This window comes from Drosophila albomicans, chromosome 2R, assembly GCF_009650485.2.
Source record: "Drosophila albomicans strain 15112-1751.03 chromosome 2R, ASM965048v2, whole genome shotgun sequence".
NCBI classification, from domain to species: domain Eukaryota; kingdom Metazoa; phylum Arthropoda; class Insecta; order Diptera; family Drosophilidae; genus Drosophila; species Drosophila albomicans.
The window spans coordinates 31168627-31417125 of record NC_047631.2 but is presented as its reverse complement, the minus strand read 5'-3'; the positions used below and the strand labels follow the sequence as shown (position 1 = coordinate 31417125).

The 248499-nt window shown below is 37.8% G+C and overlaps 35 protein-coding genes, 3 long non-coding RNA genes and 15 other non-coding genes across 66 annotated transcripts; 33 read left to right on the top strand and 20 right to left on the bottom strand.

Moving 5' to 3' along the window:
- The first annotated feature begins 24074 nt into the window (after positions 1 to 24074).
- LOC117576611 (5-hydroxytryptamine receptor 2B) lies at positions 24075 to 51871 on the top strand. Of its 3 annotated transcripts, none has more exons than XM_052007326.1 (8): positions 24075 to 24388; positions 38693 to 39853; positions 43195 to 43419; positions 43482 to 43680; positions 44268 to 44795; positions 47938 to 48279; positions 48359 to 48643; positions 50969 to 51871. In XM_052007326.1, the coding sequence occupies exons 2-8, from the start codon at positions 38794 to 38796 to the stop codon at positions 51153 to 51155; spliced, it is 2826 nt and encodes a 941-aa protein (XP_051863286.1). In that variant the 5' UTR covers positions 24075 to 24388; positions 38693 to 38793; the 3' UTR covers positions 51156 to 51871. The 3 variants fall into 3 exon arrangements, with proteins under 3 accessions (XP_051863286.1, XP_034117403.1, XP_034117402.1); XM_034261512.2 differs by having other exon boundaries at positions 48347 to 48643; positions 50969 to 51870; XM_034261511.2 differs by lacking the exon at positions 24075 to 24388 and adding an exon at positions 26169 to 26267 and having other exon boundaries at positions 48347 to 48643; positions 50969 to 51870.
- Positions 51085 to 53917, bottom strand: LOC117576614 (uncharacterized). Its single transcript, XR_004572957.2, has 3 exons — positions 53810 to 53917; positions 53644 to 53747; positions 51085 to 51188 (listed from the first exon to the last, which is right to left on the bottom strand). It is a non-coding gene; the product is annotated as an uncharacterized LOC117576614 (long non-coding RNA).
- A 2092-nt stretch (positions 53918 to 56009) lies between these two features.
- Positions 56010 to 59463, bottom strand: LOC117576612 (micronuclear linker histone polyprotein). Its single transcript, XM_034261516.2, has 6 exons — positions 59201 to 59463; positions 58425 to 58760; positions 57802 to 57917; positions 56950 to 57621; positions 56533 to 56882; positions 56010 to 56367 (listed from the first exon to the last, which is right to left on the bottom strand). Exons 2-6 carry the CDS (start codon positions 58647 to 58649, stop codon positions 56267 to 56269), a joined length of 1464 nt encoding a protein of 487 aa, XP_034117407.1. The 5' UTR covers positions 58650 to 58760; positions 59201 to 59463; the 3' UTR covers positions 56010 to 56266.
- A 185-nt stretch (positions 59464 to 59648) lies between these two features.
- On the top strand, positions 59649 to 62465 carry LOC117576613 (adenosine 3'-phospho 5'-phosphosulfate transporter 1). The gene is made up of 4 exons (XM_034261517.2): positions 59649 to 60268; positions 60321 to 61356; positions 61749 to 61874; positions 61954 to 62465. Exons 1-4 carry the CDS (start codon positions 60222 to 60224, stop codon positions 62122 to 62124), a joined length of 1380 nt encoding a protein of 459 aa, XP_034117408.1. The 5' UTR covers positions 59649 to 60221; the 3' UTR covers positions 62125 to 62465.
- Positions 62466 to 62515: 50 nt separating this feature from the next.
- LOC117575245 (uncharacterized) lies at positions 62516 to 64071 on the top strand. Its single transcript, XM_034259377.2, has 2 exons — positions 62516 to 63829; positions 63886 to 64071. The coding sequence occupies exons 1-2, from the start codon at positions 63041 to 63043 to the stop codon at positions 64024 to 64026; spliced, it is 930 nt and encodes a 309-aa protein (XP_034115268.1). The 5' UTR covers positions 62516 to 63040; the 3' UTR covers positions 64027 to 64071.
- Positions 64072 to 65535: 1464 nt separating this feature from the next.
- On the bottom strand, positions 65536 to 66154 carry LOC117575680 (pupal cuticle protein Edg-91). Its single transcript, XM_034259968.2, has 2 exons — positions 66059 to 66154; positions 65536 to 65988 (listed from the first exon to the last, which is right to left on the bottom strand). The coding sequence occupies exons 1-2, from the start codon at positions 66074 to 66076 to the stop codon at positions 65536 to 65538; spliced, it is 471 nt and encodes a 156-aa protein (XP_034115859.1). The 5' UTR covers positions 66077 to 66154.
- A 1958-nt stretch (positions 66155 to 68112) lies between these two features.
- Positions 68113 to 68528, top strand: LOC127565948 (keratin-associated protein 19-2). The gene is made up of 2 exons (XM_052006911.1): positions 68113 to 68118; positions 68175 to 68528. The coding sequence occupies exons 1-2, from the start codon at positions 68113 to 68115 to the stop codon at positions 68526 to 68528; spliced, it is 360 nt and encodes a 119-aa protein (XP_051862871.1).
- Positions 68529 to 69297: 769 nt separating this feature from the next.
- LOC117574450 (pupal cuticle protein Edg-91) lies at positions 69298 to 70393 on the top strand. Its single transcript, XM_034258288.2, has 2 exons — positions 69298 to 69442; positions 69900 to 70393. Exons 1-2 carry the CDS (start codon positions 69431 to 69433, stop codon positions 70293 to 70295), a joined length of 408 nt encoding a protein of 135 aa, XP_034114179.2. The 5' UTR covers positions 69298 to 69430; the 3' UTR covers positions 70296 to 70393.
- A 547-nt stretch (positions 70394 to 70940) lies between these two features.
- On the top strand, positions 70941 to 71013 carry Trnav-cac (transfer RNA valine (anticodon CAC)). The gene has a single exon. It is a non-coding gene; the product is annotated as a tRNA-Val (tRNA).
- Positions 71014 to 71059: 46 nt separating this feature from the next.
- Positions 71060 to 71662, bottom strand: LOC117574449 (keratin-associated protein 19-2). The gene is made up of 2 exons (XM_034258287.2): positions 71552 to 71662; positions 71060 to 71498 (listed from the first exon to the last, which is right to left on the bottom strand). The coding sequence occupies exons 1-2, from the start codon at positions 71564 to 71566 to the stop codon at positions 71097 to 71099; spliced, it is 417 nt and encodes a 138-aa protein (XP_034114178.1). The 5' UTR covers positions 71567 to 71662; the 3' UTR covers positions 71060 to 71096.
- Positions 71663 to 71804: 142 nt separating this feature from the next.
- On the top strand, positions 71805 to 72435 carry LOC117575052 (uncharacterized). The gene is made up of 2 exons (XM_034259134.2): positions 71805 to 71949; positions 72007 to 72435. Exons 1-2 carry the CDS (start codon positions 71932 to 71934, stop codon positions 72433 to 72435), a joined length of 447 nt encoding a protein of 148 aa, XP_034115025.1. The 5' UTR covers positions 71805 to 71931.
- Positions 72436 to 72615: 180 nt separating this feature from the next.
- On the top strand, positions 72616 to 72688 carry Trnaa-agc (transfer RNA alanine (anticodon AGC)). The gene has a single exon. It is a non-coding gene; the product is annotated as a tRNA-Ala (tRNA).
- A 175-nt stretch (positions 72689 to 72863) lies between these two features.
- On the top strand, positions 72864 to 72935 carry Trnap-ugg (transfer RNA proline (anticodon UGG)). The gene has a single exon. It is a non-coding gene; the product is annotated as a tRNA-Pro (tRNA).
- A 118-nt stretch (positions 72936 to 73053) lies between these two features.
- Positions 73054 to 73126, bottom strand: Trnaa-agc (transfer RNA alanine (anticodon AGC)). The gene has a single exon. It is a non-coding gene; the product is annotated as a tRNA-Ala (tRNA).
- A 2020-nt stretch (positions 73127 to 75146) lies between these two features.
- On the bottom strand, positions 75147 to 75809 carry LOC117575786 (splicing factor 1; the record flags this gene model as incomplete). Its single annotated transcript, XM_034260160.2, has 1 exon — positions 75147 to 75809. A coding segment is annotated over one exon (663 nt), but the record flags the coding sequence as incomplete, so codon positions are not given.
- Positions 75810 to 79520: 3711 nt separating this feature from the next.
- Trnat-agu (transfer RNA threonine (anticodon AGU)) lies at positions 79521 to 79594 on the bottom strand. Its single transcript has one exon. It is a non-coding gene; the product is annotated as a tRNA-Thr (tRNA).
- Positions 79595 to 79935: 341 nt separating this feature from the next.
- Positions 79936 to 80009, bottom strand: Trnat-agu (transfer RNA threonine (anticodon AGU)). The gene has a single exon. It is a non-coding gene; the product is annotated as a tRNA-Thr (tRNA).
- A 439-nt stretch (positions 80010 to 80448) lies between these two features.
- LOC117574695 (attacin-A-like) lies at positions 80449 to 81110 on the top strand. Its single transcript, XM_034258604.2, has 2 exons — positions 80449 to 80629; positions 80690 to 81110. Exons 1-2 carry the CDS (start codon positions 80475 to 80477, stop codon positions 81072 to 81074), a joined length of 540 nt encoding a protein of 179 aa, XP_034114495.1. The 5' UTR covers positions 80449 to 80474; the 3' UTR covers positions 81075 to 81110.
- Positions 81111 to 83544: 2434 nt separating this feature from the next.
- Positions 83545 to 84320, top strand: LOC117574774 (uncharacterized). The gene is made up of 2 exons (XM_034258722.2): positions 83545 to 83843; positions 83901 to 84320. The coding sequence occupies exons 1-2, from the start codon at positions 83619 to 83621 to the stop codon at positions 84231 to 84233; spliced, it is 558 nt and encodes a 185-aa protein (XP_034114613.1). The 5' UTR covers positions 83545 to 83618; the 3' UTR covers positions 84234 to 84320.
- A 142-nt stretch (positions 84321 to 84462) lies between these two features.
- LOC117574775 (attacin-A-like) lies at positions 84463 to 84994 on the top strand. Its single transcript, XM_034258723.2, has one exon. It carries the CDS (start codon positions 84635 to 84637, stop codon positions 84977 to 84979), a length of 345 nt encoding a protein of 114 aa, XP_034114614.1. The 5' UTR covers positions 84463 to 84634; the 3' UTR covers positions 84980 to 84994.
- A 66-nt stretch (positions 84995 to 85060) lies between these two features.
- Positions 85061 to 85767, bottom strand: LOC117574773 (uncharacterized). The gene is made up of 3 exons (XM_034258721.2): positions 85688 to 85767; positions 85476 to 85628; positions 85061 to 85408 (listed from the first exon to the last, which is right to left on the bottom strand). The coding sequence occupies exons 1-3, from the start codon at positions 85757 to 85759 to the stop codon at positions 85061 to 85063; spliced, it is 573 nt and encodes a 190-aa protein (XP_034114612.1). The 5' UTR covers positions 85760 to 85767.
- A 4558-nt stretch (positions 85768 to 90325) lies between these two features.
- LOC117576207 (uncharacterized) lies at positions 90326 to 90944 on the top strand. The gene is made up of 2 exons (XM_034260802.2): positions 90326 to 90523; positions 90582 to 90944. The coding sequence occupies exons 1-2, from the start codon at positions 90335 to 90337 to the stop codon at positions 90915 to 90917; spliced, it is 525 nt and encodes a 174-aa protein (XP_034116693.2). The 5' UTR covers positions 90326 to 90334; the 3' UTR covers positions 90918 to 90944.
- Positions 90945 to 90951: 7 nt separating this feature from the next.
- LOC117576206 (uncharacterized) lies at positions 90952 to 92212 on the top strand. 2 transcript variants are annotated; one of them, XM_034260800.2, is made up of 5 exons: positions 90952 to 91081; positions 91157 to 91460; positions 91525 to 91569; positions 91625 to 91811; positions 91868 to 92212. In XM_034260800.2, the coding sequence occupies exons 1-5, from the start codon at positions 91040 to 91042 to the stop codon at positions 92157 to 92159; spliced, it is 870 nt and encodes a 289-aa protein (XP_034116691.1). In that variant the 5' UTR covers positions 90952 to 91039; the 3' UTR covers positions 92160 to 92212. The 2 variants fall into 2 exon arrangements, with proteins under 2 accessions (XP_034116691.1, XP_051863293.1); XM_052007333.1 differs by having other exon boundaries at positions 90960 to 91081; positions 91250 to 91460.
- Positions 92213 to 92297: 85 nt separating this feature from the next.
- On the top strand, positions 92298 to 95141 carry LOC117576205 (uncharacterized). Its single transcript, XM_034260798.2, has 6 exons — positions 92298 to 92672; positions 92749 to 93102; positions 93173 to 93350; positions 93407 to 93603; positions 94580 to 94830; positions 94885 to 95141. The coding sequence occupies exons 1-6, from the start codon at positions 92468 to 92470 to the stop codon at positions 95077 to 95079; spliced, it is 1380 nt and encodes a 459-aa protein (XP_034116689.1). The 5' UTR covers positions 92298 to 92467; the 3' UTR covers positions 95080 to 95141.
- Positions 95142 to 96828: 1687 nt separating this feature from the next.
- On the top strand, positions 96829 to 96901 carry Trnap-ugg (transfer RNA proline (anticodon UGG)). Its single transcript has one exon. It is a non-coding gene; the product is annotated as a tRNA-Pro (tRNA).
- Positions 96902 to 112366: 15465 nt separating this feature from the next.
- On the bottom strand, positions 112367 to 112439 carry Trnaa-agc (transfer RNA alanine (anticodon AGC)). The gene has a single exon. It is a non-coding gene; the product is annotated as a tRNA-Ala (tRNA).
- A 236-nt stretch (positions 112440 to 112675) lies between these two features.
- Trnap-ugg (transfer RNA proline (anticodon UGG)) lies at positions 112676 to 112747 on the top strand. Its single transcript has one exon. It is a non-coding gene; the product is annotated as a tRNA-Pro (tRNA).
- Positions 112748 to 113241: 494 nt separating this feature from the next.
- On the top strand, positions 113242 to 113314 carry Trnaa-agc (transfer RNA alanine (anticodon AGC)). The gene has a single exon. It is a non-coding gene; the product is annotated as a tRNA-Ala (tRNA).
- Positions 113315 to 113587: 273 nt separating this feature from the next.
- Trnaa-agc (transfer RNA alanine (anticodon AGC)) lies at positions 113588 to 113660 on the top strand. The gene has a single exon. It is a non-coding gene; the product is annotated as a tRNA-Ala (tRNA).
- A 260-nt stretch (positions 113661 to 113920) lies between these two features.
- Positions 113921 to 113993, bottom strand: Trnaa-agc (transfer RNA alanine (anticodon AGC)). The gene has a single exon. It is a non-coding gene; the product is annotated as a tRNA-Ala (tRNA).
- Positions 113994 to 114692: 699 nt separating this feature from the next.
- LOC117576852 (uncharacterized) lies at positions 114693 to 140021 on the top strand. 3 transcript variants are annotated; one of them, XM_034261943.2, is made up of 8 exons: positions 114693 to 115348; positions 119176 to 119232; positions 132021 to 132039; positions 132096 to 135101; positions 135160 to 135279; positions 139283 to 139540; positions 139624 to 139815; positions 139880 to 140021. In XM_034261943.2, the coding sequence occupies exons 1-8, from the start codon at positions 115020 to 115022 to the stop codon at positions 139955 to 139957; spliced, it is 4059 nt and encodes a 1352-aa protein (XP_034117834.1). In that variant the 5' UTR covers positions 114693 to 115019; the 3' UTR covers positions 139958 to 140021. The 3 variants fall into 3 exon arrangements, with proteins under 3 accessions (XP_034117834.1, XP_034117836.1, XP_034117837.1); XM_034261945.2 differs by lacking the exon at positions 119176 to 119232; XM_034261946.2 differs by lacking the exons at positions 114693 to 115348; positions 119176 to 119232 and adding an exon at positions 124282 to 124911.
- Positions 117512 to 154190, bottom strand: LOC117574068 (putative uncharacterized protein DDB_G0271606). 5 transcript variants are annotated; one of them, XM_034257693.2, is made up of 6 exons: positions 154058 to 154190; positions 147166 to 149239; positions 146726 to 146848; positions 146041 to 146544; positions 145851 to 145970; positions 145421 to 145789 (listed from the first exon to the last, which is right to left on the bottom strand). In XM_034257693.2, exons 2-6 carry the CDS (start codon positions 149188 to 149190, stop codon positions 145781 to 145783), a joined length of 2781 nt encoding a protein of 926 aa, XP_034113584.1. In that variant the 5' UTR covers positions 149191 to 149239; positions 154058 to 154190; the 3' UTR covers positions 145421 to 145780. The 5 variants fall into 5 exon arrangements, with proteins under 5 accessions (XP_051863289.1, XP_034113584.1, XP_034113586.1 ...); XM_034257695.2 differs by lacking the exon at positions 146726 to 146848 and having other exon boundaries at positions 154058 to 154189; XM_052007327.1 differs by lacking the exons at positions 146726 to 146848; positions 154058 to 154190 and adding an exon at positions 150774 to 150929.
- On the bottom strand, positions 120761 to 137969 carry LOC127566011 (uncharacterized). 2 transcript variants are annotated; one of them, XR_007955349.1, is made up of 3 exons: positions 137274 to 137969; positions 136943 to 137181; positions 120761 to 121499 (listed from the first exon to the last, which is right to left on the bottom strand). It is a non-coding gene; the product is annotated as an uncharacterized LOC127566011 (long non-coding RNA). The 2 variants fall into 2 exon arrangements; XR_007955350.1 differs by lacking the exon at positions 120761 to 121499 and adding an exon at positions 125157 to 125567.
- Positions 127572 to 127644, top strand: Trnaa-agc (transfer RNA alanine (anticodon AGC)). Its single transcript has one exon. It is a non-coding gene; the product is annotated as a tRNA-Ala (tRNA).
- On the bottom strand, positions 128472 to 128544 carry Trnaa-agc (transfer RNA alanine (anticodon AGC)). The gene has a single exon. It is a non-coding gene; the product is annotated as a tRNA-Ala (tRNA).
- Positions 139123 to 139195, top strand: Trnaa-agc (transfer RNA alanine (anticodon AGC)). The gene has a single exon. It is a non-coding gene; the product is annotated as a tRNA-Ala (tRNA).
- On the bottom strand, positions 140183 to 141693 carry LOC117576855 (transmembrane protein 192). The gene is made up of 4 exons (XM_034261948.2): positions 141443 to 141693; positions 141120 to 141252; positions 140559 to 140835; positions 140183 to 140503 (listed from the first exon to the last, which is right to left on the bottom strand). Exons 1-4 carry the CDS (start codon positions 141589 to 141591, stop codon positions 140274 to 140276), a joined length of 789 nt encoding a protein of 262 aa, XP_034117839.1. The 5' UTR covers positions 141592 to 141693; the 3' UTR covers positions 140183 to 140273.
- LOC117576854 (dual specificity protein kinase TTK) lies at positions 141936 to 145280 on the top strand. Its single transcript, XM_034261947.2, has 5 exons — positions 141936 to 142222; positions 142276 to 142353; positions 142413 to 143396; positions 143453 to 144008; positions 144067 to 145280. Exons 1-5 carry the CDS (start codon positions 142092 to 142094, stop codon positions 144184 to 144186), a joined length of 1869 nt encoding a protein of 622 aa, XP_034117838.1. The 5' UTR covers positions 141936 to 142091; the 3' UTR covers positions 144187 to 145280.
- A 517-nt stretch (positions 154191 to 154707) lies between the features above and the next one.
- LOC117573944 (uncharacterized) lies at positions 154708 to 155350 on the top strand. Its single transcript, XM_034257472.2, has 2 exons — positions 154708 to 155132; positions 155188 to 155350. Exons 1-2 carry the CDS (start codon positions 154958 to 154960, stop codon positions 155310 to 155312), a joined length of 300 nt encoding a protein of 99 aa, XP_034113363.1. The 5' UTR covers positions 154708 to 154957; the 3' UTR covers positions 155313 to 155350.
- LOC117573940 (RNA transcription, translation and transport factor protein) lies at positions 155288 to 156358 on the bottom strand. Its single transcript, XM_034257467.2, has 3 exons — positions 156179 to 156358; positions 155792 to 156124; positions 155288 to 155740 (listed from the first exon to the last, which is right to left on the bottom strand). Exons 1-3 carry the CDS (start codon positions 156237 to 156239, stop codon positions 155385 to 155387), a joined length of 750 nt encoding a protein of 249 aa, XP_034113358.1. The 5' UTR covers positions 156240 to 156358; the 3' UTR covers positions 155288 to 155384.
- A 61-nt stretch (positions 156359 to 156419) lies between these two features.
- LOC117573938 (uncharacterized) lies at positions 156420 to 158165 on the top strand. The gene is made up of 6 exons (XM_034257464.2): positions 156420 to 156759; positions 156812 to 157048; positions 157101 to 157241; positions 157302 to 157457; positions 157510 to 157965; positions 158030 to 158165. Exons 1-6 carry the CDS (start codon positions 156544 to 156546, stop codon positions 158156 to 158158), a joined length of 1335 nt encoding a protein of 444 aa, XP_034113355.1. The 5' UTR covers positions 156420 to 156543; the 3' UTR covers positions 158159 to 158165.
- Positions 158166 to 158324: 159 nt separating this feature from the next.
- Positions 158325 to 159310, top strand: LOC117573939 (RRP15-like protein). Its single transcript, XM_034257466.2, has one exon. The coding sequence runs from the start codon at positions 158402 to 158404 to the stop codon at positions 159218 to 159220; it is 819 nt and encodes a 272-aa protein (XP_034113357.1). The 5' UTR covers positions 158325 to 158401; the 3' UTR covers positions 159221 to 159310.
- LOC117573942 (V-type proton ATPase 21 kDa proteolipid subunit c''-like) lies at positions 159279 to 159821 on the bottom strand. Its single transcript, XM_034257469.2, has one exon. The coding sequence runs from the start codon at positions 159819 to 159821 to the stop codon at positions 159279 to 159281; it is 543 nt and encodes a 180-aa protein (XP_034113360.2).
- A 442-nt stretch (positions 159822 to 160263) lies between these two features.
- Positions 160264 to 161132, bottom strand: LOC117573941 (40S ribosomal protein S5b). Its single transcript, XM_034257468.2, has 2 exons — positions 160513 to 161132; positions 160264 to 160455 (listed from the first exon to the last, which is right to left on the bottom strand). The coding sequence occupies exons 1-2, from the start codon at positions 161059 to 161061 to the stop codon at positions 160288 to 160290; spliced, it is 717 nt and encodes a 238-aa protein (XP_034113359.1). The 5' UTR covers positions 161062 to 161132; the 3' UTR covers positions 160264 to 160287.
- Positions 161133 to 161374: 242 nt separating this feature from the next.
- On the bottom strand, positions 161375 to 163003 carry LOC117573943 (V-type proton ATPase 21 kDa proteolipid subunit c''-like). Of its 2 annotated transcripts, none has more exons than XM_034257470.2 (3): positions 162886 to 163003; positions 162135 to 162823; positions 161375 to 162078 (listed from the first exon to the last, which is right to left on the bottom strand). In XM_034257470.2, the coding sequence occupies exon 2, from the start codon at positions 162793 to 162795 to the stop codon at positions 162157 to 162159; it is 639 nt and encodes a 212-aa protein (XP_034113361.1). In that variant the 5' UTR covers positions 162796 to 162823; positions 162886 to 163003; the 3' UTR covers positions 161375 to 162078; positions 162135 to 162156. The 2 variants fall into 2 exon arrangements, with proteins under 2 accessions (XP_034113361.1, XP_034113362.1); XM_034257471.2 differs by having other exon boundaries at positions 161375 to 162069.
- Positions 163004 to 163950: 947 nt separating this feature from the next.
- On the bottom strand, positions 163951 to 164702 carry LOC127565848 (uncharacterized). Of its 2 annotated transcripts, XR_007955250.1 has the most exons (3): positions 164416 to 164671; positions 164087 to 164364; positions 163951 to 164024 (listed from the first exon to the last, which is right to left on the bottom strand). It is a non-coding gene; the product is annotated as an uncharacterized LOC127565848 (long non-coding RNA). The 2 variants fall into 2 exon arrangements; XR_007955249.1 differs by having other exon boundaries at positions 163951 to 164364; positions 164416 to 164702.
- A 7350-nt stretch (positions 164703 to 172052) lies between these two features.
- On the top strand, positions 172053 to 173588 carry LOC117575026 (uncharacterized). Its single transcript, XM_034259105.2, has 6 exons — positions 172053 to 172092; positions 172152 to 172397; positions 172458 to 172963; positions 173047 to 173158; positions 173221 to 173377; positions 173440 to 173588. Exons 1-6 carry the CDS (start codon positions 172053 to 172055, stop codon positions 173513 to 173515), a joined length of 1137 nt encoding a protein of 378 aa, XP_034114996.2. The 3' UTR covers positions 173516 to 173588.
- A 501-nt stretch (positions 173589 to 174089) lies between these two features.
- Positions 174090 to 175644, top strand: LOC117575151 (uncharacterized). Its single transcript, XM_052006910.1, has 6 exons — positions 174090 to 174129; positions 174194 to 174439; positions 174679 to 174792; positions 174850 to 175092; positions 175150 to 175478; positions 175609 to 175644. The coding sequence occupies exons 1-6, from the start codon at positions 174090 to 174092 to the stop codon at positions 175642 to 175644; spliced, it is 1008 nt and encodes a 335-aa protein (XP_051862870.1).
- A 7817-nt stretch (positions 175645 to 183461) lies between these two features.
- LOC117574447 (uncharacterized) lies at positions 183462 to 185353 on the top strand. Its single transcript, XM_052006909.1, has 4 exons — positions 183462 to 183509; positions 184883 to 185003; positions 185063 to 185219; positions 185284 to 185353. The coding sequence occupies exons 1-4, from the start codon at positions 183462 to 183464 to the stop codon at positions 185351 to 185353; spliced, it is 396 nt and encodes a 131-aa protein (XP_051862869.1).
- A 1436-nt stretch (positions 185354 to 186789) lies between these two features.
- LOC117575262 (uncharacterized) lies at positions 186790 to 188320 on the top strand. The gene is made up of 6 exons (XM_034259398.2): positions 186790 to 186804; positions 186866 to 187105; positions 187170 to 187681; positions 187743 to 187863; positions 187923 to 188079; positions 188147 to 188320. The coding sequence occupies exons 2-6, from the start codon at positions 186928 to 186930 to the stop codon at positions 188190 to 188192; spliced, it is 1014 nt and encodes a 337-aa protein (XP_034115289.1). The 5' UTR covers positions 186790 to 186804; positions 186866 to 186927; the 3' UTR covers positions 188193 to 188320.
- A 978-nt stretch (positions 188321 to 189298) lies between these two features.
- On the top strand, positions 189299 to 191101 carry LOC117575293 (uncharacterized). Its single transcript, XM_034259440.2, has 6 exons — positions 189299 to 189535; positions 189606 to 190072; positions 190136 to 190247; positions 190308 to 190446; positions 190529 to 190639; positions 190925 to 191101. Exons 1-5 carry the CDS (start codon positions 189355 to 189357, stop codon positions 190614 to 190616), a joined length of 987 nt encoding a protein of 328 aa, XP_034115331.2. The 5' UTR covers positions 189299 to 189354; the 3' UTR covers positions 190617 to 190639; positions 190925 to 191101.
- Positions 191102 to 196766: 5665 nt separating this feature from the next.
- Positions 196767 to 197306, top strand: LOC117574446 (uncharacterized). The gene is made up of 3 exons (XM_034258284.2): positions 196767 to 196833; positions 196889 to 197137; positions 197197 to 197306. Exons 1-3 carry the CDS (start codon positions 196794 to 196796, stop codon positions 197304 to 197306), a joined length of 399 nt encoding a protein of 132 aa, XP_034114175.2. The 5' UTR covers positions 196767 to 196793.
- Positions 197307 to 213319: 16013 nt separating this feature from the next.
- Positions 213320 to 217606, top strand: LOC117574959 (insulin-like peptide receptor). Of its 2 annotated transcripts, XM_034259021.2 has the most exons (8): positions 213320 to 214047; positions 214877 to 215414; positions 215468 to 215615; positions 215672 to 216070; positions 216131 to 216347; positions 216407 to 216669; positions 216724 to 217225; positions 217390 to 217606. In XM_034259021.2, exons 1-8 carry the CDS (start codon positions 213559 to 213561, stop codon positions 217408 to 217410), a joined length of 2577 nt encoding a protein of 858 aa, XP_034114912.1. In that variant the 5' UTR covers positions 213320 to 213558; the 3' UTR covers positions 217411 to 217606. The 2 variants fall into 2 exon arrangements, with proteins under 2 accessions (XP_034114912.1, XP_034114911.1); XM_034259020.2 differs by having other exon boundaries at positions 216724 to 217606.
- Positions 217607 to 248499: the final 30893 nt, after the last annotated feature.

The following is a 248499-nucleotide window of genomic DNA, read 5'->3' as shown; positions in this document are numbered from 1 at the left end:
ATTTGTCCAAACATGTATGACAACTTCTTCAAATGGGGCGTGGCTAATGCCGCCCACATTGTGTGCATGCCCAAAAAACTGAAAGCTGAAAGCTAAAAACTGAATACTGAATTTATATACAGCCGACAAACCCTTTGAGCTGCCAGCAGCCTCTCTTTTGGTCGGTTGTTAATGGGGTTAAGTTTAACCACAGGCCGCACACACTTTGTAACTTATTTATTGTACTCATAGGTAAACAACAAAACAAAAACATGGCAAAAATAAACCAAATGGAAGCGAATCGCATGAGAATTTTATTTAATTTTACAGCATTGATTGACCGAAAAAGGACTTAAGCAAAAGCAGACTGGAAATGAATATGCTGGAAAAAGCGCAGCCATCTGCTTGATTACATTTCATTTTGATTCAATTTGGCTTGCTTGGCACTCCTTTGCCTTTGCTTTTGCTTCAGCCTTTGCCTTATGGTTTTTTGGTGTTATGGTCGGTTATGGTTTTCAGGTGTGCCAATTTATTTCGCTTAAATAAATTGAAAACTGTTTACCACCGCCTTTGTTTTAGCAGCTGCCAGCAATGGAATCTAATTAAATTGCCTGCGCTTTTAATGTGTTCGCATTGAAAAAAGACAAAGCAGAAAAAAAAATAGGAACAAAACTTGGCCACAAACTTGCCCAAGTTTTGCAACACCTGTGAGTTTAACATGTTTACACTTCCTGAGCCTGAGAAGCTTCTTCCATTTCCACAAAGTTTTTTGGTCAACTTCCTTTGCCATCATCCTGTCTCTATCTCGTTTATCTGAGTGTATTTTTGCATGCCAGGCACATACCTCATTTCGACAAGCTCGTGCTGTGGGCCTACAACAAAACACGTCAACTGTAAGCTCATCAGAGACAAACATACATATGTACACATGTATATGTGTGAGTGAGTGAATTTTCGTCCTTTGTCTATCTCTTTGACGGGCTTACAATTGCAGTCGAGTTTATAATTGGGAAACTTTTTTGCACATCCATAAGCTGTCTTCAACTGTCCTTAACGATAATCAACACTGAATAGATTTCAACACTTTTCTCACTTTAATTTGCCGTTTCGCAGTGGCGTACCATGGTGCATTTATTCATTTTTATGACTGCCCATTAAGCAGATATTAAAATCAACACGCTGGAATTTTTATGTGCACCCGAAAACAGTTGACTTTGGTCATTATTAGGCATAATAATGGACAGCATAGTGGACATTGGCGTTTGGCATTGTTGACATTCAAGTTCAACGCTGGACAAAGATAGTGAACCACATGTCGTATACGTAATAGCGCACGCTGTGACATTTAAAAGGGGTGAATGTGAGCAATTTGCTTTGTAGAACTATTTTTTTTTTGCTTTGGTGTGTTGCGTATTGCTTTTCCTTTTTTTTTGGGAGAAAATTCATGCACGTTCCGCACGCCTCAATAATTTACTACCTCTAACAGCTGCAATTGTACAAGCCATAAAACTGGCATAGTAACGATGAGGGAAGAATACGCGATTTAAAACAACAACAATACGAAAAGCAACAGAGATGTGGCAGCAATGTCTTTCAGACTGACAGTTGCACGAGAAATTCACTCAAGAATACACTTACTTTTGAGCTATGATTGAAATTTAAAGCGGTTTGTAATGAAGGGAAGAATCACTAAGCGAACTCAGTTGATTTAGTTGTATAGAGAGTTTCTCTTATAAAATAGTTGTAATAAAATTATGTATTTTACAGAGCATTGATTAGTCGTGCATCTTCTCTAGTTCTATATTTATATTTACGGATGAAGCTTTTTGCTCTCGAGCTGTCTGACATTGAAGCCAACATTCTTCGCTACCTGCACGTCATGCTTTAAAGACAAATTGTTTTAAAGTTGAAGTCAAGTGTTTTGCAGCCTTACGTGAAAGCATTTGCCAAGGCATTCGTCTGTTCCTAAAAAAGAACGCAGCTATTTTTTAGACTCATTAAGCTGCTGCTCTCACCAACTTGTTGCCGCCTCACTAATTACAAAGCGAAAATCACGTAGAGACTGTAATTTGTAATGAACACAATTGCAGCAGCCTATTAAAATCTATAAATATGCACTTGGTTGTTAAATTAACAGCGAAAGTGCTGCTTGTTCATTCATAAACTTGATATTAAGTGCAAGCTGAGGCAAAGATGAAATTTCCCAGTATTTAAGAGAATTGAATTTAAGAGAAAGTTGCAAAGCCTAAGCGAAATATTGTTGGATAAACCAACTGTATTTCATTAGATTTGCGAAAGGTCTTGATCAAAATAATATAATAGGCAATTACGGCATATGTATGTCAATAATACTTATTCACATTTCTGCTGATGCAGACATCCGCATTTGCAAGCGAAAAAGTGTCGCTTATCCTTGCGGAGGAAATCATAACAATAACTACTCAGGATACTCGCACTTGCCATCCAATTAACACACAATCAACACATTCCCTTTTGCTCATAACAATCATTTGTGTCAATTTCGAAATCAAGCGGACCCAACAATCAACAATGCGTGGAGCGTTGGAGTAGGAAATCGCGTTCCAATAATAACAATAAATACAATTTGCCGAGGGGTCTCTATACCAAAATGCTGTTAGCCCCGGCACGCCTCGAATGGGTCAATCAGGAGGCGATGTGAAAGTTCAATGCCTTATGGGGCCAACCAAAAAGCAACTACAACATAAAACCAAATAAATATATATGTATAGATACCCTGAAAAACAAAATTCAATTGATATGCCTGTCCGATTGGCAGACTGTTATAATTTGCCATGAGTAGAGCAAAAAGAGAGAAAGAAAGAAAGAAGCCAAGGTCGAGCCAAAGTTTTGCTATCCATCTCCACATTGCCACTGATACTTATCACTTCAACTGTCTATCTGCTGTTTTTTTCGCTCTTTCTCTCTCTCTCTGTGTTTTTTGTGTCCATCTTCTTTTTGCTACTGATAAGCTGAGCTCAGTTTTTGGAGCAGCGTATCTATAACGGCATCGTAACAGCTCAGCATAAGTGAAATTGGCGCCTGTCGATAGAGAGCCAATGCAATGAGTGTCCTTGACATTGATGGCAGCTACGACGTCGCCAGCTTGACTGGCAAATATTTATAATTGCTTCCTGTGCTGTCTGGGCTGGGGCTGCTTTACGAGTATCAAATCTCGCTTGTCAGTGGCAGTTAAGATCAGCAAATTATCAGCACATAGACAAACGTCGAATAAATGTAATTGGCAAAGTTTTCTGCTTATAAATATGGATGATAATAACGGAAGAAGTTCACCTCAATAATTGCCATTTGCTTAGTTGATTTTATGCATTGCTGATGGCCTCGATATTCAACTGTGTGGCCATTGAAGCATTTGACAATTGTCATTTGGGCATCCCCAGTGCACACTCAATTTATGCAGAGCAAAGTTAAAGAAACGACGCCGACGCCCTTTGGGGATCACATTGCCATGGCAGCTGTGTGATTTGGCCATAAACTTTGCACTGTCACTTGGCTGATTGCATTCACATACTTATTTGATTCATTTTTTTCTCCATTGCCGTTGTCTATTTTCTTTCGCTCTTTGCGCTTTATTTTGGCTATTAAAATTCTTGGCTTATATCCAATTGATGGACATATTTTTGCTGGCACTGCAGCCAGATGAGTTTTCATTATGCCAGAGTTTCAAGGGCGCAAGCGATTCCAAGTAACAACCAAAAAACTTGTCGACAATTTCTTCCATTCGATGCAATTTTCTCATCTTCTTTCATTTTGAAGAAAAATATCTGAATTTTTGCTTGAAGCACAAAACTTTTTGTTGCCGCCGCTGTCTTTGATTTCTTCGTCAATAAGTTTTTTTTAAATGTTTTTCTTATACCCTCTACTTATACCTGATCCTATAAAGTATATAAAATCTTGATCAGCATGAACAGCCGAAGCGATATGTCTGTCTGTCCGTCCGTATGAACATCTAGATCTAAACGATTATAAGAGTTAGAGATATTGGCTTATAATCTGGTATATTTTGTACTTGATGATATATTTGGAATGTAGTACTCTATAAATATACCATTTACAACGTTTGGTATATTTGTAGTATTTTTGCAGTATATTAATTTGTTATAATTTAAAATTAATACCGCACTGTTTTGTTTTTAATCAAAATGGGTAGCGGGTATCTCAAAGTCGAGCTCACTCGTCTGTAGCTTTCTCACTTGTTTTTTCCTCCAGTGGATTTTTCAATGCTTTTAGTTGAATTGAAACTGGTCGAGAGATATCGGCGAAAGATATCGACAATGCTGCAAAGGGTCAGTTTTTGGAATGAATAATGAAGCCGCATTGACCAGAAGTAAAGTGAATGATTTGCATTCAAGTTTGGATGTATCGTTAATTTGTCAACAATACGGAGCTGACAGCTTGGCACGTGCCAGGAAAAGGTCATTATCCGAATAATTGCTGGCATAATTAATAATTCATTCTTGTATTCGCATTCGATTCGATTTGCAAGTCGAGAGAAAAACTCCCATTCGATTTGGCATCATCGTTCATTTTGCCATCATTAATATTCATACAAATACATTTATTGTTATGCTGAAGCCAGTTGGCTCCAATTCAACCCTACAACAATAGTCATCTCTTAGAAAGAGACAGAGAGTGAGAGAGAGAGAGATAATGGAACTTGTACGCAATTTGTTAGTTGTTGTTGCAATGTGTCAAAGTTTTGATGCATTTTAATTAACATGCAAATTGTTCAAGCTGTGCTTTGTCCTATGAATACACATTTTTCTATGCTGCCTACACGGCGTATGCGCAACGTTTAATTAAATTGTGCATTGACATTTTATAGAGTAGAGCAGTGGCAACTACATTGCATCGACTCGTTTACATTGTGAACTTTTTAATTGAATTATATGTATGTAATTGCATTGAATGCAAAAAGTTGCTAAAAGTGTTCCTCCACACGCCACAGTAATTCCCTTAGGGCAAAGCGCTCTTCTCTCACACATTTCCCTCTCTCTCTCTCTCTCTCTCTCCTCGCTCCTCTCTTATGCTCATGAATTTCAATTGAAATTTGATGAAAGCGCATAGTTATTTTATGCACTGCAGGGCTTTTCATGACATGCCATAACCGCTGGCTATGGTAAATAATGTCAACAACAACAACAAAAACAAGAGCTTATAAATATGCGCTTTGTTTTGACGTTCATTTCAGATATCAGCGATTTTAATCCCCATGGTGACAAAGGTTCACTTTAAAGCGCTGACGGTGTGAGATTTATTAGAAAAATATAAATATTGAATTATGGTTTGTGATAAATTAATAATGCTGGGAATTAGTGCGGTGATTTCCATTGACAATGAGCCACGCTTTCGCAAAATTAGGCTAACATAACTGGCGGGCTTAACGGCAGCAAAGTGTTGGATTAAATGCATAATAAATTCTATATTTTTCAATTACACAACAAATATGATTTATTTTCCACAAAATGTGCTGCACTTTTGTGGCATTATTTCGAGTTTGTGAAGTATTTGAATTGATTATAGAATACACTATTTTTTTAAATAAAACTTTTTTATTTTATTCGAATATCTATTATTTCTTTGTCTCTTAAATCTGTAGCTTTTTATTTTTCATTTTTTTAAATGATTTAGAATTATATTTGAGAGCTCTGAATCTTTTTCATATGAATATTAAGTTGTTTTCATTTATTGCTAATCTCTATAAGCCGAATTTCATTAATAGAACTCTCGCAGTTGCTTCGCCTCTGCAGCATTGCACTTTGGGATTTGCAATCATTAATAATTAGTTTTCCATCTCCGGCTAGTATTTGAAACCCGGAAATGCTGCTTATGCATAATGCAAAGATGCAAAATTTAAAGCCTATTAAATGCATCACGCATACGCCAGGTGTGGCGGCAATGAATGAAGATGAACAAGTTATGGCTGGCCTCATAATTAGTTTTACGAGTTAACAAGCACGCTATGGCATTGGCAACCACTTCGTATACTTAATTTACGGTGCAAAACAAGCCACTCGGCTGGCCAATGATGTTGAATGGAAATCTCAAGTGGCCTCGACTACGGCCAATTATTAGTTCCACATATTTATCAATTGACCACGGCTTAGAGATGCGTTAATTGGTTGAAATTTCGTATGTGTTGGTGAAATTTTCGTGATGGCGTGTTAATTAAGTGTTTGCACGCACAGTTGAGCCTGGCAATCGGAGGAACTGTTGCACAGACTTCAAGCTACGCCACAAGACAGCAAAGGCAATGTCAGGCAAATGTGGGCCATAAATTTAGCCTTATTCGTTGTCTGGCAGTGGCTACGCACATCTACAGCTACAGCTACAGCTTCAGCTTCATCTCGAGCAGATTTATGGCATGGCACAACATCTGCTCGAAGTGTTCGTCGTCTCCTCTAGGGTAAGAGAGTCAAAGTGAATGTGTGTGTGAGTAGGTTTGAATGCGAGTTGCCACTTCGCACCTGTATAACTTTTGGGCAGAATGGGCAGCAAGCACTACTACACGCATACATAAGCACAAGTGACAGGTAATTTGTGCATAAAAGCATGAGGCAAAGCTAGGTCGCCAGAAGGTGACGGTGATGGTGACGTTGAGGGGAGGCGGTTAACGTGACATCAACGCATACATTATTCATTTCATAGCCAGCTTTTTTGTGTTATTTTACTTATTCTTGCCAGCGAACACACATGAGTATAGGTGTGTGCTCACTTGACAATTTTCACAGTTGTCCTTCGCCTGTGAAATTGGCGCTGCGTCGTTCAATGCGTTTCTGGTTTTTGCACTTTTCAGCAGATTTTTTGATGGCAGGCAGCCGGTGGCATGTCGTTCGTCGCTCGACGTGTCTTTGCTTCGACTATTACATGGGAGACAGTTCAATTTACGAGCAGACAGCCCGCTTTATTGGCTGACCCATCAGCGGAAGTGGCTTTAGGCCATTTATAAAATTGCAATTACTCTACAGCTAAAGTCTGATTTAAAGACATGCGCTGCATTTATTATAAATTCGAAATTAAAGTAGTTGGTTGCCTGTTGGCAATATCGAAACTTGTCACTCACAAATCTCATTTCTTGGTAATTACACAAAATTGTATTTGCTGGCCACCCACAAAATCAGAGCAAGCAATTTATCTACCTTGTGTGGGTAATTTGATTTTAATGTTGGCTTTCGGCTTTAAGCACACACAGACAATGGCCAGCACAAAAGGCAATCGTAAATCGAAATGCAAATTGAATTAAGCCAGTTGAATAGTTCAATTAAACTTTGGAATATTACCTGCAACAATTGTATAATCCAGTTGGACATAATTTGCAAAAGCCAAAGTCAAATGACAATTGACAGCTTTGCTGGACTCTCGTATTTTCTTTTTAAATTACACAGAAAAAACACAAAATCTGTGTGTGCGAAAATGTAAGTTCACAAATATTTGCGTAACACATTGTGTGTTTGCTGTGCGTGATGTGCATGATGAATAGCTGTCGTACACAGGCTGTGCGCATTACTTTTGCCTTTACCTTTGCCTTCGCTTTAATAAGCTCAAGTCATATGCAAATTATTTGCAGGTGAAGCAAATCTGTGTCTTGAGGCAACTGTTGAATTTGACCCCCTCAAGACACATTTGAATATAGAGATCTCAAGCTGAACTCCACTGGAGATGACTTCATTTTACTTTTGCCACAGTTTATCTGCTTTTAATTACGGAAGTGAACTTTTACCTTTCCTTCTTTTGAAATTATCCAAACTGTTGCGGCTTTTATGACTGCGCACACAGCTTCGACATGCATTTAACTAGGCAATTTATTTGCCAATGCGACTTTTGACAACCTTTCGCAGGTGGACATCGCATTCATGTTGACCACAAATGTGCGCTAACTGCTTTTGTTGCGGCAACAACATAATTATGGCTTGCCTCGTAATATCAAATTTGTTTTTTCCGTTGCGTATACGTAATATTGCCAGTTACTCGTAAAGTGTGCTTTGTTTTTGTACGTATCTAATACATAAAGCAGCTGGATAAATTCTTAATTATTTATACTGCTGCTGCAGAGAGTCGTAAGCCTTGGAAAAATAAATTTCATTGTCGTTTTATCTACGTACGGTTCACGACAAAGTTGTGTGTTCTAAAGTGCATGTCACTGTTGATTGTGGTATGCGTTCACCATAAATGCATTGAAACCGAGTTCTCTGTGGTCAGCTCAGAGCTTACGCAGATACCGACGGAAAGAGAGAGAGAGAGAGAAAGTGAGAGCGAGAGCGAGAGAGCAGCTGCTGTCGAAAGAAGTATTGTCAGTTGAGTTAAATCTACTTTTTTGTGCCCCCTTCGCTTGTACTTTTATGGCAAAAGTTTCGGACAAGCTGAAACAAAGGAGCTAGGTGGACTGCATGCATGTCATAGAACTTGGAACAAGTAGTTTATTGATCAGGCTGCCCACATATCTAGTAACTTTTAGCTGTGCAGCTGACACACACACCACAATTGCAAGCAATTGCAATTAGTTGAGATATGATGTGGGTGCATTTATGTATACTTAATTTTCAAATATACATATATTTCCCAATCAGCAAGTAAAAATACATAATATTTCTCTGCCAAATTTCATAGCAACTAAAAATTCATTATGTTATTTCCCTGTCGATAGCTCTTGGCAAATTGCCCGAAGTGCATATTGAAACATTGATTCCTAATGGGCAAAGAGAGATTTCTATGACAACTGAATGACTTGAATGTCGCTTCGAGCAGTTCATCTGGTATTAGCTTGGTCGAAATGAAAGCAAACTGTTGTCATGCAAATGCAGTAGCTATCGAGTTTTAAACTACTGCCTACTACTTGCATCAGCTCACTCAATTACAAATTGCTGACCACACACAATGTGCAAAAAGAGGGAAATGTTCGCAATTGAATGTCGAAATGTGTTCGGCATTTGCAAGCAAAAACTCTCGAGTATTTACCTGGGGGGAGGTCGGCAAACGTGTCTCAGAGCCAACAACAGCAGCCAACAGATAAGGGTAAACAAGAAAGAAAGAGAGTAAGTAACAGTTAGTTTGGTTGGCAGGATGGAAAAGTCCAAGAGTATAGCTAAACTCTTTGGCCATTGTTTGACTGCTGCTGTGGCTTTTGTTATTTTGTCAAAAGTTGCCTCTCGGCTGTCCATTGTCGATTGTCCGCACTCTGTTGTCAGTTTGTTGGCCGTTTGCGTTGTTTATCTTTGGCCAACAGAGGCAGCTAGCTGGATTTTGCTTTTATTGTAATTTCAACTAAAATGTAATCCTAAATTTGTTGTCTCTTGTGCTTTTCAGCTCATGACAGCACTTTTGTAACTAACAAAATTTACAATTTTCCTTCTCTTCTGCATTTACTTCAAGTATTTGCAGAGGCAAGCTTACGAGTCATTAGCAGTTGACATGCAGTGCACAAAATAAACGACAGTGTGAGCAATTAACATACGCACAAATTGGTAAATAAATAATTTGCCAGCTCAAATTCAGTTCAGAGAGGCCAACGCACACTTGAACGCTTAATTAAATATTTACGCAGTTCACACTCCGAAAAGTGTGGACTTGCAGCACAATAATAAATATTTACATACTCATTAAACTTTTCACATTAAAATCATATAGTTTTGTTGCCGCAGTCCCCCCCAAAAAAAACTAAACAAACACCCACAGAAAAAAATAGAAACTACAGCAGAAAAATAAACAGTAGTCGACACCGTCTGTAGAGCATATCAGCTTAAAACTTTTTCGATCTGCTGCACACAAAGTTAACCGAGAACACAACACAACTGGAAAAAAGGCGAGTAAAGCTACTTTTCTGCACGGAGAGGATTGGAGGCATCGAATGTCTCTTGGGTCACGTGGCTGGAAGGCGGCTCGAAAAACGAATTACAAGCTGAGACAAAGGTCGAGAGGCTGAGGGTTATGTTAGGGTCAGGAATGTTCGGAACTCTGACTGTGTGAATTGCTTTGTGGTTGGCAGCGTATAAGGGAGAAGAACGAAGAACTCATTAGACTGGGTTTAATTGCTGCCAAAACTAACGAAACAATTAATGATGTGTGCTCCATCTTCTTCAACGAAGGCAGCTATGTTATGTATGTTATATGCATTATGGATTACCTAAATGTGGCGCTTTAAGCTTTATCAAAATGTTACGTTTGAAATTTTCGGCTTTAGTTGGCCACTCGCTTCACTTATTCTGGCCATGAGTTTAACGTCAACATTGCGAGCATTCATAAATCATCATTTAGTTCATGTCATGCTGCTGCGTGTTGTGCCGTCAAAACGGCTGCCAGGCAACACAACCACGAGCAAGCAAGCAAGCGAGCAAGCAACCAGGAACGCAGCAACAGCAACAGCAGCCAGCTACTTGCAACATTGCCTTTGCTTTCTTTGGCGTACACCTTGACGTATGAGTGATTTATGTAAATGAAATTGTTACATGCAATATAAAACTCGTTTGCTTCATTTGAGCGCATTAAATTCTTCAGCCTGCAGCCAGCCAACTGAATTCACACCGCAAAAGCCAAAATGCCAAATGAGTTGGCAACAATTTCATAGAAATTTTAATGGAAATGTTTTTGTGTGACACTGCAAAGCGCTCGAAATTGAGCGTTCGAAGGCTTCATTAATTGAAAATGCCAACCAACAACGCATCTAACAACAAAAAGCAAAAAACAAATAAAAACGAGTGTCTGCCCACTTGACCATGCTGTATGCATATTTAAAGCTTTAATTTGCAATTTCGACATCGTTGCGGTCTGCTAAGCAAAACCATGAAACATTTAAAGCCCTTCGCTGCGGGTGTGTGTGTGTCCTTGTGTAAGCATTCGGGCTGCTTTTTTGTTGTTGTCCCCCCCGCAAAAGTGTGAGACGTGAGCCTTCATCAAGTGCCAACACGTTGATGGCCAGGCACAATTAAGTGTTTTTATGCATGCTGCATTGTTGCCAGCAATTGCTCAAGTATGCTAATGACAACTGACTGACTGGCTGTCTCCCATACACACACACACACACACACACACACACTGACACACACTTAGCTTAAAGCATCACCAGCAGCAGCTTAAAGCAGCTGGTATTCTTGACCTTAATCGCACATGAACGAACAATTGTTATCATAATAGCCGTGAGACACGAGGCACGACTCGACTCGACAGACAGGCACCAGGACAGCTGCTTGCAAGTATTTGTGTGCTTGCTTTGTCCTCATCTCCTTGCTGCCACTCTTTTAAAGTTTAACAACAAAAACCAGGCTTTTTTTCTTCTCTCTATCTTTTGATACCCCCTATCCATTGGTTAGAAGGGTATTACAACTTTGTGCCTCCAGCAACTGTATGTAACAGGCAAAAGAAGTCATAATAGGATAACGATATACCGAATATAGTCTACGGTATAGTATACTTAGTATACTTTTAGTAAATAATTTTGGTATATTTTGAGAATAATATCTCATTTTTTGACTCTTATTGAAAATAATAGCACTTTAACATATGTTACAATAGTATACAAAAAATACCAGGCAAAAGAAGTCATATTAGTATATCGATATACCGAGTATAGCCTACGGTATATTTTAGTATACTTTTAGTAAATAAATTTGGTATACCGCATTTTTTGACTCTTATTGAAAATGATAGCAAGTTACAAAAGTTAAAAAAAAAAAACAGCTATATCTTTTGGTATATTTTCACATTTATTTTGTATAATGAAATATTTTTACCACATTGTTTTAGAGTTATTGAAAATGTGTAGCGGATATCTGAGTCGAGCACACTCGACTGTAGCTTTCTTATTATTATTTTTTTGCTTCGAATTGGTAGCCTGACCCTGAGCCCATTGAAACACATATCACACGCTCGACTTGTACAACAGCTGCGCCTTGAATTCGACCTCCGTTTCAATCTATATATTCGGCTCGGCTCATTAGCAACTGTATGGCAACCAGTTCGAGTTCTATGATATGCCTTAAAGTCTATCTAATTCCTGTCTGTCTGCTGCCTTCTGCCTGCTGCCATTGTATGGTAAATAAACAGCAAAAGCTTTTAACTTAATGACTAGGCACAAAGTTGTAGTCATGACTTATTGCAAAAGTCATTTTATTGTGCGCTCCAATCGCATTGTTTAACATAAACAATGGTCTAAATCGTTCTATTCACTGCGATTGAAAATTGTTTACAATACCGGAAATAATAAAACACACAAAACAATATTAATGAGTATGCCAGCGATTTATTAGAAAATAATTAACAGCATGTATTTAAAAGCAAATAAATTGAATTTAATTAGAAACTATAATGTGTTTAAATATTATTCAATTATGTGTCCATTAAATATTTACACATTTAATTGGAAAAACTACCGATAATATTGTTGAAATTGTTTATTAATTGCACCTTTGATAGCTGAGATTTTATAATTAGCAATTAGAGAATGAATTTTGTTGTCGTGTTGTTGTCGTTGCTGGCCAGCAAATGAAAAACATCAACAGTTCCTGTAGTGCCTAATTAAGATAGCAGCTTGTTTGTCTTGTGTATGAAGAGACACTTGAAATTGTAAAGGATGCTGTGCATTAAATAATAATTATTAGCACTTGTCATGTGGTCTGTAAATATTTTGCCAAGCAACTTAATTGCGACATCAACTACTGCTGTCAAGTAAATTAGTCAAATTTCTTGCAAATGCTTTTAAATGAAATTTACAGTTTGTCGATTATGGCTTCCTTCCAATCTTGTACTTGAATTAAAGCTGTGCTGCAGTTTTCAATCAATAAGCTTTGGCAAGCCGCAGCTGGCAAGCTGCAGACATCATGTGTGTGTGTTTTTGTGCAACTTAAATTACATTTGTCGCTACGGCGAGGCAGAGATAAACTGATAGAGAGAGAGAGAGAGACAAAAGTTATCTTTGAGTCTGCATTCCATTTTGGAATTCCTAAACCAAAAACAAACCGAACCAAATCCAAAGTGTTCGTCAGCCTCGATTTATGCTGCAGATACTCGACAACGCCGTGAAGGCATTTACATAAGTGGAAGCCGAAGCCTTTGTGCTTTGATTTTGCATGTGCCACATGTGGCAACAGCCTCCAACAGCCTTCGCTGACATGTAAAATTATGAAAATGCAAAACGCACAAAAAAAAAAAATAAGAATTGTTAGGAGAGTTTTTTGCTTGAATGTTAACGCTGACATGCGTATGCAAATACAATGACGAGTACTAGAATTTGATGGCATTTCGTTAATGGTTCTTGAAGTTGACAAAACCCCAACGCTTGATTTGATTAGAGCAATAAAAGTACAACTTTTTTTTTTTTTTTGCTGCGACAATAGACAAGAGACAACTCACTGCATGACTGACTAGAGCAGCTGACAGCTGAACAATGCCGCCAGGTTGTCAATCATCCATCTCCTGATGATCCACGCCCATGCTCTAATCCCAATTGCCATTCAACGCATCTCAACTTCGGTGGCAACTTGAAGGTCGCTTTAAAGCCACCGTGAAATTTAATTAATCTCATCCAGACGGCGTCACATGATACACAACGCATTAAGCAATAGGTATTAGGCAGCAGCTGCTTGGGCAAAATTTACTAGAATTTTGTAAGCATTTAAACCAATAAGAGCCTCAAAAGCAAACAGCGAGATTAAGCTTTTGAACAAATGCGCAATACCCTATAGACAATGTCAACAATTTACGTTTGGTTAAAGAATTTCATTCTGTCTCTCTGTCTTTGAAGTGTTTCACTCGAAGTTTACACAACTCGGAAATGAAACTATTATAATGTAAATTTGGTTATTCACTTAAGACACCCACTTAATGATTTTGGTATGTGGTATTTAAAGCAAGCCACGAGCAACGCCTGAGGCTATTAGCGTTCGCTTTGGCTCACGCCTGGTAATAAATCTCAGACTGTCAGCCAGCCTGCCATTGCTTTTTCCTTTACCAACAATGGCAGGCAGGCAGTAGTAGCAACAACATTTAAGAGGCGTTCGGTTTGGTTGGCTGCTTTGCTTTGCCTTGGTTTGGTTTGGTTTGAAAATTACCTGACATTGTGCGGAAGGTGCGTTAATTGGGCGTTGCGCGGGGGCAAACGTTGAGTTCGTTTCGCTGGATACTAAGTAATCAGTATAATTTATTCATGCGTTTGCAAATGAGGCTATTGAACTTATTTGATTTGACAAAAAACGACAAACCGAGTGTACGCGCACTCGTAAAGTGAATGAGTGCCATAACTGATTTGCAGAGACAAATTCAAATGCGTTTCAAGCAGCTGCGACCAGGCAAAAGCTACAAGCACATTAGCGCTGCAAAGTATGCTACATTTTACAGTTGTCTGGCAATAAGTTATGTGCAAGTACAAGTAATTTGTAAGCTTATACGAAAGTGAATGACTCGCAAGGAAAGCATTTAATCCGATCATCGTCAAATCTTAAGTTGCCGCAAATTAACTAGAAAATAAACTGAAATCAATGCTGATCGGATAAGTACGAGTAGTGAGTATGTAATTTCATGTTAGCAGTAAAATTTCAATCAGTCACTTGCAACAAAATGTGTATTAAGGAAGAAAACACTTTTATGGACAGGTAAAACTGGTTGATCATCTGCATATATATTACATGCTTTATAGTGTTTAAATTGTAGTATAAAACTGTTGTAAAAAAACATGTGAAACTTCTATTTAATAAATCGTAAAGCACTGTTATTTTTGCTATTTTTGGAAACTTGATGGTATTAAAATTGTTAGGTCAATTGGAAAATTGTAGGCGTGCCATAAATAAGATTTGAAGTAAACAGCCCAAAAGTAGGCAACATATTTTTCTTCATGTGTCGCATGTGGAATCTTTTGCGTGGCAGGACAGTAAATAGAGACTCGACAGACAAAACAGTAAATACAATCTAAATACGTATTACAATTGAGAGACCAATTGTAAAATTGTAAGTATGTAGAATTGGCCGTGAGTAATGCTCAAATAAATGGTATTTTAAGCTTCAGCTCAAAAGTAGGCAACACATTTTATGTGTGCCTGTGTGTGGAATCTATTCAGCTGTGAAGCGGTGGGAAAATAAATATGTATACAAAGCATTGTTTGTTATTCTCTGCTTTATTGTGTTTGTTGCTATTTTTAAAACTGCGAACCCGGGACCCCATGTGACCTTTAATGCATGCAAATTGAATTTCCACCGTGTGATGTAGAGAAACCGAGAATATTGTGCCGCATGTCTATTTATAATGTAGTGCAACTAGAGTGAGTCACATTCCATGTCGCGTGCGCACATATCTATAACTATATAACTTCATATACGATGTGCACATATTTCAGGTGTGTGTCTGTCTCCCTAACTTTCTCTTTCTGACTTTGTCTTGCCATCAGCATTTACCGCCACTTTGAACTTGAACATTTTGCGAGGTTGTTGAGCCACGTGTGAGTAGGTGTGAGTCGCATCTATGTACACACATACATGGATACATCTATAGGCAAATAACGCGTTAGAACCCGTGGGAACGCAAACAAACCGCACACAAGGCACACGACAAAAGGAAGCAGCTGTATTGCCATATCAAGTGGCAGGCGGCAATCAAAGACAGCTCCAGCTACGGGTGCTCCTCCAGCTCCTTTGGCTTTCTCCCAGCGACAGCTGCTAACTCAGACTGCCATAGACATTGTAACGATACAATAATGTTGTCCCTCTATCTCAATGCGAGTGTGCGCGTCTCTGAAGTATGAAACCTGGTTGCTGGATTTTATGCCGCATATTGGCTTTTAATTTTACGCGCAGTGTCAGCAGCTCTATGGCAACATGAATTACGTGTTGTATCAACTGGGAATGCTGCTGCTATCAGCAGAAATTATTGTTAGCCTTATGCCTGCAAGTCTGAATTCCAAGTCTGTTGTATCCTTTGCGCTTTTGGTATTTTGGAGTTTTGTGTCTGGTAAATAAATTTTTATGTTTTTTTTGCTTCCACGTCTTCTCTTGTTATTAATGTGCTGTCAGCATTCACATTCTGGGCATTTGCATATGGCCAGCAGGGGCAAATGCAAATTTTTTTTGTACTGGAAATGAATGAATGAACATAAATGAAATCAAGAGTAAACTGCTTACTAAATCTCTAAAATCTGAATTTGCATTGGCGACAGGCGACAAAGAGAGAGAGAGAGGAGAGAATGCGGGCAACAAGGCTAATGCTCACACAACAATGCCAAAGCACACAAACTGTCGACGTTTATTTTATAACCACACACAAACACACAACACACACATGCACATACTTATGTACATGAAACCACACACCTACACGCAGTATTCGCGTTGGCATTAAAACTGAATACAACGCCGCAGATTTAATTTGACTCATTTTGCTTTTTCATGCTTCCCCTCGTCAGGTGAAAATTAACAACGATCATTTTTATTGTGTATATAAAGTTATTAAAATCAGTGCGTGGGAGTGTGTGTGTGTGTGTGTGTGTGTGTGTGCGTGGGTGTATGTGTTTATGGCTGCTTTTAAGCACACTTCCGCTGAACCGCTTAATGAAAAGCGGATGCAATATTTACAGGCAGCCACCACAACACAATGTATGGAAGACACTCTCTCGTCAGTTTCTCCATTTCCAACGCCACCTTCCCAGTGCCATTTTCATTTTCAATTATGAAATTTAAATTGCTATGACAATAACAATAATAAAAGATGAAATTATATCAACATTAATGAGGTTAATATTATGCATGCGAATGACTTTGCGAAGTCCATAATAATAAAATGTATATAATTACTTAACTACATTAAATAATGTTGGTGCCATTAATGGTTAATAAACTGCACATTAGCTAATTTTTAAATTAGCTTTAGAAATTTCTCTTCCATTAAATTTATGTGAAAACAATGTGAATTCTTGGCAAAATAATAAAATATATAATTACTTAACTACATAAAACAATTTTGTGTCGTTAGTGGTTAATAAACTGCATATTAGCTAATTTTTAAATTGGCTTTACAGAATTTAAAAAGATTTCTATTCCATTGCAGATTTTCACATAGAATTTATGTAAATAGGAAAATTCCTTTTTCAAAGTGAATTCTTGGCAAGGACAACCCAAGTTTGGGCAGGTTTAAAATGCATGGAGACCCAAGATCCTTGCACGCAAATAAGCTATTATTATTTATTACCAACGGGTAAGTTGACCAAAATGCTCAACATTTCTGGCAGCTGGCTTAAAGCTTCAAGAATTCCAAAAATTAGGGTCACTGACAGGTTTGCCCTTTGCCCTCTGCCCATTTCTCAGCTTGAGGCGCGGCTAATCAATTGTAAATTATTGTCATTGTGCTTGAAGATAGAAATATTTATGCTGAAGTTGTGTCTCCTCAGTATTTCTCAATAATTTTATGAACGCCACAAAAATCAACGCAAAAAAAAAGTTTTGCCCAAAATGGGTAAATGAAATGTGAGGCTTTAAAATTTATAGCCCTGTTATATAGGCTTGTAAAAATGCTGGTATCTGCCACATGAGCAAAAGCAGAACATTCAGGCCCACAAATATGCCCATATTAACGAGCCACCATAAATTCTGTAACAAAAAAACTGCTTCAAGTTGGCCAACTGGCCAGTTTAGCTGGCTATCTGCCTCATAGAAATTGAAGTTTGTACTTCAAGAATTTAAGATTTGTGGTGTCTTTTTTCTTGTGTTTAACTTTGCTACACCTAAATCAAGTGAACTGATCTAGCATTTATCGCGCTTTAAGCAACTTGCACTCGTAACTCTCGTAATCACTCTTAAATACTCCCACAAAATACGAGAAAGCTGCAGACATTCATTAAACTTTGCACATTTTTTCAACAACGGCAGCAGCTAAAGCGCAGCACACAAATCACAGCAAGTTTTTAATGCCACCAACTTTTGCTGTGTGTGTGTCTGTGTGTGTTGTTGGCTTATCTTGTGGCACACGAAGAATCCGTATCCCTGATGCTAATTGGCGCCCGCAGCCAAATGCTTCGCATTCATACATATTTATGTGAATGTTACCTTGACGGGGCGCAAACCCGTTGGCTGAAAAGTACAACTGTATCGCTTAATGCCTTTAATTATACTGACACATACGACGAGAGTACAGATATATATACTATATGTATTGGGCTGATCCAGCTTTACATGACATGGCGCCAAGATGCTGGTTGCAAGCCCTTGTTCAACTGTCAACCTTTATTGTAGCTTTTATAGTTGTGTACGAACGAACAGCAGCTGAAATGGCGGCAAATTCACTAGCAATCTTTTTATATTTAACATAAAGAACATGCTCACGCACACACTGAAGAATGCGCTGCTTATTGTACTCTATCGAGGGCATATTCACTATAGAAAATAAGTAAGAAAGCTGCAGTCGAATGTGCTCGACTGTGAGATACCCGCTACCCATTTTGAATAAAAGCAATATATTTTGCGGTATTATTATCAAAATATACCAAATATACCACAAAAATACTAAAAATATATTTTCTGATATTATTCTTAAAATATACCAAATATACTACAACAATACTAAAAATATACCAAATGGTATATTTGGTATATAGATATAGAACCGCATTCAAAATATACCATAGACGGCACAATATACCAAATTGTCGGCCAAAGCATATTAGACCCCTAGTAAGTAGGCGTTTTTGCCTATATACTTGTAAAAGTATTTCTTTAATAACTTCGACAATTTTTTAATGAAATATGTCAAATTAATACACCGCGAATATACCTTATTCTATATATGGTATATTTGTACTACTGGTACTACATTCAAAGTATACCATAGAGTAGTAAAATATACTAGATTTTCAGTCGAAATTACTAAGACCCTAAGTACACGTTTTTCCTTAAAAAAATAGTCTTTTTAAATAATCTAACAATATTTCTCATCCAATTGTTTAACTTTATCATAGTTTAACTATTTATGGTTTTATGTATTTTTATGCTTTATTAAACTATCTAATATCTTAGAGTATTTCTTTTGTCGTATTCGCTGTCAGTTTATTTGGCGCTTTCATAAAAATTCTCGACCGATTCATGTACTTCATTTGTTCAACTCTCGTTTCGCTGTCATGTTCGAGCAGTGAGCTGCTCATTTCTGGGGATTGCTTCTTTATAGGCCATTGCCAAGTAAATTTCCCACTTGCCAACGGAAATTGCCATCCGGAAATTATTGTGTGTGTGACAAAGCGATGGCATATGAAAAACGTGCGGGTTGCTGGGGAGAAAGAGAACTATATGAACAATATACTTACTACAACAAGTACCATTGTCGACTCAATTTGCCAGCGGAGGGATAGCAGCTCTTCATTTAGAACAAAGGTTCTTGAATACAATATAATTCAACTACTTTAATATGCAATTCAGTCTCCGAGTTGTTGAAGAGCACCTTTAAACAACAAAATCCGATTGACAATTGAATTAACTCAATTTGTTGCGCTTTTGTCTCTCTCATTTTTGGCCGCAACGCATTTCAAACAAATTAAATTTAATACATTACGCCATTATGTCTAATTCTTTCAGCTACGTTCCGGATGCCTTATTCTGTCTCTCTTTCTTTTTTTCTCTCTCTTTCCAACTGTGTCTGCGCCTGTTGCGCGCTTGGGGATTCAGTTTGTTGTGCCTGACTTATATTCGCATTGAAACTGTGTTTGCATGTGTTTATGTGTGTGTGTGTGTGTGTGCGTGCTACATGCAAATGAGGGGCCATTGAAATCGTATCACCCTCCATTGTGTGTGATCTTTTATTTTATAGTCTGGCTTTTGCATTATTGAAATTTAAAACATTTTCAAAATCAATTTTCTTTGGCTTCTCTTTGATTTCGTTCAACGTCAATGTGAATAATTAAAAGTGTACAACTGCTGCTTTTATATTTATTTGATTTTACAAAATGCCCAACAAAATTATTTAAGAGCCTTTTTGCCAAGAAAAAAGCGAATCGAAAGGAAAAGAGAACTTCAATTAGCAACGCCATTAGGAAAAACTTTTTTCCCAAAGACTTTTCACTCAATATTTTGCCAACTAAAAAAGAAGGGAAACTTTGCCAACTTTTGCATGAGTTGATAAAGAAAAAAGCAAGTTAATTACGCGATTTAATCTGTTTATTTATGGGAGGTTTAAGCCTTGTACCTTCTTTTACCTCATTGTGTATAAATTAGCTAAAAATAAACATCCTTTTTATGTTAACTATGGACAGCCGGAAGCCAATAATATTCCCCAGAGAATCTCCTATCTCACTTTCAGCTCCATTGCATTTGGAATACTTTCTCTCATCGATACCTGAGCTTTAACTGTGTATCTTTCGATGAATATATATTGAGCAAATAACTATCACTTGGTGTATAAATCATTTGTATCGAGTCGCAAGCTTTATGACCCCAAAACAAATTGATTTATTTGTGTATTTACTCGTATTTGTGTCAACCCCAAAAGAATCTCTATTGGGTGCTTTAGGAGCAAAGTTGTCTGTCATCGAAACCAACATAAAAACAAATTCAAATACACAAGGAAAAAATATGAAATGAAAAGTAAATGTCCGATTGGATTATTATGGGCTAATCCATGATGATCACATTGAACGTGACACTATAACGAGCTTTAAATATGCTATCAAATCATAGCGTATAAATGAGATGATGAAAATGGCATAGATATGCAAATATTTATTTTCGCACTAAATTTTCACGATTAAACCAGTCAAATGGCTTCAGGTTACAAACAGATAAAAGGCATTTTCACAACAAATTGCCTACAGCAGTTTTTTTTCGAGGGGGAGAGGGTAACAAAAACAGCAAAAGACGCCACACAAAGCGATACAACTAAGTACAACAACTACACACACGCGCACGCACACACACACGCACACGCACAGCCAAACAAGGCAGACAAGCAATTGCTTTTAATGTCGATGATTAAACGCTTAAACGGAGCCACTTAAACGCAGCTTGTGCGTGGCTTTGTTGTCTACTTTTAGGCCATTTAACCGACAAGCAGCTGAGCCGCAAGATTTCTTTTCTCTCACTCATTTTGCAATGCTCGAGCGAAAAGTTGAAAAGAGTTTACACAATAAGCACAGATTGTTAAATGGGGCGTATGAGTAACGTGCTGTGCTGTTCTGCCGCGCTTAGAATTGCCAAATTAATGCTTAAGTAAATTCTATTTTTTTCCTTCGTTCTCGTTTACTTCTTTCTTCCTTTTGCCCTTTTCCTATTTATTTATTTCCCTATTCGTCATACACGCTTCATGCTTCTTCTCTCGCTCTCCATCGTCGGCTACTTTACTCCGAGCAGGCAACAACAAAAGTTTTGTGGAAGAAAAAGTTCTGCGCGCAGTATTTTATTTAGTATTTTAACTTTTATATTAAATTTCCGCACCAAGTTGGCCAAGTTTTCATACCGCTTTTGTTGCTACTTAATGCTGCGTTTGTTTATTAAATAAAAATATTTGACACAACTTTGCCGTATTCCGGATTGGCCGCAACCAAAGGTGCAGGTCATCATGCAAAGCGTAAATTCGTTTCGTTTTTTTCGAAAATATATTATTTTGATGACCAACATTAAAAAGCAGTCGTTAAAACAAACAAAATTTGTTAATTTAATGGCCAAGCGGCTTTATGGAAAGTTTTCGCTTTTCATTTTTCATGCTCTCTCTTCAAACTCTCAACTTTTCACTCGAATTTTGCATTTTTAAATATGCAAAGTCAGCATTCGGTAAACCTAATCGCAGTTGGCAGCAACAACAACAATGATCTAATCCTTTTTGGCCCGATGCAAAGCATAATTGCTAAGCAGACCATGCGGATTAACTGCGACTCGATTGTTTTGGAGCAGCGAATTGTAATTCATAATCATGTATGGGGCTTAGACCAACTGCAGCTGCGGCACAATAAATAAGTAACTAAGCCAGAACAGAGCAGGGCAGAAATACACGCCATATCTGTTTACAGTTTGTAGGTGTCAATGTTTGTGTGCGAGCGATTGAAGCAAGACAAAAACCATTAAATAAAACTGGCGCTCAACCACATCAAATTGCTATTGTGGTTACTGTGGTGTGGAATCCCCCTCCGACGCCTTGGCAATGAAATGTGACGCTCGGTTTCAACAGCGGCTCACATTACGCATACGCCACCGAGCGCGAACACATTTCGCAAAGTTGTGCCGGCTTTGTTTCAATGACGGATATTTTTTTTTTTATAGCCTGGCGCCTGGCACGTGCCTCGTACAAATATGCAACGAAATGCAACGAATGCTTCGAGTAAACACACAGAGTGGAAAGCAACAGTTCGTGTGGCAAAAGGCAAAAGTGGCTTGCAATGTTTGCTGAGCTGCCAAAAACCAAATAAATATATTTGAGGCACGTAAAATGGACGCACATGATGCGATAAGTTTCTCGCTTCCCTCTCTCCCTCTCTCTCTCTTTCTTCCTCATCTTCGAGCCACTCATTCGATTCAATTCGGAGAGTAATAAAAGCCGCACCCGAGTAAATACAAGTTATGGTCCACTTTTGTGCGCTGCGAAAAGGCAAGCAAATCCTTCATTTGCTTTGTGGCAAGTTACGTATACGCAGTCCGTGCATTGTGTGAGCTATTAAATACAGTTATAAAGCAAGCAAAATATGTTCATATCTATGCCAAAGGCAAAGAACGAGAGGCGAGCACAAAAAAAAAAATTTAACAAAACAGCCCATCAAATTCCAAACACGTTCATAAAATACACATCAACGTACCTTCACTATATACAACTGCCTGTTCAGAGTATATAAAGGTATGTACCTTTGGTTGACACGCCAAACTTCTTCTTTTTTTTTTTTTTGGCGCTTTTCAATAGCGAAGCGCAACCAATGCACGTTTCAATAAATTACATTAAAAGAGGCAGCAGCTGCCATTGGTCTTCGATTGGCATTGTGCAAATTTCCATTGAAGCGAAAAAGAAAAGAAAATTGGGAAACCCAGCAAACAAATTGTGGCAGCCACCGCAGAATGCTTTAAATCAATTAAAAACTAAGCTCATTCCGTTGAACACTTTAATTATCACAACAGCCAAGAGCTTCAGCTCTCTCTCTCTCTCTTTGTAAGAGTCTTAGAGCAGCCCGTGAACTGCTCAACTAATAACCAATGATTATTTTGCTCGTTGTGTCCATATTATTCATTCATAAAACACACGCCGCACTCTATGAATCGCCACAACGCTGGGCACGTACCATGTTGACAGCCAAAGCAGCACGCACGTGGCGCCTGAGGAGGTCTCCCACTCTCCCACTCCGCCCCTTCGCCTTTGGCGTTCCATCAAACGAATCCCCTTAGGCCCATATTGTGTGTGTGTGTGTGTGTGGAGCCTCCCCACAGTTGGCGCCAAGTAGCAGCTGCTGCGCGCCAAGAAAATTTCCCAAACAAACGCAAAAACAGAATTTCCCTCTGTTTCGTTTCGACCCGACCAACAAAAGAGAGCGCAAGCTGTCGACTCTCTGAGAGAGTGGAAAACGTTAAAGCAAACGTTGACGTCGACTGCGACTGCGACGAAGCAGCAGCGACTGTGACTGCGACTGCGACTGCCTTTCACTGGCTTTTCAGACTCAATGGACCAGTTTGGAAAATTCGCACAGTCAGTTTGTTTTAAAATTTTGCCGCGTTGCGTTCGCCTGCCAACAAAAGCGCTCGAACTGTGCCCACACAAAATCAAATCAAGCTAAATACTTTTCAAATTGCAAATTGCGCGCGAAAAATGTTTGCAAAATAAATAGAAAAATGATTTGATAAGTGCATAAAGAAGTAGAACGAATGAAATTTCGCCACCTCGTCAGCTTAAAATAATATTTAAAAAATAATAAACCAAACTAATTGCATTCACCTGACGTTGAATCACTTTGCCAATTTGCAACGCTTTCCGGTGGAAACAAAAATAAATATATAAAAATAAATAAACGAATTGTTTGCTGGCATAATCAACAGTTGCAATTTTAACTAAAAATAAAAATAACTTAAAAAAACGAAAATATTATAAATAGAAAAGTTTGAAATTTAAAAGCTCCAAGTGATGAATTAATTTATTTCCCCTCAGTGAATGAGGAATGCTAGTGAAGTTGATGAATTCTCTCTAAAATCAACATAGATTAATTGAAATGTAAAGTGCTCTTCATTATCTGCGGAATAACATTTATGCAGACAGAATTGAAAATGGAAAATCAAACATAGAAAGAGGCAAATTCTTGGGCCTAACACAGACGTTGCTATAGAGATTAGAAGGGAATTCGAGCTCGAGAGATTTGCAATTAGTTTAAAATAATATATACTAAAAGCGATTTGTGTGGACTTTGCAATGCATGAGACATCATGAGCCACATTCTCGTATTGCAGTCGATATGTGAGTAAAGCTATATAAGGTGCTTACCTAAATTGCTTGAAACTAATTTATTAAAATTTATTCAGTTCGCTTCTTTTGTTCATTTTCAACAATAGATTTGTTTTGTACTGTAAGCAAAACAGAGTAGTTAAATTCTATTACAAAACAATTTGTAAAAATAATTGCAAAACTATTTAAAAATGCAAAAAAATATGTTCCAACCTCGTTACTTAATCATACTTATAAAACGTTCATTATTAGACGTAATTCTTAGTGCAAAAGACTTTGAAAACCACCTTAGCAATCTTCTTAATAAGAATTCTATTACTAAATTTAATGAAGCATAAAAAGAATGAGAGACTTTTCATCTACGTTATCTACAATTACTTAGTTGGATATATACTAAAAGCAATTGTAAATACTAAAACCAATATCTATGAATAGAGCAAAAATACACCAAAAATAAAAGCATCTTAGCACTATTCCTAACTAATTATATTACTAAATTTATAGTATTTAAAATAAAGTATACAAAGAAGGAGAGACTATTCATATCAGCCTCAAGTCAGACTTCTATAATTACATAGTTGGAAATATACTATTAAATACTAAAATATACAAAAAACGCCGATAATAAAAGCACCATAATAATTTGCTTAATGCGAATTGTGTTAGTAAAGTATAAAAATAATGAGAGAGTATTAAACTCTGCCTCATGTCAGACATCTACAACCATTTAATTGTAAAAATATCAAAAACCAATATTAAACACTAAACCCATTTAATATATATAGAGAAAAAAAAAACACATAAAATAAAAGCACCTTCAAAATTTGCTTAATAACAGTTCTATTACTAAATTTACTGAAGTATAAATAGAATGAAAGACTATTTATTCCAGCCTCAAGTCAGGAATCTATATTTACTTAGTTTGAAATATGATAAAACCAATACTTAACACTGAAACCAATATCTATAATTGGAGCGAAAATAAACCGAAAATAAAACCATTGCAATTCACAAAATAAATCATATTTCCAGAGAATTTTAATATCAATTTCATGGTGTGCCACAAGAAATTGACTTCCGTAAAATTCGAGGAATATTCTTTACTTTTCCACAGAATTTATCGGCAGAGCACTGACAAAGTTTTATTTTAATTGTCTCTTCTAATTTGGAGTGTAAGCGAAGCGAAGGAGAACTAGTTAAATTCAGAATAGTTTTACGATTGTTGCAAGTGCTTAGCTCTGCTTAAATTGTCGGCACGTGTGCAGGTTGTTAATCAAGCAGAATCCAAAAGAAAAACAAAACAACACAAAAAACGAAACTAAACTGCAAGAAACGAAAAAAACAACAACAGCAGAAGCTAGAGAGCACACACAACAATTTCAAATGTAAATTAATTAAAAATTAACTCGAAAGTGTGTGTGCGTGTGCAAGTGTGCAAGTGTGCGTGTGTGTTTACACATACATGAAAAGTACAAATAAAAAACGAAGCAAAAAAATAACGAAAAGAGAAAGAATAATGGCGATGTAAATAAGGTGTACCGGAAGGAAGCCGGCGGAAATCAAAGCAACGCCTGCATAAAGTAAACTTCGTGGTGTCCTTCACTCTCGAACACTCTTCCTCTCCCCTCTCCCCTCTTGACTCTCTCCCCTAAGCTCGTAACCAGACTGCCGTTGATTACGTAATTACATGAATGTAAATTTGTTGCGCTAGCTTTGTTTGCTGCCAGCAGCAAAAGGAGAGGGAGAAGGCAAAGTCACGAACAATTAAGGAAAGGCAAATAGCACGAGCATAAAAATGAAAATGATAAAGGAAGTCATGTTTTAAATGCGCCAGCAAATGACACGAAAGCCCGAGCAACAACAGCAACTACAACAACAACAATAGTAGCAGGTGCGTATACGTATTCTTGAGACAATGAAGTGCAAATATGGCAGTATTGTGTTTCATTAGTTGAGAGGAAACTAAAAAAAAAAACAACGTTTGCTACTTAAGCAACCACAAAATGTAAAATAAGTCAACTGTCCGCACACAAAACAAATGCAAAAACAATGAGCAACAACAACTGTCAGACAGAGATTTATTACCGAAAAACCCCAAACCAAAATCAAATGTTTACCTTTTTTAATGTCCTCGCACCTTTCTGAGGTTTTCCTCAGTTTTCTCCGTTTCCGTCGCACGTTATACGCACATTTTCTTTAAAGCCCTGTCAGGAAATTAAACTATTAAGCGAAAACTTTTAATGACACCTGTGAAAGGTGTCGGCAGAGATGTGTGTGTTTTGTCATTAGGGCGAAATGCAAAGTCATTTACTTTTGTGGCAAATGCCATAGACGTAGTATCCCTGAGATAAGTGGAACCAGTAAAACTTTAGTGGCAAATCAACATAAAATGCCGTTGATTACCTCAAGTTTTTGACGCAAGCTCTATTGCTGTTTGGATGTTTGGCTGCTTGGCTGCTTAAGTGCTGTCAGCAACAGGCATGGAACAACTTATCGCAACTTGTGGCACAAGTGTTGCCACCAGAAGTCCCCCAATCGATGCGATGTGAGCTGTGAGAGGTCAGCAAGTAACTTTGCCAAACTGTTCAGATTTTGTGAAGCGAGTTCCAAGTACTTTCCTGCCAGCAAAATGTGTTTTACAAATATTTTTAAAATAGTTTGCCATCAACTTTTGATCGATTATGTAGCTCAAATGGCTTAGCTAATTGCAGCATCGGATAAAAAAGGAAACTTTTAAAATACATATTGATTTTATTTTTTAATAGTTTTCGATTAATCGCATAACTCAAGCTGAATGAAAGACATTAATATATTTTATACAAATATTTTTACAATTTCCGAAATGACCTTTAGACTTTAGTATTCCAATTTAACGCTCCGTGCGTAATTAATTAAATTAAACGCACTTAATCTTTTTATTAACTTTCGGGCGCAATGAATTCTTTCGTAAATATTTTGAACATGCAATCATCAGGCAGACTAAGTGTAGCCTGCAATAATAAGCGAATATATAGTAAAAGAATATAAACTGTACACACAATATATCATGGGCATATTTCAATTTCAATTTCAATTTATACGCTCCACATGTTGATTTATATTTTACGAGTTATTTATATATCTACTAGGGGAATACAGTATTATGAGTATGAGTATTTGCATTAAACTTAATTCATTCATGGCGCCCATTCTCAATGATCTCAATGTCTGCCAGCGGGCCACATAAAAATTTAATCGTTATCGTAAATGTTATCATCATCGAAAGCTGCATAAATTGTACTATATATCAAGATTCCAGTTGCGTGCCGTTGAGTTGGCCAATCAAAAGTGACGAGGTAAACAAAATGCCAAATCAAAACAAACACAAAACATCAAGTGCTGAAATCAAACAACAACAAGTTGTAGTCGAGCCTAAGTGATGTCTGTAATTAATCGTCTTTTGCCTGTTGACTTTGAGCAATTGTGCGAATTCTTATGCGCAATTTGATGTTGAGATCTCCCACGATCTCTCCCTCTCTCTCTCTCTCTGGCTAATTGATGGCTTATCACTTAATTGGCTGGCGTGTAAATTGCTGAATGGATATCGAAAAGTCATAAATATTGTGCCACGCTAATTGAACAAAACAATCAACATTGAATTTCAGACTTTTGTCGTGACTAACTATGCGAAAATATTTCCCTCGTTGACGATTTGTCATCCTACTTAGTTGACCGCATTTATCGGGCCACTTGACAGCAAACATCTTCGCATGCACATTTTATTGCCTATCTATACTATATTTATTTATTTATTTAAATTTATCTTGCCATGCGTACGCTGCGACCGTCGCGATGGCCATCAAACATTTTGTCTCTGAGCAAATATGCAAAATGATTGACAGCACAATTAAGATACCGCCGTCGCTGCCGGTGAGCACTGAGCACAGGTAAATGCAGGCGATAAATGTGCCCCAACCGGAAGAGAAGAGAGGAGGAGGAGAAGGGAGGGGAGCGATGCACGTGCCAGCTGCAGCCTTATATGGCTGCAAATAGTTTCCAGCTAGATACGCAAAACATCTGTAACAATAGACGAACTAATGTGTGTGTAACCATCAGATATAAATATATAGTATATATAAATAATATTTATACTACGTGTATTATTTTAAAATTCAATGCGTTGCACTGCGCAAAATACTTTTAATGCCAAACGAGCATATTTGCTAACCTTATTTGTTTTATTTGTTTGTTGTTTTATTTAATTACAATCTAAACTGCAAATACGGGCGTATTTTTTATTTCAATTAAAATGCGATTTTGATTTTAAAAAATATATTTTTTCATTGCTTTTGCTTTGTTGAAAACCTTAATGAACGATTCGTTATTTTTTATTGGTCTCATTTTGTCACTCAGCGCTTTGTGATATGTTTTGCATTATCATTAGAGTTATTTACAGTCTTTGAATTCTTTTCATTTATTTATAGTACCATATATAAATACACTAAAAAAATGTAATAAAATCAAGATTTTGATCTTAATACCAATAATTTTGATCTAAAAAGTGCGTCAATAACAAAAAAATCCTAATGTTAGAAAGCACATTTTGAAAACATTTGTTATAAAACCCAAGCTTTTAATAATAAAAGGAAAAAATCGTATAGTTTTAGGAAAAATAAATATAAGAAACACATTTTGATTTCAAGTACATTTAACATAAGTCCGAAAATTTTATTCATACCAGAGAAAAATCTTATAGTTTTAAAACCAAAAATCTTATTATAAATCATAAAAAAATATTACATTATTTTATTATTTTTTTACTATTTATTTATTAGTTTACCATTTTATTATTTAATTAGTTATACAGCTTATGTTAATCAATCTATTTACGAATTACTTATCATCGATTTGCGCAGCATTTGAACCCAAGACCTTCTTCTCATAGACTTCAAGAATCCAATGAAAGAATACCCTTAAAGCTAGGTAAAAACTTTAATGAAATTTCAATGGATTACAGAAATGTATGTATAACCTAAATCTAGTATTTAGTTCTTTTTGAATTTCAAATTTGGCAATTTTCAAACTAATGTTCCTAGTTTTAGGATTTAGTTCTTAAAGTGGTCTTATTTTAAGATCTCAATTTTCAAGACGAATGTTCTTGATTTTAGAAATTTGTCTTTTTAAATTGTACTATAAATTTTAACTATTAGAATGTGTTCTTTAGGTGGTCTTATTTAAAGATTTAAATTTTTAAGAATGTTCTTGATTTTGGAAATTGATCTTTATTTTCAGTGTAGTATGAATTTCTCTATTCAAAATAATACTAAGAGAATAGCAATGTTTATTAAATTATGGCGCCTTAAATCATTATGATTTATCTAATGGACATTTTACCATGAAAATTGAAAATCTGTTAACCTTAATAAAATCACAACATTGTACGCATTTGCTTATAATTGCTCACAAATCTAACCCCAAGCAAGTGCTTATCCTTATCAATGCTACAAGTGATGCATTTGTCAAACGAAAACCACACACACACAAACAGAATGTGACAAGCCTAATTGATTGGATTGCTCATTTAATGGCTGTAATTGGAATTTAATTGCTTGTAAATCTAAATATTATATATATTACATTTCGTTTGATATACGACTGCGTGTTGATGTTTTTATGCCTGTGTGTGTGTGTTGTAATGTCGTAAATCATTTGATTTTTATTTAAATTTATTACTTTCACATGTGTGTGTGTGTGTGTGTCGACTACTTGTTAGTTTCATGCCTGCGGGCGTCGATAAAAGGGCCGAATAAACTAGGCTGAATATTTTTGTATGCATGCGTCGACCACTTGCTCTTTTTTTTTGTTTTTTAACCTTGGCTAAGTGCCAGCAAACAATATAATCAAAAAGAACACAGAAGCCAAAAAACATGAATGACAACAACGAGAGAAAAAAAAAAAACAGAAAACACAAACACGCGCCGATATGGGCTATTTTCTTTTTTCTGCGCGCGTTTTTTTTATGAATACGTGGCGTATGAGCAATGTTGCGCGCGAATATGCCGTTTGCATTTGGAATTTGGCCTACCTGTCATTGCCAATTCTCAATGAATTGCAAACAATGGCTGAGTGAATGTTTGAGTTGATTTGTCGATTTTTGTTTTTGTTTTCTATCTTGTTTTTTTTTTGACTGACTAATCTTTGTACTCTGTGTTGAGAGCAGGCAGAGCTAGCTATCTGTAGTTTATAGTCGTTCTTTTTGAGATTTATGGCTAGAGTTTTCAATTGTTTTCACCACAACCGGTAGCTGTCAGACAGCCAGCAGTGTATACATGTACTTAATGCCCCCGAAGCACTTGTAAAACTGTTGAAAATTGCGGCAAGTTTCAGAATTCAGTTTCAAGTTGCAGTCGTCAGTAAATCAAAGCGAACTTCTTGCGGTTCGTATGTGTGCTTTCTGCAAGGCAGTTTCAAGTTCTCGACCGTAAATCTGTGCACACAAAATAATAAATGGCCACCAATCTGTGACTCACAAAAGTTGCCAAAAAAAAAAAGCAAACAAAACAAAAAAATGATTACTCTACATAGTCGAGGGAAATCAGAGCAGAGATTTAATGCTTGCCACTAAAAACTTGTTAATAATTATGCAAATTGCTCGAATTAAATTCCAGTTGTCAGCCTTTAAGTCGACTATGCCCACTAAGTCTCCCCTCCTCACCCAGAATAGTCGAGGTCAAGTGCCGCCAGCTGCAGCTATAGATTGAACACTCGTCGCTGACCAATGACAAAAATCATACTCTTGATGTGCTTTGATCGAGTTGATGGCTACAAACAAATCAAGTTTTGTTTTCTAAATGCAACGAATTACAATGCAAACTGATTTTTCGTGTTTGTTTTTGTCACACAAAATCAATTTGACACCAAAAAGCAAAAGCATTGAAGAGGAAATTCATAATTGGTCGAATTCAATGTGTGTATTAAATTCTTTTGTATTTGCATTTAGCCAAATGCAAATTCACCATTTAGATTGTCAAAATATATTCGGTTCATTGCATTGATATTTTTATTATTCGCTAGCTGCAAATAAATATAGATATTCGACTGTTGACAGCTGGCAATACTTTGGCCGTCTCGTTGATGCCGTCTATTGCTCTCCAGCGTGCCTGGCATATTTATGGCAAGACAAAGAGAGACTCTCGACTGTCAGGGGACTCACATTTTTCGATTTGAACCCCGGGTCAAAGAGCGTCGCGTCGTATCAGTAGTATAATTGACTGACAGACCGGGATTAATAGCCATGCATATATATATCTCTCTATATATCTATTAAGATATGGCCGACATTGCTCGTAACATTCCGTATCTTTCGCTGAGCATCGCCATAAAAGCACACGAGTTATTAGCAAATTTCGTGCCAAGCAACGTGTTCTTAAAGCAAGACAAACAACGTTGTCGCCATATTCTGTGGCAAACTTTGCTCTTAATGCAACTATTTTCTTTGCACAAAATATGTCGAAAGTTGCAGCTGCCTCAGAATACTTATGCACACACACACACACACAGAGAGAGGCAAAGACATAGTCTATGGGAAAGTTGTTAGACCAGCTCAGCAGTCGACCGTTAGGGCAAACATTTATAAAACACTTTTGGCCATTTCTCTTCATTAACTGCCTGCTAGGCGTAGTCCGCAAAACCAGCTAGGCGGAGGACCTCATAGCCAAGTAACTTGAAGGCATTTTGTTGTCCGTGTTGTATTTGTTGTTGTTGTTGTTGGGGCGATGCGACGCGCCGCTTAATGAAGTTTTCACACAAATTTCTCGGCAATTTCACTGTCGGACATTGTATAATTGATGAGTTCTGACGCAGCGGCGACACTTTTGACAAATCACAACGCCTGGACAAGTTGCAATTAAGCTCGTTGTTGTTGTTGTTGTTGTTTTTGTTGGCGTCTCCGAACGCGCGTCTTTTATTAATAATTTGCAATCATTTTTCCTTTTTTGTTCCCCCTTTTTTTGGGTCGCTAGCAAAGTGTTAATGCTGATGTGTTTGGGCTTTACGTTTCGTTCTGTTTCGTTTCGCTTCGCCAAATGAGCAGCAATTTATTTGTGTAATTGAAGCCAACTGGCTGTCGTCGTTGGCTGTTGGGGGCGTGTTGGCAACATCTTGTATGTGCAACTAACTGAACATGACCATAAAATGTTGACAATGCAGCGCCAGTTTAAGCCGCTTGAAATGCAAGTCAACCGCAACGCAGCAAATGCAGTGCACCGTTAATAATTAATTACATAATTAACCACAAATTAAGCCACACACGACTGACGCCAACAACAACAACAACTCGTGCAAATGCAAATGCAATGTCAACACAGTTGGCCAACAGCTCGATAGCTCGATAGCTCGGTATAGCAAATAGATCTTGCAATTGATCTTGATCTTCGTTAAGCGATAAGACTCGCTCGGTTTCCTGTTGAGTGCACATCTCAATAAAAAAAGCTAAAAATAACTTAACGCTCACAAAATACTCACTCGCATTTAAAAAGTTTTAATGCAAAAAAAAAACATATAAAAAGCTAGCGAGTATCAACAAATATTGTGTTTCATGCAAATATTATTTTTCCTGTTTTCGCTGTAGTTTATATTCTCTCGCTTCCCACTCGCTTTATTGTTATTATGGCTGTCACGGGCTGCGTGTTTTCCGCACCATGAAATGGCTTTCTATGGTATTCATTTTCTAACTGCGGTCGAAAAATCTCTCTTTAAGCGCAGCGCATATATTGCGTATACGACGATTTAAACTTTCGGTAATTCCAATCACTTTAATTCCGCACGTAGCTTGGCATTTGAAATGCATTCAATGCATTTAATAACAGTCAACAATATGATATATATTCATTTCATTTAAGGTAAATACAAATCTATAATTAAACGCACAAGAATAAATACGCCATAATTAACGAATTTTGTTATTGATGCTTATTAGTTTAATACCCGCTACCCATAGTATAGAAGGGTATTATAACTTTGTGCCTGCAGGAAATGTGTTACAGACAGAAGAAGGCAACTCCGATCCTATATATTGCACACCTTGGTATATTTATACCCGCTACCCATAGGGTAGAAGGGTATTATAACTTTGTGCCGGCAGGAAATGTATGTAACAGGTAGAAGGAGGCATTTCCGACCCTATAAAGTATATATTATATATTCTTGATCAGCGTCAACAGCCGAGACGATATAGCCATGTCCGTCCGTCCGTCTGTGTGTCTGTCCGTCTGTCCGTCCTTCCGTATGAAACACTGGATCTCAGAGACTATAAGAGATAGAGCTATAATTTTTTTTCGACAGCATTTGTTATTTCTGCACGCAGATCAAGTTTGTTTCAAATTTTTGCCACGCCCACATCCGCCCCCGCAAAATCAAAAAAAAAACAAGCCTAATTTAAAAGATAGAATTTTGGTATATACAATAATTACTGTAGTAGTTATGATTCCTGAAAATTTGGTTGCGATCAGATAAAAATTTTGGGAGTTATTAAAGAAATACTTTTGTATGGGCAAAATCGCCCACTTACTAGGGCTCTTAGTTGCTTTGGCTGACAATCTGGTATATTGTGCCGTATATGGTATATTTTGAATGGTGTACTATATCGATATATGTACCAAACATACCATTTAGTATATTTTTAGTATTTTTAAAGTATTTTCGATATATTTTGAAAATCATACCGCAATATTTTGCCTTTATTAAAAAATGGGTAGCGGGTATCTCACAGTCGAGAACACTCGACTGTAACTTTCTTACTTGTTTAAGTATAACTTTTGGTATATTTTTAGGGTTAGGTTTTGGTGCTGATATATTTTAAAATGAATACCGCTCAGTTTTGCTGTTTCAGGTATCTCACAGTCGAGCACACTCGACTGTAGCTTCCTTTCTTGTTTTCAATAATTTGGTGTGTCCTTTAATAAAGGCAACTTTGTCATCTAATTCTAACGAGCTGCAGCTCAGGCTTTGTAACACGAATTCTGGGAACATTCTCAATGGAATTTCAAGTTGATTTGTTGTGGGACTGCAGCTGATGAAGAGCTGCATCATTATTTTCAGCTGTGACACATAGACGAGCGGCTTAATTATGCCACACTACAGCAACACACACTGACTAAGTACTTTGCATGTGTGTGTGTGTGTGTGTGTTTTGGGGCGCTTGGTCGCATCTCCTTTTGCACTTTGACTTTTTGTCCCGACTGTTGCTGCAGCCAGTTTGCAACAATCAAACAAAAGTTGGCCGCTGCTCGTTGCTCGCTGCTGTTTGCCTGACGGCGACTCATTAAAGCGCCATCCACAAACACACACACACACACACACACACACACACACATACACATAGGGATAGCAAACAACAAACAGAAGAAGGTGGAAAAGTGAAACCAGGACAGGCCAAGTAGTTGCCTTTGCAGCCGGACTTTAAATTGCAGCGAGACATCATTAAAGCCCCCGGCTGTTGCCTCCACTCCCTGACTTTAGAGCGAGTAAACAGAGAGAGAGAGAGAGAAAGGCGAGGAGGTGAAGAGGAGTAGGCACATGATTGTGGCCGCCACTCAAATTAAGTCGACGAGAGTGCTGTCAAAGCAAGCACATTATATATGCATACGAGTGGAGCAGCGTTTTGCTGGCGACCCCGTCGCAACTCCTTATGTTTAGAGCTCGTCTGCCACTGGCAGGCGAACAGTGAAGACTAGTCAAGTGTCCAACCCATTGGGATCGAGTAAAATGTCAGCTGGTCTTGTCACCAGATTACCTGCTGGTGACCTGGCGAACTTCCGCCGTCTGCATCAGTCTGCCATCAGTTTGCATTCGAGCGCAAATCCAATCAAAAATAACTTTCACTGCCAGCGAAACCGCAGCAGCTGCTAAACAAAATTGCGAATTACAAACACACTGCTGCGGCTAACCAAAAATACTCTAAGCGGAAAGCACTCAACAAACGAATTTTAAATGCTCTAATGTGTGAGAGGAATTGTTGATTGTTTATTTTAAATGAAGTAAAGCTTTTAATTAGGAATGAAAATGGCGAGGTATTAAGATGTGCGTTTTTGAAAATCAATAATATTTGGAAATTTCGTAAACTTATTAGATCCATTCTAAATATAATAGAGTTTATTATCAATAATAATAATAGAGCAAGAAATGCATACAATTGTACCTATTATACATATGATTATTATTTAAATTACAAAATAATTTTAACTTGATTTAGAATTAGTTTTAGAAACACTCAAGAAAGAGAAATGAATGATAAATATTCCTCGTCTCATCTCCACTCAGTTTTTAAATATGATATATAATTTCAGCTCCGAAATATTTTCAGCTAATAAAGACATAAATTATTGCCACTTAAATAAAAAAGAGTACTATAGTTTTATAATTCTTTTAGCAAATGAAGTTAACGAAGTTTTGCCCATTTTCTTATTTGTGAATATTATATAAAAAATAGTACTATATATTTATATTTTTTATTAATTAAAGACCGATAAACTTGCAGCCTTATTCCACCACAATATCTACTTAATCTTTAAATAGTTTTAGCTACATTTAAAAGTAAATTTGGAATCCTCAAACCAAGATGCAAAAAATAATCTCCCAAAAATGCACGAAAAATTTTATTAAAATTTTGATGTCATTTCTCTTTTACTCATTGCCCAATTTATTTTTTGCTCTAATCTGATAATATTATGCATAACAAACTGAGTGATACATTCATGCGTATTTGCATACCTCGATACGCATTTTCAATTACAATTTAATTCCATGTCAAAATAAGTATGCATAGCTTGCCTTAAGCATAATCAAAGATAACGCAAAAAGTCTTTGTATGCGTTATTCCAGAGCATGCATGTTGCAGCTTGCCATGTGCCACATTCAAATTGTTTGCCATCCGCTGCTCGAGCGAAGTGTAGTGTATGAAAGGCGAACAAAGTGCGTTCCATTTATTTTCATTTTTGACAAAAGCAAAAAATTTTTCATTTTACCAAACGCCAAATTGCAAATGTCGGGGTTGCCCAGAGAACAAGCGACTCTGCATGTGTGTGTGAGAGTGTGTATGTATGTGTGTGTGTATGTGTGTGTGCGATGACTGCTGTTTGATGGCCACGCCACGCCCCCGAGCACTCAACAACGCTGCCTTTGTTGCGGTTGATTGGCCAAATCACTTGCATACTGAATGCGCTTTTTAGCGGCACTCTGCTGCTGCCACATGCCACATGCCGCATGCCACATGTGCCACCCATCCCACCCAATGCCAGCCCGCACTCGCCGCATGGAAAATAGTTTGGCAAATATTTTGTGATCAAAAAATATTACAACAATATATTGCAACGTGGTTTATTGAGCCACGATGCGGCATGCTCTCAGAACGTTGCGATACAATTTGTGGGCAAAACTTTAAGCGCAGCGCAATTTAATTGAAATTTATTAAACCAGAAAGTGGCAAAGCAGCTGCGGAAAAGCAGAAGAAGAAGTGTGGCAGGCCAGTGTCACGCAGCTGTGGCAACAGCATTTGCATAAATCTTGTTGTGGCCTGGTGCATTTTTAATTAACCCTTTATGCAGCGAGAAGTCGCCAAGTGTCGAGCTAGCTATGCTGAGCTAGCTAAGTGTGTGTTTAGGTGTGAGTGTGAGTGTGCATGTGGGTGTGGGTGTACTACTTACTGGTGTGTGTGTGTGTGAGCTCATTATCAGTGAAAGCAAAAGGGTCGCACAGCAGCGCAAAATTGCCGAGCTGCCAATGCAAATGCCAAACAAAAAGCATTTTAGGCGCGTGGGTGTTGCATGCAACAGCAGCAAACACATCATGGACAACGGCAGCCAGTCCGTGAGGCTGGCGAAACTGGCGACAGCTGACAGCAGTCGATGCCAACGGTAAACAAAAGCCGCGCCGACGCCGTCAATGAGAGCTGTCCTTTTGTTGAAATGCCATTCACAGCAGCAGCAGCAGCAACTGACATTCTGACGACTGACGGAAGCTGCCGTTACTGCTGTTGTTGCTGCCGTTGGTGGTGCAACTGGAATGGTGATGCAACTGCAACTAGGCAACGGCAACAGCAACAGCAACAGCAGCAGCAACAGCAACAGCAAGTGCAGCGCCATTGAGCGTGTCATGCTCCAGCTATTGACAGCAACGTGTAAACATGCGAAAAAACATTAATACATACCCATATAAATAAACAGCAGGACACACATCCATGCACAGCGAGAAAACAAGCTCGAATTTAAGATTAAGTCTCATATATTAAATTAAATATTTAATTTTATATTTGATTACAAAATAAAGACACATATTTATTCTAATAGTATTGAATATCAGTCAAAAACTAAATAGCCGATATCGCTTAGAGCTCAATAAGTCACAAATACTTGCAATCCAGACCATTTTAATAGTAATAATAATAATAAAAAATTAAAAAACATTAAAAATAAAAATTGTATTCTTTATTCAAATTAATTTAAATGCTATATGTAATTATAGTCTAGAAACATTTACTGTTAATATAAATACATTTGCAATCAGCATAGCCTTAGATGGAAACTATATTGATGAATAAAAGTAAGTTTTTAGAAAAAAATGTGTTTTTCCCTCTTACTGCCGGGAACTTATTGAGTGGTGTGTTAAGTCTCATAAATTGCATTAAATATTTCATTATACTCAAAGTGTTACTTTGTTTAGAAAATAAAGACACATATGTAAGTAACCTAAAAGTATTTAATGTCAGTCAAAAACTAAATAGCTAATATCGCTTAGAGAACAATAAGTCAATAATTCATAATTGGAATTATAGTATAGCCAAATACTTGGAATCAAGACCATTTAAATAAGAAACTATAATAAAAAATTGAAAAACATTAATAATAAAAATTGTATTCTTTATTAAAATAAATGTAAATGCTATATGCAAATAAATTTAAATATAGTCTAAAAACATTTGCAGTTAATAAAAATACATTTGCAATCAGCATTGTTCTGTTTTTTGAAAACCCGCACTGACTTAGTCTCTCTGTGTATGTAGATTTGTATATGTAAATAGTCGCAGTGGCATTTGCATTTGCATCCTCGGTGGCTAATTAAACAAAGTTGGTAGCGGATTTGCTGTGGTGTCGACCACAAAACATGTCGCACACAATTTGCGAAACCATTTATTTGCGACTAATTAGAAAATGTTGGATTTCTCGTTGCCAGCCAGGCTATATATAGTAGTCAAGTATGTTGAGAGTGTGTGTGTGTGTGTGAGTGTGCAGGTAGCATTACAATTATGCATTATTTTAAATTATGTTTTTCAATCTCTTGCAGACAATAATAGCAAGGACAACATACGAGCAGCAGCAACAACAACAACAAGGATAACAAGTTGTTGTTGTCATTAAGCACACGCCACACAGCTTTAGAATGAAATGGAGATGCAAAGCGAGGCTGGTCATGGACCAACAACAGCAACAACAACGACAACTGCAACAGATGCAACAGCAACACCAACAGCTACAGATGCAACATACACAGTTGCCACACGTGACTTCAATTGTCGTGTGGCAGAGCACAAACTTTGGCAACCTTTCATTAACTGCGAGGCAGCCCAAAGTGCCAACGACAACTACAACAACAGGGACAGCAACAGCAACACCCACAACAGCAACAGCACGACGACAACATTCCATTGTAGCTTGCAAGCATTTGAGAGAGACGAGGAGAAGGCATTCTATGCATGCAACAGCAACAGCAACAACAACGAGGAAGAGCAGCAGGAGTGGGCAACATCCTGTGCGCTAGAGACACAACTGTTGAGGCCGCCACACGAGGCGTATGCGCAATTTCAACTGGCAATCATCGAGGCCGTTAGTGATAATGTGAGTGATACGCTTAGTTTTAGTGCCCAATGCAATCGACAACGCAGTCTGCTCGTCTGCAACGAACAACAGCAGCAGCAAACTCTACTCTGTCAGCTGCAACAGGAGCTGCTGAGCACAGCTGGCGATGTGGCTGATGTTGATGTGAGTGCCACGACAACATTGTACGACTATCACATTGAACTGGGCGATGGCCTCTGGTCGTGGCTGAACCTAACCGAACTGGCCAACAATGTCACTGGCAGCCTTGGCAACCAGACTGTCAGCAATGTGACCGCCAGCCTCGACATGATACTGTCCAACTATACGCTCTCGGACACGGCTCTAACCACCACGACCACGTCTGCGGCAACAGCAACAACTACCGACAGCGACATTGTCATTGCCAGAAGTATATTCGACTATACGCCACACGGTTACGATTGGCTCTTTCTTTTCGTCGTGTTTTTCATCTTTGCCGGCGGTTTAGGCAATATTCTCGTGTGTCTCGCTGTCGCCTTGGATCGCAAGCTGCAGAATGTGACCAACTATTTTCTGTTCTCGCTGGCCATCGCCGATCTGCTTGTCAGTCTGTTTGTGATGCCCATGGGCGCCATTCCAGCATTTCTGGGTAAGTATCGCTATGTACGAGTAGTTTGTCTTCTTCTCTGTCTACGAGTATGTGTGCATTGCACTGTACATGAATTATTCGTGCAAAGTCCTTGGCAAGCACATGAAGCTGAAGCATCGCAACTAGCCATTTCCGCTGCCGCCAACCCACATCGTGTCCACATAAATGCAACCTTTTGAGTTCTTCGTTTCTTATTTTGCTTTTAAGCTTCTTAAATTCTGCAGAGTGCAGCACGGCTATAAAAACTGCAGCAATTACCTCGGAATATTATAATAGCTCAGCAAATAGCTCGACTTGCTTGCTGTCCAAGCGAGCGACGGGTTGAAAAAAAAGAGAGTGTATACATTTTACTACACACTATACATACATATATCAATTACATTTTCCGTCACCTTGCTGTCTTACATTTGTGTCACTCTTGTTTCACTCAAGATTTTTCTTATATTTAAAGTAAAGTTGCAGCATCATTTTACCTACACTTTAATGTATAGACTTTACTTGATTTAGTTGCCTTTAAAGTACTTAGTATTTTTGTTTGACTTTGAAAAGCATAACTCGCATTTAAATACAGATTTGAAACTTTTAATGATGTTGGGAATATTTTGCTCAGTTTAAATTAACTCTTCACACAAACAAATCTGCTTTATGAACTTCTTCTATTTAAATTTAAATAATGTACTTATCATTAAATAGATTTTCGTCATCATTTATTCTAAAGCAGTACAGACTTTTTTGGTATTTATCATTAAACATATTTTCGCCATCATTAATTCTAAAGTAGTAAGAAATTTTATAGTATTTTGTGACAAGAAAAGAAAAGCTTGCATTTAATTCCATCACAATGATTTGAAGCATTTAATGATGCTCAGTTTAAGTTAACTCTTCATACATCAAATATAAAAGTTTGCTTTTTGAACTACTTCTATTAAAATTTTAATAATATACTTGTCATTAAATATTTATCCGCCATAATTTATTCTAAAGCTGTACTAAATTTTGATATAGTTATCATTAAACAGATTTTCGCCATCATTTATTCTAAAGTTATCATTGAATTTTATAAATTTTTTATTGCTTTTTGTCTGACACAAAAAAAAACTAACTTAAATTTGTGGATTGCGTTTTGCGATAAAAGCTGACAGATTGTCAGTTAAATATGTAAACAGTATTATGAACATATTCGTGCTTGTCTAATTTGCATGCGGCAGAGATAAGGCTTTGCCAACATCTGACTGTCTGGCTGCTTGTTCTGTGCAACAGAGCTCAACGTAGCATGAACAGATCAAACACATAAATTGGTCTCTCGCATGATGGCAAAAACCCCAAAAACCCAAAACCGAATACCTCAAACCCCATAAATCCCATAGAATAGGAGCACAACTCCATATGGAAAATAGGAGTGTGGGTGTTAGGGTGTGTGTGAGTGTGAGTGTGTGTACTTAGCGGGTTGTGCCGCAACGAAGCGCATTAACAACATTAGCGAATTTCATTTTATTATGAGCACATTAGTTGTGCATTCAGTTGGACAGGACAGGACACTGATGCAAATGGGGAGAAGATAATTTAGTGGTAGCTTTTGAGAATATAGTTGGCAACCACTATGATGAACTTTACAAGTATATTTCGCCATAATTTATGCCTTAAACTACGCTCAATTACTGCGTGTCCTTGAGACGCAACCGAGCTGAGCTGCAAAGTGTCTGTGGTTTTGCTTTAATTTCAGGCATTCTTTGCAGCCAGTTCTTTTAGTCTTTTGTTTACATTTTCGTTTTGCACTTTATTCGCCACGCGACGCTTTATGCAACAGTTTTCCGATGTGGCAAGCGAAACGTTGCTGCAGTGGCAACTTTCTCATTGTGCCACTTTTCGTTTACTTGCCAGCGCTGTGTCAGAGGGCAAGGTCTTTGTTTTCACGCTCAAGTTGTCCGTAGACGACGACTAGGACGACGACAACAGCAAACTAAATGTAACTAAAAGCCTTAAGTGTGGTCTTAGCCGCAGCAACAACAACAAGAACAACAAGGAGAACGAGAACTAGAGCAACAACAAACAGTCGACTGGGCAGCAGGAAACATTCGCGCTGTATTTTGTTTGCTTTGCAGCCATGTATTTTTTTAGTTGCTTCCTTTTTGTGTTGTGCTCTGCTCTCTCTCTCTCTCTCTCTGTCTCACTTTCTTGGCTGACATTAACTTGGCTTAAGCTTTTTTGGCATCAAAAAGCTGTTGGTTTTGATGTCAGCTTGGGAAATAAATTGCAGCTGGGCTCCGTCGTAAAATTAATAAGCCAAATTCGAATTTTAAATATATTTTCACATTAAAAGCGCATAAAGCGGATGCATGATGACCTCAGACCTTCTATGCAAGCAGCTGCAAAGAGATAAAGTCACTTAATACCCTGTAATCGTGTGTGTGTGTGCGTGTGTATATGCCCACTTAAGTGCTGCTTTAGAGGGTATCTGAAATGACAGACACATTGGAATTAGGCGCGTTGTCTGTTTAGGCCCATCCACACTTCTGGCTGGCACTTGAGGCACCCAGCTTACGGACAGCATGTCGTATACGTAATAAATACATTTTCAGCTTTTGATGCCTTTGTGTGCGCGCCACTTCTCGGTGCGTGTCTGTGTCTGTGTAAGTGACAAGCATATAAAACTAAATACGACATGAGGGTCCGGACTTTTACATTCAACGCTTTCCTCTCTCGCTCTCAAGTGTGTGCGTGTGTCGGTGTGTGTGCTTCTGTGTGTGTGTCGAGTGGACGCGTCTGTGCTTGTCTGTTTTGACCTCGTCCCCTCGCCGGCTCTTGATCCGTCTCACCAGCTGTCTGGCTGCGTCAGTGTCCTACAATTAGCTGAGAAAAACCCACGCAGAGCGCCTAATAGCGTGTAACAAACAAGACGAACAACAACACCAATAACAACAACGTCGCATTTAAGCGCAATTTGTACTAATTAATGCCGAGTTTGTTGGCCAACAGCGTTGCTGCTTCAACTTGCAGCCATCTACTAACATATTCATAATCTTGCAGCAGCTGCTTCAAACTACATTTGACGCAGCTCAATTTCAATTTCAATCCAGCTAAACAATTCCTTTTCGCATTGATTACTGCTTCATTTCGCTTTGCATTTTCATTTACCTTTTGCTTTTGCTTTTTCGTTTTTGTTTTCTTCGTCTGCACAATCCCATTTCAATTAACTTTGATTTCCATGCGCTTTTCATTAGCAGCCAACAGCCAGGCAGCTCAGTGAAGCAATTTCCTTTCACCCTCTCTCACTCTCTCTCTCTCTCTCTCTCTGTTCAGCTTGCAGTTTTGTGTAATTCTTTTTTCTGTTTTCTTTGCAGGTTATTGGCCACTCGGGTTCACGTGGTGCAATGTCTATGTCACCTGCGATGTACTTGCCTGTTCGTCGAGCATACTGCACATGTGCTTCATCAGTTTGGGGCGATATCTGGGCATAAGGAATCCACTCGGCTCTCGGCATCGTTCCACCAAACGTTTGGCCGGCATCAAGATAGCTATTGTCTGGGCCATGGCCATGTTGGTCTCCAGTTCGATAACAGTGCTGGGTGAGCTTGAAAGCAGCAACATTCTTTTGCTTTTATCGTGAATATTCATGTTCCATTTCTAGGTCTGGTGAATGAGAAGAACATTATGCCGCAGCCAAATGTATGTGTCATTAACAATCGAGCGTTCTTTGTCTTTGGCTCCCTGGTGGCATTCTATATACCGATGCTGATGATGGTCTCCACATATGCGCTCACCATTCCCTTGCTGCGCAAGAAGGCACGTTTCGCAGCCGAGCATCCGGAGAGCGAGCTCTTCCGTCGGTAAGTGGATTGAAAACTTTGACATTTGCACACACACACCGCTCGACACAGACAACAGAGTAAGAGTAAATGCAATTAGTTGGGCCATTGGAATGCTGAGATTTGTGTCACCTTTGACCAAAGGGAGAGAGAGAGCAATTGGTCAATGCAAGCGTCAAAACGGTAGATGCAATTGGATTACCAAGCAAATCAATACCAATAAATTATGCGCAAATGAAAATGGCTTCAAACAAGTCGTCAGACGGGGCGTATGAGTAATTGAATACACAGACATCGCAGCATTGCAAAGTGAATTCCACAATTTCAGTGCCAAGCTATGTGGTTGATTGAAGCTCATAACTTTGACTTGGCAAACAAAAGAGTCATTTCATCTCTTCTACTATAGAAACTTGCAAGTTTTCCTTGCAAGTGTGTCGCCTGTTGACGAACTGCGTTAAGGGCAATCAATGCGCTGTCATGCGCATCAAATTGGCTTTAACTCAATCAAAAGACAACACGCTGCCAGACAGTCGAGCAATCAAGCAAATCATCGATCCTGACAGCTCTCTCTCTCTTACTGTTCTGTTCTGTTCTGTCTCTCTTTTTAGGCTCGGCGGTCGTTTCACCATTCGCCCGCAGCATAGCCAGCAACAGTTGCAGATGCACAGCAGCTTCAACAGCAATAATTACGGCAACAACAAATGCCTCGCCATGGGAGACAGCAATCGCAACTTTAACAATGACAGCGGAGGAGGCGGAGGTGGAAGTGGAGGTGGAGGAAGTGGCACAAGAACACGATATGCTGGGGATGGAGGCACAATGACTTCCAATAACAATGAGCCAACGGAGCGAGCATTGATGCAGCAACGGACAACAACAAATAATCGCAGCATGGCCAGCGTTAGTTTTCGCAATGTGGCCAATGGGGCAAGTGGTCGAAATGTCACGAGCATTGGACGGAGCAGCTTCCGCTTTGCCGGCGGCGGCATCTTGCGACAATCCTCGACGCCAACAACAGCCACAACAACAACAACATCGTTGTCGTCGGCCACAACGAGTTCAATGCGCGGCAAGACACAACAGACGACGAGCAGCTTCTGGCGCAAGCACGGTGGCAATCCCAATCTCATGGACAGGTGAGTGTCTCATCCCATCTTTTTCGCTCGCTCGTTTGTAGCCACTCAAAACTTTAATTAGCATCGATGTTTGCGATGCACTTGCTCTCGAGCGCAATCTGAATGCAAATGACGCGAACGCAAACGCAAACTCAAACTGTCGCAAATTGAATCAGCTTTAATTAAATTCACTGAGCGGACTATTGGCTAGCTTTCGAAATTTTGCGAAATTACTTTTGCCACATAATTTGTTTAGTTTTTGCTACGAGTTTAGTTGGCAATTAGTTTTGCCAGTATCAAAGTTTTGCCAGCACAAACTTGTTACATTTCCTATCCGCTGGACATTTCAATCTACTCGCCTTTGTTTTTCAAAGTGAGCTTAAAGAATTTCTCTACTGTTATGCATAGCTCTGGCTAAAGAAATATTATGTTTTATAGTTTATTTTTCTTTTTTTGCAGCGTTCTTTTTCCTGCTTGTTTTGATTTATTTATTGTGCTTTCCCTTTTTGCTGTCAGTGTATATATGACTTAAATATGTATGAAAAGTGTAAGCCATTACTGATACAGAGATGAATGTTGTAGTCACCAGCTCTGGTTGAATTATCATTTGTTAGCCATCAGCAACAGCAGCAGCAACAGCAGCAGCAAGTGAAAGGAAACCGCAGAGCAGAGCTGAACAGAGTTTTGACCTTTGCGAGCAGTCCATGAAATTGGAGTCGAAATGGTTCTGGAAGCTCATTAACCAAGATGGCAATCAGTTCATTTATTCAGGCAATGACAAATCACAACCACAAAATGGTCACCCCATGACATTGTAGTTACCTTTCTTCTGTGTGTGTGTGTGTCCAGAATACTTGGAAACCTAACCCGAGAAGAAAGTAGAGAGAGTTGATTATCAGCTAAGCATACAAGCTTTTAAATTTATTACATTTGTTTTACATGGTCGGAACCCACAAGCCAGAGCGAAAATACCAAATAACAAATAACTTTTCCGACTACTTTCCCTAAGAAAATTTGCATAATTTACATTGTAAGTGCAAAGCGGTTTGGCTTCGTTTTTAGCCTCAGGTCGAAGTCGAATTCAACTCGGAGACGAATAACAACAACAAATTGAGTTTTATTTTGACTTTGCTTTTGGCTTTTTCGCCACTTGAAAAGTTACCTTTACCTTCATCTTGGTTTTTTGCTTCTTTAGTCATTCTTTGCTTTGTTTTGGTAACAAGTTTTTTGGCCCATAGCGCGTGGCAAATGACTTTCATTTGTTTGTATACAGCTCAGAGAAAAAAAAGTGAAGTAGACATGGATTTAGAATGTCCAAAACGAAAACAGAAAGGAAGATGAAGGGAAGCGAGGCTTCGATTATTGTGACAACTTATGGACAGCAAACTTTAAATTATAAATAAATAATTCATAAGCATAGAGATGAGAGATACAATCAATTATGCATCTTCGTGCAATTAAATGAGCATTCGAAAGTGTGTATCGCAACATGGCGTATACATAATTTGCTTGCAAGCACTTGCAATGCGCTGGAAACATAAATCACTCACACGTCATGTGGTGCAGCACCGAAAACACAGAAAACACGAATCTGTTTGTCGAGTCTGCGGGTTGCCAGCCACATTGTTGTGTTCTGTTCTGTTGCGTTGCGTTGTGTTGAGTGTGTAAGAAGCAGCAAAGCTCCTTCTGCTGTTGCGACAATAAATAGCGCATAAAGTACAAAAAGGAAACCGCAAAGAGGACAACCACAGCATGAGCCGTAGCTGCCACTGACGCCAGAGGTGGAGTACTCAACTACTCAAACGTCACAGGCGACAATGTTGTTGGCCAAAAAAGTACAAAAAGCACCAATTTCGCATTCAGCCAAAATGCCAACCGAAATTTTGCAAATGACACTGCAGTCGTCCTTTTCTCTTCCGCTCTCTCTCTCTCTCTCTCTTGTCACTTTTGTTACTATTTGCATTAATGCAAATTTAGCAGAAAATGCTGAGAGCAAAGCTGCTGCAAGTCAAGCTCACTCCACGATTAAGCACGTCTCCCTTACCCAACAAAACGAAGACAAAACGAAATAAGGGAAGATGAAATATCCCGCTCAGCTGTATGTCACGTCCGTGCGCATTCCCTCGGATTTATGCCGAACAAGTTGCCGCATAAATATATGAATTTCTAATGAGACAGGCTCCCAAAAAAGTTGCCAAGGTAACAAGCTACAACAACTGCCAAAAAAAAAACATAGGAAGAGAATACAAAAAACTTTGTCGCCTGGCTTTCGCTTGCAAATTATTAGTTGGACATTTGACGCCACTCGGGTGCTTATTTCGTTGTTCTGCTGCTTGTCGCCGACTCTGGGCCAAAAAATTGAAAAACTTCCATGTTTTATTTGTTGTGGCAACAAGCAAGGAAGGAAGAAACAGCATAGTGTACTGCAAAGTGCTTTTCCACGGCGGCAGCTGTTGAGGGGATAGTTACAACTGTCCCCAAACAGTTTGCAAATGCATTTATTTACACTCGGCCAAGTGGAGAGTCAACTGGGGCAACTTTTCAGCTGCCAACAACTACTTAAAATTGCAGGCAGTTGTGCTCGGTGCATGGCTATTTTAATCAAACTGTAGCAAAGAGTACGAAAAAAGTAAGCGATTGCATTTTTCGTAGCATACTTATTGGGGCAAGGTTAAAGTAAATCAGTTTGGGGAATTGCCGAAAGTTTCTCACAAAATTGTTATTAAAGAGCAAATCAATTTGCAACAAACATTCAATAAAGAAGTTAATTTAGCACCAATTTATTTGATTAACAAAGCCAAAACGTTGTTTGCTTTAAGTTTGCCGCATGCTGAAAAAGAAAAAAGAAATCGCTAAATTGCCAGCGTTTACTTCCAGCATTTGACAAAAGGGTCTCTCTCGCATTTTGTTGGCAAATCAAAGCGTTTTTCATTACGTTTGGCTCCTGCCAACATCGCATTAAAAGTCAATTTTATAAACTGTTGCCTGTTGTGCTTGCTGCTTGTTGCTTGTTGCGTGGGCGTCTGGAGGCCGCAATCAAAAGACTTAAATCTAATATCAAATGCGAGTACAACGCGTAGCTGCAAAATACAATCTAAATATGCGAAGTGACTGACTCGTTTTACACGACATTTCCCCATTTCTCTCCCCCTCTTCTCCGCAGCCATCCCAATCGACGAGCCTCGGTGCGCGTGAGCGTTTCTCAGCCACAATTGGGTTACGCAACAAATGGAAATGGAGGCGGCAAAAACGGAGGCGCAACAGCTGCCACAACGAGCTGCACAAATGCTGGAGGCGGCAGCGTTGGCTCCAGCCGAATCAGCATTGCCACCATACACAGCCAGGGCAATCATCCACTGGAGCAGGTGACGACGTCGTCGTTGGCGTCGACAACAGCAGCAGCGACGACGGCGACAACAACAACGACAGCGGAGGAGAGACGCCACAAGCTGCGCCCCTTTAAGATTGCTTTAAATCGTGTGGCCACGCCCACGCTCAATTTGCGGTGAGTGGCTAGCCAAATAACTTAGCCCAAGTGGCAGTCATTTATATTTTCCTTTTTTTCATCTCAGTTTTCTCAACAGTCGCCAGAAACGCAACAGTCTCTCCGCCAATGCTGTGGCCACCGAACAGAAGGCCACCAAGGTGCTGGGTCTGGTGTTCTTCACGTTTGTGCTTTGCTGGTCCCCGTTCTTCATACTCAACATCATCTTTGCCGCCTGCCCCGAGTGCCAAGTGCCCGAGCATGTGGTGAACACTTGCCTCTGGCTGGGTTATGTCTCCTCCACGATCAATCCGATCATCTATACCATCTTCAATCGCACATTTCGTGCGGCCTTCATTCGCCTCCTGAAATGCAACTGTGAACGGTAAGTAAAATGAGCTTAAAGCACATTTGTTGTGCTCGCAATCAGCTATTGTATTGCGGTTTAGCCAGCGTGTGCAATGCCATTGTCCATTTTCCATTCGCCACTGAAAAAGGCGATTGATGTGCAACATGACGTATGATTGATTTTTGGCCATTGCCACTCGCATTTCGGCGATGAAATCAATGCGATTTATCGCACAGACTGCCAATGTGTGAAAAGTTCTCAAGTTGATGAATGAACAGCGATTAGTATCCGGCGAGTTTTGCACTAAATACAAATTCTCTGGCGAAACATGTGAAATGTGATCCCTTCAATGCGATGGGAGTTGGTCGTGTGGAAGGCTAAAATGCTATTAAAAAATCTGCTGCAAATTTTCATTAAATACGTTGCGGCCAAATCATTTATTTTTATTCTAATCTAAATAAACTAATCTAATTTTTTACATTTTAAAGTACAAATGAAATTATGTTTTAAAACATTTACTTGTTTAGATTGGTAATGTTAAATAGTTATGTGATATCGATAATTCTATGAGGATCTCATATCTCTAGCATTCTAACGATACAGTTCCTGTTAGCAAACATATCCAGCTGTGACCTCGTATAATCTGATTGGATTTGACCAAGTTATGGCTAATTTACTAAAAAATACATTCTTTTCTTAGCTATTCTGACACTATATCCCTATAAATTCAAAAAGGACATGTGTTTTCCTACTCACTAGCATCAAAACTATCGATTGGCATTCAAAGATTTTCAAAATTGCACAAACATTTTTTTCGAAAATTTTACAAGGGGGAGGCATAGAAAATTTGGTCAAAAACTGAAAAATCAACTGTAACCGTTTGAAGGACTACAGCGATGTCCTTTGGCATGCAGATAGTGCTTGTCCTGAAAGTTCAAAATCTGAAATAAGAAGGACGATCGTCCTTGCAGGAGCCGAAATAAAAGTACTTTTTTCTATACAGAAAATTAGCTATATCTCGGCTGTATCCTTGCATATCCTGACGAGTCCTGTGGCAAACCACTTTTATAGAATAGGACTATCAACTGGCCAAAGGACATTCAAATCGTCCTTGTAGTTTCTGAGTTATCGAGGATTTTCTGAATTTCGCGAATTTTTTTAAGATCTCAGTCAGAAAATTTTCAAGTAAACAATTTTTAGATGACGTCATATTTTATTGTTGCCAATCGATAGTATTAATTGTTGGGATCTGAACAAGCGAAAGCTCAGCTAAATGTGCAAGGATACGACTAAGTTATCGACATTGAAAACCTTATTTTGAGGTGAAAAAATTGTGTTTAATTTTGGCATTTCAAGGATTAGCCAAAAGTGCAATATTGCAATATTTTGCAATACTATATATTACTTACCTTACCTAATACATATATAAAGACCGTTAGTGCTTCCATAATTTTGCCCAACGAAAAAGCGAAATTCAACATAGTTTTAAGCTTTTATTTAGAAGCATTTCAAAAGTTATTTAAGGACATACAAAATATGAACGTAAATATTAGAATACATAAATCGGATTACATATACATAGAAGTACTGTAATATATATTCTCACATTCATTATTGCAAATTTTCCATTGGATGCTCGATACACAAATTTATTGTTGAAGGTCGCATTGAGGAAGCGCAAAGCAATCCATTGGTAGATACTTATGTGTTTGTGTGTGTTTGTATGTTAAGTACTCTTTTGTGGTATTGAAGCATGCATGTGTATGTGTGTGTGTATGTGTGTTTGTGGAGTCTTACAAGTATTTATGCTAAAGTATGCACATATGTGTGATATTAAAAAGCAGTTGAAACTTATGGGAAACTATTGAAACTCCATTCAAAACGTCTCGATGTTGTTGACTCCAGCACTTTCCATTGTTGTTTTTGCTCCCTTTTAAGAATATACCCTGTGCATCTGTGAATTGTTTAGGAAGTTACTTAATTTGAAATTCAACAAAAAGAAAAAAGAATGATTTATAATACTTACATATAAGAAAACCAGCAAATCACGTTGGTTTAGTTTGACTGCATCTATAATATTTGCTTTAAATAATCCTGAAAGTATAACAATGCTTCTCATTGAAATGCAGAAAAATGTTTAAAACATTATACGCTTTACTTACTTGTTTATGTACTCCCATTTTCCCCATTTAAAATTGAATTCTTTACAGGGTAATGAGTAATCGAGCAGTCTCAGCACGCATTTTTCCTAAATGTTTCCCCTCGTTTATGATCGAAATTCTCCATTTATGTGGACAACATTCCATATTTTTTATATTGTAAAATAACCAAAATATTCGGTGGTCTATTTATGCATTGCAGCTCGGGTCGTCCTCTGCGCTATCGCTCCGTGACCGAAGGCAGGAGCGCACTGAGTCTCTGTGCACCCTCCGCCCTGCCGCTGGCCATCTCTTTTCAGGGGGCTCCACTGATGACGCCATCAACGACAAATGCCACGCCGCTGAGTGAGTTCCGGGGCAGTTATACAATCACCGACGACGAGTGCTGAACACGAATTTATGAGCCATGCTTATGGGAGAAACTGCAAATAAAAAACGTAAACGTAAACGCAAATGTAAATCAGATCGGAGCGCAAAACACATAACGAATAACGGTGTATGTACTTCTAAGTGTGTGTGTAATCAAATGTAAACTACAGGGTGATTCATTCAAAATCAAATCAAAGAGCAAAACAAAATGTTACCTAGGCAAACAAACCACAAGAGAGAAACCTATAAACTTAGATAACAAACTCCCTTCATATCATTAGCGATGAATGAATGAAAATATAGTACTAAAATAGTGTGTGACTGTGTGTGTATGTGTATTCTATGTATTAGCTAGGTGTGACTGTACCTGTCATTTTGCATGCCGCCATCTTGTAGCTTTAAGCAACTCAACTGTACTTACTATTAAGATCTAAGCATTTCCGCAACAGAAACAAAAACCGAAACCGAAACTATTAATAGTATATTTTGAAAACTATATAGAATCGTAGGCATAAGCTAATGCTGCTCTCTAAGGCAAAAGTTGTATAAGTGTTTGTTATTAAACTGTAGCTGTGTTTGTTAGTCACTCGAATTAGTTGCTATTCAAAACTGTCTGACTACCAAAAAAAAAAACAAATTCATTCTATTATTTCCTTCGATGTTAGTTTACAAGCATAAGTATTTTATGCTCTAAGTTTATGGTATTAATACATTTAATTGCTATAAATAAACTACTTCACAGGACGCAAGTCTTGTTGCTGTATTCTATAAAAAGTCAAGAACTTTCATTTGGTAAAGAAAAAGATGTCTAAATTAATGATTATTAAGTATTATTACATTGAATTTCAATTTGTAATATTTGAAAAGCTTGGCACATTGTTTACGAAATCTTTTTGTACCGATGACACGGAATTTATCCGCTTTCGCCCTGATGGATCAGCCAACGATTGGCAACGACAAGGACAATGACAAAGGGTATTTGCTGCTTCTGTTGGTGCTGCTGTTGTGCATGTGACACGCTTGAGGCACATCTAATCAAGATCTGTGAGAGTTAGGCGGACTTAAGTGCTCACTGTCAGACAACACACACAGACAGACACACAGACACGCCCACGTAACTGCTGACGGTGTCGTTTACTTTGCAGCAACGACAACAAACAGTTTCCGGCAGTCGATGACAGTGTATACAGCTTCCCTCTCCATTCCACGCTATGTTGCTCAACGGTTAACTTTAAACTTGGCTGGCTGCGTGCAGCGTCAATAAGCGAATGAGATGGCGACAGTATCGAGCATGTGCTCAGCTCATAAATGTCATGAAAATTGCATTATTGCCATGGGTTTAATGCAATTCAAATGCTTTTACGAGCACAGTGGCGCAAACAATTTTTTTAGCTCTTTGTTATTATTTGCCATCAAACGTTAAACGCAATGTACCAGAAATCAGAGTCATCGATGGGATGACTGAGTGAGTGCCAGAGAGGGAGAGAGCGATGAGATGAGATGCAAGGTGTCTACGGTTTGCAGTTGCAGTGAACGTAATGAAAAATTTGTGTTGCATACCCTGAGGGGCACGTTGAGCTGTTGACTAAGCGCTAAAGCGACGCCAACCGCAAAGTGCACGGACAAAATGGCGTCGCGGAATAACAAAGCCAACAACTACAACAATATAGTCGAGCGAGTGAGTGAGTGAGCGACAATTAAATTGCATGAGCGAAATCATGGGAAAGAAATACACACAGTAAGCGAGATGAAGCGATGAAGAGATGTGCAAGGCAGGCAAAGAAGAGTGCAAAAAGTAAATACGAGAAAGTGTGTGCAAGCATGAAATTGATTGCCCCACTGGCATTCCAAGAGATAGACCGAGAGCTGCAGACACGAAGATAGACAGAGCGAGACAAACTCAAAGAGAGAGAGAGATAGAGTTTGAACAAGTCCTTAGACTTCCTGCAGTTTATTTGTTTTGGCTTTCGCTAATGGCTGCGTTGGCAACATGGCTTTCAATTTGGCACAACACCTTCACTACCATCGTCATCGTCTTTAAAAGCAGCCTTGGCAAATTTCCACACACCAGGCAGCAAACATTTGAGAACAATGACGCGTAAATATAAAAATACAAAACACAAATCACGAAGGAAACAAACGCTGATCGCTCAATTGTTCACACGTGTACAATTTCATAAGGACCAACTAACTCTGGGTGACTGGCTGCCTGCCGGATTTAGCTTATTTATTATGCGGCACACACTAATACACACGCACATACGCACGCTCGCTCACCCAATACAACTCTGCACAGGAGATTGCCATTCAACACTTTGACGCTTCATTAGCTCTGCCAGACGGCGGAGTGACGAGCGACGAATGCGAAGCCAGATTACAATACAAATGCCATTTATGAAGCACTTTCAAAAGTTCAACTGAAGGGGAAGCCAGCAAACGATTTCAAATGAAAAACACAATACTTTAGAGTATTACATCAATTTGTTATGCATAAAATATTTAACTTACCAACAACTTTATGTAGTTTGCGGTATTCCGGCGAAAAGTAATTGCAGAACGTCCCACAATGTGCGGTAATTACTGAACTTTCAGTGTAAATGAAATGAGTTCACCTGAATAACACGATTCATTAGAGAGTTGAATAAATTTATGTTATTAGTAATATATTACTTACCATAAAATTTTGTTGATGGCGAATTATACGTGAAAACTACTTGCGGAACATCCCAAAATTGTTTGTCTTTTATAAAGCACCCCGAAAATCTCAAGTGAAGGGAAAACCAGAGAACTGAAAAACTAGATTCGTTAGAGAGTTTAATACATTCATAAAACTCTACTTACATTAAACTTTTTATAGTTGGCTATTTGCTGGCGAAAAGTAATTGCAGCACACGCCACAATTTGTTGCTTAATACAAACTCCGCTAAGGCGTTTATGCTGCCGTGTTTTATCGGTATTTATGCGTGCAAATTGTATTCCATTGGCGACCAGCGGTGCGTATGTGTGATATAATGTGATGCGATGTGATATGACGTCCAGTTGTTGACATTGTCACTCCTGTTGCTTTAGTGTTACTCTTGCTACCTTGTGTTTACTGAGAACACACGTGGCGAGCTAAGCTGAAGTTGCACCCCAAACGAAGAAATTGCCTTTCGGCGTAGCGAGACATTCATGCATGTAATTGATAAGAGGATCCTGGCTCCTGTTGGGAGCACAGTAATATCCCGCTGTCTTAGCATGCGTCCTTTACTCCACTAATTAGCCGCGGGCAAAAAAAAAAAAAAAAACTTCACAATTTATACGCGCAAGAGTCCCGCATAAAATATCAAGAAGATTAGAGCGAGCTGTCGTGCTCGTCCTTGATTACCTTGAACCGGCTAGCATTAGGCTCGTAATCCGCCAGCGGAAAATGGACTCGAAATTACAGCAAGGCAAAACGTAGGCCTTTTTTCACCTTTTGACTGTCAGGTTGCGCCGCTTTTATAGACACACTCAACACTCAACACACACACACTCACATACACAAACGAACAGATTAGTGAAATTGGTTCTACGTTGGCCAAGTTGTTGTTTGCTTTAAGCCACAAGCTATTACGCGTCGCTGACAAATTGAAGTCTTGATGTGATGCGGCTCAAAAGGAAGGCAGCAGTTCACTCTTCTAATCTGACAGGTGGCAAATATGCAAAGCAGAAATATAAATGTTGATTTCCAAGTATGTTGCAAATATTGATCTTAACTTGAGCAAAAAACTGATTGAATTAAAGAGCAAGGAAAGTGTAACGAAAAAAAAGAAAAGAAAGGAAGGAAAAGGTGAACACATAAATAGATTTCGTTAATTATGCAGAAACGTGTTGGGCGTCAACATTTGCTAATTGCTTATAAATTGTTGAATTGTTTAATGTTTTTAACAGCAGCTGACTGGTGGTGGGCAAAAAAGGGTTAATGACGAAACGTCCCACGAGGCCTATAAGTTGAACTAACCGAGAACGCAACGCATTGTCGAACGTAGGATGGAGAAATTCTTCATGGCAATTAACAAGCGCAACAAATGGCCATTTTGTGTTAATTAGACGGGTTTTTGGCCACCACCCGTTGGGTGACTTTGGCTACGTTTGGAATGGGATGCGTCAAGTGGGTGATTAGTGACAGAGAGGGGGCGGCCAAAAGCTAATCGCATTGAGCAGCAGCTCAAAGTTGACTGGCGAAACATGTTTCACTACTTAGCGGATGGCGGTGGCTCGTGGCAAATTTTAGCCTGCAGGCTGATTGGACGAGTGATGCAGCTTAATGAATTGCCAGCCATGAGAACCACAATGTTGTGACAAGCATTTAACTCGGCAAACTCGATTACTCCAAGGCAACACTGCGCACACAGTAGCTGAATTTAATTAAAACGATAAAGCCAATCTTCCTTTTCACACACACACAAAACACACATACACAGCGCACCTTTTCGAGCAGGTGAATCCTGGCGTAGGACAATCAATCACAGAAATTAAAAATATTCACTTAGAAGCGAGCAGACAACAAAAAAATCGAGAGTACAATGCTTAAGCATACCCTGTTATACTCTCATATAAGAATTATGTTTAACTGACACAAATAATGGCTTCGCTTGAACAGTATTACAGGGTGCAAAGCAAATGGTGCACAAGGCAGACAAAAAAATAAATACATTTATCTTCAATCGTCACAAGGGGATGGTCAGGGATTAAGTGGGTTTGTTCCTTTGTTGTTTGCTTTGTCAGACAAATAAAAACACATTCACACAAAAGTCAATTTCCGGCACTTTGCCAACACACGCACTCAGCTGTGTTGTCTGGCAACACATAAACACACACACACACACAAATATATAGTAAAAGTAACTGCGTTTAAGTTGAACAAGAAGCACACTGTATATTTCATGCCATACAATCGACAATTGTAATTATGCAAACAGCGTGATTTATCCTTAAATGTTATCGATATTTACAGAAATGCTTTGTAGCAGCATTCAACTAAAATGGAGCATTGATTCAAGTTGCCTCTGACTTACAGTCTAATTAGTAACTAACATAGATAACTTATTAACTAATAGAAATCTGCCATGCGGTGGTGTGTACTCTTTGGTGGTCGCAGTCTACTCTTCTACTTCAACAGATAGTCCATTTCAGATTTTGTGGTTGACATATACTGATCCAGCTCCTTGTCCAGATCCTCACGCTTCACTTCGCCGCGCTGCGGTTTACCTATAAATTGCGATTGGGGGAAGGAGAATAGAAAAAAAGACCGACGATTAATTGTGGTCGCTCTTTGAGGCAATTGTAATTAACATAGTTAATTCAATGTTGCTGCAATCCAAGCTGACTGGCATCCTTTGTGCGCTGGCTGTCTTGCTCTTGCAACGCTTTTACCTGCAGCTGGGCGACCACCACGATTGCGACTACGTCCACGACGACCTTGCTGATTTGCTTTGCCAGCTCCTGTCGCTTCTCCTTTCTTGTTGTTGGCGCTGTTGTTCTTGTTCTTGCCGTTGTTGTTACCATTTTTATTACCAGCCTTAGCAACCTTGCCACCTGCACGCTGTTGGCTGCGACCACGGCGACGTGCGCCTGCAGCAGCCTTTTGCCTGCCGCCATTTGCTGGCGACGCAGCAGCAGCAGCAGCATTTCCTCCCTGACGTGCCCGAGATCGTGAGCGAGAGCGCGAGCGTTGTGTGACAGCAGAACCAGCAGTGGCAGCATTAACGGCACGCACAGCAGATCTAAAAGAAGTCAATATAAAATAGGTTAATATAATGCATGATTTAATGAAGAGCTTGCTACGCTTACCTGCCACGTGCACGTCCTCTGCGTCCGCGGCCACCAGCAGTGGTTGCAGCTGCAACGGCAACTGCCTTTTGTGCTGCGTTCGAATTGCGACGCTTTCCAATGCGTCCGGCAGCAACGCCGCGCACTTGACTTGTTGTGTTGTTGTCACGACGACGATTCGCTCCACGTCGTCTGCCGGCAGCTGCTCCTGCGCCAGCTGCTGCTGCCACACCTGGACGCACGCCCAAACGTTGCTTCACCGATACTCGGCCTGCTGCACGTCCACCACCACCACCAACTCTTTGGCCTAATGCCTGCTGCTGCTGCGGACGGCGTCCGCGACTCTGCGAGCGGCCACGGCTCTGTGAGCGGGCACGACTCTGCGAGCGACCACGGCTCTGCGAACGGCCACGATTCTGATCGCGTCCGCGACTCTGAGCACGTCCGCGACTCTGATCACGACTGCGTGAAAAGGCTGGCTGCTGCTGCAGTTGCTGCTGCTGGCGGGGCAAGCCGCGGCGACGTTGTGCCACACGCTCGGCTGCGCCACCCACCGTGGGTCGACGTAATCCCAGTCGTTGGCGTAGTCCTCCTGCTCCTGCTGCTCTAGCCACCGAGCTGGCACGCCGGGATACGCTGCCGCTGCGACGTGGTCGTCCACCACCGTTGTTGGCAATCAAATCGGCGCGCATGCTATTTTATGTGATATTGAAGTTTGTAAGCAGAAGGTAGAGATGTGTTTTGGTTTTTTGGGTTCTATTTTGGGCAATTATCACTTGAGTTTAAAGCTGCTTGCTTGCTTCCGAGACAACAACAGCTTCAAATGTGTGTGTTTTGCATTTCTATATATAGATTGTATTGGGTGATGCTTACGTTGCCAGGCGAGTGCTGTTGTTTGAGCGCACGGCTCTTCCATTGGGCCCCATCCGGAGCGATTTGATGTTGCTGCCGCCGCCGATGCCACCGTTGGCAGTTGTCCGCAAGCTTCTCTGTAAGATGCATAAGGGTTTTGGTTGGTTTTTTTGTGATGGATTTGTTTGGCTTTTTGCTTTGCAGATAGCAAAACTGAAACAGTCGCTGGGCTCAAAAAAGGCGGTAACGTTTTCAGTTCAGTGTGTGTGAACAATAGAAGTCTACTACTGAAGTGGCTATCTATATATAAGGCTGAACTAGACTGCACTGGGCAGGCAGGCAGGACAAGTTCTTCTCGCTTTGCTAGCTAATCAAAAAACAGTTGAGTTCAACTGTGTTGCTTAGACTAGTGTTATAAACGCAGAATGCATTAATCCTCTGTAGCTGCTCCACGTTCAGTTGTTGTGGTCTTTGTGCTGTTCCCAGCCATGGAATACGTTTAACGTTCAACGTTGCTTGTCGTATGTTCAGTCAGTTAAACAACTGCTTTCCTTGATTTTCCCTCAATTATCCCAGACAGTTAATACTGTAGTTGTGATTGTAGTTGTTGTTTGTTTTGGTTTGTTTGTTTTTTGGACACATACGCGCTTCAGTTTGAGGGCCGTCTGAACAGTGTGCTTCCTCTTGAACTCCTGCAACAGTCGAGTGTTGGCCGCCGATGCTGTGGCATCCACAATGCGGCGACTGCGACTCTGAGAACGACTACGGCGACCACGAGACGCCGATGGCGCGGCTGGACGAGCCTGATGATCCTGGCGAGATTGCATTTGAGTAAAACGCTCGTTCAGCGAGATTCCTGTTTGCACCATTTTATATTTGTATATTTTCCTTTACGTTGTGATAACTTTTGCTTATTTATTTATTAGCTTGTTTTGCGTTCAGTGTTTCGCGTTCTTGACACCTTGAAACTTGGTTGATAACTGTAAGCAAAAGCAGAAAAGTCAGTTATTTATATATGCGAAAATATTGCAGATTTCAGGTAGCAGAAACAGGTAGAAAGTCGAAAATGTTGTAGCAGCTGCCGTCGGAAAATCTGCGCGCCATAAAATCGGCGGATTAATAAATCGAAGAGAGCCCAGCAGATGTCGTCGATGTGCCATAAAACAAATGTACGTCAATTATGTGATACATACGAAAATTATTATCTCTTTGAACAGATTTAGAAATGAGTTCATGGAGCATGTGAAAAATGAATTCTAATTATAAACTCACACACACTCGCACACAAACATACGGCAGTTGCTACAGCAACATCAACCTCACATATTGCATATCCATTTTCTCAATTGCATTTTCAATATATTATATATTTGCTAAAAATAAACACGAATATTTTCTATATTAATCTAATAAAACTTACATATTAAGCTGCTCTTATCGTCGTTGTTTCTGTATTTGTGCAAAGAAGCTGCGTTGTATTTCACAATTTTTCACTTTTGATATTCACTTGCTAGGGCTCCGGGTAGTTTAGTTTTAACACTCTCAAAGTGTTATTTCCACGCGAAGTATTCGTTTTTCACTTTTTTCAGCTTGATTTGTTAGCGATTAGAATGTGAAAATAATATTTTTCCTGACAGTTTTTCTGACAAAGAAAGCAAATTGCAAAAAAGGTACAGCTTGTAAGCAATGTGACCGCAGATTCGAAATCTAGTACATACAGTTTTACGACTACAAATATACTAAAATATACAATGTTGCATAGCAGCTTGATTGCATTTTATAAAGCTTATATAAATTTTTAAAAGTATTTCTGGCATGCTGACAAATATATAAATGTATTTTTGTTTATGGAGTTGCTAAACTAAGTTAAGTACAAATATAACAAATATCAGTCTCAATGGCCACACTTCTTGCAGGGCTGCAAAATTTGAATGCTCATTCACAATAGATGCAATCGACGCGATCTGGCACCGCTGGCAAGCAGCCACTTATCATAATAGTTGAATTTTCTACACAGCGCGAGAGTTTTAAGGTGTAATTAATAATGAAATGCGTATAATATTAGCACAGCCGCGGCACAAGTGCGGCTGTGTCATCAATCAGCTTCATCTCGTCTTTATATAAAGCAAACATCACGCAACGCTTTGTGCTATGCAGACCAAACGTAAATAAACATATGGATGAACATATGCATAGTTATTAGTTACATATAAACAAAAGTCTTCACGTATTTGTTGTTGTTGTGCTGCTTATCGTATTCAAAAAACTTGTTTGAGCGGTTATTGAACTTGTGACACTTGACTTTACCGGCTAGAAGAACGCTTGGGGCGTGATTATTTGGCAACTACATAAATTTCGAACGTGTCAGCAAATTCTTGTGGTGGCTCGAACTTGAACCCAAAGAAGAGCAAGAAACAGTCGAAAGCAGACAAAGCTGCCACATGGTCGTCTACAAGATGGGAACTCGTACACCAGAGCTAGTAATATGGTAAGTAATATGTAATATTGTTTGTATCTTTTTCTAATGTGTCTCCTTGCAGCTCCTTCATCGTTGTCAGCCTACTCGTTATTCACTTCTTTTCGGATCTGCTGCGCATTTCTCTGGGTGGTCGCTATGTGGTGGACATGACGCTGTCTCAGCTGGTGGAGTCACAGTCCAAGGATTATGCCTGGTTGCTTAAGCTACTTGTCAATTGCTTCGGCTATAGTTGCGTCTTTGTGCCAGGCTATTTGATCTACAAATATGTGCAGCGTTCAAATTATCTGGAGCGTGGCAACAAAACGCTACTGCACACCGCTGTCAACATGTGCATCACAGGGAACTCCGGCTACGACCCCCTGGAACTCACTCCAAACGAGCGAGAACGCACGCAAATTAAACGCACAAGTTCCCAGGAGGCTGTGCAGCTATTTTGGTGCTTTGGCGGCCTCATGGTCTCCTACCTGACGTGGGGTGTGTTGCAGGAGAAAATTATGACGCAGCATTACTACAACTTCAACGGAGAAAGTGCCAAATTCAAGGATTCACAGTTTCTGGTCTTTGCCAACCGACTGCTCGCCTTCTTTGTGGCCCTCATCTATATGCAATGGCAACCAGTTCCGGGAAGACACCGGGCGCCACTCTACAAGTATTCCTTTGCCTCGTTCTCAAACATTATGAGCGCCTGGTTCCAATACGAGGCTCTGAAGTTTGTAAACTTTCCCACACAAGTGTTGGCCAAGTCCTGCAAGATTATTCCCGTCATGTTGATGGGCAAAATCATGTCGAAAGCCAAATACGAATCGTATGAGTATTTCACAGCTTTGCTCATTTCCCTGGGCATGATTTTCTTCATGAGTGGCTCGTCGGATAACAGCAAAGCGAGTGGAGTGACCACATTGACGGGCATCTTTCTGCTATCCATGTACATGGTCTTCGACAGCTTCACGGCCAACTGGCAGGGCGGATTGTTCAAGAGCTACGGCATGAGTTCGCTGCAAATGATGTGCGGCGTCAATCTGTTCTCATCGATCTTCACGGGCGCCTCACTCTCCATGCAGGGCGGCTTCATGGATTCGCTCGCATTTGCCACAGAGGTGAGTCAACAGAGAATCCATTAATTATCTTTCCTTCATTGCTTCATTCCTTTAGAATTGTGTATACTTCTGTCTAAATTTTTTTCCAATTACAAACCTTAATTAACAACTATCTTATCTTAATGTATCTAATGCTAACATTACTCTGCACTGCACTTGCTTTAACGTTGCATTTACACACCTTTAATTTATGTCCATTCCTGCCTATCTTTCTTCAAAGTCTATTTAGACAGTTGCATCATTTCGCAATCGGGGAATCTACTTATCTATTTATGCACATAGTTTATTCGTTTATTTGACATGTGCTAATTTACTTTGTCGGGGATTTTCTATAGTTCAGTCATCCAGCCAATTGTTTGCTTTTGTTTACAAATATTTGGTTTTACTTGTAGCATCCAAAGTTCGTGTTCGACATGGTTGTTCTATCCATCTGTTCGGCGGTTGGCCAATTGTTTATCTACCACACAATTGATGTGTTTGGCCCAGTTGTGTTTACCATCATCATGACGCTGCGACAGGTGAGTGGCCCGCACTTTGAATGCCATGAATTTGATATACAACTCACTCTCTCACACTCTTTCTTTGTTTTATTTACAGGCCGCTGCCATAATGCTTTCCTGTTTCATCTATCAACACAGCATTACGTTGCTGGGCATCTTTGGTGTGCTCATCGTATTCGTGGCCATCTTTCTGCGCGTGTATTGCAATCAACGCTTGAGGGCGAAACGCAAACGTGCCGAGGCCAGCAAGCCTAAGATCGCGGTTTAGTTGTAACTCTTGCTCAAGACAGAGACTCTTATGACGCACACAGTCTTTTAAGCTTTCAATCAATCCAAACTATATACACACATATATTCGTGTAGTTAGGTAGCTCTTACTGTTAGTTAGTCTGATGTCTTGTCACCTATATTTCTCAATTGTACAGACTTGTTTTGTAGTTCTAAGTCTTAAATGTAAGTTGCGAGGCTTGAAAAGTGTTTTTTTGTACGTGTGCTTAAAGTAAACTACTATAGTATGTACTATATATTTATTAATTGTAATACATATCAGCAGCAGGCAGTTTTACACTTGCACAGCAGATATGAATAAATCGAAATTGTAAACATTAAGCTAGACAAGAGTAGCGTTTAGCTTTGCCAGCTGATTCAGCCATGTGACATTGACCCACTTGACTTGGTGTTATTAATTTTTTGGCTACAAGCGAAAGCAGCATCAAGTTAGAGCTCCCTACGCCTGGCTGCTCAACTCAGTTTTGTGGCATCATTTGACACAGGTCAATGCACAAGCGTCGCTCGCTTGTAACATGTTTTTTCTTTCTTTCTTTAATTCACTGTGTCATGTGGGCGCAATCATCATGATGATGATGATGACGCTGTGGCTGTGCGTGGGCGGCTTCTATTAGCATATTTATCGCAGACTCGTACAATGCGAATACGAATGCGACTGCGGAAAAATGCGAGCCAATTAAAAACAAAATGAGCATTGTGCAATCGCCTGCTGCTGCCTTCTAAGGGAAAAACAGCAAATTTGCCATGTTGTTAGCAATTTTCGTTGGTTTCATTTTTTGCGCAGAGGTGATAAATTGGGGCGTGCTCCAAGCTGGCAACATAGTCCATTGCCAACGCGCCGCAGCGTCGCAAGTGCCACAGAGTGACGAAGTCCCACAAAATTATCCTCGGTAACGATGCAGTTCGTCTGGCTGCTGTTGATCGGCACACTCGGTTATTGTGTCGCCGCGTCGCGTGTCTACAACGATTACAATTCCTATTACAATCGACGTCTGGCAGCCATCGCCAACTACAACAACAACTACAACTCGCAGAGCAGTCGCTTGAGTCGACAAAGCAGCAACATCAGCAGCAAATCGGACAAGGAGAATGCCAAGTTTGCGGGTGCGCAGAATCAGGAACTGGATGATCTCAACAGCGATGAGGGCGACACCAAGACGCTGCTGCTCAAGAAGAAGCTAAAGAAACTCTATCGACCTTATGCAGCAGCTGGAGCTTATGGCTATGGCAGACCTTGTATTCCCTTTGGCCGCGATGCCAGCGGCGCTCAGAAGGATGCCGTTGAGCAGGGACGATTTCTTTTCGACCTGAATGTGTACAACGTGTATGGCGGTGCAGGCGGCTGTCGTGGCTATGGTGGCTATGGTGGAGGATTAGGTGGCTTAGGTGGTTTAGGTGGCGGTCTTCTCTCTGATCCAGTTGCTCCTGTTCCCGTTCCCGTACCTGTGCGTCCCTATGCGCCATTTGCCACCTGGCTGTCGCTCTTTGCCCCGGGCATATTGCAGAACAGCCTAGCCACCACTGTGCCACTCGCTGATCCGCTGCCCTTGCGACCAGCTGCCGCTTCAGTTGCCAACGATCCACAGAGCGATCCTGCCGTTGATCCCAACTACAATCCAACTCCAGTTGCTGTCCCAGTGCGTCGTCCTGTGCCCAATCGAGTGTACTACGATTCAGCAGGCGCTGTAAGTGAACTGAAGTAATTAGTTATCGATCTTTGCTAATTTGTCTTCCTTTCCAGCCACCAGTGACGCCAGCTCAGCTTGTGGGAGGCGTGGCCACGACAGTCAATGGCATCATTCAACAGCTCACGGGTCAAGTGCAGCCGGTCTATCAGACAGGCGCCTATAATGTCAGGAATTATCGCAGCAGCTATGGATAAGGATATCAACGAGATTAGCTAAAATCAAACGACTCTTATTTAAGTTTAAGTATAAAATAAACTTTATTGTTTTTTAAATGTTTCTTGGCTTTAAATATTCCAAGTCCATAAATCCATCTTAAGAATATTAAACAGAAGTGGGAAATCATGACACTTCTTAAATTTATTGCACGGAAATATAATCTGAGCTCATTCTCTTTCACATGATTACAGCAAAATGTGTAAATATTGGAGTGCTATTTGCATTTAAAAGATTTGCTGAATATTATTTTAAGTTGAGTTGAACAGAGCATAAATTTTAACTGAGGATTCCCCTAAAATTGAACTGCCAATATTTTTATTTACTAAATAATAACTAACAAAAATTATCATAATTTCAAAGTCAGTACGGAACAATTGAATATTTTGCCACACATCTGCAAGTATTTGAAGAATTCTAAAAATGTTTGTACAAAGTGGATAAAAAAAACAATTTTAAAAGCATAGACGCCAGATGAGAAAACATTTGAATATTATTTATTAAAATAATATTACAATTATGGTAAATCCATTTCAAATCAAATCGAATCCATCCAAATGAAGTTCACCTTTTGAGTATTTTAGATTTCCTTAAAAATAAATAAGACTATTCCTATCACATAACAAATCATTTTGGGTGATAAAATACAATCTTAATAATTCAAAATTTGGCTCGAAACAATCAAATATTTTTGTACACATATTTTGCCACTATTTCGATATAAATAATCATATTAGTTGAGAAATCATTGGAATGTTAAAATAAAATAAAAATTCTAGAAAATTCTGCACGAATATCATTCAATATTATTTCACAGCGGCAACTTTTTCGATTTACAGCCTAAAATACTTGTTGAATATTTCATATACATTTAATAATAAATTATTGAGAGTATTTACATTAAATAAAAAAGGAATTGGGTATTAAAATACAATCTTAATAATTCAAATTTTGGCTCGAAATAATTAAATGTATTTCTACACATCTTTCAATAGCAATAATTAATGACATCCCCAAACAAATTGTTCGCAACTCGCAAAAATAATGTATTCATTTTTTGTGTTTGAAATAAGTATTCAAAATGAAATAGTTGGGATTCCCCATTATACTGAGCACATGCATAAATTACATTTATGCTGCTTTATTATCTCCGCCGCCAATTGCGATGAATAATAGTCGTAGAATATTCCTGGTCTTTGCTCGAGATCTTACTCATGCACGTACTTAAATAAATCTCTCATCTCTGCCACATTAAATTTATGCACGTCGCGTTCTGCGCATTAAAGTGAAGAAGGCGACGCCAACAACAACAGCAACAACAACAACATCGACTAGAGGAACAACAATAACAAGGACAACACGGTGCACAATTACAAGAGGAAAAACCGGATTTCAGGGGAACTTTTGGCGTTCATCATTTTTGTTTATTTTTCAGTACAAATAACAAGAGATAACTAAGCATTAAGTAAAGATCACACACACACTGAGGCTTATTTGCCAAAGAAGCCACCGCCACCGCCATAGCCGCCATTGTAATAGTTGTTGGAGTACTGCGACTGCGATTGACTGTACTGACCACCATAGGAGCCACCGAAGTTGTTGTAGCCACCGCCGGGATAGAAACCGCCGCCATAGCCGCCACCTGGATAACCTCCATAGCCACCGCCGTAGCCTCCGCCATAGCCTCCTCCTGGATAGTAACCACCGCCAAAGCCAGGTCGGCCATAGCCTCCATAGCCACCGCCTGGATAGTAGCCACCACCGAAGCCACCTCCATGACCACCTCCAAATCCACTATAGAGACCGGCATTCAAGCCAATGCCAGCGCTGAGTCCAACACCTCCGCCTAAGCCACCGCCAAGCAATCCAAATGTGCGTCCCTGGGCTTTGCCCGGTGCAGGTGCAGCGACTCCATAGCCAGCTACTGCGAGCAGCACCAACAACTGCAAGAAAAGAAACCACAAACGATGAGCAACTGCATCAAGTTGAAAGAAGGCAACCAACTGAACGTACACAACAAAAGCGCGCCATACGAATAATTATATATTTAAGTGTGGATACTGGATGGTGGTTGTGTTGCGCACCGATTCGATAACGAAACTAAATTGCAATTGTGAAGTGCTTGGCATTTATATAGCCCGCTGAATTCGTGCATAGTTCCCCCCCAAAATAAGAAGAAGCTGAAAAGTACGCGCCACGCATTGCCAAGTAATTCTACGCAAATTGCAGAACAAACAGCAACAGCGAATCTGAAACTGAATCTGAGAGCAGAACCAGTTAGTGACGAAATCATGGAATACCCCTTCTTCAATGACCAGCTGACAATGGGCCTCAGAATGCGTTAATTTTCGTCGATTGTCAAAATAAACATATGTACATATAGTCTACGATACAAGTCTACAAAATCTGTTGAGGGTTAAGGCAATTGCCGTATTATCGTACCGCAGATTGCTGCTTGTCGTCGTCGTCGTCGTTGTGGAAGATCAAGATCACACACAGCTGAAAAAAAACCCAATAAAAATAATCACTTGAGTGATCATAAGACAGAATTTCCCAGCTAGCCGATGCTTGCATACTCTTGCATTAACTCATTAACCCAGTAACCAGTTTTGAAGGTATTTTTTTGAGCTCCGCTTCTTAGTTTCTTTATTCTGTGTTTAAGGACTTTGAAGCTAGTTTCAAGATGAGTAATGCTCATTTTAACTGCGAGGCTATAAATCATTCCTTAGTCTTTTCTTTGTATACATTTTGTTAAAAGAACCATAATTTATCTTTCGCTTATTCTTTCATTTATATATACATAGTACATGAATTTTATAATAGTCAAATTAGAGATAATTTAAACATGTAGTTAATTCTCATTTCTTTTCTTAATATAGTAAATAATTACTTTTAGTATTTCCAGGAATTTTTTACTTTTTCTTTAAAGGTACTTATGTTTTGTATTCTTATTTATATACATTTTTGTTTAAATTATTAATTACTCTTTAAAAGTTTTGTCTTACTTCTCCTATTATATATATTATAAAAAATATAAATTTGATATTATTATTTTTATATAATTTTATTTCAAATGTAATTTACTGTATTGTCTAACTTCTATTATTTTTCAAAATATTTGGCTTAATAAATAAAAAAAATTTGTATTTCCATTCTTTTCAAAAAAAAACATTGTTTTACCTTTTACCACAGCTTAGCAACTTTACAGCTAGAGTATTCGGCTATAAGCGACATTAAAATACCAAAGCACTAAAACAAAAGACTTAGGCAACGAACTCGCAAGAGAACGTGCAGCGAAGCATTAGGCGTGGAGCTGCCGGAACCCTCAGCGACTGCGACTCCGATTGCGATCAGCATTCAGTTGGCTCATTAGCACTTGCTAACGATTTGATTTGTTTAATCTGCAAGTACTCAGTACTAACTATAACATTACACCCCGAGCCCCCTTTCAATCTATTTACTCTTTGTGTTTATTCTGTATGAATAATGTTATGCCTTCACTTTCGTTGAACGCAGTTTATTCACCTCTGTGTTGATTGCTTTGCTGACGTCAGCTGGAGTTGCCAAAAAGCCACCCACATCAGCATGAGGAAGTCACTTGTTTGGGGGCATGTCAGCTTTACTTAGTCAAATGTTAGACAAAGTTTTGATGACTTTGTTACTTGCGATGATGATGGATTTGTATTACGCCTTCCGCAACATTTGCAAACTGATTGGATTTCATGCTTTAGTGGTAATTCATATTTTGCAAGTCAGCACAATACATATTTTATTTTAATATGAAAAGAACTAAACTAAATTGCCTACAAGGTTTACATATGATGTTTTAGAATTATTTTAGTTGCTGTCACTTTGGAAAATCCCAGCAAAGTTCATTCTTAATATTTCTATTGTGCTTATTGTTTTTGCTATTATTTTCAACTGTCTTCAAGTTCGTACAATAATTTAGTTTAGTTAATTATATGCCATTAATAAGTAATTACTTTGGATTTGGCTTCCGTTTAAATTGGCTTTAATAAATGGCAAATTTGCGAGTCAATTGTCACTACAGTTTTGATTCTTCAACTATGCAGGTGCGTCTTCCAAGTTCTATCAGCTACAACTTGATTAAACCTTTTCTTATTCACAGTTTTATTTCGCTTGCTTTATACTGAGCTGCCTCGCTGTGGCTTGCTTGAGTGCGCCTCAGTTCCCAGGCTCAGGATATGGCTTTGCGCCTTTTGGAGGATATGGAGGAGGCAACTACGCCTCGTCTGGAGCGAGTGCAAGTGCTGCAGCGAGCAGTAGCAGTGGCAACTATGGCTATGGCTTTGGCAATCCAGGATATGGATATGGATGGCCAGGTGCAGGATATGGCGGAGGATTTGGAGGAGGCTACGAAGCGGGTTATCAGCAGCAGTCGAATCAATTTCAATACAATAATTATGGCAATTATGGAGCTGGAGGCGGCTTTAGAAATCCATACTTTGGCTATGGCAAATGAGCCAGCTTACAAATGTAGATGTAGATATGTGTGTTGTGTTGTTAACTGCTGGAAATTTCTGTTTTTTTAGTTAAACGATTTCTATTTGTTGGTCTTTTGACGTTTTGGAGGTCAATAAAACGTAAATACCCAAAATTGGTGATGATGATTCACGTGCTTTATTGCCTGCAATTTTTAGTATTCAAAAATTAGTTGAATTAGGCAATTTATCATCTTTACTTATATATTTCAATTGTGATCTCTCTATGGAAATTCTCGAACACTTCTTCGACAATAGGAAATCAAAAATTTACTTCCGAGCGAAATGCCTAATTTGTGTGTTAATTTAAGTCAACTGCTGAGACTGGAAATACCCTAAATTAGAGCAGCGTGTCCATTGGCCATTCATAATAATTTACTGTTAGCTCCTACTTTTCAGAGTTTCTGTCACATATATTTGATATTATTTTGCTTTTTTTTGTGCTTTATATCTGCGCTCCTATTCAGCTCAAAAACCAGAAATTTTCAGGGTCAATTTGTGTGCATGAGACAAAGATGCCAACACACACACATACAGACACAGATACACATATGAACAACTGAACTGAAGTTCACACAACAACAATAACAACAAAAGCTCAAAGGTAAAACGAGATCTTGACAAGCGGCGATTGCATAAGGGCAATGAAAGAAAAAACACGCTAAAGAGATAAAAAGTGATCGCTTGCCGCGCAGTCGCTTCAATTGCAGACGCGTCGTGGTCCATGCAAGCGACATCATATGTTACCTTATAAATCGGCGAAGATATATTTGAGCATTTGAGCTTGGACGGATTACAAATTGGACAATAAAAGTACATTAATAAAACACAAACATAAATATTCGAGGCCATCAAATAAAAAGCGGATACCAAAAGCTGTAAAATGCAAATCATTGTGAGTAACTAAATGTTTTCAATTACAACTTTAAAGTGTGTGCAACAATAAAATTAATAAGGTTCGGAATAAACACAAGATTAATCTTTAAAGTGAATAGATTTGTTTAACACAACAAAGATAAATCAAAGATTAATAAAGATTAAAGATTTTCCAAATATGTATTTGACAAATTGATATTGTCAACTTTACACTGAAGTTGATTTAAATATGTTAGAAGCATTTATTTATTTGCTTATATTAGATATAATTAAAATGAGCACTAATTTATTTTTAAAGCACTGTCTGCAAAGGCTTCGCCTTAAAAGCTTTTCTTTAAATGTTGGAACTTTCTTTTAAAGTGTTGATAAGTAAAAAAAAATATTTGTGTTTATAAATTGTTTTTCATAAAGTGTTTTTTTTTCTAAAAATAAAAATAATTTTGTGTTACTAAAAACCCTTTTTCATTTCTTTGCAGCGTCCACAAAATTTACTTCTCCTCCTGGGCATCTGCTTAGTCTTCCTGCTCCATGAAGCCAACGCTGGCAAGCTGAAGCTTCTTGCCTTCAAAGGTCCACATGGCGGTTTCGTCAAGGTGAAAGCGCGTACCCCAAAGCTGCTGGGCCTTAAGGCTGGTTTGATTGGCGGCGCTTTGGGTGCTGGACTTGGCGGTGGCATCAGCGGCGGATTCGGTGGAGGCGTGAATGTTGGCGGCGGCTTCGGTGGTTATGGCGGCCACAGCGGCGGCTACGAGCATCACGAGGAGCATCATGAGAGCCACTACAGCAGCGGCGGCAGTTATGGAGGCGGCAGCTATGGAGGCGGTGGATTCGGAGGCGGTGGATTCGGCGGTGGTGGCCTGTGGGGCAAATAAGCGAGCCAAAAGCTCAACCAGAGACTTCTTGCCATTAGCATCATTCTATTTGTTATTTAGTTTTAAGCTCATATCACAATAAACATGCACTTAGTGTTATTTACAAAAATGAGTATTGCATTGAAGATAAAAGGAAATTTATATTTATTTATTTATACATAGAAAGAAAAATCTAGATCAAAAAGTAGATTGTAAATCTTAATTTAAGTTTTTTTTGATCTTAAAAAAAATTTGATGAAATAAGATTTTTAGGTTGATCTTGATTTAAGATTTTCCTTCGTGGTTAAATTTTGGGATTTTCGCATTCTTCAAACAAGAATAATCTTGAATTTTAAGATTGGGCAATTTACCACTATTTAATTCCGCTGACAGTATTTTTCGTTATATTTATTAGTTGCGTAATTTTAACGACTGTAACTTTCTTACTTGATAATTGTCCAATCGGAATATATAGTTGGTCATAACTCAATCCAATTAATTTTATCCAGCTCAACAAACCAAATTGAATTGCTATCTCTGATTGCTACATTATTGTTCCGCTAGATGGCGCGCATTTTTCAACGCTGTCAAACTAGTACATGAACTGTAGATGGCGTTTTAATGCAATCAGTTTTTAATAGAAAATAACATCGCATCTAAATGTAGGTTTCCGTAGTGTAGTGGTTATCACGTGTGCTTCACACGCACAAGGTCCCCGGTTCGAACCCGGGCGGGAACAATCTTTTTGCTAATTCAATTTTTTGTTTTATATTTTTTTATATAAACTATTTGTAAAATAAAAATAAATTAACGATATCTATTTTAGCGCCGCTTGAAACCGCCAAATCCACCCAATCCTCCGAAACCACCATAAGCGCCGCCTCCAAATGCGCTGGCTGAGCTATACGATGAATAGCTCTGATAGCCACCACCATAGCCGCCATAGCCTCCATAGCCACCTCCAAAACCACCAAAGCCACCCAATCCGCCCTTCCAGCCGTGCTTGAAGGGTACGTAGGGTATAGGCTGAGGCACTGCAACTGGCACTGGAACAGGTTGCGGCACTGGAATTGGTTGTGGGACAACAATTGGCTCGGGCACTGGAACTGGTTGTGCCACAGGATATGGCAATGGGTAACCCACTCCGTAGCCCCCTCCAAACTTCTTGCCACCAAAGCCATGTCCTTCGCCAAAGGCTACGCAAAGTAGCAATAACAGCGATCCCTGAAATTGCACATTATGGATTGAAGATTTGCAATGATGAATTTGGAACTCACCGTGTTTAGCTTCATGTTGTCGAAAAGTTCTAATCAACTGCAGAATCGAGTTGAAACTTTTTATAGCATTTCATTCACTTCCTGTATCTCCTTTTTCCGATGAGTTCAAAGAACTGTCAATCGAAATCGAAAGCTAGTCGAACCAGTTTATGACAAGCCTACATTATAAATAAACAAATTTGACTTAGTTAGTCGCTGCGACTAATGCAAAACTTATTGCGAATCGTGTGAAAAACATTGAATGAGTTCAAATCGCAAGTTTAAGGTCGCTGTCTAGTTCCGGGCCTAATATGTGGGCGTACAGTCTGAGAACTTGTTATATAAGCTGAGACATCTTCAAAGCAAACAATCAGTCAACATCCAAACAAAATCCAATCATCATGAAGATTAGCTGTGCTGTAAGTGTTTCTCACTTCTTAAAGCGTCAAACAATTTCTTATTTACAATCCTTGCAGTTCTTAATGCTTTGCCTCTTTGGCAGCAGCTATGCTCAATATCAATATCCAGGCGCAGGAGCTGCCTCCACAGGAGCTGCTCAAGGAGCCAGTCCCTCGTCAGCTTCCCCTGCTGCTCCCGTGGATAATCGCATAATTGGTCTTAATGGCCTGCTTGGCGGAGGAGGAGGTGGTGGAGGCGGCGGACCATTTGGTGGTCTATTTAGCAATCTCCTCGGTGGCTTCTTAGGTGGTGGCAACAACGCACGCCCTTCGTTTGGTCAACAAGGTTATCCCGCTCCCTTGCCTTCCTATGGTGGTGGTTATCCCGGCTATGGAGGAGTTGGTTTCCCTGGCTATGGAGGAGCTCTCGGCAACGGTTATGCTGGCAACTATCCCGGCGGCTACGGTGGTGGCTACGTTCCCGGCTATGGCAACTATTATGGCTAAGCAATTCAACACTTGACTCTGCCAAACCAAAGTATTATTTAATTCTTCATGTTATCAATTCGTAGTCATAGCATATTGTTGACCATTAAAACTACTTCACATATACTCAAAACATATAAAACCAAATAAGGTGGCCAAAAGTGCCACGCTTTTTGACTCTTTGCCAACCAATTTTCACATGGGGATGTAGCTCAGATGGTAGAGCGCTCGCTTAGCATGTGAGAGGTACGGGGATCGATGCCCCGCATCTCCAAAGGTGATTTCTTTTTTCGATTTTTTTTTTTAATTAAATATGTATTTCAGCTTTGTTAATATTGTTTAAATTATTAATAGCAACTTTCTAAAGTTATAAACATTTTCGTTACTTTTAGTCACAAGCCGTGTCAATGCTAAGTTTAAAACCGCAAGCGGGCGTGCGTCAGACATGCGGCTCAATGGTCTAGGGGTATGATTCTCGCTTTGGGTGCGAGAGGTCCCGGGTTCAAATCCCGGTTGAGCCCGTCAAACTTTTTTAAACATTTTTTGTTTGAATTATTAACGAAAACATGTTTTATTTTAAAATAAGTGAACTTGATCAAAAATAGTAATAAAAAATATTTAAAAAAAAATATTTTCAACTGGAGATGCGGGGCATCGATCCCCGTACCTCTCACATGCTAAGCGAGCGCTCTACCATCTGAGCTACATCCCCGTTGAATATGTTGGCAGAAAATGTCGCTTTTGTGACTTTCGTTGCGTGTTATAGACAATGTTAATAGAAAAAGTAATTTCGTGCACGTGTGAAATAAGTTTGTAGGTACATTTGCTGCATTTTAAAATGAATTACGTATATATTGATTTTGAAGACTTTCACCGCAACTTTATCCATCACATATTGTTGTCACTTGCCGGACGACTGCTTGAAACTCGATAAGAAGTGGACGATGGGTCCACACAACTTGAATAAACTTATGCATTTAATTTCCGCTTCCGGTCAGTGAAAGTTGTCTAAAAGAAAGCACAACAACACCACCTGCTGAGCATGTTGTGGACAACACACACACTCAGAGAGACCTGGACATTAACTCTTACCACTTTCGTGCTTCATTGTTGTCATAGCACAAACACAAATAAACGCGCGGCCAATTGCATGTGGAGAACAGGAGAAATGACTGCTGGATATGTTGGATATGCTGGATGCTGGTCCCGTTCCAACCAGCAATTGCTCATCAGCCGTTACTATCTGGACTTTCACACTTGTGTTTATACAACTGTCGCTCGCTGGCGCATTCGTATTTGCTTGGCCACGCTCCTCTTTCCCTCTGGGAGCTCTATTATTATTTTCACAAGTTATATAAAAATAATAACAGAACCGGACTGCCATTGAGAATCGAGAAGTGGAAACTGGGGAGCGACAAGAAGAAGCTGACCGAAGCCGAGCGAAGCCATCATCCATGGCCATCCATTATGCTGGCGGGCATTTATTTGCCAAACAATTCAACAGCGTGTTGGGTCTACGTCTGCTCCTTGGGCAACTTCAACCACTTCATCAGCAGCCAGCAACCAGCAACCAGCATCTGCATCAGCATCAGATTCGATGCCAGCTAGTTGCTTGTCTGGAGCTATCTTATGGTTTATGATGGAATCAAAACAAATGCCAGAGCGCTGCGCTTGCTTCTGATGAGTTTGTTTATGCAGATTGGTTTGGACTTTTTCGGCGTTAATGGATAAATGTCCATATGTGTGTCTGTGCCTGCAAATGTGTGTGTAAGTATGTGATTGAATGTTTTTACCCTTCCTCCTTAAACACTTTGCTGCCCTCATTTTCATGCACATTTTTACACATAACCCTTTTTAGCGACTTACTAAAGAAGAGTTCAACAACTGGAGTGTCGAGTTTGAGACACTGTAGTAATGAAAGTGAATTCACAGAGAATGCATGAATATTTAGATTTGACTTTTATAGACTTTTGTATTAATAAATAGAGATTGGATTTTGATAGTTTACTCAAATGATATTCTTTTAATTATATATAGATGAGTTTACATTCTTAGTTTTTTAATATTTTATTTTTATGTAAAGTTTCTAGGATTTTGTTTTTTAACAAACCGCGTTAACATATTAACCACTCAGTATTTCAATTTAGTTAGAGTATATAAATTCAGTATATTATACATTTATTATATCAATTTAGTATATTATACATTTAGTATTTCAATTAGATATAGTATAACAATTCAGTATTCCATACATTTAGTATTTCAATTTAGTTAGAGTATATCAATTTAGTATATTAAATATGTGGTATTTCAGTTCAGTTATAGTATATCAATTCAGTATATTATATATTTAGTATTTCAATTTTTTATATTATACATTTAGTTTTTCAATTTAGTTATAGTATATATTTAGTATATATAATATTTAGTATTTCCATTTAGTTAGAGTATATAAATTCAGTATATTATATTTTTAGTATATAAATTTAGTTATAGTATATGTATTTTTAGTATATATAATGTTTAGTATTTCAGTTTATTTATAGTATATCAATACAGTATTTTATACAATTAGTATTTCATTTGATTTAGAGTATTTCGGCTTCGCCATCAGATGATCGAAGTCGAGTGTCTTGTGAATTTTTGGGTTTGCTTTTTTGTTGCACGCTTTTCAATTAAAACTGTATTGTTTTCTTTTACTTTGTCTGCGGTGTTTACTTAGGCGATGCTGCTTAGCCCAGGGCACAGCAGCCAGCTACGGGAAGCGGAACAGGCAGAGGAACAGCTCCAAAGCCAAAGTTGCTGCCACCGCCGGCGCCGCTGCTGCTGCTGCTGGCGCTTACTTGAGGCGGCAACGTGGCCGGAGGCAAAGGAATGGGCCGCGGGGGAAGTGGAGGTAGAGGAGGAAACGGTGGTGCCTGTGGTGAAGAGGAGGAAGGCGGCAGCAAAGGCGTTGGCTGTCGCGCTGGACCAAGGAAAGCAGAGCCATAAGGCGGCATGCTGCCAGTTGCTGAACTCGCACTATTCTGATCCGTCTGATAGATGTACACATTGCTGTTGCCCTGCGCCTGTTGCTGTTGTTGTTGTTGCTGCTGCAGTGATGATCCGTAGTAGGGTGGATAGTAACCAGGTTGAGGTCCAATGCCAGCAGGATTGCAGCCAAAGGGCGGACAATTGTAATAACCATTAATGGGAAACGCGGCGCCAGCGTAAAGCGGAGCAGGATTGTGGAAAGCGAGCCAACGATCTCGCCAGCGACGAAACAAAGTGCCCAGAAAGAAGAACGAACGTCCATCGTAGTGCTCCGGCTGCAGATCCTCCTGCTCATCCTGTTGCAAGTCCGCACAGCAAATGGTCGAGAGCAGCATCAACAGCAAAAGCATCTGCAAGAGATTCGTTTATCGAACTGGAGTTGATCCTCGTTTTTTACTTACGAGCGAAGACATTTTGGCAACTATCCGCATTAAAGTCTCTATCTGAACTGAACATCCACTTGGCTGAGATGAAGCTGCTCCAGTCACTATGAGATGCCGCTTAATGAGGCCTGTAATGAAGTTTGGGAGTAGCCGTTGCTTCAGCTGCCACATCGCAAGAGTTGCCGCAGCGAAGCGTGCAGCATTGAACAACGCCACATGACACAAGACACAAGACACACACTTGTAATTAACTCAATCAAACTGCTCTTGAAGCTCAGGCCAAGAGCAAGTTGAAGTAGCTATTGACTTGTTGCATTATTACTGCCTATTTCCCTCAACTTGCCTTGGTTACAGATTAAAAGTAATTCTTCTTATTAACTGACAATTAAATAGTAAATAAATATTACACAATATTTTGAACAGACTGTCGCTGACTTAGAATTAATTACAATTATATATTAAATTTAAGAATTTCACTTCATTTTTATAGCTGTTCATTTAATTTGAAATATAGACAAGTTTAAAATTACAATTAAATAATAAACACGTGTATTGGACATCACTTAAATTTGTTATTAAATAAAAAATAGATTGGTAAATGAAGGCTATACAGAGATAAAAAATCTAAATTGAAAAAATCTTGTTTTCAGACTTTGGTTTCTTGGTTTAATTTTAAGATTTTTCAATTCTTAAAACAAGATTATAATCTTGAATTTCCAGATTCGGCTTATCTAGATCTAAATTTTCGATCTTGATTTAAAAATAAACATTCTTGGTACAATTTTGACATACAAACAATTTTGATTCAAGTTTTATATTTTTATTAATTCACGTTTTTTTCTTTCTGTATATAATTAAATTGAAGTGAATTTGAAATCACAATTAAATAATAAATAAGTACAACGCAAAATTTTAATTTGCTTTTGAATACAAGCTCTCAATAACTTTTTTTACTATTCAGTTATTTTTCCTATTTTCAGTTGACACTGCTAAGTAGGTTTAAATTTCATAATTTCATATCACTTCACTTCACTTTCTTTTTAGCCAGCACGTGTTGGCCATTATTCATTAAGCAGCAACAACAACACAGAGACAGGGACAAAACTTGGCAAGCTTTTGACTTTTGCTGCCTGATTCCTGCCGGCAACAACAATGTTTCTTGAGTTATGAGCACTGCGTGCCAGGTGTACTAAAAACAACTTCTGAAGGCAATATAAATTTAAGAACAACTGCTCAAATATCCTGTAAATTTAATAATAAATAAAGATTGAAAATTTATATTTATTTATAACACTTTCTATTGAACATTTTCTGGGTATAGTTTTATGGTATTGTGATTCATCATTGTTCTCCCAATCTCCTTACGGTTACAGGGTATGTACAGGTGACAACAATCAGCTGAATCCCATATCCTATGCCTGTGAAAAACAAAAACAGCAACAGCAAGTGCTGTGAAAATTCACGCGCCGATGAAAATTTCGCACGTTTTTATGGCTCTGACCCCCGGAGGGCAAATCTGAGAAATGGTTTCATAGATTAGCCATAGCACCAATGAAACAACTTTGATTTCGGCGGTTACTTTTACATTTAATTAAAAAAATATGCAAAGTCAACAGAAAACTAAAATGAAATTACAAAGAGTACAAAGAGAGAGAGAGTCCGTTTCTATCTGTTGGCAGGGAAACTTTTCATAAACTTTGTTGCCATAAAAACAATAAAAACCGCAATCCTCCCCAAAACGTTGCCATTGTTATCGAAATAAGCAGCACAACTCAAACGGACAATGGTCGAGCGTCCTTTTTTACGAGGACGACGACGACAACGACGACAAAGCTAAATCCGGCGGAACCACATAAATTATGTTAATGCTTATGGTATGTACACGCCCACCATGTGTGTGTGTGTGAATGGGTGTGCTCCCGAATGGGAGTCTTCGTCCTTGTTCAGGATAATCACAAAAATACACAGCAACACGACGACATTGTGTGCCCAAATCACATTTGTTTAGTCTTCTACTCTCCTCCTCTGCTCTCTCCTTGCAGTCCGATAGTTTTTGTCCCCAATTGAGAAAATTGCTGACAATTGCTAAAAACTAGGATTTGGTGTGAGTTTGCCTTGGTCAGCAGGCGTGGCAATTACATACAGCATCTGTCAGAGAGTATTGCAGTCAGTGTTGTAAATGATATATGTTATGTTATGTACAATTGTGTTTAAGACCGTTTACTTGAGAATAGAAAATACATACCAGAAACAACAACAACAATTGTGCTAATAAACGATTTTAGAATGGAAAATATACACCACGAAGATGAATTTACAATTTCATAATTTGTACGCTTATTGATTGAAATCTTAGAAGTTATTCCAGAATTAAGTATATGGCAAAAATGAAGCTGAAGTTGTCGGCTTTTAATTTCTTTGATTGACAATTTGGTATATTTTGATATTAGTAGTATAACGATATTGGTGTATTTACGTATTTTGGTATATTGGTATATGTTACGAACAATTTCAATTAAAAGCGCGTAGCGGGTATTTCATAGTTGATTATACTCGACTGTAAATATGTTTTTTTTACATTATTGATCAAAGTACTTAGAGTCAAAAATATTAAAATACTTTCTAATCTTACTTTATTTAAAGTTAACAATGCCTTTTAACTTATATTGCAACTACATCCTATTATTAAGATCTTGGTAAGCTAGTTCACTAAACAAATAATTACATTCCCAACATATTTACTACATATGTACATAATCACTGCATAAACAGCAAGTAACTAGATAAACATTTTGTTCAATTAAACTTGACTGGCTGCTGGCAAGAGTCAAATAATAATGCTCATGAGGAAATTAGAAAAGGACATTGCTGTATCCGACAAACAAAAGGAGCAACACACCAGCAACCACATAAAAGGAAGGACATTGGAAATGAAATCCATAAAAATGATTATACGATGTGACATACAATACACATATGAATATGTGACCATTGTCCGGAGTTGTGGTTTACATATTATTTTAACCGCTGTGCTGATTATGATGAGGGTAAATTCCCCTCTCTCATTTGACTCACATCCAGCGCAATTTATCTGAGCTGTGCGTTTAAGTATAAAAAGTAAAGATAAGCCAACGACTGCGAATAAATCGAAACAAATAAAGTTGCTTCTGCTTCTGCTGATGCTGATGCTGCTGGCTAATTGCAGCCTATCCCCCAGAGAAATAACTGAAAGGACGTTGACGACGATATGTGATACATTTGCAAAGCAAATGTATGTTCACCCCGCACCCCGCACTCCCATTCGGACAGTGAACAGTCATGCAACATGCTGTCGAACATATCCGTCGTTCAGCGCCGTTGGCTTCCGTTATGCAATGGCCACGACAACAGGTGGCAACTGGGCGGATGGTGTATATGGGAGTGAGTTGATATGAATGCCGCAAGTTGATGACTATAAAGGCAAATCCGATGCCGATGCCGATGCCACTGTTTACGGCACGCAAACTTTTTGTCAGCTGTCAGCAGTGCAGACGTATAAAAGCAACAAGAAAATGGCACAGCATTGTACTATTTTTAGATGGCAAGTGGCAAGGGGCGAACAGCCTAACAGCTAAATCTATTTCGTATGTTCTAAAATATTTTTTAAAAATAAAAAAGTAATTCCACAGCTGTACAACAACTGTTGCACAAAGGCCCCGGCGAGATTCGAACTCACGATCTCCTGTTTACTAGACAGGCGCTTTAACCAACTAAGCCACGGCGCCAGTTGAAAGGGTCGCGAAAACTTTAAAACATTTTTTCCCCTAACGAGTAGATCAATTCGGGTTCTCAGTTCATGAGTGATAAGAATCTGTCAATGACTATATTTAAAAGCTTTTTAATTAATTAAATAGATAAGATCGTTCTACAGAATCTAAAAAAATAATTATGAAACCAGTATTGGAAACTTCTCTTGCCAATTAAACTCGATAATTGATAAAAACACATTTAAATATGTGTTGTTTAATTATTATTATTATTATTTTATTTTTAAAAAAAATTATTTTTGTTTAAAAAATTATAAGTATAATAAATAAAAAATGTCACTACAACTTTTCAGTTGTATAGGCCCCGGCGAGATTCGAACTCACGATCTCCTGTTTACTAGACAGGCGCTTTAACCAACTAAGCCACGGCGCCTTTTGCGCGGCTGTCGCTAAAGCAGCAATAAGTCACTAACATGATGGAAATGAACCGGAAAGAGTAAATCACGCTATGAGAATTTAAGATAAAATTAAGTGTATTTTCGCAAACGATGAAATATTTTCTTTAGTTACTAAATTGATATAGAATTTTATAACTGTTTCTTTTGAGTAACCTATTTACAATTCGTGGCTATAAGTGCATATGCAGACTCATAAAGATAATATGCAAAGAGCATATATATCGAGGGGACTTTCTTATGTATTTTATTAATCTAAATGAGTGTCAAGCGTGTGATGTACCCATTACTCAATGCAAACTATAGCCGGGAATGTACCGAGTTTGCGGTGATGCAGCTGCCGGGGTATAAAAAGCGGATCGGAGACCTAGCGACACTCAGAATACTATCAGTAATCGGTGTTTCAGCATCAACAGCATCCACAGCATCCACAACCAATTACAATGGACTGTCATTCAAGTGCCGACCCGAAGACAGGGGCTGCATTCGCCAAATGCGGCGTGATAAAAGGCGATGAGCAGACAAATGCCAAGGCTGGAGTTTTCGCAATGACCAATGGAGGACCCGTCACTAAAGGTGTCTATGCAGGAGTAAATGCGTAAGTAACTAATTATAATTATTTCACTTCACAAGTTGCTCACAAGCGTAAATTTGACAGCAACGGGCACAGTTTGTCGGTACAACACGGACATACCCAAGGATTTGGCAGTTCCACCACAACCAGCGCCCAGGCGAATATTTTCTCCAACAAGCAAGCAGAGATGAATGCAACTGCTATGCACACTCATACCCGAAATCTCGACCAATTCGGAGGTGGGTTGAATATTAACTCTAGCCGCGGCCATGCTGCATCTGTGGGAGTCAATCATATACCGAAATACAATATGACAACCATGAATGCAGCTGGCAAAGTCAATCTGATGTCGTCGCCCAGCGGCAACCTCAATTTGGATGCCACAGCAAATGCATCGCGACACATGAGCGGACCATTCCGAGGCAAATCGGACTTTGGAACTGGACTCAATTTGAATTATAAATTTTAATCAGAACACAGGTTGAAATAAACTCCAGAAATATGATTTTGAAAATTATATTTTTATACCCGCTACCCATGGGGTGGAAGGGTATAATAACTTTGTGCCGACAGGAAATGTATGTAACAGGTAGAAGGAGGCATCTCCGACCCTATAAAGTATATATATTCTTGATCAGCATCAATAGCCGAGACGATCTAGCCATGTCCGTTCGTCCGTCTGTCTGTCCGTCCGTCCGTATGAAACACTGGATCTCAGAGATAGAGCTATAATTTTTTTTCGACAGCATTTGTTATGTTTGCACGCAGATCAAGTTTGTTTCAAATTTTTGCCACGCCCACTTCCGCCCCCGCAAATCAAAAAACTCGAATAACAAAGGTAATTTTAAAGCTAGAATTGAATTTTGGTATATACAATAAATACTACAGTAGTTATGATTCCTGAAAATTTGGTTACGATCAGATAAAAATTGTGGAAGTTATTAAAGAAATACTTTTGTATGGGCAAAAGCGCCTACTTACTAGGGGTCTTAGTTGGTATATTGTGCCGTCTATGGTATATTTTGAATGGTGTAGTAGGTGTAGGTAGTAAGAAAGCTACAGTCGAGTGTGCTCGACTGTGAGATACCCGCTACCCATTTTGAATGAAAGCAAAATATTGCGGTATTATTTTCAAAATATACCAAAATACTATAAAATACTAAAAATATACTAAGTGGTATATTTGGTATATCGATATAGTACCGCATTCAAAATATACCATAGACGGCAAAAAATACCAGATTGTCAGCCAAAGCAACTAAGACCCCTAGTAAATAGGCGTTTTTGCCTATGCAAAAGTATTTCTTTAATAGCTTCCACAATTTTTATCTGATTGCAACCAAATTTTCAAGAATCATAACTACTATAGTTATTATTATATATACCAATTCTTCGTAACTCTAGCTTTAAAATTACGTTTGTTATTCGATTTTTTTGGTTTGCGGGGGCGGAAGTCGGCGTGGCAAAAATTTAAAACAAACTTGATCTGCGTGCAAACATAACACATGCTGTCGAAAAGAAATTATAGCTCTATATCTTATAGTCTCTGAGATCTAGGTGTTCATACGGACAGACGGACAGACGGACAGACGGACATGGCTAGATCGTCTCGGCTGTTGACGCTGATCATGAATATATATACTTTATATGGTCGGAGATGCCTCTTTCTACCTGTTACATACATTTCCTGCCGGCACAAAGTTATAATACCCTTCTACCCCATGGGTAGCGGGTATAAATACGATTGTTAGCAGATCCACACAAATGCCAAGCTATATATAGCTGATACGATGATTATAAACTCACATTCACTAATTTTATAACGATGTATCATCACCATGATGGCTTTGTCAAATTTACCTCCTTATCAAATAAACAACAAATTTCATGTACTGCATTATTTGGTAAATATTTGAATAATTTTTATCGTTGACATAGAACAAGCTAATTGTTAGATGCGATAGATATAAAAACTATTATATTGTGTAATGTTTCTCTATATCATTATTTTGTTAAATTATTGCTGTTAACATGTTTTCTCAAATAAATGAGTTGCATGAATTTACTTCATCAAGATAACACTCGTAACTAAGAGTTAAAAAAAGTGATGATATGAGAATGATTTGGCAATCATGACCCTGCAATTTGGGGTTCGCCAAAAGAAGCATCGACTTAAGTGCCATAAAAATAATTTAAACTAAATTGCTTTACATAAAAATTGGTTCACATTGGTTGGGGAGAGGAAGCGCAACTGTTTTTATAAGGTGTATAATTTGGGCATAATAATGCGCATCATGAAAACTCTGGGTTATTAATTTGGGCAGGGGATTTGGTCGTCGTCGTCGTCGTACATAAATAACGCCATTTTATACGAAATACGAAATTAGAAATACTTTGCATATTTCTAGGCGATTTACAACTGAGCCATAAAAATGACACGACGTTGAAGATGGCAAAGTCAAGAAGCTGCATTAAAGTCGAGTCATGACAGCTGCGAATATCTTGGCTAAGTCCCAGGTATATTTTCACTCTGCTTGGGCGCAATAAAAGGAAAATCCAAAATCAATATTATTAATATTATTATTATTAATACGTAAACACGTAATAGAGTGCATAATAACCAGATTGTGGCTTTACCGTCTCGTCTGTTGACGCTGATTAACAATAGATATACTTTATAGGTTCGAAGATGCCTCCTTCTACCTGTAACTTACATTTCTTGCTGGCACAAAGTTATAATACCCTTCTACCCTATGGGTTGCTGGTATAAAAATGTGATGTAATGATATTTATTCCAACTCATAATCGGCTTACTGCCGTATCTTATAATCAGTGATGATAGATATTTTCCATGTTCATTTGAAATGTAAACGAAAATATTGCGATGATCAGATATTTTGAACAACGCTGAACATTATCACAGCGAAACTCAATTATATCAATCTCAGAATGTTAGCCATATAAGAATACGTTACATTGAGATTCAACTTTAGTCAGCGCATTCTCTTTTTAAATGATGTTGTCTTCGATTGTGTGGGCATTTTTGCTAATGCCAAATATATGCATCTTGGGTTCCCACTCAGAGAGATCGTGGAATTTTGAAGTAATTAGTGCTTCTATGGTGTCCTCCGATGAAAGCAAAGTGAATGCGACCATACATGTCAATCGGATCTCATTTAGTGAATCGGTCGTTTCGGCAAACGTTTATTGGAACTGCGGCGCCGAAGACGATTCTACGGTAAGAAATTCTGACTATTTATGTAATTTTTAGATCACTTATTAACTATGAATTCAGGCGAGTTTCGTTGTGTTGCATAGTCGCAGTGGCCGTGAAAATGACTACAGTAACACTCCCTACCAAATACCAAATCAAAACTTAAAGACTTTTGTGGATAACTATTATCATGACATGTTCTACCTGAATGTGGCAAACTGCTCAAATTTACCGCCATATTTCGATGTACCACCAGTGAAGATGAGATACATTTTGAATGAATGTTCTATGACTGGCGATGGTTTTCCCTATATTCTACCTTTGGGATACTATAAATTTCACCTGGTGCTTAAAACCGAAGCAACGTTCACGATTTCCTTTATTGTTAAGCTGACGTCGAAATCAATGGGATAATAAGTATTACCATAGATTATAACAAAACTTGCGACGTATACTTCATCACATTGAACTTTTATTAAAATTGCCAGCACAAACAAATTATGTATTTTCTTATCAAAATGCTTCTTTTGAGTTTTTTTTTGTAATTCCTGGATATAAGTGCATATGCAAAATCCTAAAGATAATATACAAAGGGCATATATATCGAGGGGACTTTTATTTATGTATTTTATTAATCTAAATGAGTGACAAGCGTGTGATGTACCCATTACTCAATGCAAACTATAGCCGGGAATGTACCGAGTTTGCGGTGATGCAGCTGCCGGGGTATAAAAAGCGGATCGGAGAACTAGCGACACTCAGAATACTATCACTAATCGGTGTTTCAGCATCAACAGCAACCACAACCAATTGCAATGGAAAGTCATTCAACCACAATCAGCGGCGAGGCGAATATTTTCTCCAACAAGCAAGCAGAGATGAATGCAACTGCTATGCACACTCATACCCGAAATCTTGACCAATTCGGAGGTGGGTTGAATATTAACTCTAGCCGCGGCCATGCTGCATCTGTGGGAGTCAATCATATACCGAAATACAATATGACAACCATGAATGCAGCTGGCAAAGTCAATCTGATGTCGTCGCCCAGCGGCAACCTCAATTTGGATGCCACAGCAAATGCATCGCGACACATGAGCGGACCATTCCGAGGCAAATCGGACTTTGGAACAGGACTCAATTTGAATTATAAATTTTAATCAGAACACAGGTTGAAATAAACTTCAAAAATGTGAGTTTGCAAATACTATTTTTTTATCGTAGGTTTTTTAAGGAACACTTTAAACAAGCATATTTTTTCGGGGTGTCAATTTTAGAATAGTCTCAATAACAAGTTCAGCTTGCCCAATTATTTTGCACACCAATTTATGATAGCCTCTGGGTAATATATCTGGAAAGTTCACGCCCGGTGGATCACATTTAGAAAATATGTATGTAGTTTTGTTCCAGGGTGGCACAAATTTGCTCCCGATGTCTGGCAAGTTTGTGCAACTGCCCCAATCCGCATAGACAATTTTCATGTAATATTTATCAAGAAATTCATAAAAAGTCATCATCGGTACTTGATGAATGGTGTCCTTATAGTCATTATCTCTGCCGCTCTGACTCCAAAGAAATCGCAGTTGACACTGCAACCAAACGAAAATCATTTATTGAAATCGCATGTTTGCATTTTAAGATCACAAACTAACTCACCATAGTATGTTCATCAGCATCGAATTTCCAATCGATGAAACCTGACACTGAATTCTTACCAATTTCTGTGTGTTCTAGTTTTATGCTGGCATTGACTAGCTCCTCATTTGAGCTCGTTGATTCGATGTACAAAAATTCGTGATCCCAATTGCGCTATAATGAGGATAAAGACTGAGACAGATATTTTTATTATTAAATCATTGACAGCTTACAATGGCATCGTTTCTAGCACTAAAACACAAGAAATACAAAAGTATTCCGTAGGAAATCAATGCAAAATTCATTATAATGACTGAATAAAAGACCGATTAATAACCGGCCCTACCAAAAGTCGGCTTTATTTATGGCTCATACAACGATTATCTAATCGTATTTACTAATTTAATTACGACGGTGTTAAATTTATCTGATTATCGAATAAACTACAAATTTTATGTATTGCATTTTAATAACTTTTATCAGTGACATAGAACAAGCTAACTGTTAGATGCGATAGATATAACAACGTTTTCTATTGTGTAATGCTTCTCTATATCATTATTTTAATAAATTATTGCTGTTAATATATGAGTTGCACGAATTTCCCTTCTTCATCACAACACACGTAAGTGAGAGATAAGAGAGATAAAAAGACGATGATATATGTAAGTTAGACTTAGCAGACACAGTTATTTGTGTTTCTTCCAAAATAACAATCAAGTAGCGTTAAGTGTCATAAAAATAATTCAAAATAAATTGCTTTACATAAAAATTGGTTCACATCTTTATTGGTAGGGGACGAATCGCAACTGTTTTTATAAGGTGTATAATTTGGCCATAATAATGCGCATCATGAAAACTCTTGGTTATTAATTTGAACAGGGGATTTGGTCGTCGTCGTCGTCGTACATAAATAACGCCATTTTATACGAAATTCGAAATATTTTGCATATTTCCAGGCGCCACGCAACTAAGCCATAAAAATTACACCACGTTGAAGATGGCAAAGTCAAGAAGCTGCATTAAAGTCGAGTCATAACAGCTGCGAATATCTCAGCTAAATGCCAGGTATAATTTTCACTCTGCTTTGGCGCAATAAAAGGAAAATCCAAATTTAATTATTGTTGCTCGTAAGTAAATAAGTAATAGAGTGCATAATAACCAGATTGTGGTTATATATATATATACTTTATAGGTTCGAAGAAGCCTCCTTCTACCTGTAATATAGTATACATTTCCTGCTACACAAAGTTATAATACCCTTCTGCCCTATGTGTAGCTGGTATAAAAATGTTATGTAATGATCCAACTCATAATCGACTTGTTGCATGTGTATCTTATAATCAGTGATGTAGATATTTTCAATGTTAATTTGAAATGTAAACAGAAATATTGCGATGATCAGATATTTTGAACAACTCTGAACATTATCACAACGAAACTCGATTATATCAATCTCAGAATGTTAGCCATAAAAGCATACGTAAAATTGAGATACAACTTTAGTCAGCGCATTTAAATGATGTTGTTTAAATGATGTTGTCTTCGATTGCGTGGGCATTTTTGCTAATGCCAAATATATTCATCTTGGGTTCACAGAGAGATCATGGAATTTTGAAGTAATTAGTGCTTCTATGGTGTCCTCCGATGAAAGCAAAGTGAATGCGTCCGTTCATCTCAATCGGATCTCATTTAGTGAAACGGTCGTTTCGGCAAACGTTTATTGGAACTGCGACGCCGATGACGATTCCACGGTAAGAAATGCTGACTATTTATGTAATTTTTAGATAACTTATTAATTATGAATTCAGGCGAATGTCGTTATTTTGCATAGTCGCAGTGGCCGTGAAAATGACTACAGTAAAACTCCCTACCAAATACCAAATCCTTTATTTTAAGCTGACATCGAAATCAATGGGATAATAAGTTGTAACAAAACTTGCGACATACACTTCATCACATTGAACTTTTATTTAAATTGCCAGCACAAACAAATTATGTATTTTCTTATCAAAATGCTTTACATAAATAATGTCACTAAATACAAATATTTTTATTATTTTCACCTTTAAATTGAGTTTGTATATTTATTTGTTATATGAATTCCATTGGAAAAATAATGATTGTTTACGCAGTCAATGATCCTCAATTTTGTTGAAACAGATCTTTTGAACAGTAGCAGAGATAACAAGAAAGAAGGATAGAGTGTGTCAATAAATGCACATCAGGACGCTATTCTTATTAAAATATACTCAATTAATATACCGATATAAATATACTGAAATGTAAATTTGGTATATATAAATACTACCACGGTATCCATACACACAAAATATACCATATTTTCAATCAATGTAATGAAGACCTGACAATAGTAAACAAATCTCGCTGATTATGACATGTCTATATATCGTTTGCTGATTAAAAATATATATAATTTATGAGATCGAAGAAGACTGATTTTGTATTTCAAAAGTTAAGTTAAAACAAGTTAGAAAGCTACAGTCGAGTGTTCTGGACAGTGAGATACCCGCTTCCCATTTTGAATAAAAGCAAAATATTGCGGTATTATTTTCAAAATATACCGAAAATACTACAAAAAATACTACAAAATATAACAAATGGTATATTTGGTATATCGATATAATACCACATTCAAAATATACCATAGACGGCACTACATACCAGATTGTCGGCCAAAGCAACTAAGACCGCTAGTAGGTAGGCGTTTTTTACAAAAGTATTTCTTTAATACCTTCCACAATTTTTTTCTGATCGTATACTATAGTTATTATTATTAAATACTATAGTTATTATTGTATACACCAATTCGCAGCTCTAGCTTTAAAATTACGCTTGTTATTCGATTTTTTGATTTTCGGGGGCGGAAGGGGGCGTTGCAAAAATTAGAAACAATCTTGATCTGCGTGTAAACATAACAAATGCTGTCGAAAAAATTTTATAGCTGTATCTCTTATAGTCTCTGAGAAATAAGTATTCATACGGACGGACGGACAGACAGACAGATGGACAGACGGATATGGATAGATCGTCTCGTCTGTTGACGCTGATCAAGAATATATATATATATAAATATATATTATAGGGTTGGAGATGCCTCCTTCTACCTGTTACATACATTTCCTGTCGGCACAAAGTTATAATACCCTTCTACCCTATGGGTAGCTGGTATAAAAAGAAATTTTACATATTGAATTTATTCAATCCCTTTTAATTAGATTTCATGTTTTATAGAGCGAAATTTACTGCAATTAAAAATATACAATTGATGTTCAAATATAGTTTTGTTAATTTAAATGAAAGATTTGGGTTTTAATTTTAAAATAACCTCAAACACAATTTCAGCTTGCCCAACTATCTTGAATATCAATTTATAATAGCCTCTGGGTAATATATCTGGATAGTTCACGCCCGGTGGATCACATTTAGAAAATATGTATGTAGTTTTGTTCCAGGGTGAAACAAATTTGTCCCCGATATTTAGAAAATTCGAACAACTGCCCCAAACCGCATAGATAATTTTCATGTATCAAGAAATTCATAAAAAGTCATCATCGGTACTTGATAAATGGTGTCCTTATAGTCATTATCTCTGCCGCACAGACTCCAAAGAAATCGCAATTGACACTGCAACCAAACGAAAATCATTTATTGAAATCGCATGTTTGTAACTAACTCACCATAGTATATTGATCAGCATCGAATTTACAATCTACGAAACCTGACATTGAATGCTTACCAATTTCTGCGTGTTCTAGTTTTATGCTGGGATTAAATAGGTCCTCATTGTTCGCAGATCCACACAAATGATGGGCTATATATAGCTAATACGACGATTATAAAGTCACATTCACTAATTTTATAACGATGTACGAGTATCATCACCATGATGGCTTTGTCAAATTTACCTCCTTATCAAATAAACAACAAATTTCATGTACTGCATTATTTGGTAAATATTTGAATAATTTTTATCGTTGACATAGAACAAGCTATTGTGTAATGTTTCTCTATATCATCATTTTAATAAATTATTGCTGTTAACATGTTTCCTCAAATAAATGAGTTGCATGAATTTCCTTCATCAAGATAACACACGAAACTAGGAGTAAAAAAAAGTGATGATATGAGAATGATTTGGCAATCATGACCCTGCAATTTGTGGTTCGCCAAAAGAAGCATCGATTTAAGTGCCATAAAAATAATTCAAAATAAATTGCTTTACATAAAAATTGGTTCACATTGGTTGGGGAGAGGAAGCGCAACTGTTTTTATAAGGTGTATAATTTGGCCATAATAATGCGCATCATGAACACTCTGGGTTATTCATTTGAACAGGGGATTTGGTCGTCGTCGTACATAAATAACGCCATTTTATACGAAATTCAAAATATTTTGCATATGTCCAGGCGCCACGCAACTAAGCCATAAAAATGACACGACGTTGAAGATGGCAAAGTCAAGAAGCTGCATTAAAGTCAAGTCATGACAGCTGCAAATATCTCAGCCTAGTCCCAGGTAAATTTTCACTCTGATTGGACATAATACAAGGAAAAGCCAAATAAATATTATTGCTAGTAAGCAAAAAATGTGGTGTAATGATATCTAATCGAACTCATAATCGGCTTGCTGAATGTGTAACTTATAATTAGAGGTGTAGATATTTTCCATGTTTTTTTGAAAGGTAAACGGAAATACAGCGATGACCAGATATTTTTAACAACGCTGAACATTATCACAATACAACTCAATTTCATTAAGCTTAGAATGTTGACCATATAAGAAGACGACAAATTGAGATAGTCAGCCAATTGTCTATTTAAATGATGTCGTTTTCGATTGTGTGGGCATTTTTGTTGATGCCAAATATCTGCATATTGTTTTCACCAGCAAAGAGAGCATATGATTTTGAAATACTTAGTGCAGGCTTGACATCATCCGATGAGGAAAAAGTGAATACGTCCATACAAGTCAATCGAATCTCATTCAGTGAATCAGTCTTTTCGGCACGTGTCAATTGGAATTGTGATACCGATGAAAAGAGCACAGTGAGCAAAATATAATTTTAATGCAGTAATAATATGAACTAATCAATAACAAATTCAGGCGAAAGTACTTATATGGCATTGTCGAAATGGCCGTGAGAGCGACTATACTTTGACTCCCTACCAAATACCAAATCAAGGCTTAAAGACTTTTGTGGATACCTATTACCATGACATGCTCTACTTGAATGTGGCAAACTGCTCAAATTTGCCGCCATATGTGGATCTATCAGATTTAAAGAAAGAGTATATATTTGATAATTGTCCTTTGACTGGCGACGGTTTTCCTTATTATCTTCCAATGGGATATTACAAATTTTACCAGGAGATTAAAGCCGAAGTAACTCTGACGATTTCCTTCCTTATTAAAGTTACGCCTACTAAGTCACTCGGATAATAATTAGAAACATTCCAAAAGTTAACTTCAACAAACTTCAATTTCAACACTCGGATACACAGTAGCACACGAACACTGAAACATTATATTATTAAACTGTGTTTCAAGTTAAAAAAAAAATTATGTCGCTAAGTTTGGTCATTTTTATAATGTTTATATCGAGCGTGAGTATATATTTTGTTTGTTTTTGTTTTCCATTAGAGAAATAATGTATGGCCTTGCATTCGTTTGGCCTTCAGGTTGTTGAAACAGCTCCATTGAACAGAACAGAGATAAAGAGCGACCTTATCGAGATCTTAAGCAAATCGAACTTGTCTACACCCGAGTTGCAGGTTGCTGAAGACAGAGATTCGCAGGAAACGATGTCATTGAATAGTCTTGAGGGTGAAACTGACCTTGCCGAAATCTCAAGCAAATCTAACTTGCGTAGATTTGAGGATGCACTCGTCGATGATCTGCAAGTTGCTGAAGCAAAACCCATTAAACAGGAATTAAGTACCAAAAAAGAAGACCGAGCGAATGACGATAAATCACACAAAGCGCGTAAATACAAACAAATGATACCAATAATGAATAACTATGACAATTAAATTAATTTTATGTATAGGCAGCGATGACTACTTAACGCCAGGTCCAGTGTTCGGGAATAAAGGTAAGGCAATTGAATAATAGTAATAATGTAACTATCGAACTAAGCCGCTATACAGATCACATAGAGTTGACCCTTCCGCTACCGAGGTATGAAACAGATAAAATGGGAAACTGGGTTCACAATCCGTGGGCCGTTAGTTTCGGCGATCTGTTTCGAGATACTCGTTACAATATTGGTGGTGAATTTACAGTATATCGAATGAGAATCGATTCGAGACCACATATAAACTATTACCAAGAAATGTGAGTATTCATAACATTCAAAAAACCATTTTAAACCTAATTTTCATTAATTTAAGGGGCCCCTTGAGCACTGTTTGTATCGGAAGATCGACACCTTATAATATACCACCGGTAACAGGTTGGCTCTTTCCATATTTCTATACAAAAATTCGAGATCGAAAAATTATGATGGAGCTGCGCAAAACGATATTTAAAGACGGACGGGCCATTGAGTGCCATTCTAGTAAATATCCAGAATTTAGGAGCTATATTGACTGTGCACTGCTACGTAACATGCGATTGGAGTTTTTGATACCAGAGTATCCCAAACACCAACTTATACCTGACCAATACACAGAAATTGACTGATCATTTGATCGTAATAATAAAGTTCCAAGCAGAAGAAAACTCGTTAAACACAATTGACGTAGCAGTCAGCAAACTTTTGGAGTAATGTAGCAACCATCTCCACAAGCAATGTAGTAACTAGCGAGTATTATAGCAATAAGCTTTCTTTTATGAGTAATGTAGCTACTAACTACCATCTCGCCTTAGTGTAGTGTTGAAATGTAGCAACCAAGTTGAACAAACCGCATTGCCTTGACAACCAACTCTTCGAATGAATTTGTTTACTTAAAACTAAAAAGTAAATAGTTGGTTTTGTTGTGAAGTGAAGAATGGATTTCTCGTATTGTGAATTTCCCAGCACAGTCTCCATTGACACCTTCCAGGCCTATTTCAATCCCCAGGATGTCAGACTGCCCAAAGTCAACAGTAAATCATTGACTCCGATCCAGGCTGAACTTGCCGGCGAGTGCCAAGCAAATGAAGCGAAAAGTCTGCGACATCTTGTGCTCGATGCCATCGTCAACAATTGGAGTGGTAAGTATGTAGGTCGGTTGTAAGTTGACAGAAGCAACAAGAGCAAAACACGAAGTACTCACGTATTGTTTTCTAGAGCTGCCTCTTTACCGTCAGCTGCCACGACGACAGGACCGTAATTACATACTCAGTCAGCTGGATACGCAGCTACCGCTGCAGTTGCTCAGCACTCACATCCGGGATGATTGCTTCTGGCAGCGTTGCTATGAGCTGCGCTGGCGTTTGGCAACGCTGCAGGCGCGGGGCAGAGAGCGTCGCTGGATTAACATATACATGGAGCGACATGTGCAGGAGTTTATTGAAAATATGCAAACCGGCGACTACGAGCAGGATGGCAATGTGCAGACCGCCTTGGACATCTGTGCGGCGTACATAAATCAATTGGAGATAAATCTGCTACAGCCCGCACCAGGCGACAGCGAGAGCAATGGTGATACTCTTTTCATAGTAAAACCTTTAAGCAGTGTATAATGAGTTCTCTTTCTCCCTTTCTCACATAGATCACATTCCGCTTGATTACCTACTGAGCAATCTGCCGGACTTACGGCGACTGCGGCTGAGCTACAGCACCAAGACGGCGGGCATCAATTACCAAATTGGCTGCAATCAGCTAACGCCACGGGACATTCTTCTGTTGTCCAAAGGACTCAGCCAATGCCACGAGCTGCGCAAGTTTTGGTAAGTTGTGTAATAAACCATTGAAACGTCCTTTAATGTTGTACTCTTGGGTCTAGTCTGCACAACACCAAGCTGGCTGCGTATCAACTGAGATTCTTGGCTCATAGCTTGGACAAGGGTTGTCATCATTTAAAGGAGTTATCCCTGATGCATTGCGCTGTCGGAGATGCGGGTATACGCAGCTTCCTCGAGACCTGTGGCAAGGAATCTTTCTCCACACTCACAGTGCTCGATCTGACCAACAATAAAATCAGTGCGTATTAATGATTTAATGTAGTATTATATCGATATACCACATATAGCCCTCAGTATTATTTAGTATTGGTTTAGTATATTAATTCGGTGTATTTTAAGAATACCGCACTGCTTTCCATTTGCTTTATTTATAAAATAAATATAAATATAAAAATAAAGCTATCAGTATAATTTAGTATTTATGCAGTATATTAATTTGGTATATTTTAAGAATAATACCGCACTGCTTTCCTTTTCCTTCATTTGTATCGATCTACCACATTTAGCACTCAGTATTATATAGTATTGGTTTAGTATATTAATTCGGTGTATTTTAAGAATACCACACTGCTTTCCATTTGCTTTATTTATATCAATATATAAAACTGTCAGAATAATTTAGTATATTAATTTGGTATATTTTAAGAATAGTACATCACTGCTTTCATTTTCCTTCATTTGTATCGATATACCACATTTAGCCCTCAGTATTATATAGTATTGGTTTAGTATATTAATTCGGTATATTTTAAGAATAATACCGTACTGCTTTCCATTTGCTTTATTTATATCAATATATAAAACTGTCATAATAATATAGTATTTATTTAGTATATTATTTTGGAATATTTTAAGAATAATACCGCACTGCTTTCCATTTGCTTTATTTATATCAATATATAAAACTCTCAGTATAATTTAGTATTTATGCAGTATATTAATTTGGTATATTTTAAGAATAATACAGCACTGTTTTCCTTTTCCTTCATTTGTATCGATCTACCACATTTAGCCCTCAGTATATTTTTGTATTTATTCAATAGATAAGTTTGGTATATTTTATAATAATACCGCACTGTAGTGATTACTCAATATTCTGAATTCTATTTGGTATATTTGATAAATAATACCGCACTTCTTTGTATTTTCTTTTTCTCTTATTTTTCTTTCTATTTTCTATTTTCAATTTTTAAATGTATTTCCTTTCCCGACAGCGGAGGAAGGCGCCTACACGCTGAGCTGCACTTTGAGGCACGTGCCGCTGTTGCGCCTGGTGCTGCGTCTGAATCCCATACAAAGCGATGGCGCTGCCGCCATTTTTCATACGCTGCAGCTGATGCCCATTCGGGAACTTAATCTGGGCAGCTGCGGGATTAGCGAAACCATCACGAAGCTCTTTATGATGTTGATCTGCCAGCACAAGACACTGCTACACATTGATCTATCCAACAATTGTTTGGGCGAGGTAAGTTTGAATTTTTTTAAGAACTGTTTTCAATGTTCACTGTTTCGATATTAGGAATTTGGCAAGCATTTGCTGAAGATTATAGGCTGCAATAAGATGCTAGAGTCATTGGATTTGCGGAACACAGGACTATCCCTTGACATGCGTCGCAAGTTTCGTGAATTTCTGCTAAAGAATGCAGAACGCAAGAAACACGAAGCTTTTAAGCAGCAGCAACGCAACAAGTTCAAGGCACTGGCCAAGATATAACGACTGACTTTCGTATATTATAATCTATATCTATAAGATGATAAATATTTATATTTTTAATAAAAAAAGAGCTATCTTTCATTGTCATCCATTTACTATTTACAATTCGAAGCAGCAAAAACTTGTAGCTAAGGTTAAAAAGTTTCAGCAAGGAGCTTTCATTAACCCTCGACCTTGTTGACTTAGACGAACAAAAACAATGCTAACCCCAAACCAAAAGGCAAAACACCCAAGACCCAAAACACATTTAACACTCAAGCAGCCTTTTTCTAATGGCTTTTCCCCAACAACAACAACAACAACGATGGCAAACTAAATGGCGCTCAGCGAAACACTTGAAAACGAGTGGGAAAAAGGTAAAATAGTTGCTGAAAAAATAAATAAAGGAAAAACTCGATTGACTGCTGTTGCTTATGGTTAGTTTGTTGTTATTTTTGGCACGCAAAGTGTAAAAATTGTTGCTCCTTGTATCTCTTCAACCACATTAATTAAAGTAATTTTTATAAGCTTCTACTTGAAGTGAAAACTAAAAACAATAATGAGTTATCTAGTCAGACAATTCGGTTATCTGTGTATCGAAGACACACCTCAAAATTCAGACAAATTGTTTGCATTTTTCTTGCTATTTTTCAATTAAAATCAACTTGTGTTTTTGTCTGCGGCAGCATTTAAAATTTTCTTTCTTTTATCATCTTTTTTTTGACCACTTTGTGTTTACTTAGGACCTTGTTTTGTTTATCTGCGCAAATGAAAAGCAACAGCGACAAAGACTCGGATAAATAATGTACGTAACGAGATATAGATACTTACACACATGCCTCAGAATATGTATGTAGTATCTACATAGATATAGTATAATTATGTTTTACATTTTTGATATGTGTTGAAAGTTTGGCTGCTCTCTTTGGCGCATATTTAGCAGCTCATAAATCTTCGATGGATACAGTTTTGTGATTTATAACAACGAACGACAACAATAAAAAATGTGAGCATTAAAAATAAGAGGAAAATAGAAAAGTTTTAAATGCTAAGATGAAACAAACTGAAGAGAACGATGTGCGTTGAGTGCGTCTATTAAATAGATACTTATCGATATCGACGGTACCATCTTTGTTAGTAAGATCTAATCAACATCGAAGAAGTGTACAAAGATAACTAACTTATGAAATTTTGTCTGTTGCTAAAGAAATCGCAATTTAATTGCAATTAATGGGCGTGGCAATTTCGTAGCGTGTCCAAAATTCTGACAGTTATCATAATTATTTATGCGAAGACTTTTGTTTTCGTTTCGCTCGTTTTTTTTTCTATAATGTATAAAATTTTGGCTGGGTCAAAAGGGTTTAATGCGCCAAATGGGCAGGCAAAACTTTTCAAATTAAATTAAAAGCATGCCAAAAGGGAAAAGACAAAACAAATTTGATGAGTCAGCTGCGTGTTGTGCAACTGCAGCGTTTAAAAGTCAATAAATCAACGCTCAAATGATAAGGGTTACACCAGAAAAAAAATCGTATATATATCCAATATTAAAACCTATAATTAATAAAAGGAAAAGCAAAAACAAATTTGACTAACAACTGACAGCTGAAAGATGTCTCAAAAAGCGAAGGTCTGAAGACAAAAGAAACAACTGGGAACCGGTTGTTGGCATTTATCTTTTGTTGAACTTGTATCTTTAATTACACCAAAATATTTAAATTTAAGCTAGTTGCAGCTTTTAAATTTCGATACAAAATCCCCTATATCATCGGCGGCTCAATGGTCTAGGGGTATGATTCTCGCTTTGGGTGCGAGAGGTCCCGGGTTCAAATCCCCGGTTGAGCCCGGTTTCTTTTTTTTTATTTGTTCTTACTCAAGAAAGTAAATAATAATTTTATAGCAACACATTGACAATGTGACTTTATTGCCTATACAATAGATAAAAATTCAATTCAGGATTTTCCCCACACGCCGTCTGCCTTGACATTTTTATGATTATTTCACTCCTTTTGCTAGCTGACAAATTTACATATCCCCAGCGTTTGTCGTGGTTACATATGACAGCCTTGGGAATTTCCAATACCAAGGACGCAATCTCAATGCCAATCGTATGATGTGAGAATTGCTACAAGCGCCTGTTTCATGTTATTGTTATTATTGTTGTTGCTGTTGCTGTTGTTGTTCCTGTCGTTCTCGTTGTCTAAACAATAAAGAATAATCGCTTTGGCTTGTGGATGTTGTCGCTACTTGTCTGAGTGCCTCTGCCTCTGGTTTTTGTCTCAGAAGTTTGCTTAAGCATCGACGTGCCTCGTTTTATTGCTTGTAATTTGCATGCAAGTTACGCATCGGACAACTTTTTTTTTCTTCTTGTTTTTGTGTGCTCTCGGTTATTGCCGACTTTAAGGCGCTTAAATGGCGCATACGCTGCATGGATGAGTTGTCAATTGATCGTGGCGTCTGCTAAGTGCAAAGTTTTGTGGCCATAAACACAAACAATAAATTTGTTGCAGTTAAATGAAAAGTTTCCAATACTTTACTACTTTTTTTGGCAATCGAATTTGATTTCTGGAATGTCATAAATATAATCCGCGCTTATGTTTTGGTTTTAAAATATATTTAAATTTTAACGAATAAAATAAAAAAATGTTCAGTAATTTCTCATAATAATATGTATACAGCTGCTTTATTCTTCCCTCCTCACTATAAAATGAAAGGAATTTTAATACTGCTGACAAATGAAAATAAATCTACGCTTTTCACTGTCAACGCGTATTAATCAGCAAACCTTTTGGCCTTAACCATTTGGCCGGACAAAACGAAGTATTTGCCAATCAATTGCCGCAAACACAAATTGTCCATTTTCCTGTCGCCTGCTGTCGCCGGTGCGGAAGGAATTTTAAAATTCAAATATAAAATAAAATGCCCAATTGAAATTGGTTACAATGAACATCCTCAACAACGGTTGAGAGCGAGACTGACACATTCACAATGAACCCAAGACAACTTCAGATTCAGCTGCTGGTGGCTTTTTGTCTGCGAAGAGGAAGTTGGAGCAGGAGATAGAGGAGAAGGGAGGGGGAACGACCGCAGCAAAATAATATTGAAAATCCGTAGACAATTGTGTACACATTTCAGCACTTGGCGGACCCTGGCGGACTTAAGTTAGTCCGTTTTTGCTGCTGCTGATAATGAAAATCAACTCAATTGGAATGGAGAGCGAAACTGTCCGAAATTTCGGTTTTCATTTGCATTGGAAATTCTTTTGCATTCTCTTTTTTTAATAAAACAAAACCGGCAGACGTCTCAGCAAAAATGCCAATTAAACGAGCACTAGGGGAAATCTGACTCCACAAAATTCTCTTTGCTTCCCACTTTTCCCCACTCTCCTGGTGCGCTACTCATTAGCACAAATCATTGTCATGCATGCTGGCGCATAAAACACAAGCTCGCGTATAGCATATCAGGCTGATGACAACGAGCGCCGCAAAGTAGGCAACAAAAAATATGCAGGCATTACAAATTATTAACATTATCCTGCAGGACCCGGCCTAGATAATCCACTGTGGCAAAGCGCTACAAATGATTTGCCTTAACACCCAGCCGACGGTCCGGCAAATTGCAACAGCATCAAAAAGCAAACCAAGTCCTGGCTGTGGTCATGCTGCTAAGTGGACAAATCTACCACAAATACGAAAATCACCCTCATTATGGCCCGAAAAACGTAAATTCCACTCGCTGTGGGTGAGCTTCTCTTTTTTTTTTTTTTGGCGCTATCTCGCAATGACGACAAGACCACTGGCCATGTTAACAGACACTCCGTTAAATGGTCAGCCCACACAACAAGCACAACAACACACACACAACAACAACAACAACTACTACTTGGGAGTGTGGAGCAGAGCGGCGACAATGTTCACAGTCTGGCATACGGACCGACCGCTGTCAACGTGCCTGACACTAAAGTGGTTTAAGGCGATAAGACGCCTGAGGTCTGTATGTGTTTGTATGTGTTCAGCCTGGACATTGCACTATGGACAAAAATCATAATTTTGTAGAGAATATGTGAATTGTATTTAATCATAAAATATTAGATCAATACCAGAAATTTGAAATAGGCAAAAGTTAACATGCTTAAATAATAGAGAATATACTTGTATACTCCTATTACTTAAAGACTGCTTTGCAAACATTTCTCTAACTATTTGCCAGAAAGTGTCCGAAAGAAAGTCAGAATTGTCACACATTGAGCAACTCTCTTAAAAATGTTTAAATATTTGAAGACCTAAACATTCAATACAAAACTATGACCAATATTGTTTGAATAAAAATTAAATGAAATTACTTATATTTGGAAAATAATAATGAGATCTTTAAAATGATAAAAATTTCTTAGCATTTGCTTTTTGACAATCTTCAAACTAAATATTTGTCGTGAAATGTCCATTTATTCCATAGTGTTGTACTTCTCATTGTAGCTGTGACATAGGAATGCCTAGATGGTGGCATTGTCTGCCTCGCGAATCTTAAATAAGTTAGGTAAAGAGTAAGCAGTTGTAGTAGAAACAGTTTTCATTACGCTAAAGCTCGACATTGGCAATAGCAGTTAAATAAGCGTAGCTAATTTCTAATTGTCTGTTAAATTAGCTAAGGAATGTGCGAGTATTTGAAAAAGTTGGAGAGAATATTGAGAGCGCTCATCTAAGACAATATTTTATGTAATTTACTATAACCCCAAAATGATATAGACGGATAAAGTTGGAGTTAATATAGTGTTTTTTCATGTTTTACTTGTTTTAGATAATCTACATTCGTGAAGTGTAGATCTATTCAGATATAGTAATATCATAGTACTACAGTTAAAATATTAAATATAAAACACTAAAATATTTATCATTTGAAAAAGTTTGCGAAAAAATTCCCTATGATTAAGTGTATTGCAAACAAAGCCCTGCCATCAATTGCTACTGATCTGATATATCACAATAAATTTTGGTTTATTATCTGAAAGTCTTAAAAATTGAAATGAATTGAATAAATTCTCTGAAATATACATAAAATGAAATTATTCTTCTTTAGGAGTTTTTAAAGATTCTTTAGAAAGGATTATCAACTTTATTATTAAAGCAGATCTTGTAAGATCTTCAAAGACTATAAAAACTTGTATTTCCTCTAACTATCATTTAGATTTGTCCAGTTGATTTTTGTTGTCTTTCCCCAACAGCAACTGCGACAATTAAGGGAAACTCATTCCGAGTGGCCACAATGTAAGTTCTCATTCCGATAAGACAGCTGCTAACTGTAAATTACTTTGCTCCCGGATCTATCGAAAACTGCTTAAGCAAGCAGAAATCAATCGATTTGCCAGCGGCAGTTATCTGAATTCCATTCCCTTCTCAATCTCTATGCATCTAGTTGTCTCTTTCTCAGTGGTTGCGGCTAAAATCCAATTGCTAGCGCCAAAAAATTATATGCAACGTATTGTGTGTGTGTGTGTGTGGGGAAGTTGTTGGAGTCGGCAACGTTTTCCATTTATTACAACTAAGTAGACACAGACAACAACAAGTGGTAAGAGATGGAGACTATTGACGGGGGGGACGAGGCTACTTTGGTCGGGGTCTTAGTCCTTGCTTTTTTTATGCTCTTTGTGTAGTTTCAGCGACTAAATGGTTTGAGCGATAAATAATGTCCGTTTGTACTTTTAAACGACTTCCTTTCATTTGTTTTGCTCGACGAAGGCGAATGCGAATGCGAAGCGAACACTTGGAACATTCGGCTGTTCAAATTGTTTCAACGCCAATACATAATGGCTGCCACGCCCCCTTGCCCTTGCACTGGGAGGTAGGAAAACAAGCCGTCAAAGATAGCAATCTTCGATTTTGCTTTCGTTTTTTCTATTTTTTTCTTTTTGCTTTTTCTGGGGTTTCATTTACTTCGTGTTGCTGTTGTTCAATTGATGTATCCTGGGATAAGGCAAAAACCGAAATGTTTTGCTAGTTGGTGTTGTTGTTGTTGCTGCTGTTGCGTGGCATTGCGGCATATAAATCGTTTTATTTGCAGCGCAACATTATTGGCGTCTGCCTGGATTGGATGACGCGTGTAGGAAATGCTATTTTTGTGTTGTTGTGTCGCCGCGCTTGAGGTTCCTGAGAAGATAAATGGCTCACTTAGCAAGCGCCCCTCGCCCCCCGCTCGTTGCCTCGTACAATCCTGGCACATCCTGTATCGTTGGCTGGCTGAATGAATGTTCGAGGTGACGAAGCAGCAGCAACAACAACAGCAAACTCATGATAGGTGTGTGCGGTTTAACGCTTTGGGTTTAAGTTGGACACTTGGCTCTGGGGTGCGTGGCAGGTACGTGCCCACGATTTTGCTAAGACTGACAAATAAAGGTGACTTTATCAGTGGCAACTGATGGCAGGGCTTAGTTTGCAATACACAGACGGAGATGAAATAAGAGACAGTGAAAGAGGGGACATAAAAAAGAGAGTTTGAAGTGGAGGATTGAAATAGAAAGAGATTCAAAAAGTGTCGAAAATAACACCTAAAGAAAGACAAAGGTATTTTGAGGTTTGATTAGACAATATTGTATTTGAATGAAGGGAAAAAAGCTGTTGGGCATTTTTACATTCATTTGGAATAATAGTAGAAATTGTAAATGACATCATGTCTACTAGTTTCAAAGTGAATAAAGCACTTAGTGGATTGTTAAATATAATATAATAAGAAACATGAAACACAAAACAATGTTAAAAGAGAGTATTTCATGACTTTTAATGCAAAATGTATTTATATTATGAAGTATGTTTAATGATAAAATAATCATTTTAATCTATATTAAATATGGAGGTTTGAACAAGTTTTTTAGTGTTGCTTAACAGATAAATAAAAAAGCTAAGGAATACATGTAACAGGGGTGGAGCCTATTCGATAGACCCTAGTGGTATCGTTTGGCATTAGCAATACGATATGCACGAAGCTATGAGTATCATCAGGTGCTCGTAGTGGATCATCAGAAGTCAGAAGTAAGAAAGAAGATCATGAGTCGTATTTGAAATATCTTTAATCTATATTGTTTACACTTTTACGTTTCAAGTCTATTATAAATACAATAATACAATACAATACAAATATTATTATATTTCTACACTAATACAAATATTTCCAGCTCAAAAGTTCACGAATTGCTAGTAAAATTAACACAAATTATAGACAAATAAAAATTTAACTTTATTTTTTCTAAACTATAGACTACCCAGCTCTGTACTTTTAAAAACCAGTTGCATATTTGGTCTCATAATAAGTTCTCTCAATAAATTTTCTCTACGCAGATATGCAGACTTGCCTCAAAAATCAAGAAAGCAGCCTCAGTTGCCCACACTTTGGCAAATACGCGTATGTAGGAATATTCGTATTGTGTACACACAGACACATAAATCAAACAATAAGTACTCTTTATTATTATTATTTGCACTTTTTGCATACACTCGGCTCGTGGCTTGTATGAGGCACACGGTATTTACTTAAGCAGCAGCAGCAGCAGCGGAGCATACTTCAACTTGGCTTATTGAATAAGTCAGCAGTGAGCAGTCGGCAGTGAACAGTCGGCAGTCATTTCGAGGGCAGACGCCCAAAAACTTCAATAACAACACCCAGACCCACTTGAGCCACAGAAGAAAAGTTTACAGCGACGCCCCGTCGCTACACGGATCCATTCGTGCCACGCCTCCTAAAAGCAACAGCAGCCGCAGCAGAAATAACATAATTTGCATAAAATTGACGTTAAAGGTTACTCGTAGAGCAACATTATGGAATGGCAAACATTTACTTAGGCAAACGCAACTGGAATGTGTTCGCCGAGTGCTCGGCATTAATAACCTTAAATCAATTTCATTATGTTTCAACGGTGCCCGAAATTCACCAGCTAAACCCACATGCAAAACGTGCGTTAAATTAATTTTTTATTTGCCGCAAAGCAGTCAAAAAAAAGGGCTACAACAATTGCCAAACAAATTACACGCGTGTAAAAACGCGCGCGTTTCCCTCGCGTTTTTTTTACGTTATGTGTATCGCCCTCAAGTCGCGTCTCACTCATAAACACATTAATTACCACCAACTGTGTTTTGGGTTTTTGCGGTGAACGCTGATTTCACTTGCATGTTGCGCTGGAAAATTGCCAACTAATCAAATTATAATGCCTACAACCTAGATTTTCTTTCGCACTCGAGTATCAGGCATTTTTCTCGTTTAAACTAATTAATTAGCAAATTTGCAGGCGTTAAAATGTTGAATGCCAGCCAAAGAAAGCGCACATAAATCTTGTCGCATAACAGCCAGCCGTCGCACACACAAACATATGCACATGGGGCGTATGTGTAATGTGCAAGCAAGTGGGAAGAGGAGAAGATTACGCATACGCCAAGTGGGCGTTGACTTCCTCTTAAGCAGAGTAAAAGTGATGACAGCTAATGATTGGCAAAAGAAAGAGGAACAATTCTGAAATATAGAATAATTTTAAAAATAACTTGTATGTAAATCACATTGAAATATTGTAATAAAATTATTGCTGCTTAACGATTATTTAACGATTAAAAAATAAAAAAAAATGTAATACGAATATAAACCAAAATTGGCTAATTTCGGTATTTATTAGAGAACAGTTTAAAAATGGAACACTTTATATTTATTGTCTTTACAATTCATTTTTGTAGGTTATTTTAGATGTCTAAACACAGCGGCTAACCAAAAATTATGCCACTTATTTATTAATGACCTGAATAAATAATTAGATTTATGCAAAGTTAATTTATTTGCCTGACCAGTCAAACGACAAGAATAATAGCACTAATAAATGCTGTGAGACGAAACAAATCTTGAATGTTGTTTCGCTCAGAACCCGTAGCTAATTTCAGCTGAAGTCAAGCGCACAAAAGCGATTACGCAGCCGATTTTTGGGTGGCGAGCATGGCAAAAACAGCTTTTTTACAACAACAAAAACAGATAAGCCAGCATAAAATAAAGTCGAATAAAATAAAAGCCAAAATAATAAACTCGCTGACCGCAAGAAGAAGAGTTGCGCCCCAAAAATGCGTTCAAGAGTAAAGCGAATGCGATGATAACGCGCTGATAATGTGAAAAGGGATTCGGTTTGACTTTGGCATTGGCATTGGCATTCAAGGCGGTCAGCTAGTGAATATTCTGTGAACTCCCTCGGGTGCCATTGCAGCCAATTAGGTGCGTCTGTTATGGCCCTCTCATTCCTCTTTTGGGTATGTATGTAAATGTTGTTGGAATTGGCGCAACCCTTGTGCGTGTGCAGATTATCAAATTAGCGTAAATGTTATTGGCCCTTGGGTTCGCTTTAGTTGGCATTAGACTCGCTGACATGCCACACATGTGGCGATGGCGATGGCGTTGACTGTGGAAATTTTCAATTTCCTGCCATCCCAAAAAGGTGCCATCCTCAACAGGATGCGACTCGACTACGCACAACAAACACACAACAACATCCAAGCGAATCGCTTGGCTGCCTTGTGTGATAAACGCAAATCCTCACATGATTTAGTCGACTGTCACTGAACCCGGTTAGTTGGCACTCATAAAATAAAAAAAGGCACATACATATATATCATTTCTTTAAATGAAATACTATATATATTGTATGCATAGAATTCATTTGCGCTTTTGGGCTATCAAATGGCACACAACTTGGCCAAAAGCTGCTTAACTGTTATAGTTACTTGAAACCTTTGGGTTTTGTCCAAACTCTTTCTAAGCTTTGTGGCTGTGACAAAGGTGCTCTTGTGGCTGGGCAAAGGATGTCCTTAAGCCGGCCAAAAACTGGACAGCGTGCGACAGTGTTGATAGCCAAAAATTATTTAACTTCACATATTCACATTTATTGTTTGGCTGAAAAACAGAGCATGGAATACAATAAAGTTTTCTTTGGTTTTGGTTTGCTTACAAAAAAAATCAAAGCTTGCAATGTTTATTTAATTTAGTTATCAGAATTTGATTTATGGAAATTTAAAATAGTTTTTTTGAGCCATATATTCGAAATGTATTCATATAACTTTTGATGAAAATTGCCTTCAATTCTTCTTAGCAGAAAATGAAAAATGAAATAATAAATACAGTTTACTTTTAGTAAAAGATAGAGATATGCTAATTAAATGTATTGAAATGGTAAATTACAAAAACACTTACAATTTAGTAGTTAAATAAATATATTTTAAAACCCAACAAAAATTCCTTTACATCAACAATTTTAATCCACGAATTCCTAAAGACTTTAACACCTTTAAATGGTTGTTGCTCTTTCTCTCTCTCTGTTGTTATTTTTGGCAGTGTTGTGGTGGCAATTAGGAAACCTCAGCGACCACAGAACACAGACCACAGCCAACAAAACTGCGGCCATTAAAAAACAAACTTTAAGCGTTTTACCCACCACTACCCAACACCTTTGACATCCCCCTGAATTTTCCCCTCTTCAGCTATCCGTGGAGAACAAAAACCATTAAAACAATTTAATCGCACTCGAAAGTAGCGAGCAAGAAATCTCCACACAAATATCAAAAGACGAAATGAAATGCAAAAGTTTTTATTTAGACTCTTGGCGTTTTGCTGCTTCTTGCTGCTGCTTTTTTGGTGTTTGGGTTGATTGTAAATCGTTAGCCCCAATCCCTGGAGAGGAGTCCTGACTTGTGGTGTTTGGTGTTGGGTGTTGCTATCTGCGCTTCCCCTTCAAGCGCATTCGCTATAAGCGTTTACAAGTTAATTTTCACATTGGGACATGACTGACACTCCTCGCTTCTTCGTTCGCCTCTCCTTGCTCCGCAGTTTGGCAATTTCCTCAGCACTTTTGTTTAGTTTTTGATTTGACTTTTACTTTTTGGACCAGCAAGCGGACTGCCGGTTTTTTGTGGCTAATTATCATCATTTTTGTGAAATGCCTAAAGCGATTTCAAGCTATGCAACATGGGGCATGCCACTTGCTATTATGTTGCCATCAACATTATTTCTACTTGCTGTTGTTGTCGTTGTTGTTGTAGTTCGTCGCGACTTGTGTGATTTGAGGAAACTTTTGCTGTGATTTTTATGGCCAAGAAACAATCAAAATTTAATGAGCGGCGCCAGTTGCCCTGCTTTTCTTTCCTTCCGTCGTGTTTATTGAAAAATAAAATACTCAGCGTAATCAAATAAATGCACAAAAATGTGCAAAATAAACTCAACTTCCATCATCATCGTTCCCCAGCTACCAATTCCACCCGCATTTGCACGATTCGTTAACCAAAGCACACGTTAACAGGCGAGCACAACAGACGGATCAGAGACGCACATACGGACGGACAGAGAGACGGACAGACACACGGTCAGTTTCAGAGCTGCCCTGCGGCCACTGTGGGCCAGTGAGGAAGGAAATGCGAGAACTCTCTCAACTCTCTCCTTCTCATAACTCTACAACTCATCACATTTGCTTACAAAACCTTGCGTTCGGTGTGAGCACAATGAAATCATAAAAGTTAGAGTATTATAATTTATCTATGCGACTTTCCTTATTGCTTAAGAGTAGAGTAGAATAGAAAACTGAATCGATAACTAAATTAACTTATAATTATAAGTTTTATAAATGGTTATATGTTCTAAATTTATAAATGAGAGTATAACAAATGTTTATTATGAAATATTCCAACTTTTATTTAGATACTTTTAACTAAGTCCTTCTTGATATTGTTAAGAATGGTTTTAATTATTATCGGCGATTATATTTCTGTTAATTTAATCATAAGATGTTGTGTATTTAAAATCTTCACTAAAGCATAAGTACGCAAAAATCGTTTGATATTATCAATATTTTTTAAAAGCTATGTGAATTTCTCTCTATTTATTAAACATAAAATCTCCTGTAAAAATCCATTTGTAATTCCTTTTTGGCACTATTAAAAATAGTCATCATTATTCCAGCGTCTACTATTCAAGAACTCTAAATTTATTTGTAAAATATAATAAGATGTTTGCCATTGAAAATCTTTAGTTACAAATGAATATCGAATTCGTATCTGATATCATAAACTTTTAGCATTCATATTTGAATGTTTGGCAATTTTAGTAATTTTGCTATATTAAAAGAGCATTAAAATTGTAATACTATTCAATTGCCCTTTCATTCTGACTATTGTTGCTATTTCTTATGCTCGTATCTCTCTCATTTGTATGTGATGCAACAAATGCTTTTAACTTTTTATTTGCCATGCACGAGGCATTGTTGTTATTGTTCTTTTGCTGTCGTTGTTTGCTTGTTACAACTGTCGTTTCGGACATGTCTAAAAAAAAGGTACAACAACAATACAAAAAAGCAAAATACATTGCCCAAAAAAAAATGACAACAAGAAATGCTGCAAAATTGTTGGCAAATATTGAATTTGCAACATATTCGACTCATGTGTCACAACGCGATGCTGAATGTCGAATGTCGAGTGTGTTGCTCCTGCTTTCAATGGGGAACTGTTGCGAGTGAGTTACAAAAGGTTTGCACTGTTTGCCAACATTCATTCACATGGGGAGTTGGGAGTTGCCAAATGGTTTGCCTACCTTTTTTTCTGTTTTGGTGGCGAGTTGCCCAATTTTTTGCAACTGAATTACCAAATGTTGCACAGCTGTTGTGCAAATAGTAAACCATTAATTTTAAGTGCTGTTTGTGTGACTTCAAAAAAGAGAAAAGATATAAATTCATAAAAATAATACTTCTCTAAACTTCATTCTCTTTCTCTTTCTTCTCATCATCATCTCAACTACATAACTGACCATTTATGAGACGCTCATTATTCCACCCTTAGAAATAGGCAGCACAACAACCCCATGGCAAATGAACTTGTCTCTTAATTAAAGTTAAGCCCACAATAGCCAAAAGAAAGCCAGGGCCTTGGCAAGTCAAAAGTGTCCGAAAACAAAATTAACAATTATGAATTTAACAAGAAATTATATTTGTAAGTGCGACGCGTTGGCCAAATTAGATTTTTATTGTTTAAAGAAAATTATGCAAATGCTGTGGCACACAAAAAGGCAATTAACATTAGCAACATTCCCTTTTTATTGAGCTGTCACGACTCTGAGCAGCTAAATAATTAATGCTAGACGTTGGCAAACCGTGCGTATGAGTAATCTGCGTTTAAGCGCTACACAATGATTATTACATTAGAGCAATGAAATCCGTGCCGCAGTTTCTTCGACTTGCGGTTACCTTCTTGCGGTTTTGTGTCTCTTCAGCTGGTCAAAGTTTTGTGCCCATTGTCGGAATTATTCATAACAAACAAGGGAAAGGAAATGAGAAGTAAAAGGGAATGGAATGGAGGAGAGACAACCTCAGTTTTTGGGTACGCCTCGGGCGTGTAGTAAACTAATTACCCCAGCTCCTGTTTTTGGCGTGTATGCGACGTTGTTTGTTTATATGTTTGTCATTGCTGTTATCCTTGTTGTTGTTGTTGCTAGAAGGGATAGCAGACAAGGACATGTGCGGTGCGCCGTCTGCGCCTTTTAATAGTTTCATAAGCTTCACTTAAGATTCGCTGACACATGTTCCAGGGCCAGTCAAGTGCTTGTGCATATATTAAACGCGTCCAATCTCACAATCAGTCCCATTTACGTTGACATAAATTGATATCACGGCACTTATGTCTTCATTCAGATAAGACCAACCAGCAGACACTATTCCTTTCTCTCACTCTCTCTCTCCCTCTCTCTTTCTCTGGGCGTGCCATTAATTGACATATTTATGAGGGTATCTCTGGCCATTTAGCAGCTCTGATTTGATTAAGATGTTTGGAATGTGTTTTGGGTTCTCAACACAGCGGGTTGTGAGGATAGTGAAAGGATGCGCAGTTTGCTTGCCGATTAAAGTAATGGACTGAGATCAAGTTAGTTTACTTACTCTTAGCACTGCAATTTGCGTGAATTTCTATAAGAAAATGTTTACAGAACATGTTGAATAAACTTTAGATAGTTAAATTAAATGTTAACCTGACATAATAGTATATCAATATAACAAATATAGTCATCGTTCTGTTTTTTGCGGTATTTTAAGTTGGTATATTCATAGAATAATATTATTAGTATAGTATATCAAAATACCAAATATAGTCTACGGTATGTTTAAGTTTTGTTCATGGTATATTAAATTAGTATATTTTTGGAATAATACTGTTCTGTTTTGTAATATTAAATTAAATGTTTATCTGTCATAATAGTATATCAATATACCAAATATAGTCTTCGATATGCTTAAGTGCTCTTTCGGTATATTAATTTGGTATATTTTTAGAATACTGTAATGTCTTATTAAATTAAATGTTTACCTGCCATAATAGTATATGAATATACCAAATGCAGTCTTCGGTATGTTATTAATTTGATATATTTTTAGAATAATATCGTCCTTTTTTGGAACCTACATTCAAAATGCGTGGCGGGTATCTCAACTTAATCTTTTTTACTTGATTATTTATTTATTTAGTTGTTTTTCTTAATATTACTACAAGTAAAAGCTTAAACATTGTGTTTCTAGTAGTCAATATTTAATTTTACAATTTTATAATATGACATTTTACACCTTCGGAATTTATTTTAAATTCCAATGAAGTTATTTATTAACAAACATATTTTATCTTTATTTCCACATCAGCAGGAAATGAAAGCTTAAATTTCAAATTGTTAAATGTTCATAAAATAATATTTCAAATATTATACATTAAAGTTTTGACTACTCTTCAAATAATGTATTGCATTTGTATTTATTTTCCATCATTCGATTGTCACCACAGAAGACAACGACGCGCTTTGCTTTGCGTTACTTTGAGGCAAGTTTTATTTACTCAAAGGCTTCTTAAGCCATTGCAGCTCGTGTTCATAACAGATGACCTCATATTTATGACCCCGCACAAGAAATTTGGTTTCTAAGACTTGTGTACCATTTTTTGTGCTTCGCTCCTTTATTTTTTATGGCAAGGCGAATGGAGAAAGGCGAAAGCCGAAAGGCAAACACACTCGAGTCATAAAAAGATGCCTGCAGACAAACAAAAGCGACACAGTCAACATACTGCTGCTGCTGTTGCTGTACAATATGTGGTCGGGGTTAGAACCTTGGCCACATAAAGATCAAATGTCAATACGGAACGGAATGGGAGCATAGCGCTAAATGTGGCCAAAAGCAAAGCAATGGAAAGACAAACAGCACCAAAAGACAGCAAAATACTCATATACAACGATTTCTAAACGTTGTCATAAAAATGAAATGAAAACAAGCAGAAGGCAACTCGAGATGGGGGAAAACAATGTTAAAGATGGAAAAAACTTAAGACATTCAATAAGTTTACTTACAGCTTAGGGAGAAGCAAGGGGGAAGCTGACCTTTTTATCGCTCTAAATACGTTTATGACTCTTCGTTTTTTGTATGTGTGGCTTATAAATCTCGGTGTGTGTGCTTTTTGTTGTGCACAGCAAATTGTTTTTAACGACAATGTGTGTCCATGTAAATTATTAGTTTAATAAACGTTGGCTTCATAACAAATTATTGACCGAAAGATTAGCCATCCATAATAACGGTAGAATAAAGTATACCTTATAGCTTAGATTCAATAAAATATTCAACAAAAGTCTGTTGAAATTGAATTTAATATTATACTTCATATCAGTTAGACACATAAAGAGTGGACTTAAAAATTCAGTCCTATTCTTAAGCTTAAAATATATATATTTAGGAATGTGTTTAGCATTTTAGTTTTATGTATTTTAAACCATCAATTTTCTAGAAAAAGAATTTCAGAGAATTTCAATCTTTCGTTGAGAGATTTTTCTTAAAATCACCATTAATTTCAAACTGTGAATTGAAGAATTATTATTCCACACATTAGTTTTCAGTTTTTATTTTCTTTCTTTTCAGAAAAGTTGCAGAAACTCATCCTTTTATAATATAGTTATAATATTTATATTAAAATTCGTATATTACCAAGTTTCAAATAGGTTTATCAGTCGACAAAAAAAATAAATCTTTCCAAAATTATACTTCAAGTCCAATTACCAACTTTAAGTTACTTTCTCTACTCAACGACACCCTTTTTACTGTCAGTTGCTAAAGTCAAATTTATTTTTCAATTAATATGAAATCAAGCATTAAAATTGAATTAGCAAACGAAATAATTTTTGTGTGGAACGAGAAAACTTGGCAGCAACTTTTTGGACCAATTAGAAAATGAACGACAACAAGTCGAGTCAAGGACAATATGTTGCCTACTTTGCGGCAGGAGCAAACAGGCGTCTTGCCAAATATTGTTTAGTAATTTTAGTACGCTAATTTTCTACTTGTATGCTAGCCGGCGGCCAGACCTGGCAAAAGTTCAACTAACAAACAAAAGCGATAATTACAAGAAAACAGCCAGAGTCTTGGTTGGAAGGAGTCAAGGGAGCAGCAGCGACAGGATAACCAGCCAGGACACCAAACACGGCGGAGGTTGTAGTAAAGTTTTGTGTCAGTTTCGCATGCGAATGCAAATAATTTTACAAAAATTAAAAGCAGACGGGCGGGCGACACGCAAAACTTTTGCGAACATTCAACATTTTTGAAATCTATCCCGATGCTATGACATGTCAAGAGTGAAAGGGTTACTCGACTCCCCCATATCCTTGTTGTTCCTGTTTTTGTTGTTGTAGTTTATGTGGCTGTCTAACGGCATTTAACCTACGCCTCTATAATTCACGCCATTTTCAGCGGCATTTAAATGCAGCGCGCACAACTCACATCCTGACGATGCCAAGTCGTGTCCTGTCTATCCTGGCTCTGGCTCTGGCCTCGGCTCCCCAGCTGGGATAACGATAAGCCAAACATGATTTTACGACAATGTTATTACCAGCAGCAGCACAGCAGCAAGGGAGGGGGGAATCCCTTGTATTGTGTGTTGTGCTTGTTGAGACGTAAACGGCATTCTGACTGTGCGGAGGATAAATCTGGGGTAGCCCTAGGGTTATATGGCATGACGCTGACGTCGCCGTGATTGTTTAAAGTTATGAATAATTAAATATTTGAGCAGGTTGCGGACTCATTCTCTGATTCTCTTGCCACTGAAACTGGAGATATAGTGCATGTGAAAAGTCCTTACTCAACTTCACTTTCGCACTAACCTTTTATCTTGAATCGACCACAAAACGCTAATGCAAATAATTGCCGTCCATTTCGAGTGTGTTCAACTGGAAATTATGTGCGCAGTTAATTACAGAAAATGAGAGAAAAAATTAACAAAACCAAAAAGGAAAAAGAAATCCTCTCTGGAGATGCGGGGCATCGATCCCCGTACCTCTCACATGCTAAGCGAGCGCTCTACCATCTGAGCTACATCCCCTGTTGAAAATGCTCGAAATAATAGTCTTATTTTAAATCAACCCTATGCCCTACACTACTCTACGTGATGTATGTTCGAAAAACAAGTTGGTAATAAAAACTGAATTAATTTCCCAAATAATTTGTATTCAACCTTGGTTTTATTTTAGAAAGTTGCATTTTAAATTTGAATTTTAAACAAAGTGCAACTCAAGATCGTTGACTTAAGAAGACAAATAGGCGATCGCAAATGCAAGCGGCTCAATGGTCTAGGGGTATGATTCTCGCTTTGGGTGCGAGAGGTCCCGGGTTCAAATCCCGGTTGAGCCCGTCGATTCTTTTTTGATTTTTTTTTTTAAAGATTAATTTTACTAAATCTGTTCTAGAGTTAATTACTTTATAAATTTATTAAGCTACTATCTTATACTATCTCTGCTGATTATTCAGCTTAATTTGTGTCCAACAACTATTTGATGAATAAAAACCAGTTTTTTGTTGCTTTGTAAATTGACCAGCATTGTCGAATCAAAACTGCTTTGGTAGCCTTCTTGCATAATATAAACGTCAGTTCATGCATATTTATGCTTTGGTCGCACTTTCAAATTTTGTTTGGGCCAATGAACCAGAAATACGTGACCAGTTTTAGGTTGTTTCTTTTGTAACACAAACTTGTATCTTTGTTTATTGCGCTCATTTGTTGATTCCATTCATGTGGACAATTGCTGACCATGGTCTTGCATTCCAGTTATTTACAGGCCAATCTATTTTTAGATTCTTCGAGCTGCAGTTTTTAAATTGACCACAAAATCACCGAAAATCACAACGGGGATGTAGCTCAGATGGTAGAGCGCTCGCTTAGCATGTGAGAGGTACGGGGATCGATGCCCCGCATCTCCAGTTTAAAGGACTTAGTCCTTCTTTTTTTTATCTCTTTAGTTAATTGTGTACTGTCCAAAATTAACGATTTTTTTTATTCGGAAAGCGTTTTTAAAAATTTTATGCTTAATATGGGCCGAGCAGGACTTAAAATGTACATCTAGGATATCAGCTATAATTATCAAATAATAGTTTTGGAATTGTCAACATTTATCTTTCGAAAAAAACAATCTTTTTCAATACATATTTTTGAAGTTATCTTTTCTAGAGAAATAAATCACAGCAAAATGCAACGGGGATGTAGCTCAGATGGTAGAGCGCTCGCTTAGCATGTGAGAGGTACGGGGATCGATGCCCCGCATCTCCAGTTTAAAGGGAGGAATATCAGTTCTTCAATTTTTTTCTTAATTTTTTGTAACATTGTAAAGTTTATCTAATTTTTTATAATAAGTAAAAAGAATAAAAATATATTCCAAGTTATCACATATGTAAATATCATATCTCAAACAAACCCCACATTCATAAGAAAAACTCTAAATAATTTTATAAATTTTAAATTCTATTTATTTTAATATTTTTAAAATCATATATAATTTAAAAATCGTTTAAAAAATAATTAATTCTCACTGGAGATGCGGGGCATCGATCCCCGTACCTCTCACATGCTAAGCGAGCGCTCTACCATCTGAGCTACATCCCCTGGTGATCGACGGTTGTCCAAAACGTACCACATTCCACAGTACTGCCAAAAATAATCTAATCAAGGGCTGCTTAGTTTTGGAACAATCTGGAATGAAACAAGAGAACCCACAAAATCGACCCAACACAACATCCACAACCCAACAGAAGAAATTAATTTACGCATTTTGTTTGTTTTTCTTTTCGATTGCAATTTTGCTTTTATTGCTTATTCGCTTTTAAACTGTCAATATTTACACTTTGCGCAGGTTTAGTCTGCCATAAAAATTACAAAAATACACATTCGTACAATTTACCTTGTTTTCATGCCCTCTTTGGTTCTTTGGGTTTATTGTTTTGAGTTTTTATTGTTGTGCCTCAGCGTCTTCAGCCACCTGCCAACTGATGCATATAATTATGGAAATTTCAAATTGCGTATCTGCCAAGCAGCCAGACAACAACAACGTCAAATGAAAAATCAGCGCCAGGGAGCTGTAAAGATTTGTGCGAGAGTAAATAAAAGTAGCGGCAAAACAAATGAAAATGTCTGAGTAGATAAAAGCAAATAATCAAACAGCATTTGCATAAACTCGCAAGCAAACCACAATAGTATTTACATTTCGTTTTGAAAATTCAAATTGTTATTTTACGCGCCTTAAATTTCTAACGCTAGGTGGCAGCACTGCATGCCCATGCAACTCTGCTCTCAGCTGTTTTTTCCAGTATTTTACTTAGCTCAAACAAAAGTAAGAGTTCTTTACGTGCGTAGTTTTTGTAATGTTTGCATTTTTTGTAATCTTATTGCACACAAATCGCTCGGGAAGTTCGTAAATAAACAAACAAACGTAAAACGATAATACTGTCGTCGCGGCAATGACAATAAGAAATGCACTTTGACGGTTTCAAGCAACAACAACAACAACTGAAAGTACAAATGTCAATCGCGTTGTAGCAAAACAATTGTGATGGCGCTGCCTTAATAATGACTTAAGTCCTTTATTTTAAGTCGTTCCTAGTGTTACTTGTATATAGTTTGTTAAGTTTGGCAATGAACGTTGAGAGTAATCAAGACCTGCCGACTCCCAAGGAGTCCATAGCAGAAAAGTGTGATGCGGCCGCGGCTGCTGCGACCGCAGTTGTTGGAGTCTCAATAGAAACGCCAATTTCAACAACTACAACAACGGCGACACCAACAACTGCCGGCTCCGAAGGGCCGTCGGCTTCTGTTTCGGCAACGGATTCTGCGTCATGCGAGCCGGCAGCAGAGCCGGCGACGGAGCTGCAGTCAGCTGGATGCCACACAGGTGGTCAAGAGCAACAACAACAACGTCTGCCGTACTTCTATAGCAAACAATATAATTCACCAAGTGGCAATAGGTAAGTTGCAATTTTATATTTTGACAGCCCATTAGTCGCCATATTGCTTTCACACACATGCATAACAAACAGGCAGACGTCATGTGTGATGCTTGCATACATATGCAAAATCTTGTGTGTGTGTGAATACCAATTGAAATATTTAGGCTAAATTACTGAAATGATCATTTTATCACATAAATTTAGAAGCCTTTTGAATTTTATAGGTTTTTCAAACATTCTCATTAGGTTTGGTAATTATACTATATATTTTGTTTGAAAATGGTAATAGAAGAATGAAATCTCATGCCATCATGAAATTTACTTATGTAAAGTTGAAGCCTACAGTGAAATCTATACTGAAAGGACACACACGGTTCATCATGATTATCTCGCTTAATGGCAACATTGTTTATATTTAGCGGCATATATTTGGTACGCTTTCAGCCCCTGATATTAAATGAACTAAAGAAAAATAAAAAAAAATTTACTAATTTTATTTGACTTCTATTAGTTTAACCGCCTAGTTTCTCGGTCTCATTTTAGGCCGCTAAGTGAGTAGGGGTATTAAAATACAAAAACTTTGCCGCATGCACATGAAAATTGTAATTAAAGAAATAGAATAGCATTTTACATTTAAATAACAAAAGTCAAAATTAAACTATAATTTCCTTTAAGTGTAATTGTCAATTTCATATTTACATCGTTATATAATTCATTATTGTCTTGCGTATGTACAACCAAATCGTAATAACGAAAATGCAACATCAACTAGAAGTTATGTACATACATTTATTGTGGCTTGTACATTGTACATGCCGTGCAACATTGAAGTTAGTAAACTGCCAACGTTCGCAGAAAATGTTATGATAATGAGGCAGGCTATCAACGCCAGCGACGCGTTGCTCTCACGTCCTTACTAATTTTATGGGCTCCGCAGGATCTCAGGTCGAGGCATAAGCATAATGTGTTGTATATGCCACTTGCCACATGCCACATTTTGTGGCACAACATCCCCCCACGTGCTGGTAAAATAGCTGGCCTAAACGCATTTTTTTTTCGCCTGCCTGTTTTACATACTCGAGTGTTTTGTTGAGCTTTTTGGCGCGTTTTTGCCTTGACTGCCTGCTGCGTGTTTTATGTGGCAAGAGCTGCGAGGTTTGAGGTTTGTGGCATAAACAAGCCCTCAAATTGCATTTAATTTGCTTATAAGCAATGTCATCAGCATTATAATGTGCTAAAGTTCTAGCTAAATCTAATATGCTGTTCTCTGTGAAATATCTTCAAATTATTGGCATTTATGCCGTGTCCTTGCAACAGCTGCAAAAACAAGAGACGGAGAAAAACAAATGTGAAATACTCATAATAAATATAAAAATATTATATATTATATATATATATATATATATATATTATAAAATAAAATATAAAATATCGCATAACAACTTGAAAATGATTTGTTTCACAGTCTGCAGCGCATATTAACTTCGATTTTCAATTCCGCAGCAGCAGGAGCAACAACAACAACAACAACAACTCATATGCCACATGTAGCAAGGACCTTTATGTGCCCCCTTTTTCTTTCTCTCAGCTACTTGAGTCAGTTTTTTTTAGCTAACGCGTCAAATTCCATTAGGCCGCAAATGTTGCCAGGCCAAAAAGAAACAAAAAGCGACTCAATAGACAACTTTGCTGTTTGTTTGTTTGTTTGGTTATCTGCGGATGCTTGTCTCAATGACGTTGACGTCGAAGTTGTCCTTAGCCATAGCCTGCAGCTGGGCCGACTTCATCTTGTTAACCAAACAAGCTGCAGACACGGCTCCAACTGCTGCCAAGACACAAAGCCACAAAGCATAGTTCACCTCCAAAAAAAAAAAGAGCAGAGAAGAAGAACAATTGTAATTGATAGCAGCCCAACCTGACTGCGTTTTGCATCTTGACCATTTCCGTTTTGCGGATATCCGGATATGCATGTCTGCTCAATTTTCCGGCAAATGACTGGACATTGGTCTCATCTCATCTCATCTCAACTGAACTCATCTCAACATGTCCTCACCTTCTAGACGCTCTAGAAATTGATTGGAATTTGTAACATGCGGCTAAAAATTTCAGTTCTTTTTTTTGGCATCTACTTCATTCTGCTCTTTCTTCTCTTCTGTTACCAATTTCTCGCAACACGTCAACACTTGTTTGTGGCTTTTACTGTTGTTGCTGCTGTTATTTGGCCCTTGGCCTCCGACTACTAAAAGCAGTTTTTAAAAAATTCAGAAAAGTTTCTTAGCTTAGAGTCGATTAAAATTTTAATAAAGTTTGTAACGAAAGGGTTGATGAAGTGTATGATGGGAATCGTAATATTGCCAGGAATATCATTAAAATATTAAGAAAAGTCAACAATAAAATAAAAATCATATTTTAGCTATAATCATCCTTCGAAACTTATAGAAAAAGTTTTAATATAAAGTAGAGTAAATACAATTGAGTTCCCAAAAAGTATAAAAAGCTCTTCAGTATTTTGTAGAGTATACAACTTTCACTATATTCTAAACTTATTTTTTCGTATTTTTCAAATTCTTGTTTAAGACCTTTGTTAATTGCTATTCGCCATCGCAAAAAAAAAGTGAAAATAAAACATAGCTGACCATAGGTATTAACGTAATTAATTTCATACCGCGTCACATGTTTCAGACCGTTGCAAAAAAAAAAGCGTTGGGAAATTAATTATAAACAAATCTTTTCATGTCAGCAACGGAATTTTCGACACTTTTGCGCATTTTTCAGCTGCCGGTCGGGAAAGTTGTGCTCGCTCTTTTTTTTTAACTCAATTTCACAGCAATTTCTGGCATGAAGCAGAACCTTCCAATCGCCTCAGACCCCAAGAAGTGGGGGAATCGGGAAACGGGCCATTGTTTAGGGTCACTCAAAAGCACATTTCGCTTATTATTAGCTCATTTATTACCACCAAGCACCAAGCTGACCCTGGCAGCACCTGGACCACATGCCTCTCACTCACTTTTAAGCCCTAAACAACAACAGCAGGAAAAAAACTTTTTGAAAAATGTCCGAAAAAAACGCTGTCTTGAAATTAACACATAAATTTTCAAGTGGATGGCGAACAATGGAAGTTGAGAAGGGGCAAAGGAAGGAGACGCTGTCCCTTGCGGCTATTCGTGAGATACTTTTTGGGCTCACGCTTGGCTTGCCTCAGACTCAGACTCAGACTCCTTGGGGTTCGGACTCTGGCCATTGTCATTGAAATTTCCGTTCGAGTGCGCTTAGTTGTTGTCCTGGCCTGTCAATTCACCTAGGCAATAACTTTTTGGCCAATTGACGTTGAAAGTACGTGACGCGTCGTGCCGATAAAAGTATCTACCAGATACAGTATCTGCCCCAACTTCTCTTCATTGGCCATGTGCAACAGACTGATGCGACATTTGCAACTTGCCGCAAATTTTAATTATGCGCCAACAAATTAAAAATCTCTGCGAAATATTCTTCGCCTTTCCTCTGCAACTTCATTATCAACTCGTTGCAGGCCAAGGCACAAAAAATCCACAAAATAGCTTCGTCCCCCCATCGGAAATGACAATGAAGGCCAAGACAAAACGCGAGGTCTTGAAATGAAAAGAATGAAGCCAAAAGGCCGCAGCAATGCGGAAATAAATAAACGTCGCGAATCTCAGACAACATTTTGAATAACAAAATTAACAGACAGTCAGCCTCCTTTCCATTCTCTCTTCGCTTTTCGCTTTTGGACACTAGCTATAAGAATCTTTGCTCTGTTTAGTTATGCATTTTCTTTTCGCTTTATTTATTTTAATTTTTTATATTTATTTTTCTCACAATCACAGGCACCAGTTCCCCTCGCCGCCGTCGCATAAAAACCAGCCCTGGAGAAAATTACGCAGGCAAGTTTTTTCCTCTATTTTCATTTTTCTTTAGTATTTGTTTGTTTGTCTTGTGTGTGCGTCTCTGTATTTTTTGTTTTGTTTCTTTTAACGCACGCTTGCACCTTTTGTGGGTGGATTGCGGGTGGTTTGCCTGGGTCTGAACCTGGGCTTGGGTCTGGCTTGGATTGCCCTGGGGAAGGCAAGCACATTATTAACACTTGACTAAATATGCATTTCTTGGCCGATGCTCGGTTGACAGCAAAGAGCGTTAACAAGGTTTGCGTTAAGGGTTTCAAAACAAACACCAACTGTGGTGGCCACACAGCCGCTGAAGTTGGATTATGATAAACTCCCAAAGATATTTTGGCAAGAGTTCTCACATCAAGCTGGATTTAGAAAAGGCATTTTAGACATTCATGAAAGTCCTAGTGATAAACACTATGAAAACTAAATAGCTGCTGCAGAATGTCTTTTGGGTTTGACCTTTGACAGCAGACATTAACGATATCTAAGTATATATAAATCAAACTCAACTTCAATGTAAGACAAGCAAAGAAAATCTTTATCAATCATATAATAATTTAAATTCTAAAAATACCCAATTATAAATAAATAATAATAACGTTAAATTAACTCCTCTAAAATTGTGATAACTATTTTTAGCACATATGTATACATTATTTAAAAAACTGAAGAATAGAGTGGCATGCTTTCTTTCAAACTCTAGAATGCAAGGATGAAAGAGCGATTATTTAAACTAGTAAAAAAGCTATAGTCGAGTGTTCTCGACTGTGAGATACTCGCTACCCATTTTGAATAAAAGCAAAACAGTGCGGTATTTTTATTAAAATATACCAAATAAACATACCCCAAAAATACTGAAATATATCAAAGACTATAGTTGGTATATGGTATAGTAGTACATTCATAATATACCATGGCGTGCAAAATATACCAGATAGACAAACAAAGCAAAGACCCTTAGTAGATCAACGTTTTTCCCATACAAAAGAATTTCTTAAATAAATTTTAAATCTGATCGATACCAAATTTTCAGGAAACATAAAGACTGTAGTTATTATTGTATTGTATTGATCTAACAACCATAACAAGTGCTACCGAAAGGTAGCGGGTATATAAATATATTTTATAAATATAACACATTCCTGAAGGAATTGGCAATGAAAGTCAATTACCACCGAATGGCTGCAAGTATGTGTCAAATATTAAGTATACGCATACGTACAACATTCAATTTTTGATTGATAAAATGATAAGATCTACAAAATAAAAGGGATGCATAGACATATAATCAACAAATAATAGTGAAGATCTGAAGAATGTATAATATAATACTAGAATTCAATCTTGAATCCAATCCGATTTGATTTGCGAACGCAGTCCCAACGTGTAACATCAATAGTTACCCACCACCCGCCCTACCGACACGAGGGGCGACAGCCGCTTGACGCACGGCACGAAGATCGCGTTAAAGCAAAGGTCCGGACCCTGGCCTCAGATTGAATGGATTGTATATTATGTGACCGTCGCGTACGCGTTGTGCAAAAAAGCGGACACCCATTTAAATGTTCCACGGATAATTTTGTTGGCAGGTTGGGGTTAACAAGCAGAACACATGCCCCGGATAGATCAGACTTGGGCCAATGTTTAGCTCTCGTTGGGAAGAACAGTTTTTATGATATTTAAACCGATCGCTAGCGTGATCATTTATAGATCGTTATACTTAATTTTCGGGGGGAATGTTTGATTGTTGGATTCGACACATTATTTTGTGCATTATTATCGATGATTGAACTTATAGCTATTATACCATTACTTGCCTACCTATGCATTGCTGTTTATTTTCTGTGACTGCTTAATTAGATAGTTTGATAAATTAACTTGATATTGATTACATCGTATCGTATATCGTTGGCTACTTAAGGGCCCTACTATTGGTTACAATTATCATTATTTTATTTATATGGATTAATTTAATGGTTACTTTTCCGTTACGTTCATTTCAATTTGCTTTTTTGCATTTTTCATACTTATTTGTGACTTTGGTTCTTTTGTGTGACGCCTTATAGCGACTGACGTTGCTCTTTACTCCATGAAAAACCACGCTTTTCTTCATTGTTGGCATCTTTACGTGATTCTACTTACAGTAGGCTCGCTGTGTGCGAACTGACGAGTGACACACACAACTAATTTGATGGCGGCCTTGAAGCCGTTTGATGATTGAAGAAGTTCGAGCTTTACAAGCTATTGAAGTTGAAAGTTGTCTGTGAAATGAGATAGAAAATTTAAAAAATTATTACTTTTTTGTAATAACTAATACAATTCAAGATGAACCAAAACGACTATATTAGGTGTAGGGTTGTAATAACGAAAAAGTATTTAATAAAAGGATATTCAGAGTAATAAATATTAATAGCGAATTGTACTTAAGAAGTAAACTTATTTAAATGCTCCCCAACTTCAGTTCCTCAGTGTGCACAGATCATTCACCCTCACTAACCTCTCTGTGATTGAACTTATTCGGCTTTACGAAGTTGCAAACCGAAGTAAAGCCGAAGTTGGAGAACAGAGAGAGTAAAATTGTTATCTGCGCAGTTAGCGATTGGGGCTCTGAAGATCTGTAGGCAAATAGTGGGCAGAATATTATCTTTTTTTTTTGTTTCAAATGTGTATACTTATTCCTCAAACATTTCTGCTACCACATTGAAAGCATGATAGATATCTTAAGTACAGGATACTTTTTCTTTATTCTGTCAATTATTGGTAATTTTTAAGCGGTCTGCTCTTCCTTAATTAAATAAGACTTATCAGAGATAAATCCTAATTAACTTAACAATCCCTTAATGAACCTTAGAACTACTTGTAGATGATAAGAATTGAATTTTACAACCCCATGCGCATGTGAATACATCCCCTAAACTCAGACGCACCTTTTTAAGCCGTTGGCTCGCGTTGAAATCCAAGAGTCTTGCCGCCCTTCTTTTTGGCAATGAGCTCGCTGTCGAATTTCCTTGCGATTTTCCTGCGTAGCACACACAATTATAAACAGGACGAAACACAGTTAATGCAATTGTTGTTTGTTGCTTCTTCGTAGGAGACAAACACGAAACGCTTGGTAGTTGAAATTCAACTGAGCTCAAGCACATAGCCTAACTGACTTTTATAGGCAGGACAATCAAATGACATGCGCCGAAAATTTCGGTCTTGCATACTACATATGTACAGTATAGTACAGTGGGGCACAAGGAGCAGGAGGATCCTGCACACTGACTCTGACTCTTACTCCGACTTGAAACCATCTCCATGTCTTGCTTATTGTATTGTTGTATATGTAGTTTACAAACAAAAATGCCAACACTCACACCAGCAACCAGCCTAGAAGTGTGCAACAGCCAACCAGGCAGCAGTTGCGCTTGCACTTTTCCCACTCTCCCGCGCTCTTACTTACGCTCTCTCTCTCTTTCGCTCGCACTCGCTCTGACTTTGCAAGCAACCATTAATTGCACATTGCAGTTGTTGTTATTGCTTTGCTGCTGTTGCTGTTCTGCTGCTGCTGCTTCTGCTGCTTCTCTTCATCTTGTTGTTGTTATTGTTTTTGCTATTTATGTTGTTTTGCTTGTATTTTATTTTATTTCCCAATGCGTTTCTTTTGCTCAATTTCTCATGCGCACTCGCTCTCACTTCCAGCCCTCACTCACTCGCTTGCTCTCTCGGCTCGTCCGTCTTTCGGCTGTCATCGTGTGTCGGCTTTCGTGTGAAGACGAAAGGCTTGCTGCTGACTGCACTGCTCCTTGGCGTATGGCGTTAGTCTCGCTCGGTCTTTACACCTCGCTCGTTCGTCGTGCGCTGCCCGCAACGGGCGGCGTGGGCGGTTGCTCCCCTCCTCCTCCCCAAATCCTTCTGCTGCGTTGTCGTTGCATCTTATTTAGTTACACATTGCTGTTGCCTCCCTCTTCCAGCCAGCCTGCCTGCCTGCTGCTGTTGTTGTATTTTGCATTGTTTTGTGCTGTGTTTTGTTTTGCCTTCCGCCTCCCCTCTCCTACTGCTTTGGTGCAGCGGCCGCCTCTCGGGCCGTGACTTCGTGTTATATACAAGTCGTTATGATCCTCGGCTCGACGCTCGTTCGTTGTATATGAAATGGCTGTGTGTACGCAACTCTTGTTGTTGTTGTTCTTGTTCTTGTTATTGTGTTGTGTGTTATTGCACTTGTTGTTGTGTTGGCCATGTACATCGCAGCACTTGCTGTTGTTGCTGCAGCTGTTGCTATTGCTATTGCTGTTGCTGTTGCTGTTTCTGTGTTGCTCTCTAAACTACTCCCAACTACCAGAATCTTACCGTCGGTTAATGCCATTTGGCAGCACGACAGCAGCACAGAAAGTTCTCGTACCCAGTGCCAGTGTTGTGTAGTGCAGTGTTCTATATGTCTCCTATATGTTGTTGTTTCCGGTCAACAACACCAGATTTTATGGTGCCATAAATAATACTTTCCAAATTGCAGTCTTTCATTATACGAATCAATTTATATATACAACAAGAATTATACCAAATTACAAATAAATGAATTACAAATGATAAACAATTAACAACAAAAAACCATATTATTATGCTAACAAAATAATATCATAAGAAATAGTCACTGCATCACTTAAATTCATTAATGAATAAACCGAGAAATAAAAGCTTAGGAACCATAGACAATTAACAATCAAAGCACAAATTCTTAAAAATGACCAGTAAAATAAACAAATTTAAAAATTAATGCAATTCAGAAATAACATACAAATAAAACTAAAAGTCAGAAAAGGAAATGGGAATAAATCCAATCAAATTAAAAATGGCATATTCAAAAATTAATAAAATAATGAAAACCATCATATTTTAATCCACATTTTACTATAAAGATTAAAAATCTAATACAATTCAAGAACAATTACGTTAAATAAATGTATCCATGTACAAGTAGACAAATTTAAAAATACCAAATTAATTCCAATTAAATTGTAATTCAAATACAAAATAAAAGTATACCAGAATTCAAAATAAAGTTCATAAAAATAAATGGTTAACAAAAATAAGGCGATATTCAAAATAATATCCAAAAATTAAACGTAAAAAACAGAGCAATAAATCGAAAATAAACCTCAAAAAAGAGAAGGGAACTAACTCCCTTCACTTAACCACGCACAAACTTCCGCTTCCGCTTTGTCAACCGCATAACTGTCACGCAACGTGTTGACAGGAAACACCAACACACAAAAAAAAAAAAAACCATAGCCTATCACACAGGCTGATTTATATTTCACACACATACGCTCACACGCACACAACGATACAACTCTATAGGCCAATTCATAAACAATTAAGCATCGCTTGAAGTGGCAAAACGTGAGCTGTATTTGACATGGTCAACTGACTTATTGTGATTGAGTTAACTTATTGAACTTGATGTGTAATGAACTGAACTTTGGCAATCGAATTGTTTAAGTGCATTAATAGACTGACTTTGATTTGAGTAACTGACGACTGGTTTTAGTGTTTAGTAGATGGCAACCAAGTTGTCAATTAAGGCAGTTTGTGATTCATTTTATTGTCCACTTGCATTGCGTTTCGAATGTCCTTAGAAGAGTCTAAGATTAAGCAAGAGTTTTTCAATTGCACTACAAATCAAACAACAAGGTGAGCTTCAAATTATAATATATTATTCATTTTAGCAAAGAAATGTTCTATATTAGAAATAAATTAGGAAATCTTTTATTGAGTTGCATTTTAAAAAAGTATTTTGAAATGTTTAGATTTTAAAATATATTTCAATTTGAGAAAACATTTCTTAAAATGTATGCATTGGTTCAAAAACTTATGAAAATATTGTATAAAAACTATCGAAAAATCAAAGTAATTAACTTCCAGTAATTCCTCAAATTTTTTACTCGATCTCAATCCTATTTCAATTTAAATTTCAAATATATTTATGACACATGCAGCTATGATGACTTTGCCTCTCAGTCAATTTCATGAAATGACCAAATAAATTCCTTCCAATCTCGCGCTAAGATGATGATTTTTGCTGCCTTCAATTTGCTCAAAGTGCGCAATCTATGCAAGGACATCCCCTTGTCAATGGCGCTGAGCTTCTTTCTAATTAACGTAAACAAATTCGAAGTAGAAATAACAATAAATGTCTCTGGCAAATCCGCTTATGCGAGACGCGCGCATCTGGCAATCGAAAAGTTTGGCATTTTCATTTTTCTTATTCTTAATTAAATCCAAAACACTTGCATAAACTTTTATTACGGCCACGAGATGAGGCCAGCCAACTGTCTCCCTTCTTCTATCTGAAAAGTGAGAAATTTTTCATTTTTCATTATCGAGCATTATGAAAGCTTTACGCAAATAGCAAAAAATAGAAGAAAAATGTGACAGTCAGGACCAACAGGAGTGTCCTCAATGGCCACGTATCTCATTCCATTTTTGTCGATCCGAGTGCTAAATCATAAATATGCATCTAACGTTTATCTAACGTCTTTATAGCTCGTGCCTCTTTCTATCTCTATCTGGTCTCCTGATGTCCTGCTCCTTGACATTGTTTAAGAGTCTATCGCGCGAGCTCCTTGCGTTTGCAAAAGTAGACTTAAAAGTAATTTTACGTCTGACTAAACATTAATGTGCTCAATATTTTATTGTTTGTTTGTTTCTTGGTTGTTTCGTGGACCAAACGGCAAACGACAAACGATACAGAAATGCCAAGCACTTGATTATGCGGGTAGCTTTGTTGTATTATTTTTATCGAACTCACGATTTTTAAATGCCTCGCAGCGAGAAAGAAGATAAATAGATGGGATCAAAACTTTGGTAAAGTTGTTTAGCGTAGAACTCTATTCGGTAGATAAATTTCGAGTCAGGTTGAAGAAAGAGAATTCAAATGTGACTTCATTTAATCGTTAAAAAATTGCAATTGCGAATTTAGAAGTTGCAAAACTTTATCTAACGAAGGAATATTTAAGTTCCATTCACGATTCTATGCCCAATAGGGTAAAATCTGTAATTAAGGCCAAATGCGGCATTTCTAAGTATTACGCTAAATTAAAAAAATATGTCTATTGTTAAATTGCCTAGATTTAAAATTTTTGTTATAGTTAGTAAGGTGTTCAATTGGAAAAAAAATAGTTTTTGTTGATTTTTTTCATTATTATAACTTTTATGATTTTTTTTCCTTAAGTTTGCCATAATAGTGAAAAGTCGTTAAAACTAGGGTGAAACCAAAAAACAATATTTTTTTAATATTAAAAACAAATTTAACAAAATTAAAATAAAAATTGGTATGCACTTTTATTAACATACCATCAGTTAACTTGTTAAAAAAAAAATTGAGCGAATCCGCAATCATATAATAAACCACAGGCCCTGAAAGTTAAAAATTCGTAGCCCTTAAAAGTGCGGCTTTTTTTGTGGCGCTGACTGTATAATAAATAACTACAACACAGAAAAAACTGATCTATTATAACAATTGAAATGAACATATTTTCTAAATTGAACGCATTTAGTAAACCCTTTCTCACTTTCTTCCAACTAGTTTTAATAACAGCGATATAGTTGTAAATTATTCTTTCCTCATTCTAAGGCTAAACTCTTATTTACCTAAAACTGTAAAACAAGCACATCTACAAACTATTTTTGTCCGCTAAATTTAGTTTCAACAAATGTTACAACATTTCTATATAATTTAAATATAGATTTGAGATTCCAAACTTAGAACTTGTATGTTAATATGTTGTTTCATAGCTTTGCTTTAGCTTGAGTTAATTACAAAACAGTTTGAGGAAAGTAAAAATAAATCAACAACTTCTCGCACAGGAATGCCCCAAAGTATTTGAATATTTCTTGCAACTAGTTTTAATATCAGCAATCTAATCTAATAATAATAATATATTATTATTTCCTCATTCTGAAGCAGAATTCTAAGCGAATATCACAGCTGTCAAAAAATCTCATTTCAAAACTATTTTTTTCTGCAAAATTTAGTTTACCAAAAGTACTAAAATTTCTATGTACTTTAAATATAGATCTGAGATTTCAAATTTAGAACTTATAAATCACAAAATATTACTATGTATTAGCTCAAATAAGCTACAAAACAGCTTGAAGAAAGTAAAAATAAACCAACAACTTCTCTTACATGAATGCCCAAAAATATTTGCTGATCGAAGACATTTGCATTAAAGCTACCACAAACTGTTTGCTGAGGCCAAAAGCTCTTTGCTGGTTTTTAGCTGTCGCTGCATTTTGTTGGCAAGTTTAGCGGCAATTGTAGGTGGAAATTGTTTGGCTAAAAGACACATGGGGATGTAGCTCAGATGGTAGAGCGCTCGCTTAGCATGTGAGAGGTACGGGGATCGATGCCCCGCATCTCCAAAGATCCGGAATGGAATTTTTTTTTTTCGCCTGCCAATAAAAGATACAATTTGGAGAACAAATATGCAGACGTCTGCAATAAGATTGCGAGGATAATAAGAAGGCGCGGCGCACTAATGAATATTCAAAGTTCGCTTTGTAACTGCCAAGCGACTTGGGCTCAATATATGTGTGTGTAAATGTGTGTTGGGCTCAATATATATATGTGTATGTGTGTGTTGCCCCCATGTCGACAATCAAGTCGCGTAATTTGATTTGATGCCCCATTCCGATGGGCAAAAGAATCACACGGAAAACACATTGTCGCACATAAATCAGCACAATATGCCAATGTTTGTTTACTTGCCAAGCCATCCTGGCACACACACACACACACACACACACACACACACACACACACACACTAACAACTTTGCCAGCAATTAAACAGCAAGCAGGACACAACTCCCAGGTCCCAGGACAACGAAGCAGTCGAGTTGAGCCGCAGGCACACACAAACAGCAAACAGGAGTACACTCTGGGGTCTGTGTTGAGTTGAGTGGGTTTGAGTATTGTAAATGATACATGATGTGCTATTTATGAGCAAAAGGCTTTTGTTTTAATTTTTGCCGTGCACAGGACAAAGTTTTCGCCTCCCTGACGACTGCTAAGCTAGTTAAGCTACTGCCAACTCTCTCCCTCCTCCTCCTTCTGCTCTTTACTTTAGCTGCCAGCGAAATTTATGTGTTTTGCTATTTTTTAATTGTTTTAAGTGTTTTGTTATGTCATATAGAGAAAAATAGAAAAAAGAAAAAAACAAAAAAGCAAAAAGTTGGTTTCGTCCTTGTTGGAGATGCGGGGCATCGATCCCCGTACCTCTCACATGCTAAGCGAGCGCTCTACCATCTGAGCTACATCCCCAGGTGATTACTAACGGTAAAACTGAGCTATATCTGCGACACTTTGCCAACGAAACTCGCGGCCAAGTCCAATTACAATTAATGACCATTCAATTGAAATGCATGTCTTGGCTTGGCTTGGCCCACATTCGCCGCTTAAGCTTGGCCTCAACTGAACTGGTTTTTGGCTTAGAGCGAGGTGAGTTTTTATTTTGAAAGTAATTGTCGCACTTGGGAGTGGCCAGAAATGTAACTGAATAGAGAATAGAGCCACTTATAAGTTGATTATACAGTAGTCACTCGATAAGTAGTAACAGAGAGAAGTGTTTTTGTGGTAATGCTAATTTCTGTTGTTGGTCAACATTTGTAATCAAAAAGGCAACTTTTTAAGTGATCTCTTTAAAAAAACAATTGATTTGTCCCTGTGTTGTTAAAGTACAGTTGTACAGATTCTTCACTTAATAAGTAAATAAAAAAAATGTTTTTTGTTATTTAAAAAAGGAAATTAATCTTAAGTTTTAACTAAATACATATCTAAGGATTCATTCAAAATTAATTCAAAAACTTCAGTAATAATTATTACAAAATTCATTTTCTGGACACTGCAATACTGCAATAAAAAAAGTCAACTTTTTGAAAACTTAATATTCCATATACATATGATATATGTTTATGTATGACCAAACACAACAATTTTATTTGAATATGTTTGATTATATGTATATAAAATTGCGATGGATTGTTTAAGTTATTATATGGTATAACTTTTACAACTTTTTATACATAAACTAAACAATCCGTCGAAATTCTATATACAAACATACAGCACAAAAATTGTAATCAAATTGAATACTTTCAAAACTTACGTTTTTATTTCTGGAAGCTTTTAAAGTATTCATTTTTTTGTGTTTCTACTGTACTTTTGCTTTATTTAAACAGATTTCATAATGCTGATTAGATAAATATAAATAGACACAAAGTTTGTTGGCTTCTTAGAGGCTTTCAAATAATAATGATAATGTGATTTAGCCGAGCATTTATCATCATTAAGAATTAACCTTAATTCGCAATATAGAAATTTGCTTGTAATATTTTCATATTTGTACATAAAATAATATTTCTGAAAATTTTATAAAATAAGTATTCTGACAAAGTTATTTGTCGTGGCCGTAGAATTCATCACAATAAGGAAATATGAATAACAGAATTTGTTAGTTTACAGAAATATGCTAGTATGACAAGTAATGCCTTATTTGAGTATTTCTTTAGGTAGAATTTCTTTTAATTTTACCAAATACTGTTGTCTTGCAAGAACCACAATTAAACGACAATTGCTCTTGAAGCAACGCGTTGTTTGTTTATTGTGCAAAACACTCACACTCCTCTAAAATCGAGTTGAGTATCTTGTACGTTATGTGTGTGTTTTGGGCTTTAATTAAAACCAAACAAACGAATGAACAAAACACGCCTGTCAACGAGTCAACCAAATGCGTTGGAGAAAAGTTGAAAATTACCTCAAGCTGTTGCACATCAGGAGAACTCGAGAGGAATCCCAGACCATTAATTGTTGTTTATCAGAGAGAGAGAGAGTCAGAATTTTAAGAGCGAGTAGAGAGAAGAATGGGGAAAACATTGTGAAAACATGTGGGGAAGCGTGTCTCCGCTTAAAAAGACATTTCGAGCACAACAATTAGTTTGTCTCATATCAAAAAGGGGTTAAGGAGAGGGGGAGGAGGAAGGAGAGATGCTGCGAGTTAAACGTTTTCATATTTATGAGCATCGTAAAACTCAATGATATACAAAATTAATGACAAAGGCACGAGTGGCACTTTTGCTTACTTTCTTGACTTGACTTTGCTTGCCACCCAGGCGAATCGTAAAAGAAATGTTACCTCAAAACTTTTACCTGGCTGCCTGCCTGGATGGCAGGAGAATAACTTGCCTCTGCCGCAGTCATCCAAGCGTCTTGTAATTTTAATTTCTAGACAGTCTGTGTGCGACTTTTAGTTGCGCTGTCTCGCAAATATTTGTGCTTACTCTTCTCTCGAGCATCACGTACTTTTTTGCTGGTTCTAACTTTCGTCTCTGCTCGTTCTGTTTTTTTAATTGACTTGCCACGCCCCTTCTTCTGACTGAGGCTTCATTAGTTCAGAGGTGCCCAAGTATTTGCCTCCTGCTCATTAGAGCACTTGTCACATACGCCCCGTGTGACATTTGACTTTTGTCCCGTTTCCGGCAGCTTTTTATTTTTTTTGCTGAGCCTCTTCTTTTTATTTTTTTGTATACTTTTTTTTTGTTGTGCAACACTTGGGCATCCTTTTTCACTCATCACTGCATAACTTTTCTTAAGTTTTTTCCTTCCGCTATGCGTTATGCATATTAATTTTTATGTTTTGGGTTCAAGTTGCCTTGATTTGCCCAGCCAAGAAAAGAAGGTAGCAATCGTGTTGATACAACTTGTGATGCGGGTTTTTGGGTTTATTTTGAGGCACCGAAGTGAGAGAGAGAGAGAGCTAGCAAATCTTTCAACGTTTGTTAGTAAAACATTTTAGCTGATAACGCAAAGTTTTGCTGTTGAAAAATATGTGAGAAATAATTCCACAACAAATATTGTATTCCATTTGATTGCTTTTATTTGTTATTGACTGAACAAACTTTATAAATATCTAAGAAAACTAGTTGATTTTTTTTAGTGAAATAATTTGCTGAACTTTAAATGAAAATAAAAGATATTTTTTAGTATATTTTTGGGTTTGTAGTATTTTATTTATTATTGACTGAACAAACGTTAGAAAATTATTTTCATTTTTTTAAAGAAATAATTTGCTAAACTTTAAATTAAAATAAAAAATATGTTTTAGTATATTCCTAGGTTTGTAGTATTTTATTCTTTAGATCATATATAGTGTGAAAGCCATAAAGTAATCTATGAAATCTATGAAAATCACAGCTAATATTAATTGGTTATTGTCAAACATTTAACAACATATTAGAAATAAATATAAAATTGTTTCTGACTTATTTTCTGATTTTAAATCTGTCAAAATCATAGAAAAAAACGCTCAAGCTGAAGCATATACAATACATTGTTAATCTGCTCGACTGTTGCAATTTTTAATTAGTTTAAGTTACAAATTACATGAACAAAAGGCGGCAGCAAGAACAACACAAGATTTGGGGTCGTATATTTTAGCATTTCTTAACGAGATTTGCGAGAGAAAACCAAATAAAAGAAAGAGAGAGGTGAAGCGGACATGCCAGAAAGTAGAAAAAAGGAATTCGCACCTTTGCATACACAAATAGGGAGGTAGAAAAAGTCAAAAGAGAGGAGCAGACGCCTGTGGTTATAAATTTTAAATCTGTTAAATTAATGCCGCAGCTTTCTTACGTGCCAGAAAGTTGACTCGCAACTTGAGACGTTGCTTGATTACATTAATTATTCCTTTATTGTTTGTGCAACTTGATTTGAATGTTCTTCTCTTTCTTCTTCTCTTGCAGGACGTTTTTCAATAATAATGTAAGTATTAATAAGCCTCAATTTGAAGTGTTTTTCATTTGATTTGTTGTATGCAGTGGAACTATCAACCAAATCCGCAATATCACACTCGATATTCACAACGCTATTTTGAGAAACCCAACTGGCAACGCAATAACAGTCGGAACAATTCGGATTCTTACAATTCCAATGACAGACACAACTATCGAAATAAGAATTATTACGGAAAACGCGAGAGTCCCAAAAGAACTGATTACCATAGACATTTAAGAGAAAGGCATTTTAAGTTGGAAACAACTGAAGAAGAAGCAACAGAAGAACAACAGCTAGAAAAAAACGAATTGCCACATACTAAACCAGTGAATAAAGAAAGTAATACAAAAGAAAATAAGATTAATAAGTGTCGAGTAAGACTCAAAAGAAGCGAAAAACGATCAGCTGAAGAAGAACTAGGAAAAGAAAAGCAACAAGCCGAAGAAAATCCTTCAAACTGCAAAGAAAACCAGCGAGCTGAAGAAAGCAATCAACAAAAGAGTCAAGACGAACAAAAGAGTACAAAACCGGATGCAGACAACAAGCGAAAGAGGATCAATAAGAGACGTTTAAGCTTTAATGATAAAGATAAGGAAGACAACGAGAAACCAGACGAGCCACAGGCAAATAAAGTGCAACAAAATAGTCCAGAGGAAAACTCACAAAAAGAGATCAGCAAGAGAAAAGTATTACTCAACACTCCCTATCCAATCAAAATATTGCAAGCAGCAGCCAAAGAGCAGTCGACAGCAGTTGAGTTAGTTGAGGAACCAAAAACTTCTTCCTTGATACAAGTGCGACCCTTAAACGAGCTGCTCAGTGCAGAAATATTCAACGAGCAGCTGCAGTGCGATATTACGCATACGCCCCCCGTTGCAAGTGAGACAACAACAACAACAACTCCGCCTGCCATTCAGGCGCGTCGTCACACTGTGTGTCACAATGGCGGAGACAACATCAACGATCGTCTGGCCAACATGGACAAGGCAGCACTCAAGTACATAATCAACAACAGCGACACGATCTACGACGAACATCTCAAGTCGCAGGCGCGTCGTCGACAACGCGATTGCCTACGCAGACAGCTTAAGGATATTGAGATCGAGCCACCAAAGGAGACGCTGCAAACCGAGCTGGTCGAAGACGATATTGTGGATGCGCTGGATTTGCCACAACTGTTGCTGCAGCAGATTGAAGATTGCCTGAATTTCAACAGCGACGAGACGCAAACGCAGAAGGAATCCACAGAGACAGTGGAGAAACCAAACGATATCGAGGTGAAGACTGAAGACCAACTGGAGGAAGAAAACGATATCGAGGTGAAGACTGAAGAACAATCGGAGGAAGAAATGGATTTGATGACACGCTTGGAGTTGGCCAAAAAATTCAAGGCCATGACTGCGAAGAAGTCAAGTAAAACACCAAAGGAAAGTCCAACAAAACGCAAGCAAAGCGAGTCAAAGGAACCTGAAAAACTGGCAGCCAAAAAGCAAATCTCTGGCGCTTGCATTGTGCTCAGTTCCTCCTCCGAAGATGAGCAGGAAGAGGAACTGGAAGAGACAAAGCCAATAGCCACTGACGATGATAGAGAAGCAGAGCAAGTCGCCACCAACGAAGCTGATTTGCAACGAGATGCGGCTGAAGTCATCGCCAGCTTTGAGCAGCACATGCTGCCGCAGTTGAAAGGATCGCTGGCCAATTGTTATCGCAGCAATCGCAGCGCCAACGTGCAGAGCAAACTGCATTTTATCTCCTGCATGGTGACCAGTCAGCAGCATAATCCGAACAAGTTTAGCAAGCGTGTTGTGGCTGAAATTCAACAAAATCTGCGGCAGTCGAACAATCGCATGGCCATCGATTTTCTAGCCAAGGAAATCGAGAATCTGCTGAAGTTGCAACCGACTAATGAGTCCACAAATGAGCTTAACTCGCAGCAGCCGGCACATCAAAGCAACGTTGAGTCAGCGGAATCAGAGCGCGTTTCATTGCCGCCAACGCCACCCCGCAATGCCACACCGCCGAGTCATGTGGCAAGTGCCACCACACAGCCGTTGCAAGCAGCCGCACCGTTGCTGGGCATGTCTTTTCTGCAACTGGATGCCGCCTTGCCGCGTCTCTCGCCGGGACTTTATCCGCTGCCGCTGGAGAACAAACAGCTGCCAATTGGCGACTCTGTGATGCAGAATCTGCTGGAGATTGATCGTCGGCTGTTGGAGTATCAGAATCGTCGTGGCTTCCTCGAGGAGATGATACTCAAGTTTCAAAAGGAAAAGAGCGATCTGGAGATGGTCAGTTTGGAGCTGATGAATCGCAAGTATTTGCTGCTCAACACAATAATCACAAGGAATCAGGCAGCTGCCACACCGCCGCCTGGCGTTACGCCTGTGAATTCGCCGCCGCCCATGGTTACCACAACGGAGCGTGCCACATCGCCGATGCCAGTGAAGAAGCGTTCGCGACGCACAATTATAGTGCGGCATGTGAAGATGTTGCGCAAACATGGCAGTCGAGTGCGTGGCAAGCCACGCAAAAAGGACAAACTCGAGCAGAAATCACAGCCGAAAACTACAGAGCAGTCTTCACAGGATTCGCAGCAAATCAAATTGGAGTCAGAGCAAGTTGCAACTCACGCTCCAAAACGAGCTTCAATTGATGCACCAGAAGTTGTGCCTGCCAAACGCAACTGTCAACAACCGCTGGCTGTTATACCACCGTTACCACCGCTTTCTCCGCCACCAAACTTTTCAGATCCCATCGACAACTCAACCGATGAGTTGCCATTGAAATCCATGCCAGAGAATAGCAACTTTATACCCAGCGGTCGCTTGTTCAGCATCAAGAGTCCCATCTCACAAATTGTGGTTCACAAGATGCGCATCTTTGCCGCCTCGGAGAGCGGTGATCTCTATGTCTTCAACGCAGAAAATCACAAGCTGGAGCAGCACATCGTCAAGCACAGCGATGCCATCACCAACATGTTTCTCTGCGAGAAGGAATCCTGTCTGTATACCACATCACTGGATGGCTTCTTTAAAAAGTCATCACTGGGGGTAAAGCATATAATTCTCTCATGTTTTGTGCTCTGTTTTACATTACATTTATGTACAGAATCTGGAAAGTATGCTGCACACGGGTTATCTGAAGGAACCGCTGCAATCTATTGATATCAATTGGGGCATTGCATATATTGGCAGCCGTTGGGGCAACATTTACACCTACAACGTTGCGGTAAGTCGAATATGAAACTATATTTATTTATTTATTTCGAAATTCCAAAGAATTGCAAGTAATAAATCCTAAAACTATTCCAACCTTAACATTAATTAGATTGAAGTAGTTTTAAAACTAAATTAAGGAAATGTTTTGAATAAAATGTTTGCTTAATTTATTAAAAGCGATTCTTAAGAGTGCTGAAATATATTAGTATGATTTTTATATGACTTAGACTTGAGTACAAGGATAACAAAGGAATGTCTTTGCAATATGCATTTATGTATCTGTCGTTCTGTCTGTCCGCATCAACAAATCCATTTATTTCATAAACTATTAGCTCTAGACATACCAAATTTGGTGATGATACGCTCTAAGATTAAATAAAGGAGTAGGGATATGAGTAGTGAAAAAAATCAATCAATTTAAAGTTTTTTCTCTATCTTAAAATTTGCTAAAAACCATTTATTAAGATCACAATAGTTGTCAAACTATGCTAAATTTGGCACATTTTTTATACAATAAAGATAACAATAGTGTTATTATGAACAACCTTTTCTATATGTTCAAAAGCATAGTCAAAGGCTATGACTCAAAGCTATCAATCTCTAATTTAGTCAATCCCTTATACATTTCAATTCGTACAAATGTGTTGCATACCACAAGGCGCACATATCAAACTCCGTATCTGACTTCACATTTAATGAATGTGCGGCTCATTAAATATTTGGCTGTCAAATAAACACTCGAAAATATTCAATTAAAAAGTGAATAAGTGTCGCACACACACATACGCATACACACAACTATCTCGCGTCCACACCTTGCCCCAGAAGAAGTGGCAAGAATGAAAAACAACGAATTGGCATTAAGCAGCCATCGAATGAACCCAATGTCTAGACAATGGAAATCAAATCGAATTTATTTTTCTACGCTTTTTTTTTTCTTCTTTGGCATACGCAAATTGGGAATCGCGAAGGGAAGAGAGAATGAGATAGAGAGAAGAAGCAAGCGAAAGGGAAGGGAGATGCAAAGCTGGCACTTCATTACGATTTCATGTTGAGGGCGATGGCGATAAGTCTTAATTTTTTGGCAGCATTCGATTTATGGCTGCGACGTGCGGATAATTCACGGCTGCTGCCGCCTAAAATTATGCTACACAAAATCGAAATACAACGAGGCAACTGTACTTGCAGCTGCCTCTAGTTATTTACTAAATATTTAGCTATAGCCCCGCCCCAACTATACTGTGCTATAGACCCGACCCAAGTAGGTGCCACACATACATATATTTATATACTGGTTGGATGAGAAGGCGTTGCTTGTTGCAGTTTGCTTTGCTGCTATTGCTTGATATTTTGCTTTGTCGCTGTTTTGTCTTTTATTTTGTATGTGTGTGTGTGTGTGTTTGGCTTTGCTGCACGTTGTTTGGCCAAAAAACTAATACATAGCCGTTATATAGCGCCTGGTCTGGGGGTTAGTTGCAACAAACAACAGCAAACTGCAGCGCATGCAGCAACAGCAGCACATAGAGCACCTCACTACCTCTCTCTCTCTCTCTTATACGCTCACTGGCTGCCGGCTGCTGCCATCTCGCTCCCACACTCGGGCACGCTCTATTGTTGTTTATTTAAGTTTTTATGTGTTCATGTTTAGTTTACTCTATATTTTGCTGACTCACACTTGCACTCGTTGCTCGCATTGCGCTGCGCTGCATTCACACACACAGCAGCAACCCATCATCATCATCGTCGTTGCTCTCTCGTTTTCGCATTCGCTCTCCCACACTACTCTCTTTGTGCTTACCCGAAGTCGTTCGTTGCGCTCTTCGTTTCGCACTCTCTTAACTTTGCGCATGTCTTTCGCTGCTGCTGCTGCACTTTGCTTATGGCTTAGCTTTTGCTTTTGCTTCGCTCGGCTCTGGCATCGGCAATTTGGCAGCAGCAAATAAAATGTTTATATGCTATTTACTCAAAACAATTTTAAATAAAATACAAACTATATATACTCACACTTACACTCGCTCACTCACACTCCAGCTTTCGTTCTCCTTCTCACTCCCTCACTGCTCAGTTATCGTTTGCTCTGTCGCTCGAACCTTCCAAGGCGCTGCAATTGGAATGTTTCTTCGTGCTTGTTGTTGTTGTTATTGCTTTTGCTGTTGTTGTGGGTGGCTGGTTGGCTCCTGTTTTGTTGTGTTGTGTCTCTGGAATATGACGCCGCCTGTCTGTGTGTGTGTGTGTGAGCTGTTCTCCCATTGGCTGAGCCTGACGAATCGGGTTGGTTATTTGCCGGTCCCGACATCGTTGTTGTTGCTGTTGTTGTTATTGCTGTTGCTGTTGCTATTGCTATTGCTGTGTTGTTACACCAGCATCCGACGCAGCAGCAAATTGCATGCGGACTTGTGGGTGTGACGCACACTTGCAACCACTAAATAAACAAAGCAACGCCAGCAACATTTTAGCTACCATCTCGTATTTATTTTATTTCTTTTTCTTTCCTTTTTATCACCTTCCCATGCACATTGCACATTGCTGCGACGCCATCTTGTAAAATGACTCGACTATATGTATGTATGTATTTTGCACCAATACTAGTGCATGCATGTAAATTGCAGTTGCCCATGCTCTATCTCGCTCTTTTTTAATATTGTTGATTTTATAGTCATTTCATGTGCTCTATGTTTGATTAGAGTTGCATGACCAAGGGGGGAGTTCCATTAATCACAAGGCTAGCTGCATCTGCACTTTCCCTCCCTCCCACTTCTTCTACCCTTGTTTCAATTTTGGCTCTGCAATTTTCTAGTGTTTTCCCAAAGGGTGTGGCTAGTTTTTCTTTATTTAGTCCTAATGGCTTTTTATACATTTTCCGAAACTATCGAGTGTTTATTTAAAGCTTTGCCCGCACAATTCTCAACTTACTGAAATAATAATGTGAAATACATTTATCAATTTCTAAGAATTTAATTGAATTGCTTTTGTTCAAGAATTTGTAATTGTTTTGACTGCATGCCCATAGAAAAGGTTGTTTTTTTTTTATGATAACTTATCTATTGATTGATAAACACATTGAAAAATGTCGAAAAAGTAGGCTGAAAGATTGTTTGATTCGAATATCATAGAAGAACTCTTTCCCAGTACGGAAAAAAACTGATAATAAAGAAATATCATATTTCTTGGTTGACTAAAAAGTTGTAAAATTCTGAATATATATATGTATATAAAAAAAAAACATCATTAATAAGCAAATATCATTCTTTACAGTAGAATTTAGATGATCATATATGAGAATTTAGACAATATATATCTCTTACATTAAATGTAGAACTTTTTATTATTACATTCATTTCTCACAGATGAATCCCGTAATTTGACACCTTGTAACAGTTTTTAAAATCTAAAAAGATTATAGTTTCTAAATAGGGGAGAATTACATTAAAATATTCTTAAATTTTAATAGAACTTTATGCCATGAATCCCTTACAGTATATTTCATAAGGTTATTTTATAAAGTTCCGCCCGAAAACTTGCAATAAATATTGGCGTAACGTAATCTAAATATTTAGTTGATAAGAAAGCACTGCAAACAAATAATCAGTCTACATATCTATATAATATATAAATAGTTTATACCAACGAAATCTATTTTTAATTGTGTGTAAAACTGTGTTGCTTATAAAATTACAATGAGAGCTATGCAATCAAATGGTTTCGATTTTTCATGACGTTGCACATTCGACATTACAATAAGCCCAAATTACGAATGCAAAGCACATGTGGTCAACTACCGAAAGGTAAATACGGATTTCTTACGATAGTTATCTGTGTTTAAAAGGGCCAATAAATGCAGACAAATCACAACGGGGATGTAGCTCAGATGGTAGAGCGCTCGCTTAGCATGTGAGAGGTACGGGGATCGATGCCCCGCATCTCCAAGTTGAAAGGATCTTTGAGATCTCAGTTTTTTTAATTTTTTCTAATACTTGCGCTTATTAATTTTTAAATTTTTATTTAATTTACAGGCCAACAAGTTGATGGACACGCCTCTTTTATTTACGGGACAGTCGATAATTGCCATCAGAGCCATCAAAGAGGGAGCACGTCAAATCATCATGTTTGGCTGCAAGGGAAACACTGTGTTTCTTCACGATGCAGCCTCTGGATTGCTTTTGCGTCGCCTAAGCATACCGGAAGGTCTGAATGTGTATAGCTTAATTCTGAGCGATGGACATGTGTTTTGTGGCACACAGAAATTTGAAGTGTTCAAATTCGACTTTGCAGTGAGTGTTTGTTGGTGAATCAGTTGCTGATTCATTGCAATTTAAAGTCAAATTTAAAATAATGTATTTTGTGTGCTTTACAGACTGGAAACATATGCAATATTTCCAACTGTGGCAACGGTGCCGTTTCAATGGCAGCGTATGGCGAACGATTTCTGCTGGTTGGCTGCTATGATGGTTTTATCTATGTGCTCGACAAGGAAACGGGCCTGCGTTTGGGTCGCTTCAAGGGCTGCGGACGTTTGGTGCTGGCTTTGGCCGTCGCTGGCGATAAGGTAAAGTTTTTAATAAACATTCGCATAACATTTAAATTTTATTCAAATCCAATTTGATTTGCAGGTCATTTGTTCGTCTAAGGATAACTCTTTAGAGATATTGGAAATACCAGCGGAAATATTGAATCCACAAAGCAAATAAACAGCATTTGTTTTCTTTTAGTTGTAAAGTTTCATGCAACAGTTGACTTGGTTAAAAAGTCTTTTTAATACGCGCCAATCAAAATCACATCCGTCATCTTTCGTGACAATTTCTTAGTTTAAAACTAAGAAAATTGTGTCAGCGACAATTACATTTGTTTTTTGAAGAATATTTCTTCGTCGAGAACAATAAAATAAAATTGATAAAATGAAAATTAAGTTTAATTTAAAAAAAGAGCATATGTCGTTTTTGATTTCTTTTGTATACTGTAGGATTACGTATTGTTTGTCTAATTGTTTAGCCAGTTTGCCCTATTTTAAGGAATTTGCGGCACACGCAACGGACGCACATTCGTCTGCATCTGGTGCAGCTTCTGGTTGATCTTATACGTGTGATCCTTCAGATAACTGATCAGATCCGCTTGCCTCTCGAGCAGCTCAGCGGTGTCGCCTCCCGGCTGCATGAGACCCAAAGAGCCGCTGGCACGATCTGCGCCACGCAAAACATCTGGCGCCAGCTTTGCCTTATTGAACTTCACTACCTTATCTAGGGGAGAAAAAGGATGTAAAACTGTTTGTAACAGTAACTGGATTGTGCTCACTTATATAGCAGCCATGGGTGGCGGCGAGTAACAGATTCTCGGCCACATTGAAGGTGGTAATGTAGCTGATGGGCGACAGCCAGCCTTCGGCGCAATGCTTCTCGAAGTCATTGCCGTAATAGTGATGGATGAGGGCCTGGACTCCGAGCAGCATTGAGTTCCACAGCGACACAATTTGCAGTGGCACACCCTTCTGCATGCTCGTCTCTCGATGGAAGTCGTGATAGCCATTCATGCGGAGATTATCGTGCTGTTTCTTCACAAAGTGATCAAAGAGCTGTGCAAAATAGATAACGATTATTTTAGGGTACTTTTCAATATACATACATATGTACATATATAGGATATCAACGGTAATTTATAGTATTTTTTAATTTAAATTGAATGATTAAATCGTTGAATAAAAACATTAAAATCAAAATATTGCCATGTAATGTGTATAATACAACTTTTAATGATAATGATACGGTCTATGGATTGAGATAGGTCGCGTTCAATGGCAATCGGGTAAACGGGAAACGGTAATCAGACAAACGGGTAAACTCTACAGGAGATACTCACGAAAGTGATCACCCAGAAGGTGGCGCGCAAGTAGAGCATTATAAAGTAGGCCTCGCAGCGTCGATCCTCTGGGAACAGGGTCGCCAGGCCAATGCCCACACACGAAATGATCGTCGAGATAAGCAAATGTATACTAAAAATGTTAAATAAAAAAAAGAGTAAAGTACATTCATTGTACCAGTGGTGTGTGTGTTAATTGCGTTGTGCTTCGCTACGCTGCTGGTATCAGCAACAAGCCAGCCAGCAATAGCATCACTCTTTCACACTCTGTGATTCATAGCTGCCGGCTATGTGGTGGTATGTGTGAGAGAATGCGTACATACCTAAATGCAGGCACGGTTTTCAGCTTATATGCGCCATTGTCGTTAGAGAATAGCACGGGATCAAGCAGCTCGTCAGTGTCGCGATTCTGTTGTCCTTGGCTTCCACTGCCGGTTTGAATAGCTGCGCCAGCTGCTGCATCGGAATCCATGTTGTTGCGTTGTTCGTTGAGCTTCAAATGGACTGCACCTAAACAGCAAAATAAATGGGCTTTGTTTGTTGTTTGTTTTTTATTATTGTCGGTGCGCCCGCAGCGTCAGCGTGACCGTCAGTTCAATTTGAAAGCAATACTAGTTTACGACGTAAAATATACCACAATATACCATACACAGTGGTATAAGCTGTGCGAAGCGTTGCCAGATAACAGCCCACTTTACTTATTGATCAACTGACGTAAATTACTTTTGTAAGTTTTCAAGAATGCTCATTTAGAAGTAAATCAGATAATAGTTGAAGGTTTTATTTTAAAAGTAGCAACCTCTAGTACAAATTTGCATTTTCTTAGCATACTTCTAGCATTAATGAGTTATCGATATATCGATAAGTCTATTGCATCTCTTGGCTTGATAGACAATTCAAAGTTTTTGTTGTTGCGCAAATTCAAATTGCGGTAAAATTGTTTAACAATTGGCAGCAAAATACAAGTTATAAATGACTACACCTGCACCACGCCGCGTTAGAGATTTGTTGGCATTTTACTCGGATTCGGAAGATGAAGGCAGCACAGCGCCCTGCAAGCCAACGGACGCGCATCCAATTGGCGACAGGAAACCGCAAGCTATGTAAGATAATATTCATTAAATTAGTAGTAAAGTTAAGGCCGAGCTTATTGCAGTAACAATGCGGACAAGGAGAATGTGTCACAAGAGCCAAAGACAAATTTCAATGCGGCAACACCCAGCTTCAATATGCTGTAAGTTGAGACAAGGTAGATCACCATGATCGGCAGCCTAAATAATTTTTCAATTTTAGGCCTAGAAGACGTTCTGAGATGGTCATGATGGACTCGGATAGCGATGATGAAGATCACAATCTCAACTGCGCCATTCTCAACGACTCCTTTGTACTCAGTCCAGTGCAAGAGCTGACGGGCAGCACAACCAGTGAACCTTTGATTGCTGGCGTTCCATTGAAGCCGAATGACTCCAATCTGTCGTTTTTGGGACGCTTTGGAAACATGGGCATCGACTGTAGTGCCACTACCAACAAATCGCCAAAGCAGGCACAACATTTCCCCGTTAAGAAACCTCCACCACGATCGATGCACATCATTTCCGAGCATCGCAAGGCGTTGGACAGCCAAACACCACTGAGAACCGCTCCAGCAGCAGCTGCGGCCAAGTCGCAAGCGAAGCCCGAGGTGGAGTTTGTGACGCCACAGGTGGGCAGCATTAGCTCACGTCGAACCGCACAAAAGACGCGCAACGAGCAGCTGGACAATGAGTTTCGCTTCCAAAAAGTGCTCTTCCAGACGCCCATGACCGTCAGTCGCAATGCGCCCTTTGCCAGCGATAGTCTGACCTTCTCTCTGTGTGACACCATCAGTGAGAGTCCTGAGACACCGGCTGCTCCTCCAGTGCAGCTCAAAGAGATGCCGCCAAGCGGAAAATCAAAAAAGTCACTTGAAGGCGCCTTTGGTCAAGCGGAGCAGCTGAAAACCACACTTCCAGAACTACCACTGCCCATTGCCACAGCAACTGATAAGCCAGATAATGCTGCCAAAGCCAACTCGAATGTACTGAAAATCAAACAACACGCCTATCAGATGGTCAAAAAACTGGGCAGCGGTGGCTCCAGTTCCGTTTACTTGGCGCGTCGCCAGGATAATGGTAAGGAGTTTGCCTTGAAGGTGGTTGATCTTCAAGCCGATCCTCTCGTGGTGCAGGGGTATCTCAATGAGACGAAGCTGCTGGAGAAACTGCAGGGCAACATTTGCGTTGTCTCGCTCTACGATTAGTGAGTTGTTCCCCAAAGCTAAGAGTGAATCAAAGTAATCTCAATTTATTCCTTAGTGAACTGTTGCGTGCCGAGTCCAAGCTGTACCTGGTGATGGAGAAGGGCGATTGTGATTTGAACAAGATACTCCAGGGATTCACCACCAATTTGCCACTGTACAATCTGATGAATATACTCTATCAAATGCTACAGGCCGTCAACTATATACATCAGCATGGCGTTATACATTCCGATCTGAAGCCAGCCAACTTTCTCATGGCCAATGGCAGGCTCAAGCTGATTGACTTTGGTATTGCCAGCAACATTGCGGTGGACTCGACAAGCATCATCAAATTCTCGCAGGCTGGCACGTTCAACTACATCAGTCCCGAGGCCTTGACCGACATCTCTAGTGGCACCAGTCCCATGCGTGGTGGCAATCAGCCGAAGATTAAGATCTCCACGAAGTCGGATGTGTGGTCGCTGGGCTGCATCTTGTATCTGCTGCTGTATCAGAAGACGCCCTTTGGCCACATACGCAACATCAACGCGAAGATGAACGCAATTGCGAATCCGAGCAGCAGCATCGAGTATCCTGCGCTGCCCATTTATTATCCTCTGATGCTAGTCCACGTAAATATACAGTTCTTTGTAGAGATAGCACTTTATAACAATCGAAATTTACTTGCAGATGGTCAAGAACTGTTTGCAACTGAATCCCAAGAAGCGGCCTTCGTGCGTGGAGCTGTTGCAGTATCCTTTCCACATGGTCATTCCCCTACAGAATCTTCAGCTGGCGGCCAAGCGTTGATGCCACATCCACATTTAAGCTATGTCATATTCGTACAATTATTTATGCACAAAAGAAATGATTTAAATATAAGAAATGCACTGGAGTTTTGTCATATGTGTGTGTGTATTTAATTCTCGTTTTTAGCATAAATTATACATCATAAATTGTTATAATGCGTTAATGCTAGGGCGTGTAGTGTTTCATTTTGTTTATTATTATTTATTTATAACAACGCGCTGTCCCTTTGCGACTTTTGTTTCCATTTATCCCTCTCTTTCTGTGTGTTCATCAATTTGTTTGTTTGCCTAATTTAATTCTTGCGCTTTAGTTGTTTAATTAACGCAACATTAATTACTAATTCGCTTTTCATCTCCTCATTACGTTATATGTTGTTGCTTTTACCCCATCTTCATCAACTGCGCTTGTTTTTTGTTTCATTTACTTATCAATTAGATTTAAGTTCTTTATTTACTTTTTGTTAATGCTTTTCATTTTATATGTATATAAAAATAGTTGGTTTTTTGTTTGTTTTTGTTTTATTTTATTTATCATACGCTTAATTAAATGTTGCTGTTGTCGGCTAACCATTTGCTCTACTAACATATTCTATTGCTGCGGCTACTTTCTCGAAATACTTTTTACTTTTTTGCGCTCTCGCTCTCTCTCACTTTACACAGAACTGAACAATTGAACAAACAAAAAACATAAAAAATAAACAAAAATCTCGATGCACAATTACAATTACTACTGGTTTCACTTTCACTTTCGGCTCCTCTTCCATCTGACAATTGAATCTCTTTACAATTTGATTGGTTGTTGTTTGGCCTTTTGAAATTCGCCAAAGAATTTCAATTTCGGTTTGCTTAACTTAAGTAAAACATGTACAAACAATGGAAAACAAAATAGTAAAGAAACAGGAAAACAATTAATAGGTTAGCGCGCACTTTTGACGTGGTTTTTAAATGCAGGTTAAACACAAAGAATATAGCATAATATTGTATGTGTATATAAATTAAATTAAACTGTGTTTCTAAACTGTCTCTAGATGTGGTATGTGGCATGTGCAACAGCAGCAGCAATGTGTGGTTGTGGATTTAGAATAATTCATTTACTTTTCTCTCGCCTCACATTTAGATGTTCAACATTGCACAAGTTTTTTTTTCTTTTTGTATTATTTTATGGTTTTTTTTTTTTGTTTTGTTTTTCTTCTTACTTGCTTGTTTAGTTTATGTATATATAATTCATTAAAGCATTACTTAATTTCATCATATTTTCTTTTTTTGTTTTTGTTTTTTTTTTACTACTTTAAAATGTTAAATGTTGCTGTTGTTGGGCTCGTTATTATATTTTCTCTTTTTGTTCCATTTTCTTTCTTATGCTTCTTTTTATGTGTGTTTTAGTTTTGCTTCTTCAAGTATTTTGTAATTGTAATATTAAACTTTAAACTTAATAGATTGTTAGAATTGTTGTTGTTGTTGAGTTGCTGCTTTCTTATTTTTTTTTTTTTTTTGTGGAAGTTCGACAAACGCTCTGATTGTTGTCCATATAAATCGTTGTGGTTCTGCTGTATTTATTTATTTATGGGGGCAACAAATTCCCAACTGCGGCGACATTAAATGTCCTAAAACAAAACGTAATTAGTTAACATATTCTATTCTTAATTTTGAAGTAAATAAACTCACTTGCTCGCCATTTGAGGCATGCTGCAGCTTCGAGATGAGCTGCTCCTTTTCGCTAACAATGCCACGCCAGTGATCGTCTTGCTCGCGTGCTCGCTGCTCCAAGTCAATCAGAGTGTTGCTCTGCAGATCAAAAGAAGAAGATGGTCAATTAATGAAATAACAAATGATAGGGGGGACTTTCTCTTCTTACCGTCTTTGTGACCAGCTGCGTGAGTTCGTCGTTGCGCTTGCGCAGCTTTAGGTTCTGTGTTTGCAGCTCTTGCTGCTCGGCAGCACTAACGAAGAGGGATTTGCTATTCGAATTACTATTATTGCTACTAATATTGTTGTGGGTATTATTGTTGCTGTTGTGTTCGCTGCTGCTGCTACTGTTGCTGCTGCCATTGTTTGTTGATTGTGTGGACTTATTACTACTGCTCTGGGCTGCGAGTAGCAGCTGCTTCTGTTGCTGCTGCTTCAGGTGTGTGGCCAGCACCTGCTCCAGCCACTCGTCAAAGGAGGCGCTGAGTGCGTTGCCCGCATGCGCCTTAACTGCATCCGGATACAAACGCTGGTACAGCTCGCGAATGCGTTGCTGTTCGCCCTTTGCCGAGTTGCCACCGCTGCCGCCTCCCAAAGCGCCATTGGCAGCAGCTGTCAACTTTTGTTGCTGCTGTTGCAATTGTTGTTGCTCCTGCAGCTGCTTGTGTTGTTGCTGCAATTTCAAACATACATACATACTCACATTACTATTGATCATTGAATTACACATTTGATTTATTTCGACTGCAGCATTAAAATTATAATACAAAAAACGTAAACGTAAACGTAAATAAACAATAAGCGGAGCGGAGCGGGGCGGGGCGGGGTGCGTGTTAATCTTGTCGTGCACTTACGCCTACGCTTAGCGCTGTATTTGTTTTCGTCTTTGCTGTTGATGTTGTTATTATTGTTGCTCTAGCGTTTGCTTCGGCATTTTGCAACGCTTCAATCAACTTCCAATTTTTCAGACGAACGTCCTGACGAAACACAACAAACACAACGTGGCAAATTAGTCAAGCGAAAAGGAAGTTCGGATTAATTGGACAAGACATGGACAAACCAAAAATAAAGAACACAGAAGAAGAATGTTAGAAATTATCATTGTAAATTGAATGCAGTTTAAATTCAAATTCAAATTGGAAACGTTTCGATAATATAAAGATCGATAATTTTCGATATTCCCGCAAAGTTGCCACATTGTTTGTATTTGATCCCTAAATGGTACTTTCGGGAAATTCGCGACCGCGCAAATTTAAATTACTTTCTACATTTGTTAATTTTTAAATGTACTTACATTATTCTTCTCGCGCTGCTCTTGCAGCTCATGCTGCAACTGCTTCTCCTTGCCCTGCAGCTGCTCGGCACGCTGTTGTGCCTCCACAAGCTGCGACTGCAGCGTGCTGTTCTGCTGTTTCTGTGTGGCCTGGACATCGTTGAGGGCACGCAGCTCGGCTTGGAGTGCAATGAGAGCCTCGGACTGCGCTTGAGCCTGCTCCGATTGCTGGGCATTCGCCTGGACCGCATGACTGTTGGCCTGGCTCAACTGCTGGTTGAGTGTGACATTGCTGGCCTCCAGAGCGGCCGTCTGTTGACGCAACTCGGGCAATTCTGTGCTGCAGACGCGTTGCAGATCGGCCTGGGATTGCAACAGTTCGGCCTTAGCCGTTTCAAGAGCATTGTTCAGATTGCGCAGCTCCAGCTGGAGTTCAGTGTTCTGGGTTTCGAGCTGCTTGCGCTGCTCCAGCTCAAAGACACTGTTATTGAGGCGAGCCTCGAGCTCATCGCGCTGCTGCTCCAGGGCGAGCAGTTGCTTTGTCTGCTGTTGAATCAGCTCGTTCTTTTGTTGTGACTCGGCGTTCAAAAAGCTCGTCATTTCCGCAATGACCTTCTCCTTGTGCACCAGATCCTGCTGCAGACGCTGCAACTGCAGCAAGAGATCTTGCGAGCTGGCCTGTTTCTCGTGCAATAATTTGGCCTGCAATTCATTACGCTCCTTATTGGCAGCAGCCAGATCCTGACCCAATGCGGTCAATTTGTCGTTGGCATTGGCCAGATCCTGATTCAATGAGGCCAATTTGTCGTTGTAGGCCTGGCTGCGTCCATGCATTTGAGCACGCTCGGTATTCACCTCTTGACGCAGCTCACGCAATTTAGCCTGGATGCCAATGGAGGCCTCCTGTTCCTCAGCCAGTTGTTTCTCCTTCTCCTCGAGTTGACGCTTTAGTTTCTGGCAGATGTCATCGGACCAATCGCCATGATTAGCGGGCATATCTTGCTGTTTGTTCAACAGATAATCAATGAGTATTTGTATCTCGGAGCGATTGAGTTCGGCACGTGAGAAGACATTCATCAAAGCCGAGACGCCAATGGTCTGATGCTCGGCGAGCTTGTCGAGGGCCTGGACAAGATCCTTGGCTGCGAGAGTTGTTTCCTTCTGCTGTTTCTTGTTGACCTGTTGCTTGTTCTTGTTCACATTGTTCTGCAATTTGGGTGAACCGATTTGCTGCTGTTGCTTAAGCACCTGCTGCTGCTTGGGCACATGTGGCACCTCAACAGGCTGTTCAATGGCGGCATTGATGAGGGCCACGGCAGCAGCGGTTGGTTTCTCCTTCTTGGCAGCAGCGCCGCCATTCTTCTTTTGAGCCTGCTGCTTGGTGTTCTCCTCCTTGCGTTCCTTTTGCTCCTGCTTCTTTAGCTCGACGACATCCTTGGGCGGACGTGCCTCAAAGTTGTTCAACACGGGCGTTTCCTCAACTGGCGTCTGCTTAACATTGATCGCTTCATTCTTGTTGACCAGAATGCCGACAGCAGCCGTAGCTGCAGCTGCCTTGGGTCCAGCTCCATTGCGTTTGTCCTTCTTGCCCTTCTTGGTGTTGTTGTTGATGTTATTATTGTTGGCTTGGTTCTCCTTCTCTGCATTGACGCTAGTGCGACGCTGCTCGTTCAACACTTCTGGATCCGGATCGAATTCGACATGCTGCTTGGACAAACCGGGTTCCTCTTCCAAATTCTGCTCCTCAGAATGACCATCAGAGAAGTCTTCCTGTTCGTCCTGCTCGTTGTTGCTACTGGCATTATCCTTTTGCTGTTCACGCTGACGCTGCTTCTTCTCCCGCTTCAGCTCCTTCTTCTTGGGCTTCCGCTGGGAGGCTGCATTGCCACCAGATTTATTCTGGGCATACAAATTGGCGCTGAGTGCGCGCTTCTCGGCTACAACCTCCTCGAAGGTCTTACGCCGAAAGATCTTGTTGATGAACAGAAAGGACAACAGAGATGCCGTGAACACACAACCAATGACAATCAGTATGTGGAAATCCATATTTGCATATGGTGATGATTCCTCTTAGTTTGCTGTGGGGTGCGGGTTACTGCAAAAAATCGAAAAGAATCAAAAATTAGCATTTATAATTAATAAACTTGTATGAATCTACAATTGGTATCTCAAGAATTTTGAAATGGTGCCAAAATTTAAATAAGGGCTACAATTAGTTGGTGTCTTCGCAAAGCCTTGTGCACAATGCACGTTCTATGTGTCTCAAGCAACTTAATGAAGCTAAATTTATAATTGTAAATAGAACTTTGAGATACTCCAACCAAATATATATATAGAATATAGATAAGAGTGCAGGCCTTGAACCATTTCTATTTAATCATATTTTATAAATAATTGCTTATAAAGAAAGCATAATATAATATTCTGCTTAACTCTAAGCACTGGCTAGAGATCGTTGTAACTTTACACACTTCGATTATACGATAAGTGAATCAACAAACGTCGAGAGTCTTGATTGCATTTTCTGGCATGGAAAGTTTTTTAAACAAGCTTCCATCACGGCGAAATGTTTAGACAAAGTGTGCGCTACAAATTTCTACTTCTTTGTTCACATTATCAGCAAGCAGTTTTTTGTTTTCTATATTTTCGGTATTACCGATGACGTGTGTCTTTGCAATTAGTTAGAATCTGTTGACGTTGTTTCAGAGCAAAAAAAAAGAAACAACAACCATAACGAATAACAGTTCACATTAGAGGCATAAAGCAAGATCAACGACATTAACAATCAAACGTAATTATAATTGTCATTCAATCCAAATATTTCATGAGCACAAACACACACAAATGTGAGCGTGCGTGAATGTGTATGTGTATGTGTTTGGTACGTGCTTATCAGTTTGCCGGCCGGTGAATGGCACTAAAATAATATATACAACATTTGTTATCGGCATTGTTGTTTGACGACGTGTTGTAAATATAAATGTACTTGTTGATATCGGTATTGTTTATGATACTCTCGTTTCGTAATTCCGATAGCAGTTGCACTTTAAACCACTTTGTAACAAACATGCACATACACACGCATTGCAGCAGAGATCAGTGTTGCAAGATTACAAACAAGGATCGATAAGTATGGTTGATAAGCTTAGTTATCGATTGCTTTTGAAATACCTGTGGAGAGTACAAAATCAGCTGGCTTTTTTTTAAATTCTAGTCGTGACTATTTCCAACAAAATATAAATGTAATTAGGTAGATGTATCCGCTTGCTCAGCTCCGTTTAGGTGAAAAATGTTCGCGCAAGTTACGGCAAAAAACATTGTAAGCTAATATAGACACCATAAGAAATTCGCACAAAGAAAACGAACAAGTTGAAAAAAGGGAGAGCAAACAACTTGTTTGTCTCTGTCATTTGCAATTCGCAGCGAAGAAAGTTACATATGCATGAGAACTTGGTTAAACTTGAAGCGGATACCATAAAAAAGGCACAAACTGCCCACATAGAAAAAGAAACACCAAAAATGAATTGCAAATATAACAGGAAATTCCCAAATAAGACAGCAAATAAATATCTCACTTTCTGACGCACACGTATGCAAATATTGCAAAGCACTCACTCAACTCAACTCACTACTAAATTTTTTGGATCTTCGGCTGCTTCTGCTGTGTCTGCTTCTTCGTTGCCAAACAGCGCTTCACAACGTCTCCTTCACTTTGTGCGGAGCGCTAACTGGACAAAACACGAATGACACTAGGTGGCGACGGCCAAGCAACGATACAGCGACGACGTCAACGGCAACGAAACTGACGCTGCTCTGACGGCAAAGCTCAGCTCAATTCGGCGCTCGCTTACTCTCTCTCTCTCTCTTGCTCTCATTGCGTTCATTTTTACTCTCTCCCGACGTGTGTGACGTCGCTCGGTTAGAACTTGAAATTTCAAGTAGGCTCCGTATAAGCTGTGCTTCTTCTTCGCGGCGTTGGCGCTCGTTGAAGAATTCACAAATTGCAAATTCAATTCAAGGTTGTTGCTCTCTCGCTCTTTTGCCGCTGAGCTGAGCTCAGCAACTGGCTTTTTTAACTGCTTAGCTTTGCTGACTCAGATATTCTAAGGAATTTGAGAGGCTGAACTTAATATCTTTATACAATAGTTATATACATTGGCATCTAATAAATTGCTGTCTATTTTTACTTTCTCTCTGCCTCGTTATCTTCTTGCTTGCGGTCGCTGTGTCAATATTATTATCACTTGAGCACTTCAAAAATTCTAGCTAATTTTGATGACTTCAACATTATGTCAAGAGTCGTAGATAACGATTTTTCATTGGAAACACATAATGCTTTTGAGCAGTAAGTGTGTGACGTCACAGCAGGCTGGAACATCTTCATGATGGTTTTTGGGCGTGTAAACATACATTTAACGGCTCTGTGCTAAATATATAAGACAGTCGATGGTGCCAAACAAAGCAAAGGCGGCGGCATCTCTGAGCGGCGAACTGAACGTCCAGCAAAGCCGTAGCCAACTACAAATAAAAGCCGGTAAAGGTCATCAACCGGAAGAGCGGCGCTGCGGAATGTGCGCGAGAGGAGAGTGTGTGTGCTTGTGTATGTATCGTATGTATGTGAGAAAGTCGAAAAAAAACTAGTTGCTAACACAATAATAAACATTATTATCATCAAATTCCAACTACACTAACCCAACACATGCGTAGAAATAACTGTGTGTGTAACTGTGTATGTGAGTGTGCCCAAATAATTATGTTTATGGCTGAGCCGTTTGCTAAATTTACTGCTGCCCTGGTTACATGCAGCGTCAACTGCAAATTTGCCCCAATTTTTGTTGTTGCTCTTGTTCAATTAGTTGGAAAAGCAGCCGCATTTTGCCCATATGGAATTTCTCACTCACACTCTTTTTTTTTGCAAATGCTTCTCGCTCTCTCACTTACACACACACAAGCTCACTCAATGCTGCTGTATTTGTTGTTTTTGTATTTGCGGTTTGTCTTCGTTGCCATTTGTTGTCGTCGTCGTTCTTTTTGATGTTTTATTCATAAATGCAATTTTTTTGCTTCTGCTATTTTTATTGATAGTCAGGCCGAGGCAAGTGTTAATTTTAGAAAGTTCTCATTTTTTTTATTTATGTTTATGCAACATGCAATGTTTTTTTTTTGTTTCAAGTGCGCTCCAAATAAAGAGAGCGTGTGATTTGAGAGAGGAGAGAGTGAGTGTGAGAAGCATCAAGTTTGTCTTTCTTTATTTACTTAGTTTATTTTTCTTTCTGCTTAGTTTGGCTGCGTTGAGTCGAGCTATTTGGCTTAAGGAATGTCGCTTTTTTCAATGACTCACGCAATATTTCCCACTAAAAATACACACACAAACACACACACAGATATATCAGCAATTGAAAACAATGTTTGATTTCTATTAATGATTATTGATTGCTGACGTGCACGAGCCGCCGTTTGGCATTATCATCAATAGAGTGAATATAGTGACTTTAGCACTTATCGCATGAATGAAAACTACATTCATTATTTATATGCTGCTTTTGTTTGCTGTCTGCCTATGCAAACAGAATGCACTCTCCCATCCACTTGTCTCGCTCGCACCTACGCTTTGCTCCATGTGATAAGCGCATAAACTGAGAGACTGTGTGAGTGGGGTGGAGCGAGCGAGCCGCAGGAGACGGAGGGCGTATGTCTGCTCTGCTCTGCCAGCAATGTGTAAATGTCAAAAGAAATGCTCGACACAAAAGCAGAGCACACACACGCAGTCAGACAGACAAGTGTTTGCGAGGAGCGCAACAAATAGAGGCCAGCACATCAATTATGTTTATTTCTTGTTTGATAAAATCGCAACAAAGGCAGGCAGAGCAAACTAGGGAATAAGAGGGGGAGATGTAGAAAGAGCGAACGAGATGGGACAGCCGAGATAAATGACCGGGGGCAATCAGACACAAGTTCTTGGCAAATCAAATAAGTCGAGTGCAAAAAAATAAGAAAAGAAAATAATGACAAAAAATATACGATAATTTTGTTGTTTGCAGTTGAATGGCATTATAATCATTTGCAACTACTATATAGTGAAAGTGTGTGAGCCAGCAAAAATATTCAACGTGGCTTATTAAGCACCTAATTGGCGAGACTGGCAACAAGAAGAAGACGCATTTGAAAATACTGCGATGCAAAGCAAAGCATACATGCCTGCCAAGTGACCTAAACCCGATTTTCTCTCTATGCTGTGTGCGGCTGTTTGTCTTCGTCTTTCGTCTGTCTGATGGATGTGGAGCACAGCCAACCACCAACACATACACACTCACACGCACAGATATACATATAATGGGGGGCGGGGGCGAGGTCGGCGCAGAGATCCCATGCAAAAGGGCGACGTACGCAAAGCTCAAGACAAAAGGGCGTCGCTGCCGCTGTCACCGTCTTGTTGTTGTCGCGCAAAAACAACAAATGCACTGCACTGAACACATACATACACACACGCATACACATTCGCATTGAAAGGTTGAAGAAACAGACCTGATTTTACTTTATGCAATTACCGTTGCTTCTTTTTTTTGATTTGCTCTTCCAACCAACTTCTTGCAACGTCAACAATTTTTACAACATTTTCACATTGAAATCACCGAACAGTATTTCTGCCTTAAACCACACACATACATACACACGTCATACATGTGTATGCAGTTTTTTGCTGTTGGAACCATCATCCGCCATTTGCAAGCTAGTGTTGTATACGTGTATGTGTGAGAGTCGAGTGTGTGCGCTATGCAAGTGTGTGTAGCGTTGTCGCGTCGGCAATTTTTCTTTCATTTTTTCGGCATAGATTTTCTCTTGTATTTCCCATTGCTTTTACATAATGCAAACGTTGAAAACTTAGCCTATTCCAATTGGCATTGTAACTTACACTTTTTTCAATTTGAGTTAGCGTTAATAAACCACTTGAAACATTTAAATTACAGATTTCTTTCCACTCGTGTTTGTATTTTGCTCTCCGTTTGTTTCATAGAGGTGGAGAATCATCGATGCTACTATCGATGAATCGATGTTATTGACATTTTTTAAGCATCGATTTTTTCGTGGCCTAAATCGATGATTTATTGAACGCAGAATTATATGAATTATTATTATTATTAAACAAATTAAATATTTATGAGTTTTAAAACTTTATATATTAGCTGTCATTAAACTGTATTCCTTAACACCTGGATCGAAGTGTGGGTGCAAGCTAAATTGCCAGAGTGTACCTTTTCACTTTGCAAAATGTACCAATTAGTATGGCTATAGGTAATGTTTTTCATTCAAGTTCACAGCTTTTTTAATATTTTAATACATTCAATATTAGCTATTATAAAATTACTGAAGCCAGCCAACAGAGCTATATTTGACTTCCCGGTATCATAATTGGTTTATTATAAGTGGCGGTCCGTCGACTACTCACTAGTCATAGCAATATGTTTACATTTGCTGCTAAGCTCACTGTAAACTTTATACAGTAGGGATGTTATTTTGAAACTATCGTTTCAGCTATTATCGATTTACATCAACACAGCTGAGCACCTCTCAATGAGCGGTTTGATCGACGTTAAATTAATATTTCGTTAAAATCTACCTTGGCACTTGTTGAGAATCGTAACATAAGCTGTTACCGCATTTCATTGAAACGCGGCCATAAATTCAAAGCACCTCAGAGAGCTTGTGTAAACTTTGCTCCTTCACTCATTTCAGTTACTTTTGATCAAGTAGAAATTACACCATCAAAAACCAAACAAAACAAAAACACAAAACTTTTCAACTAAGCTAAACAATGATTGGCAAATTATCTGCATGGTATCGTGACAATGTGTCAGAGGCTGCAGACTGTGTTGCCTGCCGCCTTATTAGTGGCTTCGGTATGATTGGCATTGGAGCTTTTGTCTTAGCCCAAGCGAAACGCCGCCAAGCGCCTTGGGAGAATTACACAATGAAGAGTTTGGCAGCAGGTAAGAATAAATAAACATTGAAAGAATCGTAAAATAAACATTTTTTCTTCAACAGTTGCTGGCTTTTTGGGAGTAGCGCGTTTGGCAGATGCGAGTTTCCTGAAAGCAAAAGTTGCACCAATCGAGAAACAACCAACGAAACCTGATGGAAATCATCCGTTTTTTAGACGCGGCAGTTAATTTATCGTTTTTAAGTAAATTTAGTTTGTTCATTACAATTGTGTTGCGATTTTTTCGTCTTGCTCGAGTTGTTTAGCGTCCCACCTTGCCCAGCTTGGTGTCAGTCTTGGGATTCGCCGTCAGACTCTGAACGGCAACAATGGTTTCGTTTATCTGTGTTTGCAGCTGTCGCAGATTTTGGATTTGCAGCAGACGCAAAATACGCATCGGATAGTCCAGTTTTGGATCAGTGCCAGCCACAACATCGTTGCCCTTGTCAAAAGGAAATGGTGTGCCGGTTATTGGTTTTCGATCCTTGGCCGTTACACTGAGACGTTCGTGAACAATGCGTGAAATTGCCTCCAGTTGTAGCAAATGATTGGGGTGATGGGGCACCTGCAGCTTGGTGGCGAGCTGACGTACAGCCGCAATGAATTCCTTGTCGTCAACTAAGAACACAACATTTGATTTCAATTCATTTGCAACTTTTGATGGCTTACCATTTATCTTGCCATCGAATATGGTTTGCACTTTTTGTGGCACTGTTGCAGTGCCATTCCTTTTGGGCCCGCCAATGTCTTCAGCCTGTACTGACCCATATTGCTCTGGATCATCGAGATATTCTAGACGTATAGCATGTCCAATAATCCAAGTTAGCTGCTCCAATTGTGTATCCAATGCGGGCATGCTTAAGTCACTGCAATATTTGAGGTAAGCTTCTTCCCACAACTTCATATCCTGTAGATTGCGCAATTTATCGCGGTCCTCAATTGTATAGAGGCGAATCTTTTGATCTTCCAGCCAGAGAATTGTGCTTGCGAATTCCTTGCGGTCTGTAGAAAGCCGGTTTAATTAATCTTGATATTGCGAAAATATTCATTGCTTACTGCTCAAGGCCACATCGTTGGGCGATGGATGACCCAAGGCCGCGAGTTTTTGCTTAAGCATTTTATTGTAACTGTGGCTTTTAATATACTATTTACAGAGATATACAAAACACAAATTGATTGATTCCACCAGCTGTCCACTGGGTGCGTAAATAAAAAACGAGTTTGACACAGTGTTGCCGTCTGTATAATTTCAAAATGCACTATTTTACTTTCAAAAGAGGTGGCTTCTAGTATACAAGCTGGTCACACTTCCATTTTAATGGATAACCGCAACCATGAATGGTCACCCTAACAAACATCTGATTGTTGTTGATAGTAGCGGCAATTTGTTTTGAAATAGAAGTTTATTTTGATTAAACATAATGGAAACCGAGTTAAGTGAAGAACAATTGGCAATAATTGTTAACCAGGTGCAACTTTGTATGCTCCCAGCACTTAAGGAAAATCTAGATGAAGTGCAGCTGCTGCCGGAACACTTAAAAACATATCACTTACTGCTGCGCCAGGAACTTCCGCGATTGTTTGATTTGATACACAAACACGAGGACATCTTTACGAATAAGGAATTTTACAAAGAGGTTTGTTGCTTTGGTTCTTGTTCAAATAAGAATATAACAAATTGCCTTTCAGCTGCGGCAGCTGCTTGTGTTGTTGTTGTGTGAGTTAAGCGCATCGTCGACGATTTATAAACTAGATGTTGACGCCACAAATTTGTTGCAAACTGTCGATCGGCTGCTAAAGAAGCTAGAAACTTGCTGTCAGCTTGGCGAGGCAGCTGCCATTTTCACGTACTACGAGCAAAAGTTACACAAAGACTGCTGGAAGCGAGAACTGGGAGCTGTGCATGGCTATGAAAGATATCTGGAGGTAAGAAAGTTTCTCTTTGATACTGACTTCATTAAACGTTATTTGATTGCAGCACTGTTGCGCCAATGAAGTAAAAATGACCAAGAAACTGCTAACATTTAGCTTGGCTGTTGGACTAAATGTACGCGAATGTCATCTGCCAGAGTACAAACACCTTGGCGTGCGAATCTTCGCTAGAATGCTGAGCAGCGGTGTAAGATTGATTTTCGTTTAGACTTTGAATGATGTGTTGATCCGAGCCTTGCACTTCTAGCATGCTTCTGATATCCAAGAGCTGAACGTACAAGGCGTCATCTACGAGAATCTCTTTCGCGATGCTTATACAATGGATGCTGTGGACGTCACAACATTAGTTTGGAAGTGTCTCTGCCAGTGTTTGGATCACTTTACTATGCTCGATTCGTATACGGTGAATATGTGAATTTAACTTTATTATATTTAATTAAAACTTGTTTATGTAGTGGAATCAATGTGATGACATGCTGGAGAGACTTATACACAATGTTACGATGGCATCAAGCCCTGAAATGTCCATTAGTCTGTTGCAATTTATTACACAGCTTGGTTATTACTTTACCATTAATCGCGCAGAGGTTAAAGAAGTCTTGAATAGCGATTTTTCTCAACCGGAACAGTTGGCAGCGTGTCGCGAAGTTTGTGCCTCAATTAATGTGTGCACCAATTATCGTTGGGCCAAAGCCATACTGCAAATGCTTGTTCTGGAATCGGAGAAACTATTGCGGAGCGTTAGTGTCTGCACGAAGTTGCTGTTGGCCATGCAACGTTGTTATCTGGTGTGCATATTTCCCATTCCACTGCAGGCATTAAATGTTCATTTACGTGAATTTCTTACCAAGTTTGTGGCCGTACTTTTAGAGTGCATTGTTGTGCACGAAAAAGCGAAACCCATTGTACAGGTGAGTTATAAGTTTGTTAATATATTAGTTAAATATGTTGGAAAATAATCTTTTTATTCAACAGTTAACTCAAGAATTTATTGAAATCTTTATTTGCCAACTGAATAACTCCACGACTGGCCATCAAACTCCCAGCAATTTAAAAGAATTTGCTACTGCTTTGGATAGCTTACAGCAGCTTATTGTTAAATAAACATTGCTATATATTAGTTTTAAATTTAAACGTTTTTTATTTTGAACGATTTGCCTAAACAATAAAACCGCCGACTTCTGCTGTTAATAACAGTCATCTACTGCTGTTAATAGCAGCGCTGGCTCTTTTGACGCTACCCATCACTGTTAAGCCGCTAACAGCTGACCGCTCGTCGTTGTTGTTTTCACGCACACGTGCTAAGCGTAAGTGCACTTGTTTATTTTGAATTTGCAATCAAATAAAATGGCACAACTGAAAGCTAAGCGTGCTAAAAAGGCGCTGCCAGCAGCCTCAGATAGCTCCGATGCGGAGGCAAGTGTGGCGAGCGGGGACGAAGGTAACACGGGCTGGGCAAACTCAATGCTCAAAGTGTTGGAGACAACTAAATCAGCAGCCCAGAAGCCCGTTTTGTCGCGCGCCAAGAAACTGAAACCCACTAATGCGCAAACCGAAAAGAAGGCCAAAAAGGACTATGACTTTGAGATTGATGGCGCTGAAGTGAAGGAGGAGGAGCAGGATAAGTCAAAGGATGTGAAGCCAGATGAATCTACGTTAAATGCCGAACTGACAAAACAACAACGCAAAAATGTGCCGCTGCAGTTGCGAGTGAAGCCAAATTTTCGTGATCTGGAGCGAGAGCGTAATCTGCGCAAAGTTGCTACACGTGGCACGGTGCAGTTCTTCAATGCAGTACGCATTCAGCAGAAGGACATTAAGCAGCAGCTGGTGGAAGCGGGTCCTTTGGACAGTCGTCAGGATGCTGTGCTCAACAACATTGATAAACGCAAGTTTCTTGATGTGCTGATGAGTGGCAAACGTGCCAAGTCCGCTCTGATAGACAATCCCGTCAAGAAAGAGGAGCAGGAAACTGATTCCGATGATGAACAGGATGATGAAGAGCCATCCGATGATGAAAAGCCATCGACAAACAAGAAGAAAAAGGAATGGAATGTGCTGCGTGAGGACTTTATGACCAACAAGAAGATCAAGCACTGGGACGAGGAGGACGACGATGAGCCAGAGGAGGCGGACAACAACAGTGATGACAGCGACGACGACTAATACATTAAGATTAAATAAAGCTAGTTAGTTTTGTATCTTTTTTATTAATAAATAATAATTACTCCATTTCCGCATCGGCCATCATGTAAATACCCACAATCAAACCAAAGAGTCCAATGGCCGAGCCAAAGATCTCTACAATCAGTATCTTGACAAAGAGTGCCGCATTCGCTGCATCCGAGAGTGCTGCTCCCGATCCCACGATGCCCACACAAATGCCACAGCTAAGATTGACAAGTCCCACAGTTAGGCCGGCTCCAAATGTGGCAAAACCTGAGAACATGTTTTTGTTCATCTGCTCATGATTGTTGATAGCCTGATGCATCACATACGTCTGCACTTTTCCCGAGAATACAATGGAACTGATCAATCCGTAGATTGCGACTGCCTCACAGAAAATAATTGATATCAGATTCTTGGTCTTGATGCGAGGCGAGCGCACGCCACCACCCATAATGCTGGCCCCCGTGGTATAGATGCCCATGGCAGCGCCGACTACAGATAGCGATACCGCTAATCCGACGCCAATTCCTGCCCAGAGTTGCGGACTTGTGGTGTAGAGAAACCACCCAAATCCGGTGCGTTCTCCCCGGTCCGTCATCACCTGGCTGAGCACGTAGACAGACCATGCCAACGCAACTATAGCCAAAAATATGAAAATTATTTTTGAATAACCCATTTTCGTTTTACGTTTAGTCAATAAAATGAATAACGTTAACAAATGATTGCCTGCTCTGCGCATTTCAATTTGAATTTAAACATATTTTTTGTATGACCATACTAAACCGTTAAGTGTGTACATAATTAAGTTTCATTTCCATTTTAAATATGCGTTAGGAGTGTACACACTTTTGCCGCCATCTTGAATGGTGCGACTAACGCCAATTTGCCAAAAATATGCGTAATTAAAGTTCATATCTCCCGTTTCATTACACATACATATCTAAAAGATATCTGTGTGCTAAATGTAAAGTAAAACAAAAGAATTTAGCTTTAGACCTGTCATTTTGTTTCATATTGAAGGCAATATTTATTAGACGCGCAATTGCAATTTACAGTTATCGTCTTTAACGGTTTGATTTGGCCACGCGCTCCAGTTCGTCCTTCTTCTTGATGGCGTACGAATTGGACGATCCCTTGGCTGCGTTGATAATCTCATCCGCCAGACACTCGGCAATTGTTTTAATATTGCGGAAAGCAGCCTCGCGAGTGCCCGAGCAAATCAGCCAAATAGCCTAAGTAATGAGCATAGGTAAATAAATGAATTGAATAACAGTAAATGAATGTGCTACCTGATTCACGCGACGCAAGGGCGATACATCGACAGCCTGGCGACGCACAGTTCCAGCGCGTCCGATGCGTGTGGAGTCCTCACGGGGTCCGGCATTCACAATCGCATTCACCGTCACCTGCAGCGGATTCTCCGAGGTAAGCAAATGAATAATTTCAAATGCATGCTTTACAATGCGACAGGCCAATAGTTTCTTGCCATTGCTGCGTCCCTTCATCATCAAGCCGCATGTCAAACGCTCCACAATCGGGCATTGGGCTTTGCGAAAACGCTTTGCGGCATAACGTCCAGCCGAATGCGGCAAATAACGTGCGAATTTTTCCTTAACAGCAATATAATCTTGCAAAGAAATGTCACTAATCGAAATGTCCTCGCAGCTCCAGCGACCAAATAGTTTAATTTCTGGCCACTCATTGGCCACTATCATGGGACCATTTAAAGTGGCCGAATCCTCATCCTCGATCCATACATCGGCAGCTTGAGCTGCTTGCTGCGGCTCTCCTTCGAAATTATTGTTATCGTCATGTGGCGATTCACCGAAGTCCGACATCTTGTTTTTCTTCTTCTATTTCACTTTCGCAACCTGCAACTGTTCAGCTTGAAGGCAACAGACAAAATGGGATCCTAGATTGGCTTTTTATGTGTAACGTCGCTTTTGAGTAACAGCAGTGTGGCAGCTCTGCTAGTTTGCTACACTTGATCGATGTTGCCACCTGACTCACTTATTTGTTGGCGTTACCACCTATTCTCCATTATATTCAAATTGGTTCAGACCAAGGGAAATTTTTATTAAATTCGAAATCATTTCTACCCAGCAGCTGTTTTCATGTTTAACATTAATAAATTGAAGATGTTGCGCATGGTTTTGTTTTTATTAATTATATTTAACTAGTTCATTGATTGTTACAAATGGAGTATAGCGCCTATACATCATAATTCACGTAGACGTTTAAGGGTTTGTTAAACAAAACATATGTATTTATTATTGTTTAATATGGAATACTTGCTATTATATGTAGGTATGTAATAATAATAATAATGGTAGCTTTTATAATTTCAGCATTAAGTATACAATATTTTTCTTTGTTTTTAGATTTATTTGTAGTTTGTAGTTAATATAATACATTTTTTTGTTGTAGAAATACAAGTGCCAAAAATAAACAAATAATATTTAACAACTACAATAACTACAACATCGATAATTAACACACACACTTGTCTTTCACTTAAATTAAATATAAAAAGAAAACGAAAACAAATCGAAGCAATTTTTACACGACGCACATTAAGCGAACAATTTAAAATGATGCTGAATAATTAATTGACGAAATGCGCGAGGCGTAAAAATTATGTACTTTTTAACTTAATAAGTAACTAAAGTCCCATGTTAAATCCTGATCGTAGCGGGCGAGCGGAAGGAAAACTGTAACTGCATAAAACGAGTTCTAATTTCCAAAAGTGATAACACCGATCTTGTTGTGTTTATTTTTTTTTTTGTCGGAATGGCTTGATGACTGATTATTGTTGTTGTATTTGGATGAGGCGCGTGACACACATACTGCAAAGGCTAAATTAATTGTTGTTACGTATTGAATTGATTAAACAAACAGCGTCGTTACTCACATTGCTTTGCAAACTGCATTTCTTAATCCTTATCACCCATCTTTGCCTTCGACGTCATGTAGATGCCCACAATCAGACCAAAGAGACCAATAGCCGAACCAAAGATCTCCACAATCAGAATCTTGACGAAGAGCGCAGCGTTCGCGGCATCTGAGAGTGCGGCACCGGAGCCCACAATGCCGACGGCAATACCGCAGAACAAGTTAACCAGGCCAACGGCAAGGCCAGCGCCGAAGATCAAGTAGCCCGAGAACCAATTTTGATTCAGCACATTCACATTAGCGAGCGCTGACGCCATTTTGAATTGCTCCAACTGACCGGAGAGCACAATTGCAGTGATCAGGCCATAGATGGCGACAGCTTCGCAGAAAATGACCGAGATCAAATTCTTTGTCTTAATGCGTGGCGCCTTAACGCCACCGCCCACGATACTGGTGCCTGTAGTGTGAATGCCAAGGGCAGCGCCCACAACGGACAGCGAGACGGAGAGTCCGATGCCGAGGCAGGCCCACATGTAGGGGCTCGATGAAGAGAGGAACCAGCCGACACTTACGCGTTCGCCCTTGCCAGTCATAACAAAGTAAAGGATCAGTATGGTGGCTGCAGCGAGGAAGAGCCACAGAAATGTTTGTGTTACGACTGTGCGTATTTTAGGCGCCATCTTGCACTCGTTTCTTTTGTCTGGCTGACTATTGGATTAAAAGCGTTTGTAAAAATTGTGAATTTTGTGAAAATTTCAAGTGCTATTTACCACAAATTGCAGGCGTAATTGTATTTTTCTCGGCCGACAGGTGACTGCTTCGTGCGAAAAAAAAGAATCCACAATCACATGACGTACATTTTCTCTATCATATGGTATCGAGTAAATCACGCTATTCGATTGCACATTCGATATGTGAACAAATGTCAAAATTCGAGTATGTTTAATCGTTAGTGCTATCAGCGGAAAGCTGCTTGCTACGTGGCTTGTCAGTTATTGGTGCTGCGTACAGATGGCGCCAGCGTGCAAGCGCGCGCATATTTTCGTATTTGAAATGCGACACATGCGACTAAGTTATGCACTGTTGTTTGTCAATGCTTGCCACAGATGGTGCTAACGTGCAAATGGCGCGCCCACGTTCTTATTTGAAATGCAAAACTTTCGTCTAAATTATGCACTGCTTCCGGTTTTATGGGCACAGTAAAGTTACGGATATAAATTAGATTTCGTTTTTATTATCGCTGTCTGCAGCTCGAATGATTTACGCCCATACACAAAATAAGTTATTACGTCAATGCTTTCATTTTCGGTTGCATCGGACGACAGACACGTGAAAGAGCGAAATGCCACAGGCGACATTTACAGTTCATTGAATTGGCCAAGCTGGGAGGCGAGCACGTTTAACAGCGACCACGTGACGGCAACATAATCTAAAGTCACATCATCATTAAATATTTACACTACATTATAATTTTTGTTCTTCTTAGGCGCGTGCCCGGCAAACACAAAAGCACACGGCCCAAAGCCCTTAGCCTTGGCCAAGGTCTGTCCCTCTCTCTCTCTCTCTCTCTCTCTCTCTGTCTTTCTGTGCAACTACAACTCCCTCGCTCTTTAGCATTGTGTGTTGTTGTCGTGTCGACGACAAGCGACAACCGCAACATTCAATTAAACGTAATGTGTTGTTTGTTGTCCCTCCAAACGAGTCGTTGCCCCCTTTTTTTCCTCACCCCCTCCTCTCTATATAGCCCATCGCATACATCTTGATAATAAATGTAAAGTTGTTTTCTTTTTGCAGTAGGTAGGCAAAGAGTGAAAATAAAATAAAGACTTCTCGCATAAAGGTTAAAAATACAGTGAGAATATATTTATATAGACCTGGTCCGAAAATTGGGTTGGGTCAGCTTTTCTCACTAAAGTCAAATATCACAAGAGAAATCCATTAACCTGCGTCTTTTCCCCTTGACTTACTTACGGTTTTTTTTTTTATTTTGTGATTTATCTCCGCCGTGTTTAGTCCGTGTTACAGCTAAGCAAATGCCATTGGGTTGGGAACTTGGTCCCAGCGTTATTTTGGCTTTCTCCTACTTATTTAAAGTATAAATTTTCATTTGCTCAGTTACGCGTTGTTTTGTTTGTACTTTGTTCATTTCACTTGTTCGTTGTGGAGTCCTTTGTGACGTCGTCTTGTAGTTTTGAGATCACCTCAACGGTCTGGGTAACTTGCTCCAAAACTTTCTCGATTTGGAAAGCCTGAAAATAGGTTATAGATTGCAATTCCTTATAAAGTATTTTACTTAATACACTCAGGCAATTCTTCTTTTAGATCCCGCTTTGATTCCGTAATTCTAACACAGTCGAGACCTATAAATTGGTTTCGGCTTTTCATCTTTCGTTATTAATTGATCAATTTAAATTTTTTCGTTCGTTTCTTGTTCCAAAAGCAAAAGTAGCTTTGCAAGATACTTTTCTTCTTTTCTTCTCATTATTGTATTTGACTTCTCGTGGCATCTTTAAATATTAGTTCAACTCAAAATAAATCAAACTCTTCCTCAAGGCACACTTCAACTAAGCAACTATACAAATTGCCTTTGAAATTATTTTGCAAAAAAGAGTTGCTAGATTTTCAAAGAGTTTTGAGATGATACACTCATTGGCCTGGGGGTTATTTATTAAAGTGAATATGCCAAGTTTAAGGGCGCTGCCTGGAAGTATGCAACACTTTGTTAGCGCTTGACTGCGCTTTACAAAAAATATATAGCATATGCATAGGCGCAGCTATTGTTAACTGCTTGGCAGTCAGTCAACCAGCCCTTGAGTCAAGCAACCAGCCAACCAACCAACCAACCAGCCACTTGAGGCAAGTACAACAACAACAACAACAAGAGCAACAAGAGCAACAAGAAGAAGAACTCTAGTAAATGCTTTAGATTTCTATAGACCGGAAGTAGCCTGGCATATAAAAGCCCTTCCGCTGCTTTCCGGTGAAATGTTGCATTTGAAGCAGAGTTGCCTCAGACATGAACACTACAATGCACAACAACAAAGCAACGGCAACAGCAACAGCAGCAGCAGGAGCAGCAGAGCAACAACTCTTGCTCTCAACTTGAAGTATATGAAAATAAACTACGCAAAAAGAATAAGTCTATCAATTGCAGCATATGCGAAGTGGAAATGCGCTTACTTTAAAGTACAAACTATGCTATTTATAATGTTTGTGAGCTGCTTAGACTAACTAAATAGAAATATACTCTAAATTTGCACCTAAAAGTATGCTACAGTTTTTTAAATACTGAAATCAAAGCTTAAAAAGGAAGCGCCTTTTATTTAATTATTTTAATATATTAGGTTCATTATTCTACGGTTTGTCAGTAGAGTAAGATTATATTTAAATGACATATTTAAATACGCAATGTAATACAATCGTACTTTTCTATAAACATGCCCTTAAATGTATGCTATAGTTTTTTACATTCCACAACCTAAAAAGTTGAACAGAAAACTTCCCATAAAATGAGTATTTTAAATTACTTATGTATACCAAAATGTTAAAAAACTATTTAAAATATGTTCTGTAGTTAAAATACCCTTTGGTAGTGTGCTCAGCAACTGCAATAAGCCCGGTCAGGTGACCGCATTTAAGCAAACATTTTGCCAGTCTTTGGTCAAGCACAAGTTTAGTAAATACTATACAGTGCAGAGTGGGCGTGACAGGTGGCTGTTGCCAGTTGGCAGTTGGCAGGTGAAATGAAAGCTTACAGGTGAAGCATCAGAGAAAGAGAGAGAGAGAAAGGTAAGGTTGATAGAGAAGAGCTTGGCACAAAAGGCTGTTGAGAATTTATTTCCTGTTACGTTAGACATTTAGGCCGATTTGGCCCAACGGCTGCAAATCGAAAAGGGGCAAACAGATCAAACGGCCACTTGGCCCTCGGATCCTTGGGCTTATCATAAAGCAGCTCACCAGCGGCTTTAAGTACGTCAACAACCTGCCGTATCTATCTATGTATGTGTGTGTGTGTGTTGGTCTTGCAGATTTGTCTTAAAGCGAAGCGAAGCCAAGTCAATGAATTGGTTTTGGCATTTTGGATAACTTGACCCGCCACGATTGGGGGCCGACAATTTAAATTGATTTTATTTAAGCCAAGCCAAGTGGCCAGCTGGCATTAATGTAATGTAATAACGCCCTTCGCTTCGCACAACTTATGCAAATGAAATTGCCATTTAAATCAAATTTAACTGGCGTTGATTTTTCACATTCTCCACAAGCTTTTGTTTTTCGTGTTTTTCTCGCACTGTTTACTCGATTTTCACACGTGGTCTGTGTGGTAAGCACACATAAAGTGCCATTTAAATAATATAATAATGCTTTATACAATCTACATATATATAGAGAGACAATCAACTAAAAGCCAGCTCGGATTGTAAAAGAGAGAGCCAAAAATAGACCGAAGTAATGTACATTATTTTACATTAATGCCAATTTATTTTGTATTCTAGTTTTCTAAAATTTGTTATATAAATGTAGTTATAACATTCTTTGTGATTTCTGGAAATTTGGTTGCGTTCATTGTAGAAGTTATTTAAAGATATTATTTTATCAGGTAAAAAGTGGCTGCTGCTGTCGGACTTTAGTTGCACTTGTTGATAATATATGTTAGTATATTTTGTACTCTATGGTAAATTTTGAATGTATAGTATATTAAATTACCAAATGTAGCCTTCGGTGTATTTCAGATTTCTGGTATATTAATATGGTATATTTAAGTATTTCTTCGGTATATGGCATACATATATTAAATAATATTTGTATGGTATATTTTTATAGTATATTGATATACCAAATGTATCCTTCGGCATATTTCAGTTTTTTGGTATATTAATATGGTATATTTCGGTATATGCTATATTTTGTTATCGATGGTATATTTTAAATGTGATAGTATATTGATATACCAAATGTAGCCTTCGACATATTTCAGTTTTTTGGTATATTAATATGGTATATTTAAGTATGTTTTCGGTATATGGGAAATTTACAATACTATATCTATGGTTTATTCTAATTGTATATTGATATACTAAATGTTGCCCTCGGTATATTTCAGTTTTTAGTATATAAATTTGGTATATTCAATTATTTTTCCGGTATATGGTATATTTTGTTATCGATGGTATATTTTAAATGTAATAGTATATTGATATATCACATGTAGCCTTCGGAATATTTCAGTTTTCTCGGTATATAATTTTATAATATGTAACATGATAAGTATTTTTTTTGCTCTGGTATATTTAAGTATTTTTTCGGTATGTGTATGTATTAAATAATATAACTATAGTATATTTTGATATAAAAAATACAGCCCTCGGTATATTTTTTGGTATATAAATTTGTCATATATAAGTTTTTTTTCGGTATATTAATCTGGTATATTTGAAGAATAATACCGCACTATTCCGTTTTAGATTTTTCATACTATAAAAATATGTTTCATACTCTATCTAGTGCTTCGCTAGATGAATTGAACTCTTTCCTCTCTAAAATGTAGGTAAGAATTCGTATTTCTTTAGCTAGATAAACAGAGCTTCTCTTTGCAAAACTTTTGCATTATTTTAAAGCCATTTATTTGCATCTAAAATGAGCTGTAATCGCCTCCGACTCGCAACAGATCTGAATAATGGGCGACATTTGTTCCTGGCATTATATTTTGTGCTATTTTTTGTTGGTGTGTTGGTCTAGCAGCATTAAAGCAACAATGCAATTATATATTTGCTATATAAATATGACTACATATTTGCGCCCTTGCAAACTTTACTCTTCATTTATTTCATTATCAAATGCGGCCACCCGGCGATGCCTCTCCCCCCTCTCCCCACCACCCTGCCCCTCTTATTCGTGCTGCCTCGCTGTCGCGTGGAAAACAAAGCCCAGCGGCAACTTGGCCAAAAGTGACAAATTGTTTCAATTCAACAAAAGGCAACTGTGCCTGAATAATAACAACAACAAGAACAATAGACTGCCTGCAAAAGCTGTGATGGCAGCACGCTACGAAGAGGGGGGAGCGAAAGAGGAAGAGGGAGTGAGTGTGGGGAAAGTGGAAAATGGAAATGTGGCTTACAATCCTTTTGGCCTTTTGCTTTGGAGCATTTTTTATTACGCTTTGCTGGGCGTTTCATTAGCCGCCGTGTCCTTTTTATCTTTTGTACATGACATTTTGGCCTTTCTCATAAGTCCTGGCACAACAAAAGGTAGTCAAGAATGATGACGGCAATTTGCGGCTGATCCTGACAACCAACTCCGGCGACGCCATCGCCATCGCCATTGCCATCGTCGTCGGCGTAATTATCTTAATTTTTTGGCAAACAGCCGTCACATTACCCCAGCATAGTCCTTCGGGGCAAATACAAGTCCTTGTTGCCTAGACACGCGTCGTCCTCTCCCTATCCTGTGTCAGCTAATTGAAAATTGCTGCAGCAAACAGCAATGGAAAATGGCAACGCGATTGCTGCAGTCTGTTAGCAGCTGCTGCATGTTGCATGTTGCATGTGACCAGCTAAACGGCGACTCAACTCAACTCAATTCGACTGAAAAGAGTCAGAAAATGCTGTCAGGTCGTTTGCAAATTTAACAGCGCTGATAAAAATTGACTAGCTTTGGGTGTGCGTGTGTGTGTGTGTGTGAGTATCTGTGAAATAGGAATTGCAGCAAAGCAAATATTTCAGCGTAAGTAAACTACATTAGCTACAGAACTCCGCAGTTGAAGCTTCAGCTGCATCAAGGTAGCAAAGTTCCCCTGTGAATCCCCTCCCTCAATTCCCTCCCTCAACTTCTCTGTGTGTGTGTTTGCCTGTGCGTCAGCTGCAGTTTGGATGCGCTCCATATACTTAACCATGTCTATTGCATGCTGTATTTACCTTCCCTTCCACCTGCCACCTGCCACGCCCTGCCCTGCCCTATCCGCCCACACTCCCCTGGCGTATTCGTGCGGTTGACAGCTTCGCTGCGCGCTTGACTTGATTTTGAGATCTGCTTACGCTAGCCAAAAGCAAAAGGTGCAGGCACAGAAACAGGAACAGGAACAGCTAAGCAAAGAAGCAAAAAGAAAATATACATAGAATACATATATAGTATGTAGATACTATCTACTATATATATATATATAGATATGTATAAAGTAGTATCCAGGGTGAAATCACACAAAATCACAAAACGAAATGAAATGAAATGTTTGTGCATTTCAGATAGATTCAAAGAGAAATGCGGGGAACTTTCTCTCTGTCTGTCTTGTCTCACTGTTTTTCTGCAAGCGATTGCAATAAATTTTTCCAGAAAAATAATCAGCATAATATTTACAAATGCAAAGAAAACATTAATTTATTTGTGATATATCAGGTGAGCATTAAAACTCGATAGCATTTAATATGAATATGTCGGAGAGTAAGTAATGCAGATTCGACACACTGACGTCACTGCGCAGCTGTGCGTGCGTCTCGGCACATTGCTGCGTAGTTGTAGGTGCACTTTGGCATTTTGGCAATGCGTAGTTGCTTGTGCGTTTCGGCACATTGTTAATGCGTAATTAAGAGTGTGCATGTTAGATTGCATCATTCTTCATTTGCGCTTTGTCGGTTGTCCGCATTTTGTCGCTTTGCCAAGTACAGTTATTGCGGGGCGACAGCGTCGAGACGCTGTCGCCGAGTGTGGTTCGATGGCTGAGGCGTAGACAGTAAGACGATCGAGAGGGCAGTGTGCTCGTAGAATCGCCTGTGAGAGCATCGAAACTCGCTTCGCGATAATGAATAAACAGACTTCGGTAGAACAGACTCCGACAAATAGTTAATGCACATTTTCCTAATGTTCACAAATGAATAGAAAACATTTGATTGTATATTTAAAACTCAAATTCAGAAATTTGTTATTTTATTAAAATAGTAAGTATAACTTCTGTTAGATATGCATCTAGCAATATACTAACCTTTTAAGTAGTCAGTCTCTTTGAAGTTCTGAAAACAACACAACATGCAAATAAATTGCACTTCACTAAATTGCATTATACTTTGTATTACATCAATAAAACTCTATATAAACCAAATTACATCAAATTTTCAAACTATTTACAAATGCAAAGAAAATATTTATCCTTTTTTTGAACTATAATTTATTGACTTCCTAAACTATAATGCTTAAATATGAAGATATATTCAAATACAATTTAATAAAATGAACAATTTCTTTAATGAATGTTTTATTTATTCATAATCGATACTTCTGTTATATCTGCAACTTATATAATTAAATATTTAAATAGTCAAATAACTTTTAATTCCCTATTTTTAAAGCTCTAAACCTTTACTTTTTAAAGTTCTTAAATATCTGCAATTTGTTTATTTTATTTTACAATTATAATCAGAAAAGGTAGACCATTTAAAGCTTCTGAATTAACTATTACCATTAACATATTCATTTCGTTAAATATCATTAGCACATTCACCAGAAAAATTAAGTTAAAATGTAGTTAATTCAGTTTTTGTGGTTTTTCCTATTCGTTTGTGGTTGTAAAATTGTTTGTCCCTCGGGATAGCTCTTTCTGTGTTATCCAAATGACAATTTCTCATAAAAAACTCCCTCAGAGGATTGTGGCTACACACTTAAAGTCTTGCGTCATTCATAGGTGTTAATTTTAGCTTGAAAACTGTTGTTTTAACTTAGCTATTCAGTTAGGAGTCAATGCATTATTTGAACTCGACGCGACGTGTTGTGAAATTCGCGACAAAACAAAACAAAAGAAACTTGCGCTAAAATGCCAAAGGCATTTAGAGTTGCAGCGACTTTTAAGAGCATACTTAAATATTTAAAAAATATAAAAAAACAATGCGGATTATTTACAAGAGTTAGATGGAAATATTATCGTATGAAAAGTGTGAAGAGAACTCTTAAAAATTAACTGTTGAATAAATCTTTGCTTTCTTTTCTCTAAGAAGAATGCAATAGATAATGAATAAAGTCTCTAATAATACCTCCTTATTTGTGATATTTAAAAATCGGTCAAAAATCGAAATACATATTTTCGTATTGAAACTAGAAATTGAAATTAAAAGAGAGCTTCAAATAAGGAGTTCACTTTAATCAGAGGTGAATATTAAAGCCATGACAATTTGCTTCAAAATGCTCATAAGGGGAATAACTGCTCCTCTGTGGTATGGTAATAGTACCCCAAAGGCCTCGTAACGGATTTACTCTATGGGCACTCCTCTTTATCCAGTAAGTCATTTATTCAATTGCGTCATCCTGGCGGAAATGTGACAACATCGTTGAACAAACGCACTTGCAATTGTCCAGCTAATCGACACAATGTTGTGTTGGAACTTGAAGCGTGTTGATTAGCGTGCGGAAGTCGTTTGGAAAAAAAGAAAATGCGTTTCAAAACAAGAGAAATTGTAGCTAAAGATTCTACGAATTCAAAGTTCAAACTGAACTATTTGCAGAGTCTGTGGCGACGTTATCTGGATGTGGAAATATTGTTCTTTTTATACTCGTCTCCAACTTATTTGTACGAATCTGCATTGAATAATTTTCCGCTTGAACAAACGTGTCGAACTAATCTTGGTTACAATGCAGCCACATGCTTAGCGAAAAGCATCGATTGTGAGCCATTGGAGTTAGCACTTAAAAATGCAACCAAACACGGTCCAACAACAGAAGAGTTAACTGTGGATGTCTTTTCGCCCAGCTTTAATTTCACAGCTTGCAAAGCAGCAGCGCAGACACAATCAATAGTTTCCAAAGTCTATGAAAAGTGTGATGCAATGGGTAAACATTTCATATTAAATATTAAGTATACGAAAATTAAGTTTTCTGCTTTGCAGTCTTTATGTTCCCGCTGATTATATTGCCGTTTGCTGGTGGTTGGGTGGATCGATACAATAAGTGTAAAGCCGTCATGATTCTGCCTTTAGTGGGGGAATGTCTCTACTTTGTGAGTGAGTATCGAAAAAGCCTGTTATTAAATATATTAAATACAATTCTAGTTACTTTTCAGCTCTGCTCATAGCAGCAATATGGTTTGACAGTCTTCCTTTCGAGTTTGGTGGCTATCTGGAGACAATTGTGCCCGCCATGTTTGGTGGTCAAGCCTGCTTGCTTATGTCCGTATTTACTTATATGTCCATATCCACTCCAGAGAAAGATCGAGTCTTGCGTTTCGGTATCTTTGCCATAGTGTCCCAACTTCACGAATTCGTATTTGTCGTTTTTAGATCTCCTCCGAATTTCTTGGGCTACACAAGTAAGTTAAAAACTTTTACATTCAATTGAAACAACATATTTAGACTTGTATTTCTTACAGTTTCTTTTGCCACGGGTGCTCTCTTTCAAGTCGCTGCTATAATCTATGTTGTAATGTTTATAAAAGAGCCAAAACCATATGAAAAGGCTTCTGAATTACCTGACCAGGATGATTTAAAGGCATCGGAAATGGAGTCCCCAAAAATCGAACAACGCCGCAATGTGCTCAGAGAATTTTTTGAGCCCACTTTAGTAGTTGAACTTGTTAAATTGCCTTTTAAGAGACGAGCGAATAATGAACGCCTTATATTACTGCTGTTAATGTTGTGTTACATCTTGACTTCTGGACCTGAGGCAGGTGAAGCCGAATACATGGACATGTACAGACATAAGAAACCTGTGTGGAATAAGAACTTTGATTATCGCGCATATATTGTGTTGAAGCGTTCATTGGCTATATTTGGAACTTTCTTTGGAACTGTTATCCTCAGTAAAATGTTGAAATTCTCCGATTCCATGCTGGGTATATGGAGTGCTATCTTCACTGTTGTGTCGCGTCTTTTATATGTAAGTGGGTGGCACAATTATTGATTATAAATTGAATTTATAAATGATGTTAATCCCCTTTTATCTTTTTCTTTATACTTCAGGCCTTTGTAGCAGATTCTCCAACATATTATGCAGCTGGAGTGCTCGATTTGTTTTCACTATTTCGTTATATTCCCATCAAAACAATTGCATCGACTGTTATTGAAGGAGAAGGTGAGTGTACTTAAAAAAACTCAACCTTTTGGTCAGAACTTTAAGTGATGTATCTTTTGCAGCCAAATTGTTTTCTCTGCTCGGCATCTTGGAACCAATCGAAGCGCAAGTCTTTTCGGCCATCTACAAAAAGGTTTATGCTCTCACTTCCAAATCATTTCCGGGCGCTGTTTTCCTCCTCAGCGAACTTCTTTACTTACCCAATGTGCTAATCTTCATGTAAGCTTAAGGAATAACTTTCTCATTTTATTTAAAGTAATTTACTATTTATTCCATTGCAGCGCCTGCTACTTTTTACTGCGTCGACATAATACGAAGACGCCCCAAACAAGCGAACAAAGTGAACAGCAATCTTAAGACCAGGATAACTGATTAATTGTTTTATTTATTTAAGCTGCAAACACAATGTTGTAAAATAAATCTTTATTTGAATTTATGTACTCGCTAGAAGGGTATTATAATTGAAAATGTATGTAACAGGCAGAAGGAGTCATCTCCGAACCCATAAACGATAAATATATTGTACTATAGTGAGTTTTTGTGATAACTGAAAATTTGGTTGCGAACAGATACGTTTTGTAGAAGTTATTTAAGAAATGGGAAAAAAGCTGCTGCTATTTGACATATTTTGTACTCTATTGTATTTATATATTATTTATATTAGTATATCGTTATACCAAATATATATTTTTAGTCTAGTTATTTGCTTTCATTTAAAAAGTGTATTGAGTTTCTCACAGTCTATTACACTGTAGTTGTCTTACATATTTATACACATTAATAGAAAAGCAAACAAACATATTAGAATTAGAACAAGAAGTTCACGAAACATGATACACTTTCTCTCTGAGGGCTTGTTATCAGCTAAGCTAAATTGCGTCATCTCCACTGTTAACGAAGATAGAAATGTGTTCGCTTGAACAAAGCTAACATGCTGAGCAACAGTGTAATTCTGGAGCTTGAACTGTCGGGTGGAATTTTCTGAAAACTAATATTAATAAACTAATATTATCTAATATTGCGCTAATATTTTAGAACATAAAATGGCAAACGAGTGTGCAGTCAGTTGTGTGGATGGAGATGTTAAAGGCATGAAGCGCATATTCAACTGTATTAAACAATTCTGGCATCGTTATCTACTTGTTGAGCCAGTATTGATTTTATATTGGACACCAACATTATTCAGATTTGACAAGTTTGTGACATACAAGGCATGTCGCTTTAGTCTCGGCTACAACGAAGCTATATGCTCTGCCGTGCTATACGAAAACAAGGATGACAGTGATTGTTATCCATACAAGTATTACGTGGCACAAAAAACAATAACAACACAAGGTCCTTCAGCTGAAGAGTTGTTTGTAGATGCTTCCTCGTCCAATTTCAATTTTGCCGTTTGCAAAGCTGAAGATCAGGCACAAAATCTGGTGAACAACATATATTTAAATACTTTACCGTAATTTGAATATATAAAATTGATTGAATAACATTCGAATTTCATTCATCTTCATATCTGCTTGCAGTCTACATAATTCCCTATATTATATTAATGTTTGCTGGAGGCTGGGCAGATCGCTATAATAAGCGTAAGGCGTTCTTGATATTACCGATTCTGGGCAGATGTCTACATTATATATGTAGGTATTTATTAAGGACATTATATGAATCAAATTACAAACTCATCTCTTTTACAGTTCAGCTCACATCTTCGATATACCGTGAGAGTCTGCCTTTCCGCTGGGTTGGCTGGTATTTCCCAATAATACCTCTCATTTTTGGCAGTCTTCCATGTTTCTTGATGTCTGCGTTTAGTTACATTACAATAACAACACCAGAAAGTGATCGAGTCCTACGCATCGGTATCCTTTCAGTATTTGTTCTACTTACAAACTTTCTACGTGGTATCATTGGGCATCTCATTAATTCTGAGTTTTCAAGTAAGTTTATTACTTCGTTTGTTAAGCAGTTCATTAAATTTGTATGTGTTATTTCAGAATACTTTGGAATTTGTGTGGGTCTGGAAATCGCTGCTCTACTTTACATTATATTGTTTATAAAGGAGCCCAAGTTAAATAAAAGTGTTTCTGAATTCAATGATTCCGCTGGAGACATTCAGTTAACAAATTTGGATGATTTGCCGATTCAAGAGAACGTCACGGATATTGAATCATCATCTGAACCTTCTCGACGCAATGTGCTCAAAGAATTCTTCGATCCGATGTTGGTGATAGAACTCTTTAAATTACCTTTTAAGAGACGACACAATAATGATAGACTTATATTGCTGCTATTAATTTTGTGTTACTTTCTAACTGCGGGACCTGTAGAAATTGAAACCACATATATGGATTTTCACATCTTAAATAGACTCGACTGGAATGAGGATCTGCTATCTTACTACAGATTGATGAAATTTATAATTTCAATTAACTTAACCTTTTTTGGAATTATAGCTTTTACTAAAATTTGGAAATTCTCTGATTCCATAGTTGGAATCTGGTCTGCTGTCTTTATTGTTTTGTCTCGCATCCTGTTTGTAAGTTTATTGACGAAGTTCTTGAGATGCATGTATTAATATATTTTCTACTATTATATTGTAGTATTTTGCAGGCGAAGCTTCAACCGTTTACTATGTATTCGATTTGTCTTTAATTCTACGTTTAATACCAATTAAATCCTTGGCATCAATGATTAATGAAGGCGATGGTAAATTTAATTCTGTCTTTAATCTAATGTACAGAATTTCAAGATATTTTTAATTTTAGGAAAATTATTTTCCTTTTTCGGAATCTTGGAAGCAGTTGCTTTTCTCCCTTTTGTTCCCATATATAATGCGTTCGTTGATGCCATTGGAAATTCGTATTCGACGCTCGTCTTTCTCTTCAGCGAAATTTTTTACGTACCAAATGTTCTAATTTTTATGTAAGTTGCATGTAAACATAAATATATTGTAAGTATTTAAACCTAATGAATATCATCTTTCAGCGCTTGCTATTTTCTAATGCGCCGTCGTAACTCAAACTTGGCACAACAAAACATCACCGAATATCTATAATCAAATCTTGTTAAATCTTACAAATACATTTATGAAACATTTAAAATTGGTTGAAGACAGACTTGTAGATTGAAAAAAAGTTTTATACTCGGTGTATACAATATAACTATGTAATTAAACACCAAAAATTAAAATTTACTTTGATATGATCATAAAATGATCGCATTTTAAGAAAAATCCAAACCACGGACTAGAATATAACTATAAGTTTACAATTATGCATGATGGTTGAAAACAAAATAAAGAGTAGAATCTCAAAATTGTAACAGAAACAAGTAATAAAGCTAAAGTCGAGTGCGTATCTCTCAGGAACAACATATTTTCAAAAATAGAACAAGTAAGAAAGCTCAGTCGAGTGTGCTCCGTACGGTATTATTCTTAAATATACCAAATAAATATATCACAAAAATACTAAAATGTACCTAAGGCTCCATTTGGTATATCAACTTCATAGATCAAAAATCGACGTCAGACCAACAGACATGGCTATATCGTCTTAGTTCTTGCCACTGATTAAAACAAGTAAGAAAGCTACAGTCGAATGTACTCGACTGTGAGATACCCGCTATCCATTTTGAATAAAAGCAATATATTTTGTGGCATTATTCTCAAAATATGCCAAATATACTGCAAAAATACTAAAAATATGCCAAAAGGTATATGTGGTATATCGATATAAAACCGCATTCAAAATATACCATAAAACCCCTAGTAAGTAGTCGTTTTTGCCAATACAATTAATAACTTCGACAATTTGTATCCGATAGCAACCAAATTTGTAGGAATCATAACTACTATAATAATTAATGAATATACCAAAACTGGCAACTCTAGCTTTAAAATTACGCTTGTTATTCGATTTTTTTGATTTGCAGGGGCGGAAGGAGGCGTGGCAAAAATTTGAAACAAACTTGATCTGCGTGCAAACATAACATATGCTGTCGAAAATAAATTATAGCTCTATTTCTTATAGTCTCTGAGATCTAGGTGTTCATACGGACGGACGGACAGACGGACAGACACACAGACGGACAGACGGACATGGCTAGATCGTCTCGGCTGTTGACGCTGAACAAGAATATATATACTTTATAGGGTCGGAGATGCTTCGATCTACCTGTTACATACATTTCCTGCCGGCACAAAGTTATAATACCCTTCTACCCTATGGGTAGCGGGTATAAATATAAATAATATATGTGATTGGAGATGGCTTCTTCTGTTATATTACTGTTACAAAGTTATAATATCTTTCTCTGGGTAGTGTGTATAACAAGTCAAATATAGTATTCGGTATATTTTAGAATATTTTTAATCAGTCATTTGCTTCCATTTAAGAAGGGTAGCGAATATTTCACAGTCTATCATACTCCACTATAGTTGAATAAGTTCACGCAATACACTTTCTCTTTGAAGGCTTGTTATCAGCTAAGTTAAATTGCGTCATCTTCGCTGTTAACGAAGACAGAAAAGTGTTCGCTTGAACAAAGCTAACATGCTGAGCAACAGTATGATTCTGGAGTTTGAACTGTCGGGTGGAATTTGCTAAAAACTAATATAAATCAATATTTAATATTGCGCAAAAATTATGTTCTAAAATGGCAAGCGAATGTGCAGTCGGTTGTGTGGATGCAATTGTTAATAGCGTGAAGCGCAAATTCAACTGTATTAAACAATTCTGGCATCGTTATCTACTTGTTGAGCCAGTATTGATTTTATTTTGGGCACCCACTTTATTCACATTTGACAAGTTTGTGACACACAAAGCATGTCGCTTTAGTCTCGGCTACAACGAAGCTATATGCTCTGCCGTGGTATACGAAAACGATTATGTCAGTGATTGTATTCCATATAACGTGGCAAAAAAAACAATAATAACACAAGGTCCTTCAGCTGAAGAGTTATTTATAGATGTCTGCTCGCCCCATTTCAATTTTGCCGTTTGTAAAGCTGGAGATCAGGCACAAAAACTGATAAACAATGTATATTTAAATACTTTACCGATAGGTAATTTGAATATATAAAATTGATTGAATAACATTCGAATTTCATTCATCTTCATATCTGCTTGCAGTCTCCGTAATTCCCTATATTATATTAATGTTTGCTGGAGGCTGGGCAGATCGCTATAATAAGCGTAAGGCGTTCTTGACATTGCCGATTTTAGGCAGATGTCTATATTATATAGGTATTTATTAAGCAACTTATATTAAACAAATTACAAGCAAATTCCTTTTACAGTTCAGCTCACATCGTCGATATTCTATGAGAGTCTGCCTTTCCAATTGAGTTGGTATTTCGCAATAATACCTTCAGTTTTAGGCGGTGTTCCATGTTTTCTGATGTCTGCGTTTAGTTACATAACAATAACAACACCAGAAAGTGATCGAGTCCTACGCATCGGTATCCTTTCAGTATGTGTTCTACTTACAAACTTTCTAAGTGGTATCCTTGGGCATCTCATTAATTCTGAGTTTATAAGTAAGTTTATTACTTCGTTTGTTAAGCAGTTCATTAAATTTGTATTTTTTATTTCAGAATACTTTGGAATTTGTGTGGGTTTGGAAATCGCTGCTATACTTTACATTATATTGTTTATAAAGGAGCCCAAATCAAATGAAAGTGTTTCTGAAGTCAATGATTCCGCTAGAGACATTCAGTTAACAAATTTGGGAGAGAACGTCACGAATATTGAATCATCACCTGAACCTCCTCGACGCAATGTGTTCAAAAAATTCTTCGATCCGATGTTGGTGATAGAACTCTTCAAATTACCTTTTAAGAGACGACCCAATAATGATAGACTTATATTGCTGCTATTAATTTTGAGTTACTTTCTAACTGCGGGACCTGAAGAAAGTGAAACCAAGTATATGGATTTTCACATCTTAAATATACTCGAGTGGAATGAAAATTTGCAACATTACAACAGATTGATGAAATTTGGGATGTCAATTAACTTAACCTTTTTTGGAATTATAGCTTTTACTAAAATTTGGAAATTCTCTGAATCCATAGTTGGAATTTCCGATTCCCTTATAGGAATCTTGACTGCTGTCTTCGTTGTTGTGTCTCGCGTTCTATTTGTAAGATTATTGACGAAGTTCTTGAGATGCATTTATTAATATATTTTCTGCTATTATAGTACTTTGCAGACACATCTTCAAATGTTTATTACGCTGGAGTGTTCGATTTGTCTTTAATTCTACGTTTAATACCAATTAAATCCTTGGCATCAATTCTTAATGAAGGCGATGGTAAATTTAATCCTGTCTTTAATCTATTGTACAGAATTTCAAGATATTTATCATTTTAGGAAAATTATTTTCCTTTTTCGGAATCTTGGAAGCAGTTGCTATTCTCCCTTTTATTCCCATATATAATGCGTTCGTTGATGCCATTGGAAATTCGTATTTTACGCTCGTCTTTCTCTTCAGCGAAGTTTTTTATGTACCAAATGTGCTGATTTTTATGTAAGTTGCATGTAAATACAAATATATTGTAAGTATTTAAACCTAATGAATATCATCTTTCAGCGCTTGCTATTTTCTAATGCGCCGTCGCAACTCAAACTTGGCACAACAAGACAGCACCGAATATCTATAATCAAATCTTGTTAAATCTTAAAAATGCATTTTTGTTGGTTTAATTATTAATTAGTTTATGTTATTTATGATAGTCATAGGGTAGATAGATATTTTAGTTTTGTGCCTAAAACAAAAATAGTTCATATTACATTTTTATACCCGCTACCCATAAGGTAGAAGGATATTATAACTTTGTTCCGGCAGGAAATGTATGTAACAGGTAGAAGGAGGCATCTCCGACCCTATAAAGTATATATATTCTTGATCACCGTCAACAGCCGAGACGATCTAGCCATGTCCGTCTGTCCGTCGTCTAAGAGATAGAGTTATAATTTTTTTTCGACAGCATTTGTTATGTTTGCACTCAGATCAAGTTTGTTTCAAATTATTGCCACGCCCACTTCTGCCCCCGCAAATCAAAACAAGTAAGAAAGTTACGGTCGAGTGTGCTCGACTGTGAGATACCCGCTACCCATTTTTAATAAAGGCAAAATATTGCGGTATCATTTTCAAAATATACCGAAAATACTAAAAAATACTAAAAATATACCAAATGGTATGTTTGGTATATCGATATAGTACACCATTCAAAATATACCATAAACGGCACAATGTGGCAGATTGTCAGCCAAAGTAACTAAGACCCTAGTAAATAGGCGATTTTGCCCATAAAAAATTATTTCTTTGATAACTTCCACAATTTTTATCTGAGTAATTTTAAAGCTAGAGTTACGAATTTTGGCATATACAATAACAACTGTAGTAGTTATGATTCCTGGAAATTTTGTTGCGATCAGAAAAAAATGGTCGAAGTTATTAAAGAAATACTTTTGTATGGGCAAAAACGCCTACTTATTCATTATGGATAGCGGGTATCTCACAGTCGAGCACACTCCACGGTAGTTGCCTTACTTATTTATACACAATAATAGAAGATCAAACAAACATATTAGAATTAGAACAAGTTCACGCAATATGATACACTTTCTCTCTGAGGGCTTGTTATCAGCTAAGCTAAATTGCGTCATCTCCACTGTTAACGAAGATAGAAATGTGTTCGCTTGAACAAAGCTAACATGCTGAGCAATAGTGTAATTCTGGAGCTTGAAGTAAAAACTAATATAAATGAATATTTAATATTGCGCTAAAATTATGTTCTAAAATGGCAAACGAATGTGCAGTCGGTTGTGGGGATGCAGTTGTTAAAGGCGTGAAGCGCAAATTCAACTATATGAAACAATTCTGGCATCGTTATCTACTTGTTGAGCCAGTATTGATTTTATTTTGGGCACCCACTTTATTCAGATTTGACAAATTTGTGACACACAAGGCATGTCGCTTTAGTCTCGGCTACAACGAATCTATATGCTCTACCGTGATATACGACTACTATTATGTCAGAGATTGTATTCCATATTACGTGCCACAAAATACATTGACAATACTAGTTCCTTCACCTGAAGAGTCATTTGAAGATGCCAGCTCGCCCAATTTTAATTATGCCGTTTGTAAAGTTGGAAATCAGGCCCAAAATCTGGTGAACAACGTATATTTAAATACTTTACCGATAGGTAATTTTAATATATAAAATTGTTTGAATAACGTTCGAATTTCATTCATCTTCATATCTGCTTGCAGTCTCCGTATTTCCATATATTATATTCATGTTTGCTGGAGGCTGGGTCGATGGTTACAATAAGCGTAAGGCATCCTTGATATTACCGATTCTGGGCAGATGTCTATATTATATATGTATGTAGGTATTTATTAAGGATCTTATAGGAATCAAATTACAAAATCATCTCTTTTACAGATCAGCTCGCATCTTCGATATTCTATGAGAGTCTGCCTTTCCAATTGAGTTGGTATTTCGCAATAATACCTTCAATTTTAGGCGGTGTTCCATGTTTTCTGATGTCTGCGTTTAGTTACATAACAATAACAACACCAGAAAGTGATCGAGTCCTACGCATCGGTATCCTTTCAGTATTTGTTCTACTTACGAACTTTCTAAGTGGTATCATTGGGCATCTCATTAATTCTGAGTTTTCAAGTAAGTTTATTACTTCGTTTGTTAAGCAGTTTATTAAATTTGTATGTGTTATTTCAGAATACTTTGGAATTTGTGTGGGTCTGGAAATCGCAGCTATACTTTACATTATTTTATTTATAAAGGAACCCAAGTTAAATAAAAGTGTTTCTGAAGTCAATGATTCCGCTGGCGACATTCAGTTAACAAATTTTGGGTGATTTGCCGATTCAAGAGAACGTCACGAATATTGAATCATCATCTGAACCTTCTCGACGCAATGTGTTCAAAGAATTCTTTGATCCGATGTTCGTAGTAGAACTCTTTAAATTACCTTTTAACAGACGACACAATAATGATAGACTTATATTGCTGCTATTAATTTTGTGTTACTTTCTAACTGCGGGACCTGAAGAAAGTGAAACCAAATTTATGGATTTTGACATTTTAAATAGAATCGACTTTGTTGAATATGTGGAATATATGGAATACTCGCATATGGAACTTTATTACAGATTGATGAAATTTATGATGTCAATTAACTTAACCTTTTTTGGAATTATAACTTTTGCTAAAATTTGGAAATTCTCTGAATCCATAGTTGGAATCTCCGAGTCCCTATTTGGAATCTGGACTGCTGTCTTCGTTGTTGTGTCTCGCGTTCTATTTGTAAGTTTATTGACGAAGTTCTTGAGATGCATTTATTAATATAATATATTTTCTGCTATTATAGCACTTTGCAGACAAATCTTCAATCGTATCTACAAGACAGATGTAGATTGTAAAAAAGTTATATGTATATAGTGTACAAAAAAATGCTCATTTTATACCGGTACACCTGGTATACTCGGTTTATACAGTAACTAATTAAACAGCAAACATTTAATTTCACTTTGATATGATCATAAAATGATCACATTTAAAAAAAAAACCCCAAATCACGGACTAGGAACTAACTATAAGTTGACAATTCTGGATGATTTTGCGGTTGAAAACAAAGTATACAAAAAATTAAGAGCAGAATCTCAAAATTGTAACAGAAACAAGTCGAGTGCGTATCTCTCAGGAACAACATATTTTAAAGAAAAGTACGAGTAATAAAACTACAGTCGAGTGTGCTCGACTGTGAGATATCTGCACTATATTATTCTTCAAATATACCAAATAAATATTTTACAAAAATACTAAAATGTACCTAAGGCTCTATTTGGTATATCAACATAAGTTAATTAACTTAATTAATTAATCGAAGACAGACAAACGGACATGGCTATATCATCTCAGTTGTTGTCACTGATCAAAAATATATATAATTTAGGGGACCGGAGATGGCTTCTTTTGTTAAATGACTGTTACAAAGTTATAATATCTTTCTCTGGGTAGTGTGTATAACAAGTCCACGCAGTACACTTATTTATTATAGGCTTGTTAAAGGCAGAAAACTGTTCGCTCAGCTGAGTTGAATCCTCTTTTGAATTGCGTCATCCTGGCTGTCAACGAAGACAAAAATGTGGTTGTTTGAACAAAGCGAACACGCAGGACAACAGTGTGATTTTGGAGCTTGAGCTGTCGGGTGGAATTCGCTAAGCATAATATAATATTAGTTAAAGTTATGTGCTAAATTCTTGTACTAAAATGGCAACTGAAGGTGTGGTCGCTCCTGTGGACGTTCCTGTTACAGGCGTAACGCGCAAATTAAACTGTATTAAAGAATTGTGGCGCCGTTATCTGCTTGTTGAGCCACTATTGATTTTATTTTCGGCACCCAATGTATTAAGATTAGACTATTCTGCGACACAAAAGGCTTGTCAGTGGAATATGGGTTACGACGAACATTCGTGCTCTTATATGGAAAGCAAAACATCTTGGCCTGTATATCATTATGATGTTTGCAAAACTGTTTATCAGGATGACAAAGTATACATATATAGCTCAAAAATAGGTAAAAATAATAACGTACTTAGGAATTCTATTCATCTTCTATAGATATTTTTTCTATCTTCTTGAAGCCTTCGCCATTCCATATATTATTTTATTGTTTGCTGGAGGATGGGCGGATCGATACAATAAACGTAAAGCGTTTATGTTTATTCCAATTTTGGGCAGATGTATATACTATAAATGTGCGTATAATTCCATTTATTTATCATATCATTATCTTAATACAAACTTTTTTCTCTTTCAGATCGGTTCTTATTTTCGATATTCATTGAGAGTCAACCGTTAATATTGAGTTGCTATAGCTCAATGCTGCCAGCTCTTTTTGGCGATAGTCCATGCTTTATGATGTCTGTGTTAAGTTACATAACCACAACAACTCCAGTGAGTGATCGAGTCTTACGGCTCAGTATCTTTGCAGTATTTGTTCTACTCACAAACAATCTAAATCTTATGATTGAGCCAAATGATTACTTTGCATATCCAGGTAAGTTTATTTATTATTCAAACTGTGGCGAAGTATTTTAAATATGTATGTATGAATGCCAATTTCAGTAACTTGTGCAATATGTTTGGCCTTTGAAGTCGCTGCCATACTCTATGTTATCTTCTTGATAAAGGAGCCCAAGTCAAATGAAAGCGTTTCTCAATCGAATGACATGCATTTAACAAATATGGGTGACATCCCGATTGAAGAGAACGTCACAAACATTGTATTGTCATGTGAACCTCCTCGACGCAATATATTTAGAGAATTCTTCGATCCGATGCTGGTGTTGGAATTAATTAAATTACCTTATAAGAGACGCGACATTTATGGTAGCCTTATATTGCTGCTATTAATTTTGTGTTATTGTCTGAGTGTGGGGCAGATAGACGTTGAAACTAAATATTTTAATGATCATGACAACATCGCATTTAGATTGATGAGATTTGAGTCATATATCACTGGAGCCCTTCTTTGCGGTTTAGTTTTTAGTAAAACGTGGAAATTCTCCAATTCGATTATTGGAATCTGGATTTCTGTCTTTACTGCTGTGTCTCGATTAGTTTATGTAAGTTTAATGCTAAAAATCTTGAATTTCATTTGCTAACGTATCTTCATCTCTTATATATAGAATTTTGCGCCTACAACTGAAATTACTACAACCCATTATTTTGGTGGAGTGCTCGATTTGTTTGCAGTGCTTCGTTTAGTGCCTATTCAATCCAAAGCATCAACTATTAATGAGGGCGATGGTAAATTAAAAGACAATCAAAAGTTATGGCATGATATTTAAAACTATTTATCATTCTAGGAAAATTATTTTCTTTTTTTGGCATCTTGGAACCAATTGCTATTTTCATATATCAACCCATATACGATGCAGTCGTTTTTGCGTCTATTGAATCATTTCCGAATTTCCTTTTGTTCAACATTGAACTCTTCTACGTACCAAATGTGCTGATTTTTATGTAAGTTGAACACATTTCTTTTCAATATTAATTTAAATAATTGAACATAATTATCATCTTTCAGTGCTTGCTATTTTCTAATGCGTCGTCGTAATTCAAACATGGCTGAACATAACAGCACCGAAAATTTATAGTCAAATTTGGTTGAATCTTACAAATTCAGTTATTTTTAAGTATTTATTTGAATTGGGTTTTGCAAATCTTGAGTGTAAGTAATATTGATCATAATTTTGTGCCAACAAGAAAGATTTATAATACATGTTTTTGAAATAAAAAAAGTTATTTCATTTAAATGTGTTTAAGCAAGAATCTTACAGGTTGTAAAAATTCGCATGTTTGTTGTGATATGATCATAAAATAATCTATTTCTAAAAGAGCCCAAACCACATAAAATTACTTTAAATTAACAAATCATGCGGTCGACAAAACTGAATGGATTTCCATATAGGTAATAAATTGTAATAAATAAAAAATTAAGTGAGTCGAGTCTGCCCGACTATTAAACACCCATCAACCCTTTACATCAGAAACACAACAGTGTGGTAGTATTCTTAAAATATACTACATTTGTATATATAGATATTTTTTATATTTTGAATTTTTTTATATACATATTGCTAGACACAAAATATACCAACTACCAACAACTAAGATTTTTTTGTCATAAAATTATACAATATCTTAAATAAATTTTATAAATGTCGATGAATAATGTCTGTAGATATATGTATGTGTTGAAAATTGGATACTGACATGGATATATTGCCTCGGCTGTTGATGCTGATCAAGGCATATGAGGTGTCTGCTAATTTCTTATTCTACACATTTCACAAAGCTATAATACCCTTTCATCTTATGGGAAACTTGTATAACAAATCCACCTAAAATGGTACACCTATTTTTTGCAAGAAAATTAGCTGAAGGGAAATGAGCTCTGAATTGCGTCATCCTTACTGTCGACGCAGACAAAAATGTGGTGTATTGAACAAAAGCCTACATGCAGGACAGCAGTATGATTTCTGTGCCTGAACTGTTGGGTGGAATTTGCCAAAAATTGTGTGCTAAAATCGTGTGCTAAAATCGTGTACTAAAATGGCAACCGAAGGTACGGTCGGTTGCGTGAAGGTCGCTCTTAAAGCCATGGCGCCCAAATTAAACTATCTTAAAGAGTTCTGGCGCCGTTATCTAATTGTCGAGCCGATATTGATTTTATTTTGGGCACCAAGTGTATTAAGTTTGGACTATTTGCCGATAAACAATGAATGTCGCTTTAATCTGAGCTACGACGCATTCACGTGCTTTTACATGGCAGGCGAAACTTTTTGGCCCAATTTTCATTTTGATGTTTGCAAAGATGAGACTGATCCACTCATGAACAATGTGTATTTATATAGTTCAAGAATAGGTAAGCATAATAACCTTATAATGAATACCTTATCTTATAATCGATAGTTTTTCTATCTTCGTGCAGCATTCGTTATTCCATATATTATATTAATGTTTGCTGGAGGCTGGGCGGATCGATACAATCGGCGTAAAGCGTTCCTTATTATACCAATTGTGGGCAGATGTCTTTACTATAAGAGTGAGTATTTTCCAAGTATGTACAGTATAAATTTCTAAATACAAACTTATGTATCTTACAGATCAGTTAATTTTTTCGGTATTCTTTGATAGTCTGCCGTTAAAATATAGTTGCTATAGCTCAATGCTGCCAGCTCTTTTTGGGGATAGTCCATGCTTCATGATGTCTTTGTACAGTTACATAACCACAACAACTCCAGAGAGTGATCGATTTTTACGCTTCAGTATCCTTGCAGTGTTTGTTTTACTTACAAACTATCTAAGTGTAATCATTGAGCCTATCAATTACTTTGGGTATACAAGTAAGTTTATTTTTCAGTCTGTGAAGCAGTATTTTAAAATTGTATTTATGAATGCCAATTTCAGTAACTTGCGCAATATGTGTGCATATTCAAATCGCTGGCATACTCTACGGTATCTACTTAGTAAAAGAGCCGAAGTCAAATGAAAGTTTTTCTCAATTGAATGATTCCGCTGCCGATACTCTTTTAACAAATCTGGATGACTTGCCGATTAAAGAGAACGTCACAAATGTGAAATTATCGTTGAAACCTCCTCGACGAAATGTGTTGAAAGAATTCTTTGATCCGAGTCTGCTGTTGGAGTTTATTAAATTACCTTTTAAGAAACGAGGCAATAATGGAAGCCTTATATTTCTGCTATTAATTTTGTGTTACTACTTGACTGTGGGAACTATATACATTGAATCAAAATATTATTATGATCATAGTCACAACACATACAGAATGAAAAAACTTGTGACATCTATTATTGGAGCCTGTCTTTGTGGTGTCATTTTTAGTAAAATGTGGAAATTCTCCGATTCCATGATTGGAATCTGGATTGCTGTCTTCACAGCTGTGTCACGCGGCATGTTTGTAAGTTTATTGATGGAGTTCTTGAATTTCATTAATTAATATATGATCATCTGTTATATAGGTCATTGCAGATACTAAAACAACTTCTAAAGAGTTTTATACTGCTCAAGTGCTCGATTTGTTTTCCATTCTTCGTATAATACCAATTAAATGCATAGCATCATCTATTAGTGAGGGCGATGGTAAATAAAAGCAAAACTTTACGCTTTGACATAACATTTTAAGCGGTTTATCATTCTAGGAAAATTATTTTCTTTCTTTGGCATCTTGGAACCAATTGTTGTCTTCATATATCCACGCATATTTGTTCCAGTCCTTTCTGTCGTAATTGATTCATTTGAGAATTTAATGTTGCTATTTATTGAACTGTTTTACGTACCAACTATGCTGATTTTGTTGTAAGTTGGACGCATTTATTTTTAATATAATTTTCTATACTTAAACGTAATTATTATCATATTTCAGTGCTTGCTATTTTCTAATTCGTCATCGTAGTGCGAACTTGGCTTAGCAAAATTAAGAAACTGAAGGGACAAATACAGATCCGAAGATCCATGATCTATAATCAAATCAAATTAAAAATTGTAATACTAATTTTTATTTCTATTTTGTGTGTGTAACAAGCCGTAAGAAAGACGAATATACAAATATATAATCTAAGGCTAAATTTACAGTGTAATTTTTTTTAATTTAACCTAATGAATTTAGTCGTGAGCTATAGTCACGTGTAAACTACCAAATTATTTCTATTAATTCTCATGTTAACACATGTTTTATGACCGATATGGGAGTCCTTAAACCTTCTCTCAATGGTAATATTAGTCAAAAGATACTTTCGTATAAAAGTAAGGACGATGTACATTTTGGTGGATATTTTTTTTGACTTGCGGTAATGTGGTGGAATGATATGGGCAGGGCTAGGTTAAGACTAAACTAAACTAAAAACCTGACAATACTCAAAAACCGTCAGTTTGACTTTAGAACTTGAGGCGAAGTGTTGCGTGTAGTGTGGAATTTCGAAAGAAAAAAATTAAAACAAATTATTCAAATGGATAATAGAAACTCTTTCGAAGAGGCTGCTATTGCGATTGAGGCCACAAGTGAAAAGTCAAAAATGAATTATTTACGAGAAGTGTGTCAACGTTATCTATTTGTCGAGCCGATATTGTTTTTATATTTGGCTCCTAGTCGTCTTAATTATAAAGCAATATCATTTTTTTGGTATTGTATGCCCTGTCCGTCCATGTGTACAGTCACACACGATGCTTATATAAATGAAAGTATTGAGGAAATTAATTACGAAAAGAACTGCACAGAAGAACTTGCCAAAGATGTACATTTAACAATACGCTATTGTGGGGAAATTGGTAAAAATAATTAACCAAATGCTACGTAACAGTTAATATTGATGAGTAAGAATAAAACAATACAATGTTCCAGATATAATATTCCCGTTGATAATATTGTGCTTCGCTGGAGGATGGATAGATCGTTACAATAAGCATAAAACCTTCATGATGTTGCCCATTTTAGGAAATTGCCTGTTCTTTGTATGTGAGTATCATAAATTCAGTCAGCAAGTTGAGAAATGTGATTTCTAGTGATTAACAGGTCAGCTCCTAGCGTCGTTATTTTTAAACGATATACCATGGAAGTTTGCTGTTTATAGTTCAATGCTCATTAATCTTTTTGGCGGCAAAATATGTTTCATGATGTCAGTGTATAGCTACATAGCCATATCAACTCCTGCAAAATATAGAACTTTGCGTTTTGTCTCATGTGCCATAGTTGAGCTACTTGCAGTCTTAGTAATAAACATCAGCGGATATAGCTATAAACTATTTGGCTACACAAGTGAGTTTAATAATATATATTGATTATATATTCTATACAGAAATTCTTCTATTCATATGTATTTTTTCAGCATCCTTTGCAATAGGTGCGTGTTGCCAAATTGCTGCCTTAATCTACATTGTCATGATATTAAAGGAGCCCAAGCTAAGCCAAATGATCGACAACAACGAACCTTCAAAGCCAATATCTACTGGAAATAATATGTGCATACAATTCTTTAATCTCAAGCTTCTGAAAGATTTTATAAAAGTTCCATTTATAAGGCGAAAGAATAACGGTCGCTCTATATTACTACTATTGATTTTGGCTTACTTCCTCACCTCTCAACATGGAAAACTAATAAGTGATATAGGATGGCGTTTTAGTACTAGATTTCCATATTATTATGAGAGTATTAATTTATACAATTTTATATTATCATCAGCTATTATGGGAATATATGTTGGCTACCTACTTTTAAGTAAACTAATGAAATTATCTGATTCTGTAATGGGCATGTTAATTTCTTCAATTACTGCCATGTTTCGCCTGGCACCTGTAAGTTTACAATTAGAAATTCCACATATAAAATAAGCTTAATATTTCTTTTATTTCTTCCAGGTCTTCTTAGGCAAGGATTCAATCAGTTATGTGACTGTAATATTCGAAAAGGCTGGAATGATTCATTATGTCCCCATTCAATCAATTGCATCCTCTATTAGTAATGACTATGGTGATTGAATAAAAAAAATAATTAATTTGCAGAGTATTTCAAAACATTTTATATTTATAGGAAAAATGTTCTCACTGTTTGCCATCTTGCAATATTTTGGAAAAACATTTTTTGTTAGAATGCTCTTTTATATGTCCGGCGAAAATACTAGATCCTTCTATGAGGTATTCTTATATTTATCAATCGGACTAATATTTATGTAAGCTGGAATCATTTGACTTCAAGCGAATGCAAGGGTTGTATCAATTTTTTATCATTAATTTTGATTAATTATTTTGTAGGGCATGCTACTTCCTAATACGTCGTCAAAATACAAAGTTAGCTAAGAAAGACGGAACAAATGAACAGCAGGATTCTATAAATATTTAATCTACTTATTTATATACATTCAGGTATGTTCTAATATTTTTATAAATTACGTTTATAAATATTATATAATATTATATTATATTATATTATATTATATTATATTATATTATATTATATTATATTATATTATATTATATTATATTATATTATATTATATTATATTATATTATATTATATTATATTATATTATATTATATTATATTATATTATATATATTATATTATATTATATTATATTATATTATATTATATTATATTATATTATATTATATTATATTATATTTTACTCGTATAACTTCGTGCTTGCAGGAAATTATGGAATGAAAAAGACGAACTTGTGTGTATCATTTCGCCTTTGTGTCAATAATAAAAAAGCAATATATTTTTTTATAAGATAGGGAATTTGGGGGTTCATGAGCTAAAATAATGTTGCCCAAAGACAATTTTCGAAAAAAATGAAATGACGGATGGAACTGCACCCAACGATGTCGGATCTGTGAATACGGTCGACAAAAAGTCGAAGTTCAAATATCTTTAAAACTTGTGGCGTCGTTATTTTGTTATAGAACCATTATTGTTTTTACATTGGGCATAAATTTCTATAAACAATAAAATATAATACCATTTGCAGTATCGCCAAGTTTGTATCGCAAAACTTGGCAACGGTTTTTTAAATTGGGAATGAAGCGCGGTAGCAAATGTGATGGCGATGTCGCTTGTTGTTGTACTATAAGATATAAAGCACACTCTGTATTGTATAATTATTTTGAAAATATTTACTATATAGGTAATTACAATAACTGGTTTTATGCATATCACACCATTACTTAATCAATTAAGCTTAATATTTGTATTCAAATCACTTTGAAAACAGAACAGTGTCGGATATTTGGGCCATTAAAGTTGGGCCATTTTAAGGACTGTTCGCAATCGCTTTTTATGAACTTGATATGTATATTTTTTTTTTCATGATACGCAGATTTTGTACTTCCATTGATTATCTTACTTTTTGCTGGAGGATGGACAGATCGCTACAATCAGCATAAAACCATCATGATGTTGCTTATAGTAGGTGAATGCACTCACTTTGTTAGTGAGTATCTTCAAATCAACTATTACTTTATTTAATGCAACTTTGCGGGTATCTCACAGTTGTTCACACATTTCCATATATCTACAATGCAGTTTACGCTGCCACTTCTAAATCATTTCCGGGAGGCGTCTTCATTCTGAGTAATTTTTTCTATGTACCCACTGTGCTGATATTCACGTAAGTCTAAAATATTATTTCGAATATTATTTAAAAATCTTCACTAATGTATAATAACTTGTAGTGTATGTTACTTTTTATTACACCGTCGAGGCACGAATTTGGCAACGAAAATCGAAAATCCCTGAACGATTTACTTACGTCACTAAAAAGAAACCGAAACCTTTTAAAATATATAAATGTTCTAGAACAATAAAATATATACTCTGGCATCTTGGAACCAATTGTTGTCTTCACATATCCACGCATTTTTCTTCCAGTCCTTTCTGTCGTAATTCATTCATTTGAGAATTTAATGTTGCTATTTATTGAACTGTTTTACGTACCAAATGTACTGATTTTGTTGTAAGTTGAACACATTTATTTTTAATACAATTTTCTATACTTAAACGTAATTATTATCATATTTCAGTGCTTGCCATTTTCTAATTCGTCGTCGTAGTGCGAACTTGGCTTAGCAAAATTAAGAAACGGAAGTGACAAATACAGATCCCAAGATTCATAATCAAATTACTCAAAGAAATATTTCTTAAATTTAAGATTGTAATATTATTTTATATTTATCTTTTGTGTGTATAACAAACTATAAGATACCCGAATATACAAAAAGCTACGGGTAAATTTACAGTGTAATTTGTTATAATTTAACCGAATGAGTTTAGTCATGAGCTATATGGAAGTCACGTTTATACTACCAAATTATTTCTATTAGTTCTCGTGTTAACAATGGCAATAAAAAGGTGATAAAACATGTTTTTAGGACCTATAAGGGAGTCACTAAACCTTCTCTAAAGGGTTATGTTAGCCATACGATATAATACTTTCGTATGGAAGGAAGGACGATGTTAATATTGGTGGATACTTTTTTGAATTGGGTGGTATTATGGGCAAGGCTCATTGGGTTACCGGCCAATGCTCAAAAACAGACAGTTCGATTTTAGAACTTAAGGCGAAGAGTTGCGTGTAGTGTGGAATTTGAAAAGAAAAAAAAATTAAAATAAATGATTGAAATGGATAATGGAAACTCTTTCGAAGAGGCCGCTATTGCGATTGAGGCCACAAGTGAAAAGTCAAAAATGAATTATTTACGAGAAGTGTGTCAACGTTATCTATTTGTCGAGCTAATATTGTTTTTATATTTGGCTCCAGGTCATCTTAATTACAGTGCAATAGAAATTTTTAAACGTTGTATGGCATGTCCATCCATGTGTGCAGTCATACACGATGCTTACATAAATGGAAGTATAGGTGAAATTAATTTTAAAAGGAATTGCACAGGTGGACATGCCAAAATTGTAGATTTTAAGATTACTCTATTGTAAGGAAATAGGTAAAAATAATTAACCAAATGCTACGAAACAACTCATATTGATGAGTAAGAATAAAACAATACAATGTTCCAGATATAATATTCCCTTTGATAATATTGTGCTTCGCTGGAGGTTGGATAGATCGTTACAATAAGCATAAAGCCTTCATGATGTTACCCATTTTAGGAAATTGCCTATTTTTTGTGTGTGAGTATCATAAATTCAGTCAGCAAGTAGAGAAATTTGATTTCTAGTGATTAACAGGTCAGCTCTTGGCGTCGCTATTTTTAAAGGATATACCGTGGAAGTTTGCTGTTTATAGTTCAATGCTCATTAATCTTTTTGGCGGCAAAATATGTTTCATGATGTCAGTGTATAGCTACATAGCCATATCAACTTCTGCAAAAGATAGAACTTTGCGTTTTGTCTCATGTGCCATAGTTGAGAAACTTGCAATATTAGTAATTTACTTCTGCGAATCTAGCTATAAAGTTTTTGGCTATACAAGTGGGTTTAATAATATATATTGACTGTTTATTCTATAAAGAAATCTTTTTATACTTATGTTTTTTTTCAGCATCCTTTGCAATAGGTGCGTGTTGCCAAATTGCTGCCTTAATCTACATTGTCATGATATTAAAGGAGCCCAAGTCAAGCCAAATGATCGACATCAACGAACCTTCGGTGTCAATACTTACTGGAAATAATATGTGCACACAATTCTTTGATCTTAAGCTTCTGAAAGATCTTATGAAAGTCCCAATTATAAGGCGAAAAAATAACGGTCGCTGTATATTACAGCTATTGATTTTGGCTTACTTCCTAACATCTCAAAATGAAAATATAATAAAGGATAAGGAATGGCGTTTTAGTAGTGCATTTTATATATTTTATGAGGGTGGTGATATATACATATTTGTAATACCAGCATCAGCTATTATGGGAATATTTGTTGGCTACCTACTTTTAAGTAAACTAATAAAATTATCTGATTCTGTAATGGGCATGTTAATTTCTTCAATTACTGCCATGTTTCGCCTGGCACCTGTAAGTTTACAATTAGAAATTTCACATATAAAATAAGCTTACTATTTTTGTTATTTCTTTCAGGTCTTCTTAGACATGGCTTTAATCATATATGTGACTGTAATATTCGAAGGGGCTGCAATGATTCGCTATATCCCCATCCAATCAATTGCATCTACTATTAGTAATGACTATGGTGATTGAATACAAAAAATAATTCTTTTGGAGAGTATTTCAAAATATTTCATATTTATAGGAAAATTGTTCTCACTGTTTGCCATCTTAAAATATTTTGGAGAGGCATTTTTTGAAAGAATTCGCGATATTATTATCAGTAATAATACTTTATCCTTCGTTGAGGTATTCTTAAACTTATCGATCGGACTAATATTTATGTAAGTTTAAATCATTTGACTTCAAACGAATGGAAGGGTTTTTATCAATTTTTTATTTTGAAGGGCATGCTACTTCCTAATACGTCGTCAAAATACAAAGTTAACTCAGAAAGACGGAACAAATGAACAGCAAGATTCTAAAAATATTTAATCAAATTATTTATATACATTCACGTATGTATGTGCACAATATATTATTTTATAAATTAATAATATTTTATAAATTACGTTATAAAATTATTATCTTATATTATATTATATTATATTATATTATATTATATTATATTATATTATATTATATTATATTATATTATATTATATTATATTATATATATATTATATTATATTATATTATATTATATTATATTATATTACATTCAAAATATCCCATAGATTTTTAAACATGCAACTAGACCCTATTATAGGAACCGTTTAGCCCTATATTTTATTGTCTCTGTTCATAGGGACTGACAGACAGACAGATAAACTGGGCACCGATAAAATGGGCACCGATCAAGAATATCCATGGAGTCGGTGCCTCCATCTAGATATCCTGAGAGCACAACATTATAATAGCCTTTGGGCAATAAAAAAGCAATATATTTTTTCATGAGCTAAAATAATGTCGCCCAAAGACAAAATGCCCACTAGCATATAGTATTACAATCGTTGGATCTTGACCTAGTTTACGTCATTTATCATAACAAGGCTTGGATACCTGCTAGAAATTCGTTATGTTTCCTATAAACAAACTCAAAACGACATCAGTATAAATTTAGCACTTCATCGTAAGTGTTGTGTAGAATTCAATAGAACAATTCTCGAAAAAAATTGTACTGAAATGACAGATGGAATTGCACCCAACGATGTTGGATCTGTGAATACGGTCGAAACAAAGCAAAAGTTCAACTTCAAACATCTGCAAAGCTTGTGGCGTCGTTTTTTCATTATAGAGCCGTTATTGCTTTTACATTGGACATCAATATCTATAAACAATAAGACATTATACCATTTGCTGTATCGCCAAGTTTGTATCGTACAACTTGACCAAAGTATTTTCAGTTGTGAATGGAGCGAGGTAGAAGATTGTCGGTTATCAACACTCGAAAGTGGAAATTCTACATGTTATGATGACGCTAATTGTTGTACTATAAGATATAAAGTACATTCTTCATTTCATAATTATTTTGGAAATATTTACTATATAGGTAAATACAATAACTAGTTTTATGTATACCACACAACTATTTAATCAATTAAGCTTAATATTAGTATTGAAATCACTTTAAAACAAGTAAGAAAGTTACAGTTGAGTGTGCTCGACTGTGAGATATCCGCTACCCATTTTTAGTAAAAGCAAAATATTGCGGTATTATTTTCAAAATATACCGAAAATACTAAAAATACTAAAAATATACCAAATGATATGTTTGGTATATCGATATAGTACACCATTCAAAATATACCATAGACGGCACAATATACCAGATTGTTGGCCAAATCAACTAAGACCCCTAGTAAGTAGGCTTTTTGTGCCCATACAAAAGTATTTCTTTAATAACTTCCACAATTCCAAATTCTGATCGCAACCAAATTTTCAGGAATCACAACTACTATAAATTTTATTGTACACACCAAAATTCGCAGCTCTAGCCCTAAAGTTACGCTTGTTATTCAAATTTTTTGATTTGCTGGAGCGGAAGTGGGCGTGGCAAAAATTTGAAACAAACTTGATCTGCGTGCAAACATAATAAATGCTATCGAAAATTTATAGCTCTATCTCTTATAGTCTCTGAGATCTAGGTGTTCATACGGACGGACGGACAGACGGACAGACACACAGACGGACATGGCTAGATCGTCTCGGCTGTTGACCCTGATCAAGAATATATATATACATTATAGGGTCGGAGATGTCTCCTTCTACCTGTTACAAACATTTCCTGCCGGCACAAAGTTATAATACCCTTCTACCCTATGGGTAGCGGGTATAAACAGAGTAGTGTCGGATGTTTAACTAGAATTTAAAGTTGGGCCATTTAATGACTGTTCGCAATCGCTTTTTTTGAACTTGATATGTATATTTTTTTTCATGATGCGCAGATTTTGTACTTCCATTGATTATGTTACTTTTTGCTGGAGGATGGACGGATCGTTACCATAAGCATAAAACCATCATGATGCTGCCTTTAGTAGGTGAATGCATATACTTTGTTAGTGAGTATCTTCAAATCAACTATTACTTTATTTAATGCAACTTTGTTTTTTACAGTTCAAATTCTTTCGGTAATATTTCTTTCCGATCTTCCTTCTGAGCTTAGTATCTATTTATGTGCAGTATTGCGTGCGCTTTTTGGAGGTCATGCTTGCTTTATGATGTCCGTATTTTGTTTTATGACCTCGACAACTTCTAAGGAGGATCGAACCTTACGCTTTGGCATCTTTATAATTTCTGTGTTATTGACAAAATTTGTATCTAACCCTAGTGACACAGAATTGTATTATATCTTCAAAGTTGATTGTAAGTTAAGTATTTGAATTGGCATATTAGGCGTATTACAATCAAACACCTAATTTCAGATAGTATTACAACAGGTGTGATCTTGCAATTGGTTACCATACTATACATTGGAATGGTCTTCGTTCTGAGTAATTTTTTCTATGTACCCACTTTGCTGATTTTCATGTAAGTCTAAAAGACTATTTCAAATATTATTTAAAAATTTGCAGTAATGTATAATAACTTGTAGTGTATGTTACTTTTTATTACACCGTCGTGACACGAATTTGGCAACGAAAATCAAAAATCCCTGAACGCTTTACTTACATACGTCACTAAAAAGAAAGCCAAACCTTTTAAAATATATAAATGTTCTAGAATGTACGCATAATAAAATATATACTCCTTGTGTGACTGTGGGAACTATATACATTGAATCAAAATATTATTATGATCATAATAACAACACATACAGAATGATAAAACTTGTGACATCTATTATTGGAGCCTGTCTTTACGGTGTGATTTTTAGTAAAATGTGGAAATTCTCCGATTCCATGATTGGAATCTGGATTGCCGTCTTCACAGCTATGTCTCGAGGCATGTATATGATCATCTGTTATATAGGTCATTGCAGATACTAAAACAACTTCTAAAGAGTTTTATACTGCTGAAGTGCTCGATTTGTTTTCCATTCTTCGTATAATACCAATTAAATGCATAGCATCATCTATTAGTGAGGTAAATAAAAGCAAAACTTTACGTTTTGACATAACATTTTAAGCGGTTTATCATTCTAGGAAAATTATTTTCTTTCTTTGGCATCTTGGAACCAATTGTTGTCTTCATATATCCATGCATATTTGTTCCAGTCCTTTCTGCCGTAATTGATTCATTTGAGAATTTAATGTTGCTATTTATTGAACTGTTTTACTTACCAAATGTGCTGATTTTGTTGTAAGTTGAACACATTTATTTTTAATAATTTTCTATACTTAAAAGTAATTTTTATCATATTTCAGTGCTTGCTATTTTCTAAATCGTCGTCGTAGTGCGAACTTGGCTTAGCAAAATTAAGAAACTGAAGGGATAAATACAGATCCGAAGATCCATAATCAAATTACTCAAAGAAATATTTCTTAATTTTAAGATTGTAATATTATTTTATATTTATCTTTTCTGTAACTAACTAACTATAAGATAGACGAATATACAAAAAGCTACGGCTAAATTTACAGTGTAATTTGTTATAATTTAACCGAATGAGTTTAGTCATGAGCTATATGGTAGTCAGGTTTATACTACCAAATTATTTCTATTAGTTCTCGTGTTAACAATGGAAATAAAAAGGTGATAAAACATGTTTTTAGGACCTATAAGGGAGTCACTAAACTTTCTCTAATGGGTAATGTTAGCCATAAGATATAATACTTTCGTATACTTGTGTATACTTTTTTGAATTGGGTGGTATTATGGGCAAGGCTCATTGGGTTACCGGCCAATGCTCAAAAACAGACAGTTCGATTTTAGAACTTAAGGCGAAGAGTTGCGTGTAGTGTGGAATTTGAAAAGAAAAAAAAATTAAAATAAATGATTGAAATGGATAATGGAAACTCTTTCGAAGAGGCCGCTATTGCGATTGAGGCCACAAGTGAAAAGTCAAAAATGAATTATTTACGAGAAGTGTGTCAACGTTATCTATTTGTCGAGCTAATATTGTTTTTATATTTGGCTCCAGGTCATCTTAATTACAGTGCAATAGAAATTTTTAAACGTTGTATGGCATGTCCATCCATGTGTGCAGTCATACACGATGCTTACATAAATGGAAGTATAGGTGAAATTAATTTTAAAAGGAATTGCACAGGTGGACATGCCAAAATTGTAGATTTAAGATTACTCTATTGTAAGGAAATAGGTAAAAATAATTAACCAAATGCTACGAAACAACTCATATTGATGAGTAAGAATAAAACAATACAATGTTCCAGATATAATATTCCCGTTGATAATATTGTGCTTCGCTGGAGGTTGGATAGATCGTTACAATAAGCATAAAACCTTCATGATGTTGCCCATTTTAGGAAATTGCCTGTTCTTTGTATGTGAGTATCATAAATTCAGTCAGCAAGTATAGAAATGTGATTTCTAGTGATTAACAGGTCAGCTCTTGGCGTCGTTATTTTTAAAGGATATACCATGGAAGTTTGCTGTTTATAGTTCAATGCTCATTAATCTTTTTGGCGGCAAAATATGTTTCATGATGTCAGTGTATAGCTACATAGCCATATCAACTTCTGCAAAAGATAGAACTTTGCGTTTTGTCTCATGTGCCATAGTTGAGAAACTTGCAATATTAGTAATTTACTTCTGCGAATCTAGCTATAAAGTTTTTGGCTATACAAGTGGGTTTAATAATACATATTGACTGTTTATTCTATAAAGAAATCTTTTTATACTTATGTATTTTTTCAGCATCCTTTGCAATAGGTGCGTGTTGCCAAATTGCTGCCTTAATCTACATTGTCATGATATTAAAGGAGCCCAAGTCAAGCCAAATGATCGACATCAACGAACCTTCGGTGTCAATACTTACTGGAAATAATATGTGCACACAATTCTTTGATCTTAAGCTTCTGAAAGATCTTATGAAAATCCCAATTATAAGGCGAAAAAATAACGGTCGCTGTATATTACAGCTATTGATTTTGGCTTACTTCCTAACATCTCAAAATGAAAATATAATAAAGGATAAGGAATGGCGTTTTAGTAGTGCATTTTATATATATTTTATGAGGGTGGTGATATATACATATTTGTAATACCAGCATCAGCTATTATGGGAATATTTGTTGGCTACCTACTTTTAAGTAAACTAATAAAATTATCTGATTCTGTAATGGGCATGTTAATTTCTTCAATTACTGTCATGCTTCGATTGGCACCTGTAAGTTTACAATTAGAAATTTCACATATAAAGTGAGCTTACTATTTTTGTTATTTCTTTCAGGTCTTCTTAGACATGAATTTAATCATATATGTGTTTGTAATATTCGAAGGGGCTGCAATGATTCGCTATATCCCCATCCAATCAATTGCATCTACTATTAGTAATGACTATGGTGATTGAATACAAAAAATAATTATTTTGGAGAGTATTTCAAAATATTTCATAATTATAGGAAAATTGTTCTCACTGTTTGCCATCTTAAAATATTTTGGAGAGGCATTTTTTGAAAGAATTCGCGATATTATTATCAGTAATAATACTTTATCCTTCGTTGAGGTATTCTTAAACTTTTCGATCGGACTAATATTTATGTAAGTTTAAATCATTTGACTTCAAACGAAAGGAAGGGTTTTATCAATTTTTTAATTTGTAGAAATTGCTACGTTCTAATACGTCGTCAAAACACAAAGTTAACTCAGAAAGACGGAACAAATGGAGAGCAAGATTCTAAAAATATTTAATCTAATTCTTTATATACATTCCCGTATGTATGTCCACAATATATTATTTTATAAATTAATAATATTTTATAAATTACGTTATAAATTATCTTATATTATATATATATATATATATATATATATATATATATATATATATATATATATAACAAGTAAGAAATCTAAAGTTGACATATACGAAGAAAATATTATACAGGTATAGAAAATATACATTCAAAATATCCCATAGATTTTTAAACATGCAACTAGACCCTATTACAGTAACCGTTTAGCCCTATATTTTATTGTCTCTGTTCATATGGACTGACAGAGAGACAGATAAATGGGCACCGATCAAGAATATCCATGGAGTCGGTGCCTCCTTCTGTTTGTTATCTATATATCCTGAGAGCACAACATTATAATACCCTTTGGGCAATAAAAAAGCAATATACTTTTTCATGAGCTAAAATAATGTCGCCCAAAAGACAAAATGCCCACTGGCATATAGTATTACAATCGTTGGATATTGACCTAGTTTACGTCATTTATCATAACAAGGCTTGGATACTGCTACAAATTAGTTATGTTATATATACTATAAACAAGCTCAAAGCGACATCAGTGTAATTTTAGCACTTCATCGTAAGTGTTGTGTAGAATTTATTAGAACAATTGTCGAAAAAAATTGTACTGAAATGACAGATGGAACTGCACCCAACGATGTTGGATCTGTGAATACATTCGAAACAAAGCAAAAGTTCAAGTTCAAACATCTGCAAAAAAATCGAATAACAAGCGTAATTTTAAAGCTAAAGCTTCAAATTTTGGTATATATAACAATAACTGTAGTAGTAATGATTTCTGAGAATTTGGTTGCGATCAGATAAAGTTATTAAAGAAATACTTTTGTATGGGCAAAAACGCCTACTTACTAGGGGTATGAGTTGCTTTGGCTGACAATCTGGTACTACACCGATATTCACCATATACCAGTCGGTATATTTTTAGTATTTTTGCAGTGTACTTGGTATATTTTGAGAATAATACCTCAAAATATATTGCTTTTATTTAAAATGGGTAGCGGACTTGTTTTTTCATGATACGCAGATTTTGTACTTCCCTTGATTATGTTATGTTACTTTTTGCTGGAGGATGGACAGATCGTTACCATAAGCATAAAACCATCATGATGTTGCCTATAGTAGGTGAATGCATATACTTTGTTAGTGAGTATCTTCAAATCAACCATTACTTTATTTAATGCAATTTTGTTTTTTACAGTTCAAATTCTTTCGGTTATATTTCTTTCCGATCTTCATTCTGAGCTTAGTATCTATTTATGTGCAGTATTGCGTGCGCTTTTTGGAGGTCATGCTTGCTTTATGATTTTGTTTTATGACCTCGACAACTTCTAAGGAGGATCGAACCTTACGCTTTGGCATCTTTATAATTTCTGTGTTATTGACAAAATTTGTATTTAACCCTAGTGACACAGAATTGTATTATATTTTCAAAGTTAATTGTAATTGTTATTTAAAAACTTATAATTCCTAAGTTTTGTTAAGGATGAAAACAAGTCTAGCTATAATTTCTGTAATATAATTATTAGCTGAACTCCAGATGATATATTCAACAGTAACATATGTACAAATGTATTATGTGGTGCTCATATAAATTTGCATTTAAAGCCACCGCAACAACAAGCAACAATAAGTCATAAGATGGAAAACAGCAGCAGCAAGTCAAAGTCTCAGTGACGAGACAAGCAAATGCGATTAAAACTAAACTCGAAGGCAAACAAAACTTTTAAAGACTTGCGGATCGGCAAAGAGCTGCAAATTAATGTGATACTTTCAGAGTTCCACACGCGGATGCTGCTGGAAGGAGCCCTCGAGAATTCTGAGAATTGTGTCAGTCGTTGCCTCTGTCGTTGTCGTTGTCTTCGTCGACGTTGTCGTTGTCGTTGTTGATGGCATATGTGCGAGACTTTTTGCAATGGGAACATATTAAACTCTGTGAGTTTTCCATAGTAATTAATCGAAGTAACAACAGCAGCGGCAGCAATGAAAATTTTGCATAAATCAAGGCATGCGGCAAAAGGCGCCACCAAATATGCAAAGTTATTTGCCAAGCGAAGAATGCGGAATGTGCCTTAAGTTATGCAAAGTATGCTATGGAGAGCACGCTCTGTGTGTATGGGTGGAGTCTATCTACGTGTGTGTGTGTGCGAGTGTGTGTTTGAATGTGCGGTTGGGTAATCAGGCAGCAACTAGGTCAACTGCAATCAAAGACGGCAATCGAGAGAAATGGCAGCCAAATGTATTGTAAGCTCAAGGTATACAAATTTCTGATAATTTCAAAACTATTGCATATACTATATGTGCAATATAATATGTGTATAAAACTCTGAAAAATAGCATTTGAATTATCCTTAGGAGAATTTGCAAACTCGATTAAGAGGAAATTTATTTTTAAAATAACTCGAAATAAATTAATTCAGTTTAAAATAGATACAATTAAGCTTAGGCTTATTTTTTATATTTTTAAAACATGTTACCTAAATGAATTTCGAAGCAGTATTTAGAACAATGAATTATAAAATTCCCTGCAAAATTTCGATTAAGCTTGTTGTATAAAACATATTATTTTTAGTTTTTATGATTCCTGAAAATTTGTGGATAAAATTTAGATGTTATTTAAGAAATACTTCTGTATGTCGATGTGGTATATTTTACACTCTATGGTATATTTTTAATGTAGTACTAGAAGAATATATCAAATACAGTCATTGGTATAATTTGTTGTATTTTGCGGTATATTAATTTGATATATTTTTAAATGAATTGCACACTGTTTTGATTTTCTTGTTAATATATGCATTATACGTTATAGTTTCTTAACATATATCAAAAATATGTGTAGAATATCGCCATTATTGCTTACTTTATTCATTAATATATTTAGAAGTGGCATAACTTAAGCAAAAGTTATCCAAATTTGTTTAGCTATAAGCCACTTTTAAGCTTGTCATTCCAAAATAATGTAATTCGAAGAACATTTTCCGCTGTGGATTACAAATTAGGAAGCTTCGAATCAATATCTTTAAATACGAAAGTTTTGCTATCTAAATAAAGCAAAGCTGCAGTTTATACGCTTTATTAATTAAACTAATTTGTACAAATATTATTTAAGCCGCGGTCAAAAGCCAAGAACTGTGTTCGGTAATAATCGTAACCAAACACCGTTCAGCCTACTATATTTAACTGTATCTAATTAGTGTAAAATATTGCTGATATTTAACCTTAATGGCGTAGTGAAATTTTGCAATTGAAATCGGTAGAGAGATGGAAGAGAGAGTGAGAGAGAGAGAGAGAGACAAGTTTTAATTGAAATTTAAGCACTTAATTTGGGCAAAAGTAGACGCTGTTCGCCATTAGGCAAAGTTGTTAAGGGAGCTTTACAAGGACTTTTGGCTCTCCATTGATTTGAGTTGTATAAATAAAACAGTGATTGAGAAGTGAAGTGGCGGAGGAGAAGGAGGAGGTGGAGGTGGAGGAGGAGGTGCGGCGCAGTCGCTGACCTCTTCAGATGCTGCTGCCGAAACATGTCGCTGACGATGACGCGTAATAATTCACAATGGCGCTTTATTTATGTGCCGCAGATGTCACGTGTTCCTTTTGTTACGTTTGGACGCAATTTAACTGCTTTGCCTGCCCTTTCTCATACCTCACTTCCCCTCTCCTGCCTTTGGCTGTCCCTTTGAAATGCTACCCTTAAGTGAAATATGGCACAAGTTCATGAGAAGACATCAAAATGATGACAACGACGTCGGCGACGTCGGCGACGATGCTGGCGGTGACAACGATGAGGACAACGACGTCAGCGTCGACGTCAACGTCAACATCGTCGTCGTCTATTGCAATCAAGAATTTATGTTTTCATCGCGCAGTTTGTCTTTACGTGTAGTCGAGGTGGTCTTCAAGTTATCTGGATTTTCGGGCACAGCTTCAGCTTCAGCTACAGCTTCAGCGGAGGGGTTTGCTTGGTTAAACGCAATTTAGCTGCATTGCTCAAATTTCCGGCATGCTATCTCGTTACTTGCCTCTACAAAGATGATGCCGCCATCACCTCCGGGCTAAACTTGATGATTCCTTACTATATGTGTGTATGTGTATGTAAGTGTATGTGTTGTATATACTATATATAGCGAGTGCCAAGTGAAGTGTATCCTGATTGCTCTAGCTGAGCTGTTGCTTTTCCTGCAGGACTTGCTAACACCATATTTTAACAGAGCCAGATAGAGCTGGTGTAAATTGATTTTAACCGCTGCGCTGCTGGAATTTGCTTCATTCAACATGCCGCAGCTGATATACTCTAAGGAATTATGCTTAAGTGAAAACTTGCTCACTTTTAGCGAAGCAATGGAATGTAGTTGAACACTACATTAAAAATTTTGTATTAAAACCATAAATACATTATTTAACATATGTTTTATCAGTAATAGTTCTCAAAAACCGTTTGATGCTTCCATATCTTACTTTGAAATCAATTCTAGCTAAACACGTAGACTCATTTTGCACATAATAAAATTCAGAGAAACCACTAAAAGTTTTCATAGAATTGCCAAAGGAAGTAAATGAAATTTCGGCCTCAGCCATCTAGCGTATTTCATTATCTTTGTTTTATTTTTTCTCGTTTTCAGTCACAACCCGCAGCAGAGCTGTCAACGGCTTTTGTTGAGAACAATTGGCCAACAGGTTTGTTAACCCAAGTTTGAATTCATTCGTTCGTTGTAAGCTCAAATTCCAATGCTAATAGCCACTTGTCAGCTTACAGCCAGAGATGGGGAAAAGCAGAGAAAATGAGAGAGAGGGAGAGAGAGAGTGAGAGAAAGAGAAAGAGGCTGTAACATAACACTTGCTGAGCCAGGTTCTTGCACACCGTGTAATGGATTATTTGGCATTTTTCATCAGTGCTTTGGCTTGGGCTAAGGTTACGCATACGCCGCGTTACACGTGCCAAGTATTAATTTAGCAGCTGTGGCGTGAAACTTCTCAATACAAATGGCCCAGCTAAATGCCCAGTCAAATCATCATCATAAGCATGTGTGTTGCTTATGAGTGTGTGTGTGTGTGTGTGTTTGCACTTCAAACAAATGACAGGATCACACTCATACAGCGATATAAACGTTGGCATATGAGTACTAAATATAACTTTGCCGATTCGAACACATAATAATCATACGCAGCATTGACTAGATTTCGCTTAAGTCCAATCTTTTTGTTTTGCCAGCTACACAATGGGTAATTTGATTTGTCTTCTCCTGAGAATGGCATTTGCCACAGGGCGGTCTCACATCATTAGACAATTTCTTGATGGGGTATATTAAGTTTAGCATTAAATATAAAGTTAATTTTATAATGAAGAACTATGAAAGGAAGTAAATAAATATGCATTTAAATAAACATTTCACTTACAGTTTGTTTTTACTGTCAACTTATTTAAAGTCTTTCGAAAGAGTATCCATAGTTCCTTTTTTTCGTGGCGCATAATTTTGACTGGTTCTCTGGCTTTTGTTTGTTAGCCTGCTGGTTTTTGGCTAACCACAAGAATTTGCGTTTTCTGTGCACGTTTTGCGCACCTAAGTATTAGTGAAACAGCTACAACAACACAAAGCTGGAGGAAAAAAAAAGCATCACACAACGCACCTGAAAATAAAACATCAATTTTTATGCGACAATTTATTGCGTTCGTTTCTTTTTGTTCTTGTTGTTGTCGTTGTGTATTTTTCTGTGTGGCGCTCACGTTTTTTGTTGTTGCTTTTTCGTTTTGTTTTTTGGCTGCATACCTTGGGGCGTCTGATTACATAACAGAAAATGTCAATGTTTGTCAGGCTGCCATAGCAGCCGGCAGCCATTAGATTAAACAGACGCCTGCGTCTTGGTCACAGCATCATCTCATAGCTCCACGGATGGAAAAGCAAAATGGAGATGGAAGAGATGGAGATGGTGATGTAGATGGCGTTGACTGTGTGCGAATTGTGTGCTAATCTTAACAAATTTCGAGGTGTCCTTTTGTTTACGGGCTCGCTCTCGTTCCCTTCGTTTACTCCAGTTCCTTTCCTATTTGAATATCTACTATCTGACATTTCGAGTATTTTCTAGGAATAAAGGTTTCCCTTGCGGTTGGCTTTCAGTTCTTCAATTCTACGAAGTATTTGACTTTTGTCACTCGTTGGCTCAAGAAGCCAAATTTAAGTTGTGTGTACTTTAAATTGTGCTGTCTCCATGGGGACAGCTTTCTAGTTCCTTTTTTAGAAGTCTTGCAATTTTAATTAAAGTTTCGTCAGATTGAGTTGCATATTTACAGTTGTGGTTATTTATTTGGCACTGCTTTTAGAATGGCAAATAATGAATATAAAAGGATTGCAATAGACATAACATACATGAGTATTTAAAAAAGATTTTACAAAGAAAGATTCACAATAAAGATGCGCTTTTTATTTGCAAACAACTTATTTATTTGATTTTGAATTGATAGTTATATTGATTACAATAACACATTACTAAATCGTACTTTAAAGTTATGAACTTATTTTTTTTGAGAGTTAATTAAATTACAAGAAGAATTTAACCGAATTAATTTGACAATGTTTTTTAAAAAATTTAATACATTTTGAATTATAAAATATATAAAACGAATGTTAATTTAAACATCTAAGCTAAGCATATCTAATCTCCTTCTTATAATTGCTTAGCTTTTCTATTTCTTTCAACGCTTCAATTATAAATCAGCAGCGATAATTGCGTTAAATGAATGCAAATTGTTCATTGAGATGGATTTTAAAGCAATTTCATGACCAGCATTTGGCTAAGCACGCGTTGCATGCCAAATAATCAACAGCAGCATTTTATATCGCAACCCTTTCCACGCCAGATTAGAGTCGTCGGATTCCTACTGCTCCTCCTTCCCCTCCTCATCATCATGTCGGGTCGGTCGTCGCGTCATCCCCATTTCGTCTGCTCAGTCAAGTGCACCAAAAGCCACTCCCCCTGCCTATAACGCAACAATTCACCATAACAAAGGCACAACAAATGAGCGTAGTGGTTGCTCTGATGGGGATCGAGGAACGGGGAACGGGGAATGGGGAATGGGAAACGAGACTCAACTTGGTGGTTTTTGGTTTTGTATGCAGAATCTTAGCACCATCAGATATGCAATTAATTTGGCCATCAACACACCACAAAGCGGCAGAAGACTACGCTTTTGCCACGCATTGTTTTCACTCAGCGACCAAATTTAATAATGACTTTAATTTGATTTTAATATTGTGCTGTTGTTGTTGTTGTTGCTGTTCTTCGGCTGCTGTTGATGTTCCCGCAGCATTTTCAATTCCGTCGCAAAAACTTTGGCTACGGAGAGAATGTGCTGGCTCAAAAGGCCGACTAACTAACGAATGTCTGTCTGGCAGAATGGCACTTCTCGACTCTCGACTCTCGACTTCTCGCTTGACTCTCGGCTATGGCTGTGTATATGGCTGGTTAAGCCTTTTGAAATATTTTCACTCATTATTTAACACAATGGATCATGGAGGCGAGAACATGGGTGTGAGCATTGGGCGGATGGCATGGGGGCGTGGCATCGAATTCCAGCATTGCACGCAAAGTGAAAATTCCGGCGACTCACAAAACCTTTTTGCATTATTAATTTGCTTTGATATCAAATTTCATTTTCAGGCCGTTTGGGTTAAGTTTGCAAGTGGTTGAGGGGGAGATGTGTTTGTTGGTCGTGTGTATAAAGTGTTGGCCAGCTTTTGGGCTGATTGCAACTTCCTGGCCCAACAGCAACAACAACAGCAAAAGCATTGCGCCAAAGTCCAAGTTCTGAGCCAATAAATTAAGCTTTATGTGCGGCTAATAGAAAATTTTTACCTGCCTTTCATATGGGCAGCATATGCAAATTGTTGTGCCAGGACATGCAAAGTGCCGCCGCACCTCCCCTCACACATTCCATATAAATGGAAATATACACATGCTGTCACACACACACATGCGCGCGCTCTCACACACAGACATAAATTACACGCTTAGGCAACAAAAGGCGAATGGCAGAAAAATGCAGAAAAAATGTTTAACCCAACGCCAAGCGATTTGCATTGCATGATAACCGGGGGGAGAAAGGCAAAAATATGCAAAGAGAGGGGAAGTGGGGAGGGCAGAGGGAAAGGGAAAAAGGCAAAGCTAGCTATAGCTAGCTAGCTGGTTGCCCGGCTAGCGTCGGGCACAATTTATATTGAAATAAAAATAGAGAATGGAATATAAGCAAATGGCAGTATTGCGCACCTTTTGCATAAACTTCAAGATTTCACAGTCTCTCCTCACTTCTCCTCTCTCGCTCTTCATGTGTGCATGTGTATGTGGCGTATGCGTAATACCAAAACGGGGTTGCGGGTTGCCATTATGGTTGAGGGCAGCTGTCTCTATGTTGGCTTTGGCATAATGTGCACAGCCGTAAAATATGCAACGCTTTTTCTCAGATGCGTTGACAGCGCGCAGAGACGCAAAAGGCGCATTGAATGGGAAAAGAAAAGAGAGACAGAGAGAGAGAGAGAGATGCTGAAAGGAAAAGTTCACATAAAATGCACACAAAACTTTGTTTGCTTTAATTGGCCATAAAAGATAAAGTTTGAAGTGCAAGCACTTCAAAAGCATGCAGAGACAGATGTCTGATGATATCAAGCTTAAGCTAATCAGCGCTGTTTCCAAGTTCAATATCGCAGCGCTTCTAGACGATGATGTTTATTCGTATTTTGCAGTTGTGAATCTTGTTAAGATATTTACAATTCTTTACTTTTTTCCTCCTCAATTACTACTCCTATTTTCCCTATTCCCATTTCCATACACACAACTAATTGACAGGCACAATTCTTAGCCCTTCTTATTGAGTTTCCTTGGTTATTAATTTGTACTTACAGACGCCTACGCAGTGCGTGTTAATGAAAATGTTATTTAACATATTTGTGTAATTTACATTCTAGTTATCCAATTACACGTAATTGCCACTTTATAGATTATAAATAAGTTTTCAATTTGATTTGCGTAAAATGCTAAGTGGATATAAATTTAGATTTCCAACGCTTCGGCAAGCACACGCAAGTTGAATAAATTGAGCTATTTTTAAATGCTTTCGCCTTTTGTTTTACAGATTCCTTCAAGCTTGCATAAGTGTGTGTGTTTGTGTGTGTGTGCAAGTGCGTGTGTGTAAGGACACCACACACAAAGGCAAACCACACACCTGCCACAATCAAAGGCGACTGCAATCGACACGCAAATGTTAGTCAAGTGGCCTTTCGTGCGTTCTGTAATTGAAATTCAGTTTAATTCCGTTCGCATTGCGTATGCGTATTTATATCAAATAATTTATAGTTATATTTTAAAATGTGACTATAATAGAAACTGCCTGAGAAACTGCAATTTATATTCCTACGCATATATAGAATAAAAATAGGTGTGGGTGTAAATCTAGATTAAGTTGCCATAATGCTGAAAAATCGAAAAAATGTGTGTTCTGCCATTTTCGAGTTAAAAAAGTGATTTAAAATCCAACTAAACTCGTCGAAAGTTATTGCAAAATCATAATGCTTTGGCATGTCACATAAAATCAATTGTGCTGCAAAAATGTGCTGCATACTTTTAGGTGCGTCATAGAATTTAATATGTGCTCACACACATGTATTTTTTCTATATTTATTTAGATGTCAAACGGTATTAGCAAGTGTCAGGCCTTGAAATTGTGTGTGTGTGTGTGTGTGAGTTGGCTGCTGCTGCCAGCACTTGCTGTTAGTTGAATTTGATGTGGAAAGTCAATTAATTTTAAGCGCTGCCAACTACTTAATAATAGAGATGATGAGGCGGCAGATTCTTTTGAATTGGCATGCCATAAATTGCATAAGATGCGCTTCACTCTTGATTTATAGTTGATGGCGGTTGCCATTTGCAGCGCACACACACACACGAAGCGGTCTCTACCACGGCTCTAATTTGGCACTTAAATGCAGCGACGTGCGTGGGACTGACTGACTTATGAAGCGCCTTGGGGAGATGCGTGAACAATAGTAGTTGTCGAGGCTGCAGGCTGAAGGGAGAGTATAGAGAGAGAGAGAGAGATGCTTATAAGTATATGTAGTAGGCATATGCACACGTATTCACAGCGTAGCTGGCAGCAAAGACTGCTATGGATTCCTATCACGCGCCACAAAATGCCGTTACGTGTTTGCCGCCTCCATCGACGATGATGCTGTAGGTGTCTCCCAGTTGGCATGCCACTGGATTATATAGCCCATGGCACTATGTGTATGTGTGTGTGTGTGTGTGTGGTGGCGGCTGTGCTCTGCTCTTCTGTGTGCTGCGTTGGTCGTGTGGCTGGCTGCGTCCATCCGTGTCGTTATTGCTGGCATATTCAATAATTGGCGCGCACAGGGAAGTACTACAACGACAACTTCATAGTTTGACATGCCGCCCGAAAGTATGCTGCATTCAATTTACGATCCTCATCAGCGCAGCCCACAAAATGTTCATGAAAATTGATTCAGCGGCATCAGTTGGCTCCGACAGCTGCCTTTGCCTTGTGCGCTCTCTCATTCAGTGAATGAGTGTGCGAGTGTGTGTGTGAGTGTGTGTGAGGTGTGAGTTTTGCACGCCGCGATTTTGTCATATCACTTTTGGCTTTTTCACACGTATATTTGTCGCATTGCGCTTTTGCGGTAATCAGTCGCGAATTTTTATTTCATTTGAAAATGTTAAACTAAGTGTAGTTTTAAGTTTACTATTACTGATCAAGTGGAAACCATTTTTATATTTACTATTTTATATTAAGATAGTGGCAATATTTTGTGCTTATCGTGAACATATGCTGCAACTATAAATGGCAACTGATATTTTCATTCTGTCATACAATTTATATACAATTTTATTCGCTATGCTTGTCTTTGTGTGATTTATGCTGGTGAACGCTCTTATTTACAACAGTCATTTGATTTCGATTTAAATTGATTTTCAATCTTAATTAATTAATTGCTTTTCATTTATTTGTACATGCTGCAAATGAAATGCATCAAAGAGAGTCAATTATGCACCATATGATGAATATAGCTTGACCTACATGGAAATACTAATTTATTGAATTCACGGAATTGGAAATTCAATCTGCCTAGAGAGAGAAAGAGGCAGATAGAGATAGAGAGAAAGAGACAACCTCGTTATCTAACTTATCAATTTGTAAATCACAGAAAAAATCAACAATCTATGCATTGTGATGATGAGGAAACTACTTCCAAAATATTCCCTTCAATCAATTTTCTAGGGTATTTTGTAGTATGTCCAGTTAGAGTGGTTTATTGGCTGCGTTGTATTTGCTGCTTTCACTGCGCATTTCTTGTTTTCACCTCAATTAATTTCAATTGCATTTTATTAGCCTTCATCAGAACACATTGTTAACATTATTTGTACTTGAATTGACTCAACTGAAACCGCCAATTGCTCGCTTTGCGCCACTTCGCTTCGCTTACTTCTGCCTCGATTCCTTTTCTTTCCTTTCTCACTCTCTCCCAGCGACTGTTTTCTACTCTCTGCTTTACTCTAATTGAAATGTTCACCGTTGCAACTTAATTTTTGTTGTTGTTTTATTCTGCACAGCGGCGCATTTTTCTTATCAGTTAACGCAGCATCTAAGAAAACAAAGGAATGAATACACAAACAAAACGATAAAAGTGCAAAGCAGTCGACGAGATGCGCAAAGGAAGGGTGAAGGAAGGGTCTCTGTGTGAACCGGTTCTGCAGCCTCAGTTGAAAGGTCGTGCTGAAGGGCCTGCGAAGGGGCGGAAGGGGGAGATGGGCAAGGGCAACAAGTGTTTTGACTGCCGGCGCAAAGGAAGTGGAAGAGAATAAAGCTGCAAGGCAACAGTTGCCCGAAAGAATTGCAAGAAACGCATCAGACGATTAGCATCACGGCGACAGAACGAGACATGGGTGGCGCTTGGAATACTTAGAGGGGGGTTTACAAATATATAAAGAGTGAATAAAAAAATATATAATATTTTGTAATATTAGTTAAATAAAGAGGCAGCATATGAATAAAATAAACTGTCTTTAAATTTATTACTTTTTTTTTTGTTATTATATTATTTAATTTGTATACTTATAGCTTATTTAATTTGTATTGAATTATATTATCTTTATAACCACAATTTACATTTATTTCTTTAAAATTTGTTTTGAAAATTTATTTAAAATTAAATTGCATTTCAAAATACAACTTTATTTCACTCTCATTTAAAATTTTGTTTATCATTTCATATTTGGATTATCAATCTTCCATTTCGTATTTGGATTATCAATCTTCCATTTCTTTAACTCCCCTTAAGCTCAAGCCTCTGCAGCTTCGCACTTTTTGCTTCACCCTCACACCAGCTGGAAAATAGAATAAACTTCAGTGAACGGCAAATAATTAGTAAAGTGTACACACAGTTTTGCAGCTGGTGTGCAAAGCGAGAAATTTTGAAAGCGAAGAATTGCCGGCAAGTCTCGAAATGAGAAACAAAAACAATAATCAGCAAAAAATAAAAAGAACGAACGAAAGATGGAGAGCACAGAGCAGAGCAGAGCAGGGCTTTAGCTAATTGAAAAGATCGAACGCAATCGCCATGGGGACGATTCGTTTCATTTTGGATTCGTTTTGTTCGCCAGGGCAAATCAGTTGAAACTGAAACGTCGTCGTTAACGGAGCGCGTTTGGCACTCGGAAGCCGCTACAAAATTAGAAAAATAGAAAAATAGAACCATCATAAACAACTTTACTGTGTCTTTTGGGGAGAACGAACGACATTGGCATTCAATTGGGCAATTTATAGAGAGAGGGCAGCTAATTGTGCATTCTTCTGCTTCTGCATGTCAATCGGGTCAAGTGCTCTCAATTGAATGCGTCAGCATCAAAATGTGGCGCTCTCTATTCGGGTTACTTCTTCTCTGCCCCCTGGCCGCCATCATTCGTGCTGAGAACATTTGCCGTTCGATCGAAGTGCGCAAACTCTCGGACTTTGATCAACTGCGCAACTGCAGCCTTGTTGTGGGTCATGTGAGCATCGCAAATCTCCAGCTGCCGGGCAATGTCAATCTCACTCAGCTGCAAACGAATGTCACCGAAATCACCGACTATCTGCTGATCTATCATACAACGGGTCTGCTCACTGCCGAGTACATATTCCCTAAGCTACGTCTCATTCGTGGTCGGGAGCTACTCTTCAATCAGTATTCATTCGTTGTCTACGAGAATCGCAATCTGAGGGAGCTTGGACTGCTGCAATTGTTGCGCATACAGAATGGCAAGATTCGCATCGAGAATAATCCTACGCTCTGCTATGTGGATACCATCGACTGGGTTTATTTGTTGGGTAATAGCACCACGCAGCATTTCTCCATAAGGGTAAGTACAAGTGAACAAGAAGTTGTTGATAATAGATAGTATAAACGGTAAAATTATTAAAGGAAACAAATTAATAAGTGACCGAGTGCGCTCGACTTTGGAATACTCACTACCAACTTCTTAGGAGTACCGAAAAATCGACTCGACTTCGCAGTACTCACTATAAACTTTTTAAGAGTACGAAAAAATCGAAATTTAACTTTACTAACAATTTTGAAAAGAAACATATGTTGACATCAAAGAAATTTAGGGTATATTCAAATAAGAAAAGTAATTTTTATATACATTATTATTTCTATACGATTTTTTAATATTATCCAGCATTTTTTATCTAATACTTTAAAGTATTCCTAAATATTTTATGTAATTACTTTTTGGCTTATTACAAAATTTGTATATACCCTTTCACCATATGGATGCCGGGTGTATTTCACTTTCCACACTCCACTATATTACAATATATTTAACAAAAATATGTTGACATCAAAGAAGTTTAGGGTATATTAAAATAAGTAAAGTAATTTTATATACACTATTAATTTTATACGATTTTTTAAAAATATCCAGCATTTTTTATCCAATACTTTAAAGTCTTCCTAAATATTTTATGTAATAACTTTTTGGCTTATTACAAAATTTGTATATACCCTTTCACCATATGGATACCGGGGGTATTCTACTTTTCACTGTTCACTATTTTATATTTTGTATATTTGTATATTTTGTTTAATAATTACTTTACCTTTCACAAAATTCGTATATACCCTTTCTTCAAATTTTTACCCGGTATATTTCACTTTTCACACTTCACGCAACTTTCGCTTTCCAGGGCAACAGATCGCCAAATCATTGTCCTCTGTGTAATGGTCTAGATGCAGACTATGATTATCTCCACAAGAATATGGCCTACTGCTGGAGAATCCTCGCGCCTCAGCTGAAGTTGACTCGGCCCAAGGTCGAGGGTTGCCCGGCGAGTTGTGGTCGCTTTGGCTGCGATGTGAATGGCACTTGTTGTGATCACAATTGCCTCACCGGTTGCTCCAGTCAGAATTGTACGCTGTGTGGCAATTATCAGCGCAATGGACGTTGTGTGAATCAATGCATTGCCAGCTATGAGCTGAACAAGCGCCTGTGCATTGGAAGCAAAGAATGTCAACAGCTGAATCTCATTCCATTGGCTCAAGGCTTGCGTTGTGTCGATCAGTGTCCTAAGAATCACAAGCCCATTATAGATGCCAATGGGGGAAAGCAATGCGACCTGGAGTGCAGGGGACTTTATCACGTGAAGCGTATCGAGGACTTGAAGCCTCTGAGGGATTGTGTGAGCATCCAAGGTTCGCTGATTATCGAACTGGTGGATATTAAAGGTAAGTTTGAGAGAATGATAAATAGAAAATCAATTCAAAGTTCTGAATTCTAGAGCCAATTGTGAAAGCATTAGAGCAGGCTTTGGGCAACATCAAGGAGATTACAGGGTATTTAAAAGTGATACACTCCACACCGTTGATGTCGCTGACGTTTCTCAGCAATCTTGACACCATACGCGGCGATGAGCTCATTGAGACGAAGTGAGTAAAGCTTTCCAACACACATAGAATGGTTTATTGTAAGATTGTCTCTTTAGATATGCTTTGTATGTGGTTAATAATTATCACTTGGAGCACATTTGGCCCACAAATCGCCAGGTGGCCATACAGCATGGTACAATTTTCTTCCATTTGAATCCTCGTTTGTGCTATGAGAAAATCTTGAATCTGCAGCCTGCGCTGAAAAGCCTAAAGACAGAAATATCCGTAGCCGATGTGTCGCCGAATTCGAATGGAGAGCGCATGATTTGTGGCGAAGATGTGTCCACATTGGATCCACAAATTCAGGATATTAACGCGACGGCTGTCAGCATTGTGCTCGATTTTGTGAAGTATGAATATGTTGGTAATCTAATTGGATATACGTATCATTACATGGAAGCACCCAAGCGCAATATAACCATGTACGATGGTCGCCATGGTTGTGGGCATGACAAGTAAGTTGAGTATGAAAAAAATAAATTTCAATTGAATGACATTAAATTAACTTTTTGTAGTTGGCTAATGGATGTGTCAATCGGCAAGAATCGTCGGCATATGATCAGCAATCTGAAGCCCTACACACAGTATGCATACTTTGTAAAGTCTATGTCACCTTGGGATTATCACCGGCAAATGGAAGCCTATTCGAAGATACAATATTTCCGCACGCTGCCAAGCAAACCGAGTCCTCCGCGACGTCTCTATGGCATCTCGGAGATCCACACACAAATCGTGTGTATAAAAGCAAATGATTTAAAATGAAATTATACTAAGAGCGCCCTTTCTTTTAGATGGTGCATTGGTGGCCGCCGCAACGTCCCAATGGCAACATCACCAAATACATTATTGATTATGAGCTGCATAATCTAACAAGCGAGGAGAACAAGACCAAAAGTTATGGCATGGAAAAGCCTCTCTTTATCAACGATCCTCCCAATTGTGAGTGCAATGATCAGGAGCCATATTATTCGGGTCCACAGCCGGAGGTGGAAAAGTATTTCAATAAGACGCAGACAACCTACGAAGAAGCGCTGCCCAATCTCATCTATGTGTCGTAAGTAAAGTAAAGAAGAAGTAAAGTAGTTTATATAATGAATTTTGTTTCTAGACGTCGTCGACCGCCAGTCAAGCAAGACAAGTTTGAAAAGGTTGTGGACTTCACGGATTTAATATCAGGTCGTCCCATGAGTCAAGTTGTTGAGAATCCAACAACGACAACAACAACTACTACTACTACAACCGAAGCCCCATCATCTGCAAATGTGACCAAACCAAGGGAAGTAACTGCGGAACTGTATGAAATATTCCGTTTACAAGTGGAGGAGAGGACACGCAATATTCAGGATATGGATCAAGAGAAGTTTCGCATATTGCACGATCCGCCCAAGTGCCACAGCTCCGATGTTTCCGTGGCCAATCAACTCGAACAGAAGTGCGTTGTGGAGGAGGAAATTAAGGGATTTGTAGTGCCGGGCAATCAGCAATATTACAATATGACAAACTTGCTGCAAAATCAATACTATCGAATCTATGTACGAGCCTGTGTCGATGGCGTTGTCAACGGTTGCTCGAATCCCGCGATATTGACGGTTAGGACCATCAGCGCTGAGGTAGAACCAATAGTGGCAGAAAACAAACGTCTCCAACAAATGAACAAATTATTCTGACGAACTATCCTCAAAGGAAAGGGATAATATTTAAATTATCTTCCCATTAACCATATTGTTACTCAAATTAATCGTTTTCCTTTTATTGTTTTTATTTTTTTCTATAGACTTTTAGAGAGATCTATTGAAATACTCAGGGTCTTAGTGATTTAAAGAGAGAGAGAGAGACGAAATGAAAACTATTGCAAAAAATGTGGATTTTATAAAGTGATATATGTGTTACGTGTATGTAAATGTATGTTAACTGAGTATTATAATGTGTAAAATGTATTTTGCGAAAGTTTTATTCGAAGAGAGAGAGAGAGAGAGAGAAAGAGTATAAATGAAATTTGAAAATCCTTTTATCTATGGTAATTTGAGTTTTTAGCTTGTTGGCATTACAGTGAGGCTTTTAAAGTCTTAACCAGACATTTAGACGTGGGCGTACCCGCAAAATCTCTAACACACTATTACACACACACACACACACACACACGGCTGCAGAAGACAGAGCTTTAATCCGGAGCCAGTGAATGTGGCAGGCACTGATTTTTGACATTTTGCAAGTTGGCACAACGGTTTCGGGCTCAACAATAAGCCTACGTAAACTAACAACAGCAACACCTGGGACGGGGTGGGACTTTGGGGACTTTAACACAAAAAGCCAAAGAGAGTGTAGAGCACCTAAAACACTACACTACACAGCATACTTGAGCGCTGTGTTGGCTGTTGCAAACGTTCAACGCATGCCACTTAATATGCAAATATGCCACAAAAGAGCTTTAAACTTTAAAACAGTGCCGAAATGCAGAGAGAGCGAGAGAACGCTGAAGAAGAATAGTCGAAGCAAACTAAAAATAATCCCAAGCCCAAGACAGAGACGAAGACGAACCTAGTAGAAGATGACGATGATGAGATGAGGAGATGGGTAGATGGAAGCGAAGTCGAGTTGAGTACGTGTCATGTGTCGCCTTGTTTGTGGTGAACTTTGGCTCAGCAGGAAACTTTTGCCGAAACGTGTCCCACTCAATGGCGAAGCCGCTGTTGATTGACGAAGGAGCCGCAACGCAACGCAACTTAGCGACACGGCGCGGCAAGGACAACGTTGTTTGTACGAAAAAGGATTTGCACTTTCTCTGTGTGTGTATGCGTGTGTGTGTGTGTGTAGTTGCCTGTCGCTGACAGCGAGACCACAATGTCTTTTGGGGTGCTCAGTTTCCAGTTTCCAGCTCGCAGTTCACAGTTCGACAGTTTGCGCAACAGCACTCAGGCTAAGCTGGCGTCCTGATGCGGTTTTTAAAGTGCCATCCGCCAAAAACTGCCTTTGACTCGGTCTCCATCTCGGTCCCGGTCTCGGTCTCGGGTATCTGGCAAAATCCTAAACCAATTGTATTTCAATATTTCAATGTCTTCGGCACTTTTACTGTTGCGCCATTTTTCGCACACTTCCGGCGCGGTTAGAGACCCAGAGACCCTCGTTATCCTTGCACTCGTTTGTTATCTATGCACTGCTATATGGCAAGCACTTTGCTCTACATGCACCGACTTCTCTTCTCTCCCCTTCTGCTGTTTGCAAGGCTGTAAGGACTCACTCGTCAGACAGTTTGAACAATTTAACTGAGTGCTTCCCAATGCAGTTCGCCATGAGTTCGCTGTGCTATGTACTGTGCTCGCTTCTATTGTCCTTGCAACACGCATACTCTCAAACACACACACACACACACACGCTCACGAGGCAGCATCGACATCGACGCCTTTCAGTTTACCTTTAGTCATGGACTCGCACCGGATTTCGTTTTTAACTGCCAGGTAAAGCAGCGCCCTTTGGGCTGTCCTGCTCCTAATGGCAGTTCTACTTGTAGTTGGCATATGGCTATTGATATATGGACACACTATCTATCTGCCTCCCTCTCGCTCGCTTGCAGACATTCTTTGTGAAACGTGAGATAACCCTGACGGTAATGATCTGTCGAGTAATTTATGCAATCAGTCTGCATTTCAGTTGCCAAGTTTAGATACAGCTTAGAATTGCAGTGAAGGTTAAATTTAAATTCACAACCAAAGTTAAAGATACAAGTTCAGAGGAAAATGTATCTTTGGCATAAAGTTACTTTTAAAGTAATTTTATTTCAACATAACCTATATTTACCTTAAGTTAAATATTTTTAGGTTATGTTAACCTAACCTAACCTAACATACATATTTAACAGTATCATTTCTCAAAATGAGTTAAAAAAAAAAATAAAAATCAAGTATTTATTTGATTATAATTTGATTTTGCAGTGCGACCTTTATTGTAAATTATTTAAGTGTCAAACCTTAACATTACTTTTTCAACATAACCTGCTAACCTTGTGGTTAACCTCACATTTTCAACATAACCTATATGAAGATGCAGAGCTATACACTTCGACTTACTTTCTTAAAACTTAAATTTCTAAATAAATGTGTTTCAGTGTGCAATTTTTAAGTTATTTTCCAAGTTTTTTATGATGTTTACAAAAAATATAACAATTCATTTTCTAGCAAACTTAAATTTGAAAGACTAACATCTATAGTTTTTATTTGCACTAATGCAAACTTTCTCAATAAAATCCAAGACGTGTTTTAGTTTGGTATTTTTTGTGCAAATGCAATTTGCTTGCAGTCAGCTCTAACCTCACTTTTTTTTGCCATAACCTCACTTTTTCGCACACTTTCTTGTATGCGAAGCACATATGCAGGTAAGCGTTGGAATTTGCCATTCGAGTGGCCAACTCATTACTCTGTTATCCAGTCGTTTTGTCTGGCCGACATTCACATTACGAATCCAATTGGCAATGTTTAGATAAATGTATCCGGATAATGTGTATAAAGAGGGTCAGTTAGTAAGTACTTGGTACTCGGACTCGCTCAGCTGATTTTAATTTGAGTTAAATCAAATTGTGCTGATACGAGCAGACGAAGCAACCATTCAAGTATTCACGTGCAATAACCAAGAGACTCGCAACCAACTGCACATTTTCTCTTTTTCTCTTCGTCCTTAGCCAGAGAACTTTTGCGCATTTTACGAATACGAGTGCTCGCAATGAGCTTTTCTCTCTCTCTCTGCAGGTGACGTTGGCTTTGATGTTGACACGGCATGTGCTCTTGTTGCTACCACTTTCATAAATAATTCAAGTGTGTTGGCAATTGTCCAATAGTAGCAGCTCCAAAGTTCCACTTTAAGTTAAACATGACAATTTAGATGGTAGATATCCGTTTATTTTTTCCTATTTTTACTATTATTGTGTGTGTATTTTTCTACCTTTTTTTGTCGTATTAATAGTACTGGAAATAGATGCCGAACTGCGGCAAAATACTTTTCATGTTTGTCTTTCAAATCTTGACATTTGAATAATTTAGCAAGAATTGATTGAATGAGACTCCCCATATACGATTTTATACCCAAGCGTAGTGTAATTAAATTCAATTTGTTTGGGCTTTACACTCTCGCAAGCTCATACTCTCTCGTTGTAGGCTCTTTCGTTTTTGGACAAACATGCCAGTTGATATATTGACATTATTGTCAATCACTCATTGCGGGTGCAGTTAGACCACATTACATGTGGGTGGCAATTTGTACTATAGTTAGTAATATCGAACGATTAACTGCTTATAAGAGGTCGTTTACGGGTCATAGTTAAGGTCAATTGTTTACCCACAAAAAAAAAAAAAAAACGAGAACGAGAACGACTGTTAAGTGACTGTGATAGATAAATAATAAATGTTGTATAATAAGCTGGCAAACGTTCCATAGTGACCTCTTTTTAATGAGCTTGCTATCGATTTGTGTTATCGTTTGTTGAGTAATTCAAATGACTAAATTGCATTTCATTTGATTATAATTAATTGCATTTAGCGCCTTATTTTTGCTTTATGTCCATTGCATTGTTCTTCAACATTACATCTTGCCCCTTGTGTATCTTTAGTAAACAATTTGTATTACATGTCAATAGCTGGGGCCAACTGAGGCAACTTTGCTTAGCGACCAACTCGCACAATATTGAAAATTATAGCTTAATTAAGTGCGCATTTGAAACGTCAACAGAATGCTGCCGAAAAACCAATATCCTCTGGCACCAACTTGCATTACTCCGGCCACAATGACTCTGGCAAATGCGAATTTCTGCAATTTGTCTGCACTACGGTTGTTGTTGTTGTTGTTGCCTATATTCCCGACACGATTCGATTGCAATTCCGTGTAAATTTGCGCACACAAAAACACAGTAGAACGACAGCGGCATCAACTGAAGTCGGCCATTGTGTTGCGTCGCCATATTTGTCAGCCATTTGCAAAAGTGCAATTGTATGATGTGTTGGCAAAACGTGTCAGCGACTCCGACAGCCAATGCAAGAGGGGAACATGAATATCGACAGTTGACGATGATGATGTTGCTGCTGCTTGCTGCTCAATAAAATTTTATTTGCCTCAGCTACAGGTACGTGATATGCCACACACTCTTGCTCAGACTCAGACTCATGTGCGGCAAAGGGTTGATGCTCAGGCGTAATTGGCTTGTAATTGAAAACTTTGCGGATAATTAATTGCTGAAAGTTGTCTCACGACGTTTTATGGCTTTAGCTGAGGTTTGCCAAACTCCGACCATGAGAAAGAGAATGGGAATGGGAATGAGAACAAGAACTAGTACTCGTTACTTCAACCAGCCATGATTATTTGCGTCGTATATATATTTTTTTGTTTGCCCCACGTTGCAAGCAAGTTAATTAAGAGATAGTCAGCAAAGAGGGCGACTTGTTGGAGTTGGAGTTGAAATTGAAGTTGGTGCGGCACGTGTTTGGATTTTACTTGGCGACATTTGCCACACGTTGCATGTTGACTTGCCACAACATGCTTGAGCACCTGCTTTCGCTTTTCCATTTAAACAATTTGTTCATTGTGTTAAAATATGCTTACTCTCTTAAATTGAGTTGGAAGTATGATTCACATTTCAAATTAATGTTTTATAATAATAATTAAACCATCAATATCATCATGATGCATAATTCGTATCAATAAATTAGATATCTGTACAATTATTTTAATTAAAATGTCAATTTGTGTTGTGTATCTTTATCGTAGAGTATTTTGCGTGATTTAACAATTTTCTAATTAGATTTATTATTTAATAAGACTCATACTTTTGCTCAGCTGTCGCTCGGTCGCTCGGTCGCTGGCTTTTGTTATGCTAAACAAAGTCGAAACAAAAGCATTGACAGCGCATTAATGGGGCTTCGCAGGTGAGCTTATTGAGTCCGAATACAATTGAAGTTTTGATAATAAAATAAATGCATATTTAATGATGGCCCAAAGCTTTGCTTTGCTTTGACTTGAAGTTGGCCATAAGGACAACTAATGAATTCTTAATACATTTAATAACATTTTGCACATTTTCGAAATACGACCAGCTAATGACAGTGTCGTTAACATTGAAGAGGAGGAAGATATGCATGTGCCATCAGTGTGACACTAAAAAAGGACAAGGGACATGCATTGCTTAAGCTATGTGCTACTGTAATGTAGTACTATAAACAAACTTCTTAATTTCCGCGCCACATAAAACTTATCTTCATTTTGGTGTGCCAGTCAGAGTCTGAGCTCATTCTCTCTCTCTCTCTCTCTCACTCCCTCTCTCTTTCTCTGTTTGTCTGTCGCATTCTCCTTAGCCATAAAAATCACAACATAAGCTAAAAACTTTATGTTGCTTCCAGAATGCAAACTGGCAACTGGCAAATGGCAAACGCAAGTTTCCGACTGCATTTGGAGACGGACATCAAGGCAGCAGAGTGGGTGAAGAGAGGGAGGTGGGAGGAGGGGCGGCCACTGACGGTGCGAGGGTTCTGTTGTAGTAAGCAAAACTTTTGTGGCTGTGCTCTGAGGTCGAATGCAGAATTATGTAGCCATGGGAGAGCCAAAGCAGTCCGCCAGGGTTGCCTCCTCTTTCTCTCTTGTTGTTGCATTATCTTAATGTTCATTAGGTTAAGTTTTGTGCATTTTCCGTTGCCGTTGCCGCTGCCGATTGCCGCTGCTCATTTGTGTGGCAATCTCCCGTCGACATCCTGTGTGCGCTCTGTGGCCTTTTTGCAACTGCAACTACAGCTTCAGCTGCAGTTACATCTACAGCTACAGCTTCAACTTCTACTTCATCTGTAACCCGAAAAAGTTTTTGCATTCCGCTTCCCAAATGCCGACTGTGCGACTTGTGCCAACTCGTCAGGAACTTTGTGTCCAAGAATCTCTTCGAGTAACTTGCCCAAGCAAATGGTTTAACCTATATCTATGTAGTAGTACAGAAAAAACCACTCCCGCTGATCGCCATACTCACTTTGCTAGTCATTTGGCTTGCCATAATTTTAATTAAAAAAATTTTTTGCATGCACTCATCGGAGAAGCGAACGAAGAATAAAGTAAAGTACAGCTTCTGCAATCGCGTTGTTGGAGCAATCAAGGATGCTGTGCTGCCCGTGGCGCCATCTATTGTCCAAACTTCGCACAAGAAATCCAATTTCCATTTGGCCATTGTACGCTCACCGCTTGTTAAGTAACTGTGTCTGTGTCTGGATTTCGCATAGTCAGCAAGGGGATGGTGAAGAGGGGAGCGGAGTCCCTTCCACTCAATCCGCAACAATCGAATTGCCAATTCGCGATAACTTTTTTTTTTCCTGTGTTATTTTTTTTTCGCTTTTGCTTTTCCCTTCTGGCGGCGCACACGGCGTCCACATCCTGGACCCTGGACTGACAGTTCATTAGTATCGTATATCCTGTCATATTTGTCGCCGTTTGACATTTTTATTATGCGACATTTGAGCATAATGAAGCTCCTCACTTCGTGCCAGAGACAAAACACAGCACGAACAGGAACTTGCGTCAAGGGAAACTGCTATAAAAACTGCAAATAACTGGGAAAAAAAAATTACGTATACGTATATACACATTTATATGTAACTGTTATATGCTATCCGCTCCCTTTTCGTGTCGCCCCCTCTTTATAACAGGCAAACAGTGCTGATTATTATCTGTCGCTGCCACTCTCTCGATTACATTTGTAAATCCAAATACTCTTTCTTTCGCCTCGCTCATTTCACTTGGTTAACAGTCGAAAGTTTTTATTAAAGTTGTCGAGAGAGTTTTGCATTTAAGTTTAGTTTATTATGTGAATAATTTTTGCAAAATATTCACATGAGTTACTTCAAAGTTAGGTACTTTGCTTTGGTGTAAATATTTTCTTTTTTCAAGGCTGGGTTTTATTTATATTTTCATAGTCGAAACTTTATAGGTAAGTTCTATACTTTTCTTTTATATAGTTTCATTTATATAATTTTAGGAAAGGTTTTTGTAAATTCTTTTTTCATTTCGCATTTTCAGAGGTGATACTTGACGAGTAAGTTCTATACTTTTCTTTGATTTATTTTTTTGTATAATTGCATTTTGTAAATTCTTTTTTTCTTTCATTAAAGTATTATATATTCATATCTCTAAGTATAAAAGATTTAATAGCCTATACTTATTCTTGATCTTGTTTACTTATTTTTATTGCTCACTTCAGTAATTTCTTTATATTTTCATATTTCATATTTAATATAATATTTTGAGCTGCACTTCAATTAGAATTTATTTAAGAAGAGCATCAAATAGTCGACATTGCTAAATGTTAGACTGGCCTTTGTTTTATTATGCCTTGTGCTGTCCTGCAGTCTAGTTTTATAATCAGCCAGCGAGCCAAGTTGGGATTTATTAAGTTTTTCAGCGAGCGCGTTCTGGCTTTGGTCTGGCGACTTAGCACTGTTGTGGCGAAAAGTAATTTGTTTGAAAGTGCAAGTGACTTTCATTTGATGCGACACCGAGAACTGTTGCAGCTCAGGCATTTCACTGGACGCGCGTTGTGTTGAGATAATTGAATTGTTTTGGGAGGTCGCTTGGCTGTGGCTGTCGTTGGGGTTGTTTTGTGAGCGCAGCTCTCTAATTGGTATTATAGACGTGAAATGTGTTTGGCTATGCGAAAAGTTGACAATAATCAAGAGGGGGTTGAAATGGCATGTGGACTGAAGATGGCTATCATAAGCAATAGAATAGACAAAACAAAGGAAATGTTGATTGGTCTGAAATGCTAACACGGCGTATGAGTAATGAAAGTCATTAAAAATGTGCTGAATCATCGACTGCAGTTGAAAATTTCAATCAGCTCGCTACGAATTTGGTGCTAACAGTCGAATGTTAGTTAACAGCCAGTTCGCAGTTGGCTGTTGGCAAATTCAATCAAGAGAACGCAGAGGCAGCAGCTGCTGCAGAATGTCGAAACACATGTTCTACAGCAGCTCAAACACACCTCAACAAGCAAAGGGGCAATCGCGTTGGGCTCCAGCTGGCAAAGGGTGTCCCTATTGGTAGCAATCTACAGCCATGTCACTGGCAGGCCAATTGTTGTTACTCCCCTGCTGCTGTTGCTGTTGTTGTTGTTTTTGTTTCAGGCCCAAAGGCTAAACGTTGAATGGATAAGAGAAAAAAATAGAGAGAAAAAAAGGAATAGAATTGAAGGCAGACAAAAGCGAATCGGAAACGGAAGTTGCATGTGAAAATGTCCGCTCTGTTGTTGTCGTTGTCAGTGTCAGTGTCGCCTCCTCTGTGTGGTTGCATTGTTGAGTTCGCTTCAATTTTCCTGTGCCACTGACTTTGGCTTGACTCGCCTTGGCTTGACTTGGCTTGGGTTTTGCTTTCATACGAAGCAGTTAACTGAAATTGACAGCCTTTGCCTTGTTGTGCCAAGATTCCAGCCACAGCCTGCAGTAGTTCCGACTGTCAATGCTATCGATGTGAGATATACCATTGTATGACAAGCTCGCATAGTTTTTTCCATATTTCTCTCCACTAGCATATTACGCATACGACCCAAGTGCTGGCCATCTAATTGTCGTTGATTGCCTGCAATGCATTTCGTAAATTAGCTTGTGGCCAAGACGTAGGCCACAAGCTGTCAATTGTCCTCTGCCAGTTGGCCAGTTGTCCAGTTGTCCAGTTGGCAGTTGTCAGCTACGAGTTGCGAGTCCGACAATTGTCCATTTTGCTGGTCAAATAATGTTGCTAGCAATTTGCAGCAACTTGGCAATTAAATGTTTCATGTTTAAGAGACAACAACCGCACATTCACATTCCCAGCCACAATCCACGAAACATGTCCGCGTTCACATCCACATTCACAGTCACATTCACATCCACATTCGCATTCGCATACACATCGATGCATCCACTGAATGAATGTCGGTGCTCCCAATGTGTCTGCCTGTCGTCGCCTATAAATTTTTGATTGCCTTTGTTGTTGGCATTGTACTGAAAAATGGCATTTCATTTGCGTTTTGCGTTTGCGTTTTTGCAGCACGCGCTTCCAGCGCCAGCTCCGAGTGAATTTTACGGCTCGTTGCTTGGCGTGGCACTGCGGTTGCTTCCTGTACCCCCTCCCTCCTGCTCCTTCGCCTCCTCCTCCTCCTCCTCATACTGCTTGTGGCTGTGCCTTCTTTCTACTCAGGCACCCAAACTCAAGCCAGCCCCTCGCAGCCTGATGTGGGCGGTCAACACAGACACATTTCAATAATTGTGCAACAACTGGAAGCGATTATGCAATTTCATCAGACCAAAAGACACACTGCCACATCGAGATATGGCTAAAAAAGCGGCTAAAGAACTGACAACTCAAGTCGAATACACAATGCACTCGCTTTCATCTCTTTTAATATTTCTCTTTTTAATTTCATTCAACAAAAATAAAACAAAATGTAGAATAGAACTAAGTATGAAAGGGAGTTGAACAAAAACTTGGTTTTCAATAATCATATTTTTGCATTGTATTATGGGGCTAAGAAATTATGGTCTTAAATGTAATCGTTTATCTTTTTAAATACTTCTAAATTAATTTTTAAATTAAGCATTCATTTAGATTTTTTTGAATTGATGCTTTAGCACTACACAATTTTGAATGAGAATATATAGTAAATGACGTGAAAAGAAAATAATTTTTAAGGAAGTTTAATAAATACTGTTTTTTTTCAAATTTAAATAAGTAAAAATATATAAAGTGCATCTTTAGAATTGAAATGCAAATGCTGTCTTTTTTTTTGGACTTGTAATTAGTAATACATTAAAAAAAAGAAATTAGGATGAAAGAAAGTATTTATTATTTTGAAAAATAAAGTTTAGCAACTACATATGTTTATTATTTGTTGTTTATACATTCCTAGCCTGTTATGTTTAATCAGATTGTAAGAGAACTTGTGGCAACAGAGTATGAATAACACGTTTGTGGCCTCGTATGAGTTTTTATATTGTAATATTGATGCTGTTGTAGTTAAGGGCATGAAACTGATGGCGTGGGAGGAGAGGGGAGGGGAAAGAGCGACTGGATGTTTGGATGTTCGGCTGCTATATTGTATCTTTGGCTATACATCTGCTGAGCTGATATGGCATTTGGGGAAAACGAGCTTTATTTCATTTGTACCATGGCTGATATGCTGTCAGCTCTCTTTCTCCCCTTTCTCCCTTTTCTCTCCTCTCTCCTCTATCTGTGTGTGTGTGAATGGCAAAGTATATGTGCATGTCTGGCTTTCATTTTGAGGTTATGCAAATTGTTATGCTGATATCATAATTAATTCGTTGGGGAAACAGGCCGGAAACAAATTGGGTTTTGAATGAGTTATTGTATTTTGCGGTATGTTGCATTTTTGTAGCTTTCCCTCCGCTATCCCTCTCTCTCTATATATATATCTTTCTCTTTCGTTCTCTCTGTTGATGGGGCAAGCTTTGTTATGAATAAAAAGCATAAGCTGCCTTATGAGACATGTGATTGCATTTCTCTTTCGTTTGAGAAAATACTCGCAGTCGCACTTGCACTTGCATTAAAATAAAAACAGAAGGATTTTCTTCTTATATTTTTGCTATTAAATTTTAATGAGTTTTTAGCTGTATTTTGAGCGGCAAAACTTTTTCCAAGGCTAACATAAACTTCTTATGTTAGTTTTGTTTCTTTTATGCTTGAAAGCCAGTTAGCAATAAACGTAGAAAATTATAGTTTGCAACTGGCGAGCCATAAAAAAGCCACAAAACAAAATACGTAAGACACACACACACACACAAACAAAAGAAAACGAAATGAAATGAAATGAATGAATGAATGACCTTCAGCATAGATCAACTTTCAACTGACCAAAAACAATGAGAAGAGAAGAGCTACAGCTAGAGCACTCAAATTGTCTATCCTTACCACAAATTATGAGCACTTTACTGTCGCAGTTATACGGATTCTCTCTCATTCCTGAGAATCACAGTCTCTATTTCAGTTTACAGTTCAACTTTCTTGTTATTTCCTCTGTTTTTTTTTGCACTGAATTGCCAAGGATATTTAGATGTAGTCTCCACTTCGCATTGCCAAACGGAATGATAAATTAACTTCATATTATAAATTCCTTTGAGCTGAGTTTGCCACTCGCAACACATACGTGCGGCACAGGGAACTACGTGTGTGTCCTGTGTGTCCTGCCAGCAATTGTCCGTGATATCTGTGGTCGTCTGATTATTCCACAATTTACATACGCGAGGGCAGCTTCACAAATTTAACTGCTTTTATCTCGTAAAATGTCTGCAGTAGTTCATAAAATGTCCAGCGAGTAGTTTAGCTGAGTTTATGAAACGTAATTGTGTTTAGATTAAGTAGATAGTCATTTCTTTTTAGAGTTCTCAATGTCAGCAACATTTGCTATCTATGTTTTGTTATATGTATGTAAAATTATTAAAGTATGTTTGGTAGACTTATTTTTAGAAAATTAGAAAATGTGGACTTTGAAAGTTAAGACTACAATTTAAAAGACTACATACTATTGACTACTTTATCTTTTCTATAATTTTTCTACATGAAATCGGATCTTATATGAAAAGAAAAAAATAGTTGATTCGTTTGTTTATTGACGTTAATTTCAGATTTTTTACGTAGAATGCTTCTTGCCCAAAAGTATTATATAGTAAAATGTAACTTATTCTTACTTTAGATTATTATCAAAGTATTACCGTCAATCTCAATTTAATGTAAAATGAGACTAAAGTCGAAATATGAAATTTACAGATCAATATTCAATTTTTACCCAATTCGATAAATTCAAATAAAATAAGATACAGACAAAAATGTTTAATTTCTAGATTAATGTTAATATTTTTATCTTTATATATTTATTACTATGTTCTAATGACATTTGAATAGAAGGTGTTAAATTATCAGATTAATTTTCACATTTTTCGATAAATTTAATGTTTATTTAATTATTATTTTGTGACAAAATTAATTAGTCTTTAACATTTTTGTACTTTTAGATTATATCACTTTTGTGCATAGTCTCTTAAAGTGACTCTTTAATTTTTTACTGTCACTTTTTTACTAGCAACTCTCGCGGTATTAACAGGCGTCATATGTGCCAGCCACTGTGCAAGGATGTTGAGCTGTTTGTTTGCTTATTTGTGCCGCTGTCTGTGGCACAGCCACTACACTCTGCCCCTCACTCCGCTCTCCGCTGTCTCTTGTCGCCTCACACCTATATAGCTGGCATACACTTTGTTCGCGCTTGTTTCATTTCGCCACCGAGGCCGTAAATACTTAAGCAACAACAACAACAACAGCACCAACAAAAACGAGAGTGAGAATGAGTGCTGCGTCTGTTTTGGCTGGTGTGTGAGAGTGTGTGTGTATGTGTGTGTGTGGCTGTGGCTATGCTTAGCTGTGGCTACCTCAGGCTACACCACAATGTGTGCACCAGTGTGTCAAAGGGCGCATTTGCTTGCTTTTGCGGCGCTGGTGGCGTATACGCAATGTGGCTATAGCTATGGCTGCCTATGTGTATGTGTGTGAGTGTGTTTGTGTTTGTCTAAACAAAGTTGTAGGCCGTCTATTTGTTTGTCGTTTGCTCGCCAGCTCACCAGTTTTGTGTTTTGTGTTTATTGTCACACGACTGCGACTGCGACTTGGACTTTGCCTTAGCTCTTACCTTCAAGCAGTTGCGTTTTTCCAAGGCATTTAGTTACTCTTAGAGTTGGCATTTCCGTTTTTGGGGAATGGCAGCTACCTTTGCCGGCTGTGCTTCCGGTGCGAAGTATGGAAGCTGCTCGTTATACTTCCGCTTTCTCTCACGGCCATTTGCTGTTTGTCGCTGTCGTTTGTTGGCATTGGAATGCTCTTTTGATTGATGGCCAGCACATTTATATGCTTCTTTTGTTTGCTTTTCCTTTCGCTTTTCTTTATGCTTTCGTTTCGTTTGGTTTTTTTTTTTTTGCGCAGAAGACTAATACATTCTTATGTATAACGCTTCATTGACGCTGGTTTACAGTTTGCCTTATTATGCCCCACGGCCTAAACCACATTTATGTAATTGTATTGTTGTCGATCCGTATGAGTTTCACGACCGACTCAAAGTGAATGGGTGAGTGAATAACTAAGCAGCTCGAGTTCTTTTGCTTGCTTTAAGTTTATTTATTTATTTTGCTTCAGAAGTTTAACTTATGCTCAACTGAGTTTCCACACACACACACTCGACTCTATTATATATTCATATTTTATGCTTTGCGATTTTCAAGTTCTCTGTTTTGACAAGCTTTAATGGGTTTTAGTTTTTTAAATTTTATTTTAAATTGCAATTTAATTAAATGCATTTTTGGCCAAAATGTTGCCAATTTGTGCACACGAAATTAATTACAATTGTGTCAATAAATTTAGGCATTTAATACCGAAGTCATGTGTGAAAAGTTAATTATTTTTATTTTTATTCAATTAAATGCAATTCAATTTTGCATCCTAGCAATTGTTTTTATTGCTGGACACACTCTAGCAAATGGCGGATCATAAAAATAATGGCTAAAAAATGAGGAAGACTATTTAAAACCGAAATTACTGAAATTTGCTTTGCTTTGATTGTTTTTGGAACAAATTTGTAATTGTTTTTATAGCTGTGTTTTCTTCTAAATTCAATAATATTATTTTGCACTTTAATATTTGTGCTTTAGTTAATTTTTGGATTATATTATCTGTATCAAATTTGCAGGGGACAATTACTCGTTGTCATGAATTTCGTTCTCTGTTGACATCAATCAAATAATTAGATGTAGATATTTACGATCGGATTGTAAAAGTAATTTGTAAAAGTAATTTAATAAATACTTCTATATGGCATATAACGCTTACCGAAAACGGGGTTATACTGCTTTGGCTGGAAATCTGGTATATTTTGGCTTCTATGGTATATTTATAATGTAGTACTTTATAGATATACCAATCATGGTCTTTGGTATATTTCGATATCTTTGCGTTTTATTTTTTGTATATTTCTAATGTAGTGTTTCATCGATATACCAAATGTGGTATTCGGTATATTTTAGTATTTTGCAGTATATTGTTTGGTATATTTTTCTCGGATATTTCATAGTCGAGCACACTCTTCTTGTTATAATCTAAATTACTCTGTCAAATTCTTAATTGTTTTTATAGTTTTGTTTTATATTAAATGCAATATTATTATATATTATTTTGCACTTTAATACGTGCACTTTCGTTAATTTATCCGCTAAATTATTTGCAGATAATGTGACCTTTAGTCAAAAGTGGAGAACATCACGAAATGTGTTCGAGCGAGGTCAACTACTCGCTGTCATCAATTTCGTCTTCTGTTGACCCCTCTCAAGACAAGCGTGTGTGTGTGAGTGTGTTGACTATATCCCCATTTTGTTTGCTTGTTTGATATCTATTATCCTTGAAATAAGATGTCCACATGGTCAACTACATGCCGACGAGTATATGGGATGTCTCTTTGTTTTGTCATCTGCTGTCTACGCTCCGCTTTTCTAATTCAATTGTCTTTGTCTCTTGCCGTTATCATCGTCGTGTCGTTGTCTTGGCCTATATACGAGTATTTGGCAAGCGCACATTTTGCGGGGACGGAGAAGAGAAATTAGTTTTGTCGGATATCTGTCAACAAAAGTCAGTCGAACAATTTGTTTCGCTTTGAGCCTCTGCCCATCACACACACATTCGTTTGAGGCGCCTCAAGGTGAGCACTTGTAACTGATTTGTGGATAACTTTAAGGTGAACTTTAAGTGCAAATTGCAGTCGCTTTAATAATTAGCTACTGCTAGTTAGCTGCGCTGCTTTGTCGTTTTTCTGGGCCCTCGCCTCTAATTTGAGCTAATTTGCAGCCACTCATAAAAATTTCCAGTTGTTGCAACGCTGAGGTGGGATACGAAAAAGGACTTAGAGGGGGGCGTGGAAGGTGGAGGAGGAGGGGTTGGGTTTGTTCTGAGTCCCGGATATTAGCGCAAACAAAATGCAACACTTGAGCTGAAAAATTGCCGTAATGAACGCGAGTTGCCAGCATCCGGACCCCGGAGGGTTGCGTCAGTGCAAAATTGTTTAATTACTGCAAATTCCTTCACTCGGCGCTTTTGCACGCTTTGCTGTGGGTTTCCATCACGGGACGATGATGTAGGGAAGGGAGCGAGATGAGGAGGAGTACGGAAGATGCAGTGGCATGGCTGGCGGTTTGACACATTTCCAGTTGTGTTGCTTTTGGCGGCATTTTCGGGTTCGTTGATTCTCTCTCCCCCTTTCTCTATTGCTTTCTCTGTGTGTTCCATTTTGCCTTTCAAGTCGCTTCGAATTGTGCCCCACTGTCCGCTTTTCTCTTTCACTTTGCAATTTCTCCAGCTTCCAGCTCCCGGCTCCAACTCAAACTCCAACTCCGGCAACATTTTCATTTCTATTTCAGTTTTGCGCCGCCTGCCGCCATAGATTTCATTAATTTGCCATTAATTTGTATTTTCTTTGCAGTCGCTTTGGTCTTGTTGATTTTGCTTTTAGCTAGCAAGCAAAAACTGCCGCATTATTTCAACCCATTTGTGGGCTAATGAACTTACTGAAGGGTTTACTCATCATCTCCTTCATCGTCATCATCATTGTGTTGTTTTTCCTTCTTGTTCGTCTATGGTTACTTGACTTGTGCCAGACGTTTGTAAATTCGGATGGCTTAGTTTTTGAGTAGCGCTTTTCAGATTGCTTTGAGAGGTAATGATAAATTAATTTGCTAGCTCGAGTTTACATAGTAGTTCACATCAAGTGCTTACAGGGTGAATGCGCCATCAATTAGGCAACAAATTTGTCTTAAATTTTTGTGTGTTTAGAAGTCGATATTAAAGTTGCGACATTTATTTCATTTAGCATCATTAGTGTTCTCACTTTCTCTATGATAATGTTGTCTATCATTTCTTGCCTGTTTATTTATCTTTTCCATCATTAGTTTGCTCCGCAGAACTTGTAATCTTACAAGATTATTGATCAAAGCAATTGGGGAACTTTCAGTATATTAAATCTCTAGTCTAGACAGAGATATGCTGAGATATAGAATGTTGAATTTATGATTGCTACTAATAGTCCAGCATTAGTGTGTAATCAAGGTAAGCCATTAATTATATGTAGCTATATCTTGAGACTTATTTGCAACGTTTCCCAGTAAGAGAGAGAGAAAGAGAGAGAGCTTAACGTGAGCCTTGGACTAGTGGCTTCTATGTGACTGGTCTGACCCCAAAATGCCAGTGAACTCAACTCAATTAGGGACATTGCATGCAATCGCCTTTTCCAAAATGCTAATGAACAGCAAATTTGGCACAAGTTGAGAGTTGAGAAATTTTTGATATGCAAAGGGAAAGCCAAGCTGTGCTATGGCTCTGACGACAGGCGACACGATTAATAATTGTCACAAAATATTGTACAGCAAATGTCTGTGTGTGTATGTGTGTGTGTGTGGGTGTAAATCTGTAAGCGAGAGTGAAAACTGTAATTAATGGCAGGGGCAAAAGCAACAAAATTGTCCATTTTACTAATCTGCAACACAAATATTTCATGAGCATACTAAATCGTTGTCAGTATGTGTGTGTGTGTTTTGACTTGATATTATGAACTGGCAAACCGGGCACCCAAGGGCAATCATATTCAAATTAATATACCCAATGTGTTGTACAGTCATAAATTTTCAAGTCAGGCACAGTAGCTGTTGTGTTGTGGGTTTGTTGCCTGGCCTGAGCTTGGGCCTGGGCCTGAGCCTGTGTGCTGGCTACCTTCACCTTGTAAACAAGATAATTATGGCAGCAACTATGACAGCGAACTTCCTGTTCCTGGACAGCACACTCCACACTCCCCTTCCCACAACTCTGACTTTGACTCTCTGTTTCTTTGCCACTGTCTGCTTTGACTGCTCACTGAGTCTCTCGGTGTCTCGTGGGTGGCCTACAAAGTAAACTCATTTCCTGCCAGACGATTTTGACTGTTACACGAAATGTTGACAATGCCTAAATGCAGATGTGGGGCAGGGGCAGCAACTCCAAACCGTTTTGGGCTTAGCGTTTTGTGTGGACAACAGGACAACAGGACAACAGGAGAACAGTCGGATGTATATACAGGACGCACGGCACCTAATGAGACTGCTGGGCTAACGGTTAACCCGGCTCTTGTCTCTGCTATTGACTTGGCTTGTTAACGGCGTTGGCAGCAAACAACTTTTGGGCCACGAAGCAAGTTGAGCCACGCGCTGTCAACACTTGAGTCCCCAAAAAAAATTAAAGATACCTTGGCTGCACCCAAGAAATCGCACTCAGCGTTGAGCAATCTGTGTGTAATTTGAGATTGTTATGCAAATGGCGGTGGAGAAAGCTAGTTACAAGTTGTTCACTTCAAATATTCAGTTTAAATTGGAGTGCTTAAATGTGTAGTGGCAAAATATGTATTGTGTCATGAAGTATTCTATTCTAGAAATAGTCGGGAAGTCGATGACTAGGCTGACTAAATTTCAATTTAAGAACAAAATGGAATATGGAATATATTCTTGATTAAGTAGTGAAGTTGTTCAGTGGGTTGATTGAATTTAAATTTAATTTAAATTAATGAACAAGTCGAAAATATAAAATATATATTTATTCCTGAAGTTAATCAGTAAGCTTATTAAATTTTAATTTTATTCAAATTAATGAATATTTAAGTAGAAAATATAGAATACAATGTGTTAATGTATTGCTTAGTTTGATGATAATTAATAATTAAGTCTAATGCTACAACAAAAATTGAATGGAAGTCAAACTTAAAACTTGTTTTTTTTATAATTTATGCATAAATTAAACAATAAATATTTGCATGTCTCTTAAGAAACTTTATTTTCAGTTAGCTTTTGCTTTTTAACTAAAATGTTTTACATTATAAAAATTTTATATACAACATTAACGTATTTAATTATTATAATTAATCCGCCGCATACTTCATGCTGCAATCAGTCAACCAATCTGCAGATTATCATGCTCTGAAAATTGCGACACTTTTGAAATTGTTAAAAATGAAATAAATCCCGCATACTTTGGACTTTACGTTGAACTTTGTATTTTGTATTTTTCGTATTTTGTATTTTGTATTTTGCAGTTGGTGTGCGCACGTACTTTGTCTGATTTTGCATAATATATATTTGCAGATTATTATGGATTGTGCTTGTCATTTTTTGTTGAACTAAATCCTTGTTGGTACATAATTGCCTTGAGCCTAGGGCGCTGCTTGTGCCAATCGAATGATTGGGCCTTTAATCAAATTGCCACCACACAAAAATTATCTGAGCCACATGTCAAAAAAAAAATGAAGAAAAAAAAAACGAAACGAAACGAAAAAGTTGGCAATATCTTTTGTTGGGTGACGCTGTCGCCTCTCGGCACTCATATTCATTTGAGCTTATTATTGGAAAAGTTGCGGCAACTTCGCTAAGCTTTTGTTATGACGACGACGATGATGATGGAGCTGAGGATGCTACTCGTGATGCTGATGATGATGATGAAGATGAAGACGAAGATGACGATGGTCGCAGAGGCGTCCCTCGTTTTGAGATTTATCGAAGTGGCCATTAATAAATATAAGTATGCATGTTGCCAGTACACTTGTTGTTCTTGTTTTCTTTGCTATTGATATAGTTGCCATTGTTGTTGTTGTTCTTGTTGTTGTGAGTGAGGTTGAGCATGAGCATGAGGTTGTTGTAATAACTCTCCAGCGTGCGCTACAACGACCAACACGTGCCACCACGCGACCCTTGCCAAAAAGTTTTGCCACTGCAAATACCTAAAAAAAGTTATAGAAGGGGCAGAGAATTTTTGGAAATCAACAACTATTCGATACCCTCAACGATAATGTAAGTATATTTCTATATATTCTAAATGTAAGGAATCCAAAATAAATTCTAAATTACGAAAGTACTTTCTTTTTGCATTTACTCATGAATTTATTGAGCTGCAAGCAACATTTCATTTAAATTTAAAACTTTGTTTCATTTTCAGTGACCAAATCCAATTTGTGTAAATCAAATTGATGTTTCTGTTTGCTAAAAATAAATTGTGGCATACGCTCTATTGACTACACAAACTAAATTATGTTACCTTCTAGGTAAGGGTACTAAAAAAAAGTACAAAAATCCTTCAGGTTGATGAAGTTATCGACAGCGTTAGCTCAAATCCACTTCAGCAAAACTTTTGGCAAAAATCACGAGCCACCAAAAAAAAAAAACAAGTAAGAAAAACTACAGTTAAGTATGCTCGACTGTGAGATACCCGCTAATAATTTTTAAAAATAGAATAAGCAAAACAGCGAGGTATTCATATTTAAATATACCAAAAATATACCACAAAATACTAAAAATATACCGAAAGTCATATTTGGTGTATCGATTAAATACTCCTTTGGAAATATATTAAATAAAATATCACTAAAGGGCCAAATACCATATTTGGTATATCGTTAAAGATGATTAAAAATATACCATAGAGGTAAAAATATACTAGATTGTCAGCCAAAGTAGCTAAGACACAATAACTTTCAAAATCTTTATCCGATTGCAGTAAAAGTCTTAGGAATCATAAATAGACAGACAGATGGACAGATGGGTATGACTATATAGTCTCAGCCGTTGACGCTGATCAAGAATATATATAATTTACAGGGCCTCCTTCCGCCTGTTAAATACATTTCATGTAGGCACAAAGTTATAATACCCTCCTTGCAGTGAAATTTATCGGATAGAAAAAAAGAGGCCCTAGGCAGAAATGAACGAGCGAGCACTCACACTCTAGCATTTCGGGTACTCATTCATAGTGGGTATCGCACTCGTATCTGGATATATATTGAGGGATAGATCTGGGCAGCTCCTGTGGAGTCATTGAGCATAACACGTACGCCAAACTTATTGATTTTCGGGTATGCCATGCAGTTTTGCGGCTTTTGACTTTGTTAGTCGAATTATGAAAATATTTGCGCTGCGCAATTGGCAAACCGGAAGCTGCCGCCATGATGGATCGCCGTGTCGCAGTCGTAGTCGCAGCCATTGCTGTGGCAATGTTTTTCGTGGCAATTCAAAAGTCTTTCGTGCGTATGTCGTGTTCACATGTGAATGGAATGAGGCATGTTCCTATTTTTATGTCTGCGGCCCTTCAACTACTTCATCCCAATAACACGCTTCAATGGCGTAAAAATAAAGCAAAAAGTGTACTACATTAATGCACCGCAGCTGCAATACTCTATAAATTTAATTTAAAGCAATTGAAGTATTAAATAAATTAAATTGAAACACCATAAAAACCATATACAGATAATAAAGTGGCAAATTGCATAATCTAATTGACTGATTGTTTTTTTCGAATTCAGCAAAGTTTATGGCAAAGTTTTTATGCCGATTTCGTTTTGTGACAGGTATAACCACCTCGGGCGAATTGGAAACTGGTCGTAAAAAATGCTGGACAACTGGGAGAACATTGACAAAATAGTCGGAACAAGAAACAAAACAAAGCATAAAATAAACTTGCTCTCTCTTCGGTATAAAAAATTGTTTTTCTCTGTTCCCGAAAACAAAAAAGCCTGGAGTTTGAGGCCAAACCATTTTCGTGTTAAAGTTGAGGCATTAAAAACCAGAAAGTATACGAGTATTGGTTCTATTTGCTCCAATAGCTTGCCAAAGGGTTAAGCCAGCATGCGACAACAACAGGGGAGAAAAAAAATAATTTAAGTGCGCCCATAAAATTGTTGCCCATTTCGTTTCCATATAAAATGATTTTGATGGATGATGTTGCGCAACTTGGGAGCATGTGTTTTGAGATTTACACCATTGGGCTTGGGCTTGGGTCTGGGCTTGGGCAAATGTTAGATGGCAGTGTGTGTGAATGCCCAGAATTCTGGATGAGTGACGTTTGGCGGCAGATGAGTTGAGAAGAGTTCAGACGAGTTTGAGTTGTGTTGAGCTGAGATGACTGCCTGGATGCGCTGAGATTAGAGACTCAGACGCGTGGTTAAATGAGCTGGAACTAAGCTACAGATGCAGAAAGTAACATAAATGAAAGTTGTTGATCAAACATACAGGATAGTAAAAAAGATGGATAGATTGTTTATGGCCTGAAGAGCTTCATAATTAGTTGACAAGTGAAGCAAAAGTAGACTAAGATTGCACAGATGAAATTGTATTAAATTAATACAAACATTGCTGTGAAATTTAATCCTCAATATTTGCCAAAAGTCAATATTTATTGGCAACTTTTTCAATTTATATTCCGTGCAAATAGATTCAAAGAGATCAGCATTAAAATTGATGTCCCTTTCTGCGCTTATCAGCTCAGCAGACAGCTGCAGATCTTTTTTTTAAGGTTGCCTCACAAGCTCTAAGGCTGAACTGTAGTGAACATTGGTTGGAGGCATCTTTTAAGAGCAGACGGTGCTCTCATAGGACACGGATGTCAACTTTTACACCGTTGGGTGCTAAAAATCATAAAATCAATGCGTCATAAAAATGAAAGAAAAGGAGCAACAAACGGCTCTACAAGAAAATTGTTTGAGTTGCGTATTTTCTGTTTTCTGTTTTATACTCGCTACCTATAGGGTAGAAGGGTATTATAACTTTATGCCTCTAGAAATTGTATGGTTGGGTTTCGTTGACAATCTGGTATTTTTTACCCTCTATGAAATATTTTTTTAATGTAGGACTCTATCAATATACAAAATAGTGTCATTGGGGTATTGCTGGTATTTTTTCGGTATATTAATTTCGCACATTTTTAAATCACATGGTATATTTTTTATTGTAATACTTTATCAATATACCAAATATAACCTTTGGTATATTTTCAGTATTTTTGCGGTATATAAATTCGGTATATTTTAAAATGAATACCGCACTGTTTTCTTTATATCCAAAAAATGTAGCGGGTATCTTACAGTCGAGCACACTCGACTGTAGATTTCTTACTCGTTTTTTATGCCTTTTCAATGGCTGCGCATGTGAGTCTTGATGGCTGTTTACAGTTGGCAAATGAAGTACATAGAAATGTGCCTTGAGACAAGTGTGGAAGAGGCGTGGCACTTTAATCAGTGCTGAGGAGAGTCACACTCTGAGATTTCATACAATTATGCGCCGTTAGTCGTCGAAAACAAATTTCTGCAATTTCCTGTAAACAATGCAATTTGCCGAGTGTGTAAGCAAAAATAACAATAAACTAAATTACTGCAGAGGGAAAAAGTAGCACGCGCAGCAGGTAGTAAAAGAGCTGAAGAGCTGAAGAGAGAGAGAGGGAGAGAGAGTGAAGAGACAGTTGCCTGCTCGGAAATAATTAAATAAATGAAGCAGCTGCAGCTACATGTTGAAATTCCGTAGCAGACACAGACACAGATGGACAGACAGCAAGACAGACAGACAGACAGATAGAAAGTAAGGCAGACAGACAAAGAGACAGATAGATGGATAGTCATTGAGTCTGGCAGTCAGTCGCTGTGTCGCCAAAGAGCCGAAGAGCAACATGCAAAAACTTTTTGTGTAGCGAGAAAGGTTTGTGGCACGCAGTTGCCGTGTAGCCGTGTTGCCATCATCGTCATCGTCGTCGTCGTCGTCGACGTCGTCGTTGTCGCCAACGCCAACGTTCGCCGTGTAATTTGATTTCATGTTCTATGGCGTTATTATTTTTCCTCATTTCTTTTTTTTTTGGTCTATTCCTGCTCGCTCTCTTGGCACATTTCTGGCACATTGTGCGTCGCCTAATGAATGACAGCAACAGCCGACGGCGTCAGGCCAAGAGAAGAGCAGAAGCAGGACGACAAGGAGAAGGGAGCTGGAAACATGGAGCATCCAACAGTCGCCGCATAACTGCCATAATGCTGATGATAATGTTGATGATTTTAAAACGCGCGTGTTTCTCCTGCAATTGCTGTCATTTGAAGTCATTTGTGGGCGGCTTAGGCTTTAAGTTGTCGCTGGCTCGCTGCTGCTGCTGCTTCTGCTTCTTGCCACTAAATGTGGCATAGTTATTTGGAAGTGAGAGAGCGACACACCGGGCAAAGCATATTTGACAGCTTGTTGGCTGAACTAATGAGCATGCTTCGTGTTGTTTGGGAAATTGCTCGATAAACTGTGAAGCAATCAGCGACTAAACTGTTGCCAAAAACTTTCGCTTTAATGACAAGTATTTGGCACAAGTAATAAAAGAAATTGTTACCTTTAAATGTGACGTTGTTGTCTCTTTGTGCAAATCTAAGCACATTTGAATGTGCTTTGTAGTTGTAGTTAACCACTTTTAGTGCGTCGCGTCGTGTCAGTTGGCCATAAAGTTCAAGCGACCGCAAAACCGACAAATGGCCAAAAAAGTTGGCAAACGCAAAGCGTACTTAGAGTTTTGGCTTTTGCCGTTAATACAAAAGCTTTGAGCGCTTTAGCGTTGGTTGGACTTAATGAACTTTATGTCACTGACAGAAACAGAGACAGTAACAGATCCCGATACAGTTCGAGATACAGATTCAGATACAGATACAGATACAGATACTTGCACATACTCGTATATCTTTTATTTGGCTCAAGCTGTCGCTGTCATAAAATCAAAAGCATGAAAAACGACACGGCGTCAACTGCAAAACAGAGTTGACACACACAGCGAATGAGAAAGACAAAGACAGTTATGTTTATATTAGAGAAAGACAGAGAGAGATGACGAGAGAGAAAACACTTAAAAGAGAGCAAATAAAAGCCAAACCGAATTAATTGTTCCACATGGCATACAATATAGATATAGAAGCTAACATGTGATATTGATGATAATAAAACCATAATGGCAATCCCACAAATGAACACATTCCAAAAAGCACATCCACACACTCACACACAACATCGGCGACATCGTCTCCAATCTCTGTCTCTGTCTCTGTCTCTGTCTTGTCAGTCGCAGTCTCAGTCTGTTGGAGGTCTGTGTCGGAGTATTGTGGAATGGGCTGTTGGCTGTGTCATAAACTTAACTTAATTTCAGACAAACGCGGCTAATGACGACAACAAATAAGTATGCCCTTTGTGTGTGTGTGTGTGTGTGTCTGTGTGCCAACTGAATTCAAGTTGACTTGCCAAGTTTTGCTGCGACAAAGTTGTTGCGAACTTCAAGAGAATTTTCAAACAATAGACGAGTGCCACACACAAACACGCACAACGAAGCCTCTATGCCCTTGCCACGAATATTAATATTTTATTATTTATAATTATTTTCAAGAGTTTGATAAACACACAATTTCGTCAAAAAAGTTACGTCAACGTATTCTATTCTTTTAAATTGCTCTTTTGAGAACTACTCCAAAAAGTATGCAATGCTTTTTTTTGCTTCCTCTCTTTAACGTTGACGTTGCATGTGTGTGGGTGTGGGTGTGAGTGTGAGTGTGTTTCAAAGGGATACCCGCCCCTAAGTGGACTCGTCACTCGTCGAGTGTATTCGTTTATTACACCCTCAGCGGATGGCGCTGTGATTCAGCTCACGCACCAAAATGCCATTGACATGGTTTGTTGTATCATCAAAGTACTTCAATCGCACTCAAGTCAAATAACTTTGCGCTAATTTAACCGAGAAATGTCTCACTCGCAGCGTTTTGAATGAATTAAAAGTCAGCGTAGGGTCCTTCCTCCCTTTTCTTCTTCTTCGTCTTCTTCTTCTCTCTTTTTTGTTGTCTTTGCAACATTGCGAGAACAATTTAAAATAAATTTCTTTTGCCTAGGCAAAGAGAGAAGGAGAGAACGAGAGCTCAGCACAGACAAACAATGCCAAAATGCAACTGAAACTTTTTTGCGAGTTTTACTTTTGCGCCTCGCGAAAAGAACAAAATGCAAACAATACAAAACAAACAACACGACACACACAGAAAATATTATTAAAAAGGGCACAGTGCCAGGAAAGGAAACAAGTAACATAGGAATTGTGTCTGTGGGCGCGGAAAACTGAAAAACAGAATGCACATGAGGCGGAAAGGAGTTGAGAGAGGGAATTGTGTGTGTGTGTGAGTGTGTGTATGGCACTGGCAGGTTAAACGATGCTCTCTCTCTTACTTTTTCTCTCTCTCTTCCTCGCTCGTTGTTGTTTGAGGCCAATGGAAAAAACGCGAGGTTTATGAAAATCAGCGAGGGTTTAACTTCGAAAATGTTTTAATTGAAACTTTAATGTATTCCGTTTATAGCGTATACACACACACACATTCGTTACGTTAGCTGGCCGGAAAGTAGGCCAAAAGTATTTGGACTGATTTTAAAGTAGTTATTAATGCATTTCGCATTTCGAAAGCAAAACTTTCTTGACAATGCATCAGCATCATCTTAAGAGCGGCATTTGTATCTGATAGGTTGTCAAGCGGTCCCCTGACTATGGCTGTAATCTTTGGCAACTCTTGCAACTTGCAACTCAGCTCAACTCAACTGAACTGCTCTGAACTCAACTCAACTCAACACAACACAAATCCTTCAGTTGCGCTCACGAACTGCGGTTTTAGCTACTCAAATTTGCAACCTGTCACAATCACTTACCTCACGAGTCAGTCATGGGGCTTCAGTTATGCAGGATGCTGTTCACTTGTCGAGCTACGTTAGTCGTTTGCTGCAACTGTGCCACATGTGGCACATGCACATACTACGTCGACTATAGCATGTTAGTCGACCGCATGGCACGAAAGGAGGGCGAACGCAAGGAGCGAAGGAGAATGAGTATCTCAATGTATCCATTTGGCGTTGCTTTGGCAACAACAACAACAACAGTTCCGTGTGTGCGATTCCTGTTTTTGTCCTCACGATCCGTAAACCCGCTCGCTTTACACATTTTCATAAATTTTTATTCATGTTGCTGTTGCTGTTGTTCTTTTGTTTGCGCGCTGCATGATTTTTATACTTTATTTGTTTATTTTTTATATCCTGTACACATAAAAGCTAAGGGGGGGCTATCATAAACTTGTGTGAACATGACCAGCAGACAGCAGCTTAGGTTACTTATTTTCTTTATGAGGAAGTATTGAACAGCTTTAAGATTTATTTGAAATTGAGTTGTAGATACTTTAAGATAGGTAAACAGATTACTTTATTTTTGGATTCAGTCCTTATGTTTAAGGATTCATTTCCTAATAGATTGCACTTCATGAATAAATGAATTGACATTAAAATTCTGTTAATTCCACGGTATCTTTATGTCTTTCATTCTATTCTCTGCTGCTCGGTTGATACTGGCTGTTGGTTGCTGTTGTTGGTTTTATTATGCTGCTGCTGTTGTGTTGTGTTTTTGTTTCACAGCCTGCAAAACCTGCAGCCAAGGCATAGAAGGTAGAAAGTCTGGAATGGCAGGTTGATTGGGTTTGCTATGGTCTGGTTTTGGCTTTGGCATTGGTTTTTTCTCCCGTCTGGGATATGGTTATGGGAGATGGTTTTTGGTTTTGGTTTGGTTTGGTTTGGTTTGCTGTTGGCATGCAAAATATTTACTCAAAGTGTATTTATAGCCATTTTATTATTTGTTCGCATTTGTTGAAGTGTTGAACGGAGTCCGTCATTCGTTATTTTATAGCCATTGTTGTTGTTATTTTGCCTAAATAATTATTCAGTGAGAGGCAAAAGCTTATGGCTTGTTTGGCTTAACACATGCAAATTCGATGACTTTATTAGCCCAGAGTTGATGGAGTTTTATTTTTAATTATCCACAAATGGAAAATATTCTTTTTGTTGTTTTCGATATATGAACAGCATATGTACGATATATGTATGTAAACAGGTCACTTCTGTTAATAATAAGTTTAGCGATCCGGCAGCTCATGCACTCTGTTAAATATGAAGAAGAACAAGAGTTGCGAACGCACTTCACTCCTGGAAAAGTCGCGAAGGTGTTAAGTCGTTGCTGCAAAAAAGTCGTAGTTATAAAATATAATACGTAGTATTATTCACTCATTCAAGTTTTCACGATTTATAAAAAACAATTAATTTACTTTTAATAAAATACTTTACATTTGGGGCTCAATCGGTCGTGAGTCTTGTGTGTGAAAAATTGAAAGTTGTTGCTGAAAATACGGATAGTCGGAACAGTTGCAAAGTTGTGAAATAGGGTCTTGTACGTTGAAGCCCTTATTTCAACATAAGTTGAAAAGTCCGAATCCAATAAGCAGTTGTACTACAGTGGAAGTTGCAAAAAATTCAATTTTGGTGATCATCTGCGTAATTGCGTTTCTGCGTCGCGGGATACATACACAATGGCTACACTGAATACGCCAGTAAATAAAAACAAAAAAACGCCGGCAAAGAAAACGTATGTACAACACGAAGAAGCAGAAGTAGAGGTGACGTCGAAATTAGAACTTGGGGTAGAGAACGAAATGGAAGAGGAAAATGAAAAAAGAGTGACCAGCAGTGTATCTGACAAAGTTGACCAAATGCTGCAGCTGTTAAGTTTGAAAATAGAAGTTGATGAAAAACAAAGTGGCCAGATTAAGATTGCAGCCGATAAGTTTGAAAAAGTTGTGGCCGATTACGATGGAAAATCGATACCAGTTAAAAAGTGGTTTGAAATTTTCGAAAGAAATGCGGATGCCTACGAGCTTTCAGAAAAACAGAAATATGTACAAGCCAGAGGCAAGATGGTTGGAACAGCCAAGTTATTCCTGGAGTCTGAAGATGTGTGCGGTTACGAAGAACTGAAACGTAGTGTGATCGAAGAGTTTGCATGCAGTGTCAATAGTGCAGATTTACACAAGAAGCTGCAGGATAGAAAGAAGAAGAAAGATGAGTCAATGCACGAGTACATGTTGCAAATGAGGAAGATAGCTGCACTTGGGGACATTGAAGATATTGCTGTAATTAATCACATAGTAAATGGACTCGATATTAAAAATGAATATAAGTGCAGTATGTTGCGATGTAAGTCACTTAAGTCATTGAAAGAAGAGTTTGAGATTTACGATTAGCTGAATGTGAATGAAAAGAAGAGTGAGCAACAGAAAACGAATGTTAACAACAAGCAAATGACGTCAGCTGGAAAAAAAGAGCATTGCTATAATTGCGGTTCGACAGAGCATAAAAGAAAGGATTGCAATGCCAGCACAAAATGCTTTAGTTGCAATCGAGAGGGTCATATTTCGCGTAATTGTCCTACAAAAGTTGAGAAAGTTAATAAAGTTATAAACGAGAACAGCCGCACCAAAAAGATAAAAGTCAACAATCTTGTAGTAGACTGTCTGGTGGACACAGGATCGGATGTGACGTTGATAAAGGCAAATATCGTAGATCAAATGAAGAACGTAGAGCTTACTAAGACTACCTCAGTATTGCGTGGATTGGGCAATGCCACGACACAACCAACTGGATGTTTCAACGCGCAAGTAGTGGTCGATCGGCTGTCAACTGACCAAAATTTTATTGTTGTGCCTAGCAATAAAATGGAATACGATGTACTGCTAGGGCACGATTTCATCAATAAATTTCGCATGGTGGCTGACAAACGAGGATATACTTTTTTGAATATGGAAGGAAGCTCGATGCATAATGATGAGTATGACGTTTATAATATTTGGGAAGAGTCTTCTTTTACAGTTTCGCCAAAATATCGAAAGCCTGTCGAGCAGTTGATAGAGGACACCTACGAGAAGCCGCCGCAAGTTGTTAAACAGTGTCCTGTCGAGCTAAAGATAGTGCCAGATGGAGTGGTTAAGCCGTTTCGCCATCCACCTGCTCGGTTATCACCAGATGAAGCTGCCGCTGTACAGAAGCAAGTAGAAGAGTGGATTGATCACGGAGTTGTACGCAAATCGTCGTCAAATGTTGCGAGCCGAGTAGTTGTGGTTAAAAAGAAGGACGGCACACTGCGAGTATGCGTCGACTACAGAAAACTTAACAGCATGGTACTGATGGATTGTTTTCCGGTGCCACTGATGGAGGAAGTGCTTGAGAGTTTGCAGGCTGCACGTTGGTATACAATAATGGATTTGGAGAATGGCTATTTCCACGTGCCAATTCAAGAAGAAAGCAAATGGATGACAGCTTTCGTTACACGTGAAGGGCTTTACGAATTTAATAAAACGCCGTTTGGTTTTAAAAATTCGCCAGCTGCTTTCATAAGGTTTGTTCAGTTTGTATTCCAGAACCTTATAAACTCTGGAGACATGCAGCTGTACATGGATGATATAATCATATACGCCGAGTCGCCTGAGGTATGCTTGCAGAAGACCAGACGAGTTTTGGAGACAGCAGCGCAGTATGGCTTAAAAATTAAATGGAAGAAGTGCAGCTTTATGCAAAACAAAATCAATTTTCTGGGCCACACCATTGAGGCTGGTAAAATTTGGCCGGGAAAGGAGAAAACTGTAGCAGTCAGCCATTTCAACACGCCGAAGAATATCAAAGCAGTACAGTCATTTCTGGGATTGACGGGATTCTTCAGAAAATTCGTTCGCGGATATGCTCACATTGCACGCCCGTTAACTGATCTTTTAAAGAAGGGAGCAGATTTCCATATTGGTACGGCAGAACTACAGGCAATGCAGCAGTTGAAGGATATACTGACGAAGGAACCGGTATTGCATATTTACTCAAGAGATGCCCCGACCGAACTCTACACTGATGCCTCTAAAGACGGTTTTGGAGCTGTATTACTGCAGTTGTTCGAGGGCAAGATGCACCCGATTTACTATTGGAGTAAGAAAACGACGGACGCCGAATCAAAAAGACACAGCTATTACTTAGAGGTCAAAGCAGCCTATTTAGCAATCAAAAAGTTTAGACCCTACTTGCTGGGTGTTAACTTTAAGCTGCTGACGGACTGCGCCGCATTTAAGGCTACAACAAAAAAACAGGAGGTTCCACGAGAAGTTGGGCAATGGATATTGTACTTGCAGGATTTCAGTTTTGAAACAGAACACCGCCCTGGGAATAGAATGCAGCATGTAGACTTTCTTAGTCGTTTCCCAAATTCCTGTATGGTGGTAACGACCGAACTGACAGCTCGCATAAGGAAAGCGCAACAACAAGACGATTTTATGAAGGCGATCATAGAAATCGTTAAAGAACGACCTTATAAAGAATTTAAGCTGAAAGGGGGCGTTCTTTTCAAAAATGTTAATGGAAGCGAATTACTAGCTGTTCCAAGGTCACTGGAGCGGGAGGTTATTCAAACAGCACACGAAGTTGGTCATTTTTCGACACAAAAGACGATGCATGCTATCCAGCAGCAATTCTGGATCCCACATGTGGAGAGTAAGACAATTAATTTGATCTCTAATTGCATAAAATGTATAATTCACAGTAAGAAATTGGGAAAACAAGAGGGTTTTCTAAACACGATCGACAAAGGCGATGCTCCCTTACACACATTACATCTGGATCATTTAGGTCCCATGGATGCATCTGCTAAGCAATATAAGTACATTTTGGCGGCAGTAGATGGATTCAGCAAGTTCGTATGGCTGTTTCCAACCAAGTCGACTGGTCATGAGGAAGTTGTGAAGAGGTTGAACGAATGGTCCAATGTGTTCGGGCTGCCCCAGCGTATTATTACGGACAGAGGAGCAGCATTCACATCGGATGGATTTCAACAATTCCTTGACGAGATGAAGGTAGACCACGTAAAGACGACGACAGGCGTGGCAAGAGGTAACGGACAGGTTGAACGGGTTAACCGAACAATTTTGTCGATCATATCAAAACTGTCAACAAGTGAGCCAGACAAGTGGTTCAAGCACGTCGCCGCAGTTCAGAAAGCCATCAACTCACATGTACATGCATCTTTAAAGATGTCTCCGTTTGAAGTACTTTTTGGCGCAAAAATGCATAATCAATCCGAAGATCTGTTACTGCAGATGTTAGAGGAGGAGATGGTCTGTCAATTCAACAAT

Excerpts from the sequence above, each read along its gene's own strand:
- LOC117576611 (XM_034261512.2), top strand. The coding sequence starts at position 38,794 with ATGGAGATGCAAAGCGAGGCTGGTCATGGACCAACAACAGCAACAACA. Across the intron at positions 39,854-43,194 it reads CGCCATTCCAGCATTTCTGG|GTTATTGGCCACTCGGGTTC; the intron begins GTAAGTATCGCT and ends TTTTCTTTGCAG. Across the intron at positions 44,796-47,937 it reads AATCCCAATCTCATGGACAG|CCATCCCAATCGACGAGCCT; the intron begins GTGAGTGTCTCA and ends TCTTCTCCGCAG.
- LOC117576612 (XM_034261516.2), bottom strand. The coding sequence starts at position 58,649 with ATGGTGCAAACAGGAATCTCGCTGAACGAGCGTTTTACTCAAATGCAA. Across the intron at positions 57,622-57,801 it reads AACAGCACTCGCCTGGCAAC|CATGCGCGCCGATTTGATTG; the intron begins GTAAGCATCACC and ends CACATAAAATAG. Across the intron at positions 56,368-56,532 it reads TGGTGGTCGCCCAGCTGCAG|GTAAACCGCAGCGCGGCGAA; the intron begins GTAAAAGCGTTG and ends CGCAATTTATAG.
- LOC117576613 (XM_034261517.2), top strand. The coding sequence starts at position 60,222 with ATGGTCGTCTACAAGATGGGAACTCGTACACCAGAGCTAGTAATATG. Across the intron at positions 61,357-61,748 it reads CGCTCGCATTTGCCACAGAG|CATCCAAAGTTCGTGTTCGA; the intron begins GTGAGTCAACAG and ends TTTTACTTGTAG. Across the intron at positions 61,875-61,953 it reads TCATCATGACGCTGCGACAG|GCCGCTGCCATAATGCTTTC; the intron begins GTGAGTGGCCCG and ends TTTTATTTACAG.
- LOC117575245 (XM_034259377.2), top strand. The coding sequence starts at position 63,041 with ATGCAGTTCGTCTGGCTGCTGTTGATCGGCACACTCGGTTATTGTGTC. Across the intron at positions 63,830-63,885 it reads ACTACGATTCAGCAGGCGCT|CCACCAGTGACGCCAGCTCA; the intron begins GTAAGTGAACTG and ends CTTCCTTTCCAG.
- LOC117574695 (XM_034258604.2), top strand. The coding sequence starts at position 80,475 with ATGGACTGTCATTCAAGTGCCGACCCGAAGACAGGGGCTGCATTCGCC. Across the intron at positions 80,630-80,689 it reads GTCTATGCAGGAGTAAATGC|CAACGGGCACAGTTTGTCGG; the intron begins GTAAGTAACTAA and ends TAAATTTGACAG.
- LOC117574774 (XM_034258722.2), top strand. The coding sequence starts at position 83,619 with ATGATGTTGTCTTCGATTGTGTGGGCATTTTTGCTAATGCCAAATATA. Across the intron at positions 83,844-83,900 it reads GCGCCGAAGACGATTCTACG|GCGAGTTTCGTTGTGTTGCA; the intron begins GTAAGAAATTCT and ends CTATGAATTCAG.
- LOC117574775 (XM_034258723.2), top strand. The coding sequence starts at position 84,635 with ATGGAAAGTCATTCAACCACAATCAGCGGCGAGGCGAATATTTTCTCC.
- LOC117574773 (XM_034258721.2), bottom strand. The coding sequence starts at position 85,759 with ATGAATTTTGCATTGATTTCCTACGGAATACTTTTGTATTTCTTGTGT. Across the intron at positions 85,629-85,687 it reads GTGCTAGAAACGATGCCATT|CGCAATTGGGATCACGAATT; the intron begins GTAAGCTGTCAA and ends TCCTCATTATAG. Across the intron at positions 85,409-85,475 it reads ATGCTGATGAACATACTATG|TGTCAACTGCGATTTCTTTG; the intron begins GTGAGTTAGTTT and ends GTTTGGTTGCAG.
- LOC117576207 (XM_034260802.2), top strand. The coding sequence starts at position 90,335 with ATGCCAAATATCTGCATATTGTTTTCACCAGCAAAGAGAGCATATGAT. Across the intron at positions 90,524-90,581 it reads ATACCGATGAAAAGAGCACA|GCGAAAGTACTTATATGGCA; the intron begins GTGAGCAAAATA and ends TAACAAATTCAG.
- LOC117576206 (XM_034260800.2), top strand. The coding sequence starts at position 91,040 with ATGTCGCTAAGTTTGGTCATTTTTATAATGTTTATATCGAGC. Across the intron at positions 91,082-91,156 it reads TTATAATGTTTATATCGAGC|GTTGTTGAAACAGCTCCATT; the intron begins GTGAGTATATAT and ends TTTGGCCTTCAG. Across the intron at positions 91,461-91,524 it reads CGATAAATCACACAAAGCGC|GCAGCGATGACTACTTAACG; the intron begins GTAAATACAAAC and ends TTTTATGTATAG.
- LOC117576205 (XM_034260798.2), top strand. The coding sequence starts at position 92,468 with ATGGATTTCTCGTATTGTGAATTTCCCAGCACAGTCTCCATTGACACC. Across the intron at positions 93,351-93,406 it reads CACGAGCTGCGCAAGTTTTG|TCTGCACAACACCAAGCTGG; the intron begins GTAAGTTGTGTA and ends TCTTGGGTCTAG. Across the intron at positions 94,831-94,884 it reads CCAACAATTGTTTGGGCGAG|GAATTTGGCAAGCATTTGCT; the intron begins GTAAGTTTGAAT and ends TTTCGATATTAG.
- LOC117576852 (XM_034261943.2), top strand. The coding sequence starts at position 115,020 with ATGAACGTTGAGAGTAATCAAGACCTGCCGACTCCCAAGGAGTCCATA. Across the intron at positions 139,541-139,623 it reads TGTTCAAATTCGACTTTGCA|ACTGGAAACATATGCAATAT; the intron begins GTGAGTGTTTGT and ends TGTGCTTTACAG. Across the intron at positions 139,816-139,879 it reads TGGCCGTCGCTGGCGATAAG|GTCATTTGTTCGTCTAAGGA; the intron begins GTAAAGTTTTTA and ends TTTGATTTGCAG.
- LOC117576855 (XM_034261948.2), bottom strand. The coding sequence starts at position 141,591 with ATGGATTCCGATGCAGCAGCTGGCGCAGCTATTCAAACCGGCAGTGGA. Across the intron at positions 140,836-141,119 it reads CCTTCTGGGTGATCACTTTC|CTCTTTGATCACTTTGTGAA; the intron begins GTGAGTATCTCC and ends TATTTTGCACAG. Across the intron at positions 140,504-140,558 it reads CACCCATGGCTGCTATATAA|ATAAGGTAGTGAAGTTCAAT; the intron begins GTGAGCACAATC and ends TTTCTCCCCTAG.
- LOC117576854 (XM_034261947.2), top strand. The coding sequence starts at position 142,092 with ATGACTACACCTGCACCACGCCGCGTTAGAGATTTGTTGGCATTTTAC. Across the intron at positions 142,223-142,275 it reads GACAGGAAACCGCAAGCTAT|TAACAATGCGGACAAGGAGA; the intron begins GTAAGATAATAT and ends AGCTTATTGCAG. Across the intron at positions 142,354-142,412 it reads ACACCCAGCTTCAATATGCT|GCCTAGAAGACGTTCTGAGA; the intron begins GTAAGTTGAGAC and ends TTTCAATTTTAG.
- LOC117574068 (XM_034257693.2), bottom strand. The coding sequence starts at position 149,190 with ATGGATTTCCACATACTGATTGTCATTGGTTGTGTGTTCACGGCATCT. Across the intron at positions 146,545-146,725 it reads ATACAGCGCTAAGCGTAGGC|CAACAACACAAGCAGCTGCA; the intron begins GTAAGTGCACGA and ends TTGAAATTGCAG. Across the intron at positions 145,971-146,040 it reads CGCAGCTGGTCACAAAGACG|AGCAACACTCTGATTGACTT; the intron begins GTAAGAAGAGAA and ends TTTGATCTGCAG.
- LOC117573944 (XM_034257472.2), top strand. The coding sequence starts at position 154,958 with ATGATTGGCAAATTATCTGCATGGTATCGTGACAATGTGTCAGAGGCT. Across the intron at positions 155,133-155,187 it reads AATGAAGAGTTTGGCAGCAG|TTGCTGGCTTTTTGGGAGTA; the intron begins GTAAGAATAAAT and ends TTTCTTCAACAG.
- LOC117573940 (XM_034257467.2), bottom strand. The coding sequence starts at position 156,239 with ATGCTTAAGCAAAAACTCGCGGCCTTGGGTCATCCATCGCCCAACGAT. Across the intron at positions 156,125-156,178 it reads CAACGATGTGGCCTTGAGCA|ACCGCAAGGAATTCGCAAGC; the intron begins GTAAGCAATGAA and ends GGCTTTCTACAG. Across the intron at positions 155,741-155,791 it reads ATTCGATGGCAAGATAAATG|TTGACGACAAGGAATTCATT; the intron begins GTAAGCCATCAA and ends TTGTGTTCTTAG.
- LOC117573938 (XM_034257464.2), top strand. The coding sequence starts at position 156,544 with ATGGAAACCGAGTTAAGTGAAGAACAATTGGCAATAATTGTTAACCAG. Across the intron at positions 156,760-156,811 it reads ATAAGGAATTTTACAAAGAG|CTGCGGCAGCTGCTTGTGTT; the intron begins GTTTGTTGCTTT and ends ATTGCCTTTCAG. Across the intron at positions 157,966-158,029 it reads AAGCGAAACCCATTGTACAG|TTAACTCAAGAATTTATTGA; the intron begins GTGAGTTATAAG and ends TTTATTCAACAG.
- LOC117573939 (XM_034257466.2), top strand. The coding sequence starts at position 158,402 with ATGGCACAACTGAAAGCTAAGCGTGCTAAAAAGGCGCTGCCAGCAGCC.
- LOC117573942 (XM_034257469.2), bottom strand. The coding sequence starts at position 159,821 with ATGACGGACCGGGGAGAACGCACCGGATTTGGGTGGTTTCTCTACACC.
- LOC117573941 (XM_034257468.2), bottom strand. The coding sequence starts at position 161,061 with ATGTCGGACTTCGGTGAATCGCCACATGACGATAACAATAATTTCGAA. Across the intron at positions 160,456-160,512 it reads CCTTGCGTCGCGTGAATCAG|GCTATTTGGCTGATTTGCTC; the intron begins GTAGCACATTCA and ends CTCATTACTTAG.
- LOC117573943 (XM_034257470.2), bottom strand. The coding sequence starts at position 162,795 with ATGGCGCCTAAAATACGCACAGTCGTAACACAAACATTTCTGTGGCTC.
- LOC117575026 (XM_034259105.2), top strand. The coding sequence starts at position 172,053 with ATGATTCTGCCTTTAGTGGGGGAATGTCTCTACTTTGTGA. Across the intron at positions 172,093-172,151 it reads GGAATGTCTCTACTTTGTGA|CTCTGCTCATAGCAGCAATA; the intron begins GTGAGTATCGAA and ends GTTACTTTTCAG. Across the intron at positions 172,398-172,457 it reads GAATTTCTTGGGCTACACAA|TTTCTTTTGCCACGGGTGCT; the intron begins GTAAGTTAAAAA and ends TATTTCTTACAG.
- LOC117575151 (XM_052006910.1), top strand. The coding sequence starts at position 174,090 with ATGCTGAGCAACAGTGTAATTCTGGAGCTTGAACTGTCGG. Across the intron at positions 174,130-174,193 it reads TCTGGAGCTTGAACTGTCGG|AACATAAAATGGCAAACGAG; the intron begins GTGGAATTTTCT and ends CTAATATTTTAG. Across the intron at positions 175,093-175,149 it reads CATTAATTCTGAGTTTTCAA|AATACTTTGGAATTTGTGTG; the intron begins GTAAGTTTATTA and ends GTGTTATTTCAG.
- LOC117574447 (XM_052006909.1), top strand. The coding sequence starts at position 183,462 with ATGGCAACTGAAGGTGTGGTCGCTCCTGTGGACGTTCCTGTTACAGGC. Across the intron at positions 185,004-185,062 it reads AACTATTAATGAGGGCGATG|GAAAATTATTTTCTTTTTTT; the intron begins GTAAATTAAAAG and ends TTATCATTCTAG. Across the intron at positions 185,220-185,283 it reads CCAAATGTGCTGATTTTTAT|TGCTTGCTATTTTCTAATGC; the intron begins GTAAGTTGAACA and ends ATCATCTTTCAG.
- LOC117575262 (XM_034259398.2), top strand. The coding sequence starts at position 186,928 with ATGCTGCCAGCTCTTTTTGGGGATAGTCCATGCTTCATGATGTCTTTG. Across the intron at positions 187,682-187,742 it reads CTGTGTCACGCGGCATGTTT|GTCATTGCAGATACTAAAAC; the intron begins GTAAGTTTATTG and ends TCTGTTATATAG. Across the intron at positions 188,080-188,146 it reads CCAACTATGCTGATTTTGTT|TGCTTGCTATTTTCTAATTC; the intron begins GTAAGTTGGACG and ends ATCATATTTCAG.
- LOC117575293 (XM_034259440.2), top strand. The coding sequence starts at position 189,355 with ATGCTCATTAATCTTTTTGGCGGCAAAATATGTTTCATGATGTCAGTG. Across the intron at positions 190,248-190,307 it reads CTCTATTAGTAATGACTATG|GAAAAATGTTCTCACTGTTT; the intron begins GTGATTGAATAA and ends TTATATTTATAG. Across the intron at positions 190,447-190,528 it reads TCAATCGGACTAATATTTAT|GGCATGCTACTTCCTAATAC; the intron begins GTAAGCTGGAAT and ends ATTATTTTGTAG.
- LOC117574446 (XM_034258284.2), top strand. The coding sequence starts at position 196,794 with ATGATGCTGCCTTTAGTAGGTGAATGCATATACTTTGTTA. Across the intron at positions 196,834-196,888 it reads TGAATGCATATACTTTGTTA|TTCAAATTCTTTCGGTAATA; the intron begins GTGAGTATCTTC and ends TGTTTTTTACAG. Across the intron at positions 197,138-197,196 it reads TTATATCTTCAAAGTTGATT|ATAGTATTACAACAGGTGTG; the intron begins GTAAGTTAAGTA and ends ACCTAATTTCAG.
- LOC117574959 (XM_034259020.2), top strand. The coding sequence starts at position 213,559 with ATGTGGCGCTCTCTATTCGGGTTACTTCTTCTCTGCCCCCTGGCCGCC. Across the intron at positions 214,048-214,876 it reads CGCAGCATTTCTCCATAAGG|GGCAACAGATCGCCAAATCA; the intron begins GTAAGTACAAGT and ends TTCGCTTTCCAG. Across the intron at positions 216,348-216,406 it reads CGGAGATCCACACACAAATC|ATGGTGCATTGGTGGCCGCC; the intron begins GTGTGTATAAAA and ends CCTTTCTTTTAG.